This window comes from Amblyomma maculatum, chromosome 1 (assembly GCF_055883805.1).
Source record: "Amblyomma maculatum isolate TAMU_Amacu chromosome 1, ASM5588380v1, whole genome shotgun sequence".
Classification (NCBI taxonomy): domain Eukaryota; kingdom Metazoa; phylum Arthropoda; class Arachnida; order Ixodida; family Ixodidae; genus Amblyomma; species Amblyomma maculatum.
Window position 1 is genome coordinate 393,255,907 of NC_139344.1, and position 223,824 is coordinate 393,479,730.

At 44.6% G+C, this 223,824-nt stretch overlaps 8 protein-coding genes and 1 non-coding gene across 11 annotated transcripts; 5 read left to right on the forward strand and 4 right to left on the reverse strand.

Moving 5' to 3' along the window:
* Positions 1-21,864: 21,864 nt before the first annotated feature.
* On the reverse strand, positions 21,865-79,932 carry jar (Myosin heavy chain 95F jaguar). Of its 2 annotated transcripts, XM_084594956.1 has the most exons (28): positions 79,776-79,918; positions 75,733-75,803; positions 74,515-74,645; positions 72,500-72,569; positions 71,936-72,009; positions 70,895-71,024; positions 70,468-70,632; positions 67,616-67,713; positions 65,742-65,906; positions 57,860-58,025; positions 55,225-55,468; positions 54,292-54,449; positions 52,072-52,163; positions 51,319-51,391; positions 51,008-51,231; positions 49,015-49,312; positions 47,639-47,769; positions 40,339-40,546; positions 38,191-38,281; positions 37,219-37,369; positions 35,592-35,809; positions 34,058-34,127; positions 33,646-33,695; positions 31,327-31,434; positions 31,150-31,238; positions 30,813-30,950; positions 29,033-29,221; positions 21,865-23,307 (listed from the first exon to the last, which is right to left on the reverse strand). In XM_084594956.1, exons 3-28 carry the CDS (start codon positions 74,632-74,634, stop codon positions 23,156-23,158), a joined length of 3,672 nt encoding a protein of 1,223 aa, XP_084451082.1. In that variant the 5' UTR covers positions 74,635-74,645; positions 75,733-75,803; positions 79,776-79,918; the 3' UTR covers positions 21,865-23,155. The 2 variants fall into 2 exon arrangements, with proteins under 2 accessions (XP_084451082.1, XP_084451076.1); XM_084594950.1 differs by lacking the exon at positions 75,733-75,803 and having other exon boundaries at positions 79,776-79,932.
* A 200-nt stretch (positions 79,933-80,132) lies between these two features.
* LOC146208568 (translation machinery-associated protein 7-like) lies at positions 80,133-88,262 on the forward strand. Its single transcript, XM_084594980.1, has 4 exons — positions 80,133-80,284; positions 80,364-80,419; positions 80,839-80,926; positions 88,141-88,262. The coding sequence occupies exons 1-4, from the start codon at positions 80,269-80,271 to the stop codon at positions 88,173-88,175; spliced, it is 195 nt and encodes a 64-aa protein (XP_084451106.1). The 5' UTR covers positions 80,133-80,268; the 3' UTR covers positions 88,176-88,262.
* A 1,496-nt stretch (positions 88,263-89,758) lies between these two features.
* On the reverse strand, positions 89,759-94,631 carry LOC146208569 (sequestosome-1-like). The gene is made up of 7 exons (XM_084594968.1): positions 94,453-94,631; positions 93,859-94,033; positions 93,211-93,545; positions 91,903-92,110; positions 91,490-91,785; positions 90,768-90,915; positions 89,759-90,346 (listed from the first exon to the last, which is right to left on the reverse strand). Exons 1-7 carry the CDS (start codon positions 94,507-94,509, stop codon positions 90,216-90,218), a joined length of 1,350 nt encoding a protein of 449 aa, XP_084451094.1. The 5' UTR covers positions 94,510-94,631; the 3' UTR covers positions 89,759-90,215.
* Positions 94,632-98,547: 3,916 nt separating this feature from the next.
* On the forward strand, positions 98,548-101,634 carry LOC146208570 (uncharacterized). The gene is made up of 5 exons (XM_084595038.1): positions 98,548-98,973; positions 99,081-99,230; positions 99,300-99,381; positions 99,540-99,724; positions 100,129-101,634. The coding sequence occupies exons 1-5, from the start codon at positions 98,971-98,973 to the stop codon at positions 100,216-100,218; spliced, it is 510 nt and encodes a 169-aa protein (XP_084451164.1). The 5' UTR covers positions 98,548-98,970; the 3' UTR covers positions 100,219-101,634.
* A 764-nt stretch (positions 101,635-102,398) lies between these two features.
* ScsbetaG (Succinyl-coenzyme A synthetase beta subunit, GDP-forming) lies at positions 102,399-121,095 on the reverse strand. Of its 2 annotated transcripts, none has more exons than XM_084595017.1 (12): positions 120,958-121,095; positions 120,338-120,482; positions 120,046-120,145; positions 119,217-119,307; positions 116,183-116,335; positions 115,751-115,840; positions 113,665-113,761; positions 110,997-111,158; positions 108,585-108,727; positions 107,313-107,433; positions 104,632-104,775; positions 102,399-102,533 (listed from the first exon to the last, which is right to left on the reverse strand). In XM_084595017.1, the coding sequence occupies exons 1-11, from the start codon at positions 121,012-121,014 to the stop codon at positions 104,663-104,665; spliced, it is 1,272 nt and encodes a 423-aa protein (XP_084451143.1). In that variant the 5' UTR covers positions 121,015-121,095; the 3' UTR covers positions 102,399-102,533; positions 104,632-104,662. The 2 variants fall into 2 exon arrangements, with proteins under 2 accessions (XP_084451143.1, XP_084451152.1); XM_084595026.1 differs by lacking the exon at positions 120,958-121,095 and adding an exon at positions 120,814-120,837.
* On the forward strand, positions 121,011-157,067 carry LOC146208572 (cyclin-D-binding Myb-like transcription factor 1). The gene is made up of 16 exons (XM_084594993.1): positions 121,011-121,147; positions 121,990-122,182; positions 124,768-124,911; positions 128,618-128,673; positions 132,739-132,832; positions 133,354-133,430; positions 134,099-134,289; positions 135,795-135,904; positions 138,148-138,376; positions 139,516-139,584; positions 142,357-142,439; positions 144,533-144,730; positions 150,799-151,007; positions 153,928-154,149; positions 156,671-156,767; positions 156,900-157,067. The coding sequence occupies exons 2-16, from the start codon at positions 121,993-121,995 to the stop codon at positions 157,001-157,003; spliced, it is 2,073 nt and encodes a 690-aa protein (XP_084451119.1). The 5' UTR covers positions 121,011-121,147; positions 121,990-121,992; the 3' UTR covers positions 157,004-157,067.
* A 1,973-nt stretch (positions 157,068-159,040) lies between these two features.
* Positions 159,041-193,173, forward strand: LOC146208573 (U3 small nucleolar RNA-associated protein 6 homolog). The gene is made up of 21 exons (XM_084595050.1): positions 159,041-159,302; positions 159,678-159,762; positions 161,282-161,323; positions 161,410-161,485; positions 161,589-161,653; positions 166,936-166,999; positions 168,097-168,215; positions 168,310-168,342; positions 168,427-168,468; positions 170,737-170,821; positions 171,826-171,907; positions 173,539-173,642; positions 173,742-173,819; positions 176,037-176,113; positions 177,237-177,314; positions 177,750-177,935; positions 178,942-179,019; positions 182,750-182,856; positions 189,124-189,190; positions 189,277-189,349; positions 192,498-193,173. The coding sequence occupies exons 1-21, from the start codon at positions 159,211-159,213 to the stop codon at positions 192,653-192,655; spliced, it is 1,791 nt and encodes a 596-aa protein (XP_084451176.1). The 5' UTR covers positions 159,041-159,210; the 3' UTR covers positions 192,656-193,173.
* Positions 193,174-198,058: 4,885 nt separating this feature from the next.
* On the reverse strand, positions 198,059-198,219 carry LOC146208574 (U1 spliceosomal RNA). Its single transcript, XR_014704616.1, has one exon. It is a non-coding gene; the product is annotated as a U1 spliceosomal RNA (small nuclear RNA).
* Positions 198,220-198,735: 516 nt separating this feature from the next.
* Positions 198,736-200,032, forward strand: LOC146208575 (uncharacterized). Its single transcript, XM_084595065.1, has one exon. The coding sequence runs from the start codon at positions 198,742-198,744 to the stop codon at positions 199,945-199,947; it is 1,206 nt and encodes a 401-aa protein (XP_084451191.1). The 5' UTR covers positions 198,736-198,741; the 3' UTR covers positions 199,948-200,032.
* Positions 200,033-223,824: the final 23,792 nt, after the last annotated feature.

Consider the following 223,824-nt stretch of genomic DNA (forward strand, 5'->3'; position numbering starts at 1 on the left):
GGCGCTCCATCCCCGCAGCGCCGCAGGGAAGAAGACGGAGAAATATTCATTATGCGCACAGTAGTGAGCAAAAGTGGTATATAACGCTCAGCCGGTGGTGGAGCTCAAAAAACTGCCTCCCAACATTATCTAGCAACAGCTATCTAAGATCGAGACAATAGTGGCGGTGCCTCATTTCATCCGCATGCATGTGACGAGGTCGCTGTCCCTTACGCTGTCGCTAGATGGCATTTCGATACAGTTTTCCTGGAACGGAGGATACAAGACAGTAACCTAGGTTTTAACCTGTCATATAGATTAGGTGGAAAGGCGGTAGAGCAGCGCCTCCCCGGTTTGATGTATGCAGACGATATTGTGCTGCTAGCTGAGAGTCTGGAAGAATTGCAAACTCTAGTTAAGTATTGCGGAGACGAAAGGGACGCTCTAGGCTTCAGTTTCAGCGCAGTTAAGTCGAGTCTGATGATTTTCAACGGCTCAACTGATCAGGGTCTTAAAATACAAGGCCTTGAAATACCTAGAGTAGCAGAATATAAATATCTGGGGGTATGGGTAAACGAAGGATTGGCATACATTGGAAAGCATGAGCAATCACTTAAGGCCAAAGGGCGAAGGAATGCCGGGATAATGAAGCATAAGGCATTGTGGGGATACAATAGGTATGAGGTTTTTAGGGGTACTTGGAAAGGAATTATGGTGCCCGGACTTACTTTCGGAAATGCGGTTTTGTGCCTAAAATCAGAGGTACAGTCGACATTAGAAACAAATCAGAGATCCGTTGGACGATTAGCACTAGGTGCCCACGGCAAAACTACAAATGAGGCGGTACAGGGAGATATGGGCTGGGTATCTTTCGAAGAGCGGGAAGCTCAGAGTAAAATATTATATGAGGAACGCCTGAGGAAATTGGACAATAACAGATGGGCAGCTAAAGTATTTAAATACCTGTACCTAAAAAGCGTTGACTCACAATGGAGGAAAAGAACTAGGAAACTAACTAGTAAGTATGTTCGTAACAAGGACGGAGAAATAAAGAGCATTAAGCAACAGGTGAAAAACACAGAAGGTAAAAATTGGATAAATTCGATGGAAAAGAAACAGAGTGTGGAATTATACCGAAAATGGAAAATGCAGATCAGGAAGGAAGATTTCTTTGATAACTCAAGAGGCAGTGCCCTACTTTTTGAAGCTAGATCAGGGTGCCTTAGAACACGCAGCTACAAAAAGAAATTTAACAAGGGAGATGACGCATGTGCTGTATGTGGAAACTCCAGTGAAACAATTGCCCATATTATACTGGAATGTAATGGTATCCATCCGGAAGTTGGTGCAGGCGCAATCACTGTTCCTGAAGCTCTGGGGTTTAGAGATAACAGTGGCCGGGTGAATAAACCGGCGGTGGAAACTAGCAAAAAACGACTGGAAGATTGGTGGCTTAAAAGCAGAGAAGTGACATAATGTTAGTAATGTAGGAACAAAATTTAGTAAAGAGAATGACGGTTTAGTTAACCATTCTAAATCAATAATTAAGATATAGGGAGAAAAATGAGCATAATAGCTACTGCTACCACCCCATTTCAAAGGGGACGCTCCTATATTCCATCCATCCATCCATCCAGCCATCCATCCATCCATCCATCCATCCATCCATCCATCCATCCATCCATCCATCCATCCATCCATCCATCCATCCATCCATCCATCCATCCATCCATCCTGAGGTCTTTCACTGACTGAGTGTTGTATACCACTTTTGCTGGCGACTGTACGTTAAGCTCCCTGTGTATCGGGCTGCTAGCTGCTGTTCTTCCACACTTTTTTTTCCAATCGACACGTCCGTATATCCAATATACGTTCCTGGGAGTACATCAAAGTTGATGCACTTGTTAACCAGGGGTCGAGATGCCGGCTTCTCTTTACGACAAAGCTTAGTCGTCTTAATTGTTCGTCATAATAGTCGTGAAGTCCAGTGAAGGGGGTCAGCCATTATTGTTGATATTTGCGCTGCCACCGCATTATACAAGGATGATGTGGCCGTACCGTATTTGCGCTTCAAATTTCGTGTTACCTCTCGCTATTCAATTAGTTCTGTCAGTGTGTTCAGCTGTGCGAATTCATGAAGAATATAGGGATGGGGTAAGTTTTGGTAAGGCCATGATTGTGCGCATTGCGTCCCTGTTTATTGTTTCCAACTACGCCTACTGTCGCATTGATCGATCGTCAGCCTTTGTAACTGGGCTCGTCCGTCGGTAACTTCACGGCCTCGGAGAACGCTCGGAGACAATCGTTTACTATCAACGTAGCGTGTGCCTTTGAACGGCACCCACTATTTCTGCGAACGATATTTCTAATCTGATATTCTAAAATGATCATTTCTCCTCGGCTTTTTAACAACGAAGGGCCCGCGTTCCTGCAGCCATTTGCCGTGGCTGTTGGTCCTTTACGTAAGTCTTGCAACGACTTTCCAAATGCCGGAAACGCTCGACGAGTGGCTCATAATCCGGGAGAGAACGTGCCGGAAGATCCTGCGGGAGTCTTAATACGACACTGAAATGAGATCAGGGTATTGTGCTAATTGCTGAAACTTAATCCACGCGAGGTCCTCTCAGTGAGTGCCTTTCCGGTAGCTATGTAGCGACGCTGCCTATTGGCGTCACATCCTCCCTCTCCACTTTAGGGGAAATGAAGAACGGAGTTACCGCGACAAGCTAATCGATGTGGTTCGTGGAAAGGTCAGTAGCGCATGGTTTCCGACGAAAAAGCGGGCGCCATAGCATGTTGTGCCCTACGATCCTGAAAAAAAAAAAAAAAAAACTTGAAACACCAATAAAACATATTGCCACACACAAAATTATGTATTTCTTCTTCATTGTTCATTTAGCGCCTCCGGCGCGGCGCGCGCACCTTATCCTTTTATTGGTATACGCAAGCGCACTATCGAACACACGCGAACAACATATCGAAAACGCTTTATGAGCAAGTTTCATTGTGTTAATATTTTTATAATTATCGGATGAATGACAAAGTCGTTGCATCCAGCAGTGGGTGAAGGGAAGAGGGTGGGAACGTGGTAAGGTGGCTGCACCCTGGGGCCTCGTCGTCGAGAGCTGGAGAAAGTGACCCATTTATTTCAAATTCGGGGTGTCTAACCTGAACCGGAACCGAACCAAAGCTGAATTTTTCACCTGGAAGCGAACCAAATCCATTTTTTTTTTTTTTCGCCATCTTGGAACTGAACCCGGACCGGAACAAATCGGAGGAATCCTTTCGAACCAGTTCGCGGTAAAGTTCAGGTCCACTTTTGGTGCCAAATTACTTTCTTTTTTTTTTTTTTTTTCATTTATCGCTGCTCATAAAGTGCTCTTCTCGCTTATTTCCAAAACGCCACTGCACACCTCAAAAATGACAAACATACTGAAAAATTGTCCCTTGCAAAAAGATGGCAAGAAGAAAAGAAAATGTATTGTCACATGCATATAGCTCCAATATCTGGTATATGCATCGTTAGTCTTGGAATGTGCGCTTAGTTCGACCTTGATCTGATTTCGAAGTCCTTTAGTGGAGCCGGGCGAAACATTGTTGTACATGTAGTAGTAGAGGTTTCGCTTTATAATAAAATTAATGCGAAATTTTGTATACCTGAAAAGAGCAGAGGGAAACGTTATTTTCTCCTGAAGTGTATTTCGGCGCGTGACAGCTTTAGTTCGTTATGTGCCAAAGAATATAATCAATATTTTTTTTCCTCCTCCTTTAATTGTAGGTCACTCATAAAGATTTTTCTGAGGTCCGCACAACCAAGTTTAGCCCGCCACATCTGACGAAAAAAAAATAAAAACAATAGACAGACTAGAAAAAAACAACAAACAGAATATTATATAAATTGTCACCTTTTATGACATCTGGAACAGGAAAGAAAACTCAGCATTAAAAAAGCAGAGTAGAAAAAAAAATACAGCCTAAGTTTTTCTTTTTTTTTTTTTCTGAACCGGCCGATTAAATCGGGTTGGGTAGGGTCGAACCGTTTCGAATTGAAACGTAATGTGTTTCCGGAGCCGAAACCGAACACGAAAGGCGTGAACCCGAACCGAATACGAAAAAAATTCCGGTTTAATACCCTGATTTTAACGTGGTTAATATGTATAGAACCACAGATAATGGAACTTCAAGTGACACGTATGAAACGAGAAAAACCAAGACGGAGAGTTGAGTTCCTGCTTAATGCAACTTCGTTTTCCTGATCAGCTGGGGAGACCCTCCGGCAAAACTTTATGTGGGAAACGTGAGCTCCACCGTTAAGTTAGGTATAACGCGATCACGACTGGCTTTGTAAAGCCGGTCGGCAGCACCGTTTGCTGTTCCTCATTGGCGTACATGTAGTCTCTACTCTAAAATTACCAATTCCTTATTTTAGGCCTCTAAAGTAGAAGGCACTTACGTGCCCTACTTACGTGCTGTGAATGAGAATGCAATTATCTTATAATCCATCATAATCCAACTAAATCCAATATATTCCAATTTAATCTGCTCTAGCCCTGTTTAATCTATCCTAATTCATCGTAATCACCCTTCATCCAAAGTAACACGACCTAATCTACTTTACCCAGTCCCTCATGATTAACCTTTGATCCAGCTTAATCCACCCTAGCTGTCCTTAGTCCGCCGCCATGGCCCAGTGGTTACGACACTCGACTGTTAATCCCAAGGACGCGGCGGTCGCTTTTCGATGGAAGCGAAAATCAAGACGCCCGTGTACTGTGCGATATATGTCAGCGCACACCAGGCGGTCGTAATTCTCCAGAGCCCTCCGCTGTTGCATGGCGTCTCTCATAGCCTTAGTGGCCTTAGAACCTTAAACCCTATAAACCGACCAGCCTAATTTTTCTTAATCGACCCATAATCCAACTTCTAACCCAACAGACAGGATATAACTGGCCGACGATGTCAAAGCTAATCATAATGTAATGTGGCTGACATAAAGGAAGTATAACATGGGGAAAATTTAGCATGCTCTAAAGAACGGGGGCTGCCTTAAAGTGGTGAAGAGAAAATTGGGCATAGGCAGATATATGTATGCGCTAAGGGACAATATCATCACGAATATAGACAATATAGTAAAAGTAGCCGGGAAGTTCTATACTGATCTATACAGTAGCCGAAGTAGTCAGAACAATAATGAGGTTGAGTAGTGAAAAGCAGTCAGACGTTCCGCCAGTGACAAAGGACGAGGTTAAGAAAGCTTTACAAGCTATGAAGAGTGAAAGAAGCTAGGGAAGATCAGGTAACTAAAGATTTGTTGAAGGACAGGGGGGATATCATGCTAAGAAAACTGGCCATCTTGTGTACGTAATGCCTGGTGTCAACGACGGTACCGGAATCATGGAAGAACGCTAACATTAATTCATAAAAAAGGAGACGCTAAGGACTTCAATAATTTCAGACTAATTAGCTTACTATCTGTTACATGTAAGGTGCGATAATCGCTAACAGAATTAGGACAACCTTAGATTTCAATCAAGCAAAAGATCAAGCAGGTTCTCAAGCAGATCAAAACGTTCTCTACTATCAACCATATTCATACCATCATCCGGAGATAAAAAATACTCAGAATATAACCAGCCCTTATACATACCATTCATTGATTACGAAAAAGCATTCGACTCAGCAGAACCTTCAGCAGCCATGCAGGCATTGCGAAATAAGTGTGTAGACGAGCCGTATGTGAAATTATCCGTATGGGAAGATATCCATAGTGACTACACAGCAACCATAGTTCTGCATAAAGAAACAAAATTCTCATAAAGAAAGGTATTAGGCACTGAGACACGACCTCCTCAGTACTATTCACAGCTTTCTTAGAGGAAGTATTGAGAAACTTGGAATGGGAGCAGTTAAAGATAAGGGTCGATGGAGAATAATACCTCAATAATCTGTGATATACGCTGATGACATTGCCTTGCTAAGTAACTCAGAGTATGAACTGCAAAGAATGATCGATAGCCTAGAAAGGAAAAGCAGAAAGGTAGGATTGAAAATCAATATGCAGAAGACAAAGATAATGTTCCACAGCCTCGAGAAGTAACAGCAGTTTGCAATAGGTAGCGAAGCACTGGAAGTTGTAGGCGAATATGTCCATAACCGCAGATCCGGACCATGAAAGGGAAATAACTAGACGAATATGTATGCGATGGAGCGCATTCGACAAGTTCTCGCAAATTATGGCTAGCGGTTTATTGGTATTGCTCGAGAGGAAAGTATACAACAGTTGGATCGTACCTCTACTCGCCTACGGCGCTGAAACGTGCAGGTCAGCGAAAAGGGGTTTTACGTAAGTTTAGGACAACGTAGAGGGCTATGGAACGAAAAATGGTAGGTGTAACGTTGAGAGATATGAAACGCGCAGAGTGGGTCAGTGAAATAACTCAAGTTAATGACATTCTAGTGGAAGTCAAGAAGAAATGGACATGGGCAGGGCATGTAGTACGAAGGAAGGAAAACCGATGGTCGCTTAGGGTAACAAATTGGATCCCAAGGGAAAGAAAGCGTAGCGGGGGCGGCAGAAAGTTAGCTGGGGGGATGAGGTCAAGAAGCTTGCAGCTAGGGTCAACTGGATGCAACTAACACAGGACCGGGTTAATTGGAGGAATATTGGAGAGGTTTTCGTCCTGCAGTGGGTATAGTGAGGCTCATGATGGTGGTGGTGATTGTGAATCCAACTTCAACCCAACTTAATCGGCCCGCCCCGATCGCCGAGTGGTTAAGACGTTCGATTACTGATCCGATCGAAGTACCCGATTTCGAAACCGACCGCCGGCGACTGCGTTCGATGGAGGCGAAACGGAGAGGTATCCGTATGCTGTTCGATGTCAGTGCATATTAAAGATCTCGGGGCGGTCGAAATTACTCGGCAGCCTCCATTACCCAATACCTCTTCTCTCTCTCTCTTCTTTCACTCCCGCTATTCTCTCGCGATTCAGGTGTCTACGGAGATGCGTGACAGATACTGCGTCTTTCCTCTCCTGCAAACCAATTTTAAGGCGAAGGCCTTTGTAGGATCGTGGTTTTGTTTGGTTTGCGGGGGTGGTGGTGAAAAACATTTGTTATGAAGACCAAAAATAAACGAAATTACATAGCTGCGTTCCGGCCGGAATTCGAGTTGTTGTTGTTGTTGTTGTTGTTATTGTTGTTGTTGTTGTTGTTGTTGTTGTTGTTGTTGTTGTTGTTGTTGTTGTTGTTGTTGTTGTTGTTGTTGTTGTTGTTGTTGTTGTTGTTGTTGTTGTTGTTGTTGTTGTTGTTGTTGTTGTTGTTGTTGTTGTTATCATTTGGCGCCACCATCCTTCGACACAGTCACAGGTCTGTTTTCACCGCCATGCAAAATTTTTTACTGGAATCATCGTTTGCCTTGCTAAATATTTAAACATCACTTGTTCTACAATTGCAGTGTCAATCTCCCGTGTGTGTTATCACTTTTCATTTTATATTTCACTTATTTCCCGTTTCGTTTCCTTTCCTCTGGCCCTAAAATCACTTTTTTTTTTTTTTTCATGCAAGTATCCTTCAAAATTTTCTTTTCTGCCCAATTCTTGGCCGATCCCCCTCTGTGGGCATGTACCATAAGTTATTTGGTCAACAACAACAACAACAACCTCCGCTGCCTTGTGCGGAGAGAAGAAAGTAGCGAAGAAAGAAAAAGAAAAGGGAGAGAAAAACGCGCCGCAACAGCTGTCGTGTACGTGAGAAGCGCGTCGTGCGTATGATATTCCCGGCGGGGGCGGGCTTGCTCGGTCAGGCGAACAGGATAGGCCGCGTGTGCGGGCACCCAGATGATTTGTATAGGGCGAGAGAGGATGATGCCGGAACGCGAGATACCGATGGCCGTGGGTGCCACCTGTCCAAGCCGCGTAATTTTAGATCGCAGGTTTCGATTCACTTAAAATGTATTCGCCGGAGGTTTGAGTAATAGTGTAATAGCAAAGGCAATAGCTGCCTCATCGGCCTCGAGAGAAGTCGAAGCGCAGACTGATGCAGTTTTAATAAGTGATAAAATTGTCAGTGACTGCAAGGGCGTGGGCTGTGTAGCAGTGCTACGGGCCGGCATCCACATAAGCCACGGCTCGTTGCCGTCCGTACTGACGCCAGAGCGTGGAAGCTCAGGCTTCTCTGCGTGAGAGGTGGTGTTCGGGATGCATATTAGGCAGGGGATTAACTCTTAGGAGGGAGGAGACGTTGGAAGGGATGGAGGGGGAAGGGTAGGAATAGGGATAATAGAGGAGAGCTAAGGATGGAGAGAAGTGCGCGACCCGGACGGGTGTGGGAGGGACGGGGGAGCTGAGCCGTGCAATGGGCTTCTGTAAGCTCTGAAACCGAGTTATGGACGCCCATACAGAGTAGCCGAGCAATCGATGTTGATGTGGGAAGAGACAGGGCAGAATTATGAGCCTGGCTAATGAGGATGTTGACTTTTTACCTCCTTGGTACGAGACAGAAAGAGGTAAAGAAGAGAATATATCAAGCAGCTGTGAACAAAGGCCTGAACGAGGCGGCGGAGGTTGTGTTCACGCATGCCGTTGTGGCAGTTTTCGATGCGGCGTATGAGGAGTATGGTTTGGTGTACTGTGTTTGTGAGCCCAGTGAAGAGGGTAACGTGTTTGCCATTTGACTGAAGAGTCCAAGAATGCGGAGGGTAGAGATGGGAGAAATGGGTGTGTTTTAAGGTAGACGGTGAAGGAAGAAGGCGATAGGTGGTTTCTACCCCGAAGCAGAAGAAGCAAAGGCTCCGATTTGGTCGGGAAGCAACTAAATCCGATATCCCAGACGTGAGCCTCCACCATATCAACATCTGCCTGGAGAGCGGCCTCCATGTCGCCAAGATTGTCGGTGGTCACCCAGAGGGTGATATTGACACAAACTATAGTCGACGACGAAGCGGACACAATCAGTGGCTAGTTGACGTAGACGATGAAGTGGTTGCTAGTTGGCGTAGACGACGAAGTTGGTTGCCTGGAACCGCGCTCAGACCGCTGCTCGGACCGCTCTCGGACTTCGGCAGTCTTCTAGGCTCAGGGCGTTGCCTGGACGTTTGGCGCAATACCCGTTACAATATAATTAGCATAGAATGCATGCGACAGTGATATGATATTGCGTACAGCATGTGCCAGTGAAAAGAGAGTGATGTTGAAGAGGTGAGAAAACAAAATCGTGAGTGGTACCCTCGTTGTCAAGATAGAAGGAAGGGGAAGCAAGTGGGTCGTGTGAGATTTGGGCTGTGCGGTGGGTGATGAAAGTGGTGATGTAAGCATGGACACGGAATCCGACATTGAAGGATGAGAGAGCATCCAGAATGGCGGTGTGGTGTACATTATCAAATGGTTTATTAAGGTCCGGCGCAAGAACAGCTCGAATGCGCTGTGATGGGAGGGGTGCAGGACATCCTCGGAAAGCTGAAACATGACATCCTGGGTTTACAGCTGGAGGTGAAAGCCTAACATGGAGTCCGGATACGAGCCATGGTCATCCAGGTACGTTTAGACGGGGGACAGGGTGACATGTTCGAACAGCTTGCCGAGACAAGAGGTGGGAGAGATGTGGCGGATGTGTTCCAGGGCAATAGGTTTGCCGGGTTTGGGAATGAAAGAGGTATGTGTGTATGTCCAGGCGGACGGACGAGTACTAGCTTCCCAGTGTGTATTGAGATCAGTAAGGTCTTCTAGAGATGGGTATATAGGTTGCAGAGTACTCTCTTAATGGTGCGGTTCGCACCCGGGGCCGAGGTGATGCGGAGCGTCAATTGCGCCGCATGTACCGCACCCAGGGAGATTTCCGCATCAAGATTGGGATAGGGGAATCCGGAGTAAGCAGGAAGGTGTGTGGGGTCGGTGCAGAAGTAGCGGGGAAGAAGGAGCAGCGGGAGATGACCGAAGCGGTATCGCCTCAGCTGCGCCAGAAGTGGCTGAGAGGCGCGAGAGCAGGGAAAGGAGGAGCTGGAGAGAACAGACGCGCTAGTGCGGCCTGCAACTGATGCGACAGCTCCTGAACTTGGAGCTGCTGGGCAGCGATAGTGGCCTCGACCCGCGTGATTTTTAGGTCTGGCGAGCGAGCCTGCGACTTCCAGCTTGCCGTCTTGGCGGAGCTGGTGATGGTGGCGTGGGCGATGGAAGCCCCCGACCTACGCAGAAGCGGGAAGGCCAGCTGGCAAACCGTGCACTGCGGGAAGCAGAGCGGCGGCGAGGGCGGGAAAGCCGGGAGGTGTTGAGGATGGGCTTGGTGGGAGCCGCTGGTGGGGAAGGCTGCTGCTTGCCGGTAGCCGGTGGTGACGACGGGCCGCTCCGGTCGAACCGCACCCTGCATGGGCACGACCCCATGATGTGGGCATCCCTACACAGTATGCAGCAGGGGACGCAGGCAGGGGGCTCGACCACCTTATTAATTGTGGGCCTGGACGCAATGGTGGCAGAGGCCAGACTTGGGCTTCGTGCAGACGTCCGCGCATTGGACCGAAGCCCAGCAGTTCGCGCAGTCCTTGGCTTTGAGTCAGAACGGGTGGCATTGCAGATACCACAGCTGAAGACGGGGGTGCCGACGAAGGTGATGATCGAGAATGGATCTCATACGCCCCATCTGGGGCGCGTCGGCGATGGCGGAAGGGGTGTTGATATTCATTGACTGCCGGTGGCAGCTAGATGATCTCGGAGTCAACAGTGTTGTATACAATACCGTGGAGGGCGTAATTGGGTACGGCGATGTAGGAACACAAGGGGTAATGGCTGTCACCAATGCGGACTTCCGAGATCCGGAGAGAGACCAGCACGTAGCTCAGATGGGGTGGGGATTGGTAGGGGGTTTTACATATTTATCCGTGCACGGTCAGCGGCACGGGCGATGCATAATCAATGCTGGCATGCGTACAAAGAATATGGAGCTGGTACTGAGGTCAAGCCCGCCTCCTGGTCTGAAAAAAATTCTAGAGCACTTTGGACCACTAAAGTGCGATGAGGCGAAAGCCATTATAGCGTTGGATTGTAGCCCTCCACTACGCCTCTTCTTTCACTCCCACCTTCCTCCCTTCTTTTATGGCGTGGTACATACGTGTCCGCGGAGAATTGTAACAGATACGGCGCCTTTTCTATCCTGTAAATCAGATTGGTTTGGTTTGTGGGGTTTAACGTCCCAAAGCGACTCGGGCTATGAGAGACGCCGTAGTGGAGGACTCCGGAAATTTCGACCACCTGGGGTTCTTTAACGTGTGCTGACGCCCGGACGCCCGGCGGAGTCAGCTTCGTATATGCATGAATAGCCTGGTGACGTCATGACCTGTCAAACATAACCAGCCCTACCCAGTTAAAAAAGATCATTGGAACCAATTGGGAACCATTTGGTTTTCCAACTGAAACCAATTGTGTTTTCGGACACTTAACCCATTGCCTACAATGGGTGAGACCAACTGCACACAATTGGATCCAGTGGGTCACACCAACTGCATGCAATGGGTCCAACAAGATATACCAATGCGGTTGAGGTGTCCACAGAAACCAAGTGAGACAGTTAACGTGCCTTTCCCTTCCTATAAATCAATCAGTTCTCCCTACAGCCACAACAACAGCAGCATTCTATAATTTGTTTACAGGAAAGAAAAGGCGCAGTATCACTCGCGGGATCCCATGCACGGTAGACAAGAATTGTGGAGTATTTCACGATCCATCCGGGGCGTGGCGCAGATCTTAGAACGCTGGGCTAGGGATCCAAGGGATGGAGGTTCGATTTCCGGTAGAGACAATGTTTATTAATTTATAACTCTTGCTCTCGAAAGCGTGACACCTCTGCTGACAACCTTCTCTCGAAAACGATGAGGCATTAATGGCTTTCGCCTTAATGAGATTTTAAAGCCTTCCGCAGGGAGGCGAGGGAGGGGAGTTGGTTGGTTGGTTGGTTTGTGGGGTTTAACGTCCCAAAGCAACTCAGGCTATGAGAGACGCCGTAGTGGAGGACTCCGGAAATTTCGACCACCTGGGGTTTAACGTGCACTGACATCGCACAGCACACGGGTGCCTTGCTTTTCGCCTCCACCGGAAAGCTGCCGCCGAGCCGGGATTCGATCCGGGAGTGCGATTGCAGCGAGTTGCAGTAGGTGTGGTGGTGGTTGGCGCCGGAGTAATGGTATTGGATGAGGATGAGACAGACAAATAGATATTTCACTCTATGTCGCTATAATAATAATAATAATAATAGTAATAATAATAATAATTGATTCACAGTAAAGGAAAGGCGCTGTATCTGTCACACGTGTTTCTGTGAACACCTGAACCGCGCCGTAAGGGAAGGGAGGAAGGTGGGAGTGAAAGTGGATAGAGAGAAAGAGGAGCCGTAGTGGAAGGCTACGGAGTAATTTCGACCACCTGGGGATCTTTAACGTGCGCTGACATCGCACAGCACACGGACGCCTCTGTCCGCAGGCCGCGTCCGCAAAATCGTGTCCGCAGCAGTCGCGGGTAATTTAGAAGCGGTAAAGGTTAATGAGTGGTGTCAATCGATAGAGGCTGATGTAATGTTGCTGCAGAAAAAATAATTAGGCCAATAAGTTAATTAGGTAATTAATTAGAATAACTGGTTCACAGGAAAGGAAAGGCACAGTATCTGCCACACTTGTTCTGTGGACACCTTAGCCGTAAGGGAAGGGAGGAAGGGGGGAGGGAAAGCGGAAAGAGAGAAACGGGTGCCGTTATGGATATGACGTCAAGGATGTGATGTCACGCAACCGGAAGTAGAGCCGAAAAAAAGGGCATAGGAAGGGATTGGCGCGCAATTTGAAAGTACCAAAGACTAAAATAGACAAGAAATTTAAGCTACTAGAAGCAACCAGAAGCAACCAACAGCAGCATCCGTGCTTTCGCATTACTCCAATGTAGATTCTGCAGTGCTCTTTATTTTTTGTATTTTTATGGTATCGTATATATCTTTTTTTTTACATCTATGTTTTTTTTTTTCTCTAATTTACGTTTTTTTTTTTTGAGGGGGGGGCGTTTAGCTCCTTTTCTTTTATCTTAAATTGGATTAAGACCGGCAAAGCTTTGCTGGTCCGGCTCCCTCTCTCTTTTAAATTTTTTGTCATATTCTGAGAGGATTAATAAAAGGTCAAAAAAGGCTAAAGCAGGCGGCTGTGAGACGGTGAGCTGCTGGCCCGCAGCTGCATGGTGTGCCTAGACTGACTGACTGACTGCAAAACTTCATTGCAGGGAGGAAGTTTGAGGTAGCCTGGGATACCTCTCGCAATCACTAGGTGGGCTCCTCATTACAAGAGCCCATTGGCGAACGCCGCGGCTCGGGCTCTAGACCAGGGCCTTCTGGCTCGCCAGTTTGGAGCAGCCGAGCAGGGCTGGCTCCCGAATGGGGTTGAGTTAGGGTGCGAGGTTCGGGGTTGATTGGCATGCCCACACTATGTGGAAGATGTTCGAAGTCTTCTCCGCACAGTGCGGGCATTTTCCTGTACAGGCAGGATCAAAGTGTTTTAAAACTGCCGGGCACAGCAGCGTTTTGGTGTAAAGACGGAGGAGTGTGCGCTCCTCCACCTTTGTAAGACCCTTAATTACAAGGCTTGGGATAAACTGCATAGCCGAATTGGTATAACTCAGTAATTTCTCGAAAAGTGAGGGCCGGATTGCATGGTTTCAGAATCCGTACATATATCAAAAGAGTCTTAAGGCATTGGCCAGAGAGCGAGTGCGCGGGCGGCGGCGTCTGCCGTTTCATTGCCTTTGAGGCCCATGTGAGCTGGAGCCCATACAATCGTTCGAGACGCGGGGGCCCCGAGATAGTCTTTGCTTTGAAGGATGCGGTGCGCAAAGAGAGGAATGTACCCCTGTTTAATATTTCTGCAGGCCCCTCTCGAGTCGGTGATGATGGCTCACGAGTCCTGGTGGTCGTCCCGTGTCATGTTGGCCGGACGCGGGCGCACGTATCTCCAGATTTCAGGAATGCGTACGCGCTCTTTTGTAAGTGATGGATGGTGAATGTGTAGTCGGACTAATACGGCGTCCCGACGGCGTACGTCTTTGAAAGTCTTGTGTATTGATTGCGCAAGTGCACCTCCCGGAGCTCCGCGAATGTGTTTACCATCCCCAGGCCATGAGATGCTGGTTGGATGTGTTGATGGGGAAATCGAGGGCACGCTTGTGCATCTTTCTGAGAATCACTTCGAGGGCGTTGCCTTCACGGAACGGACCCAGTGTGGGTCGGCTTCAGGTTCGGCCGGCGTGATAGAGTCGCCGCGCGCCTATCGGCAGCGTACAGGATTGGGAACGGCAGAGATGGCGGGGACAAAGGCGGGTGTGGCGCGGAACGCAGTTGCCCGCTGCTCAGGGGCTTGGATTCGAGTGGTTTAGCAGGTTTAGCACATCGACGGTGTGGCACGTACGGTACCAAAAGTAGTCCAAGATAGCGAAAATGAACGGGAACGGGCGCTTTCAACGTGAGAAACGGATCCTCTCACCTTCAGGGGTGTGTTGGTCGAGTTTCGTGAAAAAAGGGTGGATAGATCCGGTGAAACAGGTCAAGAATCGTAGAGCCCATGCACAGCACGTCTGTACAGCTCCGCGTCTCTTCTTGTCTGCTCTTGGTTTGTGAGGTTTAACGTCCCAAAGCGACTCAGGCTATGAGAGACGCCGTAGTGGAGGGCTGACGCAGTGTGGGAAAGTTATGTACGATATATTTCACTAGAAGCTGCACTATCATGAAACCACATAATTTCAGAAACCTCTGCGTCAATTTATGGTGTTTAAGCGCGAAAACATTATTTTACGGGATCCACCGTTTCCTATCTAGCGGTGACATAGAAAGAACTTGGCAGACTCTCGTAACAAGTCAAGCGAAAAAAAAAAAAATGGCCTCGGCTTAGCCGAGCTAAGCGCGGTTATGCAAGTGAAAACTTTGTTATTCTTGGTTGCGCTGTATCGCTAAGCCGGTTAGGCTCATATATATAGACAATCACATGTTTGCATTGTTTAACATCGTTTACTCGGTGGTCGGTAGAGTAGTTTGTTGCCGTTTCTATGTTGGTCTCTCTCTGGAACACTACAGATCTATGGTGGTCTTTCACCGTTTCGGCATCCTTCAACCGCCTTTGAGCCGACGCTGCCGTCTTCGTCAGTCTCTGTCGCTATATCTTGGCACGTTTACATTCCCTGTCACCTCGAGCTATATCCTTCTTAGCATGTCTAGCAACTATGGCGACGGTTCCGGTTGACTCGCTTCATTCATAGCGAGAAACTGCTGGGCGAGAGGTGCCGTCTCTTTTCAAGCGAACGGCATGTCACGTGGCTCGCCACGTGGCTACAGCTGACAGCACGGTTACAGTTCACTGTACACGGCTGCAGCTGCGCCGTGTCATGTGGTTCGTCACGTGGCTGACACTCCTCCGCTTGAAGGTCAAACGACAGGAACCGATGACCTTAGCTCAACTGTAGGCTATTTAGGCTTTCGCTTCAAAAAATCCTGTCTGATCGGAGCTGGACCCAGAAGTTTCTCGTGGGAAGCGAGCACGGAACACCATGCGTGCTTTATTGCTACTCCATCGCGTTGTGCATTGCAGCTGAGGTTAACGTGCACTGACATATCACACGTGTCAGCACATGGTCGACTTGTTTTTCGCCTCCATGGAAAAGCGGTCGCCGCGGCAGGGATTCGATACCGCATCTAATTGGGCACAGTAGTCAAGCGCCCTAACCGCTGCACCACCACAGCTATTTTTTTTTTTATTACCGTCTTGGCAGCACAAACACAAAATACATTTACATTACAATAAAAGCAACAATCACTTTCTATGATAGAATGGATTAAATTATTTTAGCTTGTCGAGGACTGGCAGCCACTCAGGTTGAGGATCTTGCTGCCCGAACACTTCCTGTGTGTATATGATGCTTTCAATTAAATAGTACTGATAAAGGTGGGTTCAGACGAAAGGACTGGAGCGCGGACGGTCCGTGCGCGTCAGTATGGATCTGCTGCCACGTGACCACGCGTCACCGTGTCCATCCGAGCTATTCTAGAGCACTATATCCGAGCATTCACACGAAGCCAATGGACCATCCGCGTGTACCCTCCTCCCCCGCTGCTCGTGCGAGCTGCCAAAAACCTTTCTACCGAGAGCAGCGAAACCGTCGTCTCGCTGCTCTGGCTGTTCTACGTGAAGTGTGCGAGGACGAAGAGGAAGCGAAAAACCGTTCATTTATTGCAAGCGTTCTTTATTGCAAGCATCTTCAATATTCCATATCGGTGGGCAGCTCTCTACGAGCGCTAAAAACGTGACTGTCTCTTCATCACTGAGCGCTTTTTTCGCTACTTCACCCATAATCAGCACTATAGAAACAGAGTAAAGCTACAACTTTGGCACATCCACCACACAAACGCACAGAAAACGATGCACTGCAGCGAACACATAGCGAACGAACGACGCAGCGCATGCACAACAAACAATACCCCGCTCGAACTGAATACGAGACGAAAAGCGCGGGCGTAGCAACGCGGAGGTAGCAGCGATAAAGCAAAAAGAGCAAAAACAATCTCGGTCCGCGCGGACTGAAAAAGGCGCTTGGCATATTCAGTCCGCTCCGCCCGGACGGGGCTTCCCCTGATGGGGCTGGGACATGTTGCTCTGCATGCACAGTGTTTGGCGCATGCGAATGGATTTAAGACATCAACATATTATTGTGCATCCTGTTTAAGGTGGATTCAGACGGGAGGACCGGAGCGCGGATGATCCGCGCGCGTCATCGCTACCCGTGCCCCACGTGACGCCCACGTCACTGCTCTGAGCGACGGCGAGAGAGCGGCGTGGCCGTTGTTGTTGTTGTGGCTGTAGGAAGAAGGAAAAGAAAGTGCACGTTGCGGCAGGGGCTGGCCTGTCACTGAATTTCTTCCGTTGTAGGCCGTCATTGCACCCACCACCGCTTCTGTGGTGGTGGACGACGGCCGTTGTTGCGGCGCGCGTCTTTCTCTCCCTCTTCGGTTTTCTTTCTTGTCTATTTTCTCTTCTGTTTGCACGAGGCAGCGGAGGTGGCTCAGCTACAGAGCCAGTAGCAGGCCCGTGCACTTTCTTTTCCTTCTTCCTACAGCCACAACAACAACAACGGCCACGCCGCTCTCTCGCCGTCGCTCAGAGCAGTGACGTGGGCGTCACGTGGGGCACGGGTAGCGATGACGCGCGCGGATCATCCGCGCTCCGGTCCTCCCGTCTGAATCCACCTTAAACAGGATGCACAATAATATGTTGATGTCTTAAATCCATTCGCATGCGCCAAACACTGTGCATGCAGAGCAACATTAACAGGTCGCAAGGCACTTCCCCTGGTTCTGCACATGGTAGGAAACATATTCCAAAAGGCGTTAAAGGTAACTTTTTTTCAAGGTGCGTTTCAAGATATCCCACAGCACCATGGCGGGTTTATGCATGGTGTGCGCAGGAAGTATCCATCTGCAGAGGGAGAATGACGTGATGTATGAGTAAAAAAATGGTTTTGTGAGGCAGAGAGTGAAAAAAAGTCTCTATGTGCAAAATTTTGATGTTAATTACTCCACATCAACATCCCGATCACGAAAAGTATTTGTATTTTGATGCTGAAGGCCCGGACCACACAAAGGAAGTAACTAGGAGAATAAGATTGGGATGGAGCGCAATTGGAAGGCACTCGCACATTATGACTAGCAGCTTACTGCAGTATCACTCAAGAGCGAAGTGTGTATACAGGGCATATAACAGTTGCTACCTAGTACCGGTACTCACCTATGGGGTTCAAACATGGACGCTGACTAAAGGGTTCTACCTAAGTTGAGGACAGCGCAGAGGTCTATGGAACGGAAAATGGTGAGTGTAAAAGAGATAGGAAGCCTGCAGAGTGGGTCAGAGAAATAACTGAAATTACTGATATTCTAGTAGAAATCAAGAAGAAATGTTCATGAGCAGGACATGTAGCGCGAAGAAATGACAACTGATGGTCTCTAAGACTAACCAAATGGATTACCAGAAAAGTGAAGCATAGCAAGGGGCAGCAGAAAATTAAGTGGATGAATGAGGTTAAGTTCACCGGGGTCAAGTGGATGCAGCTAGCAAAGGACCGGGTTAATTGGAGGAAACTGAGAGAAGCCTTCGCCCTGCAGTGGGTATAAAGTCCGGTTAATGATGAATTAGTCAATTAGAACCAGAAAAGTCAATTCGGCGTTGAAATAGCCATGGTCGTCAATATAGTATGCAGATGTCAAAACAGCCATGGACGTCGAAATTGTGTGAAATACATCAAAACTGTTCAAACAACGTGCAAGAACATAAAGGTTTAATGTTAGCCCTCGACATTGCATTACAACATTGAAAACAGTCAGTCAAGAGTAAAAGAGGAAATAAGCATTAAGATAAGAAAATAGTAAAAACATTAAAAAAGAAAGAAAAAATAACAGAGAATAAATTAGGAAGAGTAAAAAGGAGCAAAAGAGAAAGGAGCAAGAAAAAAATAAAGTGAAAAAATTACCTGGGGTTTAGCTTTAGCTAAACGCGGTAGGTTGAGTAAACAAAGCAGATGTAGCTTCTCTTTGTTTTCTTCTTCTTTGTCTGCAGCACGGCGTGGCTACCGACAGAGTTTACCTGACGGCTTGAAGAGGGGCCCCATCTGCGGTCGTTCTAAAGGTCAGACGTGGCTACCGGCCGGGTTTACGCGACGGGCTGAAACTTGACGTAGTATTGCTTACGCAATAAAAGCAGCAAATGAGTGTAAAGTGTAGCAAGAAAGGCTTTCCCCTTAACACAGAAGTGCCTGAAACAAAATTTTTCCACTTAATTCTAATGTGATACACTACAATGGCCTCGACTCGACGCCGACAGCTTTTCGACTGAACGAGCTGGATATGCTATCGCGTAAGATGAATTCCCCGCCACAGAAGGGGGGGGGGGGGTCTTTTTTACGAGGCGACTTGCGTTTGCTTACGGACAAGGGAAGAGTTCTGCATGATTTGCCATAAATCCCTCTATTCAGTGGCATCAGGAGGAGGAAGAGAGAGCAGAAACATTTAAAATATGTAATGGGGTACTATGTAAAATGAGAAAGAGAATGAGTCCTTTTTCCTGCCGTAACCAGTCGTTGCCACACCTCTAAATGTTCAAGCATACCCTTTCTCCGGCTTTCAGTGAGGAAAATAGGAAATGACACAGTGATTCAGATTACCTGTGATATCCCATGAGGTTAAGAGGTTGGGTTCTGTAAAGCTAATGCATTACTGTCGCGTAAATCCCATTGTAGTGCGAAGAAAAGATAACCGATGGTCGCTTAGGGTAACAAACTGGGTTCCAAGGGAAAGACAGCGTAGCAGGTGGTGGCAGAAAGTTAGGTGGGTGGATGAGGTTAAGAAGTTCGCAGGGTTCAAGTGGATGCAGCTAGCACAGAACCGGGTTAATTGGAGAAATATGGGAGAGGCCTTCGCCCTGCAGTGTGTAGAGTCAGGCTGATGATGATGACGAAACTCCATTGATCGCATTGCTTTTGTTTTAATTTAGTGCCCATTTAAATAAACAGATTCCAGTACTGTAGTACGGGGATGGGAGGGGACCACCAATAAAGGGTAAAAAGAAAGGATGCAGACATGCATATTAGGCCGGGGCCCTCATTTTTCGGGCACGATTACACCCATCCATTATCCCATCGCACGCAATGGGATTGCCGTATTGGGTGCTGCAGCACTGACAGAAGAAAGAGAGCTCGACTGCCGCAGGCGTACGATTAGGAACGTTAGCTCGAGTTTTACAGAATTTATTCCTAGGTTCTCAAATCCAATACCAACGCATACATCACGAAACAATGATTCGTTTGGTACCACCCGCACCGCCCTATGACCCCTGGTTCACCCGCCACGGCCCCCGAAAATCACACCCCGTCACGGTTTCAAGGACCAAATGTCCGTGCAAATCCCTCGCACGTTAGGATTCAGTTCAAAAAAACTATTGTGTGCGCCACATGGTGCCGATTCGTTTGACACCACTCAGAACCCTGTATCTCAGGCGGGTGGACCACAATTTTGCCACTAATGGTGATTGTAAGTGGAGACACAGACAAACAAACAAACAAACACACACACACACACACACACACACACACACACACACACACACACACACACACACACACACACCCATTCCCAGAATCATGAAGTCACATGATGGACCAGGTGGTGGATTCCATTGTTGGATAGTCACGGGACAGCTAGGAAATTATTTGCAATGCTGTAGATATGATCACGTGGCAGCCATCTTGAATCTGAGAGCACCGGAAGAACGGACGAGAAACCAGCAAATGTTAGTAAGAGCTCACGCTCTTAAAAAATATTCGGCGAAAAGCTGTTCACCAGCGGCATTTGAATACAGTGCTGTCTGCATTCGGGAGCGCACTGTTCAACTGTTAGCGAAAGTTTAGCAGGCAACAGCTATTCCGAAAGTCCGTGGAAGTGGGGCAGCTATATATAGTTCAGGTGCTAGTTAGGAAAGAGAGGTGGGGGGGGGGGGGCTCCCTTTCCTCTGGGACTCGAAACCTAACAGCCTTCGCCCTTTGTGGCGGAGGCTTCTTTGCCACCATTGTTGTTTTATCTTGTGCATCCCGTCAATGCACTCGCAGTGGCTTCGGCGGCGAGCGGTTGTTGCGAAGCGCATCTATATCTTCCTTTTTTTCCTGTCTCTATTCTCTACTTTCTGCACGAGGCAGCGATGGAGGCTCAGCTAGAGAAGGCCTGCGCATTATCTTTTCCTCTTTCAGACAGTCACAATATAGCAGCTTTGTATTCCGCATAACGTACCGTTATATTTCGGCGGTGGCTACTATTTCTTCTACATTCGCGAGTGCACTGTATTTAGGCTGCTCACAGCTGCAAGCACCCAGAACAACGGCCAATCCGAGTCGTAAAGAAGCGGCCACTTAAATGTTGCTGTCATCTGCCTTAGCAATAAAGTGAAACATCAAGGCTCCAGCACAATCTATACGTCGACATCCCGCTTTGAACAGAGGAAGTCAGGATGGCTGCGAGACTGAAATATATACACTGCAAGAAATAAGGCATTGACTGGATGCCCGGCCATGTATATTTCTGTGCGTTTGTTGGAGGACAAAAGGTTGGGCTTCCTTTTGGTTATTTTGCACAGTTACTCCAGCTGAAACTTAGTCACCAGTTTAGCTAAACAACACACAATCGATAGGATTACAGGCTATATTTGTCACATAATAGATTGATGATAGTAATAGTGATGTCACAGGTGGATTGAAACCATTGGTTTCAGTTACTGTTTTTCCACCAAATATTTTGATAAATGGTTCTTGTACCAGAAGAAGGCGACTCTAAAAAATTGATTATAAACTTAAAATGCCCAAAAGACTCCCAGAGTTACCCTATAGCATTTCAAAGTGAGATGTGACCTACAAGAGACACTTTAGTTGAGAGCTCTGGACTCTGGACACTTGGGGTTCTGATGGGCTGTTATCGCGCAGCATACGGGCATCTCTTCTGCAACTGCAGCCAGGATTCAATCCCACAAAGTTGAGATCAGCACCCTAATGCCAAAGCCACCAAGCTACTACGATAGGCGCACCATTAGGAAGAGCAATGTGCCACTATTGCATGCAATCCTGCATACTTGGTGCTGTGTCGAGACAGGGTAATCCAAGAGAATGTTGAAAAAGCTGACAATTCTAATACAAAAAGTTGCTTAGCAGTTCATCCTTCATGCTAGTGTATTTGTGAAAATAAACTGTTCGTGAAAAGATGTGCATCCAAGACACATGTCAACTAATTCCAAGCTTCAAACAGCAGCTTCACTACCACAGAACCACTGTTAACAATGAAAACAGCACAGCATCATCTCAAAGCTCTTTATTTACCCAACAGTCAACCTTTGGCCACAATGGAGCGAGTTCATGCCAAAATGAAGAAGCATGTACTATGTACACTTCTTCCGCTGACGACTGGCCTTGAGGAACAACAGCTTCAACAGTAACTGAGATGTGTAAACAGCAGCAAGTGTAGACAGCACCGGAACACGTAAGTAGCGGGGCGTTACTGTGAGCACCCGGCAAAAATGTGTAAGTGGGGAAACAAAAAGAAGCCCCGAACCACCACCACAACCGAGTATAACAGAAGTATAGGTGCAAAAATGCACTGATCACCGTATACAAAAAAAGGATCTACAAAAATCACCGTACCAGAAAAAAATATAGCACCGAGATTCAAAACATCACAAAATCACTACAGTCGAGAGCTAAGATTGAATTAAGTGCATAAATTACGGACAGCCTAAAAGCCTAGGCCAACAAGCACATTTACGTTGTATGTGCACACCACAATTATGCTGTTGTGGGCATAGAACATGACGACACAAGAAAGTAGCATAGGCACAGAATGTCGAAGCCTATAAGAACAGTCCATGGGGTGGAAGCAGAGGTATAAATACCCTGTCACTCGTACCGAGTCATGCAACAGCCCATGGCCAACAAATACAACAGCTGGAAGAAAGTTAATGTCATCCAAGGACGCATATAAGCGAAGGGAAAAAGACAGCAGATGAGAGAGCGCAAATGAGATTAGCTTTTAAAGCAAATAAGGCACTTTTTTTTTTTTCCGGATATAGTTATGAAACACTGCACAATGGTTTGACTGTGCTAAGTGACTGAACAAAATATTAATGGCTCAACAAAGACATTGGAGAGTTGTTTTCAATCATCCAGCAATGACGTCCAACAGGTATTTCTGATACCGACAGCCTTGATAAATACTTTTTTTTCCCAGAAGAAAAGTACTGTTACGAAAAGACATGAGATCACAAAAAAAAAAAAAAAAAAAAGGCACTAACTACACACAACCCTTCAAAGGTATATATATAAATAACAATTTTGATCTAATGCTACGTACAAATCTAACATCGCCACATTCCACCAAACCTAGCATACCACACCACAGTAGTTACTCCACCCAGCTGCAAGGCTTCATCTCAAATATAGCAGCAAAAATGAGGGCAGGAAAAAAGAAGTAACCGACTCCTACCATTCTACGACACACAGTGTGGCCTACGGAAAGCTTTCAATCCTTCACTGAAGCATTTTTTCCTTCTCTCTTTCATTGCAGCGTACAACTATCGCTGGCGGCTTCATTTCTACTTCTGCCGAACTGACAGGGGAACATACACGGGGCCACCATACTTGACCCACTCGGCTTCAAACTCATGCTCCAAGATCTCAGCCCCTCGCTTCCGAGCCAGCCCGGTCTCCTCAAGCTTCAACTCACACATTTGCATGTCATCGCGCCCTGCAGAAAAGAAAGCAAAAAAAAAAAAATTATAATGAATATTTAGACATCTTTATTGCATGCAACCCAACTCCTCATGAGCACCTTCATCTTAAAAACTGGAGAAGCATAAAAACATCTTATTCACGTGAAATTTATGCATGTTACCTCTCTTTGGCAACTAAGCTTTTATTATGTGTAAAAACAATGACATATGGTAGGTCATATCACATAAGCAAGTGCTGTACCTGTAAATATGAGTCACATAACGAAGCTGTGGGCTAGTACAAGTTTTAAGGGCCTGTAGGAAGCACACACATAAGGTCACTGCTGCGATCTATTGGCAACTACAAGAAACTGGTCTCTCCAGTGGATCACAGATGAATGACTCCACACAAAAAAAATTTAAGGGCGCCCACGAAACATAGAGGTTAAGACTCCAAAACTCGCTACGAATGGAATGAATACCTTCTATAAGCAGCAAAGCATCCATAATCTTCCCAGTCTTCATAAGATGTAGAACTAAAGACTACTCTGCTGACTAAACGGCTGCTTACACAACTGTCACGTCCGCACTCCAAGTCATCGAAAATTTTTCTTGTTTAACAGCAGCCTTCGAAGTTTCATGCTAAATTGTATGATGAAAGTTTCAGCTTTTAGAATGCTGCATGGTTTCAGCAACATAACTGGCATAACAATATTGAGAGATGCTTACGAATCATGACTGAAACCAGATGAAGTGGATCTTGCAGAACACTTTGCTGTGTACAAGGAAAATGCAAGTAGTCTTTACAGCATCTCCCAGCTAACTTTAGCAGAGGTTTAAACATTCTGCCGTGGTGCAATTGGGAGACTCATATCAACAGTATCATTGAGCGTTATAAGTAACAGCATTTTTGTTCTATTTAACTGACTAAATTAATAAATTGAAAAATTAACTTTCTAGGTATTGCATTTCAGGCAAAAATTCCAAGGTTCAACTGTAGAGTACATCAGAAAACCTCAATTGATCAGTTTTTATTCTGGTATGTCCTTTAGTTTTTTGTTTTTTTTTCCAGATTGAAAAAAAAAAAAAAAAAACTGGCAAAACGCGACAGAGAAAAAAATGCTACGGTATACACTTGTATGTGAAGTCTTAACGTCCCAAAGCAACATGAGTTACGAGCGACAGTAGCGAAGAGCCTCAGATTAATTTCGACCATCTGAGGTCCTTTAACCCTTTCACTGTCACGAACGTACCGGTACGTATTCGCGTTTCCTCCCCGCAGTGTCAATAACGTACCCGTACGTATTCTATCTTGCGTTCAAATCTTCGCGCCTCACCGTAAAGCTGCCGCGCTTGGACTTGCTCCGCCATCTGTTGAATCTTTCTACAAGCTGATATGCTCGCTCCGCGCCGATAAGACACATATATGGAAGAGTATGGTGCAACCGCGCCCGCCCGTTCTTTGCTCGTGGGAGGGGGCGTGGTCGCTCCGTGACACTACTCTCTCGAGCGAGCGATCCTTCGGCGCGCGCGTGCGTTTATGGGTTCAAAGTTTGTTCTGCCATCTGCGGCAGGTTTGGAGGTTTTTATTTTTATTCTTTGTCGCGCTTCCGCTACGGCGTGGCAAGTTCAGGGTCGCACGTGGTTGCCTCTCTCCGACTGACATATGACTCGATTGCTGCATTCGCTCTCTCCACGCGCCCTCGCTTGAGGACAGCTTGCCGTTAGCAGCAGCAGCACACGAGTGTTTTAGCCCCTTTCCATCTTTTTCTCTTTCGACTTCACTACGCGTCGTTTCTCTCCCTTGTGCTGGCCACTGAATGTGCGCCCTCCGCGCGCGCTTACTTTCGGATGGCGGACCGCGCGGGACCTTCGACGGCTGACTGGAGCGATGGCTCTTCGGGTTCTGATTACCAGCCAAGCTCGGATTCGGACTCAGGATCCACCACACTCTGAAGAAGTATTGAGCGTGTTTTTTTTTTATTTTATCATATATCATTTATAGTCAGACTGATGATGATGATGTTTATTTAAACACCTGCAGAACACTGAAATGTGCAAATTGCATTGACTAATTTATTTGTATACCCACCATGATGCAAAATAAATCTTTATGCTCGTTCCCTGATATGCTCGTTCTCTGAAACCAAGCCGACACTGGGGGTGCGTCCCAGTCAGAAACAGCCGACAGTGAAAGGGTTAACATCCACTGACCACTGACGTCGCTTATATACGGGAGTGCTGTGTTTTGCCTCAGTCGAAATGTGGCCACCACGGCTGGAATAAAGCCCGCATCCTCGGGCTAAGCAGTGCCCTAACCACTGAGCAATTGCAACAGGGCTGTAAAAATGATGCACACAATGGTTAGTTGTAGTGATATGCAGGCAAAAATACTAGGCAGCGTTCCCATATGCTGACAGGTGTTCAGCATCAGGAATCTTAGTATTGACAACGCTTGGCTCGAGAAGTAGATTTTCCTATGCCGCGACATACGAAACACCTGACCGACTGTTAAGAACACTGCTTAGCCTGTACAATGCTACTGCATGTGCCATTTTAAGCGGAGAACGCGACCACGCACCATGCATTATTCAATTCTGTTACTACCGCCCGCATCACTGCCTCTGAACTAACAGCATTAAAGTCCCCGTCCTGCAGAAAATCCACTGCTCACATTGGTGTCAGCATTGCAAGTTAAAAATCATGAGCACGCCTCCAGCAGGTGGTAAATTGGTAGACGAAATGGCCAGGCGCTGAGTGTTCGGCAAGTTTTGACCTCACGAGACCACATGACATGGCTGACCTAGTAAGAGCTGCCAGCTGAACTCGTCCCACTCCTTTTGAGACGGAGGGGTGAGGTTACTAGAGTAGGGTTTGTATTATCAAAATAAAATCTAATAATTGCTTTAGGTACGGTCGCCAGTTTGGCATGCCTAGTACGTTTGACAAAAGGCAACAGCTAAAAGAAAATTTTAAAGTTCATTTAACCACTAATTCAAACAAAATATAAATATATTCCGACTACATACAGCACTAACATAGCTGAAGTTGTGGTTGCCTAGTGCGCCATGGGATATTTTTAAACCTAGGCTAGGACGTGCGGTATACATCAACACTGTTATAGCGAAAGCTCGCTAATTTGAACTTCAATTGTTCAAGCACTACAATTAGACCTGACCAAGCTCCATGTATATGTATAAAAAGAACTTAATTCAAATGCGAATCAGTTCCACCATGGACAATTCAAACCACACACCAACGTGCCTTGGCAGCCAAGTCGCGGTGCTAAGTACCCTTCAGAGCGAACAGGAAAACAGGCAAAGAAGTAAACCCACCCAAAAATCGAACCGGTGCCATCACCGGCACAGAGGCCTTGGTGACGGCTGCCTGCTCTCTCTCACCCTGTCACCTCCAAGACTTGCAACTACTACTGTAATTACTCAATATTTAACACCACCCCCACCTTTTGTCTCCACGATCGCAATGCCGAAATTGAAGGGGTGCTTAGATAGGAAAAATCTAAACTAGACTCCACCCCCCTCCTCTCTCGCTATTTTCTCAGCAATATCTTGGGCACGAGAAATAACATTTTATTTGGCAAATATCTTTGGCAAATGCGATTACAGTTTGCTTGAAATTCAAATTGCGGCAACTCTCTTCAAACTCATTCCAACTCCCATTACGGCTGTCAAACAGCGGACACCAAACAAAGCAACGCAGGCTCGTGATGCCAGCAAGACCTGCCAAACTCCGCCGAATGGACGCTGATTCCAGGTCCGCGTGACAAGATGCTGATGGCGTTATCGGTGACGCTTTTGGTCAGCTTTTGTTGTTCTGTGCCGCCAGCTGTCACTTAGTGTCTGTACGCAGCAGCGTATGCCGCGCCACCTCAGGACAAAGACGGCTCTGGTTCGACCACAGTAAGCTTGAGTTTACTATGAAAACAAGACTAGAAATATTGGTCACTTGCCATCAGCTGAGGCCAACCCTGTTGAGTTCATCACAGTACTCCCCAGAAAAACCTATCAGCACTAATAATAATCGCTAAATGATAGCGGACAAAACAGTGACCTCCAGTAGTTGCCCGTACAGCAGCAACAAAACGTGTGGGATGACCATGACCACCGAAGCAATGAAGGAGCACAAACCCTAATTCTTCAACTAATGCGTTGCATTCCAAACGTTATGGCTTCTTAATGTCATAATGGACGAAAACCTTCACTTTCTCCAGAGCACTGCAGCACCGGAGAAAACGCTTTCTTTTAGGCAGAGCCCCATGTCCACGGAATTCCGTTAACCAGCAAACGATACAGTGGGTGCTGGCAATGTTGCACGCCTTTAATACCCCTACTATAAGCACTTGACAGGAGTTATGAAATGGCCATTTTCCCAGATGCATCATGAAATTAAGAAATTATCTTCAAAAGTTTTGTTTACATCTGCTTGTATAGAGCATGACATCACTGTGGCTCTACTGGCAAACGTTGAACACAATATGCAATGCTAGAGAGAGCGAAAAAGAGAGAGAGAGAGAACACCTATGGCATTTCTTGACACTGGCATAGGTGAAATTTGAGCTCTGGTTGCAAGGCTGGACGCCATTGCAAAGTGTCTTGAGTGTCAGACAAGCAAGTGGCACGCAGCAAGGAGGAGTCGAATTACTCGAATCTCACAGTGATCTGCAGATTGGCGCCGATACGGCAGAAACATCTTTTTTCGGTGCTTTCAGTTTCGACCCACGCAACCCTATAAAGGCTGCCGCAATACAGATTTCTGGTACCATCAATAGGGGCAGCTCCGCTATGCACATGTTATGGCATTTTAAAAACACACTGGATAAGAAAGTGTATCCCACACTTGTATAATCTGTTCTGGTACATACTCTGTTTTTGTTAATGAAATGACAAACTTACAGGCACACTGCGTAACCAGAAAGCTACTCTGAAAGCTTTTTTTTGCATCCATTCTTATAACACCAGCCTTTACCCTCAACTAGCTGCAGCAGCACCGCCTCATCTTGTTTCCGTCCCAGACTTGAATTAATCCATGCCCATGGTGAGGCAGTCATCACATTGGTCCTTTCATAGTGACCTTCTGATCCACCCTTACAGTAATCACTGAGTCAGTACCACTCGGGCTTGGTTTGTTTATCCAGAGAGCAGGCAGGGCAATAACATTTATAAATGAATTGTAGAGGTTCAACTCTCCTTGAACCAAGTTTCAAGAGTGTTAGCCATCGGCTGCAGCAGCTGCTGCCGCTTTGATCTTGGCCCTCTTACGCTCTTGGTAAGCTTTTCGGCACCAGGCTACTCTGGCTTCTCGTTGTTTGCTGGCCTTGGCAGCCTGTCTGGCACGGCTGCGGTCTATGTCTTTAGCAAGATGGCGTATGTGTATGGCGTGTTTAGCAAGGAGCAGCGTAGATGGACGTCGATGAAAGCGTTTACTGCACAGCGCGAGAGCGTGCAGAAGTTTTACATAAGGCGTGATCGGCTGTGGTGATAGCACAGTGCTTTCATGCCTGGGCTCGACGAAGACGAAGTGTTTGCTGCATAGTGCGAGATGAAGATGACTATGTTTGCTACGCAGCACGAGATGAAACAACGTGCGGCGCACGAGCACATGGCGCCATCTGTGGAATGCAAGAAGCACTAGGGGGTCGAAATAGCGGGAAACTTGCAAATGAACACAGCACAACTAACGCTCTAAAACTGAATGCAGTCCTAACGCTGAAAATGTAAGGATGTCTTCAGCGTTTTTCACCTGCCAGCAGCAGAACAGGGGGCCTGCCTGGGTGCAGCTCCATCTGGCGAGCGATGTACTGTCCATCAAAGTGGGCAAACCAAAGTCCGCTGCTGCTGCCATCCTTGCGGAAGGGAATTCGGAAGTAGCGCTGCCGATTATCCTCCCCTGCCATGTCTCCACGCGGACCTGGAGAGACTGAGTGTGCACCTGAAGTTGGGAACAAGAAACACTTCATTTCAGAAAAAGGGTCAGTTCATGAAAACACCACATAGTAAATTCAGCAATTGGCATCAGCGGCACAGATTAAAACTGGTAACCTCATGCTCCAAGACTGCCACCAAAATGCACTAAAGTAAGTAGGATTGAATCGAGGAGTACACTTTTTCTTTGTTACAAAATGGATTTGCAATGTGTTGATAGGGTAATTGCTATCATTCAATAACAACCTCCCAATAAAAGGATGTTTCAAAGTAACTGCACTGAAAGATAACACAGCTATAACTATCATACACTTCTCTATGCATAAATTAGATGAGTACAATTACGCAGAAACGAGATGTGTACAGTACAGGAAAGGTGACAACAACAGGGACACAAGACAGGGTACCATTTCACACGCAGTGCTCATCGCTCATTCTGTTGCACCAACTAGCCCAAACTGCTAAACAACTGAGTTACCGAGCTGGAATGGGAAGCGCTCTCCTCACGCCGATGAAAACTGCGCTCAATACTGTTTTTTCTGATACACAACGAGACCGAAATTAACAAAGACATTTATTCTAAACAACTGCAATACATACCTAAAGGAATTGATCATACTTTGAAATACAAGAATATCGGACTTGGACTAGCCTTTACGCTGATTCCTTTTTTGCAACAAATGTAACGGAGTGAAATCGTTTCCCTTTTAACCAAGTGTGCTGAAATAACCAAGATTCAAAATTCTTTTTTTTTTCACATGTTCACACAATTAGAAGTCGTGCACGCCCACCTTTCACCCACCAGTCAGCGAGACGGACCAATGAATGTCCTTGCTACTCCGACGTCAGCCTAGCGGCTCGTAGAGAACGGGGAAGCTGGTTTCCCGACGAGAAGGATGGTCGAGCTTTGATTTGTATTTTTGCTGCTTTGCGGCACACGTATTGCTGTAGCATTTTGCATAGACTATTTCCAGTACCTGACCGAAGCATTGGGCTTCTTTGCTTAAAAAGTCACACCCTGGGCAGTGGCCCTTCAACACTGATCAGATATTCAATATTTGATTTGATATCCGAAGACTTTTTTCCTTATATTCGTATTCGATTCGAAAAATTCAATATTCGCACATCCCTAGTTACAGCTTTTACCAGTAACATAATTAGACGTCTTATGACCAGCAATGACATTCCCAAAGCACCGTCCACTGCAGCTTTGATGCAAGCCCAAACTCCAGCAGCACTTGAGCTGTGCAGCAAGAGCTCCATCGTTTCGATCTGGTCCACGAAGCGGCATGTGAGGGTGCACCCAGAGAGCCTCCCTTTCCAAGCCTGGCACTAGGTGTGGCTCGGAGCGCAGGTGCATGCGCCTCGTGAGTCAGCGGAAACACAGCGAGCAGTTTGGTGCCAGTATGCTGCCGGACAGCATGTCGCTGCAGGAAGGATACCGCTAGCATGGGTGCGTCGTGTTCCCTGCTTCTGGGTTACAGAGAAGCTCATTTGCTGGTACGTCTTGTATACTGAATTGTCTGTATATCAAACCACTTTGCAATCCCCTCCAGGTTTAATACAGGTTTGACTGTACTATACGCAAATACACGTACCACCATTCTGAAGGGAAACAGGAACCCGAGTCTGTGAGGCATCTCCACTTCCCTTCTTTGCATTTTTGCTCTTCCATGCATGGTAGACCTTTAGCCTCCTGTGGAATTCCTCACGGCAAGCTGCCAGTAGTTCCAGATCTGAAAGAGTGCAAGTATTTATTATCCATTCACAACTAACGCACTCAAGGAACAAATCATCGAACAAAGCGAACAAAATAAAATCATAAATAAAATATGATGCGCATGATAAAGATAGCACAAGCGACAAACACACATTCAGCTGTGTGAGAGTGACTTCTATATTCAATAAGAAGCGACTGTGTTATCTTGTACTCACCGCATGATGTGTTGATGACATCTCTCAGCTCGGAGTACTTCCATTTAGACAAGTCAAACTTCCCTTCCGACTTGGCCTTGGCCTGGGACCTGCAAGCCAAGTAATGAAGAAGCATTACTCTAGCCCCTCTACACAGTAGCGACAAGCCTGCAAAAGAGAGAGAGCCCACACACATACCTGACTGGCAGAACTGGAGTGCCCACGTCCTCGACTACACTGTTGTTCTCTTGTGCAAGACGAAGCGCAAGCTCATGATCGCGCGACTCTTGCTCAATTTGTTGGTTCCTGCATGAAGAGCAGATGGAAAAAAGTAAATAAAACAGGTCATACCTGTCTGCAAAAACAGTGGGCTTGTTGGCAACTGTGTGAACTGACTTACATGAAAGTATTTTTCTCGAGAAAAATTTTTTTCTGACATAAGTGGTCTTTCCAAGAAGCGAAAGTAGGTCAAAAAGCATGAAACAAGATACAATGACAACTCTTATAGAATATTTCGCTTGCATTTTCTTGTTTCATATGATGCGACAAATGTAAAAAATGTAAGAATTTAGTGTTCATTTCATTTAGTAAAAATGCCAAAAATGTGGCAATTTAGAACATTTCTCACATTACCCTCACTAAGATCTTAGCCAAATAACTTTTACACACTTTCACTTGTCACTGCAGTTCATACTAAAAAAGATTTAAACCTTTTAATCGAAGAAAATTGTAAAACAATACAGTATTCAGAACTTCACAAAAAAATTGCTTTTTTCTGAGATTGGAATAAATTATGAATTAGGGTTCTTAAGATAAATGTACTAGAGATTTATAATCAACATCCCAGCCTTTAATCTAGAAGATTTGATGCAAATGCATTTTGTTTGAAGGGAAAAAACATTTTTTGAAACACATAAACAAGGCGCAAGGGCAACAACTGCCGTACTGTGGATTCTCTGCAAAGCACTTACATGACATTGTCTGTTATTCTAGTCCGCATATGCACTCTCGAGGCAGTTTGTGTGAGTCATAAGTCAACAGTTAAAGAAGGCTGCAGGAAAGGCTACCTTTGCAATGCTTAAACAAAAATAACTTATTAAATCTCCAAAATCATGAAGAGAAGCATAATTTATTGGCAGAATAAAATTCCTTTGTGACTTCTGACCGCTAAGGTGGATTGAATGCTGTTGGCAGCACATTGAAAGGTGTTTCAGGAACAGCAAGCTTTCAGAAGCCATGTCGTGATGAGATCAATTAGAAGATAATGCATTTCAGTGAGACAGGAATAATATAATGAAATTAAAGTACAATATTTACTCGAATGTAATGAGTTTTTGTCTCACAAACTCTACCCTCACGTTTAATCTATCTGGTTAGCCTAAAGCAGCACCGGAGTGCAGCCATAATGAATCCGTCACCATTCTGTTCCGGTTGCTGCGGTTTTACGAAGTAATGTTGGCAACGTTGGGTACCAAGGAAGCCAAATCAGCCAAACCCCAATCCGAAGTCAAAATGTTGCGCTTTTTACTTGCAGGCTCGGGATCACATTTTCACCTTTACCCTGTGTTTGTCTCATCTTTCGCAGTGAATTAGTGCGGTTACTTCTGTTGTTATTTCAGTTCGCACAATGGCAACACGCAGTGCACCGTAAGACTCTCACTTCAAAAGAAAAGCTATTATCACAGCAGAAGAAATCGGAAATTCAGTGGCAGCCCGACGGCTCGATCTGCCATGCATGACTAATCTGCCATGCATAGGTGGCAGCTGCAGCAGGAGGCAATTTTTAAATGTGAGCCTGATCGCAAAGGCTTCCGAGGATGACATCGTCTGGGAGGATGAGAGTGGAAAGACTCTGTTTTCGAGATGACGACTACGACAACAAATTAGCGTTTTTGACGAGACTGCAAGGGCCACAATAACCCACAATGTCTATTAAAAGTACTATTTTAAGCGCTTAGCTCGCGCAATATGCAAAGTCGCCCCTAGCGTTACATTCGCAGTCCCGTTACATTCGAGTAAATTCAGTAATTTGGTATGCCAAGTTTTTAAAAAAATTTTAAATATGAAAAAGGATGCCTGTGTGACTCTTCTGCCTCCACGTTAGGCAGAACTAGGCAGCGCTGGTCACTAACTGCCCCTTTGAACGTTCACAATGATGCTCTGTTGACTTGCCCTAGCACCCCAAGCCGCCCAAAATGAGATGTAGAGAAAGTGACGAAAATATGCCACTTGCAATGCATTTATACTCGCGTGAAAAGCGCACAGAACACACCCAATCAGTAAGAAGTCAGAAATGCATATATACGAGCTAGAATGATAGAAGGCACAATGTAGGTGTTCACACTGAAGTCACAGTTCGGCAATGCTTGCCATTGTGGCCGGTTATGTGCTTCAAAATATATTTTGGCCCTTCAAAACAAATGTACAGTAGAACGTCTTTGACATGCTCTTAGTTCATACAATTTTCCATTTCATACGCTCGAATTCTGTTATATGAAATATGTAGGACACACAAACCTAATGTGCTCTTCCTTCTGCTCCAGGATAAGCTTCTCTTCCATTGCCTTCTGGAAAAAAAGGAAAGAGAAAGATGTGGATTTCACAAAGAAAGCACAAACAAAGGCAAGAATGCTGCTGATTAAAATATCACATTTCACAAAATTCAATTCAAAGTCGTCCAAGAAAACAGTTCTTAAAATGCACTGAGCCCTTATATTCTCACCATTGCAAACTACGGGCAAAGCTATTGTTTGGCAACATACGGCACCCAGCAGTTACCAGCAGTTACCAGCAGTTAACGCAACCAGCAATTAACCGACCAATCAGGCACATGCACAGGTGCAGGTCGCTACTTGCAGGTCACTTTGTGCTGGCTGCCTGTGATGAAGTAAAACGCAGAAAGGTTATTGCAGTTTCATCGAGTGCTTACCGCTAGTCTAGCATCTTCTAGTTGCTTGGCTCGCTCCTCAGCCTTCCTGGCAGCTTCCATCTGAATTTTCCTGGTCGAACACAAAACAAATGAATTAGCACGATTCAGAAACTTTTGCTATCAGAACCCCAAAATCCCAATAAATATATACCACTTTGCACAAATGGTCACACTATAACTAACACGTTACAATACATTAGGTCAACCTGTTTACTAAAGTTATCCAAGAAATGCAAAGAATGTAAGCTAATCACTTTGTAACATAATCATAGGAAGCCTGCATGAAGAGTTTCTGTGGCAACAGTAATGCCAGTGGAGGCAGACACCAGAAAATAAGCGAAACATATTAATCAGTAATCTGTCCAAATTTATATGGGTAACGATAATTACTAGAGCCGGGCATCTAGCTGAACTTAAGATACGCAGTTTGCTAAGAGTAATAGCCAGACCAGATTTTGCAATTTCAAAAACATGATTACACTTAGAGCAGTGCGCTACACATTCCAGCCACTCCATGCAGCATTTCGAAAGCAGGCGGGGGAGTTCCTGGTTATGACATGCATGAAGAATCTAAAGTTTCAACAACGGTACTGTCTGTCCAGTTCCAGAAGAATCCTCAACCAGTTAGTATACCTATAGATTTTGAAAACATGGAGGCATTAGCCACCGCAGTCGTGCAATCCCCTGCAGACATCCCCGGGTCATTCCACAAGCATGCAACCACAGTCAATATAAATGTTCCTTCCCAAATCAATTGCATTATCGAATTTCCTACTCGGTCATTAGCCGAAAAGACAACATGCCGCAGGCTTCAGCCAATAACTAAGAGCTAATACAAAACAAGAGGCCCCTTCGGCCAATAATGAAAGGAACACAATTCACAAACTGCATATTATTACATCTCACTTGACCTGATCACTTGACATGTGTAGTGGAGCTCTCATTGCACTCCTGGCACCGTTGAAGAGGTCACCATAACAACTATTTTTATCTTTCCCTTACCACAGAGCTGACGAGAACATTCCAATTATATTCATGACAAAAGTTCTTCTATTGCGGCAATGCTTTCATTTATGAGCCTTTAGTCACAAAGAAGACCTTAGCTAGTGTTTTCCTTTTTCGCAAGCATTGCATTCTTTGAAAAGGGTCAAGGCAAACTACAAAGGCAGGCTTGATGTGCTCTCACAACATTTCCCAGAGAAACCAGTTTTCTGGTATGAAGCTCAGCTACCGAACCCCCTTGCTATTTCACAGCAACAGGCAACAACACACTAGGCAGACTTCAAGTCCGTCAAGAGTGGCCAAGAATAGTAATGACAGTCTGCACAGTGAAACAGTAGTCTCCAGAAATTAATCACAGCGCATTTAGTTTCGAAATAAAGTAGATTAAGGGAGCTGAAGTTTGCATGCAGTCTGTAGAGCCCAAAAAGCACTCTCACCAATGGATCCCCAATCACCACTGGATCAATGCCCTGTGTTGAAGACATGCTCCCTCCCCCAATGCATCGTCAAGCAAGTGCGAGGAGACATTCACCTCTGCCTGTTCTCCTCCTCCTCCTTTTTGCGCCGTTCCTCTTCCTCCTTGTGCTTGCGTGCCCGCTCCATCTCCTCCTGCACGCGGCGCATGCGCTCCTGCTCCTCAGCCACCTTCTGAAGCTGGATACGCTGGTTCAGTGCGTTCATCAGCTGCGTGGCTGCGGTGATCAGTGCGTTCTGCTCCTTTTCCATGTCCTCGGTCCGCAAGCTGCCCTCCTGAATTCCAAAAATATCACTGTTTTACACTCCTTTCACACCATACAACAGTAACGATCACTCTGTCGCAACCGGGACAACAAATAGTTTCAACAGTTCGGTTCCTCAAGTGCAACTGCAACCCGTCGAAATCCAGACGGTTTCCAAAAACACATCCACAAATGACTGGACAAAGAGACCGGCCACACTAATACAAATGCATAGTTTCTCGCAAAAGGGCATGTGCAGCATTATCTGTAGTACTTTACAGAGCTCAAAAGGGTGGAAGAGCACTACAGTCGGTCCCTGCTACAAAGAAATTCACGAGACCCACAAAAATTCTCAAACTAGAACATTAAAAGATAAGATTAGAAAGTTCATGAACGGTTAGTCAGCAACGGTTTTCCGCCATTCCGAAATCAGTGTGATTCCGTGATGATCGTGGTTTTCCGGGCACATAAAAAAAAATGGATGTAATTGTGTGATAAACACATCCACTACACTGGCTACCAAACTGCTTTGACTGCCCTCTCACCCATCCCCCCCCCCCCCCTCACAACACTATTATAAACGCCCCCCCCCCCCCCTTCTATCATGTGCGGGTATGTTCTGAGACCTTGCTGCTTGGTGGCATTTCAACGTTGACGCAGCCTACACAAGTAAATGAATTAGATATCGAGCAGGTGCATGCTAGCGATGTGCCGATCGCCAGCATCCTGGATGACATAGATTGATTAGACCCTCAACCCATCACTTGCTTAGCTTCACTAGGCCTAACATACTATGCACATAGCTCACAAAATGTCAAAACCTGTTACTGCAGTTCACGCCGAAATGAACATAAAGCTGATTTTCACCATGACTTCGTCAGCGAAGCTAGCAAAACCGCAGGCAAGCGAAAAACCGCCTCGCATCAATGGCCGTACATACAGAGTCCAAGCCATCAGCCAAAACCATCACTCTGTAGTGCATTGAAGCACGTTATGTACACGCACAGGCATGCAGATTCATTCCAATTTTGCTGAGGACGTCAGCACAATCGCTGATAGTGTAAGGTGACTACAGAAGCCTTTTTGGCGAAGCCACATGAGATATTGAACTCTGTGGTGTATTTGATTGTGCTAAGGAAAAAAAAGACAATGGCTGCTGACTAGAGAAATCATCACTGAAACGGAAACGCAGGAATGAGAATTATTCATAGCATCAAACAATTGCACAGCTTCTATAAGATTTGCTGATGGGGAATCGGAGATACCTTATTGTGGCATAAATTTCATTTAGCAGTGTTTGTTCTAGTAGAGCTGGACAGTACTACAAATTAAAATGTAGAACCACAACACGAAATGCAAGCCATTGAGAAGAAGAATGTAAGGTGCTTAGCAAAGTTTAAGCAGAGTAAAAATTCTGGGTACTCCAGTGCATACTAGTACCTTGATTCGCTTCATGGTGCCATTGATCCTGGACTCTAAGGCCTGGATCTCTGCCCTGCTCTGCTGGCCATCCTTCTTGAGCTGGGATGCAAGGCTGGACATCTGCTGCACCTGCTGAATGAGCGCCCTCAGCTTCATCATGCAACGGTACCTGCAGCAAAATGTGAGGGTGCCATGTGAATCACGTGCTCACACTTCATGCACACCAGGAATCATAAGCAAAGAAACAAAAAACAACAGCACTCATGCTCCCACTAATTATGGTGACAGAGCTATTAAACCAAATTAATCATTAACGACACCGCATAAACAAAAATGATCCAAAGGGACCTTCAGAAAGGTTTGGAGGCATGTGCGTCGATTTACATACCATGCACAAACTAGTATTTTATAAAATGCATGGTGCTTGCAAGTGGCATGAACAAAAGCTAGCTCTCTGCTAGGTTGTCATGCCCCTCTTCAAATGATGTGATGTAAGGGACCACGATGCAGTACAACTTAAAAGAGCCTCAGTAATGTAGCATGCATAGCACCTCATACACCAGTGACGCACCAGTGAGCAAACAACAAGGGGTTGGGTGGGAAGCCACAATGTATGAAAGTGTTCTTTTCTGAGCTCAAAGCTGGAAAAGGCTGAGCAATCACAACATAGAGCGAGACTTTGTCAGGCCAATAAACTTTGAACAGCCCTTATAACATGCCAACCAATGCTGCCTTTTTTTTCTTGGATGGCCTCAAGAATCCTACGGACTGTACTCTTTTCCACAAGGCCACAATAAAAACAAAGTGGCTCTACTCAACTGCAACCCAAAATGCCACCATTATGAAATGGACGCAACGCGTTTCAGATATGCCAGTTTACTATAATAATCAGCAATAACAAGACTCTACAGAGGTTCCGTGCTTTATCAGAGCTGGAGCTTATGGGGTGATAAGAAAACAAAAAAAAAAAAACAAAAACAAAAAACTTGCCTTGGCCGGTATTTTCGCTTCACCAAGTGCATCTTTACTGTCTTCTGAATCACCACAAGGTTCTCACGCCGGTAGATGATCTTGTTCTTCACTGAATAGAACAACAGACAGAAAATTTATTCAATACAAAATGCACATGTCGAACCCGGATAATTCGAATTTTGGTTACATCGAACACAGGGAGTATCCACTTGAAAATAGGAAAGCTGTGTTGTATATCGAACTCCAATTTCACCAGTCTTTTGATATATCGAACTCCACACCACGCACTGGAAGGTGCGCCTTAACCAAAGACGATCGCATCACCCTCGGATGATTGCCGCATGACATTTTCAAGCCATGCACGGAAGGAATGAGAGAGAATAGTTCGGCGACGGCTGGTCTAGAGCCCTTTCCCCAAAGGCGCGTGTATCTATGGAGATTGTTTGCCGTGCACCAGCACGGGACGTTTGCAAGTCATGTGCATGAAGGAACGAGAGGGAACTGGTTTGGCGACGGCCGGTACAGAGCAGACGCAGCCAATGCAGCTGTGGTGTTCAGGAGAAGGGAAACAACATGATACAGCAAAGCGCAAGGGTGTGCCCATTCTTCTGCCGAGCTTTCTTCTTCCTCTCTCTTTCCCGGTCTTTGATCGCAGCAGCACGCACTACGCATGCACCGACAAGCCAGCTCAGCTCGTGGCAGACAGAACATCCGATGCTTTCTCCAGTGTGTGGTGAAACCATTGCATGCGGCGGGTGGCATGCGATGAGCGTCTTGTGTCGTGCTGAACGTGCGGCGTAGCATAAGCTATGGCAGCTGCAGACGTTAAGAAGCGGCAAATTTGGTTTTTTTTTTTTCTTTTGCGAGAATCGTCCATCCTTGCCGTCGTGCTGAACGTTTTGCAAGGGTCGCCCGTCCTTGCATCTATGAATCAACGAAGGCATGCCGTCAGCTACGATCATGACACTGGCTTTTAGCATTGTTCGCTTCAAACGGCATTTGCAGCTATCACACTTTCCAATGATTTTGTGGCAGTGGAATCCGCCCGCCCTAAGCGCGGCGTGATAAATAGGACCATGCTTGTGCAATCAAGCCATCACTGGCACTCTGCCAAGTTCGCTCCCCGCCACCGCAGGAGCTATCAAAAGTATAGTCAAAAGATAAACACGCCGTAACATTGTAGCTGCGCAGCATCTTGTTGCGCTGCCAATAAATGAGCAGTGAATGCGACAGCTGAAACGGGGGGACGCGCCAGACTAAAGGCTGTTTCACATGCAAGAGAAAACACTCGCAATTTCTGCTGCGGGGACGCAAAAGCCTGTTTTGAGCTGTCGCAGCGGCTCAAGCGACACAGTTCCAACAAGTTGGAAATTTTTCGCTCTGTGACAGCCACTCGTCGCTGAGTTCGCTCAATCGCTTGCATGTGAACCGACCTTAATGCTTTTTTTTTAAGTTCTCAGTGGCAAAAGTGGAGGCTGGGTTCATTATAGGAGTGGGTTGATTACGCGACAAATACAGTATCATTTTTCAATATCGCAAGCAGTGTCTTAAACCAATTTCTGTAGATAAAATTATCTATATATCGAACTATTTCGCGATCCGCTTCAAGTTCAATATATCCGGGTTCAACTTTTTGTTAAACAATACATGGTCATAGCCAGAAAATTAACAGCACAAGGAACGCAAGAAAGGAAGGAGTACATCAATGGCAGAGAACCAGTGAAGTCTTACAGCTCACTGACAATGCCGAACTGAATTTTTCTTGCTCCGTGGCGTATTACAACATCACGAAGGGTTTTTAACACTAACGTGCAATGAATATGACAACTATGGTAGTTGTGACAATATGGAAAAAGCAGCTAAACATGCACGGCAATGGTGGAACTAGTTGTACCAGCAGCGATGACATGCGGTGTCTTAGTTGCCGTGCAGTTGCTGGGCTGCGCTAATACTCTAAACGCCGAGATGCCTTAATTGCAGAAGACGTCAAAAAAACACAGTTTTTATTATTCATGTTCTTTTCTATAGCTCTTTTTTCTTCAAACAGTGTGCAGTGACGTACATTGTACATGTTTACCAAGACAACCTTTGAAAAAGCAGTGAACACAGCGTGTAGAGAATGGAACAAAGAAACGAATGGGACATGCAGAGAATATTACCACTCACACTTGATGACAGCCAGCGCACTCCACTGGGCCTTCTTCCAGCGGGAAACGAGCAGCCACTTCTGCACCTTACGCACCAGCTGGGCCAGGTTCTCCGGGTCGGATTTCATGATCTGGTCAAACTCGGCAAACTTGCCCGGCCGGAAGAACACCTTGGTCAGGCCGAACTTGAAGTCCCTTTCGTTCAGACCCAGAGCCTTGAATAAAGCCTGGATGAAATGGGGGCAGGTGACGATAGCAAAAGTCAGCTCTCATTCAAGGTGTCTCAAAGGAAATAGATGGAAAGAGAGAGAAAGCCAAGGAAAGGAAAATGATAGTGATACCGCTCAGACATAAGAAGAGAGCAGAGTGACGCAAACACCAGTTAATGATAGAGTAGAACCCCGTTATGGTAAACTCTGATATAGTAAACTGAAACCGACGTCCCAGTTCCTCTTCCATTGAAAGCCGTACTTTGTTATGTTTACAGAAAAGATATTTTTAATAAAAACTGGTTACAGTAAAGTACGTCTAGCCACAGCAACATACTTCCCGCAAAATTCCATCGCAGTACGGGCACGAACTAGGATTGCCAGATGAATTTTTCTTTTTCAGAAAGAAAACTATGATAAAAAGCGGCACTGTTTTTAGATGGCTTTACAACTAGGCTCCCTAGCTTTGTGGAGAAGCCAACTTTACAAGGGCCCTGAAGCCTTGAGGCATAGCATGCGGCGGGAAGTAAAAAAAAGAGAAAGAAAAAAAAAAAAAGCACAGTTGACAGTGAGCGTGGAAACAAAGTAATGCAGACCATTGAGAAAGTAAAAAAGTAAAATTGCGATGCGGAGTAGGGAATCAAAGAAATGGCCGAAATTTCGCACCACTGGGCAGTACAATGCACGAGGTAGCGGTGGCAAAATATACAGGCACAGTCCGAGTGGTTTTTCCGCGCTTGACTATGTCGTGCACATTTCAAAACTACTACCTCTTGACGACAGAAACAGGGGCAGATGACGCGATGTTCATGCAAAGCTTTGGTTTTCACATTGAGTCATACTGACATCGTATTCATAGCCACATTGCATTCATGCTAAAGCAGTTGTTCTGCAAAATGTAAAAATACAATCTGATGACTGAAGAAAGAAAAAAAAATTGCATAAAGCAATAATAAGAGAAGAATGCAAAGTATTTCAAAGTGTTTTTTCTATAAACCAACAAGATGAGTTTAGTAAGGAGCACTTATCTAGCAGGCAGCATTTTCAAAGCCATGTCATCAACAAGTGGCAAGTGATATACCGTATTTTGCGATTCTTCCACCCGATTCTTTCCCACCCCCCCACGATGGCGTTAGTTCACCATCTTGGGAGGAATATGGGAAAGCTGTTTTGCGGGAGCACTCTCTCTTGATAAGGAAGCTTTCTTGCCGAGGTAGAGCAGAATCACACCTGCGCTGGCAGAGATCTGGCATGGTCACATCTTCGCACTGTGCATAAGGGGAGATGCAGGTCGAAAAACGCGGGTTTTTTCGAAAATGACTGATTTTTTGTTTTTACTTGTTTTGTCAAGTTTAGTATCTCTACTTTCATGAAAATAAAAATCAAAGCTGAGTTTAAACAGGAAATGGGCTGAAATTACGTTTAAAGAGCGCACGGTGGCGGTTAAATGACCGAAAGTATGCTATATTCGAGCGTCCCGCGGTCGGCATAGCGCAGTTGATCGCCGTTGCGGATCACGTGAGGAGATCAGCCAAGCCGCATTCTCGCAATCACCACAGTTGCCCGGCGTCTAAAACGCAAGCAATAATAAAACAAAAGCATGCCTACGCCGCGTTTTTCGAGCGCTGCGACTGGTTTTTAAATCACGTGGTACGAATCAAGCCTCGCCATTGGCCGCCGCGCGCGCGCATGTGGCGAAGCCCACTTGCTGGCTCCATGCTACGTCGAGGTGCGTTTCCGAGTGACGATCGTTCGGCAACTTTATCTTCGTCATGGATGAAGCACAATTGAACCAGCGCAGTCACCGAGAAGTGAAATACCGTTCTGTTCACAAATATAGAGGAAGTTGGCGAAAATCGAAAGAGAAGGCTCGTCCAGTGACAACTCGGCCTGTGGCAATTAGGCCTAGTGGAACCGACGCCGATCCCTCCAGCGTTTCAGATGCCTCCCTGGAATTTGAAGCGGCGTTAGATTGTGTGATTGCCTCGGAAAAAAAGATTGGGCATTTCTAGGGTGAGGAAATAGCCTGCGATGAGGCGTCATCTGTAGTTACCGACTTGGCAGCGGTGAACGTTCTTGTGGGCGGCGCGATTTGCCCAAGCCAGCGTTCAGGACTTCCAGTATTCGGGAACCGGCTGCAAAGCGCAGACTCGCTTCGTTTCTTGAACTACTCTGTGAGAACTCTGCCTGTCCGCAATGTGTGCTTTCCACAACATACTGATTGCGGCGAGTTATGGCGTGCAGGGATGCGAGCAAGGATGCGAGCAGCGATTGACAGCGGGAGCTCGGATGAAAGCTTCGCCGTCAACGTCAAAGCTGCTGTGGCGGCCTGTTTTACAGGAATTGGATATGAGCAGCTAGTGCGCTTATTGGACTCCACAAGCCAATGCATCATAGCTTGGCACATCCAGAGAAATAACTATGCAGAAACAAATGTCCTTGAAGCTGACTGCGGAAGCGAACGCAAATCGCCGCACACTGAAGAAAAAAAGCTCATGTCGGAGTCCACTCGCAAGGGTCATGAGGGAGCGACATAAGCTGCAGGAAGTTTCTAGTACCAGTGGCTGCTTTATGGACAATTTTCTTCTTTTGTTCCAAAGTTTGATAGGAATTGAAGCCCTCTTTTTTAAATAAACATGCAATTTTAACTTCAAATGCATTTTTCTCAAAATGCAATTTTGGGCAATTTTCAGTGTTTGCCCTTCATGTTTTTGGTACTTCTGATGCTCATATCTGAATGAAATTTTGCACACATTTTCTCTGAGGTATGAGGAGTGCCATTATCTCTTTCAAGTATAAATACTGATCAAATATTTACAAAAAAAATAATTACCACATGGTGGTGTCTTGACAATGTAGACTTGCCAGGTTCAAATTTTTCACGTCATTAGCATACTTAATATGTACTTTATTATTAGTTTTTGGCACTCTACAGTTTATATGGATCAAAATGAGCCATCAACAATGTGTGTTTATGGAAGTTTAGTATGACAAAGAAGGGGGGCAAAAGAGTGTATATTTTACACACTGTCACTGAACAGAACAAAAACTATGCAACTTATAATAAACCTAATTGCAGATTTGAAATCAGCATAAAAAACTAAATTATTAACCAGAGTTTCATAGCTCTAAGTCAAATATTAAAGAAAAACTGTCTTCGAGTAGCATCTCCCCGTAAGTCGCGTGCCGGTTGCAGCCTCCCTAAAAAGTGCTTATGTGCGAAGTGTGCTCACTTGTTCCATCGGGGCTTAAAATCTCCACAGTAGCATTTTCAACTTGCGTGGCATACTGCAGCATGCATTATCAAGGCGCAGAGAGGCATAGCCCACGTGTATGGATATGATATGTAGAGAAAGATAGCAGCTATGCTGCAGATGTAGTGAGATAAAAGAGACACACAGCTACAATGCTGGCTATGTTCGATAAGTGCTTGGAGCAGGATGGGAAGCAAAAATTTAAAAAGAATAGCTAAAACTGTGGGATGCAATGAAAAAGATCAAACAAAGAGAAAAAAAAACGAGAGCAACATTATTTTGAAGCCGGATAAGATGAGCTGGTTTCGTGCTCTATCTTCAGCTCACTTCAAGCATAGTGCAATAAATGCTCTAGTAGTTGCAATTGCCTCTCTGGAGAAGAAGGCTACCCTATTAAACAGCAACATTTCAGCATCAATATTTAGCACGCATGCACGCACAAAGGCACACATACAAAAATAAAAACCAACAGCACACTAGCTGGAGTGAGGCATTGTTATTCTGCTACACAGATACGCACGAGTAGATACAACAATGGCACTGCAAAAAGCAATCTGGAAGGCGCAGGCTACACCAAGAAACAAGGAGGCCATGCATGCAGAAGAGGCAGGGCTTACAAGTTATGACAATTTTGCACTTTCAGATTGGAAGGTAGGAACTTTAATGTGGTGTTTCCTTCTTGCTCTCTGTCTGTGTCTCAGTGTGTCTAATTTTTCACCATTAACCTTCACCAACCAGCCCAAACATCTGTCTTACTATAGCGAAACATCGTCGCTAAGATCCCACTTAATAGGCTTGCCGGCATAATTTTTTTTTTTTTAGTTTCCGACCGATGCCTTATAGAGGTAAATGCATTTTCTTACAGCTAATATGACCATGCTTTCACATGGGTTTGGATAATGTGATCATGAAAATATATGAAAAACTCATGTGGTTTCAATTTTCCCTTGAGGAGACAGCGATGAAGTGCTAGCTTCTGTACTACAGTGAAAGCTCGTTAATTCACAACTCGTTAATTCGAAATTTTGGATAATTCGAAATAGTCATCGTGGTCCGGTCCGCAGTGCATAGAAGTCTATGCGCGTAACAGCTCGTTAATTCACTCAAAAATTGGCGCCGCCACCCATAATTCGAACTGCGCGCCGCCAAGCGGTGCTGTTAAAAACCATCGTTGGAAGCTTTCACGGCAGAACGATAGATGGCACAACCATCGGGGCGCCGCTAGGGTGCTGGAACAAGTACTAAACAGTCTTTCCTGCCGCGACTCCTTCAAGGAACGATGTTTTAGTGTTATCGACCACGGTTTCGTGTTGCATTTCGTGAGCCACGCCGCTTGTTGTGAGCTTGTGTCCGCGAGATGTGTTCGCGTGGGAAATACTGTGCCAAGACGGTGAAGGAGAAAGTGGCTATTTTACGCGAGGTGGATGAACGGAAGGCCAGCAAAGTGGAAATCGCGAAAAAGCATGGGATTCCACCAAGCACGTTGTCGACGTACGTCCGAAATAGGAAGGCCATCGCCAGCGACAGAAAAAGGCTTCGGTTAGCCAAGTATCCGGAAATTGAGACCGCTGTGATCACGTGGGTGAAAGAAATGAGAAGCGCTGACATTCCACTGAGCGGCCCAATTATCATGGCGAAGGCGGCCGATTTCGCCCTGCGCTTGAATGTGGAAGATTTTGTCGCCTCCAAAGGATGGTTTCACCGCTTTAGAGACAGACATAATCTTGTCTTCCGGGTGTTGTCTGGAGAAGCCAAAGAAGACTCCCTGCGTCGCATTCGCATGCTAGAAGACCGAGTGAGTACGGTAGCCCTCAGAGAGAAGAAGCAGAAGATGATAACAGACTTTTTTGCTAAATAAATGTTTTTCGTGCCCTCCGGGCATCAAACGCCTTCATTTTTGCTCACTTTCATTAGTTCGAATTTTGGTTAATTCGAACTGGCCTGGCGGCGCCGTGGAATTTGAATTAACGAGCTTTTACTGTATTTACTTGCATAGTGAACATCACCTCCCACTTTTTAATTGAGAATTTTAGTAGCGAGTCCTTTAGTTTTGTGCCCTCATTGTCACAGTTCGCAGCCCTGACCTTCGCAGCTTCCTAATATATGCTGCACACTGATGACATTTTCGTGCGTTCACTTCTGATGAAGTCTCCTGCAGGGGCGACGCCCTCAGCAGAGCTAGCAAGATACCAAGTTTAGGACGCTCTTCATGGTTCTGTTGCGGGTACGAAGCTAGACAAAGAAATTGCGACTCGTTGTGTTGTATTGTGTTTGTTGGCACATAAGCAACTGAGGCTATTATGCGCCAAGCTCGAGGTTAAAAAACCAGTTTGGTGTATTTATTTATTTTTTATTTATTCAGTGATTGTATGGGCAATACATGGTACTGCCCGTGGGGCAGGACAAAAGGAGGTAATTAGTCTCCTGACGAGGTCCTGGCCCCACTGGGCGCAACAGCAGCTAGTAGTAGTAATTTGTTCTGGGTTATACTGTGTGTATGGTATTAGCTTCTTTTAAAAACTTAATAATGCACGATAAGTTAACAAGGGCATTTTCACCTAAAACCAATGCTGGGTGAAAAAGAAAGTGTTCATTGCAGAACTTTGTGAAATGTTTTTTTCTTAGTGTTTCAAATTTTTTACATGAGTATAAGACAAAGTTTACAGTGAGGTTGTCACTGCATACATCACAAAGGAAATTATAGAGTAGGAAATTATGTGTGAGGTGTGTGTACCCTACACGAATGCGACATACAACCACTTCTTCTTGATTTCCATTCTCCCAACACAGGCTTTACCAAATGAAGTTTGTTATTTACTGCATTATTCCAAGTGGACTGCCTTTTCTTTCCGCTTACAATGTGCTAACTTTATGCAATCTCTAAAATGGTAAACATACTTTCTTTATACGTTTCTCTCGAGCTTTAGCCGCGCATGCATCTGCTCTCTCATTCCCTTTGATTCCTACGTGACTTGGTACCCAACAGAGTTCAGTCCCTGTGCAATGAATGGCATTTGTTATGTGGAATTGCGACTCATTTCTACGTGTTTCAGAAATAGTTGCTTCTGGGCACTGGGAAACAAAAAGTACTGCACAAAATTACAGGTTATCCAAAGTGTGGCAATAAAAGTAAGTTCTATGACAAGTATGTTTTGTATGCTAATTTTGATGCCTGTTTTGAATCAAACGATTTTCCGATAACGGTTTTAATTTTCAGCTTCTGTGCAAATTGTATCAATGAGCTTCTACAGTAAATATATACTTGTAAAAAAACTAATGTGTTATCGTGATGTTACAGTCTTTTTCAAAAGTCTTCAAGCCCAAGGCTTTTCATTTGAGCCACATAAGGATCTATCATGACACCACTGAAAGCCAAAGAGCCTTGAAATGATAGGAGATGGCTACTTATAGCGATAAAGAAGCCTGCTGCTTGATGTGCGCTTTGAATGCTCTGCCCAATGTGGGATTCGAGGGAGATTCATTCCACTACAAGCGAATGACATGCCCTGAAATACTTGATAGGGGCCGTGAGTGTGCACGCATTAAAGTACATACACACAGCAAGAAACTGAAAAAAAATGAAAATTCAATGGCAGGTACAAAAAAATTTAAGAAAAAAATGATTTAAAAACAGAATGAGATAATGACTTGTCGGTCGCAGATTTCCCTTTACATAACAAAAGTATGTGCAAAGAAGGCACTGAAACAAGCGGGTGATACAGAGGATGAAAACTATAGGAGAGGGTCCGATTTGCAGATGCCGGCTGAGCCTGCTGGCATTGAAATTGAGGAGGCGTGGACAGCACACCAACAGCATATCCTCTCAAAGCCCACAGCTTTCTCACAGTAGTCGTACCTTGCAGAAGAGCCGAGGGTCGAGCCGAGCGAGCTCAGGGGGCAGGTACTGCTTGTACATGTTGTAGAGGTCAGCAAATGGAGCCCGTGACGGGTAGCCCTGCTGCATCAGCTCCAGGACAGAAGTCATGCCTGCGAGTGGGCAACAGCTACTACTCATGATTCCTGTGCATCCACATGAGGTATACACACCCCGTACACCAGAGAACAGCAGCATGAGGCTGTGCACCGAACCTAAAAGTCTCTTCCAAATTCTGAACTGCAAGGCCGAAGTAACAGCAAACAATGAAAAGATGACTGTGCTTGAAAACAGCCTTTTCCAAATAACTAAAAGGCTGAAATAATTGCATGCAATGAGATACCAGTTGCTTGGCAGCCATTAATGGCACACAAGGACTGAAACAACCTTCTACATTTTTGCCCCCTTCTGACTTTTTTAGTTGTTGCATACTTTTTTTGAGTCCTGAACGACCAAAAGTCATTAAAACCAATGGGTAAAATTTCATTCCTTAACTGTGTGGGAGGCAAGAGGATTGTGATTGATGATGAGGACTAAAGATTCGTAATGAAAGGAAGTTTACACACAACAATAACGAGCGCCTATCATTAAGAGTCCTTTATTTTCAAAAAAGGAGGCACCAGGCCACTCAGAGCTGGTCACCTAGGCTACGAGACACACTGCAGAGGAAGGCTCTGAATTGATTTAGTACAATCGAGACCCTTAGTGTGTAAAGGTAGCCCAACACATAAATGTTGCATTCTAACTTCATTTAAATACTGTATAGTCATAGTCACAATTTGAAAGTCACCAGTAAAATTATGCCCACTGCAAGACACAGCCCTCTCCCTTTCATACCCAACAAGCCCACAACAGCACCAGCTCTGGCTGCCTTTTCCCAACAACTTTAGTATTTTCACTGACTCGTCTGATTCCCTGCCTCCCCATTATGCAATTACCTCCTCTTGGAATCCCCTCCATTACCCTAAAAGACCACAGGTTATCTGTTCTCTCCATTACGTGCACTGTCCATGTCCAATTCCTGCTCTCGATTTCAGCTAGGGCACTAATAACTTATGTTATTGATACCCTATGTCCTTTCCATCTCTTAGCAATACCCCTACTACCATTTTCCTTTCTACAACACACTGCGCTGTCCACAATTTAACTTCAAGCCTTTTCATTCGCCTCCAAGTTCCTGACCGATAGGCGAGCGCTGGTGACATGCGACTGTAACAAACATCCCTCTAGATGGATGTTGAGATATGCAGTCCCCAACGTCACAACTGAACCTGTGAACTCATGCCTAACTGCGACCGAACACTGCACTTCTTTAGTGAACTCTGGACATGCAACAGACAGCATCATGAGCAACGCACCTGAGCACTTGATCTGGGAGAGGATCTGGCCACCCTCGAAGCAGTGGTCAACCATGCGCAGGTTGGGCTTGATGCAGCGCACAAAGTGGGTGCCTGTCTGCTGAAGCTTCTGCATGAGCGCCTGCAGCTGGCTGCGGAACTTGCTGCCCACACTGATGAAGCTCAGCTTGCCCTTGGACAGCGAGGGCTTGCTGTCGCCCACATCAAACAGGCCCCGCAGAAAGCTGTTCTTGGTCTCCTGCAGAAGACCTTCCAGCGAGGCATGCAGCGCATCATTGTTCTTTTCCACAAACTTGGCCTGGAACGACAAGGAACAACAAGTGCAGTGAAACCTCATTAATTCAAACTCACTAATTCTTCTTCAAGTTTGCCTAGTGCTTCTAGCTCGCCTAGAGTTAAGGCTTGTCACATGATAGTGCCAAATTGCCAAGTTCCAAGTTTTTGGCACGTAATGGGACCACTTGTCTGACGAAGTATTTGCTGAGCTGGGCCCCTAAAGCTGGGCTCCCATGCTAGACCGCACCAATGGAATGAAGATGTAAGAAAGAGAGAGAGAGAGCAGGATCGTTCCAGCATGCTATGAAAATTAAATCTGAACAGCAATGTTTGTATGATGAACACAAATTTTAACACGAAAAGCCAACTGTGCTGAATGTAGCCCGTAACTACAAGTATATACCAAAATTATGCATTCTATAGTTTACTGTGATAGAAGCAAACATAAAATTTTGCAATCCTCCTTACATGCAACTTCTTAACCAGCAAGAAAAAGAAAGATCATTCCGGTGATCACTGCACCACTTTTCAAGGCAGTCTCTGCAGGCTACAAAGCACAAGTAGACTGCATAGGCCCTGCAAAGAATGCTTGCCTTATAATCACCTTTACAACCCCAGCCTAAATATCTTGCTTGGTCTGAAACCTGTCCTCAGGCTTTTCACGAGTTGGCTGAGACTGAACACTTTGAACGCCAATGTCAACAACCTAATGAACTGGCGTCATCTCCAAAAGCATCAGTATCACTTTTAATACAGGAAATAACTGTCAGTGCGCCGGTACATTGCCCCATCACATTTGGTGCAGGTAACTATATTGCCAAATAAGGCTAAACTGGGATATAATAAAACTGAGAAAAAGTTTGCAATTTTTCACTATGTACAGGTTTTCATTACACGCAGTCTTTCAATGAAGACCCAAAAGGGCAGTGCAGAACAGAAACCCAAATGGTAAGTAATTGCAGTTGCAATCAACAGTCACAGAAAACCACCTGAAGTGAAGGTAATTAAACGACTGCACGCTTTCTATGGGTGAGTTAGCAACTGCACAGAAAAAATAATAGGAGGGTTGTGATGAAGCTGAAACAAGGAGTGCTTGTATTTGTTAGCGTTTAGTGTCATTAACCAGATGCTGCACCATTCATGGACACGGTTAAGGTCATTTTCGGAAGGGCCATTCGATCAGAAAGGTTAGTAATAGTACAATAAATTACACAGTCATATGCAAAAATGCAAAGTTAACATGATACTTGTAGTGCCAAATCATTAATATGCATTCGGAACAAAAGCGGGCCGAGCACAGATTCCTTCGGAACGCCGGATGTTACATGAAAGGTACCCGAGCTATGACTGTTAATAGCAACGAACTCAGATTGGTTAGCAAGGAATTCTTTAATACAATGTAGATCATTATGTGTAAACAAGGGCGAGCTTTAGCAATAGGTGTTGGTGCGGTACTTTGTCAAATTCCTTCTTGAAGTCGAAAAATAATTCGCCAGTTTGTCAAAAGTGAATGATAACATGGCTGCGGCAGCAGCTGCTATCATATCCACAGGTCCCAGCTGCTATCACAATCTTTCTCTTATCTAACTTCTCTCTTATTTCTGCACACCGTTGCCTCACTTTCCTGGAGCAGGCGATCATCATCACTATCATCAGCCTAGCCACGCCTCTTGCATGCATCACCATATAATAATGCTCACTATTATAGCTCACATACCGTTTCATAGCAAACGGCGCCGGCAAAGTGCCGCACGAGGAAGCCCTCGTCATCTGTGATTTCTCGGTGGTCCCTGAGCTTGGACTTGCGAGGCACGGCTAGACGGAAGTGCTTCGGGTGCGTACTGTGAAGCACCGAGGTGAAGTGGGTGTGACTCGACCGCGGCAGCTTGCTCTCCTCATCCAGCAGGTCAAATATGCCTGTGCCCTTTCCTTCCAACAGGTCTGAAACATTCACACATTGCGTTATGTCGTGCACCACATGATTGCTGCCTCGAGATATGAACGGCAAAGCAGAAAGGAAACGCTCACCAATGCAATCTTGGTTGTCCACATACTCAATTTTCTTAACAGACAAGCCTTCCTTTTCATACAGTGCTTGCTCCTGAAATAATAATTTTATTTTAAGAACAGTACAAAGAAAGGCAACAACAAATTCAACGCGCTAAAAATAAGAGCAGAAAAAAAAAAGCCTGCAACAGAGGCCAAGAAGGATGTCAGAAAAATAAAGAAATAAGAATGTCGAAAATAAGAAAATTTATGATAGAAGGCACCTTCACTTCATTAAACAAGAGTTGTGACCTAACTTAGAATTTATTTAGTTCTTGTTAATATTTACCCAAATAATATATTCATATGACCATTACATACAGTTTTGCTTTACTGTTTATGGACTCGTGTTTATTGAAGCCCACCTCACTGCTGCTAGACACTACATACCAAAAGATTGGCAAGTATTTTAGAACAGTATACTTTCCAAGCTCAATTCTTCTTCAATGTATAATTTCAATCCTTACACACCCAGTCATCTTAAAAAGGGTCTCGAAAAAAAAAAGAGAGAGAGAGAGAGATGACGTTCAATAATTACTAATGTTATAGTTTTCCAGAATAACAACGTAGGCATAGTTATATGAATTGAAAGTATTCTGTAAGTTGAAAAAATTTGAACTTAAGACATTTGACACCTGCAAACAATCTAGTTCAGTGCATCCTGCATAATGCGCTGTATTGAAATGTTTTACAACAATGAAAACATTACCAGTATCGAGAGGAAAGCTCAATCACCTCTTTCAGAATCCTTTCATTGAAAAACTGCTGGAGTTTCTCATTGCAGTAGTTGATACAGAACTGCTCAAAGCTGTTCACCTGAAAATATTCTGCAAAGGAAAGAAATATATGCATTTCAGATAAGGTATTAGTTATGCGTCCGTGCATTAAAATACTTTTGTCTACAAAAAAGTAGAAAGTCTTCAAACAACATCCGAACGAATTCCAAACATAACAGTAAGCGATGTGAGAAATTACTTTAGCCTTTACTCATTTAAAGCAGTGAACTGCTGCAGCTGCATGCGTATGCTGCAGTACAGTTTCCAGGATGCAATCACGACTAATACAAGCTTTTGAAATCCCAATGTGCAGATCCTTCGGTGTCCCAAACACTCCCACACAACAACGCTAGTACAGATGACGCATGTGGGAACTATGACCGCTTGCATTTATGTGCTGAGCAGGCCAAGACAGAGCTGAAGTTTGCCGGCAACAGTGCAGAAAGCTGCAAACAGAGCTTCAAAAAACAGGGAAGTAGAAAGGAGAAGAAAGCACTAAGGTATGATTGCAGCCCGCACACCGCTAAAATTGCAGTAACCATTCATGAATTATGTACTTGCAAGCACAGAACAGTGGGGTTTCACACGCTAACTGCCAACACTGCAACTCGCCCAAAAGCAGAGAGCGATAGTATTCTTGAATACGCATATGATAAAGCATTCAGCTGTACAAATCCTGACAATGTTTGAAAATTTATATCAGCCCCTATTACAGTTATAAGGTTTGGCTCCATTTGGTTTATGAGGTTTAACGTCCTAAAGTGACTCGGGCTATGAGAAACACCGTACTGGAGGGCTCCGGAAATTCTGACCACCTGGGGTTCTTTAACGTGCACTGATATCGCACAGCATACGGGTGCCTTGCACAGTTATCAGGATTTCATCAGACGAAGCAATTGCAGTAAATTCATTACCTACGTTTCAGCATGCTTATATATTGTTCATTTTTTGACTAAGTGAATATTCTGCGACAGCACAAGATCTGCATCATCAACATTCTTCTGTATCTTCTGTACTATATGAATAAGTAAAATGGCAGTAAAAATCTAAACACAAATATCTAGGGAAAGTCTTTATATGCAGCACTGGGAGGGCAGTAAAGTGTTCCCCATAGAAGCCAGTGATGATGGCCCTATAAAATTACACCATTCTATAATACACATTTGTAACGATGGGAACGTTCGATTTTCAATCCCGGCAGTCGCGGACTGTACTTGCTGACTCAAGTCCCAAGTTCAATTTTTCTCAGGCAGCAGAGAAGCTCCGCCCACCAGTACAGCTCACAGGAAAGTAGCGACATACCAGCAGCCATATTGAGACTCCGTGAGCCTTCTAGTTCTTGCAGACGATATCATGCATTAAACCTTGACACGAGCTCTGTAGCTGGTCTGTAAACAACTGTAAGGCTTTAAACTCCTGCATCTTTGCATTCTTGTCTTGAAGATCACTACACACGGTCACATTCAGAGCCTCGAGCTCAGATTGCTTGCTTGTGCAGTCCAGTTCCTCCCCTGTTTCGTGATAATGCCAGTGTGCAGGCCTGAGAGCATCACAACAAAATCACTCTGTGATGTACCATCAAAAGCTTTTACATTTTTTTTTAACGCTTTCATCTCATTTTCTGTGCGACCCGAGCGAAGCGAGTCTGGCTACTTTGACCTTTGGAGAACTTCTCTGCGAGCAGCAAAATGCTCCGCATTCAGGCATGTCACGCTTCGTTTGTGAGAAGCATCGATTGATTCGTGCATCTTTAAGCATTACATGCATGTTAGGAAATAAACATGCACATGGCATCACCGCGAAAAGACTGTACTGCGGAGACCAATGGCTTGCATCGTCTGCTATAGCAGATGAAAAGGTACGATAACAGGGAGAGGAGTGTGCAAGCAGCCCCTGGCAATTCAGTCATGTGACCACGATGTTACTTCCTATCAGAGCAGAAGCCGGGACCTGTCAGAAAGTCTGGAACTGGAAAACAGAATGTGCCCAAAGAGTACTCAGCACGTTTCGTTTCGTCCTATAACAGATTACTGCCACATGATGCAGGAAAACCGGCAAATCTTTACGCACAGTGTTCATCGCAAGTCATCAAGTCAAAGCTATACAAAACGCAATGCGTGAGGGAAAGATAAAGAGCAAAAACTGAAACAAAAAAAAATAATGAAAAAGTGATGCCTACCAAATCCGGCAATGTCAAGCACACCAATGTAGTGGGATGACGAACTGAACGGAATGCTCTGGTTAATGCGCCGCACAATGAAGTCAAACAGCCTAGAGTAGACTGCCTTGGCCAAGGCATCACGTGCATTGTTCGCTTCGTAGGCCTTCAGCGGCACCCTGGGGTAAGGGGGAGGGTAGGATCGTACCAACGGACATGCAACGGCACATGTGAAACTTGCATCGTTCATCATCACTGCACTCTCTCAGCATGCGCAACAATGCATCATGCACACTACAAGTAGTGCACACAAAACTATCTGGCACAAAAAAAAAACATGCGGCCCTGCTGTGCTTATCTCCAGCCTGTAGTGAATCAACCATTAAAAAAAAAAACAGCAGCCTCACATGCAAAACAGTTCAATGCTTACTGGTCACCGACTAAACTGTCTGAAAACTGAAAACAGGCGACTGTAACATAAGTTAACATGTCTGGTGGACAATGAATCAAAACTATCGCAAAGCCCGAAGGTCAATGCAGGTTCTCTCTTCAGTGTTTCCACGGCAACAAACCATTCTCTGTTGCATAAATCAAGGCTGCTGGGTAAAGGGGTGGTACAAGCAGACCTGTGTGAATGCTGTGCACAGGGTGCAGCCATAGTTAAGGCATGCAATACAATCAAGATCAAACTGAAGTCTTTCTTCAATGTGCAAGAGTACGCGAAGAAAGAAGTAGAGTCACAAACAGCAAAAAACAATAGTGATCAGCCTAGCAGCAATTCACATAGTATGAACTGTGTGAATTGCTGCTAGGCTGATCACTTCTTCATGCCACTACTTACACCCGGCCAAAGAGGTTCCCGTTTGCAATGCCTCCCTCAGCAATTCTAAACCTTAGATGCATGCGCACAATGCGCAAGTCAACAGAGGCTCAGGGGACGAAGCCATTGCTCACATGTAGATGGTACCCTTGAGGCCCCCCTTGCTGGTCTGCATCACACGGCTCAGCAAACTCTGCCGCAGCTCGTCCGGATCAACGCCCATCAATGCAGCTGCCACACGCAATGACTGCTCAGAGTCGGGTGTCACACGGCTGCCCCCACGGCTATCGTCCGGACTCTCCTCGAAGGTCACATTGCCCAAGTGCAGAACTGTGGCCACTGCCACATAGATGTTGAGCCGCTCCTCATCTGTCAGGCCTGTACAATAACACAAACAAGTCTCACACAGCTAGGGACAAACAGGAGGTTGTTGACAACCAACTATCATAGCCATACAGATGAGTGCTGGTAGTGGCGGCTCCACTTTGCACTGCCCGTTATGTTAACCTGTGCGCCCAGAGGGTGTGTGAAATTTGTAGCACATGCTAACTGGAGCCAACCAAATGGTTACAATAAGGAGAAATCAGCCGGTACGTTGCTTTTACGGTTCGTTACCGGCTATTGCAGATGCTTTTTACATTGATTAGCTGCAGATGGCTGTTTAGAAAAAAAAAGAAAGAATGGAGAAAAAACATTCTGTATTGTAGCCGGCTGCCATTATTTGGAGGGTCTTTTCCTTTGCAGAGTTGCATTTGAAAAGAGGCTAACACTTGATGAGTAACCACTCTGTTCCTATATGGCACTGTATCCGGATTGCATTCAGCCGTAAATGCCTTTTTGCTATACTTGGGTGAACAAATCTCCCGCTACCTGCATGACCTATTCCTAAGAGCTACAGCAGAATCTCATTGATACGTTATTCGTTCCTATGATTTCCCGTTTCATACGCTCAAAATCATGGGCAGTAAAAGATCTTTTTATCCCGGTTAATATGTTACCGTATAAAGCGATTTCTTGGCTACTACGTTCAAAATTTCAACAAATTGTGGACATACAAACAATATGTTTCGCAATCAATCGTACATGTGCAAACGAGCGCTCGTGACAAGAAAAACTGATAAGCAGCGCTCACCCGCCACAGTTGCTTTCCTGCAGTGCCTAGGTGCGAAGGGGTAAAGCATCGAAGAAAGGCTGTGAGCCAACATGCGAGGAGCCTGTTCCCGCAGAAACGTGACTTCACGAGGAGAAACACGGTGGCTCCTCTGCGGTGCCTTAGGGGCATAGAGGTAAACCATTTGATAAATACGACAACTATTCTCTTGCATACAAGCGGGCCGGGTCTGAGGGACGTTGCATATGAGCAATAACGCGACTGTAAGCCATTACAATGGCTTCTTCACATGTCCTTAGCGTAAGGGGGCGAAGCATCAAAAAAAAAACCAAAAGGAAGTGGTCCCGGCTCATCATTGCCTTCCACAAACCTCTTCCGCACTTAAGTCAACACAGATACGGACTGAATTCTGAGAAAAAAAAAAAAGAAAAAGGAGTTATGCATACTTCGCATCTATAGACACTAATCTACGCTTTTATGCAGGGAAATTCTCAATTATAAATGCTTTTGTACTTCACTTCATTCAGCAGTTAAATTTTTCAAAATAAGGCAGTTCGGATCATATGTTTTCCCAGATAATATGTTTCTTTCCAGCATTGTTTTATAAAACTTATCAATGAGGTTTTACTTACTGTAACAGTGTCATTTTTCTAACAGTGTGGAATAAGGGCCAAACATGGTCTTTTGCCACACGAGGCGGATTTGTGGTTGGAGCTCTGGAAAACTGTAGGCCCTGTACTCGGCATAGCAATACACTTCATGCAGTGGGTATTCGGATATGAAAAGCATGATGTTAGCCTATGCACTGTAATTTTTTTTTATTTTTTTATTGTTCTGACCGTGTTCTGTTCTGCCGGTTTTTCCGTACGTGGGGGTGCGCCCCTCTGTCAAGCCAATCCTAGGCTTTTTGGGTGCACACCTAACAACCCAAATGTTGAAATAAAGGTATTTGTATTTGTATTGACAATGCTAGCCTAGTAGCATGGAATCGCCAAGACACTCTAAAAAGCACCTAGTAACCTTTCTGAAAATTTAAAGCATCCACAAATTAATTACACTGTTTTCTCTCACGCTACCAGTTACAAAACAAGCTCCAGCTTAACATGAAGCTTTATTCAGACCCCACAGCAGAGCAGATTTCAGATGAGAGCTATTCCTGAGCTGTCTAATTTTGCTGTTCCAAGCCTTCAAAAGTGGTGCTAAGAAGCTGTCAAAAACAACACCAAGAAAAAAGCAACCTTTGGCACTACGTCACCATATTTGCTGAAATGCAACACTTTTGAATTATAATTACGGTGATATTTCTGAATATTTTAATTATACTTTCTTATTCTGTGCAGGTAAAGCACGTCTTGTGTTACAATAATGGTCGCACTATGGTTGAATTAATGAAGCACATTCTACACAGTCAAAAAATGCGGTGTAGAAATAAGCCTCGCAAGCTAGCCTTGCTTATCAATGGCTGTAAACAGGCCACTAACCCTTGCATCTTGCCTTTTGAGCAGAATTTTGCAGGTCTACGTGAAATGAGCCGTATTCTTTTATATTACCAGCCTCGCCGAGATTGAGAGACCAGACCTATATTTTGCATGAGGCTGCATAAAATCACAGATGCACACAGGAAAAAAGAAAAAGATATGAGATAGGAGTGGACGCACCCATCAAGTGCAGAGCTCTATCCAAGTTCGAAAAGTCCTTGGCGTCATCAATGACCGGGTCGCGGAGTGGTCCTTTGCTCTGATGCTCCTTCGACCGAGAGTTGTTCTTGAGCAGCTTCTCAGACTCGGCAGAGCAGAAATACTGAGTGCAGCCATGGCGCAGGTACTGAAACAGAGCAACAACAAATAAGATACACGCGCGTATCCCCCATATGTCGAGGCAAAGCCTTCCACGCATTGCAATTTCTCGTACAGCAACAAAATGCAAGCAACTCAATTCGTACCACTGGCTTACTTCGCATAACAGAAAGAAAATTGCTTGCATCTGGAAAAAATTTATCATGCTCATAATTAGGGGTTGGACTTTTCGGTTTAAACTGAAAAACACCGATAAAGGTATGCCGAAAGCATTTTAAAAGGTTTAGTTTAAACCGAAAAAAGGTCAGTACCTTTTCATCCACTCCGCCCACTCTCGATGGCGAGAGAAAATTACAACAGTGTTCAATCCAGGGGCATGATGTGAGACAGTGGGATCGTAGCTTTAAGTACAGCGGTTGAGGGTTTTGAGGCATTGTTCGTGGCCTCACGAATGGGGAAAGAATGGCAGCCGTGCTTCCCGACCCCCATAAACATATCAAGCGTCCGAGGAGGGGCGCCTGTGGCAAGGCAGGCACTTCGAGGGGTGAAGGACAGACCAGAGCATTTGCAGCACAAGTGTTTCCAGGAAATAGCGAAAACCAAAGCCCACCAGTTCCTTGCCACGTGACACTTCTCAGAAACAAGCCTAAAGAAGCGCATTTGTTTTTTAAGTGATTTGATTTATGCAAAACTTTGATCATGTAAACATTATTTCAGTTCCTCCTTTGTCTGACATGTGAATTTATTTTACATATGCGTTTTGTCATAACGCTAATTGTCTTCATGGCAATATCATTTTCCTCCAGGAGCTTAGCTCTATGGTATGGTCGAAACTTCGAAATAGACCACACGATGGCCAGGCATTCCTTTTCAGTGGCAGAGTAGTTTGTCTCAGCCCTAGACAAAGCCCGACTAGCGTAGGCGATCACACGTTGTTCACTGTTCCGTATCTGTACTAGGACAGCGCCCAAACCGACATTGCTTGCATCTGTGTGGAGTTCGGTGTCTGCGGTTTCATCGAAATGTGCTAGAACTGGAGGTGACTGCAGGCAACGTTGAAGCTCCTGAAATGCGTCCATTTGCTGGTCGCCCCATGTAAACGGCATATCAGCCTTAGTAAGAAGTGTAAGGGGGGCGGCTATTTTAGAAAAGTTTTTCACGAAACGTCGATAATATGCACATAGTCCAAGAAAGCGTCGCACCTCTTTCTGGTCCCGCGGCGTCGGAAAATTGGCGATGGCAACTGTTTTTTCAGGATCCGGCAGAACTCCCGCTTGGTTCACGACATGGCCCAAAAACTTCAGCTCTTCATAAGCAAAATGGCATTTTTCGGCTTTCAGAGTGAGGCCCGACATTTTGGATGGCGTCTAGTACTGCGTCTAGGCGACGGAGGTGCTCCTCGAAATTCGGGGCAAACACAATTACGTCGTCCAAGTATACAAGACATGTCGTCCACTTCAGATCTCCAAGAACGCTGTCCATGAGTCTCTGAAAGGTTGCGGGCGCGGAGCAAAGGCCGAAGGGCATGACTTGGAATTCGTATAGCCCGTCAGGTGTAATGAAAGCAGTCTTTTCGCGGTCCCTTTCATCGACCTCTATCTGCCAGTATCCAGACTTGAGATCCATGGAGGAAAAGTATCTTGTGTTGCACAGACGATCTAAGGCGTCATCTATTCTGGGCAAAGGGTAAACATCTTTTTTCGTAACGTTGTTCAGTCGGCGATAGTCTACGCAGAAACGAAGTGTGCCATCTTTTTTCTTCACAAGTACCACAGGTGCAGCCCAGGGGCTGCGGGAAGGGCGAATGACATCGTTATCGAGCATTTCCTTCACTTGGTCTCGGATGGCAGTACGTTCTTTAGAGGAAACTCGGTAAGGCGACTGGCGGAGTGGTCGAACAGTTTCGTCTGTAATGACGCGGTGCTTTGCAAGGTGGGTTCGACCGACGCGTGATGATCTGGCAAATGCATTAGAGTAGCGACGGAGGAGGTGCCGTAGTTTCTCTCGATACTTTCGAGGTAAGGCCGGGTTTATATCGTACAGAGGTTCAGTGTTGTCGGAGTGTTCTGTTGCTGAAGCGCTGGTGAAATTGCATTCATAACTAGTGTCAGTTATGGCGTCGAGATATGCGACAGTTGTCCCTCTGTTCAGATGTTGATGTTCATTGCTGAAGTTCGTGAGAAGAACATCAACTTTGCCATTTTCAATAAAAACAACTGCCCTGGCAACGGCGATGCCTCTTTCAATAAGCAGTTTCTGTTTTGTCTCGACGACACCTTCTGTATCTTGGATTGGGAGGGAACCCACGGAGACCATAATGCTTGAACGTGGGGGCACACTAACATGGTCATCAATAATGTGGAGTGCAGCGGGGAGCAGGCTGTTGGATTCGATAGCATTCTCAACTGAAAATCTCACGGACTTATTCTGCAGATCGATAATGGCGCCATTTTCGGTTAAGAAGTCCATACCGAGGATGACGTCACGGGAACACTGAGCCAATACGATGAACGTCGCCAGAAAAGTTTGCCCTTGTACAGTGATCCTCAACGTGCACACTCCCGTGGGCATAATTAAATGTCCACCAGCTGTGGGTATTTGCGGGCCACCCCATGATGTTGTGACCTTTCTGAGAGCTTTGGCGAAGTGTGCACTTAGAATTGAATAATCAGCGCCAGTGTCGACTAGAGCAGTGACGTCTACGCCATCAACGGAGATCTGCAGGTCGGCAGTTTGTTGTGTCGGGCGGCGACAGCTTCGTGGGGTTCGGTCTCGACTTCGATGCTCTGAAGGAGCGGTGGGGCGACTGTCGGCGTCGTGGTTACGTTGAGGATCAGCGGAATTTCGTAGCGGCGTCGATTCTGCTGGTGGCCGTATGTAACGAACTGTAGTTTGCAGTGAAGAACTGTCGTGGGTCTGTGGAGGATCTTGAAATTTTCGCACTGTAGCAGCCACACCTCCAGAGGCTGCTGCATCTAGTTTCCCCTATGGGGACTTTGGAGTTGCTCCTGGCGTCCAGGAGAGCTGTAACGGCGAGGCGACGGCGATCGGAGGCGGCTTGGGCCTGTGTTGGAACGCGAAATGTATTCTGCGATTTCGCGTGGCTGCTGACCAGGCAACGGACGACGAGCATCAAAAGAAAACCCACGGAGGCCGAGTTCCCTGTAGGGGCAGCGGCGACACAGGTGTCCAGCTTCGCCGCAATGGTAGCACAACGGTTGGTGATCGGGCGTTCGCCAGATATCGGTCCTTCGGCGGCGTACGCTCGGCCGTGAAGACACATGGGCGACCGGTGCGCGAGGCTCGTAGGATGCTGTCGAAGGCGGCAGGTAGCGGCTGGTGACCGCGGCGTAGCTCAGGGTCTGGGGCAGCGGTGTAGCTACGACGGGTTCAGGCGCGGCGACGGGTGCGTGCACGGTGACGGGTGCGGGAACACCCAGCGCCTGTTGTACTTCCTCACGGATGATATCGGAAACTGTGGCAACCTGTGGCTGTGGAGGAATCCCCAGGTATTTGGCCACCTCTTCCCGGACTATCGCCCGGATCGTATCACGCAGCGATTCTGACGAAAACTGTCCGGCTTCACCTGCACTCGCGGCGTTCATAGACACTGTAGTGCGCTGGTATTGCCGGGCGCGCATGTCAAGTGCCTTCTCGATGGTAGACGCCTCACTTATGAATTCGGCGACAGTTGGTGGTGGACTTCGCACCAAGCCTGCAAATAACTGCTCTTTAACACCTTGCATCAAAAAGCGCACTTTTTTCTCTTCCGACATGGTTGGGTCCGCGCGTCGAAAGAGTCGCTTCATCTCTTCGGCGTAGGCCGTAACAGTTTCATTCGGATGTTGTATACGGCTATTTAAAAGCAATTGCGCTTTTTCCTTGCGAAGCGTGTTGGTAAACATACGCAAGAATTCTGCCTTGAATGTATCCCACGTTCGGAGTCCGGCTTCTTGATTTTCGAACCATGTCCGCGCAGAATCCTCCAGTGCGAAGTAGACATGGCGAAGCTTCGAGTCAGCGTTCCAGGCGTTGAAGGCAGCCACCCGGTCGAACTGCTCCAGCCAGTCTTCAGCATCCTCATGTGGCAGGCCGTGGAAATGTGGTGGATCCCGCTGGTGGTTGAGCAGGACAGGAGTTGTCAACACCGGGGGATTCATCGCGCTGAGAGAAACGCTCCTTGTTGGTCTGTGGTCAGGGAGAGGACCACACTCGGGAGGCAGACCTTGCAGTCGGCGGCTGCTCTGGTGTACTGGGATCTCCACCTTAGGGGTGCGTCCTGGGCTAGTAGGGGGCGTCCGGCTCATGAAAATCGTACCCCGCACCTCCACCAGATGTCGCGTAAACAGCGACCTTTACAGTTGCGTCCGAGGTCCAAGGCATGGCAAAGGTTCTACGAACAGCGTCAGAGTTCAGGCTCGAGGTTAGCACACTTCTTCCTCTCACACTTCTGCGCTTCTTTGTCGTCAACGCATGCTACAATATGACCAACTGTACATTAAATAAAAGTGCATAAAACAACATGCAAAAAAAAGAAGCCGAAATGAACACTACATCACTTTTAACTGTCAACTGATGCCTCTTATCTCATCGAAAAAAGCCGATATTTCTTCAGCAGAAAATAATATTAACCGAAAAAAAAAAAAAAAAAAGGAAGTTGTGTTCACATACAGTCAAATCTCGTTATAACGAACACGCATATAACGAATTATTGAATATATCGAACTCTTCCGAAATATTTTTGTCAATCACATGTATTTTTAACTTCCCATAGCGAACGTGGTTCGGCATAAAATGAATATAACGAACTTCGCGACGGCAAGCACTACCTCACTTTAATAGCAGGAGGCAGGCTTCGTTGCACTACAAGTGTGTTGTGCGGCGCAGCAAATGTTCAGGACTACCTCGCAGGCGCTGACAGCGCCACAGATGCCACGTCGGCATTGAGAGTAGACAGCCAAAGAAATCGTTCACCCCTCACAATCGCCGACAGCGACGCTTCAGCAGCGGCAGCAGCGGCGCGATTGAATGTTGCTTTTGCCTTTTTGCGTCTTTTGCGTTTTAGTGTTAGCGGTGTAGCAACGGCGTCGCGGCGTGGTCAGCGTGATCGTCGTAGCGTTCGGTGCAGGCTGCGTCGGTCGTCGTGTCAAGTGTGGTGTGCGGGTGTGCGTAGTGCTGTGATGGCGGTGAATGTGAAAAAAAGGGCAGCACTGACATTAAAGACCAAGCTCGAGATAAAATCAGGGCCTTCAAGGCAGTTTACAAGAGGAGACTGATTGACACTCTTCTCGTGAAGCTTCGTATGAAGCAGGACTTGAAGATCGACTTGCTGGGAGCATTAAAACGGCATGGAACAGCGTGAAAGGCAAAACGATTGCCAACTGCTTTCGGCACGCAGGTTTTTTTCCAGCAGAGGCCTGTGCATCAAGTGACAATGGGGACGACCCCGACAAAGCAGAGCTCCGCGAGCTCGATGAGACCTGGAAAGATTTTTCACGTTTTGTTGGTGTCATGCCCACAATAATGACTAGAAGGCTTTGTAGGCGGTGACGACATCGCAGCGACCACGGCTGTACTGATGGATGCCGAAATTGCTGTGGAAGTTTCTGAACATCACGCAGACGAAGCTCAGGCTGACCCTGCCGACGATGAGATCATTCTGACTTCACAAGAAGCGCTTGCTGCATTAGATTTACTGTGCCGCCACTGCAGTGCTATTGAGGGCAGTGGGTTTGCCCTTGTTGAGTGTTTGCAAACTGTAGAACAGGGCGTGACACGAAACGCGATCAACACAAAAAAGCAGGCCGCGATAACACAGTTCTTTGCGCGTAAATAAATGGACGTGACCCACGTAGGCACCTTCCGAGTTGCTTTGCCTTCTCTGATTGAATTTTGCTGCTCTTGCGTGTATTTTCTACGAAATTTTATATGACGAATTATGGATATAGCGAACTATTTTCAGATTTTTTAACTGTTCATTATAACGAGGTTTTACTGTATAAACACCGAAAAAAGTCAGCCGAATTCTCTGAAAATAGAAACTGAAAACTCCAACCCCTACTCATAATCCATGTTTATATACATGTAAGCTTGATGCAATATGCACTTCATACCACGTGCAAGCACCAATTTTTCAAGTCGAAGTATTATTTATTAAATGGGCAAGCACAGCCCTAGTACACCCTAACCCTAATTCCTCCTAACATGCATTGCAGAGTGCAGGAGAAAGACATAATAATAATTCACAGTAATTGGTTACGAGGAAACGAAAGGCACAGCTACTGCCTCACTATGCTTTACGAGCTGCCATGTCTGGGTTGGCAGTAAAGCTATGCTGCAGCTGGTCTTGTACGTGCCATTGTGAACATTTCTGAGAGCCCTCTGATCCACTTTGCCAGACAAAGTTTTACTTCTTCAGCTTCAAACAAATGGATGTGGAGAGAGAGGCTTCTAGATTTTAGCTAAACTTAACACATTTGTTTTTGTTTTCCAAAACTGCCCATTACTCAGCAACAAATGGAAAAGTCAAGTGTGCATGAAAGAAGAAGGTGGGAGAGAAAAAGCAGGTATTATCGTCGCATAACAAGCCCTCGGGATTGGTACCAACGCTTTCTGGTGGTATCATCGGAGCAGCGGTAGCCAGGCACTCCAGGGATAGAGCAGAGGGGTAGAGGAAGCTGCAGAATGCTAGGGCAATGAAACTCTAAAGCACTCAATCGAAATGCCCGATGCTTTTGCTGCACTCGTAAAGTGAGGATTCACGAGAAAATCTATCAGCCTTATGAGATCAGATGCGTCACAGCAGGCAACAGCAGCACTACTGGATTGTCAAAAGCACGGCATTGTAGCTGGGCTCCGATGTACTGCACCACCAGACAACGAAAGTACAAGTGTTGGCACACACAGTATGGCGTTTCAATACGAAAGGATGCCGATTTTCCGCTCCTTCCTGCGTATGATGCCGTGAGAAAGAATTTCAGAGTAGTTTTCTCAACGCCATTTAGTGGAACATCCTAGCTCCAAGAAGCACTTAAATCCAGTCCAAAGGACTACAAATTTCGTGTCAATAAGATATGTAATGGCATCCCTTATGACAATTTCACATTTAAAGATTTAAAGACCACCATTTAAGGAGCGAGTACTAGGAAGAAGCAGAGTCAGGCAGACGGATAAGATTAGCAAGTCTGCAGGGATAAGGCAGCCGCAGCTGGCACAGGATAAGATCAGCTGAAGGTCAACTGAAGAGATCTTTGCCCTGCAGTATATGTACAATGTGCAGGCCGATGATAAGAATGAGCGTGTCAATGTAAAGATGAAAGAAACATAATGCCTAGAGTGCAAAACAAAGAGAAACAATAACTTGGTGAGCCCCAGAACACCTTTCATGCTACTCTCAGGGGTCAAGTCTTCTTCGGACTCCACCTTTCACATGTACCAGTGCGAACAGAAGTAAACAGAGCACGCTATTTCCTTTGGACATTTTTTCACACATTGAATAATTGAGACTGGCAGTCATGGTATGTACGAACCGGTAGTGGACACCAGTGCTCTTTCACTTGGACAAATATTTTCTTATCTCCAGTGCAGAAGGCGTGATTTCAATTTGAACAGAAAAGCGTGCTCCATTTACTTATGTCCGCACCTGTACATTCAAGTAGGAAGCAGCAGGGGCAAAAAGGACAAGAGCCTAAAACAGAAGAAATGCATCAACAGACTAAATGGCAATCCACTGGGGACCACTCACGTGGAAATCATCCGGACTGGTGATCCTCAACTGCTGCCTCAGCTCGTTCGGTGCGCCAGCGCACAGCTGGTAGAAGATGTGGTAGTTGCGCTCGCCCTTGCTCTGGCCACAGATGCGCGACTTCTCCAAGAGGTAGTGCGATATGAAACCTCCAACCACACTGCACTGAAATGCAGAGAGACAGAACACTCGCCATGTACGCTTCGAACTGCACATAGCAGAATGCATAAACGAACTCTTCTTTTTGGCAGTAGTATGTAAACCTTCATCCCAAGCATGAAGGTGAGCCTGAAGCCTTCATATCACAGAGGTTGGAGCAGGGAAGATTTACCAAGAAGCCACTGCACTACACCGTTAACACTAATTGAAGGCCCTCCTCCATGGGGCATTCAACACTCTGTTCTTGATTTGTGTTGTTATTATTATTATTATTATTATTATTATTATTATTATTAGTGTTACTTACTATGGCACATGCCATAGCGCACCATGGACTCGGGCAAATTTCTACCACATGATACTCTTTAAATGTGCACGGACATCACACAGTACATGGGTACTTTGCTTTTCACCTCTATTGAAACTACTAGCTGACATCACCAGGATTAAACCCACGTCCTTGGATTCAGCAGTCGAGCGCCCACACTAATGAGCCATCATGCATGCACGCACTAATGAGGGGTGCACTGCCTCTGTTTGTGAAAAATTTGACATGACAGCAACCCATCCATTAAGCTAGATTTTTTCAAATGCTCATTATGACCATGCCACTCACATCTGGGTCTAACACACACCAAGGCAACACCTGACTACAACATAACACTAGTACACCAGTTCCTAGAACTCTTTACAGTCGAAGTGGCGTCCCTAGAAATCCTTTTAAAAAATCTGATACATAAGGTGTCCATTGGAACGTCAGGACAGTATGCGATGGCTGCGCACCGAGCAAACCAGCTCTCAAGAGTCAACCGGGCTTCGGCTCCACTTCGTCGACCTCTTTGACGTGTCGCGTGTGCTGCTGCCGGTCGAAATCATTACAGTTACGGCATTCAGCATGAGATATACAGTTGGATCTCGATGATGTGATCACTGCTGATACTGATTTGTAAACTTTTGTGGCCAAGGAATGTTTGTGCTCAGTGTGCAAAATTACAGGTTTCCAGAATACTTTCCCAAGCCACACTAGGAACAACATGAACAACGAGACAAATGGACCTTCGAGTGCTTACCAAGGCAGCCCATACATCACCAATGCTGAAATCGCTAGTTGTGCCCCACACAAAGGCATGCAGCCATGAACAAAATCCCACTGGCAGTAACCATACCTGCGCAATTATGTCTCCTGTGTTTCTGAATATGAATTTTGCTTGCATTTGGTGGCACAAGTTTCAAATTATGTGAGCATTTCTCACAACCACATTGAATTCTCATCGTCCAGATTTTACTGTATGCGTATAGTTTGGAAAGAACTGCCTAGCATCACTGACCCGTGCAAAAGCATGAGACCCAGAGCTCGCCTGAGGATCTAAGTACTAAACTCAACCACTTGCTATAATAGTCAACACTCTTAATACAATCGTAGCAATAGCAACAACAAATAAGAGGATCCAACTATAGCCAACATCCCTTAGATATTCCAGACTTCTTTATTTTAGCTGCTTTAAGTGCCGATATCGAATATTGCTCCGTAATTTTAAGATTATACTGCATCACCTTAGCTGTACATTTGGAATTTGGGGGCATCATTTTCAGTAATAATATTGAAAGTTGTGACTGCACCTTGTGAGCAAACAACGTCATGTGGCATCACCACAAATGCAGGATGCAAAACAGCCAATGGTATAAATGCATGGTCCCAATATGTGCACACAAACCTTGTTGTTGAAATGGATCTCGATGAATTTTCCAAAGCGACTGCTGTTGTTATTTCGCATTGTCTTGGCATTTCCAAATGCCTCCAACACAGGATTGGCTGCAAGAGGTCACAAAAGCCTTCACTGAACATTCTGTGCACATTTCGTAAATTCTTTTCGTTCCAACAAAAATAATGTTGGCATGCATGAGCAATGACTTCAATTTAGCACATTCACCTTTTCTCGACTATTAAGTACAGCAGAATATTGGTGATATGAATCCAGACTATACAAATTTTGGGATGACAAGAATTCGTAAAATTCCCCGGCCGGAGTGCACTGTGTATAATGCGCAGAATTTTGAATTTTCCGCACACTCTCCTGCGCCACGACGGATAATAAAAATCTGCTAACTGCGACTACATCCTCGGATACTAGGCGATACCTGCATATCGTTGACTCTGCGATCACCATCTGTGTTGTAAGCACCGCGAGCAGTTCACTGCAGGGTATGGCCCACACATCGCCACCGTTGCAATCGCCTATTGAGCTCTACACACCGCAAGAAGTTGGCGGCAGCACGTGTCCTGCAAATCACCGACATCGCGATAGCCAGTCGCACGCTATGCGCTGCAAGTAGTTGGCAGCATAGTATAAAGAGGGCGCTCACGGCCCACGCACATCGCTTGCACAGAGATCTGTATGCACAGGGAGCAGTTTGCGGCGACATGCATCCCACACATCACCGACATCGCGGTTTATTGTCGTGCTGTACACACCGCAAGAAGTTCGTTGAGGCATGCGACTCGCATATCATCAACGTTGTGATCATCTGTTGCACTGTATGCGCCACGAGTCGCAAGCTGTGGCGCATTGTTAGTGGATGTGCAAACATTCAATAATTGCAAACAGCAAATTGAATATCCATATAGTATTCAATTATTTGAACAAATAAAATAGGGTATTTTGGAAATCATTCAAATCGAATGAAATGTGTTGTGAACTTTTAGAACACTTTTCAAATAGTTTACATGAGATTCAATCAAAAACCCACCACAGTATTTTTCTTCGATGAATCCTCAAAAAAGGAGGCCCCTGTCCCCACTACCATCCTGCAGTGACCAGTATGTGCGGGGTGAAATGTGTGGTACATTCATGTTACAGCATTCATAATGAGCAAACAAATATTGGGAAATGAGGGACACATTGTGAGATACTTACACAAGGGGACTCAACAGTTGCTGACACCAAGCAAAGCAAACGGATTTTTTTTATTTTGTATTGATCAATGTGAAATAGAAGAAGAATTAGCCACCGATGCAATCATGGAGATAAATAATTATAAAGTAGAAGTTCTCTTTCTACTTTTTAATAAATTATCTCTATGATTACATTAATATGACACATTGAACAACACACAGAACAAAAATTCCCGATGTTTTGCTTGATATCAGTGACTGTTGGCTCCCCTTGAAAGTATACATATATAATGCTCACACATAGCCCCTAAGACTGGACGACGCGGCAAGGATTAGGCTAGTTTAGCTGCCTTGCCTTGAGGCCCATTGTCGGAGGCCATGGTTAATACGTACTAATGCGGAACTGATGTCCTGAAGTCTGGATAAAGTTCACACTCTTTTACCGACAATAAGAAAAGGTAACTTTCTCCTCATATAACTTGACCCCCACAGAGTTAATACTGGATTTGTTTTGGGGCACCTTAGAGGAAATTAGTGTTAAGTCTTCTAACAGCTACAGCTTTAACTCCACAATTTAGCACCGTACCAGAGAGCTGCGACTCCACTGTTTCACACTATTACTCGTTTTGTAAGATTACTCACTAAAGTAGCGAACATTAGTCCAAATATTCATATTCGATCTGGTGCTATCACTATTCGATTCGTATTCGACTCTGTGGAAAAACTACATTGTTTGTATTTATGTGATTTGGTAGCGAGGATACACTATTTGCATTCCATTCATAAAAAGGCATTGTCCACACACCCCCGATTATTGTCCCAACAGCACAACTTTTGAAATTAAGCATCATTAATACAGTGCCTGGTCATGTCACCTGGGTGCTCACAGCACCAAAAACTTTGAAAGCACTGCAAACCTGCATTGAAGAAAGGCGAAAGCACGAGCATTGCCTGCTCTTTAGTAGCTCCTAGCGTGTCATGACTCAGCACTTTTGACTAGACACTAGTCATGGTCATGACTTTGACTTCTAAAAGCCATGACGCCATAGTTATGCACATTAGACCTCTGATCTGACAGACTCATGAAAGTGACAAAGTGACTATGACTAAACTATAATAACTCACATGACATGACTAGGAATTACCCATTTATGTACCACTTGTCATTACATACACATTCATTACTACCAGTCTCATTTCAAAGTGACATCATATCACATCTTACATTTTGCTTACATATATTGCTCCCACGTTTTGCAGACACGTTTTCGCAAGCATACCCAAGTGAGGCTTTCGCCTTAATAACAACAATACCAACACTGGGCTAAGCTACCTGAGGAGTGTAATTATTGTTGTGAATCGCTTACTGCATTGGCTCAGCTCCAGAAGAAACGAGATAACTCCTTAAATCCGGGAATCTTATTTCATTACTAGAAACAACAAGCTCTAGATAGGGACAAGCACTAGCTGTAAATGAATCGGATAACCAAGCAGTGCTGCCAATATTAAAAAAAATGCGCACAGCCGCAACAGCATGAAAGCATAGCAGGCTAAGGTATCAAAAACAGCATGACTATTGTGCCAGAACTTTTTAAGCATAACAATGACTGAGCTGCAAGTTTACTTCAGCCGATAATCAAGGAACCTTGCCCCAGGCCTGTGCGGTCACCTCACCTTCAAGGATTCGCTGCTCAATTGGGCCAGCATGGCTTCCCCAAGATTCACATAGGTAGCGCAGAATGTACTTGGTCGACTCAGTCTTTCCAGCCCCCGACTCTCCGCTCACTATGATGGACTGGCTCTGCTTAAGCACCTTCATGTCTCGAAAGGCCTTGTCCGCTGCACATGGTAATGGATCAACATGTTTAGCGCAATCATGAAGAGACCAACGACCCGCTGCACCCTCAACCTAAACACCCCATTCTGTCAGCAAAAGGTTAAAAACATCTTCAAAAATGAAAAGCTTGGTTTAAAAAGCGAGTGGCACTAAATCGTAACAAATTTTTCCCTCAAGTGTAGACATGAAAATAGGGGTCTGAATGCAGCAAAATAAAGACGAAACAGTTGCAAACAAAATCAGAAAGCAATTTCTGCAACTCACCAATTGCAAACACATGTGGAGGTAGCACCCCCAGAGACTTTCCCTGGTACTTCTTGATGGTCTCTGATGAGTACAAGCGGGGCATCTCGAAGTATGGGTTCACAGCTATCAGGATGTTGGCCACATACGTCTACGTGAAAATGCAAGACATTAGGAGTTCCCACAAATGTAGCAGCTGAAATATGATGCTCTGTGTCCTGAGAAACTAGGCACTTTTTAAGAGCGCAAGATTTTAAGCTACAGCAGCAGCAATAAATAGGCTGGTGTCAATGATAAGCACCAATGATGAGCAAAAATGCCAGGGGAAGCTAAGATGGCTCTTCTGAGAAACCTGAGATGTGCACAGTAAATTCCAAGGTTGGTTACAGTGAGGAAAGGCAGTGTCTGTGCCGTAAGCTGGTGCATCTAGATGGACGCCCATTGAGTGAAACTAAGACTTTAGGTCTCTGGCCACGGCGATCGTCTGCGGTGAAGGCCTCCCAGGCACTGCTCCGCTTTATGAGAACCACAGGCCTAATCGAAAGACTATGAGTTTGCTATGACATGACTGTGACGTGATGTGATGTGGCGTGTCTGTTATGTGACTGTACTAACTTCAACTATCCCTCTCTCTCACAACTTTTATACCCACTCATCCCCTTCCCCCAGTGCACGGTAGCAAACCAGTTGCTTTTACTGGTTAACCTCCCTGCCTTTCCTCCTCATCTTCCTCCTCCTCCTCCAAGGTTGGTTGCAGTTTCAGCAATGTGACTGCAGTCACCTTCAGTAGGAAGCCTTTAGGGTGAAAGTCTTCCGCATGATTTAAAAGCCATGCGAGTTAAAACGACTAAATGAGCCCAGAACCAAAAAAGCATCAAAAGCAAAAGCAAGCTCAGCAGAATCACAAATCTATCGTTAGCTATAAGGTCACTTCTGGTGGTGAGGATTTTCCACCTAGATATGTGAATACAAGGAACTCCCAACAGTAGACCTTCCTCTATGATAATAACTAAGTGTTCTGAGCAAAAACAACTTCAGTAGCAAAAAGACAGAAAGACTTACATATATCTTATCCTTGTTGTAGCGAACTTTAATGTTGTTGAAGAGAGTGGCCTCATTCAGATATATCAGGGCACCTTGTTCAAAATAAAAACATCTTCATTACATGCAAGCATTACATGGCAGTCAACGTGCAAAACAAAGCACTCACAACAGCCCCAGACCATTAAGCAACATTAAGAGAGCATACAGGCCAACAGATGAACCACAAAAAGACAACACGGGCAGCTTGGTTGGTCTGAAAGAACCTTTTTTCGTACCACTTTCAATTTAACGAGTTCAACAGAACAGCACCTCTGCTGTCTCCTGCTAGTTAGGACAGCAAGTCAATGTCATAAGTCATTTCATCTCATAGGTACTCTTTCCACACAGCCTCCAACTGCCATGACCGTGCAAAAGCAATGCCCTGTTAACACAGCGACGTCATCAACTTTGCGGCTTTCCTTCCGCAATGAAGACTGTTCACTGTTTTTCCTCAGAGCTAATAAACTAGGAGGCAGCCACTGAGCATTTTCTCATAATCCGCATTTCAAAACACAATGCGGTAATAAAAAGCAGTCCACATACAGTTGTCATCAACATCCTTGTTTGGGTCGTCTTCAGCAGCATGAACACTTCTATATGGTGCCGTAATAAGCTGAAAAGGCAAGACAGCAAATGTAACCGCAATTCGTGGCTTCAAACGACATCAAAGACAAACTAAAGTTGGTCTGTATCAATAGACTGTACACCATTCTAACGGAAAAAAACTCACTGCCACCAAAACTGGAGCTTTTAGAAGGCAGAAAAGGTCAAAAGATAAAACACACCCACTGCCATCACCAGCAGCTTTCTAAAACCTTGAACATCAACAATGAATTTCTGGCACAGATTCGAGAGGCTTTGCTACACCGCCATTCACTGCCTCATAATACACAAGAGATTTTAAAATTATAGGTTCTGTCACAAATGGTTTTTCTGCTGGAAGACAAATGTTAAAGTAGCCAGAAAGAGCAAGAAAATAATATTTTGCTAACAACCATAACTGGATCTATCCCTTTAATCTGATTTGCTTTATGCGAACAATCATTACATTTGAAAGTAGAAAACAGAACACAAGCCAGAGAAAAATTACATCAGGATGACCAACTGACCTTACACACACACACACAGACACACACACACACACACACACACCTATGTTATGTGTGGGGTGTGTGTACAATGACCAACAAGCTGCACTGATCAGATACTAAATTTATTCCCTCTGAAAATCCTCAAGAACTACATTCCTTTTCCCCACCCCTGCCTTAAAAACAGCAAGAAATAACAAAAGCTACACAAAGATATTCCATCTAGAATAAGAATAGAATAGAAGAGTAAGCTATGCTTGAATGGGACGTTAGACGAGGGTAGACAGTTTAGTCAGTCACAGCAACATTGTGACACCAGTCTACTGAATGACAATTTGCCAGGATACAATAAAATAAGAACAAGGAAGGTAACAGTGCCATCATAGAGGAGCAAGAGACTATCTTGGGACATGGCCTAGTGCATTTACAAAACTGGCATTTCACTCTGTTTACAGGAACCTGTAGACTTCACCACTCATAACACAGAGCCTGAATTATTTCCCGATGCTGCAGCCAAATACACTTTCAAACGAAACTTTTCTGTGTTGCAAGCTTTTAGACATCAAATTTTGCATGCACGTTTTCTCTTTAGAATCATGTGCTAGGCACAAGTTACATGAATCACCTTGTAGACCCCTTGGATCACCTTGAGGTGTGACCACAACCTCAACACAATTCATAAGCTGAATACCTTCTCTCATGTTATTTCAGTTTCAACAAGCAAATTATAGCTGCAATGTCCAATGTGGCATGAAGCATGGCGCATTAAGCATGGAAAAAACTGCAATATAGTCACTGATATTTGTTTTATTTCACTACAACTCTTAAAACAGCATGCTTCAAGAGCTACAATGACGCCGAATTATTTGTTACCATTTATATTCGTTTTCTTTAATTCTTCCCGTGATCTAAACCTTATTGATGCCAAAACCATCGTTTGGTTGTTGAAACAAAAACAGCATGAAAAGAAATTCAATTAAAACTTATTTAGTGGCTGTAAGCAAATACCATGTGTTGATCCATGAATACTAATGTCTTTTGCAGCATTACAGTGAAACGAATGCTTAACTAGAATTGGACATCTATACTCCTTTAATTTTACCATGTGGGCTAGTGTACCACTATAGTAGAGAACAACATTAAGTGTAATTTCAACAGAATAGCTAAGCGGGCGAGTTGGTGATACATAGTTAAATATAAAACAGCTCAAAACACGCAGACAAAAGAATAGAAAAACACACCACAAGCGCTGTGGTGTGTTTTTCTATTTTTTCGTCTGCGTGTTTTGCGTTGTTTTATTTTGAACTAATTAAGTGTAAGTTCGTGTCTTCTGAATTTGTCACGCAAGAAAGTCAAAGGTAAAACAGACATGACGTCAAGCGTATTTTTCCTATACCAGACTGAGACCATAAACGCTGTTCTTCTCACGCGAAATTACAAAATTTGACGAATGGAAATTTTCACACCAACCTGAGTGCCCCCATTAAGAAGGACAGTAACTGTTTCACCGCCAATGTCGACGATCCTCCCCAACTTGAAGCCCTCGTGTTCGTCGGGGGCCCACACCTGGCTGGCATCCATGGCCAACATGTTGACGGCGTCTGGACATGATGAACACAATTGTCAAGGCAAGAGTGATGTTTACAGCAGCGCAAAAGCGGTGACACTTGACAAAAGAATTAGAATATTTAAGTTAGCTTTAATGTAGAGCACACAACCAAAGTTTGACACATGTAATTTGTATGTACATATTTAATTCCTATTTGCCAAAAAATCATGCTGGACAAAAATGTGCTTTGCATGCATGTGTTGCCTTATTTGTATGTTGTATTTGCCTCCACATTCATGGCATCAGTGTTACGCCCAGCTTTCACTCTAGCTGAAACCAAAGTTCCCACTCTGAAAAGCAAGCACTGCTGGATTTTAACAACAATAATGATGCATTCTTAACCTGTTAACACTGCAGAACTAGCTGCACTCAAAAGAAGTAATGTCACCTGTGCGCTGGCACAGCACAAGAGCTCGCAATTTGTGGCAATCACTCACATGATAAATTTATCCCCAAAAACTAGATTTCTAGATGACCTCAGTTGCAAACAAAGTCAAACTTTATAGAAGAAAACAACATGAAAAGAAAGAAAACAGGCTCACAATATGTCGATTAAATTATAGCAATGAGTGCAGCAAATGTCGCTGGCAAGTCAAGACAGTCTCAATCCAATAAAGTTATTTGACATTGCTTTCTGATGAAGGCAAAACACAAGGCACCTGTTGTGCTGTACGATGTCGGTGCATGCTAAAGATCCCCCAGGTAGTCAAAATTACTCCGGAGCCTTCCACTAAAGCGTCTCTCATTCACTTATAATCGACTGACAAATCACTGAAGACGTCAGAGCCATCAGCTACAGGCTTAGGATTAAACAAGATGTGCAAATACAAGTTTCACAAGTTCTTAAATGAACTTGTACTACAGCTCAGTGCTCTTTATACTTTTTTTTCTACCAGCTTTCTAAATAAGATATGTGAATAATGGAAGGCTCTAATGCATAGAAAGTGACGATGCAACTGAAGAGTGAAGAGATGTAGGTGCTCATGTTACACAAATTATTTCAACTTTATAGTATTTACACTGTTATATTTCCCTTGAGAAAAACCCCAATAAGACTTTTAAAACAAGAATTTACTAACCAGGTGCTTGTAGTTGTTCCGTTAATTGAGTGAAATAATTCTTTCATTCACTCAAAATTTTGTCAGATATCCTGAAAAGGTAATTTTAACCTTGAACAAGTCATCAGCTCCTCGCAAAGTCAAGAAGAAATTACGAATGATGTGCTGTCAAAGTGAAGCATGAATTTCAGCGCAAACAGTTCTGACATAACGAAGAGCCGACAATATTAAAGCTGCAAGGCTAATAACATGAGCACACATTTTCACCCATTCCAATGAAGCTCAGAAATAAATAATAAGCCACATTCCTGTACTACATACTACAGTACTGGCAATGAAACTACCTCTCTGGATAACCTTACCTATCGTCACTAACAACTGAGGGCAACGATCTCTATGATGAATCATGCAAGTGCTCTCAGAACACTAATCCTCTGCTGTGAAAAGGTCGCTACATTTTCTATGTGAAGGAGCCCTAACTGCTTCTTATCAAAGCTGCCATATTTTTATTTTCAATATCAGCACTGCTAACAGTCTGAAATCTGCAGGAGCACACCCAGTGTAGGTTATGCAATGTGGTGGCGGTGGTAGCCGTTTATCAAAATGATAATCAAAAAGGAAGGAAAAGAATGTTGCCCGCCACGGCAACTGCCATCTAATATCTTAAGCACCTGAGCTGCGGCCGGTTGGAAAAAAAAGAAAGGACAGGGGGAGCTTTGTAAATTATTTACAAAATGCAAAAAATGAAATTGTTCCATTTGTCCTGAAGTTGATATCATGCCAATTTATTTACAGAGGCTTTATTTTTTGGGTATGCCATCCGATCACGTAAGCGAGCCATCCACTGGATGCATTTTCCTTTCCCAACACCATGTACACCATGCTAATGTCACAAAAAGAGGTGTGGATGAAGGAAGAAGGAACAAAGAGGAGACAGCTGATATGAGACGTTCAGAAGCCTATTAAAGCGTAGTATCTCCGGTGCATAAGGCATGGTTTATGGAGGCAGTTACAAGCTTGAAAGCAAGCACAGCAACTTGACTATCACAACCATAGCACCAAAACCTCTTGACAGTCGACACATGTCCCACCACAGTCGATTATCACTACTAACATTATACAAGCTTGCAACTCTTGTATTTTCGAACATAATCTCCACTGCATGTACAGGTGCGGACATAAGTAAACGGAGCACGCTTTCCGTTCAAACTAAAATCACGCCTTCTGCACTGGAGATAAGAAAACAATAATTGTCTAAGTAAAAGGGAACTGGCATCTACTACCGATTCGCATATACCACGACTGCCAGTTTCATTTAGGCAATGCATGGAAAATTTTAGAAGCAAATTACATGCTCCGTTTACTTTTATCCGCAGGGGTACCTTCAATAGAAAAAGATAGTGATCTAAAGAAAGGAAGGACGCTTGATTTTACAACCCGTGAGGGTGCACGGCGAAACGTCAGGGGCGAGTGGCGCGCCACGTGTCGGGGCAGCACCGCACATGGAAGTTGCTTTTTATTTATGAAGTGCATGCCGGGATTTATCGCTCACGGCCAACGCCGCCGACGACACCGGCTTTTCTGCGACACGAGCTCCTTAACGCTACCGCGTTAAAACAAATGTGGCAGGGCACGAAGACAAGCAAACTAAGGATAAATTGTAACAGCATTTAATTCTGGCACGAAAAATAAAAAATATTTTGCTTTTTTTTTGCTAAACAGAAAGTTACAAAAAAAAATGAAAAGGTCCAAGTTTCTAGACCTATGCAAGATTCAAAAGCAGCGCATAAGCAATGTTTTAAATAATACAGCTGAAGATAATCGATAAACTAGGAATGGGGCACATACAATACACCCAAGTAGAGGAAGAGTATTAAACAACTCTTTTATTGCACAAATAATGTTCATATTATAATTTTATGGCATGGAGCAAAATGCATTAAGTAACAGCAAAAATGTCTGAAATATGCCATGAAAGGAATGAAAAATAAAATTACTTGCCCTGCTTCCTAAAAACTACTGGAAATGTCGAGTCAGAAAAGCTCTGCATTGCAGAAACAAGAGCAAAAAATATACACTGCATCCAAAAATGCTTCCTATTCACATGAACCAAACTTGTGGTGTGTGCCTTCTCTGCTGCAAGAGTTAGAACTCCAAAACCTGGTAAGATAGTGCATTATGTAAAACATCTGAACAACACAAATCTGGCATATGGAATGGTCTACACACTGCAAAGAGCAGACAGGGTGCTTACGAAGCATGATAGTGCTTATCACATGACTGGGAGGCAGTTTATGGACCTCTTCACTGCAAGGGAAAGACAATTTTTGCATGCGGCCGACCTGCAGGCACTTCAAACCGTTGTCACAAGCATATGTGCCAAGTTATATTGCACTTATTGCAGGTTCACTGCCAATTATGCTTGCTTTAGACATGCACAGACTGCATTTTATCTAAGCCCTTTTTTTTTTTTTTTTTTTTGCCGGTACATACAGTAGCAGATAAAGGGAATAATTAAAAGACGCAAAAATCGCAAGGACGATTCCGCAATGATCTTCTCGCATGAAAAGTACGGGAGACACTAAACATGCTTTACAGGTATTTCCAATGTATATGCATGTGCAGATATTGATGCCTTTACTGAGGTCAAATTTGTTTTACTGAAAGCAAAATTAATAGCAAGATTAACAGTGGAAAGCAAAACACAAGCACTTGTTGATATACCGAAAGTTCGGGTACGTTGGCAGGACGTCCTCAACACGACGCGCAAAGAAGGCGTCCTTTGCCCAATGCGGGAACACATGTCTCCGCATTATGCAATTCGGCGACCAACCCTGGGTGCCGCGCAGAAAGCTGCAAGGCTCGGACCGAGCGTGAGCGGTGGCAGCTAAGTTTTCTCTCCAACAGCTGTGCGCGCGCGCAACCTTGATCCCGATTTCCAATAACGCTAATCGCTCGCGAGTCGGAAGTGATTCGGCGGCCGCTGCCTGCTGGCGCACTGCCCGAATCTCGATCGCAGAGAAGGGAGTGGACACGTTATTGCTTGAAAAAAATATATATATATATATATTAATAAAACAATAAATAAATAAGGGAGCGGTGGCCGCGCCGCTCATAAAACAGGGTTCAGCGAAGAGCGACAGTCGATAAGATTGTCCATCACTCAGCCATACAACGACGGCATTGTTCGCGCTGGGCACAACAGCCGCCACCGCAGCCGCCGTTCGCGGCAGAACGTGCGTGCGTGCACCGCCTTCCATGCGTGACGCTACATCCGAGAATAAAAGCAAAGCAGAGAAATCCGGAATCCGCCTCTGAAGCAGGATGAACGCCAAGACAGCACGGGAGATCGCAGTTCCGCAATAAAGACGCGTGTACAGTACGTGCTTTCCAAGCGATCCTGCGAATGAAATGCGTGCGAGACAACGGAACCAACGGAACGACAAACACCGATATCGCATTGCGCGAGAGCGTTAGCACGAGCAGACAGCGCTCCGTCAATCCACCCTCCCACCAGCCCCCCTTCCACCTGTAGCGTGCGAGTGGTGCGAGTTCGGAGCGCGTTAGCCCCGCTAGACAATTATGCAACGCGAGCCCCCGAGCGGTTCGCGTTACGATCTGCCTAAGCTTCATTTCGAAGCCCAGCACGTAACGTGCTGTGCACCAAGCAATATTTTCCTTCGCTGGCAAGCCACAAACTCGGCGGGCGAAAAATATGCCTGCACCAGACGCGGTTCTAGGCAGCAGCAGGCTGCATATTTGTTGCTCGCTTTCGTTGTCTTATACCCGTAGAGTATTTGTTGGCGAACTGGTGCGCTCTCCGCAAGCTAAAAACGCGGCGAACGAAAAATACGCCAGCGAACAACGCCTAGGTCGGGTCGGTAAATGAAGAGGTAATGCCTAAGCAAACTTTTTGCTGCTTTTTTGGAGGCGGTTGTCAGTAGAATACAGCAACAGCAGGCACGTAAAAGCTACGCGAAATACCGCGCATCATATCGGCCAGTCAAAGGCTACAAAAGCTCAGGAAATGAGAGAGCTCTAAAAATGGGAATTACTTCACTTACCACACCACCGATTTCAGCTGCCACAGTAAACGATCGCTGCCGCTAGCAGCTCGCGTGGCTAGCGCCGAGCGAGCCGAGTACTCGTTTTTTCCGAGCGCATTTCTTTTCTTGATTTGTTATTTCAGCGTTTCAGTCTGCTGGGTCTGCTGTAAAACCGGCGAATAAGCCAATACGAGCCATACCTGGCCATACCCTTGCGGTACTCACAGGTACTCACAAGCAAGCGTGCTCAAAAGTTTAATACAAACATCTGATTAATGCTTGGGTTAGTAAAACTAACCTAAAAAATTATGTCAGTCGTAAATTTATTTTTAGGTCAAGTCAAATCTTCGAAAGCAGCATCAACATCAACTGCATCAACTATGTGCTCGTTGGGCCCTCTTTGGGATTTTTAGGGAAACCTTTAAAAGGTTGTGAAGAAAGCCAGAAAGCGGCGAGGCAAGAGCGGTGCTAACGTTTCGTCGTGTCGAGTGCTGCTACCGCGTGCGGCAAAATGTCTGGCAGGGAAGGTGAGAACGTGGACTTTTGTGGTGATATGGCTTGTGTTGCTCCGACTTTGGTTTTATTAACAAATTTTAAAAATTCTAGGCGGCAAGAAGAAACCCCTGAAGACTGCCAAGAAGGAAAAGAAAGAAATGGACGAGGTGGGACACGTTTCGTTGCCAGTCACATTTTGTTCCGTCAGGGCAGTTTAGTGGATTTAAAACGTGTATTCTAATATGCAGCCTGCCGTATCTGCTACTCTTGCATCATTTAAGATCGCTGTGTACACGAAGTCGACCAAAAAGAACGACATGTCCTGCGCTTTGTCAAATCCTCTGCAAGAACGCGTTTCAGTCAGTGAGTTCAAACGCCGTGCTCGCTTTCGAGCGCTTTAGTATGCCTGGGCAAACATGTTGGCAAGCCTTGAAACGTAAGGCAGCAATGGTTATTATCGGGCGCACATGGCACTGTGTTCACCCCTCAGCCAGCTTCGATTGTCAGCTGCGACGTAGGCAGGAGGGTATGCTTGCCGGATAATCAGCTGAATGTGCGAACTTTATTTTCTCTCTCATTTTCTCAGAGTGATATGGAGTTCAAACAGCGACAAAAAGAAGAGCAGAAGGCCCTCAAGGAGGCAGCGGCGAAGGCTGCTGGAAAGGGACCCCTCGGTACGGCGTCCTAATAGTTTTTTCCTTTCTTTGCATACTTCTGGAGCGCCTTTTTGCTACCTTTTTTTTTTTTTTTTTTTTTTTTTTTTTTTTTTTTTCCAATTATGATCCCTTTAAGCACCTGTACTAATTTCCTGTATACATATTATGCTTTGAATCAATCAGTTGGGGTGGCAAACGGTTTTATGCTTTAATTTTTACCTTTACTCCATGTTTCGCACCATATAGTCATAAATGACTTGGACAGATCCCAATTATCCAACCCTGAAGAAAAGTAATACAAAGTTACGGGACTCTTAAGCACCCGTAAGAGTTGCTGCGATAGTGTTATCTAATGATTATGCATTGTGAAATAGTGGTTTTGACAACGCTAATTAGCTGGGGCAAGTAGTAGTGGACTTAAGTCCTACCAAGTATCACTGTAATGTAATGAAGGAGCACTGAATAAGGGTATAGGGAATGCGCCTCAGTTTGCAGGTCGAGCCAACGTTTCGACAAGTGTACTTGTCGAAACGTTGGCTCGACCTGCAAACTGAGGCATACCTCATTTACCCTTGTTCAATGCTCCTTCATACCGTGTAAACCATCTTTTTCCTCTCGTTCTAACTATAATGTAATGTGTGATTGCTGACCACTCAAAGTACGACCTGGTCTCATAAGAATGAATGCACCCCAATAGTGTAGAAATAGCCTGCCCAGCTTGCAACCAAAAGTGCAGCGGTTTAATTTTCGCTCAATCACATCCTTTTTGCATGAGTTTTTCTTTCTTATGAGGCACTTCTCAGTGGTGATTGAATGCCGTCATAACCTATGACATCATTGCTGTGTTGACAAATCGGGGAATTTTGTTTTGACTGCAGGGTTTCGGTGAATGTGCGTTTGAATGTTCATCTTAACCCAGCTGCTTTGTCTTGCGCGCACTAGTCTACCTGATCGTCCACCCTGAAGCTGTAGAGCTACCAAGAAGCTTGTCCTTCAGTATAAAAATATGCCAGTTCAAAGGCATGCTCATCTATGTCAGGAGCATGGACATGTTCAGAGCTGTTGCCACCATGAACATATGAATGCACTAGCCAGACTGAAGATGACAGCAAATCGCACTATGCTGTGTATACACAAGCATTACCATGCCGAGAGAAGAAGTTAGAAAATCCACAGATGTTGAGCAGAACATGCTCTGGTGTGTCTCCTTTCTCTGTCCTTGTCTTGGTGCGCTACATCTTGTTCTCTTCGATCCCAATACATACAGGCAGCAAGCATCACTTCCTGATGCCCACATACTTTGTTGTCCATGAGAGAGAGGCATGACACTTGAGAGGAAAATTCCTATTGCTGAGCGTTGTACCTGGACAAATCAAAGCTTTTTTTATGTAAGCACCTGAGATATGTAACAGCCCAATAGTTTTTGGTGGAGGGGACATATTTCCAAACACTGCCAACTGCCACTATGCAATAAGGGAGTAATTACTCATTGAAGTCCATCCAAGCACAGCCAAGCTACAAACAAAAGCTATACTGCTTTCTCAGAAAATTCATAGTTAAAGAAAAATTCGTCCTGATCCGGAGATCGAACCTGAGACTACCGCCTTCCGGGGCAGTCGTTCTACCAAATGAGCTAACCAGGGCGATCAGCAGAAGAATCATATTCCCCGTGTGTTGCCATCCGTTAGATTTTAGTTAGATCTTTTCCTCTTCAGTGATGCCTTGTACTTCTCCTACACTTTCTTCTTGAGTTTCAAGCTTGTCATTGTAAGCACTGCTCTGTTTTTATTTTTATTTTGTTTTTCATTTTTTAACATTAGGTACATCATTGTCGGCTATGATAGAAAAAAAGCTCGTCATTTGCATTAAATGTTACCGAGCTGTTGAGCCATATGAACGTAAATGTAGCATAGGCATCTTAAATGTCATTTATGGAGGTGTTGCCATAGTGTGGACATGGTTGAAAATGAAGAACCTTAACGACAAGAGGGCAGCAGAGTACCATGGTTGAAGCGCTTTAATGCATTCTGTCATGTGCTATTGCGCTTTGTTTTTAATTATGGCTTAAATGTTGCAAGCACCTTGTTGCGGAGATGTATGTGAGTCTGCACTCATTCTATGGCTGCAACATTTTTGCTCGTGGACCACGCAGAGGTTCATGCTTAAGGGAACAAAAGAGGGACAACAAAGCAGGTACACTCAGATGCTATTTATTGGACTTTCACATAATGTACAGAGTGAGCAGACTAGCTACCAGCAAGTCGGCCCTTGGAAGAAGGCTATGAAGAAGGGCTTCCAACGTGCTGGCTGGGGTAGTGAGGCAACTTCAGCAGCAAACATTTGCATGTGCTAAACATGGCAGCAAGGGTCTTCCAGTGTTTGAAGACATTCTTCAGGCAAAATCATGATGGTGATGGCGACCCACCCTTTGTATCAGGTCACCAGTTTAGCTCCAAAAAATATAGGCATGGCCCAAAAAAAAAAAAAAAAAAAACGAAAGGACAGAAAACAGTAAACATGGTCACTGCTGCTGGGGCAGGGTCACCCTGAAGTGCATTTCACCGCTGTTCGCAGCCACCAAAACTCCAAACGTCTGTTCGTTGCCTCAATTGCGTCCACTGCGACCATCCCTCCATCGCTAATCCTAAAACCAAACGCCACGGGTAATGACACCGTACGGACAGATGGGAAGATAGCTCGACACTCCAGTACTACGTGGTCAGTTGACTCCTCCACACCGCAGAGAGCGCACAAAGTCTTGAGGCCAGCCATGAATCTTGCCCTCCACTTGCGTATACGCAAAGCTCCCAAACGGAGTAGAAGAGGGGTGTTTCTGTTGCCAGACGACAGAGACTGGGTGCGTGCCAAGGAGAGAGTGCGTCTGCTCTGCCTTCCTCACTCCTTCGCCGCAACAGAGTTCAGTGTGCAATGTTGGAACTTTGAACTCGGGTAGTGTGGATGGGGCGAAGAAGGGACGAAAAAGCTGGAGGCGGGTTTACAATGAAGTAGCGAGGATATTTTACATATAATATCACAGTTTGAGGTCAAAATAAGAGCATCGAGACAAGGTAGGCATTAGAGCCACGACAGGAACTGACTAGAATGCACACCCTCACTATTTTTTAAGTTATTACTAGGTACCTAGTTTAGGACTGCAGTTACTTCAAAAATGAAATGAAATCAAAGTGTTATATTTATCTTGCTCAATATTGCAATGAATGTCAAAGATCAAAAGGCTGCCAGCCGCAGCTTGAAAAATTCCCTGTGCCAATTCTTGACACTGCGACCGGATTTGAGCATTCGCGGGGTAGTATGAGATTTGTAGTTTGTACGCAAAAACAATACACTAGAATACAATAATTATGCACTGCATATGTGAAGTGCAGCTTACGTATCATGCATGCACTGAACTTGGCAGGAAAATATGATACATGACACTTGCTGCAAAAACAAAAGTTGAGAGCGAGACAAAAGACGTCAGAACGTCAAGAAAAACATTACATCAGGGAGAAGTGAGGCATCACCGATAATTATTTTTCTGTTTTTCTCTGGTCATGCCATGGTTTAATTGCTTTGGAAAGTTGCAGCACAACGATTGCGTAGGATTAGTGGTGCGTCAGAGTGGAAAGGACCAAAAATTTCGGTTGTGCAGTGGATAAGCAGTGTATATCGAATTAAAGGGTGCATTTTAAGCATACAATCAAAGTTACCAAAAGAGCATTTTTATGCATTCATAAAAGTCTCAAGGTGTGTAAAGTTGCTGGCATGACGATGGTAAGTTATCAAAGTATGCATCAGTCTGCACATGCGACGGCATGTTCACAATTATTTGATTGATTGATTGAATGTCCTTTATTGAATGAGAAGGCTCATGGCCATGGATGGGGATAAAGGGGAGTAGACATAATCTTCATTGTTTATTTCTGATTATTCTGTTTTGTTATCGCATTATAGGTGCAAAGAATGTACGCGATAAGTGGCAAAAGGAAAAGTGTAAATTAGAATTTTCATTGTTTGAAGACTGCTTGCATTGAAATTGGATGCCAGCTTTTTTATTTTAATTTACTACGAATAATCTATACTATATATCATGCGTCCCACAAGACATACTCAAGATTGTTTTGTTGTACTCCGCACGACCGACAGGTGACCCGTTTTCACAACATCCGGGTAGAGAAGGGTGGTCCCTCATGTGAATGCAAAGCCACCTAGACTGGACAAGGCCTGCGCGCTCCTCCTCTCCACAGGGCTCTACGTCACACTAGTTGCCCGACCGCGAACGATAGTAGGAGTTCTGTGCAGCGCAGGGGGAGGCAACACATGCAGGTGCATCGCACCTGGAAGGCAGCACAGGTGGATCTCTCCGCTCTATCTGCCTATGGTTATGTTAGTCAGCGAACGTGCTGGCATTTCTCTTTTCCGACGTCTCTGTTTTCGATCTTCAGGAAGTCAAACTGCCTTACCTTGGCTTTATTGTGCGCGTCGATACCATGATAAACGTGGTGCTGAAGAAAAGCAGGCGATTTTAGCAACCGCCACGACATGGGACGATAGTGTGTGCCTGGATTATGACAGGAGCCCATAAGTCATTAGCGTTTGGTTTTCCCAGCAATGAAGCTCACAGAAAAGCTTGGAGCTCCTGCAAGGAATTTACTACAGCCGTATACATTCCAAGCTAAGTAAATAAAATTTAACCCATTTCGATAGATTTAGCTAAGGCACACACCATAAAACCCAACACACAACAAAAACCTTTTGTAAATTTAAAAGTTGTTGGATAGTGGTTACGAGAGGATGATATTATATTTAAGTGTCGTCATGCTGGTATTCGCACTCAATTTTTATGAGCAAGAATTCATCACCAAGTTATCATGTCCTAATAAACAAATGGTAAGAACCATGTCGCTCAAGCGCGGTCTCAGTGTCTTCGAAGTTCCCTAATTGGTCATCGTACATTTCTCCTACACCTTCTTTTACAAGACCCCAGCAAGAAAGAGGGCGCGTCGGAAAAATTACAAGCGGGTGCGCATCGAGGCACCCTAATTACACCATCAAGGAAATCCTTAATGATTCCTACAGAGGCAAGCGGAGAAGAAAAATGCAAAAATTCACCAAGCTAGTAAATGTTTGCGACACCAAGTTCTCGACAGTCACTGGAAACGAAAATTAAACTCTTCGGGAAGGCAGCTGTCAGCAATTTGAAAACATTAAAGAATTGAAATATTTTAATGAAAAGCACAGAGCAATATAATGTTCATTATGGCTGCATGCTACTGTTTTGTACGGCTTCATGAGTTTTGCTTATTTCGATATTTAACAAGGCATCCGCTTTCGCAGTGTACAAAAAAAAAAATAACGTACGCCTCCTTAAAAAGCCGCAAAATGCATTTGCACATTGATCTTATATATTCTTGTGCTATATGCTGTCTGGGAAATAATGCTTGCATTAATGTGATCTGCAGTAAACTCAAGTTCAGTAAATATAGCAGTGCAATGGTTATTCCCAAGTTTTCACATGAAACTATAAAAACGAAGCACTTAGCTGCAATAGGAAGAGTATCGCGAGGACTACGAAAGAAAGCCCGAATTATAAATTAATTCGGAAAATACATAAACTATGCAAGTGGTTAAAAGAACATTCTTTAGAAGCATTGCTATAGCCAGTGTACCTCAGATAGTACAATAATGCGCTGAAAACTGCCGCGGAACCCTCCCAGCCGCGAGAGGAGGCCAGCGGCGGACGGGCAACTAGCGTGACGTCACGGAGCAAGCGGAGAGGCCTTGAGTAGTCTAGGTGGCTTTGGTGAATGCCCCTTGTCCGACAAGTCTTCCTATGGACAACGCATTCTTTGGGCCAGGTCGTCCCCTGCTTTTGAAAGCTTGCAGAAATGACCATTTGTGTTCCTGTCGCTGTTTCTGCTTCTCCCATCTGGGAAATATTTACCTCCTCGCCCAGTCTGCGCTGTCCCGACACATGATGGGACGGGGGTCGTCCTCATAGTGATGGAGTGGGAAACTGGATTTCTACACCATGTGTTAATTTTCTGGTGGTAGAAGGAAGCAGGTTGCGATGAGCTGCCAAAGAAACATCCAGAGACTAGAACAGCGGTTCTCAAACTGGGTTTCGTAGAACCCTTGGGTTTCTCTCCATTTCCTGGGTTCCTTGAATACCGATTCCGGTCCATGCCTTACCCAGTGCCTAACCTTTACCCATTTCGTTTTTAGGCTGCGTATTCGATGACTGTCACTTGCCGACTAAAATTATGCAAAAGGCAAGCAGACTCATCGCCTCTCATAAAGACTGACAAATTCAGTAGTAATGACTTTTGGTACAGCTCAGGGCTTTTTGAGGCTAAAAAGATTAATAACACCTGCTGGGCTATAGTTGGATACAGCTCAAGAATGAAGCGGCAGATGTCCCTCAGAGGCGACCCTCTAGCCAATGGAGTCATCAATTTCCAAGACGTTATGGTTTGCTCCTGGTTTATCCCCCCTTCACCTGTTAAACCAAGCAATGTCATACTAGTAGTAGGTGCAAAGGGTTAACCCTTACCTGATAAGTGTTGGCCAACGCCATCGGCTGAAGGACCTCCCTTGAGGGGGGAACTTGCCGCTTCATTCTTGAGTTGTGTCCAACTACAGCAAATGCTCGCTTATTATGAATGATGGGGGAGCTACCATCAAAGTATGTTAGGGTTATGACCCTGTGTATCTGTTTAAATGAACAAGCATGGCCGCAAAACTCTGCTATAACGAACGCAGAGACCCACAGACCCGCTGTGAAAGGTGAAGACTTGAGCTTCCTGCCAATGTGGAGACTGAAAAGCATCTTCTAGGTCATGTAGCTCCCTTCCCCCTAGCAAAGACTACCGACCCACAGAGCAAAAATTGCAGGGTGGCACTTAAGTATTCTTTAAGTTTTTTATTGACAAAAGTTTATTAACAGAAATTAGTGGGGCGGGGGGGTTCGAAGCTCTTTTGAAGGAGCCGAGAGTGGTCATGTTTTAATGGTACATTGCACCCCTGTGCATGCCCCTGCATTTTGAATAATTTTGCTAAAATCGTTTTGCACTTAATATAATGCAATTGATTCAAATTGCAATCTTATGGCTTTCACATTTTCTGACATCAAACTTGGTTGCTCTCTCCACTGTAACATTGGTCACAATGTGACTAATAGTGCTATGTTTTGTAAATAAGTCACTAAGCTGGAATGCTGGTGTTATTTACAGTGAGCGGAGGCATCAAGAAGTCTGGGAAGAAATGACACATGATTGCCTCTACTGGTTACCATCTACATTTTTATTGCACTCTACTTGTCAAATAAAATTGCATTCTGCCTGTTTTCCCTAAACATTGTGCAGGGTCTACAAAATGAACATGCTTAGAAAGTTGCACTGGTTTTGCAGAGAATTGAGGAAATGGAAGTTGTACAGTGGCCAGATTTTGGTGCCCCATTGATACCATCTACATTTTTATTGCACTCTACTTGTCAAATAAAATTGCATTCTGCCTGTTTTCCCTAAACATTATGCAGGGTCTACAAAATGAACATGCTTAGAAAGTTGCACTGGTTTTGCAGAGAATTGAGAAAGTGGAAGTTGTACAGTGGCCAGATTTTGGTGCCCCATTGAAAGTATTTTCTGGTGATCCCTCTCTCATGAAAGTTGAAAAAATATTTGCAAGTATTATAGCAACGTGGGATATTGAAAATGGCCTTAAGTCGAGCAGCATGTCACGAAAGTGTGATTCCATTCTCTCAACAGTGGGGTACTCTGAGCAGTGTCACCTGGCGACAAATTGCGAATATATTGTCAATGTGAATAAAAGTGTATTTAAAGCCCGCCATTCTAGTCTCCAGTGGCGCAATGGATTACTACCACTTATCACTGCACAGGAACATTGTGCGAATCCTCTGAATGCATTTTCTTAACTTCTTTTTTTTTTAACTCTCAGCATTCAAATAAATTACTAGCATCTTTCCTGGGGTGTGTTCCTCTTCAGGTTGCTTTATGTGATGAACTTGAAAACCAGCCGTGAACAGTGCCAGGAGGTAATGGTATGGCAACAGCTACACTCTGCAGTTACCTTCTCTGACCGTAATCATTTTGTGCCTTCAGTGAGTGGGTTGCGTTAGACACCTCTCGGCAACAATCGCGTTTAACTGAGACAACCAGTGAGGAGGAAAAAGTTTCACTCTGAGAGAATGTGTCATGAAATACCAGGTTACCATTTTGTATGCAACTCCTTTAAATATGAGCAGTTAAAATTACACTGAGGACAACTCCAATTATTGCTCTCAATAAAAGTGTTCTGGCATTTAGGTATGCCAATGTTTGTCCAGCACCTCTTAACACCTGTTATCGAGAAAATTGCATTGTAAAATCTCCCCACCAGTCTATTCAAAACGGCTATGTCCTTTTTGAAAAGGATGTGTCGCCTGTTCCGTTCAGTCTACTTTTCACACTATTTCATCATGAGCCTAAGTGAACAGCTGTGCAGTGTAGCCTCAGGGCCTCACTTTATAAAAATATTTCATCTTGCTTGCGAGATTTGCCAGCTGTCAATGCGTTTTTTTGTTTAGCTTGTAAATGAAGTGCCATTATCAGTAAACATGGTCCCTTAGAGGTTTGAATGCAGGGCAAATTGTATTCTCTGTTCCCCGTTAAGGAAGTTGGTCCTTGAAACACTGTCATGCATTTTGAAACTTTTTTTTTAGTTCGTCTGCTCAGCTTGCGTGTAATGCTATCTTACCATCTCAAGAAAAGACAAGTACATAAGGATGTGAATCCCTTTGAGGAGTCTCGTTGCAGACTGGTGCATTGCAAATGCATACCTGTACAACAAAACTCAACAGTGGAAGAAACACTTTTATTTCCACTCAGTCATTACAGAGCAGTTGCACACAACACTGCATTTTTCACACATTCTCAGATGCAAGTGTCAATAGTACAACACCTTTGGTTACAAAACATTTGATTACACACTTGCAAGGAAGAGTTCTAACATTCACTTTGGTTGCAAGGAATGTAGTACATTTAGCTGGGAACTGATCACAGTAAGCAGGCATTCTAAAACAGTACTAATAAAAAAGCAGATAAAAGCTAATACTTTGCTGCAGCACACTACTAGCATACCACTGCGACAAGCTCAAATAATGAATTGGTCCTTGTATTACACGTACTGAAAGCATTGCTGCTCTCGGACACTGAAGAGCCACTGCCAAATATGCCTCGCTGTGTTTCGTCACAGGAGTTCCTGGCAAAAATTTTTATTGCTGTGCAGTGGTACACATGGTGTAGCGGCTTTACTTGGGGGATGGGTGCAGGGACTCTAGGACTGCCCCAATGTCGGCATGCTTGACTTCGAGCAACTGGCGCAGCCAGCCACCCTCATTGTTGAAACCCATGGCGAGCATCTGAGTGAGGGCAATGTCAACTGCAAGGCAAGTGACGGGCATCAGATTAGTTACAGTGGACAATCGAGCAGAACAAGAGGACTACTCAAAATAAACTGATGCAGTTGTACATCATAAGCGGTTGCGTGGAAATAAGGAATGAATGCTGCTGCTTTGCTAAAATGAACCTATAAGTAGTCTGCATGAAGCTTTCTACACAGACACAAAAAGCTAAAATGCTGAATTTTACTAAATGGCTGTTGTGCCTCTTCATTAACTGCAATCCTACCACAGGATGAGTGCCAACAGGTCTCTGTTCACTCTTACAGTACTCCAAGCACAAAAAATATTGAAAATGGGTGAAGTGATGAAACCCTAATGAAGTTAAACCGCTTAAGTATGACAAATCTACAAAACTCGTGATAATAAAGAGAAAAAAACGTCAGTGCCCTGCCAGCTTACCAGGGCTGTCTGCTTTAGGAGCAGCTGGCAACAGCGGTACTGCGGGCACAACCTGTGGGCTGATGGGAGGGGGCAGGGTGGTCTCCTCCATGACAGAATCACGCAAAGGGTTCAGCAGGGTCCAGCCAGAGGGTGCCCCGTCGGAATCCTGCATAAACAATACAAAAAGCAGCAAGTCAAACAACAGCTCAAGCCACATTACACTTCAAGGGGGGCCAAATTGCAGTATTTACTTCCATAATGTATCCCACGGGTATTTTTTCCGTCAAAATGATAAAACTTTGCTCATAAATAGCCCCCTCAGATTAAATGTCTCAAACCCCTGCAAATTTTCTGAAGAGTATTATTTGTTGTTTCAATTAAATGGCCCAAACCACACCCATGTTTTATTCGCAGCATACCAAGTATACTGCCATGCGCAGTACAATGTTGCCAATAACATTACAGAGCACACTTCAGATTTAATTCCTGTCATGCCTTACCCAAAGAAATTTATGAAATATTTTATATTTAAGCTAGCGCATGCCGCTGGTGCACATGCACATAAACCTGAGAAACCATCATATCTTCTCTAAGAAATGTGTGTCAAACGTCACAGTGTGCTCCATTATATTTTGGCCACACCTGGTACGCATACAAGGCAAGTGCCGTAGTCATAATCCAGGTCACGTGGGTACGGGCTCCACTGGGTACAATCTGAAGGAAATTCTACAAGCACTCACCACCACAACATCAGAATTCCTAGAGCCATCCCCCTGGGTTGTGTTTCCACCACTGCCAGCCTCTGCTGCCTGGAACGGCCCACCAATTGGAGCTGCTGGTACACTGCTGCTGGCGGCAGCTCCTTGAACATCCATCGGCTTCTGCGGTTTGGCAACGGGGGGCACATGCTCTGCACTGCTGGAGCTTGCTTGGTCCTGGGACGCTGTGTCCATTGGTTCTGTTGCACAGTCCCTCTTGGGTTGTTCAGGCGGTGCTGTGTTGCTGGCCATATCATTGAGCACGTCAACTGTAATGCCTGCAGAATAAATAGTGGGCGCGACTCTTAACTCCACGACAGTACCTGAGAGGACAGCACAAAACAATCCGCTTGGACACAACAGCCTTTGGTAGTCTGCAGACAAAAAATGCTTACCAAAGGGTTCGAGGAAGTTGGCCACCGTGTCGCCAATGCCACGCAAGATCTCCTGGTACTGCTGCCTCTGGTCTGGCCGGGGGTGTGGTGGTGAACGGGGGTGACCCTGGGCAGGGCACCCTCGCTCAGTACCTCTGTGACCACCTCGACGGTGATAACCACAATGGCGCCACAGGCGCTTCCACCCAGGGAATGCCCACAGAGGACGCTGGAACAGCAAAAGGCATTGCTCGTTGCACCATTTTAACCTTGCCTGGCAACACATAAATCACCTCTTTAGCACCTCTGACAGCAAGGCATAAAGAGTGGCTTTTACATTGCAACTGCAGGCCATAAGCACAGGAAATTACAGGAACCTCTCTTCCCATACCTTAACATACTAGCATTATTAAATGCACTAACAAATCCTATCAATTATTCTAAGCAAAGGCAGTTGACGGCACTCAGAATGAAGCCCGCTGTCCATGCACAAGAATTCCCGATTCCTCATGTTACTGCAAAATGCTGTTCATGCATAAACAAAAATAAACATTTTACTCAAGTAACCCATTCAAGCTAGAAGCTCAGTGATTCAAATCTAGAGGATCCCTTTTCTTTTTTACAAAAAATACTGAGCAGTGGTGCCCTAAATTAACACAAGACACAGAACAAATAAAAATATTGTTGATTCCCAAGAACACTCTCATGGGTGTTAGCCCAATCTCAAATTTAAATTTTGTCTTTTCAGACACTATGATAGTCGGCTTGTGCCTTCCTTGTTTTTAACCACTAGCTTCTCTAAATCATCCACAAACTTAAATTTCTCCCTCATTTCACAAACTATGGTTTTGTATCAAGCATATGCAATGTGAACCCTAGGCCTTTGTAGCCACCATTCAGAAGCCATCCTAAAAAACAACTGCTAGAGATTGGGCTATAACCGTCATGTCACACAAGTGAATGAAATCATCGAGCATCTGTAACCACCGTACAATGACAGGAAACTTAATATGCAAAACAAGCTTCATTTGAAATTAACAATTTGCTGCCTTTTGGCAAATACTGCCCAACAAAATGCATGGAATGAATCAAATATTATCATGCCAACACTGAGAAGCACACTGCTGCATTAACCCCTGCTGTGGGACACCAACCATAGTCGCCCTAAAATCACAACATTCTCAAAAGACAGTGAATCCCTGCACTTCCATGTGCATAAGTAGCCACATAAGGCAAGAGCTGCTCCAGGAAAACGCTGGACCCTTTCAACTCCTTTCTACACATACTCCATAATCAATCTCAACAACAGCAGCACCAAGACTAACTCACCACGCCAGGGTTGACAAGTTTCAGCATATCGTGTTCGTCATGGATCTTCTTTCCATGGCATGAGTCGCACAGGTCATAGTCTTCACACTGCAGGCACTTGTACCGTACTCCACGGATCTCTTGGTCACAGGCATCACAGAGCACCCCAGCATGAACACGGGTGGAATCCTCCGTAGCACTGGCACCAGCAGCTGGCGCGGGCTTCCTCTCATCACTGTTGGCACCAGCAGGTGACACTAAGACTACAAAGATCTTCAGCACGCCGTCTTTCATATTCTGCACGGCCTGTGCAAGCTCTGCATCGCTGGACATGACAATCTCGTCTCCTTCAGGATCTGTAAAAAATCGAATCAGTAATACGTTTAAAACTACAACACGTTTACTTCTCTTCGTTTATAAAGCAAGCTTCATGTAACATCATGCATTGCTGGAATGTCCCCTACCTGCCTTGTAATGGAAAAAACTGCAATGCTAATATAATGCAAGCAGGCTTCCAATGCGCATAACAATCCGAACTGCATCATGCCAATCTGTTGCGGGCGCATGGGGTGGACTCAACGCGAAACAAATGCTAGGCAAACCGCGCGACAAAGAACCCAGCGATGCCTTGTGCGGCGTTAGTGAAGCGCGGAGAAATTGCGCACTTACCGGTCCAGGACAAAATGAATTCCATGGTTAACGAAAAGGCCATCCGGATTCTCTCATAAAGTCTCCTGTAATCCCGCAGATCCTCGATGACAAATCGACGGATCTCGGTCACGGATCCAAAAGGATCTCGCAGGTATGCCTTGATTGTCACAGTCATTGGGTCTGTCAATCGAACCTGCAAAACATATGCGCAAGCGATTACGATCATCCAACGTATACCGTGCGAGGTGCTACACCTGATCATAAAAGCAAGACAGAATGGACACATGACGCTTCGGGCACAGATCAATGAGTGTATACGGCTGATCAATGACGGCTGCTGACCGTCAGTTCGAAGAATGCTGGAACCTAACTGCGCCACAGATCAGGCCACTTCCTGATTAAACGTGCGAACAATGTCGCACACGATTTGTTCGAGATCGCCGATGGCACGACAAACGTATACCTATAGCTAGCAATATAACTTAGAAAAACTACATAACATGGATAAGTATACAAGCTGCCTAGCTAAAGAATAATGCATGCAAGTTCCGCGGTAGGCACAAAACAGCTGACGCCATGCCTAAAGTAAGTTTGCTTGCATGGCAAGCTCACCTGAGGTTGCGACGAGGTGGCAGATCCAGTCCAAAACGGCGACTGGCGGTTGTCCATCGTATTTATACGCTCGAGTTTAAGTGACTTGCACCTAGTCAAATGTTCTCGACGATTCTGCCGGCCGCTTCAATTCTTCCGTGTCACCACCTCAAGGAGACACCATTTTGTTAGTAAACATTGGTCGATTCGTATCACGTGACCATATCCTTCTCTGCGATTGGCCGTGAATAAAGAGCGTGAGAAAGGATACGCAATGATATCATCTTTGCGAGCCCTTGCCACTCTTGCCTACCTGCGTAGCCGCTCTTGCGTCAACACATGTAAGCCAGTGAGGCCGCGCGTAGCAAGTTGGGAGACCCTGTGAGTCACTTCGTTCGCTCATGCCCCTGCATCTAGATGAGTGCTGCATTGCGTGATTCCTTAGGTACACTTTTCGGACATCGCTAAAAGCTGCCCTTCTGCTGTTTGAGAAATGTTGTTGCGGTGTTCTCTGGTTTTATGCAGGCAGCAGTCATGAACAATAATTAATGCAGGTATATATGCGGTCATCGTCAATTGGAATTAGGTTGCGCGAAATTTTCATTATGGATGAATCAAATTCGGAGCGGAAAGTAAGCTCAGAAAGACAGCAATATCTCATGTAAACGCACATGTTATGCGGCTAAATTTTTACCTTTCTAAGCTGCGCGTGGCGCCTGGATCCTTCCGAATCGTATATATTATCCACTTTAAAAAGTTACAAACCAGCCACCATGAATACAGTGACGTACAGTCTTCGTCAAAAGTGTGGAGCTCATGGGGTATATGCTTCTGAGCTACTTCGTGCGGCTAGCTTGTAATGCATTTAGTGTGTTCTGATCGAACCTCTTGATGGTAAGAATATTTTTGCCCTACCCTCTCCAATGGGAAGGACCTCCCCTAATGCTAAATCAGTGCCACTACACGGCTCAGAAGTAGATCCCCTGGGCTCTACACTTTTGACAAAGGATGTACATGCATTGAAAATCTGACTTATTTTTTAATGGGAAAGCTAGGGCTGCAGAGATATGTGCCTTCAAAATTGGAAATTGAAATATATGACCCCACTCTTCGGAAGGGATCGAGCGTCGCATATCTCGTTCTTCGCAAAGGCGGGAATTTCTCAACATCGGGAAACGGAGCGTCTCGAATGCGCGCGCGGGATCTCCAAAGAAATTTCTTTCATGGAGCTATATGGAACGAAAAATTGTAGGTGCAATTTTAGAGAATTAAGAAGCATGCAGCATAACCACAGAAATTTTGGATATTTGCTTGAAAATAATTAACTTTACAACAATCAATATATCTTCGAATCTCGCATTTCTAGGCTTCTAGATTTTTACTATTAATACACAAAAGCGTGCTCTATTGGTTTTCAATGGCAGTCGGGCTCAATTGTTGCGCAGGACAAATTTCAGATGATGTATGGTAGTGCAATGGAACGACCTCCAACCGATGACTGGGCCGTCTTGACCGCCGAAGTCGCAGCACTGCGTTCGGGACTCAAGTCTTCATCGCCATCTGATTCCTTGAAGAGTGCTAAGTTATTCTATCCAAAGAGGTGGACGTGCCTTAATAGACATGGCCAGGTTATCCGGAGTTCAAATGAACTGAGCCCTCCGTTCCCAGGTGCCCCCCGAGAGCTGGAAAAAAGTACGAATTTCGAGGTTTTGTTTGAAAATTGTCAAATCATCTTCTTCCTGATTTTCCATGATTTAATTTAGAGCTTATGTATTGCAATGCCAAATGCTTCAAAAACTGTTCGTCTTATCGTACGCTTAATAAGCGACATATTTCGCCAAGTAAAAAACTTTGTACTGAACCAAATAGATAAAAAAAAATTTCAAACAGTTTCAGCTAATTGTACCCTGTTTCAGATGGTTTCAGCTGGCCTGTCCTACTCAACTGGACCTAAAATCGCACAACCGCTTGCACAAGGTCGCTTTTCGCGCTTGTAAGTAATATTTATTAAATGGTGCTGACGAAGGCCTATTCACAGGAGGGGGGATGAGGGACAGGGGGATTACATTTGGACGTCATTACGAAGGGAGTAATTACTCATTGACATCCACCTAAGCGCATGCCATACGGATACAACAAAGGAAAGATGTTCCAGAAACTTCTTCCTGGTCTAGGGAATTGAACCCGGGACCACAGCCTTTCTGAGGCAGTTGCTCTACCGACTGAGCTAACCAGAACGATCAGCAGATCAGATGATAGAGCGAGGTCGAATTTATCAATAACTCTAAGCACTAACCGTGGTGACATACTGAAAGCTTATTTCTTTTGATGTCTTGGTAATTAAGGCAGTCCCACAACATGTACTACACAGTTGGGCGGACGTCAATGTCGCATTTTCTACGTGTAACCGGCCACATATGTCCGTCATCGTATGTGTGCCATGAGCAGAGGGTTTGGGAAATGAGAAGTGGCTGCGAAGGCTGTGTGCATGACTAGTATGAAAATCAAACGGAATTGCTTTAGCACTTCTACAACATATACTATCTGACAATTCTCAAGGGCAGCTTATTCACGTGGCGGCGCCAAGGCGGCGGCCGCTTTTCGATGGAGGCGAAAAGCAAGGTGCCCGTGTGCTGTGCGATGTCAGTGCACGTTAAAGAACCCCAGGTGGTCTAAATTTCCGGAGTCCTCCACTACGGCGTCTCTCATAGCCTGAGTCGCTTTGGGACGTTAAACCCCACAAACCAACCAATCAAATCTAATGGCACGTACGCAGCACGGAACATCAGATAGAGAGAGAGAAATAGTGAGCGTCGTTTGTCGACGCTGGCATCGGTGAAACCCGAGCTGGCTAAATGTGGTTGCAAAGCATCTAGGGTGTCCGACGAGCAAGCGGCGCGGAGCTGGGAGGAATAGTGGCGGTGAAAAACTTATGAAGGCCAAAAATAAACGAAATTATATATAAAGGAGTCGTACGACTGAATCTGCTAGCGGCTATAGCATGCCGGCGCCGACGCGCGTTGCTTTTTCTTGACGTCCTCTGCAGGCCATAGAACTTCTTTCGTGGTCGCAACGCCGGATCGATATGTGTGATATTTTGAAGACCGTGTGCGTTGTTGGAGTAACGAGACAGCAACCGCTGAAGTTTTGTGAGCGGCCGTGCCGGCGATATGTAGGTGCAATGATGCCTATTCTGTACCATTTGCTGTCGTGATCATCTCGTGTTTGATGACATAGATTGTACCTATAACCTGCTGCAGCCGAACAAATTGTGCGTGTAATCTGCGATCTGTGCCATTAGTGAAGAGCTATAATTGTGTTATTTCTTCATTGGTTGCACTGCTGTGCGCAGAAAGGTGAGTTGTAAATAAGTTCCGTCCTATGTGTTTTGATAATCTGTGCTACGATCGCCTCTTGCTGCAACTGCTGCAACGTGTGCAGTGATCAGAATCAGGGTTAGTAGCGAGTGACTGCTGACCGAAAATCCACGACCGAACGCGGTCAGTCTCTGACGACCTTAACGCCACGAGGATACATCATTGTAGCACTGAAAATCGTGAGCGAAATCTGATAACGGCAGACCATCCTGAATTTTTTTGTGTGCTTTTAGTTTCATATGCCTACCTTTCGATGCTCGAGCTTGAACCCTTGAACACGCGTCTCGGCATAGAGCTCGTCTCGGTTACGGCGCTGAGTTGAGCAGCAACTTCAGCTCGGCCGCGGCGCAGCTAGTGCACTGTTCGAGGTTTCAGTGCTCGTTATAGAGTCTCATATAGCAGGGATAAATACCGAGTCCTCTCGTTCGGACAGATTTCTGTTTTGACAGGCAAAAAGGCACCACTAGACTAACGTAACTTTAGTACGCTGTAGCATTTAGACAACGCGATCCGGAAATTTGATCATCACCGATTTGAACTCGTGCCATCTTTGCGCACCGGGTTTTGATTGGTCCATGGATTGATTTAACATATTTGAAATGCCATTTTTAGAAATTACAATTCAAAAATATCCAAGAAATAACCAGGCTGTGTATGGCTCAAAATATTGCTAAACCAAATGTGAACAAAAAGTTACAAGACGCCATTAATAGCTGTTATTATTACCCATAGATGACGCCTCTATCTGCTGCTGCTAGTTTTCCTGGTACCAATTTTTGCCGCAACTTTAATTGCAACTATCTCGCTCAGCTCGGACTTTAATCAAGTCTTGCTCCATCTACTGTTAACTTGGCTACAGTCAAAGAAACTCTTGCTTCATCTGCTTTTACTTCCCAGGCTCTCGTACCTTTACTTGCCCGTTATTTCAATGCGTTTGACTCCGCTGATTGATTCGATCGCAACGCGACGGTGCGGCCAATGCTGTGCCGCTCTACCTTTTGACAATCTTGACGTACTGCACTACTATATTAATGTGCTCCCGGTTTTGGGTTTTGGTTCCCGAATCTTGAATCTTCCGTGCTCCGTTTGCGAGCAGCCAAGTAGTTAAGCGCCGTAGTTAGTGACACAGATATTGGTAGTATCTCTGGACCAACCAGATATCATGGTAAGTGGCCAATTTTTTTCAGCACCTGTTGCTGCATTTAGCTAAAACACTGCTCGTGCACTTCTTCCTTACCTTTTCATGGGCAAGCAATGACTTAATTTTTGCAGGCGTCTCGGAAAAGTGCAGCATCTGGAGGTTACAAGCGCAAGCTGAGCGGCAAACCCGAACCGAGTGAAGAACAGAAAAATGACATCAATGAGGCATTCAACTTATTCGATCCGAATGGCAGCGGGTTCATGGAAGCGAAGGACTTGAAGGCAAGTGTCATATAGTCTTGTGACTGAGGCCAATGTTATGTAAAAATTCTCAAAACCTTCTCACGCTAGTTTGCCATGAGAGCATTGGGATTCGAGCCCAGGAAGGAAGAGGTGAAGAAGCTGCTAGCCGAGATTGACAAGCAAGAAACCGGTAAATAATGCCGTTTTCACGAACTCCACTTTTACGATTCTGCCAGTTAATCGCGTCATGACGAATCGCTAATTGACAAATCGTGAAGAGGGCAGCTGCTTTGCAAGCGACGTGATATTTACAACTGTCATTCGTTTCCTGCTGTTTTGCGACACTAGGAAAAATAGCGCGGGAAGAGTTCATGAATGTAATGGCTACAAGATTGGCGGAGAAAGACATCAACGAAGAAATAATGAAAGCTTTCCAGTTGTTTGACGAAGACGGCACAGGCAAGATCTCCTTCAAAAATCTTAAAAGCGTTGCCAAAGAACTCTCTGAAAACCTGACGGATGAGGAATTGCAGGTAAGGAACCTTCTTTGCTTTTTGTATGCTGTGTTCAAAATCTTGTGCATGAGGAGACATATTCTCTCATCTGAAATTTTTGTATAGTACTGCAAGAAGTCTAGCCGTTTACTTATTGAAATATAGCCGACATAATATTCTCATCTTTCTTTAAAAGTGCAAAAAGCTGCGTCTCGAATAACATTGCTTTTGGATTGGGAATCATGGAGGAAAAACAAACTGGTCACTGTTGGGGAGGTGCTACAATTGGTTGCACTGTTGATAAACTAGTGGGAAATCCAAGTGCGAGATATTTCAAGAAATGTTATTAAAGGCACTCTTATACAAACTGTGTAATATTTCAGGTATGACTTCACCTACCTTGGTTGCCGCTGTTTTTTTTTTTTTTTTCTTTTTCCATGCAGGAGATGATAAGCGAGGCTGACAGGGATGGAGACGGTGAGGTTAATCAGGAGGAATTCCTTCGAATCATGAAGAAAACATGCTTGTACTGAGCATGTACACTAATGTTGTCCAGCAAGCCGTGCTACTTTTGTAAGGCTGGAATACTGGCTGCGGCAAAGAATGACTGCTTACAAACCACATTGTCATATCCAGTGACTATCCATAACTCAGTGTGTAAGCCACTGTGTGCGAGTCTTTCAGTGCATTTATCTCTATGCGTGTTCATAGTTGTAAACCAAAATTTTTCCAAGCCAAAGCTCAAACCCTTGACATGCTTCCCAAATGTCCGATTTACCTGGTTTTCATGACGTTTGTACTTGTTTTTCTCATGTATTCTGACCCTTCACAAAAATGAAGCTTCAGTTTGTGGGAAACCACACTGTTTCATAACAGTGCATGCGCATTGACGGTGCACAGAGTGCACATGCATGAAAGCATCTATCTGCGCTACATGTATGCATCACTAGCACATGCCTCCGTGTGGCTGGCAGTCATCAGCCGTAATCAGAAATGGCCCTATAAGAGCACGTGTGCTGTAAGCCAAGACTGTTTGCCAAATACATTAAGTTTGTATGATGTTCACTACTTATCCTCTATTTATATAGGTGAATCATGAACTGAATGAAAAACAATGCTTTATTTATGCACATTCTTTGCTGTCTTGGTCAGATCGTGGTGCCTATTTTTTCTCTTGTACAAAGTGGTGAGCAACTTGAAGGGCACAAGCTTAATTTTCACCTTGTTGAGTATGGAGGGCCACACTGATCAGTGCATCTTTTGCCTTCACATGACCTGCAACCTGAACATTTTGCCCAATTTGTGGTTGTTGTGAACTGAGCTACGGAATTCAGACACAATAATGCTGTCTAGAAATGCCCTGCAATGAATTTGGCTATGTTAAACTTTCACTTTTGTTGGTTGTTGTTTTGTATGGAAGTGCTTAAAGCATTTTCTCGTGTAGAAGCTGAAGTGTTTGAGATGTTCTTCGCAGAAAAACACCTATTTTCAGCCGCCTTCACTGAGGTCATATAATGAGCTTGCCACTTCTCCTGATGGAAGAATCTTTGTTCTCTTCTGTGAAACTGTTTTCCTGGTCACTGAACTGGGCCTGTAGTCAGAGTTTGCTTCATCAAAAGTGTCGCTATCTCATATGGACACGAGTCATCTGCTGGGTGGAAACGCCGGAACATGATTTCACCACTTCTTGTTCGGTAGTGGCAACACCCAGTTCCGGTGTTTTGACCAGTCAGGCGACTTGAGGTCACGTGAGATAGCAACACTTCGATAACGACGCAAACTCGAAATATGGGCCCTGGTGCAAGCTCCACCTGCCAAATGCAAGCACTCACAGTGCTACAATCGGCCATAACATTACAGCTGACCAAATTTGTGCACTTCCATGAAGGGCTAAAGAAACAAAACTAAGAAGCATGGCAAGTAGGTGTTTCTGATCTTTTTTTTTTAAACATATGGCAGATACTCAAAATAGTTCATTTTTTGTTGTTGGGGGTTTCTTTTCACATCACATTCCAAAAGCGGTGCATTTCAAGTGAGCCTATTCATGCGAAGCCCCCAGAAGATGGCACCAGATGCCCATCAAAAAAAGGATGAGAACTTCATAATTTAGAGCTATTCTCAAGTGTCGGGTAAGGCTCAGATTAATGACAGCCAGTGGTACTGCAGATTACGATTCTGTAATCCACTCTTATGACTACATTTTAAGTAATGAGATAATCATAGCATGATGTTCTTGCAAGCTTGCTTGACAACCGAGATTTGAGGACAGCAACATTATCATGTAAGAAATTTTCCCCTTGTGCTGTGCTTATTAAAGATTATAAAGTGAGATTTGTATTGTGAACAATTGTTTTTGGCTGTAGTATTACTATATTTATTGCATGAGCAAGCATATGGTCATGCAGTATGCACTGTACACATATAAAGTTCTACAGGGAGGTTAAACTTGTAGTATAATAGTCCCTAGCTGTCTATAAAAATTTACTATAGTGCACACATTATGTGTACACAAATTTCCTGCAAGTAGATCAATGAGTTCTATAGTCTCAATGCAAATGCATAAGAAAGTTTGACTGCAGATAAATTTAATGCAGATTATGAGATGTTTCTCGATGTAAAGTGGCTTGGGAAAAGAGTATAGTCTGTAAAAACCTTATTACAATTTTTTAAATAAGGTTTCGATAAGGGCACACTTTAGTGGATGCAACACATGTTAGGAATGCATGAGATTTATTGATAGCACAACACAAGGTCCTAGAAGGTGCAGCTACAGGCTGCTCTGTACAACAAAATAGTTCTTGCATCAGCACTTTTTCTTCTCTTATGAGAGGCACACTGTGTAGGTGATCTGCAAGAAACGGAGTCAAAGCATCATCACAGCTAGATTATTGTTTGTAGGAATAGCACAATGCTAATTACAGGAACAAGCTAAATAAGTCTCCAAAACTGCATGGTGAACTGGACAGCACCCCTGCTATAGCACTGTATGGGCAAACATTACGAGGCCCAGCCACAGGTTTGCCGAGCCTTTGAATTGTGCTTAGCCTGGCTGACCCAAGTAGCAATGGGTGATCTGTCCACTAAGCGTATAGCTTCCCAAGAACGTTGGTGACTACATGCGAGGCATTCTGCTCGCATACAAAATGAAGTGCGCTGTCAGATGACAAGCTCTTTGAGAATTATCTTTTTAGAATGAGGCAATTTTCTTTTTGACAACTGCACGGCAAGGGACAGTTTACTGAGCATTGTATTTTTGTATGGGGCTCTTCCCCAAGGGAAAACATTTGAACATGAATAAAAGAACTGCGGTTGACTGCCCACCCTACTCATGATGAGACTAGACTGAGCCTAGGCTTGGGCACCACTCTCATCCTGGCATTAGTCTGACACTAATTACAAAAACCTGGTCACCAAACTAGTCTTAACAGGGTGACCAACTGCCCTACAAAGCCAAGTGATTTGTCCTTTTTATTCCAGGAACATGCGGGCTTGCCTTAGGTGATCACTGCATAGAAAGTAAGAGTACCGTCCTAAAAGAAGAAAACACTGGAATTTTTTTTTTTTTTAAGCTATAATCACCCAGTACCTCAGGTGCTGATATGCACTTTTATCAATAGACACATCAGTTACGAGTAGCTACAATATACAATTCTTGTCATGCCTTATTTTTTTAACACCACAGATAAAGGTGAAATAAATCTGCCCACGTGGCTCATTGGCACGAACTGTAAAGCTGGAAGTCCTACCATACTATGACCAAATAAATGGCTTCTCAAAAATAAAGCTGTGATTCAAGTAAATGAATGCTGCTTTTACCTGTGACTGCTTAACAACAACTCACTGTGTAGTGAAAAGTGCTAGTTTACAAAGGTCACTAACCTAGGGAGATTGCTTGATAAAGTTTAACAACTATATTGTTAAGATGGGTAGGATTAGGAAAGCAAGTTTAAACTTGTCAATAAAATGAAAACGCCATCATAAGCTAACTACAAAAGACCCTGGATTTGCTGCAAATATGCTATACTGTAGCATATGGTGACATGAAGAAGCACTTCCTGTTTACAGTGTACTTTGACTTTGCTTTCAAAGTAGTTATATACAAGTCCACTGCATGGATAATAGCCACAGCTAGCAGCTACATTGCATAATTAACTTGTTGTAATGTTGTAAACAAGCCAGAAATTGCAACTGAAATATACAGTACACCAAAAATTACAGACGGCAAATATCTCCTCACTTGCTGTGAATGTGTAAACATTAAGCGCTACTGTATTGCTTCTGCTGCATATTTTTTCTTAACTGAGTTAGTGCTAGCCCGGTTTTTGTATGGTATAGTTTGATATCAGATTCTACCTGTCGAGACCTTTTTAACGATATAGGACGACATTGTAGCTTGAACTTAATGTTGATCACTATTATTAACGGTTAGCATCTCCGTTTAGTGCAGTACAATCATACTCAACATAAGCTATCCAACAACGAATTATATATGGCGATGCTGTAAGGTGAAATTCTTATTGCAGTTAACTAATTAACAGCTATTAAGAACTGCAATCAATCCAGTGAAATTATACTCAGCACAGCTTAACATTAAATGACTTGCTGCTGTAGCATAAAGTTCAATTTTTATTCACGATTAACTAACAATAATCAAGGCCTAGAGTTCAGTGCGAATATGCTCGACAAGCTAAGCAACAACTTAATGATTGCAGCACAAAGTTCAATTTGATTACAACAAATTAATTAACAGTAATGAGCTTCAATTAGCAATATACTTGATATAAGCAATCCAACAATTAACATTTGTGTCTATTATACTCAAAATAAGCTATGCAGCCACTGCAGACAAATTCGATACATGCATTCTACAAACGGCATGCACGAGTCAAGTACTGCTGTGCATTAAAAATAATGTGGTGTCCAGTTTGCCTAGGGCAGGGTGCTACCTCCATTAGTGGACGGACGTTGCGTCGCTGATCAGCCTTTGAGGCTGGCAACTGCTTTCCGCGCTGCATCTTCCAAGTCGGCGGCTGCTGTGATCCGCAATCCACTGGAACTTAGTATTTCCCTCGCTTCATCAACGTTCGTTCCTGCAATGACAATTTCCACCAGGTACAGTGAAATCTCGATACAACGAACTTCGCGGGACCCCCAAAAATAGATCGTTATATTGAAATATCGTAATAACGAAATAATCGGAAATCAAAGGTAATAAATGCGCCACAGAAAACTTTCATACCTTTAAAAAGGGTTCTCGCGTGGCGGCCCAGGCAATCATCAAACAGTAACACAATGAGCAGTTTTCTTGCTTGTTTATTTAAAGAAATCGGTAATCTTCTTCTGGCAACTGTGGCACATGCTTCCCAGGACAAACGCTTCGACGTCGTCGACTTTCTTGTGGACAGCTTCGGGCACTTCGTTGCAGCGTGCGATGAAAGCGCGAAGCTTGCCGATTGAGGCCAATACATCTGAAGTGGATACAAGTTCGTCCGCATCATCCATACGCAACGATTCTGTGTCGTCGTCGTCTAGGTCTTCTTCTTCATCATTTTCGCGCACGCTGGTGATGATGTCGTCTACGGTGAGCTCGGCTGACGTCAAAGCTTCGCTGTCACACTCCACGTAGTCTTCGAATGTTACCGATCGGTCGACGGACAGCTTCTCGGTGACCTCGTTCCACAAGGCACTGCTATCGTCTAGCAGGTCATCACTTTCTTTGCAGTCTTCTGCGCGTGCCGATTTGACTAGCCCTGCTTTCCGCCAGCAGTTTTGAATAGTGGACGCCTTAAGATTCCACCACGCTCCAGTGAGCATCTCTGCGGCTTGGCGAACGTTAACTGTAGTCGGGAGCCCGAGCCGGATATTAATAAGCAGCCGCTGCACCAAGCACTTGCGAAATTCTCCCTTCACACTTTTAATAATCCCTTGGTCTAAGGGTTGGAGCAATGCAGTGTTGTTGGGAGGCAAGAACTCTAAGCGCACATTTGTCAGGCGCACGTTGACAATGTGTGCGGAACAAATGTCCACGATCAAAAGTATTTTCTTGCCATCCCTCCTCATCTGGTCGTCCAGTTTGGTAAACCAATCCGAAAACAACTCTCGCGTCATCCATGCTCGCTTATTCGCCCTGTACTCACATGGCAAGGATGTGACATTCTTCAGGCAGCGAGGACTGGCGTACTTCCCTATGACAAGGGGCTTCAGTTTTTTTGTGCCCAGTGCGTTGCAGCAAAACAGGACGGACACCCGGACACGGGATTTCTTCCCGCCCCTGCACTTTTCGCCTTTGAAATTCATTGTTTTATCGGGCAGAAGCTGGTAGAAACAGGCCGTTTCGTCGGCGTTAAATATGTCCTCCTCGGAGTAAGACTCCGCGATCTCCTGAAAGCGGTCGTCGCGCCAGGAGATTGCGCAGTCTTTGTCTGCAGCTGCTTCCTCGCCGGAAATCACTTGCCATGTAATTCCAGATCGTTGGCGAAAACGAAACAGCCAGCCGGAACTCGCTTCAAATCCGGTGATTTCGAAGGCAAAGGCGAATGAACAAGCTTTTTCCTGAAGCATCGGGCCAGTCACCGGAATGTTCTGAAGCCTAGCCTCCTTGAACCAAGCGAGGACAGCTTCGTTCACTTTTTCATAATTCCCCAGTCGCAAACGTTTCCTTGCGGGATCAAGATGGGACTGGCGATGAAGCTTGGTGATCTTCTCCCGATCCTTCAAAATGGTCGCGACGGTTGACGGCGCAATGCCGCGCTCCTTGCACACGTTGACCTGCTTTTTGCCGGCGTCCAGTTCGGGAAGAATTTCGACCTTTTCCTTTAACGAAAACTGTCGTCGCTTGTTTTTAACGCCGGCGCCAGCAAAACTCATAGTCAAGCACTTTGACTTAACACGACGTAAAAGTAACTCCGCGTCTTCGAGAAGCTCGGACAAAAAACGTGGCAGCTGGCGAGGCTTCTCCGCGTCACCACTCTAACACAACAAAACACAAAATGGCCGAAGTCTCGTTTGCAGTCCCGAGGAAAGTTTTTGAGAAATTTAATTTTGAGAAAGTTCGTAATAACTAGGTGCGTTTCTACGAGAGAGCAAATAAATTACGTACGTAATTTTGAAATATTCGGAATACTGAAATTCGTAGCAGTGAAATATATTTACATAGGAAATGCAGGTGTTTTGGCGGGAATTTTTGAAATATTCGTAAATTTGAAAAAATCGTTAATGTGACGTTCGTAGTAACGAGAGTTTACTGTATATCAAGACACACAATCAACCCGTATCCTCAAAAGGGTCATTTGTCTTGTCCTCAAATGTACTGTAGCAAAACAATACATCAGATAGCAGTTTGCACGCCACACCAATCTTGCTTCTAGGTCAGCTGCTCACGTCTTAGCGATTTGACATAATGAAAAATTTCTGTGAAAATATAGACAGAAGCTGGGCTACTGAGTAGAACAGTAGTGAAGGCATAAGAATAAACTGGGATTGCCTTACTAAGTTAAGCCTTACTGCACACTGAAAGTACGCAAGAATGGAGACATGAAGCACGTCACCATGCTTCTTTGTCAAGACGATGTAAGCTTCCATACACTGCTGATACAAGCCACAGTGACAAACACGCATGCCGCCTCACCTTCTAGCCGCACCACCAAAGGCACCTTCAGGTTGATTGACCGACAGGCACTTGTGATCCCATTGGCAATGGTGGCGCAGTTGACGATGCCTCCAAAAATGTTCACAAGAACAGCTTTGACCTGCGATGCAACCACACACACCAAGTTTGAATTCAATTCTTGACAGCTGCACATCAGGATGGTTCTGTCAGTTGCCATCACAGTTCAGTGTAAAAACAACATACTGCAAGACGGCGGTAATGATTGAAGTCCAAAGGCTGTTTTTTCTGCTGCACTACTTTGATTCTCATTTGTCAGCAAGTTCTGCAAAGCTACCATACTGGCTGCATTGTTGCCATTCACAAGAATTCTACCAACAAGCTGACTAGAACAGTACTTGATTTAACTAGGAAATTCAGAAGTGCCATTTTCTAATGTCAGGAGCAAACCCAAATGTCCTGGTGAGGGTAGTCTTAATTTGTTCAGGTTTGCGCTTCCCATGCCACTTAAAATGCGCCAGTCAAACTTAATGGCAGTGTCTATGTACTTGTTGTGTCAGACCAGTGAGCAGCATATTAAATATTTGGCACAAAACACTCATTTTTCTGCAACTTCCTTGTAAAGTAACGAACTTCTTTTTAACTAGCAAGAAAGCAGCAGCTGATACTTTTCTTTTTGCTGCCAATGCCACAAACATACAATACCTCTTACAAAAGCACCACTAAATGCAACCTTTCTACTGTTCCACTGTGCATTCAAAGGTATTGGAGCAAGGGCACTAGATATGGCACTAAAGCCACCAAGACTGCATATGTGACGCATATTCATAGTTGCACAGATGAACAGATATGAGGCTAAAGCACCTATTATGAAGGAACACTAAAAGCGAGAAAAGAAGAAAAGGGTTTCACAGTACCATGATAAAACTGTAACAAGGGGACCACAGCAAAATTGAAATTAGCACTGTTGAGCCAAATTGTACATAAAAAATTAAAGGATTGCACTTGGCTTTGCTTAAGAGCTTAATGACGGAAGCCTTTCCTTCCCCTTCTCTTCTTCCCCTACCTTGCATGTTTGTGTACTCATTATCGTTTTATTATTTTCTTTTCTTTGGCTTCGTCGTCAGAACCTATTGCGACGTCTCGCTGACATATCTCGCGGATACATCTAGCAGATGCGAGATATTCACCATGAGCCTAGATAGAAAGGCTTTTCCCTTAAAAAGACAGCAAAAGCCTTACTTTCCCCTGCAGCGACCAGCAAACCTACGACAATTAACGCGAGCTGCTTGCCTTTGGGTCATCAGTGATGATCTTGAAGGCCTGCGTAACTTGGTCTTCCTTGACTGAGCCGCCAACATCAAGGAAGTTTGCTGGTGAACCACCATGCAGCTGGATAATGTCCATGGTAGCCATGGCCAGGCCTGCTCCGTTTACTGCCAAAGAGGAGGTTCGCAGTGATTAAATGTTCCTTTTCACAGTGTAGCACAAGTGACTATATGCATGGGCAGTGCACGTGACGTACGTACGACAGCACTTTAAATGTTAGCAATACAGCAAAAGCTCATTAACTCGAACTTCATGGGATCAGAAAAAAAGTTGAATTATTGAAGGGCCTTGAAAAAACCGACAAGAATCTCTTGCACAATGGTAAATTTATTTGGCAAAATATTGGGAAATAGCCATCTACTTTTAAGAGCAGCGTGACAATGACTATTTTCCGCATACTCATCAATGCTCTATTGCGTGCACACTGTCAGGAGCGTCATACCAGAACTGCTTAAAAATGGCAAGGGCCTCCCTGACATCCTTCATAGTGCGAAGCGGTAATGGTGGTGGCCCCCTTCGCAGGCAGCATGCGTCGCAAGTGAGGCTTCACTGCACTGCACACCAAACAGAACCTGCCAAGTGCACATTTTCGGAGCTTTGGAAAAACTACGCAGATGGAAGCACGGAAACACCCAGTACTGCCAATGATGGTCTGAAACACTGCGCAACTGCGACCAGTTAGCTGGCTAATGCGATATAGCTGCTGCCGAGAACTGGCATTAATGGAGCAAAGCTCATAAAAGCGATACCAAACTAAGTAGTCAGCCTATGCGCGGTTCATGTTTGAAGAGTGCTGTTTTGACGATCGCTTATAGTAGCAAGCATACCTGGATGCGGCCCATTCCACGCCATAGCTTTCCATTGGCACTGGCTAGGACCACGCCTAAATTTAACCTTATCCATATTTCTGCACTAAAGGGGGTAAAATTGATGAGAATTTAGCTGCAAGTCTCGCAGGTCACGCAAAACAGCAGGCAGCTGCTGTGTGGCAGGGTGTGGCGCTGGTTTGGTTTTACCCATCATAAAATTGCTATTTCTCGATTTTATCTTCTCTCCCTATTTTGGAGGCATGCAGCCTCATAAGTATGCTGCCCAAACCTGGGGGCGCTTTTGGTTATGCGCACTGCCAGGCCGCTCAGACACTGTGGTGCGTAGCTTAAATTATTCGTGGTGCAACCAACTTAAGTTTGAATTAACAGGCTTTTTTAACAGACTTCTATGAAGCTTAGTCAGACCTTGCAGTGCCATTCAAATTAACGAGCTTTGTTTATTTTCAGCTCTGGACAAACGGTTTGGGAGGAATGATAAAAAAAATCTCCAGCACTAGCGCACACATGAGCACTTATACCCCTGTCACGCGGGCATATCAAAGGCCTTTGAGCACCGCTACCTGGGCAGTTTAAATGGCTATTTAGCTAAAAATCTATCAAGTAGATGGAGCAGCTCAGAACTCTTATCGAAATATCAAAGGCCTTCAAGCGGCAGCAGCATGCATTCTCTGACGGGGAGCATGTGTGGTAATGTGCTTGGGAAAGAAATTATAGCAATATAATCGCTGAAAAACCAGGGAACTTTAGATTATAGAGCTTATCTTTCAGAAAAAAGACAATCCTTACTTTGAAGCATTGCAGCAAGTGTAGTACCATTGTTGCCAGTTGTATAAAACTATAAAAACAACCAATACTAGCTCCCTGAAAAGTGCGTAAATTCTACCAGCTTCTCTAAAATAAGAAGCTCTATTTCAAGAGTGAATAATATTAGAGCACCAAATAATAATTTTGAGTTTCCCCTTATTGAGGTTGAACGCCTGGCTGCTTGCTCGCAAGCCTGCAAAATTAGTGGAGGCGACGGTGACGCCACATCATCTCGGTGTGAGATGATAGAATCTCCTCGAAGGCGATCAAGTTTGCCTTGTAGCGACGGCACAACTCCATTGAGTTTGATCGCGAGTGAGAATAATAAGGCTCTCGACTCAACGGCCTTTGAAAGCGGCCATGTGACAGGGATATTAGTCGCTTATGTGCCATAAAGCGTGACACATTTTCAACTTAAAAGCTGCTAGTTGACAACCCTGATGCAGCTTGTGGAAAGAATTTAACCGCGCACGTCAAAAAGTTGCAGCTACAATTAATGTGCATTCACTCATTTGGCAAAATTTTAAAGAACAATACTGGCAAACTTTGTCACTCAAAGCATGCACGATTCCCCAAGAGGTTGAGCACCATGAAGAATATCGCAATGCAACCAATAATGCCTGGGATGTGTAAAGAGCTGTTCAATTCAGCTTTGCCAGATGAAACAACTCCACAAAATTCACAACAGTAATGCAAATCCTTATGCTGAGTGCAACGTAGATCAACCCAAACACAGACTTACCTAGGCAGGCAATGTTCCCATCCATGCCAATGTAGTTGAGGTTGTGCTTGGCTGCGAGCACTTCCCGCGGGTCACTCTCAGACGTGTCTTCTTGAGCAAAGATGTGCTGCTGCCTGAAGGCCGCATTGTCATCAAAGTTGATCTTGGCATCGAAGCACACCACTAGCCCACACCAAAATAATCATGTAAGTGGCTGGTTCAAAGTGTAAAGAGATGTGCAATGTGCAGTTACTGGCTTACTGTTAATTGCCGCACACAATAATGCACAACACATTCACTATAATGCTTATTCATGCGACATCAATTGCATGGCACGCCTACGTAGCAAGGCGATCCCGTTCGGCAAATGCTACAACTCCTGCCTCAAGGTATGGCAGATAAGGCTTTTGTCAGCGTCCTAGGATACACCCATTAGAAAAGTGGGTGCGTTGCACCTTCTCCACCTCCCTTTGCGACGTTTTGTGGGCTTGCGAACATTTCTCAGTTACGGTGCCTCTGTTTGAAGTTTTAGTCTCAAACCTCGCAACAATATGGCAGCTGGGGGGTACAAGGTTGCCATGCCTCCAGCTACCCACCAGATATGTTAGTAGATACATAGTGACTATAGCTCAGCACAGCAATAAAACCTCGTCTGATGCAGTTCTTGGCATTCAAGCAAAAAGGATGATTCTCGAAGACAAAGGGATGCTAAAATTTTACTAGGTGTCTTGTTTTACACTGCAATCCATTGCACAAATGCACAGTTCTTTAGCAAACAACCTGGGTGAGTTGTTACCATCACACTCAGTGCCACTTGCAGTGCACTAGCGGTGGCTGAAATGCTATGTTGGTGACCTCATTTCACCAAGATACAAAGCAGCTGAGGATTAAAAGAGGATCCTATTATTTAAAAGATGTGTGTTACTCTTTCAGCTTTACCCTTTGCTTCATACTTGTTTGGATGAGCAGGCGTGAGAGTCGTTGCCCTTGCACTTAGTACAGCTTAGTTTCATAATACAGTAGAACCCAGCTATAGTAAACTCGGATATGATAAAGTAAAACTGAATCCCAGTTCATCTATCATAGACAACTGTACATTGTTTCCCTTTTATAGTAAAGACATTTTTGATAAAAATCGGTTATAATAAAGTGCGCCTGGCAGCTTACACAAAATGACAACACCGCATGCGTGCTAGCCAGGATCGCGAGGCGAATTTTCTTTTCGAAAGAAAAAAAAGAAAGGCTATAGCCCTGTGTTATTTATTTATTTTTTTTTTTCAACAACTTTACCTCCATGCTCATGTACTCTGAGAAGAAGCCCAACTTTATGTAGGCACTGAAGCCACGAGGGAAAGCATGCAATGCGTAGGAAGAAAAAGTAAAGCTGGCTACGAGCGTGGAAGAAAGGTGGCGCGGTCCCTTCAGAAAGTAAGAGAATAAAAGTGCAATGAGAAATAGGGATGGGAAGAAATGGCCGAACATTCGAAGCACTGTGCAGCATGAACATGAAGCATGAGGCAGCAGCAGCAAGTGGAGGCGCCGTGTGTGCGGCTTTGCTGCGCTCGACTGTCATGTGCATTTCTCACCTACTGCCTCTTAAATGATAGAAACAGTGGAAGACGACGCCTTGCTCATGCAAGGCTCTGTTTTTTTTTTTTTTTTTACATGAAATCAAACTGAGCTGTAATTGTAACCACGTTGCCCTCATGCTAAAGAGATACTACCCCAAGATGTAAACAAAAAATTCTATAACTGAATTTGGGATCGAATCCTGGCTTCGGCGGCTGCTTTTCGATGAAGACGAAAAGCAAGGCGCCCGTGTGCTGTGCGATGTCAGTGCACGTTAAAGAACCCCAAGCGGTTGAAATTTCAGAGTTCTCCACTACGGTATCTCTCATAGCCTGAGTCGCTTTGGGACGTTAAACCCCACAAACCGAACCATAAATGAAAAAGAAAAGAAAATTGCGCAAGAGATGATAAGAGAGAGGATGGAAGGTATTTTAGAGTATTTTCTTTGTTCTTTTTTTTCTCGTAAAGCAACAAGACGTGCTTAGTAAGTAGCCATTTATTTATTTACTAGACAGCATCTTCAGGGCCATGCCATCACCAACAACTGATATAGCAATGATATTTGCTAATTATCATAAAGGGATTCTACTTTATTTTGGTTTAGTTTATTTCCTCAGTTTTCGCTGCTGCTGTTGGGAAGGAATGAAGCTACCGACACGCAATGATTGAAAATGCAGTACAGTAGCACAGAGTCCACGTTTAATTGATTAAGCACACATGCTTTTCCTTTACCTTAAAGACAAATAGAAAGCAAAGGAAACAGCTGAACAGGTCAAAAGCTCTTTCAGAACAGCATAGAGATGTCCTCTTTGTTTTCAGATGTGTTGTATGCCACTCCCATGAGTATGTCAGCCACAGCTAAAACACTGGAAGTGATACTGAGACTGATATAGCACAACACAATGTTAGCAACCAGCGAAATAAAAAAGAAGAAATAAAGGCAGGAGAGCAGCTGACAGAAAAAAAAGTTATCTTGATTTCTTTCAGTGGCTGTTAACTCCGCAATAATTGCAACGCTGTCAGTCCTCGATGACAAGAACTGTTGTTTACAACAAACTGTGCATCTATAACCGCTAGAGCTATGCATAGGTGCAGGACCACATGCTCGAAGAGTACGCACCTCTTCCATCTGGTGTCTCTCCAAATGGGTTGACTTCGACCTGAGTGGCATCAACCTTGATGAAGAGGTCGTACAACCTCTCTATCTGTTCTGCCGCCTGGCAGAGCGTGAATGAGAAAAAATGAAGAAAAAAGTTCAATGAAAGAAGTGAGCAGAAAGAATGTGCTGGTGCTCTTCAGATTCATTACAATTATCACTGCTATATCTGATGTGAATAGCAGTAATGCCAGCTCTCAAAAAGTGTTTTTCTTTTTCAATTTTTGCATGTTGATCAATAAGACATTAACAGTGTAATTACTTCATGGTTCAGGGATTAGAAAGTTGGTAGTAATAATAATAATAATAATACTCTAGCACTATGAAGTCTAATTAGCTAATCTCTAAAGCTAATTAATGTCTAATGTCTTGAGGAACGAAATGTCAACTGAGAAGTTGTAAATTGTCTTCAAAAACAGCTAGATGCAGCCAAAGTACCATTTAAGCAGATCTTTATGGGCTCAAAAAGAAGTAATATGACCAGCTGGAAGCACATATCTCTTACCCTGTGCATACACAAAGCCTCATCAAGAAGAGTACCCCCCAAAAAAATTATTTGTGGTTTAGCTCTGATTAACCCTAGTTGAAATGCGAAAGCAACGGCAGAAGCTTCTTTTGCCTGTTACATTATTCCTGTATGTGCCTGCGTGTCGTAGGGGTAACGAGAATGCTAACGACTCTAGCAGGCTGATTCTGATATCACCTTCCCGTATGAAAGGAGCAAACCGAGTTGGCAGCTCCTGCACGTGGCATAGGGGTAACGTGAATTCAAATGTCATGGCAGGCTAATTTTTTCATGAGGGACCATGGACACTGATGCGGACACGGCACACAGCGACAAGCAGTTAGACCTGCCGTAGTATTGCTATTGCAATAAAAATAAAAAGGCCGATTTTGTTCTCAGGTGCTTTTCGAGATGGAGCTGCAGCAGTGTTGCACAGAAGCAGTTTGATTGTGCAAGTCATCATTTAAGACCGGAAGAAAAAGCTGCTTAGTGTAAATGGTAGCTTTCGTTTCATTCAGTTGTTTTGCAAGATTATTTGCAACTTGTTCTACACAGGTACTCTGGTCCTGAAGCCAAAAATTATAAAGCAAGCTAATTAGCCTTCAATAATGAACTTTGGACGACCATACAATAGACTAGGCCATGCAACTCTCAATAGCTCTCTAAAGGTTTCACTGAACTAGGACATTTCACCTTTTTTAAAAGCTGGTTACATATATCTACGACACCCTGCATATCCATATCAACCAAGCTGTAGAAGGGACTTTGGATTAGTTTTCGCCATTTGTCACTTTATTTTCCTTTTTATGTGCACCGAGAATGCATTACATGAGAGTTTTGAATGTGACTCGCTGTGAAAGCTTGCCAGTGCTAGCTGAGAACCAAACTTACAAGCTCTTGCTTTGCAGTGTAACACTGTAGCCACTAATCCACCATGAAAGACGCAGAATCTTCTTTTTGAATCAGCTGCTTTAAAAGCAATGTACAAGAAGCACTTATGTGAGACACAATTAGCTGCACACTGACCCTGTATCACTTTGCTTGTTGCCATCTTTCACTTCCAAACAAGCCGCTGTCTCCTACACTGCTCCAGTAACAACTGAACATACTCAATCAAGTACCTTGGTCACGCATCATCTTTCTCAGACAACATACTCAAATTGCTCTCGACATTTATTCTATGGTAATCACAGTAAGAATATGTTTTGATATGAATGTGCTGAAAATATCATCTTAAACGACAGTTTTTGGATTTCAGTGAGCTAATGAACAAAAATTTCAGTGCGCCTTGCCGCGGTAGTGCACTGGTTAGAGCACTCGACTGCTGTACTTAAGAATGCAGGACTGAATCCTGGCTGTGGTGGCCGCTTTTCACTGCAGGCGAAAACCAAGGCGCAAGTGTGCTGAGTGAGTTAAAGAACCCCAGGTGTTCAAAATTTCCGGAGCCCTCCACTACGGCATCTCTTAAAGCCCGAGCCGTTTAGTACGTTAAACCCTATAAACCAATGAACTAGAAATTTGTGAAAAGCCATAAATGTGTCTTACCTTATCTAAGAGTGGACCCTTGAAGTTGAGGTTCTTTGCAATTGTCTCGGCTTGCTTGCGAGTGATGCCCTCCAAAATGTTGACTGGCTCCTGTTAGGAAATTATGACAATAGACTGGTGAGGACCTTGGCGAGTAAGATCAATGCAAAACTTGTGTAACTCCTTGCCACTGTTCCCGCAATACAAACACCAAATCATGAGATGCTTTGTTAAGCACAGCGCTAGAGATACAAAGGACACATGGATGTTTAAATATAATGCGCGTCTACACAGCGCAAGCATTTGCCGAAACTGCTAGTACTGCTGGCCGACGAGGTTGCAGTGTGTGTTTTAGCAATGCAACTATTATATCAAGTGAGGCCACAGAGGTGCTTAGGAGCTCTGTGATAACCCCAGCTAAACTGCTGTTGTGGGCAGCGCAGAGCCACACACCTTAAATATGAGCTCTGGAGTCTTCTCGGCGACATCTTCAATGTCTACACCTCCTGCTGGACTGGCCACAATCACAGGACCATTGTAGGAGCGGTCCATCAAGATGGCCAGATAAGTCTCCCTGGCAATGTCCAGTGCCTCAGCAATCATCACCTTGCAGCAGATGATGATGAAGAGGAAAAAAAAAAAAGCAGAATGTTGAAGGCACAATCACACAACGCAACAGGAATTTACATGACACAAAAAGCGTCAGCAGTATGCGGAAGGGGTACGTGGAAGAACAAATGTACTAAGAGAATGTGTTACAGGGTTTAGCCACAAATCAAGGACACAAGAACCAATTAAATAGGTAATAGAAGAGACATCTGGGTAATGTGACTGGCAGTAACAGCAGACTTAGTAAAAGAGCTTTTTACTTTCTTTCACTTGGAAATGTAGTGACCCTTGTGGAGGTTATGAGGCAATCAAAATTGATTAATTTCTTTTCCTACTAGTAATGATTAAGTAATCACTAATAATCAGCCACTTGAACAGTCCATATTGTATACAATTTTGAGCCTTCAAACTTTCAAGTCTATACTGCAACCAGAAGGACAACTACGGTGAGTGTGACTTGTGGCATGTGTCACATGTTCACACACATCTGCAGTTTGTTACTATTATGCAAGTGGGCATCTGAATGGTGCTTTGACAATGATCACAATTTATGAAAGCCTCAGTTTTCATTAGCTATAAGGTTTAAGCCTTAAAACTAGTGAAAACTGAGGCCACTATAATAATATGTATGCTGCATTTCACAACAAGACAAAAGTGAGAACATGCCTTGGAGAGCTAGCACAAAAAATGTTGCAACTGCCTGTGACCAAACAAATGATGCACTATATTGAGTGCCACCGACTATTACCATTAAAAATCTTGTTAGCAACAAAACTGACCAGTGTTCAGATTTTTTTTTCCTCGTAAACCCCATGATTAGCATTCTCACTATTTTAACATGATGCAAAGAGCACTGAAATTTCAATGTCCAATGAAACTGATACCTATTTCTAACTGAAACAATGCAAGAGCTCAGAAAATTTCCTTTCGGTTTTTTTCTGAACCTGTATTAACCACGCATTTTTCACATACCTGCTGCATACCTGCTGCATATGGGTTATATTCATAGCATTCCCAAACACAAAACGTCACTAGTAGCAGACTCTGCCACACTTGAAAGGTGACACAGATTTCAACATAAACTTTATCTTTTTTTAATATATATTTTGTTATTTTTCTGACGTTAGTAATGATTTTAATAACTCGAGTGCATAAAATTTAAATGTTGCATCTAAAAACCTAGCTTTTCTACAAGTTGTTCCTCTTCTACATCTTGCGGAATGTAGCAGAGTCGACAAATGTGTTAGAAGACTGGTTCAACATTCAATTAACTTGTCAATGCGTGCTACTTGCAATGATGATGCAATTGTTTTGCTTTCACTTTTCACGAAGTAGATGGCAGAGGCATGTATAACTGTAAACAAGGTGCCACACCAAAAACCTGCAACCCATAAAATGAGAAACCAGGAGCATTTTCATACGTGGTAGAATTCTATGACTGCACAAACTAAGCTAAGTCAAAATCGACAAAACAGACATGAAGAAAAAAAGAAAAAAAAGAAGAAGCTTTTCGAACATTTCCTTATTATGCCCTACCACCACGGTTTATAAAACAATTTTTTTTTTTTAGAGTACTTTCCAATAGATTTCAGCAATGAAACTTCAGGACAGCATGGAAGATGAACTGTGTATTTTTTTCTTGTGATCTAACGGTGTCACCCATTAAGGTGAGGATAGTGCACCTACGAGCACACTGTAAAATACAACAAAAGACAATAACATAAAAAAAAAAAAGAATGCAGGTATGCTGTAAGCAACTACTGCAGAAAGGCATATCCAGAGACTGTCTAATGAAACCCTTGCATTCTACCAAGGCTATTTTTTTTTTCAAGAACCTTTTTCTCTTCCTTCATCCACATCTTTCCTTTCATCATCCTCTCCTTTTAAAGAAAATCAAGCTTGGACCTGGATGGTTATCCGGGCAAACTGTGCATTGCAGATGCAAAAGTGTTCAGAAACATAAAACTATAGCCCCAGTATACATTTCTGCATTAAAAAAGAAAAACGTAGAGAAACGGGATGCAAGAGTTTAACGAATATTTTTCAGAGTGCCTCTGAAACTGTGCTCGAGGGATAGATTTTGCAGTGATAGAGATGAACAGGTCACTTTCATCCTGTAATTAGTATCCTGACCACCATAACGTGATGTAAAAAAAAAACAGCCTATGAGCACCTATAAAATGATGACTTTTATCTACCATGGTCTATATAGCCCCGCATACTATAGACTTGTATACATGGACTTTACAGAGTTGGGACAAGTTAGCATGTCAAGTAAAAAACCAGTTGTCAGTTTCATAAATATGCAGTCGGGTCGAGTAAAGTAGGCGGCGGAGATGGTCGAGTTAACTCACTTGCAGGGGGTAGGTCAACTCTCTTGACCCACGTATCTAAAAGCATGTAGACACTGTTGAGTTGGAGAGTTGAGGTACGGAGGTCAAAAAGCTTCCAGTGCATCTAGGCGCATCAGTGAAATTGAATGCTTTCTAGCCCCATCAATGATTAAAAAGAATAGGCGGAACTCTCGATAGCAAAAGGCGATGGAATCAAACACGAACTAGAAGCTTGCACAATAAGTGCAAATCTCGACGCTAGGCGCCCCTGTTATGCTTACTCGCTAGAAACCAGCTCATGTAGACACCAAGCGGGCCGAGTAAAGGTGACCTCACTTGCCCGACTCGACCCAGTGCTGTCGTGTCCATGCACACAGGGCTTATGACTGCTTTCAGTGGTTCTCATGTAGGAGATTTTCGTTTTTGAGTGTAGCCAACTTCTGCCAAATGTTCGCACAAACCTTCAACAGACAGTGACAAGACACAAGCTTCGTCTTTAACGGGCTTAGGCACTGTACTTAAGTGGCGAAAAAATGAGCAAGTACCTTGTTTACTAGGACACCATCCTTGGGAGTCTGCTTGGTGACCAACTTGTAGCCGAGCATCTTGCTCACAAGTTCCGACACCTGATCAGGACTATGCACAAACAAGAGAAACATAAAATGGAGTGAGGGATACGTACGATTATTCCAAGCATTGAAAATTAGTAGCATTGCCTGCCGCACATCATATAGCGTTCCATGTCCTTGCAAAGTGACATGCTAAACTGCAGCAATGATCAAATAGATTGTTAGCATTTTGTGACGCTGTTACACAGGAAATCACTTTTGAAAGCTATGATGAATTGAGCTAAAGGATGACACACAGTAAGGCAGAAGAACGAGCACTTCTTATGGGGTGTCATCATTAAGCGCAATTCAACATGACCTTACAAAATAAAAACTAACCAGCAATCTCAACTCAATCACTAAGCCACATTACCACTGAACTTGCTAGGCTTCAGCCAAGTTCACGAAATAGTACCATGCAGCCAAGCATCAATTTATTGGCATGTAAACATGCTATTAATATTAATGATCACACTGCAATTGTTTCATCACACCACCAGTCACATTAGGTTGACAGCACAGTATTTACAGTATCACTTCAACTTGCCTAGGCTGTGCAGGAGCAGGGAATAGCAGACAGCTGTTTCAAATTAACAGCTGAAAGTGAACATTTGCTTGATTTTTCTTGTGTCATGCTATGCTTTAGGTTCACAAATGAAACCATGCATGCTTCATATCTGGTCAAGTGAACACTCAAATAAGTGGACCCCACACTTGCCATGACCAGACTTCTTTCAGTGCTAGTTAGGACTGAACAAGTAATTACTCTTTAGTTAGTTTGACTCCACCACGAAGGCCACTGCTGAAAGTCCCTTTTCCTCTGCCACCAGCGAGTATCTGTGCTTTGATGACAAATTCTGCCACATCTGGAAATAAAAGTAAAAAGTTTGTTTACATATACACAGTTAATATTTGATTCCAAGGGATAGTTTTGCATTAGTTAAGATACATTTCTGCATGCAAACTAGACATACAGCATTAATATTTAGGTATTTCTCAGTACTTCTTTTCTTTTTTAAAGTGATATGCAGAAAACTTGTGTCCGTTCACAGACTTACCGAGAGTCCGCGAAATTTCCTGCGCTTGAGAAATATTCTCTGCTACCTTGAACTTCTGGACAGTGACACCATTGTCAGCCATAAGCTGCTTGCTTTGATATTCATGGAGGTTTAAACACCTCGATGACGGAGGTACCAAGCATGCCTGCAAATATTCAGAGCAAAACAGGACAACGTGAACAGGTCGACACGCCAAAAGCGTGAGACGTATCGCGTTATTTGCAAAGTGGCGTTTTTTATAAACTCTGACACATGTTCACTGCTTTTAATAAAGCACGGCTAAGCAAGAAACACGACACTGGCTTGTTTTCGCTGCACACAGCGCTTTCTAAACTTGCTCTTTTTTTCTCTCCGGGCTTAACACTTTTCAGCACTTACGCCGAGTTTTACGCTCGTTTTCGTAGCGGAAAGAGCAAACTGCGACAACTTGTTTTGCTTCAAAAAGAGCGCAGCACAGTTTTACGAATTTGACCTACGTAGTTCATCGGTCAAGTAGCGAGCGAGTGCAAGGTTGGCAGCTCGGCAAGAAGCAGGGCAAGAAGCATTGTTGACATGCACGCGTGGGCGCGCGAGCCTGAGGTTAACAAACGTCAACACAGGTGACAAACAGTTTTCCTGACCTGTTTTGCCCAAAGTCGAGTCAAACGCAACGCACGTGACAACCGCACAACCTCCATGCTTCCTCAAGTCGACCGAGAAGACGCCGCTGGTCTCGAGAGTTATCAGGGCTATCAAGCCCCGCGCTAGCTGACGAGGTGTGCAGCTTATCGGCCGAATACTCGGTCCTTGTGCGGCTTGCCCTTAGCGCTGGTAAGTACTGCTCGTCGGTCTCTCATTAGCGCGTGATTCGTCGTAAACCCTTAGCCGGCATTCAGATAGGCCGTTTCGACTCGGGCTTGCGAAAGCAAGTTTAAAAGAAGCGCTCCGGGCTGTAGCAGCCGCCATTTTCCATCATCCTGGCATTTCTCACGTTCCCGGATAATCCTTGGGTCCCCCACCAGTCCCCACGTTGCTAGGCGACCGCATCAGCGATAAACACTGACATGATGTGCGCTGCCAAAGATGCTGCAGGACTGTTCTGACCCAAAGCAACTACATTCGGTCGACACACCTCCTGTCGTCAAGCGATGCCGTGATCAATTTTCAGCTCCTTGGGTGCTGTCGCGCTCACGGGAGCTAATAAAAGTATATTCTTACAGGCAGGCTTTGCCGTGTCTGCGTACTGTTGAAATTTGGCCTTTGTTTCTTCAGTTGACCGATTTTGAGCATACCTTTTGATGTGGATCGATTAGAAGGTGCTTAATGCTACGCGCACTTAAGTACTCCGAACGGTAACTGGGAATGAGTCTCGCGCGCCCGCGCGTAAAAACTCATCCCCATAATCCGTGCAGTTACAATTAAGCATGACGAATATCATATGTCATGCATTTTTTTTTTTTTTTTTACTATGATGCGCTGGTCGATTTCGCAGGAAGATATTTGTGATCTCTAGAAAGGGGTTAATGAAGTCGAGGTTTGAATGTCAGCTTTTTGTATCGGGCAGCTCGCTCACACCTGGATGGACGGACCGTCCACCCAAGTCTGAATGAGCTAGGTCATGCGAACAGCGGGGATTTTGTGTAATGTACTCATCAATTTTGTTCCTCCTGTAGGTAATGGACTTGACACGTGTAGCAACAGTGGGCGTTCAAGCCGATTCACTTGACGGCCCCGACTTAGATGACGAAATATCTGTTGGACCTGTGTCCCCATGCCATGGCTCCCTGGTTATGGATGGCTGTGAGGCGGCCTACCTCACTGACAGCAGCATTAAGGAGGAAGTGGTTGTGGTGGCTGACAATGCCAGTGAGTGTCAACACTCAATCGTGCCAGGAAATGTTGCATCTTATATGTTTACACACACACACATGAAGAGCTGTAGGATTCCAAACAAATGCATTTAATTAAGATTAGTTTCAAGTAGAAGCAATATGGCATGCAAATGCATATCTTGTCATGCAAACACAGCTAGCTGATATATGCTCCATCTCATTCAAGATGCCATTGCAGCTAGGTGAAATTTCCTTTCACTGATAGCATGCATGTTTGTTGCCACTGAAAGTAATGAACCTATGCACAATGTTCCTGAAAAAAAAAAAAGAAGTTAAGATTGTTTGCTGAACCGGTAGCACTGAAAGTATTGGTGTGACACCATTGTCATATGGTATAGTTTGCACTGATATCAGTCAACAGCGTTCAGTGCGTTTAGCATGCCATCAAGGGCACTGAAAAGTTAAAAACTTCATCTTTCTCTTACTCATTTGTGGCTATTGATAGCCTGCATAATTCGGCATTTTGCTGCATGCCCTATCTTTCAGCACACCGTTTGCAACAAGTTAGTAACTGAATATGCTCATTCGCCATGCTTTCCATGATCATGCGGTAGTCAACACTTATCTGTGATTTTAATACTATACTGTACAAGTGAAGCACATGTATGCATACTAATGTTGATATTTGATCTAATGCTGATTAAAGCTCAATTGTCACCCCAGTCTCTTTATTTTTTAGCCTTTAAAAAAAAGAATACAATTAGCTATTTATCAGTAGCACCAAACTTTCAAATGTCTTTGGCCAGACTTCTTTACACTCATTTTTACGCTTCTAAAATACTACGAGTAAGATATGATAACCTTGCCTTAAGCATTTAATCAACTTACATGCAACTTTCTTACAATGGCAAGTTATCTTGCGAGAGAATGCGTGTCTTGCAATGATGTAGGTATACAATTTAATCAATACTTTGCAGGGACCAGCAATGAGGGCAAAGCTTGAATCCTATAATATGCAATAAATAATACATGCATCTCGCTTGCCTTTTAACGGATGCTATGGAGGCAAGCCTATACAGCCATATTGTGGTAGTTCTTGCCATATTGTGGTAGTTCTCGAGGAGTGGTGGCTAAGATCATAGTATAGTAGTTGGCTTGGCTGACGAAAGCTTCTCAGGAAAACATAATATACAAGTTTGTTTGCCCATTGCTAATGCTGTTCCACTGGCTATAGGAAGCTGTCTTCACCTTTCACTCTTATGGCATGCACAGAGCAGGCTTGAAGGCTGGAAAATAAGGGAGAGTAAGAAACTATAACAGGAGAGTTCACTGACTGAGGCTGATTTATTGACTTACATTGAATCGAGGAGCTGCTGGTACTAGGCCTAAGCTTTCTTTTCTTACGACTGTCTTACTGGTGATGGTAATTACTTGTTTACACTATACAAACTGGGAGAGAACTATTTCCAATTGCATTACTGCCTAAGGCAATCCTCAAGATATCATCTTTATGGGTACAAACTGACAAGAAGCATCACACACACAAAAAATTAGCTGGGGTTTAGCTTGTGGCTAAACCTGGGGTTACGCAAGAGCAATCAGCATGACTACGCTTAGGTTCGGCTTGAAAGTAAAGACATGGCTTTTGCATATAGTAGTTTACTCTATGGTTTCAGCTTTATTTATGCCATAGGGGAATCACTTCACGTATGAGAACCCCTTGCCTCTCGTCGTTGATCTTTCTCATTTGGGTGTAGAGGACTTCTAGCAGTATGACATTGTCTCTACTCCGGGGCACACCGCCGTCACAACATTCGAACGAACCTTCTGTCCTAGCAACTCGGCATTGTCGTTCACCTCTACCAACTACCGAGTTATATGTCTTCTTCTGACAGGCACAGCGAAATGACGGGACTATGGCCAATGTAGCTCTCGCTACAAAAAATGAGAACGTCGAACTTTTGTAGCGAGAGCTACATTGGCCACATTCTTGCCATTTCGCCGTGCCTGTTCGTGCTTGTCTGTGCCTGTACGGTGCCTGTCCATGCCTGTCTGAAGAGCAAAGAAGAAGTTGTGGCAGGCGGTAGCTGGCAGCTGACATGGCCGAGCACTAACTGGACGTAGGGCTTCCTGACATTCCGTTTAGGAGCTCTCTACTCGGGTCTCTCCTTTCATATGGGAAGGTGATATCACAATTGGCCTGCTAAAACCCTTGCATTCACATTATCCCTAAGCCACGCAGACACGTTCATATGGCTTGGTTAAAGCGGGGCTTATTATGCCGGGTGGTAGCTTACACTATCGCATTATCACGAAGGTGGGAGTGAAAACAGAGAGAAAGAGGTGCCGTAGGGGAGGGCTGCGGACCACTGCACGATAGAGACTTTCGTGTCGTCGCACTTTAGTGGTCAAAAGTATGGTATAAAGCTGAAAGCATAGAGTAAACTACTATGTGCAAAAGCCATGTCTTTACTTTCAAGCCTAACCTAAGTGTAGCCTTGCAGAAAGCTCTCACGTAACTATAGGTTTAACCACGAGCTAAACCACAGCTAATTTTTCTTGCTTTTGTTGTTTTTTTGTCATTTGAAAACTTGTATTATCTCTGTGCTTGCTTGTCAGGTGATTCACTGTCAGGCATTGACAGCTTGGACTCACCTGGAAGCAGTAGTCAGGAGATGGCCCCTTCTTATTTTCTGGCGTCATGTGGAGAGGATGACAGGCAGGTCATACATCAGCAACCTGCACTCTTTCTGGCAGCTCAAGGTGAGTACTTGTCTAGCTAAGCAGCACAGGCATGCTTTGTGCACCGCGGAGTGCGCCATTCGTTTCACGCAACCAGCTTTGCCCGAGTCAGATTCACTAACTTTGGAATTCCTTTTCATTATGTGTACTCGTTAGACAGCCCAAATACTATTGTCAAGCCTGGCAAGATCAAGTAAGTGGGTACTTTGCTGCCAAGTACCTATAGTGGTGATCGCCTACTGGCACCATCTGCGGCAAGGCATGTAAAGAGAGTTTCTTGAAAGGAAGCTGCCTATTGCATCACTGGCAGTTTAGCTTCACATATTGAAATCCTTCTTTGAGGCATGGTGGCTTAAGATGAGGTCTGTGTAAGAAATATCTGAAGCATAAGGTACAAAAAATGCAGCATATTGTAGTGCCTTTAATATTGTTATGGGGCGGCAAGCCGATAAACATAGAGAACAGAGAGATGGTGTCCGATGACCATGACATGATTTTTAATGAATCGCGGCGGGCCTAGCGCGAGCGCTTCTGCCCACACTACTGTCCACTTCTTCCTTGTTGGTAATGTTGCCTGGAGCCACTGAGTGATCGTCTCGATTGTGGGTGAGGAAGTTTGTCGATGTCAATAAGATACATGGCATGATGATAGCCATGACTGGATGGTTGATGATAGAGGAGGAAGAAGGAAAAAGCCAATTGCTTGCTGCCACGGTGATTCTCAGGAGAAGCCTGGCCCAGGACGCTTTCAGGCCACAGGTCACCAAGAGTCGATGGCCGAGGCCCAGGCACGCACTGCATGGCATGGGCAGGGGTGATGTGTTCAACATGTAGTGGTGCTTTGAGTCGTTGGGGTGTTTGGTCGGTATATCGGGTCAGTGGGGTCACATGGTCATTCGGCTCTCTCGCTGTGTCTTGTGGTCGCGTGGGTGGCGTCTCGGGTCAGTCTCTCCGTCATTTCTTGTGGTTGGGGTTGGGAGGACGGGACACCGCAATGGAGAAGTTGCGTTGGGTCTGGCAGGCTGGAGACCAGCCATGCCATGCCTCAAGACGGCTCCTCAAGAAAGCACAGGGTACTGAAGCTCCAGGCCAGGATGAGGAGTGATGATGACGTACCCAGCACCTTCATCAAAATGTTACGGAGCGGCAAGCTGATGAACACAAAGAAGTGAGAGATGATGTCCGATGAGACCATAAGATGATTTTTACTGAATCGCGGCGGGCCTAGTGCAAGCACTCCTGCCCACGCCACTGCCCACATCTTCCTCGTCCGTAACAATATTCCCCGTTCAGACTGTTCTAGCTTTGTTCACTGTCTTGAAAAGGCAAATTTTCACTCTGCCCCCTCACCACCAAACCGCATGATTGTGTTGAGGCTAAAATTGATACTCTCGTTCACCCTGCCACGGTGATTCAGTGGTTAGAGCGCTTCCTGAACCCAAGGGTGCATGATCAAATCGAGCACTTTTCGATGGAGGCAAAAAAACAAGGCACTCGTGTACTTTACGATGGCAGTATGTCGGTGCACAAAGAACCCCAAATGTTTGACATTTCCGGTGCACTCCATTACAGCGTCCCTCATAGCCTTCGTTGTTTTGGGAAGTTAAACCCGGTAAATCAAACCAAACTACCATTCACTCTATGTTCAGAATCCCTTAAAGAACTTATTGAAAACTAGATGCAATGAAGAGCCATATTGCTAGGTACATTCTTGTGAGGTTCAGTGTGGCTGAAGCAGGTAAAGGCATTGTATACTTTTTGAGGACAGTGATCCTTGGAGAGAGGCGTTGAGGGACAGTAGCCAAGTATGACTGATGTGGAAGCTGCACTCAAACTTGCAGATAAATACTGCATTCACTAGAACAGCATTGATTGGGCCTTTTGGTGTGCATTGGTTGTTTTTTGGGTGTGCAGATAGTAGTTTTTCGAAACAAGATTGAATATGAACAGTGCAACTTTGCTACCAAATCAATAAAGGATAGGCTGGAATCATATACGAATTGAATATTGATAGGAGGTTAGTAATTGTGCAAAACAGCAAAGCAGTTGTGTTGGATTTGTGGTATAGCTTTTGTAATTATAGCTACAGCTATCAAAAGAGGCGACATTGATCTCCTCTGGGTAGTATGCAACACAAAATCAGTACGATAGTCATGTCGTACATATAGAAAACTAGCTTATGTCATACGTATGGGATAATCACCATTTGTTCCTGATAATGACAGTGGATAATGTCTCACTAGGTAAAGGGGGCAAGGGCTGCAGATGTCAGGGCCTCTGTGATCAGGCACCAAGACATGCTTGTCTAGACCTCACTGTGTTGTGCTTGGCCCACAATCTTGGCAGCCACGTATGAGCATTATACATGCCACCACATTAACAGACTGTGTAACGAGACTGAACCCTCCACTTTGTGCAGAAAGGTGATGGCAGTATGCTATGCGGTATGCCTTATATGAACTTCGTGCCTATCATTCCTGAACTGTTTGAGGACTTGAAAGTATTAAATTCCTTTTAAATAATTTTAAATCTGCGCTATTTGATATTGTTACAGACGGCAAGCTGATGAGCACAAGAAAGGTGAACAGGGAGAAGATGTCCGTTGACGATGAGACGAGTTTAATGAATGCTGATGGGCCTAGCTTGAGCTCTTTGCCTGCACCACTGCCCGCTTCTTCTTTGTCTGTAACATTACCCAAGGCCACCGAGTGATCATCTCGATTGTGGACGAGGAAGATTGTGGAAGGCGATGGAATTCATGACATGACGATAGGCGTGACTGGATAGGTGAAGGTAGAAGATGAAGAAGGCAGTGGCTTGATGTCACGATCCCTCTATGAAGCCTGGCCCAGGACGCTTTCGGGCCATCGGGCCATAGGTATCCAAGATCCGATGGCCAAGGCTCAGACACGCAATGTGCATGGCATGGACAGCGGTGATGTCCTCATGTGTGGCAGTGTCTTGGGTCGTTTGGGTCTTTGGTCGGCATCTTGGGTCAGTGGGGTCATCTGGTCGATCGGGCCTCTCGTCGTGTCGTATGGTCATGCTGGTGGCGTCTGGGGTCAGTGGCGTCATTTGGCTGCGTTTTTCCTTTGTCGTGTCTTGTGGTCAGTGTGGGGGATGGAGTGGGAACGGTGAGGTTGTGCTGGATCTGGCAGGCTGGGGAACAACCAGGCAATGCTTCCCAGGAATTTGCTGCCTACGGTGCAAGCACACGCAGGGCGCCGAAGCTTCGGGCCAGGATGAAGAGAGGTGGTGAGCGTACCCCGCACCTCCAACCAAAATTTTACGGGGTGGCAAGCCGATGAACACAGGAAAAGAGAACAGAGAGAAGATGTCCATTGACGATGAGACGAGTTTAATGAATTCTGATGGGCCTAGCGCGAGCACTCCTGCTAAAACCACTGCTAACACCACTGCTAACACCACTGCCCGCTTCGTCTTTGTCCATAACAATGTATTGAGCAATTTTTTTGCTGGATATTCTATTCTCTGTTAAAAAATTGTTTCCACATCTGTAAGGAACTGCCATTGCAAGGTATTGCAAATTTTAACAATTGCTAATTTTAAGCTTATAATTTTTTAAAGCTTCAGTAATCGAACTTATTTCTAACTTATTTCTCATGGCTTAACCAAGTTGAAGTAATCTAAGTAGAAATGAAGGTTGAAATAATTTTCAAGCTATTGGCTTTATTACTTGGCTCACTATTGGTACTCTTGATTGCAGGTGAAAACAGTAACCTTCCACTGGAGACTGCTGTCCCTCTTGTACATGTTCAAGGGGTAAATATGGTTTTCTGCAACTGGTTCAATGAGCAGTGTCACACTTTGTCTTTTTTTGTGCTTGGTTTGGCGTCTTTCTCACTCTGCAAAGGAAATTTTTTGTGTTACACCTATGAGCTGTTTATACTAGTACTTAATTTATGCAATAACCTTCAGAAAAATCTGCATATATTTGTTCTCATTGACCACTAGGGGTGCTGCAGCTTTTCTTGGATATGCCAGACTCTGTAATGAGTTTACAATGGCAGATAGGACGCTGTCATGAAAAGCCTTCTGCATGCCACGCTGTCAACCATTGTTCTTGTTTTAATACTGTATAATTTGACAAAAATTGCTTTTTGCAACATTATGAACAAACTGAAAGGTTCAAGGTATGATGAAGCTGCCTAACTTACATGAAATAATGAAAAGACGTTTCCTTGATTGTTCTTTTGAGGTTGAAATTGTCATTGTGAATGTGTCACAAATGCCAGGAAACAGAACTGTGCGGAAAAGCAGAGTATTACAGGTACAGGCCAGCTTGGAATATGTGGTGCATAATGGCTACCGTTTCAGTCGGCACAGTTAAAGCAAAGCCACCTAGACTGGACAAGGCCTGCGCGCTCCTCCTCTCCACGGGGGCCTACGTCACACTAGTTGCCCGACCACAAACGATAGTAGGAGTTCTGTGCAGTGCAGGGGGAGGCAACGCTTGCAGGTGCATCGCACCTGGGAGGCAGCATAGGTGGATCTTTCCGCTCTATCTCCTTATGGTTAGATTAGGCAGCGAACGTGCTGGCATTTCTCTTTTCCGACGTCTAGGTTTTCAAGCTTCAGGACGTCAAACTGTTTTCCCTTGGCTTACTTGTGCGCGTTGATACCATAATAAACGTGGTGCTGAAGAAAAGCACATGCATTTTGCAACCGCCACGACATGGGACTATACTTTGAGCCTAGATTACGACGGGAACCCAAAAGAGCTTTCGGTTTTTCGAACAATGTAGCTCACAGAATAACTTGGATGAGAGAGGTTCCTTGCAAGGATTTTACTAGAACCGTATACATTCCAAGGTAACTAAATAAAATGTAACCACTTTCGATAGATTTATTTTTGGCACGCACCATAAAACCCAGCACACCATAAAAACCTTTTGTACACTTAAAAGTTTTTGGATAGCGGTTTCAGAGGATAATATTATAATGAAGTGTCGTCATGCCGGCATTCGCACTGAATTTCCATGAGCAAGTCTTCATCACCAAGCTATCATATTCTAATAAACAAATGGGAAGAACCATGTCACTCAAGTGCGATTGTGTTCGAATTTAAAAGGTCGCAGTGTCTTCGAAGTTCACCAATTGGCCATCGTATATTTCTTCTACATCTTCTTTTGCAAGTCTCCAGCCAGGAATAGGGTGCGTTGGGAAAATGACACCATCCAGGAAGCCCTTAATGATTTCTACAGAGGCAAGCGAGGACGAAAAACGCGAAAATTCACTATCTTCATTTCAAGAATGGCAATGCAAGCTAGTAAATGTTTGCGACACCAAGTTTTTGACAGTCACTGGAAATGAAAAGTAAGCTGTTTGGAAGGCAGCTGCCATGAATTCAGAAAAATTAAAGAATTGAAATATTTTAATGCAAAGCACCGAGCAATATAATCTTCATTATGTCTTCATGCAACTGTTTTGTAAGGGTTCATGAGTATTGTCTATTTTGATATTGATCAAGGCATCCGCTTTCGAAATTGACAAAAGAAAATAACACACGCCTCCTTAAAAAGCAGCAAAATACATATGTACAGTGATCTCATATATTCTTGCGCTATATGCTGCCTAAGAAATAATGCATGCTTGTGTTATTGTGATCTGCAGTGAACTCAAGAGCAGTAACTATAGCTGTGTATTAGTTTGTCACAAGTTTTAACATAAAACTATAAAAACGAAGTACTTAGCTGCAATAGGAAGTGTATCGCGAGGGCTACGAAAGAAAGCACAAGTTATAAATTAACGCAGAAAATATACAGAGAAACTATGCACGTGGTTAAAAAGCCGTTCCTTAGTAGCCGATTTATGTTTATTGCTACATTGCTACAGCCATTGTGACTCGAATAGTAAAATAATGCGCTGAAAACTACCGGCGAACCCTCCCAGCCGCGAGTGGAGTCCAGCGGCGGACGGACAACTAGCGTGACGTCACGGAGCAAGCGGAGAGGCCTTGAGTAGTCTAGGTGGCTTTGGTTAAAAGTGTCCAGTGTCTGCGGATTGCTACAGTCTGCAGTGCTCATAGTATCTGACTTTTCACAACTTTGCACAGTGCATCTTGTTGAAGCATTGGAGAATATAAGCAAGAAATGTTATTTTGTTTTAGAGAATTACTTGTTTTTACCATAGAAATGAAAAATTAAGTACTTTCTATCATTAAGTTCTATCCAGCATCAAAAGCTGCTTGCTGAAATGATATTGGGGCCATTTACATGTTCTGAAGCACTTTCAGAATGATTGAACCTTCAGAACGATAAATATACAGTTAGATAATATATGTGTATAGGTCCACAATTTTTACTTCCATTTTGATGCAGTGGTGTATTTTATGGTCACCTAAGACAATGGAGCCTTGCTTAGATGCACTAATAAGGGAGTATAATTACTCATTTGGCATCCACCCAAGTGCAGTTCCGGGCTTAGATGCAGTTGCACACGTGTTGTTTTTGCAAGGAAGCAGTGCTGTGACTGCTATTGCTGCCTCTCCGAACTGAAATGTAACAGTTACTGCCTCTTCACTTTTAAGCCATGCAGCCTTTCAAGGCATTAAAACTTTTATAGCAGATTTATTACTTTTGACGGGTACCCTTGCTGATCATAGACAGACTTTCTTGACAGCTAGCTGATGTGGCCTTTCCTAATATTCTATGAAAAGGGAGACAACCCTTCCTTTCTAGGCGTGTTCGTGCATTTTTCTGTGACATGCAGCATACATTCATTGTCAGTGATGATTCTATATGTGGGTGTTCTTATTTTACATTGTTTTTTTTTTAATTTTATTTGTCACAGTACTTACAGCTGTATATCTTTCTGTATTATGTCTAGCATGGTAGAAATTTTTATAACGTAGGGGTGTGTAAATGTTTGAAATTTTCTAATATCAAATTGAATATCCTCCTATTTGATTAGCTGGTTCAATCAAATAGTACAAGTTTAAAATTATTCAAAGCAAACTGAACATGATCTCAAGTTTTCAAATAGCTTTTTTTAAATAATAGACTTAAACGTTGAATAGTTTTCTTTAACACATATTGAAAACTCACTACGTTGCCTCACTGCATACTGCGACGATTGTTCTGCATGTGCAGCACCACGATGTAGCCTTCTTTTGTGGCATCATTCCTGATTGAGTTTCTAATCATGTTACTGATATTTGATTTATTATTAAAGCTAGATTATTTGTATTAGATTGGCTTTTGAAGAAGTGTTACATATTTGCACAACCCTACCAAATGGATCTTATTAGGTGAGATATTAAATTCTCATTTTTATATGATTGCATGAAGTTATAGCCAGGGAAATTGCAAAGATAACAGTATGCAGGACAAAATCCGTCGTACTGCTGGAGGGCAGGGAGGGCACGTTGCTTGGGATGGCTGTAATACAAAGACTGGATTGAACAGAAATATCTTTGGGTTTGTGTAGACAAATTTCGTACCTTTCGTTAGCTCGTCTTATGTTTTAATAGCTTCAGTGTTTCCCCAGCTGTGATTGACCTACTTCTCTATCCTGCTGTAAGCTCGTTTTCTCAAGAGAGCATATTGGGGGGTTAGTTGGTGCATGACAGAAGGTAATAAAAAGTAGCGCGAAAACGAAGACAAGACCACACAACACAGACGAGACCACACAACACAGGCGTTGTGTTGTGTGGTCTCGTCTTCATTTTTGTGCTGTTTTTTATTACCTTCTCTCGGTTCCTCCTTTTGCTTTTCTTGTCAGCACCACCTTGCTGACTTTACTACCACAGAAAGATGGAGCCAATTCTGTAGAATGCTGAGGCATTCTTGGGGACTGCAACACTAAAGCCTGCGGTTCTGATTGCAGACTTTGCCCAAGGACACAGCCACTGCAGCTGTGACTGATGTGAACCAGAATTGGTTCACCACTAAAGAAGACAAGAGCAGCTTTCAAAACAAAGGTAAATGACACTTCCCTTACCCAGAGCAGGGCAGACACTTGCACTTTTGTGTACAGTGCTTGAGTGGCATGCCTTTTAGTGTGTCGGTAACATCTAGGTGTCCCTAGCGGCTGGATTCAAGGATGCTTATCTCCGCTTGCCTCAGGAGTGTACTGTCTTATCTTTCGACATCTTGCTTTTTGCTAGTTGTGGCACGCTTTGTTTGTGTTCATATCTAGAGGAACTCTTTCACTGCCTGGCATATCTCACTCGGCAAGTGCTTTGGTCGGAATGTTTGCCCACCACTAGAAACAGCCTTGTCAGCAAATGGTGTGCACAGAAACTGGCAGCTATTGTAGATGTGAAATGACAAGGCAGTACACTGTGTACGTGGCCAGAGGCAGGCTGTCTAAAATTGAAGGGCCAATGCCAGGGATTGATGTACACGCTGACGTGTGCCACTTGAGCACTTTAGACAAGTCTGCGGACATCAGTGTCTTGTTTATGTGGCCCATTTGCAAACTGCCGATTTTCTCTCCCAGGTCACTCTTGGAAACAGGGCATGTTTTCCAAAGAGGAGACTGAAATTCTCCAAGCCAACATACAGAAGTACTGTGAGGTAGGACATGCAGAAGTCTATTTTTTAAACGTTCGTCTTCAGTTCTGCTTCATTAGCAACCGATAGTATTGAATTGAAGCTGAAATATTTGAAACACTTTGCTGTCTATCTTGATCTTCTACGGCAACTTTCATGTCTGGTCTATGCAGTACCACATACTTGTGTATGGGAAAAATAAGGTGGAACAACCTATAGTATTGAAATGAAGCTAAGATATGTGAAACTTGCGTTGCTGTCTATCTTAATCTGCGGCACCTTTCATGTCTAGTCTATGCAGTACTACATACTTGTGTATGGAAAGAATAAGGTGGAAGTAAAGGAAAAGCAAGGTAGAAAAAAATGACATTTTTCTTGAATTTATGACAGGATGCATGCGAGGCCTGCGAGACCATTGTGAAATTGTAGCTGGCTGCATTTTGTGCTGTCAGTAACACTTTTAATCTTAAATTCATCATGCCACATATCTTTCAATGTAGTGGATAAGTGGAATGTACTTGGCGTCGACTTGCTTGAGCTCTCATGATACTAGGCGTTTTAGAGGCAGACACTTCACACATAGGCAAACCTAGAACCTCCTTTCTAGCCAGCATTTGGGGTCTTTGGTTGATCACTTTGGACTCTCACTTGTGTAACCAATGTGACCAGCCTAACCAGTGGTCATGTTACAGGAGCGCGGGATCAGCAGTCCAGCGACGGTAATCTTCTCGATGACCAAAGAGGAGCGCAAGGACTTCTACCGAACGGTAGCAAAGGGCCTCAACCGGCCCCTCTTCTCGGTGTATCGCCGTGTGATCCGCATGTACGACAACAAAAACCACATTGGCAAGTACACCTCAGAGGAACTGGACCAGCTCAAGGTGTACGTAAGCCAACTCATAGTACTCTCATTATTCTTCTGCGGGGTGCTGTATCAACTGATGCTCCTTGGCTGTAGTGGTTGACTGTTGTACACATCCAGTGCTCATTTGCTACTGACTCATCAGCGAGGAGCTGGCCTTCTTTAGAAGTCATAGGAGTGGGTTGTATTTGCAAACTAATTTTTTTATTTTTTTTCCGGGCGGCGGGGAGGAGGAATTATGATGGATTATTACTCTAGCTCATTTCGTTTCATCTTTGCGTCATTTATGCGATATATTTTCTTGGCCCCTTCGAAGTGAATCTGTACAGCACTTATTCATTGGGTAATTGTTTTAAGGTTTTCACATGGAATGTCCTGGCAGATTGGTTATGCTGCAGTGTACTAAATGAGGCTGTTTGGTTTATGACTGCTTGCGCAGGTCAGCTTAAATAAAGTAGAAGAAGAGCGAGACAATGCAAGGAGGCGAGTGGCACAACATGGTGTCATGCTGTCTCCTTCTTTTTCTTTGTTTCACATATATTTCAGAAAAAAAATTTGTGGATATTACTAGCTGCTTTTTCAAGTTTGCATCACATGCGTTTTGGTCATGCTCTTTGATACTGTTTATATATATATTTGAATATGGCTGCATGTTGCAGGATAACGTATAATGTGACTTTCACCCGTGCTTCAGGGGTTTTATTTGTTTGTATGAAGTAGAAACAGGTGAAACCCATGTCGACTTCATCAGGATAATATTCATCTCTTGGGGCACCCAGACAAAAGTTTCATGGCTCAGAATTTCATTCAGACTTATATATGTCTCACAACTTCGAGCTTCAGGAACTGGGGAAGTACAGGTGTTGTCTGAATAAAGGTTACTGCAACGAAATCTGACAAACTTGTTGCAGTTTCTAGTTATGTGGGCAACAATGTCCACACAAAGAGTGTATCCATTGAAGCTAAGGGCGGTGGTCGAATATTGAATTTTTTGAATATGAATTGAATATGAATATAAAAAAAAAATACCTTCGAATATTGAATCGAATATTTGATGAGTGAAAAAAAAAAAAAAAAAGAAATTGAAGATCAAAAAGCAGCAAACACTGTTCATCCTATTTATTTCAGAATTCACATGGTATTTGCAAGCAAAATTCCGTAGCGAGGACGACATTTTTTTTCTCGGTTTCATCAAGTGCTTCGGTTTGAGAATACTGTTAGGAAGGCCCTCTTCACAAAATGGCCCCTTTGCGTTTTAAAGATGCCTCACTGCACAGCCCACGTGGTCAAGCATTGCGGTGAAATATGCAATGCAGAAAAAACTGCAGTGTATTCGGCAATTCTCGAATATTCGCAAATTTCGAATATCAGCTTTTCGAATGCGAATACAAATCGAATAACAAACATATTCAATATTTATATTCGAAGTTATGAATATTCGCACACCGAAACTGAAGGTGACATTTTCTTTTATGGGTTCTAATTTCTCTTGGGTCTCACATGTACATATGCTGCCTTCATTGTAGGCTGCGTGCTGCTCATGGGAATGACTGGCGAGTTATTGGAAACGCATTGGGCCGAAGTGCAGCATCAATAAAGGACCGCTGCCGACTGATGAAAGAGAACTGCCGGCAAGGTGAGGGCATGCCAGCTGTCGCTTGTCTATACTGCACTGTCCACGACCTTGAAATCGTAATGCTGTATGGGACACGAGAAAGGCAAAAGGAGCACAAATGGTAATCTTTTGTCTTTCTTATACATCCTTGTGCTCAATCACGCTATGCTCATTTCAAAATCACGTCACACCAACTCGCCCAGTCTGCCTTATCTGCGCACTGTGCACTTCACAGATGGTTGCATAGTACGCTGCGACCAATCTGAGGTGCAGGGCCATTTTGGAGATACTTAATTGAGTTGAAAAATTTTTATTTTATTCCAAAGCCATGGTTCCTCGATACTGTCCATTTTCGTGCGTTTTCTTTCATGTGCCTTTTTTTTTTTTTTGAGTGTGTGTATGCATGTGAGGTTGTAAGTAAGCAAGGTACTGCTCCACCCCATCACTGCAAGGCTGGTGTACTGCAAGCCAACCATCATTGGCTGTACTCTTTTCAAAGATCAGTGGGATGCAGTACCTGTTTTCACAAAAGTCGCTGATCACTTGATTGCAAAGCTACTTTTGCTAGTGGACAGCAATGGGAGGCCCACCACGAAGGTTGCTCTGAGAAAAGTTGCCCAGCTCTCTTCTTGCAGCTACAGACAAGTGTCTACGTGTGCCAGGCTGGATTATTCTGCAAAGCCTGTTGGCTTACACTTGTGGGAGAAAGCTTTCAGAAGGCAGTGACCAGCTACATCCATTTCTGACTGGCTCCTAAACCCCCTGCAATGCAACAGTGATCCAGGCGTAGGCACGTCTCTTTAGGCCTCATTTTACTGTCTCTGTCGGTCCTAAAACTAGAGAAGAAAAAGAGCCATTCCTCACACGTTTCAGCTCTGCTTAAACCAGTTAGAGGCATCTCCCCTTTCCTTATTAGGATGTGTTACAAGGCTTCCAGCTAGGTAGGAAAATTTGTGTTGATTGACTCTTTATTTCCCCACCTCTAGTTCTAAGCTACAGGCACAGTAGAATTTTCAGTGCTACGAATATCATGTGGTTGCAAAAATTGTTTGTATCGCACGAAATTCGAGTCATTAGAAACGAAAAAAATTCTGATTGCATTTTGCATTCAGACAGATATGTTTAATGTGGGAAGATTTCTTTATGGCCGCGCTGCCGCTCCTTATTGCCTGCTGTGCATGTCGACAATCTCTGGGCAACGCACCATAGCTTGCTGAGTAAAGCAGAAATTTGGGTGGTTTGGTACGTATGTAATCATTTTGCTCGCAGCAAACAAAGATGGGATGAAAGACGAAGGTGATATTGTGTGTGACCTTTGTCTTTCGTCTTGTTTTTGTGTACTGTGAGCAAAAAAAAAAATTGTTGTTCACTGCCTGCTTCTTGTCATTTGTATTGTATCACTGGGCATTTGCAATACTCTCAGCAGTGTGCAGATGCCACTTAATGCTTAACAGTGCGGTCACAGCTTATGTGTTCATATTACTCTTAACGGCATGCAGAGTGTTCTAAACACCTGAAATTTTGCTTTATGTACACCATGCATTTTGGCGAGGAATTGGGGTCATCATGATTTTCGTGCCACTCAGCACTGTCTCAGTGTGCTCAAGTGAAGATTCCACGGGTACGAAGTTCAATCCTGGACTTGGCAGCCGTGTTTCGATTGAGGCGAATGCAAGGCACCCATGTGCGTTGCCAGAGAACTCCAGGTGGTCAGAATTTCCGGAGCCCTCCACTAGCTGATTTTGTTTCTGGATGTGAAACTGTAAAGCAAACAAAGCCGAAATGAACTTTATATCAACCGTGATCATATCATTGAGACCGTACTGAAGTTGTCATTAAATAGTCTAGTGGAAGATTAGACAAGAAACATGACTACAAATTTTCAAGACATTAACCCTCATGTTACATTTGCCTCTTGTTACTTTTGTAGCTTCAAGAATATTTCATGTCATCTTATTTGTCATTCTGTGCATCTGATAGTGAAAAGTTATGATGTTATAAGGTTTGGGGCCGTCTTTGAGACCCAGGAGAGCAAATGCTTTGACAGTTTGACATGGGTGAGTTATTCCTTACAGGCCTGCAGGCCTTTATGCCTTTATGCTGCAGCGGCATTTCTGTTTGGAGAAAAAAAAAGTAACACAGCAGTTCTAACATCAGTGACGGGGAACCCTTCTTTTTTCTCCCACTTTTTTCAGTTTTTGTGATATACTCTGTGCTTTGACTGCATTTTTCATCATCAAACTACTAATAAAACCATGATGCAGGTGTCTGGCTCCCTGCGGAAGAACGGAGACTGGCGGAGGCTGTGTATGACATGAGCCGTGTGCTGCCCGGTGAAATGGTGAGTGGCGGCCTCTCGTGGACGGCCGTGGCAGAGCGTGTCGGCAGCCGTTCAGAGAAGCAATGTCGAACCAAGTGGCTCAACTACCTCAACTGGAAGGAAGCGGGTGGCACTCACTGGACCCGCCAGGATGACCTCACTCTCATTAGCACGTAAGGAGGCACACGTCATTTATTTCCCATCTTCTGGTAGGCTTCGCCTTGTTCACTGGCCTTGCTGACTAAGGCCACGATTGGTGAACCTTTCTAGTTGTCAACTCATCACATAATGTCATCGGCAGGACCAAGAACTTGCAAAAAGAAGGGTTTTTAGAAAAACCATTAAATTGATGTTTCAGTGTTTAATGATTTGTATTCTCTTGTTTATAAATGGATGCATCAGGACATGGATAGAAATGTTGATTATGGTGTAGTTTAAGTATGGGCATTTATCTCTAGATGATTACGTTGTGTTGACTGTTCAGCTCGTGCGGTTGCTGGATGTAAAAAGCAAACACGAAAGGCACTTTTCTTCTGCGTTGGCAGTAGCGGTGTTCTGTTAGCACAGTGGTTTTTGTTTTTCTAATGTCCTGACCAGGAACTGCATTTAGCATGGCCTCCGGCAACATTACTTTTGATATTTTATGACTTATTCACCTCCTTTGCGTTCCTCACTTCCTGCTGAAAATGAAGGCAGCCCCCCTCTGCCGTCAGCTTGTCATGTTAGATGATGCTGTAGCACTCACGTTTTGCCTTAGTATTCTTCAACCATTTTGACACAATATTTTACATCATTATGTGCGCTTCAGTCTCGGTCAAGGCTTGTGACATTTTTATGTTGACTTCCTAACGGCTCCTTGTGCTGCTGCATAGGGATGGAATTATAGGCAACCCTAGGAAGAGTCGTTAAGGGAGAGCAGTTGGTCCTATTAATGTGATGTGTTTCTTTAACATATTTAATTGAATAAAATGGGCAATAGTATGTCTTTTCCATAGGAATTCTCTCGCCTGCTCCTCATTTTAAAGCTGGCTTGTTGCTTTATATTTGCAGCTTGGAGTAAGCCGAGGTCATGTTTACTTCCTGCAGAAAACTTACACTTTATGAACTGTGAAAAAAAGCCCTGCAAACTTTAGTCCCCACTTTTTGTTTTCACTGGGGACATTAAAACTAATGGCCGTAACTTGGGGCATAAAAGAGCTTTGGCCTGTTTATCAGCTACACATATATAATGGAGGCTATAAGGTCAGGAAGGCGTCTTTTGCTAGTACGCTTCTGCATTAATATGCTCGTGCCAACTTTCACTCGCTGATAGGGTGTACGCACTGGGAGTTCCCGAGGAGAGTATGATTGACTGGACTGAGTTTGCAAGGGACTGGTCGAGGTAAGTCTCCATTCTGATATCGATCCTTAAAGGATGGTGTGAATTGCTGAGCATTTGTTCCACATTAACGAACAGTGCCTAATATACAAGGCGTCCCACTAAACTGACACCTAGCATAAGCATACTGATACTCTATGCATTTCAAGTGTTAGCCTGGCACTGTTGCAGGACATCATGTGGATATTTATTGGTCTGTTACTAACAAGACATTAGGGTGCAAAAAAAGCTTTATTTTAATAATGTTTAATGCAAAGCTTTGCAGTTCGAAGGTGTACTTCAAATATGATGCCCAGTGATATGTATCTTAAAGAATAATTTTTGTAATGAGAAATTTTTTTTTTCACCGGCTGCATGATACTTTTTAACTTGGAGAATATAAAAAATTTTTAATTGTGAGTTAAACGTCTCGAAGCGGAACATTTGCTATGAAGGATGCTGTATAGTGGAGGGCTCTGAATTAATTTTATACCATGTGGGTTCTTTTTATGTGCACTGAGCAACCTTGGTGGCAAGTGTATATTTTGTAAGCAGTCTCATTAAATACTGCGAAACAGTGTCGATCTGTTTTTCTTTTTAAATTGTGTTAGAAGGCATATTATATGGAGAAATGTGGTCCAAACTGCCTAATTTTGAAAACTGTAACTGTAGAATGAGGGGCAAAGGTGTTTATTGACAACATAAAAGTGTTGACTACAATTTCTCGTCGTAAGATCTGATCAGCACCTTTCGTGGTAATGCAGAATTTTGTTCGCATTTTTTTTTTTTTTTGCATTTTTGAAGAAGTTTTGCAACAGATTTGGTCCGTTGACAGCAGTAACGAAAGTCACCCAGATTTCTGCAATCTATGGATGCTTCGCCCTTTGCATTAGTGCACTGCAGGGAAGTCACCACGGCAGCTGCCTTTTGTGGCGTTTTTGTCATGCTTTCCTGTACCTCATCCTTTTAGTTCTCAGATGCTTTGCCCCACCTCCCGTAGGGATTGCAAAGAAGTTGTGTGTTTTGTGCTGACCTTGTGAGAACTATACTCGGTTATATTTTAGCGTAGCTTTTTTAATGTTTCACCTGTTTGCATGAAGGTACTTCATAGAAGCCACTACAGCAAATGATTGCTTTTGCATTTCAGGTTTTCATGTTGCATTTCTCCAGGTTTGGCCACTCATGTGTTTGCCCATGTGCTGTTGGTCACTTGATATATTGCACAAGCAGAGTGTTTAGAAATTTTGAAGATATATGAGTTGGGAAATAGTGTTATGCATGAACATTTTAGCTTGAAGAAAAACAGCAGAATGCTATGGAACGTATTTATTGCTCCAAATTCTGAGCATGAGAACCAGGAAAGCATTCAAATTGGGAGCGTATCAATGGGGTTCTACTGTACTTGCATTCGATAGTCTGAAACATTCCAGTTTATTTTTTATCATACCTTTAGCTTTTAAACAATGACACTTCTATTGCTGCTAATACAGTAGAGCCCCACTATAGTAAACTCAGATATAGTAAAGTGAAACTGAAGTCCCAATTCATCTTTCATAGACGATTGTTCATTTTTCCGCCTTTATAGTAACAATATTTTTGGTAAAGATCGGTTATAACAAAGTGCATCTGGCCGCAGCGACGACTTCCTACGAAATGACATCCGCGCACGAGTGCTACCTAGGATCACAAAGCAATTTGTTCTCTCTCTCTTTTTCTTTTTTTTGAGAGAAAAAAGAACTAACATCGAGTTTAATTTTTTTTAATGGTTTTACCACCAGGCTTAGTAGCACGCAGGAGAAGCCAACATTGCGTAGGCTTGGAGCCGTGAGGAAAAGCACACCGCGCGTAGGAAAAAAGTAAAGCTGTCTATAAAGATGGAAAGAAGGCCACGCGGTCCATTCAGAAGATAAAGGAGAGTAAAGATGCAGCGAGAGATTGTAAAGGGAAGAAACGGATGAATATCACAGTACTATGCAGCATGAAGCACGAGACAGCGGTGGCAGGAACTGGAGGCACAACGTGTGCGATTTTGTGGCGCTTGAAGGCCGCGTACATTTCTAATCTATTGCCTTTTAAAAGACAGAAACAGTGGGAGATGACGCCAAGTTCATACAAGGCTTTGGTTTTCACATGAAATCAAGCTCGGTTGTATTCGCAGTCACGTTGCCCTCATGCCTAAGAGGTACTTCAACTAGGTGTAAGCAAAACAATCTTATAACTGAGAAAAGAAAATAGCATGAAGAGACAATAAGACAGAGCTGGAAGGTATTTCAGAGTGCCTTTTTTTTTTCATTAAGCAACAAGACCTGTTTAATAAGTAGCCACTTAATTACCATACAGCATCTTTAGGACCATGGATCATCACAACTGATATAGTAAAGATTTTGCCAGTCCCAGCGACTTTACTATAAAGGGTTTTAGTTCGTTAGTTATAAAATATGACTCATTTTTTTTGCATATCAAAAGTATTGCTTTAGGTTTCTATATTTTTTTTATTTAGTTTGTATTGTGCTGCTTGTGTATGGTGATACTGATTTGTTCTGACATTCATGAGCGCATGTCTTTTGCAAATTTTCCATTCAATTAAAGGGCTGATGCCGAGTTCCGAGTCGTAAAATACCGCTCATAAAATTTTACTTTGGACACTGTTGCCATTTTAATTGCACAAATGTTTACATATTCCATTGCTGTGCATGTGTAGCAGTAAATTTATGCTGACTTTGTTCAGTTTCGTTTGTCGGTTATTTCTTACCGTCTTGTGGTGGAATACCTTCTGAATGATCTTTCTTATCACAGTGTGCGGTCACCACAGTGGCTACGTGGAAAGTGGTGGAGCCTGAAGAGGACGGTGCCAAATGCTGGCAAGCTCTCATTCCTAGGTATGAGCTTGTGGAGAGACCTGTGATGCTGTTTAAGTATACTGCGTTTACCGTTGCTCTGCTTTTGACTAAGGAGTGTGTGAATATTCAATTGAGTATGTTTGTCATTCGATTCATACTCAGTTAGAAAAATTTATATTCAGAGTTTTCTGAATATCTGAGAAGTCCCAAATACACTGATCAATTTTGGGTACTCGAACACTTTTGGATATTCTAAAGCCTTCAGATACAGTAAACTTGTTAATTTAGCCTTTATTAGACCACAGAAAAGAAGTTGAGTTATTGAATGGGCCTGAAAAAAGATGTGCTGAAAACCGTTAACCGTTTGCATCACAGTAATTTTATTTTACATGCCTAGCTATACGATGGTTGTCAACATTTGAGATGAAACCCAAATGAGAAAGACGGTTTTTCTTGGTTTAATCAAGTGCTTTGGTTTGTGCACACTCTCGGGAATGTTAAAGGCTTGCTTCAAAATCGTGAAGGCCTCTGCTACTCTTTTCACTGTGCGGTGCACTATAAATGGGGCCTCTTAACAAAACAGCTCCGTCCCATTTTAAAAGATGCTTCACCACAAGGCCACGCAGTGAAGCATTGCGGTGAAGCGTGCAGTGCAATGAATAACCAGTGCACAGTTTCAACGTACTGCAACTTGGAAACAGCAAGTGGATGCATGTGAGGTGTAGCAAGAGCGTAACGCCATCAAAAAATAAGAATGAGAGAACAGGGATGCACAAAGCAGCGTCCAACTTGGCGCAACTGGCCGAAATGCACGCCTGATCGCAGCCTTGGTCTGGCGTGAAGTACTAAAAGAGAGCTCATCCGAAACTGTGTGACTTGAGCTGTATTTCAGAAATCATCATCATTCCAATCATCATCGCGCCTGCCGTAGTGAGTACTTAGTGCGCAGGCACCATTGTCCCATGAAATTCTGGTTCACGGATGTCTGTTTGGGTCATCGCTGGCTGCACGGATTGTACCTTGATGTGAGCCCCGTCCGAATCAACAAGCATCCAGTGCCATAGACTAACATGGGCTTCGGCTTGGACCGTGCTGCTAGTTTGCCTGAATTAATGGGGGTCAAATTAACAAGATTTTACTGTACCGTGTGCAATCCTGAAATAGACGTGATGAACAAGAATCACTATTTTGAAAATTTTTTAGTGATCCAATATTTGAGATTAGATTTGACATTCGAAGGCATATTTTCTTTTCCATATTCATGTTTGATTCATATACAAAAACTTCAATGTTTGTACACCTATATTTTTAACTAGGTCATGCCTTTAAGAAACGGTTTCTTGAAGAAGGAAACAGAACAGGCAGCAACAGCAGTTTCTCATGGAATGGTAAAGCATGTGAGAAGTGCTTTTGAGTTTCCAGTTTTCAACACTGTCATCTTCTCTATTTGGTGAATTTGCTTCTTGAACCTCCTCGTTATACAGTTGCAACTGTGTTGCATTCAGGACATGCACTTATGCAAATGTAGTTCATTGTAACAAGCAGAGATAGAGAGTGCAGGAAATCCTTTATATCTTTTATAAGATTTCTTGAAAATGACAAAACGGTGTGCTGAGAAAAGTTCTTTCAGGATGAATTTATCAGACATAGTTGTTTTTAGCTTTCGTTCTGAAACAGCCCTTTAATGATAACATTCTTAGAAATGCTTCTGTGCTGATCAAAGGCCTTAGCCGTTAATATTTTAAAAAATTTTTGGAACGAGAGTGTCATAGTCATCCCATACTCATACAATTCTGGCTGATTTGGTTAGTTTTGTTTAGTTTGGTCTTGTTCTAATGCTGCACTTCCGTCTGGCAATGACCCATGAAAAATCTTAGTACAGTGGTAACCTACCAGAGCACAAAGGACGGAAAATGTGATGCAAAAATAGAGACATATCAGGTCCTCTGTTTTAGCAATTTTATTTCAAATAATTCATTCTGACTTTCTTTATTTTATTGCCTAAAAATGAATGCATATGCCTGAAGTTCATTCTGCTGCAGTATTTAGACGTATGCATTGTTTTTCCTTCATTGCATTACATGTTATGGAATTCTGACTGTTGATGCCCACACCTTCTGTTTTCCTTGCAGAAATCTGTGATTACCTGTACAAGAACTACGGGTCCAAGGTGCAGCTTAGGGACGAAGTGGGTCCGGCCAGTTCGCGAGTGACACTCAATGGGGACATGCGGCACCATCCCAAGATTGCCCCCTACACATCTCTGAGGATTCTCAAGGCCGCTCCACCTCTTGCCCCACCAGCTGCAGGAATCACTACCCTTCCTGTCAGTGAGTAGCTTTTGTTTTTGCTGTTTTTGTGCACCAAGGTCGCCAGGGTGTTGAGTAGGACTCTGGCAAGTAAAAAATCATGTGAATTGCTCGCGGATACCTTGGGATGGTTGTGGGGGAACATTGTAAGAATGGGATGGGTTACCAGCTGGTCCCCTCACACTAAGAATATTGAGGCAGTAGAGAACATCCACGGAAAACGGGGTACTTTTTTTCAAAATATCCCGCATCTAACTCTCCCTCAATTTTAATGGAAGAAACTTCCATCCAACTGCTGCAAACATATGAATGAAAATCTAGAGACTAAAATTCCTATTTCTCCTAAAAAACAACAAACTTGCTATGAGTCCTGAACCTAACTTCATGCGCCTTACAACTTGTCGAACAAGACATCATCTGGCACAATCTTAAACTCTGTATCAAGCAAGGATTGATGTGTTTAGGTATTCTTTTTACCCACATACTATTTAGGAATGGAACAAGCTGCCTTCTATTGACAAATTTTTGGCATCTTACTTATTGTTGTGTTCAGTATTTGTATATACAGTCGAACCAGGATATATCGAACCCGGATATATCGAATTTTGGTTATATCGAACTCACGGAATATCCCCTTGAAAATCCCATGTAAAAGTATAGGAAAGCCGCGTCATATATCGAACTCAATTTCACCGGTCGTTCGATATATCGAACTCCGCACCATGCACTGGAAAGTGTGCCTTCCCCAAAGACGATCGCATCACCCTCGGCCGATTGCCGCGTGATGTTTTCAAGCCACGCGCGGAAGGAATGAGAGGGGACAGTTCGGCTAGGGCAGCGCCGCGCCCATTCCCCAAAGGCGCGCGCATCTGCGGTTATCGTTTCCCGCGCGCCAGCACACGACGTTTGCAAGCCATGTGCGTGAATGAACCACCGGTGGGAACGAGAGGGGAAAAGCGCGATAGAGCAAAGCGCAAGGGTGTGCTCATTCTTTTGCCGAGCTATCTCTCTCCCTCCTTCCCGGCCTTTGTTTGCAGTAGCACGCGCTACGCATGCGCCAATCCAGCTCAGCCCGTTTTCAGACAGAACGTCGGACGCTTTCTCCGGCGTGTGTTGCGAACCCTCTGAGTGCGGCGGCTCGGCTGAGGCTATGGCGCCTGCGGAAGTTAAGAAACGGCAGATCTATCTTTCTTTTTTTTTTTTTTTTTTTTTGCGAGAGTCGTTTGCTTTTATCGTTTTGCTGGTTGTGCTGTACGCGCCGCGGCATAGCGTAAGATATGACGTTACAAAGCGGCTTTTTTTTTTTCTTTTTTTTTTTTTGCGGGAGCCGTTTATTTTTGCATGTATGAATCAACGAAAGCACGCGGTCAGCTGCGATCATGACACCGGCTTTTAGCGTTTTTCGCTTCAAACAGCATTTGCAGCCACTTTATCACGCTTTCCAATGATTTTGTGGCAGCAGACTAGCCCGCTCCAAGCGCGGCGTGATAAATCGAACCACGCTTGTGCAATCAAGCCATCACGGGCAGTCTGCCAAGTTCGCTCCCCGCCGCAGCAGGAGCTATCAAAAGATAAACGCGCCGCGACGTTATCGCTGTGCAGCATCTTGGGACGCTGCCAAGAAATGAGCTGTGGATGAGACGACCGAAACGGAGTGAGACATGCAAGCGATAACGCTGGCGATTTCTGCCGCGGCGACACAGAAACCTTGTTAAGAGCTGCCGCGGTGGCTCGTACGGCAGAGGGACGCAGTTCCAACAAGTTGGAAATTTTTTGCTCTATCGCTGCCGCACGTCGCTGAGATCGCTTAATCGCTTGCATGTGAGCGAGCTGGCCTTAGCGCTTTTTTTTTTTTTTCCAAATTCTCGAGTGCAAAAGTGGAGGGTGGGTTCATTATGCGAGTGAGTTGATTACGCGACAAATACAGTATCGTTTTTTCGCATCGTAAGTGCCGTCCCAAGCCGATTTCTGTATATCAAATCATCGGTATATTGAACTCGAAGGGGATCGCGAAATAGTTCGATATACCCGGGTTCAACTGTATTTTCTTGTCATTATTGAACATGTCTCATTGTAATATATACTTGTTAGCTATGTTTCATATTTCTGTTGTTATGAACTGATGTTCCACAATACTATATTCCTTACACCTGTCCTGCTGGGCCCACTGGGGGCCAGCAGTATTTCATACATAAATAAATGAACTACTAGGTCAAGATTGCTAAAATTTTAACTAAACAACACTACTGCTCCCATGTGGGAGCTTTGTCCACACAGAGAAGGAATTGCAAAAGAACTAAGAATTATGCATACCTTACCATGTATTCAAGCCGTCCTCTCATTCACTTCCTCTTGCACGCGCACGCGTGCACACACACACACGCATGCAAGCACGTCCGTAGACAACTGTGTGAGCAAACAAATAGTATTCTTGAAGTGGTTGTGCCATTAATGTACTGTCTTTTGTAACATATGCATCACTTTTGATCTTTGTTGTTGGCATAGCCATTGGTACAAGGTATTTAACAGGTGGGGTTCTGTTTTACCCTTGATTACAGAAGTGCTATGTGGTGGTTTAGTGTTTGGTCTCCATCCTATGTTATACTACAAGAGCTACAAGAGAGTTTCAGTCTCTCTGTCATTGGTTCAGGTGTGCTGCTGTTAATTCACTTTTTTATTAACTGTGGTCATGGTTCAAACTGCAGTTGTCTGCAGGGATAACAATAAACAGACAGTTCTTTGACTTGACAGCTGGATGCTTCTGTTTACTGGATGCAGTTTCATCAGATGTGAGCACAGTGGTGACATTAGGTACATGAAATGAAAACTGGAGGTGTCCAGTAAACCTGCTTATAACAAAAAAAAAAAAGGTAAAAAGTCTGCAACTTTTCATTGCATCCAGGTTTTCGTTATATGCAGTCATCGTGTAATGACTTGAGTGGACAGTGCCAAAAGGAAACAAAAATAGCCCCCTTTCCTCAAAGTCATAAACACAGAAAACCGTTTTGCTGTCTACCACCTTCACTGCAGGCTCATACAACGTGGCTGTGAATGGGGCAGGAAAAGGGGGAGAGGAGGCGAAAGTGTTGGAACTGCACTAGACGAGGGCAACAGAGACACCTGCTTCTTCACACGTATTCCCGCTCTCGGTCTGGTAGCCACCATTGCCCCACGAAATGCAATTTTCGCCTTGTGTCGTTTTTGTCGTCAGCCATTTCTGCTCCCCACGCTGGGGAGCTGTCGGTGCCAGAATCTCGCGAGCAAGTGTGTGTCAGTGGTGGTCGCACACTGTTTGCTTTTTCATTAATTTGTCCTATTAGTACTTCTTTTGTTACTTCTGAGTGTGACCTGTAGTAGTACCACATGGCGTGATATGAAAGCACCAAAAGTGAAAGCAACGGATACTGCGGCATGTGCCTCGTAGATGTGTCTATGGCACTGGAGCATGGCGCAACGTCAACTGGGGCTCCTTGTTGAGATCGTCCCTTAATGCTAGTTCATATTTTATCATGATGGAAACTTTTGTGCAGTTCTGCTAAATGTCAGGTAACTCAGCGGATGCTAAGAAATAGTCGCATATTTAATTTCTTATAGTAACAAGATGAACTACCACAACACATTCATTGCATGAAGGTCTCAAGTAGTATATGCGCTTCAAGGGGGGGCAGTGTCAGAAAAATTTTTGCAATATTGAGGAATTTTCTGCATGAAAGTTTGTTACATCCAGGTTTAACTCTGTTGGGATGAAAGTAGCTAATTTCCGTCCATGTTCCACACTGTGCCACACTGTGTGAAGCTGCCAACTGACAGTGCATTTCTGGTCTCAGTTACTTTTGCCCCAGCAGTACAGTGGAGCTCGCTTGTAATGGCCCCAGTTATAATAAACGAGTGCTTATCATAAACAAGAACAGTGCTTCTGTCAAAATAAGCATTACACAATCGCACTTCATCTCAAATACGACAAATGATTGTTGCTGCAACAGTCTGTCAAAAAGAACCATAAACTCGTACCTGCAGTTGAGCAACTTGGTTTGGTTTATAGGATTTAATAGATGGATGGATTTATTGAAAGGAAAGGCAGAGAGGTTGTCCGGAATGATTAAAATCTGGCCTGCTACTCTGCATTGGGGAAAGGGAGAAGAAAGAGGATCATGATGGGTGACGATGTGGGAGAAGGCATGTGAAAATACATACAGGCACGGCAGCTTGCTTTACAAGCGCAAATCAAGTCCGGTGGCGCACAAAAAACGGAAAAGAGCCCGCACTGCCTGGACACCCTTCCCCTTGTCCTGTCAAGTGCCCAGCAGAGTTCCTTCGACAGAAGCCTCTTGTTGAAACGCTTCAAGGAAATGACTTGCACATTTTTTTCACACGCATACACTGGGCACACCAATAATATATAGTCCACAGTCTCGGGGATGCTGCAATTAAGCTTAAGGTCTCAAAGCTACTCAGGCAGTGAGTGATGCAGCTTCACATAATCGCCGACACTAAAGAGAATCTTCTAGACCATGTGATACCCTTTTTACCTTGAAGGAATGTGGCCGCTCATGAAAGCAGTAAAAAATATGGGATATGTACAATGCAAATCACACTGCACTTTTTATTTTTCTCGTCAAATCTGCAACTAGGCTTAATTTGAGAAAGGGGTTTAGGGATGATGCGCAAACTGCATGCTGAGAGGCTCGTAAGAGTTCAACTGTGGCATAGTGAACAAAATTCATCTGTTGGCGATGCGATTGAACTGGAAGCTGTTGACCCCTTTACATTCAGTTGTGCATTGTTCTCTCACGGTTGTGTTTGAGGGTTCCTACACATCTGTCTGCACACAACCAGACATCTCTTCAGGTCATTTAGCTGGTGTTTAAATGTTTACCCAAAAGTGTCTAGACGTAGCAAGACTGGTGCAATGAAGGTACATCAAAATGTGTGATTGTCACTCTCAATCTGGCGATGTCACTTCCCACCAGCCAATGGGCGAATTTCGACTGAAGATGCATGTTTTTCCAAAGAGGTTTCTAATAATAATAATAATAATAATAATAATAATAATAATAATAATAATAATAATAATAATAATAATAATAATAATAATAATAATAATAATAATAATAATAATAAATGGTTCACAGTATCTGCCACACTTGCTCTGTGGACACCTGAACCGCACCACAAGGGAAGGGAGAAGGTGGGAGTGAAAGTGGAAAGAGAGAAAGGGGTGCCATAGTGGAGGGCTCCACCATCGGGAAAAATTCGGCCACCTAGCTGGGGATCTTCAACGTGTACTGACATTGCACAGCATACGGATGCCTCTCCGTTTCGGCACTGTTGAAACGCAGAAAAAGATGGGAAAGCCTTGCTCGCTCAAATTGTGCAGTCCATCAGGTGCTGCCTTCCCTGACATCAGCGACTGAGCTCTACTACCACTTCAACATTGCATTACATCCATTAAGAAGCTTTTTAGTGGCAGTCTTGGTTACAAGCCCATGACCGTGGTAGGAAGCTTAGAAAATGCCTTGATAGGGTCTGCTTTGAAGAAACACATACTTTGAAGAGGCAGACATGCATAACAGACTTTTCAAGTTAATAATCGGCACTTTAGTACAAGTTTGCATTTTTTGCTGCAGTATGGAAAGTTCAATTCCTGCAAACTTTGGACACAACGAATGCATCTACACCACCATCAAGCTCATTACATCTGGGATTGACTGTACATAAAACTATTATTAGAGTGCAATGTCACCATGTTCACACTTTTTATGAGAGACATATGCGGTATTTGACTATCACTTTTTTATGAAGGCAGTAAAATTCCTTTAGTATCGTGTCTGTATCGACCTGAATGTGCATGATGTTGAATGGATGTGGGCTGTATACTTACTGTGGTGTTCTGTTGAGAGACGGTTTTTTTTAAGCTGGCCAAAATAAACCACTTGCTTTTCAAGGTTCCTGCAACTTGGCTCTCTACTTGCCATGATAAAAGACGCAGAGAAATGACTAGATTCTATATTCGTTTATTTCATAACTTGATTGACAGCAACATGGACTGTCTAAGAGTGTGTTCATTTCCCATTTATATCTCCATACAGGTGTCGCACCTGGATTGGCTGGAGGAACACTGCAGTCGATGCCCCCCATCACTCTCACGACGACGGCTGACGGCATCTTGGAGGTGATCCCACAGAACCTTCAGCTGCCATCAGCACCTCCACAGGCCATTCTGTTGACTGCTCCGGGCCAAAGCGGCATTCCCATAGCCACACTACCCCAGGGGCAGATCATCATCCAGACGTTGCCCGTAAGTGTGTTGCAGTAGCTAAAAATGAACTCCAAAGACCAAGGACAAATCAAAGTTGGCCTGAATTGATACAGCTTCACATTTCTTATGGTAGATAGGCCGCTTTCACTTCATGTTGGGGGTAGTTTTGAGCCAGAAAAGGTGAAAAAAAAAATATATATACAGGTGTTGTCATTCTGGCCTTTGTTTCAAGCGAAGCGCAGTTTTTTGCGCATGAGTGCCTGAGGCTGGGCGACAGCACTCTTCGCTTCCAGATGATAATCAAGAAGCATTTTTCGATCATTATGTTGTGGGTTTCGTTTGAGCAGTGGGAAAATGCGTTCCATTTTACAAATCAGCTTTCTCAGCAATGAACGCATCCTTTTGCTGCCAAACAAACACCGGCACAACTGGAAAGGGTCGTGTAGTCTATTTTGACTCCAGACAAAAATGAGCTAAACCTGTGAAGGCTTAGCAGTAACTCACATGTCGAAAAAGAACCTAGCAGTCTGTTTCTTCTTGTTCTGAGAAAGGTTGGTCATTTATACATATCTTTTCATTTCTCTTTCAATTTTGTGACACAAAATATTTTTTTTAAATCTATTTAATGTAAGGCATTAGCTCAACTGACAAAGATACGTGCAGGTACACTGGATCCATGCAAAATAGGAGGTGAGAGACTGCTAGCTGATTGTTATTTTCTTTCAGTAAAATGCAAGAGTAGAAAGCCAGAAAGTGTCAGAGTGGTAGCTTTCATTAAGTGTAGAGGAGTAGAGGAGGATGATTAACTTCTACATGCCATTTTTTGTGTGTAATACCCTCCCCTGCCTATAACCTCCCCTTCCTCCCATTTCGACCACCATGATAGAAAATTAGCCACAGTTTAGCTCTGCACAAATCGATTAAGACATACAAAAGCACTGTTTGGCATGGTTCTGCTTGGCAGTTTACGTTGAGAGGCTTGCACAGAGTTTAGCAAAGTGTGCCATCTCCGAAATGAAAATTGCTTGGCTTTAAGGAAAGGAAAAGTGCACTGTCTGTCTCGGTTCCCGGTAAACACCTCAACTATTCCTGTGGGTAGGGAGGAAGGTGGGAGTGAGAGAAGACAATGAACTGCATACATTTGGAGGTACATATGGCGTAGGTTCGAACCCCAAACTAGCCTCCAGCTTGACTAGCAGATGGATGCTAAATGGGACACAAAATGGTATAACACCAACCTGAACGTTGCACAAATAATGATTACATCATAATTTTTATGCAAAATCATTTTGGCATCACTTCCTGCTTGCACCACTCATGATGCAAGTAAGGCTTTTGCCTTCAAATATTGCCTTATATAACCCTTGCACTTAATTCAAGAAAGTGTGACTTTTTATATATAGTTAAGAGACAGTGACAGTATTCTTTTAAACTAGCTTTTTTAGCAAAGCTCGTTGCAAAGCTCCATTTGTTTAATTATAGTGTAATGACTGCAGCTTTCTGGGGCTTCAGTTCTGTTTTCATGATATCTTCTGATCTATTCTGGTTGTTGCCAACCAGGCACTTCCTGGATTTTTTTCATGCCATGTTGGCTGGGACAGCTTTCCATACATTGATGACCTATTGGCACAACAGTGCTATGTTTGGCTTTGGGGTGAAACCAGCTGTGTGGGGTGTTATAAGCTTGTCAGCAATTTTCTTTAGTTAACTGCCATTTGTTAACTTGAAATGCATCAGTTACTAACTTTGAGAATTGCAGGCATTGTGTGGGATGTTATGCATTGTGATGAAGCGGACCCCCTCTTCCTCTAAAATTCGCATAAACCTTCGCTCCGGCTTCTTGATGTTGTTTTTTTAGTTTATGGTGCGAGTTATGGGTTAGTGGCAGCCCAATGCTGACACAGTGTTTTCTTCTATCCTGCATGTTAGTAGTATTAGGTTAGAATATACCTCTGCTTGCAGGAAACTGTAAACAGAAAACCCATGACCAAATTTTTATATGCTTATAGCGAATGCTGTCTGAATTCTAAAAGCAGACTTTGCACGTTGAATAATTAAGCTCTTGTCAGCCCTTCATAGTACCTGGCTGCTTAAATTTTCTCTGAGACTGCATTACTCTAGCATCTTATTTTATTGTTCCTAGTTTGCTTTATGACTTTTTACAGAAAGGCTTAATGGCATGCATGTGAGCTTTGTAAAGTTTGGGAGATTATTCATTTTTTTCTTGAACATCGTTAGATGTCAGCAAGTGGCCTGGGAGTCTGATCAAATTGTGATGCTTTGGGATCAGTTTTAATTGTCTCTCATTAGAAGCTGGGCAGATTTTGCTTTTGCCGAATCGAATCCTTCGGATATTTAGGTTTGTGTAGGGCATTGTTATTTGTGTTACTCTTCTGTTGCCACAGAGGCATGGAGGTGGGTATTCAGGGTGCACATAAAGGCTGTTTTTGTTAAAGGGGACACTGAATATAACTAAACCCAATTCTGATCGCAGTAAAATAATATTTAGTGGCATACTGTGGTGGTTTCTGTAGATATTTGTTTTGCAGGAAAATGAATATGTATTGTAAAGAAAATCATACAGTTCAATATGTACTATTTTCTACTGCCACTCATTTAGGACTTGTGGCATTGGTGATTATATCGAGCGAATTATAAACTCTTCGATTTGTAGTTAGCAGTTGATGGTGGTGTGGCCTAGCTCCAGAGATCTGCATGCAAAAAGGTATTGGTGCCCACCACGGTTCACTTGTGAAAAATTGTGGAAAATGCTTGTGGTGGTGACACCTTCAGTTAGCTTTTTGGCCTTTCCAAGCTTATAGAAGCTTTGTTTTCAGTGAGGGTGCCTTTTTGTCACAGGAGGATGCGGTACTCTGTTAATAATCAAGGCCAACATTTTGACATCTGTTCGAAAAACTTGAAAGTATGCTGTTCATGTTCTTCTGCTGTGCTGCCGCAGACTGAGCCCCTTCATGCTGCTGAAAGCCTCCTTGTTCAAATGCACTTGCCACCACCGCCACCTGTTCCCCCGGCGGAGCTCGTCGTCAACAACGATGCATGTTTTGCGCCCGCGGAGCCATCATCCCCTCAGGCTGACACAGTTTCTCTGGACACGTCAGACATCGACAGTTCTGGCTCATATGCCATGTGCTGCATCGATGGAGAGGAGTTCCAAGTTCAGGTGAGCTTCAGACATTTTAAATTCCCCGTCATGCGTACATGATGCATGCATGTTGACATTGAACTGATTCAAGTTTCTTGCTAGGAGCTTTTCAGTTCACTGATAGATTGCAGTGCACACTGCAGTAGTAATAATAGTATTAATATAAATAATAAATATCAGTTTTAGTAGTGATGACACCATCACTGTCGCTGCTGCCGCTGATGTTTATGGCCAGCTGAAATAGAAATACAGGAACTGCGTGCCAGACTACAAGGGCTGATGCATCTTAGCCCTATAATAATAATAATAATAATAATAATAATAATAATAATAATAATAATAATAATAATAATAATAATAATAATAATAATAATAATAACAGTGATGATGATAATTATGTGGCCTAAAACTTGCTCATCAGGTGATCACAGGGAGGCCTGGATCATGCCTAAAAAGAATGTTCCACACAATGCCGATACATTGCTCACCTATGTTTTAAAGTGGAAGCCTTTAATGGCTCATGTTCGCGGCCACAATCGTGTCCGTCTGTCTGTAACGCTTTAGTTTGATGACGTCATCAGTGGTATAGTATGTTGTGCCTTGAAGTTAATGATGAAGTCATCAGTGGTGCAGTATGTCATGCCTTGAAATTGATGATGATGTCGTCAGTGGTGCAGTATGTCGTACCTTGAAATTAATGATGATGTCATCAGTAGTGTAGTATGCTGTGCCTTGAAATAATGACGCCATCAGTGGTGTAGTATACCATGCCTTGAAATGAGTGTGACGTCATCAACCGTGACATCATGATCAGATGTGACGTCATCATAACGTCACATCCGGCCATGTCTAATAACTGGAAGACATCACATCCGGTCATGACATCATGATTAGCCATGACGTCACCGGGAAATTCACGCTTATATGATTGCTGACCCCGTCGGCCGTTCAATCCAGGCGTCCATGCAGTGCCTTTCATATGGCGCTTCCTCGAACGCCGCACCAGTCAGCATATAGAAGCAGACACAGTACAGCAGGCTACAGCGGTGTTGAAAATTGGTTTACAGGAAAGAAGTGCAGTATCTGTCACAATTCTCTATGGGCACCTTAACTGAGCCGTAAAAAAAAAGGAGGAGATGGGAGTGGAAAAAGAGAGAAAGAGATGCCGTAGTGGAGGGCTTTGGACCACCACACAGCAGATGTTTTCGCCTCATAACACTTTAGTGGTCCAAAGTGCCTTCTAGAATTTTTTGTGCTCATGTGAGCCAGCCTTACCAGCATGAAGTAATTCTTCCTTGAGCAGCTGTGTTTCCTTAGTTAAGAATACTGATGCTAAGTGTTAGTGCTTGAGCAACAGCTGGTAATGAAGTAATAAAAGTTATCAGTAATTAATTGTAATTGCTGTGTAATTATACTAATAAATTATAGTTACCACAAGGTTAGTATTTTTCAAACTTTTAGATAATTGTGCTGCCTCCAGATAAGTTTCTTGATTACTTTAACTGTGTGCTATGCTGTCGTTAAAGTAGCACTTTTTCAGGAGATGCCTTGCAAAAGAAAGTGCTCTTACAGTGTGACAAAGTGGTGTCACTGGAAAGAAACACAAAAGCTAGGGGCCAGCAGAGAATGTTGTGTAGAGATGGAGACTTGCAAGGACAATGAAGATAATACTAAGGTGCAATGGCCAAGGGTTATAAATTTCACTGATCCAGCTTACAAGCAGATGAAAAATATTGTGTCGAAGTGTTTGTGGAGACTGCTTTCCATTTTCAGCATTTGTCATTTCGACATCTCAGACCACCGTGTGATCTTTCATGAACCATAATTTCTGTGCATAGCTCAATGCTCTTGCTCTCACTTGCTTGTTTGCTTAGCTCCTTCACCACCAAATTATTTCCCCGAAAAATATATCAGTATCCCCAGACTGTGTTTAAGTAGTCATGAACGTTTCAATGTAATTTTGATTCTGAAAGTGTTATTTCATTGGTTCATTGGTTTCCGGTAAGTAATAATGCAGAAATTTAAAAAAGGAAATGCTACTTTTGAGAGCGGCTTTCTCTCAGGGCATGATGTCACTCCCGGTCATCAGCTTTTCTTCAGCGCATTCGGCTTGACAACGAAGCCAGAGTCAGTGTTAGAAATAAAGTTCATATCGTCAACAGCGCTAATGTCAGAACAGCTCCAAGGAGGAGCTCTTTTTCTTTGGGCATTGCCATTACCAGCATTCTTAATGTGTGACATCGTTATGGAATGACTGTTGCCAGGCTAAAGAGGCGTTATTGCACAAAGCACATTTTTTTTCATGGATAACTGCCATACTTCGGAGCTGAAAATGCAACCAAATCAATCTGGCGAAATTGGTACTTGTGACGAGTGCAGCTCAGTGGTGGTTGTTAAAGGGTTAAACTTGCTATTGGAACTTTGTAATGGCAGGCAGCTGTGTGTAATCCATGGCTGGTAGCGTTTGTGTTCAATGCTTGCACTATTATGTGGAAAACATATGAAATGAGCTACCTACTTTCTTTGTTTCATTTTGCAGGAGATTCACGACAGTTCATCACTCGATGAAGTTGATGACTCATCTCTCGTGGCTAGTGATATGAGCCAGCACGTCACAGAGAGTGTAATGTTGTCAGGTATGACACATATCTGCCTTTACTTGCCCCTAAAGTGCTGGCAATGTGATGAAATGCTTCAATTTTGCATCAGATTGATTGCCACAGTAAGCTGAATAGCCTGACTTAATTTTGATGCCTTTTCTTTTACAGATCCTATGCTAGCAGGAAGTCCTGGATTGCTAGGTTCATCAGATATCGACAGTGATAAATCCCATGTCGTGGATGGTCTTGATGGTGTGCCTGAAGATACATGAAATGTTATCATCACTTAATAAACTTATTTATGATTAGTGTTGTAAATAAAATGATACAGTTAAATTATATTTTGTATAATCCCATTTCTAACTGCAGTGTGCGTGTGCACACTAGCTGTCACTCCTGCACATGGAGGAAGGAAAGAATTTAGGAAAGGCCCTGACGTCATTTGTTTGAAGCCAGTGCGGCCGTGCCGCGACCGGACGCTGCAACATCTCCTCCTTCTTTACCGTCCGCATTTTTTTTCTTCGCGACGCTCACATGCCTAGGGCCCTTAGCAACGCTGTTGCTAGTGACCGGAGTTTTCATAGCAACCACGTCGCCGTTAATGGCCCGACTTAACGAACCTTAAATTTTGACGTCACTTCTGCCACACTTTCTCCACTGCATTGGGAATGGCAAGGGCCTCTCCTAAGTTGTTTCCTTCCTCCATGCTCCTGCAGAAGATACTACAGTAAACTATGTAAAATTTACAAAGTAAGCAAATTAGGAGTTCGACCAGCTTGTTACGAGTTACTGGTAAGTTACCATTGCAGGCATGCATTATTGATTCCATTGGGGCATGCACGACTACATTGCTAGGAAAAATTCATTGTTGATCATTCGCCCCGTCGCGGTGGCACAGTGTTTAGGGCGCTCGACAGCTGTGCCCAAGGTTGTGGGATCGAATCCCAGCTGTGGTGGCTGCTTTTCGATGGAGGCGAAAAGCAAGGCACCCATGTGCTGTGGGATATCAGTGCATGCTAAAGAATCCCAGGCGGTCGAAATTTTCAGAGCTCTTTATTACAGCGTCTCTCACAGTGGCCTGATCGCTTTGCAGTGTTAAAGCCTAAAACCAAACCAAATGATTGCTCATTGTTTGAATTGTACCTATACATTTCTCAGGCTGATCATCAGCCTGAGTACACCCACTGCAAGGAAAATTGCCCATATTCCGCCGGTCCTGTGCTAGCCAGAAACCACCATCAAATGCCTGCGAAGTTCCTAGTTGCGTTTGCTCTTCGAACTTTCTGTTGCCCCTGCTATGTTTACCTTCATTTGGCTTATCCAGTCAGTTATTACCATTATCGACCATCGGTTATCTTGCCTTCACTTTACATGATCTGCCCATGACCTTTTTCTCTTTTTAATTAGAACAACGGCACGACCGGCCGTTTCCTTCGAGCGGCCGTGTAGTCTGTCTGCAAGTTTCCTGTTTTAACGTTGCACCGAAGCCCAAAACCACTTGCCACATCTTTCTTGAACTTTTCTGCCCACAGGTACGGGCAAGTGGCTCTTCACAAACTAAGAAAAAAAGAAAAACGTTCTGAAAGTGATCTACAGTTCGTTTTGAAAGCCGCGCCGGTAATGCATTTCAAAAAATCAGTATCACTAGAAGGAGCAGGAAACGCTTGCTGCATGGTGGCGCTAGTGTATCTTTTTCTTTACCTTTCTTGGCAACTTGAACGCGCCGAAAGTAGCTGAATGCCACTCTGGCTTGAGCGCGCAAAGGATGTTGTGTTAACTAAATTTTAACGCATAGTTGGATTTTAACAGTGCTGCACTAAACTCAACAGCAAAACATAGCATGGTCATTGCACTAAATTCGACAGCAAAACATAGTATGGTCATTGCATCGACCTCGGCGGCCGCTTTTCGATGGAGGCGAAAAGCAAGGCGCCTGTGTGCTGTGTGATGTCAGTGCACGTTAAAGAACCCCAGGTGGTCGAAATTTCCGGAGCCCTCCACAACGGCGTCTCTCATAGCCTGAGTCGCTTTGGGACGTTGAACCACAGAAACCAACCAACCAACCATTGCATAGGAATGCAACATCGGACGAATAGCAGCCATCTCGTATGTACCATATGTACCGCTTACGCATGACAAAAAATAAAAGATTGAAACTGCTCACTTTTGTGGCAAGCCGGCAGGTGGTAAGCATGGAGGTTAAAAAAAATTATATTTTTAACCTCCATGCGCGCACATCGAGGCACCCTAGTATGCAAACGCTGGCAGTGCCGTCTAAAGCGCTACTTCAACACTTGCGCCACCACCAGGATGACTCGGGGCAGTCGCATGTCCCACTACTAACATTTTACGATTTTACATCGTATGCCATGTGCGGTTGCGTCTGCCGCGTGCCGTAGTTGTATGTGGCTGTATCCTGACAGCCGACAGATCGGTGTTACTCGTTTTTAGACACATACAAGATTGAACCAGCTTTAAGATGGCAGAAATAGTTCAAAAGAACATCGAAAGCTTCATCCCCGAATTGGAGCAAATGGAAAGAGTTGGCCTCGCCGATAGAGACGAAGTCAGGTAAGCGCCCCGTGAGATAGAAGTTCAACGCTGCATTTTTAATTATTGCTTGTTTTGCTTGAAACGTACTCCGTGCGCCAGTGCAAGTTTTCACAACCGTTACTGGTGGGACCTGCAACGAAACGAACTGACGACTGCCGCCGCATGAAGTTTGTTTCCAAAGTACGCACTCGGAAAAGTAGCGCCGAGTTTTCTCCCTTCGCTTTTCAGCACTGCAACACTCGTGGGGGCTTTCGGATACACACTGCTGTCTCACAAAGTCAGCTCAATTGTGACCCAGTCACAGGTCGTGCGTTGCAGGCTTATTTGAACGCGGTCGCACTTTCACGCTTATAAAAATGTTGTCCTAATGAGATATTATTCCTGGACTTTCAGAGAGATCCTGAGGCGGAGGAAGCGGTTCGAGTACCGACTTCGTCGAAAAAAGAAGTCCAAGGAAGACTACCTTACATACATTCAGGTCTTGATGCTATTCTGTGCCATTGCTCATATTACCGAGTGCGAAAAACTCAAAATTACCATTTGTGTCCTGCAGGGCATTCAAGGACTTGCCATGTTTCCGTGCACTTTGGTTCACTCACCTTGTAGTGTGACATGTTTGATTGAGCAGTGCTTCAACCATTAGGATAGTCCCTTTCAATTGACTTTAGAGCGAAGGAACACTAGTCTTTTATTGACACTGGATCATTAGACAAATAGTGTTTATTAGGAGCAAGAAGTGAGCACACAGAACTGTGTTTTGATCTTCGAAAAGGCAATAATTGGCACAATAAGTTAAATAAATACAACTATGCTAAAAATATCTCCAAGCTCTATCATTCTTCAGAAAAACAGTGCTGACTTGTGTGGTGTCTAAAATTACCAACTGTATTATGCAGTTTACATGTGTGGGCATAGAGGGACTGTAGTATGGTGTCTACATGCACTAACTGACCATCCATCTGATTTAAGCACTCTGAGACAGCACATTGCCTGCACATACTGAGCCTTATGTTGCTCATAAAGCTGTAGCTGTAAAACCAAATTGGAAGGTGGAACCAATTGGATGTAGAATCAGACGTGAAATGTTTAAGTACCTCAAAAACACTTGCTAAATGAAGACAAAAATTAACACAGTTCAGGAGATCTTGTCAATGAGAGAAACCCTTGCCAAGCTCTTCCATCGTTTTTAGCAATGTACATTAGCATATACAAAACAAAATATTCTAGGCAGTGCTGACTCAAAAATTGCACATTTACTATATCGAACCTCTGAAGTTACTTTTTCATGACATTGTCACGCAAGCCAACTTCTTCCCCTTTCTTTGTAACTAAACCTTCCTCCCTTGTACAGTGTAAAAAAAAACAAAAACAAAACAAATCTTTTCCCCCATTGCAGCAGAAGTAAACTAAAAAAAGCTTTTCAAACAATTTTCTTGGTTTATTAACTGTTGGCCTTTGCTCACTGTTATGCAGACGAGCTGTGGCGACAGAACTTTGCACAAGAAAACGCTTGCTGCCGGTGCACATGTTGGCCACTACCATATCTGTTTGTCTATTGTGTTGCAGAGAAAAGTTCCTTAGCACACAAGATTAAATCTATCTGTCGTTTATTGTACTAACTGCAGCTACTCAGCTGGTATTTGTCAGTCTCCAGCAATAACTTTTAATGGTACGTGATGGTCTCTGTGTGAGGCTGCCTGACGTTCGCATTATGTGAACGTGTGTTTGAGGCAGGGCAAGGGAGGGCTAATCAGCTTACAATGTGTTACACGGTTTAACTTTTGCTGTTTGCATCTTAAGAAGACTGACAGTTTGTTTGAATTAATATGTAGAGTTTGAATCGATAGGCATCAAATTAAGTGGCCTTTAGTTCATGCAACATTTGTGGCACTAAAGCATCAGCTTGAATCGAATTTGTTTGAGTTTTCTGTGTGTATGTGTGTGTGTGTATGCATGCATGTACGTATGAGCATTCATATTTAATTCTTATCTTGCAGTATGAACTGAACCTCTATGAACTGCTGCAAAAGCGAAGAGCGGTAAGGGCTGTTAACGGAGTCTCAAAGAAAAATTGTTTTTCTGCCACACAGTTTGCTAATTTTTGTCATGCTGTTGTTCTTTGCAGAGACTCAGAATCGGGGACAAAAAGCCCGAGATCGATTTCATAATTGCGAAGAGGATCAACAAACTGTTCAAGGCAGGTCTTAATCCCAAATCTTTTCGTGGCTGTGTAAAAGTACCATTGAAGAGATAACTTGCTAACTTATGTTTACTCTTGTATTTTTTTTTGTCTAATGCAGAAAGCTGTCCTCATGTTTAGTGGGGACACTAAGCTGTGGCTGTCACATATTAGCTTCTGTGTGAAAATGGTGAGTGTTAATGACTGTTTGCACAAAATGAGCATGCATCTTCGATGAGTTATATTTGCATGGTGGCAAATATTGTGCTTTGTGCTTGACGTAATAACCACGGAGTAAGATAGACAGGAGTGCTGACTCCGCTTTTGGTAAGGGTGAAATATTGCTACATCGGAGAAAGCTTGCTGGCGGATCCGATAGATGGCACTAGGATTTGTCATCGGTGCTGTTTAAGCGTGCCACCACCGCGCCACTGCTCTGGCGGTTCCGTGCTCTGCCGTCTGCTTCTTTTCGCTGCACTTGCATATCACCTGCATCACCGTGGGAATACATCTCTTGAAGGAGCTGCACTAAGGCGTCGTCTGTTGCCTGTCTCATCGCTGGCATATATCTCTTTCATTCGTGCTGCGCTCACCTGCTTCATAGAGCTCACCTGCCGTGTCCTGCTGACTCTTTCTTATATGTGAAGATCCCCATGCAGACAGCGCAATTCACATCTCTGTGTTTTACTTTTGCATCCTGTGGATGGAAGTGTTGTGAGTATTACGATTAGAAAAATGGTACGGATGTCAAGTTAAGTGTCCGCCGCCTGCACATAAGTGGATGGCTGGATCGATTTGGGCCGCCTAGGGCTCTTGAATGTGCGCTGACATCGCACAGCACGCACATAATCTGTGTGTTTATCACATTTCTGCAGCTCAGTGTTATAGATGCAGCATCATTGGCAGAAAGATAGTTCACCGTCGAGCGAACAACTTGATATAGCTGTAAATTGCTCAGGGTAAGTATTACAACATAAGAGTGGGCAGTTTTTCGGCCATGTAGTTAAGGCCATGTAAACACACAATAGGGAAATGTACTTGAATGCAGAGCCATTGCTGAAAGCTACTGTGAATACTATTTTAGAAGTTTATTTATTCCAAAAAAAGAAACCAGCCACTGCAGTATGCACTGACGTTCACCCATCATAATAGAACAGCGAGTAGCTAGTATTCTCTAATAGACTAATATTGTTTTGTGCACTACAAGGGTCCTCTCAGGGTTTGCTCCTGATGCTGAGCGCACAACAGCTTAGGATTCTTGATTTTGCTGAAATACAGTTGGAGTTGCTCCCTTGACCTAGGTGAGCCCCTTCATCAAGTAATACATTTAAATCCTTTATAGCTGCTGTAGTATTTTAGAGGAAGAAATTCATCCTTAAAATGCCGCGCCCAGACCCTGTGCTTTTGAGTCAATTCCCGGCCAATCTGGGGAATGTTCTGCTTCCACAGTTTGAAAAGCTTGGTATCAGATGGCAGCCAAAACAAGGGGACTTTTTTGTTTCCTTTGAATTACAGCCAACGACAAAACACATCATCGCCTACCCTACCATCCGCATATAAAGAAAAAACAGTGCAAAGTATGCGCTCCTTCCACGTCTGCCATGATGTGTGCCGTACCGTCTGTCTACTGGTGATCTCCCTGCATGGTTTGTCGTCTGCATGCCCTTGTCGACTCATTCTCAAGGGAATACGCAGATGACAAAATAAAAACGGCACTGGCGGAGCTTTATTTCAAGTTCTGTATTAAAAAAAGACCCCTTCATGGATCACTGCCTTGTCGTGGCGGAGGGGCTTGCGAAACTCGATGAAGTCGTGAGCTCTGCTGTGTAGGGCCACCCAAGATAGGTCACGGCAGAGAGTTCTGACAAAATGTGATTCACTGGAGAAGGTAATGGCAACCCACTCCAGTATTTCCTGCCAAGAAAACCCTATGGCCAGTCACAATACCATTATCGATATGGCGCCGGAAGATGAGCCCCCCAGGTTGGAAGGCGTCCCACATGTTACTGGGGATGAACAAAGGGCGATTCCTAGTAGCTCCAGGACGAATGAAGCGGCTGGGCTAAAGCCAAAAGGACGCTCAGTTGTGGATGTGTCGGGAAGCGACCGGAAAGTCCGATGTTGCAAGGAGATATATCACATAGCAACATGGAATGTAAGATCTATGACGCAAGGTAAACTGGATATCGTCAAGCGAGAAATGGACAGATTGAACATTGATATCTTGGGTATCAGCGAGCTCAAGTGGACCGGAATGGGAGAATTTAACTCCGGCGACCATTATGTCTTTTATTGTGGGCACGAATCCAAGAGAAGGAATGGGGTCGCTCTCATAGTAAACAGAAGAATGGGCAAAGCAGTGCTAGGGTACAACCCCAAAAACGACCGAATGATTTCACTTCGAATCCAAGGTCACCCTTTCAACATAACAGTTATCCAAGTCTATGCACCGACCACTGCTGCTGAAGAAGCTGACGTTGAGAGATTTTATGCGGACCTACAATGCCTTTTAGACCGCACCCCATCATCAGACGTCGTTTTTCTCATAGGAGACTGGAATGCTAAGGTCGGGAGTGAAGAAATATCCGGAATTACAGGCAAGTTCGGTCTTGGTGAGCCAAATGAAGCTGGGCAGAGGCTAGTAGAGTTCTGTCAAGAAAACAACCTGACCATAGCGAATACTCATTTTCAACAGCACAAGAGGCGCCTGTACACATGGATTTCACCGGACGGTCTGTACAGGAATCAGATCGATTATATTATTTGCCGGCAGAGATGGAGAAGCGCTATACAAGCAGTAAAAACAAGGCCTGGGGCCGATTGTGGCACCGATCATCAGCTTCTTGTTGCCAAAATTAAGCTTCGATTGAGGAAAACGCAGAAAACTAGAAGGCCTTTCAGGTATGATCTGGATCAGATTCCATTAGAATATGCTGTGGAAGTGAGGAATCGATTTCAAGAATTAGATCTAGAAGACAAAGAGCCCGAAGAGATGTGGACTGATGTTCGTGATATAATACAAGAAGTTGCTACTAAGGTAGTTCCAAAGCAAAAGAAATGCAAAAAAGCAAACTGGTTATCTGAAGAGGCTTTGCAAATAGCTGAGGAAAGGAGGATGGCAAAAGGTATGGGGGAAAGAGAAAGATACAAGATTCTCAATGCGGATTTTCAGAAAATAGCAAGGAGAGATAAGAATGCCTTCCTGAACATACAGTGTCAAGCAGTTGAGGACAACAGCCAATTAAGAAACACAAGAGCTCTGTATAAGACAATCAAAGATATCAAAGGAAGCTTCTGTGCTAAGCTGGGCGTGATAAAGGACAAACGAGGCAAGGACCTCACTGAAGCCTCAGAGATAAAGAAGAGGTGGCAGGAATACACAGAAGAACTGTACAAGAAGGACCCGGATGTGCAATCCCAACATAGGACGGTTGTGATTACTGATCTCGAGCCGGGCATCCTGAAGAGTGAAGTTGAATGGGCCTTAGCCAGCCTTGCTAAGAACAAAGCAAGCGGAATTGATGGTATTCCAGCTGAGTTGCTTCAAAACCTCAACCACGATGCTGTTAACACACTGCATACATTATGTCAAAAGATTTGGACAACCCTGCAGTGGCCACAGGATTGGAGGAGGTCAGTTTACATCCCCATTCCAAAGAAAGGCAGTGCCAAAGATTGTTCCAACTACCGCACGATCGCGCTTATTTCGCATGCTAGCAAGGTGATGTTAAAAATCCTGCAAGGTAGGCTGCAGCAGTATGTGGATCGGGAGCTTCCGGACGTGCAAGCTGGGTTTCGCAAGGGCAGAGGAACTAGAGACCAAATTGCCAACCTTCGCTGGATCATGGAAAAAGCAAGAGAGTTCCAGAAACCCATTTACTTCTGCTTTATTGATTATGCGAAAGCGTTTGACTGCGTAGATCACAGCAGATTGTGGCAAGCTCTCCGAGAGATGGGAGTTCCAATTCACCTCATCTGTCTCCTCAGGAACCTGTATGAAGGGCAAGAGGCCACAGTCAGAACTGGGCATGGTCTTACTGATTGGTTTCCGATTGAGAAAGGGGTGAGGCAAGGCTGCATACTGTCGCCCTGCCTATTTAACCTATATGCAGAGTGCATCATGAGGAAGGCCGGTCTGGACGAGTCTTCAGCTGGAGTGAAGATTGCTGGAAAACGTATCAACAACCTTAGATATGCGGATGATACCACTTTAATGGCAGAAAGTGAAGTGGAACTCAAGAGACTTCTGATGCGCGTACAAGAAGAGAGTGAGAAGTTTGGGCTTAAACTGAACATTAAAAAGACGAAGATCATGGCGTCTTGCCCTATCAAGTCCTGGAGCATCAATGGACAAGAAGTGGAAGCTGTGACAGATTTTCTGTTCTTGGGCGCCAAGATTACCTCGGAAGGAGACTGCAGCCATGAAATTAGGAGACGTCTGCTTCTGGGAAAGAGAGCAATGGTTAGCCTTGACCGCCTAGTAAAGAGCAGAGACATTAGTCTGCCAACCAAGATCCGTATAACCCGTGCTATGGTCTTTCCAGTTGTGATGTATGGATGCGAGAGTTGGACTGTGAAAAAGGCTGACCGCCGAAGAATTGACGCGTTTGAATTGTGGTGCTGGCGAAGACTCTTAAGAGTTCCTTGGACTGCCAGAAGATCAAATCAGTCGATATTGTCGACCATAAACCCTGACTGCTCATTGGAGGGTCAAATTCTAAAGTTAAAGCTCAACTACTTTGGTCATCTGATGAGAAGAGAGGAGTCGCTGGAGAAAGATTTGATGTTGGGAAAGGTTGAGGGTCGCCGGAGAAGGGGTAGGCAGCGAACGCGATGGTTAGATGGCATTCTCGAGGCATTGCAGATGAAGCTATGTGATGTTAAGAAGATAGTGAGAGACCGGAAAGCGTGGCGTGACATGGTCCATAGGGTCACGAAGAGTCGGACACGACTGAACGCCTGAACTGAACTGATTAAAAAAAGATACAGGTTGTCATACGCGCAATGATGACCGCAATTCCACTTATGCGTTTTCTGGCTAGCAGAAAGCTAGTACTCCGTCTGCTTTCCGCCTGTTGTTCGCAATGCTCGCGCGGTCACCTGGATCGAGCTGAGGGCCATTTCGTTTCGTAACACTATCGAGAGGTGGCGCATCAATTTGTCTCTTTGCAAGAAGGATAGGGAGAGGAGGAAAGCATGACTGAAGCCGTGTCTGTTAGGAAAGGGGAGCGGATTCAGAGAGTAGCGAAGCTGAGCGTTGTGTAGCAAAGTCAGCCTATGCCGAATGCATTGCAGCACGCCAGTGTCGGCGCTCCTGTCCCATCTTACTCTGTGGTAATAACTAATGTTCAGATTCCACATTGCACTTACGTGGTATGATGTGCTTATGTGTACGATCGGCATTTGATTATATCAATTTCTTGCCTGATTCTTTATTTGTTCCCGATTTTCTGAAAAAAATAAATTACATAGGGATGGAACCATGTTGTGGGAACACTTTACACACGTATGCTGAATCTTCACAGTCACAAGCCAGGTATGGTCGTCTTTTCAGTAATTTCAGTGCATCTCCTAACATTTTCTTTCGCAAAGTACATGTGTTGAGTACTCTAGGTATATGCATGCCACTTGTGACAAGAGCACATTCTTGTGTTTTTATTTCTTAGAGTGCAAAACTTGTTCGGGCTATCTATGTGAAAATGAAAGTTGTCGTGTCTCAATGTTTCATTCTTACTATATCTTTACTGTCATATTACCTAACCTGTTGTCACCTGGCCACATCACCATAACGCAGCTTCAAGAAACTGTGTCCTTGTGGTGACTACAAAGTGCTACAAAAATGAATTGCTAAATTGAGAAAGTTTTGTGACACTACAACTTTTGAATACTAAGAGAGAAAAAGTAATTTTGAAATGCCAATGGATGTGTTTTTATGGTGTTTTGCATGTGATTGGTATTTGCTGGGGATTTTTGTTTGTGTTACCTGGTTGTTAACCTGGCCTGGATGTTTCATATATTTCAACAGCACATGTCAATGCCTATGTCATTATGTGTTGTGTTGTCTAACCGCTGTTGAAAAAAATTGCCCACGATTACGTTACTTCCTAATGCGAAATTTGAGCGCAGCTCATCAGCCGTTTCACCTTTTCGATAGATTGAGGCAAAGATTTCGAGCAAGGCACGTATGTACAATCTGCTAGCGCTGCTAGGGTCTGCTACTGCAAGGTCCCTACAAAGGGATTCGTTAGACACTGCCTGAAGGTTCGGGTGAACACCCTCCCCCCTCCCTTCTTTCCCGTTGATGCAAATAAGAAATCTTCCGATATTTGGTTCTTGTCGGTTGGAAGGTATGCTGACATCATTGATGACTAGCTGTATTTTTTTTTTCCGTTTTAATGACATCTCTTTTCTCTTTAGACTGAAGTACAAGCCTGAATTCCTTGTAGATGTCAGTGGTGGCAAATATGTGTTGTCCGACAACAGCTCGTGCTTTGAGGGTCTTTTAACTTTACTAGTGTTCCAGCTTAGTTTTGTCCTGACTCTTTTGGTTTAATATTTTATAGTTCCTTTGTTCACGTGCACCCAAGGTTAAAAAGATATAGCTGGTCTAAGCATGTTTCTTTGTAATTTCAGAGATGTGGGTAGCTGCTGCCAAGTGGCATATGGAATCTAATGCCTCACCTGATATGGCCCGTAAGCTTCTCCAGAGGGGCCTACAATTCAACAACAAGTCGTCTTTGCTTTGGCATGAGGTATGACTCTTGCATTTGAGGGTGCAGTTTGTAAAGACGGGGGGTGCTTTGGAACGAGATCACCCTTACTGAGTTTCCTCTTGATTCATTGCAGTACTTCCGCATGGAGCTGATCTTTGTAGACAAGGTGAGGCATGGCATGTCAGCAAGTGCCTGCGGTCATGTTTGCTGACGTGTTCAGGGTACTTACGTGTATGTTCTACTTCTCTAGATGAGAAAAAGAAAAGAAGTGCTTGGCATTGGAGAAAAGGAGGTGAGTCTGGCATGTGCTCACATCTTTACTTCCTGCACAGAGCAGCGTGTGAAATTGGAACATACTGTCTCTCTAAGGATGGTCCTAGTGTATTCAGGCTTTAAGGATTAGATAAAGAGACAGGCTATATGCACCTCTTGTTTCCCACTGGGCAGGTTTGCATTGTGGTTGGTGGGGGTAACTGATCAACATCAGCGAACAGAGTTTGCAACTATACTGAAGGTGTTAAAGTTTCTGGTTGGAAAGTTACAGAGTAACAACTGGTAGCATATCATTACTGTGAACTAAGAACTAGGTACAAAGTGTCCAAGAGGGGTTGCAACGGCAGCACTTGCTGCACATATCATGTGCAACTGTAGTAGCGTGTGTATAACTTGTGCTTCATTCTTAAATGAAACAGACCTTTTTCAATACAGTACTATATCATCATTTTCTTCCTGCATCTTGAAATAAAGGATGCATAAATAAGTGCATTTTGTTTTTGCACAAGTGGTGCGGTGAGGCATCCTAACAAGTGGTAAAGTATTTATTAGTGGCCTTCCTTGTAAACAGATTGGCCGAAACGTTTTGTTGCTGTGGCTCAGTGGTTTTGGTGCCCGACTTCCCGGCCCAGGGATGCGTTGGCCTCTTTTCAATGGAAGCGAAAAACAAGGCACCCTTTGGGCTGTGCAATGTTAGCGCAAACCCTACATGGTCGAAATTTCTGGAGCCTTCCACCGATGTCTTCTATAGCCTGTGTCGCTTTGGCACATTAAACGGTATAAACTAAACCAAACCAGATTGGTACAAATTAAACAGGTTACCAATAATGATTATGTAGCTAATACACTATAAAACATTCATAATTAAAGTAACCTGTAGTAAACCTGTGCTAAGCTTCATCCTTGTGAAGGCATAAGAACTTGAAGCTGAGTTCTATCTCAGTGTAGGATTCATGCTTGTCTTATTATGCTCAGTACTTTTATGGGAGGGGGGCTGTTTTTTTAAAATTTACTCTTTATGTAGCGGATCATTTTATGAGTACTTCTCTTTGTCTTGTAGATTTTGTGCAGCCTTTTGAATTGATAGCTGCCTCGGAGACTTTTCCCGAGGGGAACACCCTCGGTGTCGGCATTGGCATTGTTATAATGTCGCAACTGAAAACTCCACCCCTCCACAATTCACCTTCTGCCCCTCTGTCCCCCCCCCCCCCCCCCCCAAAAGAATATTTGCTGTACGGTGTTTATGAAAACTTTATAGAGTCCAGGGGGTTTGCTTAGAAGCCATACCGTGTGGCTTGTAATGCATTCCCAGTGTTCCAGATCTCCTGAAGTTAAGAAGATTATTTTTTTCTACCCTCCAATGTGAAGGACTCCCAAAAATGCTAAAGGAGCACCATTACATGGCCTAGAAAGCAGACTCCCCCTAGGCTCTAAACTTTTGACAGACTGTATATGGACCAAGGTGTAGCCGGTATTAAAAATGTGCCTTGATTAATAATTTATTCTCTGCAGCAGGCAGTTTCAAGTTTCACAAACTGAGAGCAAAAAATCTGCAGTGTTCCTCAGGAAACATAAGTCATATAAAACGAGTATAGATGCTTACAGTTAAGGCATGCCTTGGGAACTCCATATGTGTCTTCATTAAAATTGATGGCTGTTGCAGTCCAGCGTTAGGCAACTTTGCTTGAAATATAGCGCATGTTTGATTTCATACTTCACATCAAATGGCTGGTCCTGCACTGGTTTTGGTGACCCGGCCATGCCTCAACAGCACAAGGTCGTGCAAAAGATGGCTTTCCTCGCAGCTCTTAAGCTTAGTGGGTAAGCCCACCATAGCTGTCTCAGAAAGCTGCTACAAGAAATTTGCGCAGCTTTAGTATTTTATAATTTTCTGTCAAGTATGTGCATTTTAGATGTGTTTGGAAGCAGATGATTTGAAGGAAAGGAACTTGCTTTCTATATTTTTCACACACATTAGTGTTGCGTGATATAGGCACCAGTGTCACCTTTTACTGCAGAAGCAGGTAAGCACATTATTGCCAGAGCCTTTAGATCAAATTGATCACTTTACCATCATTTTGTCATTCCTGTTGCTGACCTGTAGGATCAATAACAAGAAAAAAGGGAATGTGGGTTCGAACTCGCAATTTGTGTTTTTCTGCCAAACTCCAAAAGTCCAGAGGCAGTATGCACATGTCGAGATACGTGTCCTCATGTGTTCAAAGCTCTTGGCACTGATGTGTGTATGGCAAGCTCAGAGCATGTTATGACCTTGAATCCTCTGCAGGATGGTGATGCGGAAGTTGAAGATGCTGTCCTTGATGCAAAGATACCTTCTCTCATCTATGATGCGGCTGTGAATTCAATTCCAGGTACTCATATCTCTGCCTCCTGCTTTCAACTGTGCCTTCAACATGGTCCTTCTATTGGCTTGCCTCTACCAACCCACAAACTGTTATGGGGCTACACCAGATCTTGTAATTATGTATGAATACTTGATATTCGAGCCACTTATCTAAGTTTTTCTTAATTTTTGGTCAGTCCCGTTCAGAACTGTGCCACCTTGTTTATTTTTAAGCTGATTTCAGAAATGCAATTGCTTTTTCTGAAGATACTTAAAGCAATTTAGTTTAGTAATTTTACTACCCTTGTAAAAAAAAATGCTCAATAAAAGCTGGCATTGATGCATGGCTTCATATAATCTAGTGCTGAAAACAATTTCATCTTACTCTTAGTACTTCTACAGTACTTGGAACATCAGCATTCATAGTGTGTCATGAAGCATTAATAAACCTGTCTAAATTATGAATGTTTGAAGCCTGGTTAAGACTGTGCTTCTTTGAACTTTGAAAACATTGCACTTTCAGCTTCCCGTAGCAAAAAAAAAAAAAAAAAAAAGAAAAGAAAAGGTACATCTCTACCTCTTCTAGATGAAAAGATACTGACATGTTAAATAGCCAAGTGTCCAGGGTTTGCATATTGTTCTAATTTCTGCTCCTATGCAGATTCAGCTTACAGGTAGAGTCTATGCTCAATACTATGATGAAGATATTGATTCCAGAAGAAACAAAAATGGGCAGATTTGGAGATTAACAGCTGTAGATTTCAATATGCCGTTTTTAAGAAATCAGTTTTTGGACTAGTGTCCTCCTTTGATGTTGGTATGGCAGAATGTTAGTGTGTTGAAGATCAAGCGTCAGGTGCTTGTGCTGAAATGGGAACACTCACGCAGGGTGTTTTGATGAGGAATTTGCTGAAGTTACTTGAAACAGTAGCTGTGGCTTTTCCACTGGGGCAGCAACCGTGAATAAGTTCTAGCTAATGCTTCTGGAACGTCAGATTCTTCCCTGTTAATATTTCTCCTTACTTCTTGCAGATGTTGACTTTGCCTTGTCTTTTCTGCCCATCTGTGACGCCTTCAAGTTTGCTGACCGCTTGGCAGAGACGATATTGGAAGAGTAAGTGCATGCTGTGATCTTCTCATCTTTTATTTTTTTCTAAAAGTGAACTGTTTCTATGGGGCAGTGTGTAAAAAGAACTGCCATCGAACTGATGAGGAGTCACCTGCTGTTGCATGCCACATTTAATGAAAACTGGTTCACACACCCAGTCCCATGATGACGCTGGCCTTGTGGTAGAGCATCCGCCTAGCATTCGGGAGGTACGGGGTTCGATCCCCAGTGCCGCCGGGTACCCACCGGTTTCCAATGGGTACAAGATTTCCCCCGGCCTGGTGCTCGGCTCTTCTGGGGTGAAGTGCTTGGGAAAAGGGGCCATGAACCAAAATGTTGGTTCAAGAAAAAAAGGGCCACATAATGGGCTGTTGCCGCACAAGGCGGACTTATTGTTGTCCGATGGCGGAACGAATCACTGCCACATCGGCGCAACTATTTGGGACCACCTAAAGATTTTGCCATGAACCAACATTTTTGGTTCATGGCCCCTTTTTCCAAGCTTTTCACCCCAGAAGAGCCGAGCACCAGGCCGGGGGAAATCTTGTACCCATTGGAAACCGGTGGGTACCCGGCGGCACTGGGGATCGAACCCCGTACCTCCCGAATGCGAGGCGGATGCTGTACCACAAGGCCACCGCTTCGGCGCAACTTATGGACCACCTAAAGATAAAAATTTGTTTATATTTAGTGCTTGCAAATGTAGACATTCTTTCCATCATTTGCTTTAAAGAAATAGTTTCTATGCAAGCCTTGTACTTTGTGTACGTCGCAGCTGGGACTAAACATGCAAAGAGATTTTTTACTTTGAAACTTCACAGCAATTTTTCAGTACAATTGGCATATGTGGACATTTATGTGCGTGTGTTTAGAGAAATTGTAGATTAGAGACTGTGTCAGTCAGGATGGCACACATTCGTGCTGTTTTAGAACATACAGTGCTGGAAAATGCTGCTGATTAGGCTGTTATTCCGGATGCATCAGCTGTCATCGACCTGCCATAGTGACTCGGGACCCTTAGCTGCTGAGCCTGAGAACATGAGTTCAATCCTGGCCACACAGTGGCCACATTGTGATGGAGAGAAAAAAAAAAAAGGCAACAGTCACCAAAGTGTGAGGAATGTTTCATACCTTTTTAATTTGGTGGAATGACCAAAGGGAGATTATTACTTGTGGCTGAAAGATAATACAGGTCATGTCTGCCACTATGTGACAAGGGTGGTGTTGGTGAACAGACAGGTTACGCATAGGTTGTACACCAACTTACACACACTCAAAAGTAGAACCTTGTAAAGCCACCTACATGGCTCAGCTGGTAGAGAGCTGTACATGCCATTTGGATATTGTGGGTCACTCTGTTGACATATGATCATTTTTAGTGTCTTAACTAGTAGGGGCTCTGCTGGTAAAAGTGGTATGCTTTTCTTCCTTTTTCCCATCAGTAGATGCAACTGTTGTTCGCACAAGAGTTAACATGCAGTAATCACTCCTGAGGTTTATGGATCAAAAGGTTTTTGTTTCAGTGGCAGAGCTACAGTTGGAATAACTTATATTTTGAGTCAATTTTCTCCTTGTACATAGTAAATAATTGATCTTGCTGCTAAGTGACCTTGACCGGTATACTTCTCGTTCTCTAGCATACAAACCCGCCATCCTAATAAGGAGCAAGTTTGGGACGTTGTGGCAAGGAGACTGCTTGCTTCCCACAACAATAGGTTGGCGCCTTTTGGTGAAGATAGCGGTAAGTTTTTTGTTTTCTTTTTTTCTCTCCTTGCTTTTGTCGGCTGCAGTGTACTCAGTGGAGGTGGTTCTTATAACGGCTGCTTGCGCTTTTTTTCAGCCGTGGAATTAAATTCTAAGAAAGGGGTCGCAGCTGCTCGTGTTGTCTTCGAGCAGGCTCTGGAAAGACTTCCAACCGGTTAGTGATTTTCCATCACTGCTCTTCCAGTTCCTTTCTTTGTTGTCCTAGCTCTGTGGACCAGTGGGTGCTCAGTTTCGTTGCCAGCTAGATTAACCAGTTCATGGTGGTTGATGCAAGTGAATGTGCCCCATTAATGGCACCACATCATGATGACTGAACGAATGGAGGCATCCAAAGGGGTGCCATTGTGAAATGCACGATGTGCCTGGCATTGAAATGGAGGTGGCGTTATCTAGCCCGATGGCTTGCTTTTGCAGTGTGCAGCAGCTCGGCTCAAACTGCTTGTGATGAATTTATGACAATTTTTTATACAAAATGAGCCATATCTGCTTAAACAGGAACTGAGAATGTGGCACTTTTTTGTCTGCACAAACCACAGCTCTAACCAAACTGTTACAGTAGAATCTCGATAATGTGAATACAATTAGTGTGAATGTAAAATTTTCTGGCCCTTACATTGCTGGTGTCAGGGTCGCTAGTCAACACTGTATGAACAGATCTGCATGAATGCATTTCCCACATTTCTGCACACAGATTTCATTCGTTTTGGATGCTGATAAATTTTGGATGTGAATTTCGAGATTTTACGATACATAATGTATGCATTACAGGTTAGGGCAACTTTACATCACCACTTACTGAAAAATTGCACAAATCTTTTGGCCAATATCTGCATGTATACTTTGAACTTAAGGCCTCACTCCATGGGGCACACGAGCGGCGCGCCTACGTACACAAACATATGTTGGAGTTGGTGTGCGCATGTGTGAAGCGCCTGGCGCGAGCTGGGGCGCACGCAGAGCAGATATCTGTCCGTGTCAGATATTTCCGCGGCGCTCGCTGCGTGCTCGCGCTACCACCGGAAGAAGCTCACTGGTTTTCGGCTTGCGTGCACCAGTCAGAGGATGCAGTTCTCGCAACTTCTGGAACTATCTTTTGCGCCTTCTCTGTAATGTCTGTTTGCTTTTTCTTTACATCGGTGCTGCGGTATGTAGAGATTTGTGCATAGTCGATCGATGCAGTAGCGCGCGCGCCAGAGACGCTCCATAAAGATGCATTCTTTTTCCATCATTGTCAAGGCATGCACTGGGTGCGTAGGTGCCTCGCTCGTGCACCTCTCTTGCGCCTGATGGAGCAGGGCTTTTACTGCTTTGGATTCGGCGCTCTTCATGTGAAATTCTGTATTTGACCCAGTTTTGTTTCACAGAATTTTAGTTCTGTGGTTGTAATTCAAGCTCTGTTTATGAAAATAATGCTTATTATAATGTTATGCTTATTAAAATACTTATTAAAATAATGTTATTAGAAAACAGCCTTTGTGTGCAATTAGGGGTACTGTTGTGCTTCACCAGAGTATTGAATGTGAACGGGCAGCTTCTGTTGCAAACACTGATGCGGCTGCCTTCTTTTTTTTTGTTTTCACACTTTTGTAGTTGAAAAGGGAAGCAGTTGAATATATGAGGTCTAGAATATATTCTACTTCACTGTAGCCTCTATAGTCACGATGAGTAGCAGCATGCTAAGCAGCATTAGTTCTGTCATTTCCAGTCGGCGCCTGCCACTTTGCTAGTAAGTCGAACCTCATTATAACGGAGTAGTATGGTGCGTGAAAATTTGTTTGTTATATCCGATATTCATTATAAAATTGCATGCCCAAAATGAAACAAAAAATGTGCACTAATATAGGCAATACAAAGGAGCGAAAACACACAATGTTTTAATTAAAAGCTTGGCATAAACACGAAATCTCGGTTTTTGTTCCGTGTTGGAGAGAAAAAAGTGAATACTAAGAAGGGATGTTGCCTCTGCGCACAATTTGCGCGACGGAGCCAACTGACATGGGAAGTGTAGCCTGTGCGCACGGGTCGGTCGCAGAGGCATGGCAGGGCTTACGCTGCCATTACGAAGCAATGGTGATGACATGCCAGTCATTGCCTGTCAGTCGTTGCATGGCCGGACTCTATCATGATCTCGGAGGTCATGCGCCGTTCGTGCTAGTTTTTATAGGAGCCGCTAGATAACGCGGCACGCGAATGCGCGGGCGATTTAAACACACTTCGGCGGCGCCGCTTGAGTCCGGCCCGGCAATGGCCGTTTATGACCTCTGAGATCACACCCCTGCGCGTGGTGGTGGCTTTTCTTGTTACGGCCTCTCTTCCTTATCATCTTCCACTGAAGCAGGCTGTTGCAGAGGCCTTTGCTTTTGTGTTGCAGAGACCATGTGGAAGCTGTACATCCAATTCAGTCTTGAGCTTTTGGAGAAGTCTAACAATGAAAAACAAGCAGCAAAGGTATTGGATTTCATTTGTATTCTTTCTGACTAGGCTGTTATAGTGCCACTGCTCTTCTTATGCCACAGCTGTCAGCTGTCAGTGACTTTGACATTCAAGTGTGGCCCATGGTCGCAGAATTGAATCTGGGCCGCCAACATTGCCCTATTTTCTTTCCCATCATATCATTGCCATGCCACTTATGTTGGCTGGTAGTTTGAAGCATATCTTGTAACTAGTTCTTCATTAAGTACTGCTTCACAGCCAGCACAATGCTACTGTTGTGTGAGCCTGTCAGTATCAGTGCAAGGACTCGGCAGTTTGTTTATTTACAGCATTCGTTTGAACCAGGGATGCACTGTTTAACACTCTGCTTGAGGGTAATCGAGTTGACCAAGGCTGCAATGTGGTTAGACTTAACAGAAGGAGGCATTTTAATTGTTCAGGAAAAGGCTTGCGCTGCCAGGTAGTGATGATGGCTTACAGGTACTACTTTGCTTTGAGAACAGAGTTTTAGCTTATTCATTGCCTGCAGTATCATAAATGGCTTTAGGTCTAAACCACAAACTGCGTCTGTTGGCTATTGTATGCGGTGCCTCAAACTGAGATGTACCATGTCCCATGTGACTTGTGGGGTTCCAGTTTTGAATTGCGACTGCGTCCTGGCTTTGTGCAGTGACCATGTTCAGCAACAGCTTTTCTTCTCAGGGAAGGAAAGGCTTTGAGAATAGAGCATCGGTGACTCTGCGTCAAATAGTTGGCCACGCTTGCGCCTTGTGGCCTGCAACATTTTTCTTCAGTACATCCAAACCATTGTATGGGCAGCTGCCGCCATCTTTAGATGCTTCTTGTAACTAGATGCGCCTAGCAGATTTGTTGCAGTAAAGAAAACTTTTCTCCTTGACTTTAAGGTTACATTAGAAATGCATATACCTTCAGTATAGTGCCAATATTGCTGTGCTCTAGGAGAAAGTTAATGACTGCAAGTAGTCATTGTATTCCCCCGTTTAGAAATACTAGAGGGTGCGTTTTGGCTCCTAGCAGTCTAGTAGTGCTGAGATGCGATTGGTTTTTTAGCGTCTGTAGAACATAAAATGGCTAATGGTATGGAGCATTCACTAGTCCTATCACAAAATTGTTTCAGAGGCTGCGTCAAGTGCTCTCCCTGATGGAGAGGGCCTCTAGTGAAGAGCTGCTGACATTTGAGCACCACGAAGAATGGGTAAGTGCACACTCTTTGCAAAACCAGATCTCTAGATCTAACTTTGGCCGCAGTGGTAACATTTATCTGCTTGAGTAGTGTGGTCCCAATTGTGCTTGACTGCAAGCACTTGTTGGCGGTCCTGAACAACACGAAGTTGTATTCATTTTTTTTTACTCTTCTCATCGCTGCAAGGCTTGCTGATTATTATTATTGTTAATATTATTCTTTTTTTGCCATTGGAGATATTGAGGGCAGTGCGTAGTTTATAGTGTGCGAATTGCGAAGTGCAATTTTACTCTTGCATGTTCCTGTTTGTCGCACGCAGTAGAACCTTTGTGTAAAGTAGCTGGCTTCTGATGTGCACATTTTCCTACTCTCCTTATGATGCAGGAAGTTGCAGTTATAGGTGTTTTTAGCTCAGATTTGTTGATGTCTTGCCACAACTTTCTTCAGGTGAAGTTGCTGCAGAGTTGCAACATCAAGGAAGACACCTTGGCCTGTGCACGGGCGGCTGTGCAAAGGTGGCCGAAGTCGACTGAAGCTTGGCTTCTGCTGTTGGAGTTGCTCATTGTAACAGCACCCGGAACGGAAGATGTGTTGAAGACTTTCGAGGAGGCTCTCGGTGCCATCCCCAAACAGGTGATTGTTGGTCAACTTGTGTGGTGTTAGAAGTAGCTGTGTGCAATGACATAATCGCTAATGCAAAGCTGGCAGGAGGTGGCTTCAAAAACCTCATTACAGTTGCTGGCCGATTCTTCAGACTCATTGCGACTCGGGAAATGGTATGAATAATTGAACAGTCAGCCAGAGCAATGCTTCCTTCGTGTGTGCACTGCTTCACAGTGCAATGCAGCTACAGGTCATACGACGAACAAATGCACGCGCCACACAAAGCAGTAACATTTACTTTCCATCGGTAATGACGCTCGCGAAGACTGCGAGATGGAACTCATAGTATGAATGCGAGAGTTACGAGAGAACCCGCGTGTGCAACCCCTCAACCCCTCCCCCACACCTTGCGGGTGGCTGCATCGGAGACATGGCGCACTTTGCTCATGTTTCATTCTCAGTCTGATTGTACGCTCTTAGTAGGATACCTCGTTGACATCAAAGAGCGTACAGCTATTGCCCTTGCTTCAGATAGCAACGATGAACAAATAGCCAAACTAGTCTGTCCGAATGACACTGTTTGAAACCAAGATGGCTGCGAAGAACCGGTTGGCTGGGACTGCAATACCCACATGAGTTTATATGATGCCAAAAAAAGAAAATGAGCTGTCCGTTGAAAAATTTTTCTGCAGTATTGCTGACGCCTATTTTAGTCGGAAAAATGAAACTATTGGACACCACAGCATCCAAAATGTCTGTGGTGGAAAGATGCACATACCCAAGGGGTGTGCGAAAGTCCGAGTATCATGCAAGTATGATTTATCGGAGTTTAGAAAATTGGTCGGCCACTGCATTTTTGAGCGACTTACAAATGAGGTATAGGATGAGTTTGTTTTGATGGATGGGAGTGAGGCGCCCAAGAAGAAAGGAAAAATGAAATGGCAAACATTTTTGTGCGTGACACTGAGCAGGTCTTTCCTTTTGAGGGATTGCTTGCTTAGAAATTTATTCTCTCATATTCACATGCTTTGCGCAGGAGTCCTTGCCCCTCTGGAAGCGGGCTTTGGAATGGATGTCTTCTGCATGCCCCGAGGACACGATACCGTTCCTTGAGGTAGTCACTTCCACTTTGTTCTGCACTATTTGTGCCTGATTACCTTGATACCTACAGAACACGAAATCTGCTGTGCGAATGTTTCCTCAAACTGATGTACAGGAGCCGCTCGAAAACAGGTTCTGGGTGCTGCAGGTAAATGTGTCCAGAGGCACAGGTTGTTCGCCATTGTTGCCTTCAGCTTTACTCTTCCACGGGGTGTGATAGTAAGCAGGAATAAATTGCTAACATGCTTGAAGAAACAGTCTTCATATTTATCAAGGCAAGGTTGAGGTTGGTAGAGGGGAGCATGGAAAGATCAATTCTTGCTAAATCTAACCATAGCAGCTAAACAGCCTAAAATTTCTGTGGTCCTAGTACTGTTTGGGTAGATAAGGGAGCAGTTAGAATTTTGCTCATGATTTATTGCATTCACCTAGATATTTGCACCTATTTTTATCATCTTCAGGCAAAGCATCAAGATTAGCTAAATATAATCTTGCTGTAATAATGTTTTTCTTATATATCTTCCAACTTGTCCACACTAAAGGATGCGAAAGCGAATCCTGGCCGTGGCGGCCGCTTTTTGATGGAGCCGAAAAGTAAAGTGCCCCTGTGCTGTATGATGTCAGTGCACATTAAAAAACCCCAGGCTCAGTCAGCTTCTCTCTAGATCTAGGGCACAAAGCTTAGGGGACATTACTAATGTGTGAACGGAATTCTCTCTGCCTCCATGTTTTTGTGCCGAGTATGTGTCTAAAGGTCACTAAGAGTATGCATGCTTACCATTCATTGCAAAACCTATGTAAGGCAGAATCCTATACGTTCTATGTTGCTACAGGGAAACTTTACTTGAATGAACTTCTAGAGACCTGTTCCTAAAATGGAAGTTCGTTGAACTGAAATAAATGCGTGGAAGTTTGTTCCCATTAGCTCCAAGGAACATTTGGTGTTCAAATCATATCTCAACCCAATTTCAATTTATCCCTGCACTCATTTCCGAGCAAAGAATGCAGTAAACGTTTGCAGAACTTTCGAACTTAAGACTACAGTGGTCTTGAACTCACTGTGGGGAAAATCCGGTGAACCTTGTCCAGCACAATGGTCTGCTAGGGAGCAAAGGCCTTCACTTTCTCCAAGCAGATCATTGTTTCAGAGATCTTGGTTAACTGGCGTTCATACATACATCTTTCTTGGAGAGAAAAAGCCTAGTAAGACTGAAGCTCTGGCTATGGCTGGCTGTGACTGTGGAGGCAGTCAAGCTTGCAAAGCCAGCTATGGATTTGGGTGGCCGCAAACTTGTTTAGATAGCCAATTCAGTTTAAAGCTAAATGATGGTCGTTTTTCATTATGCGGCATAAAGCATGGTTATCAACATAAAAATATGCAACAAAAAGTGCAGGTTGAGCTTGTTGAAGGGCTCTGTATGACTTGGGAGGCACTGGATGACTCCACGGAAAATTTTCATAGAAGTTAAATGAGCAATAACGGATTTTCGTTAAAATGAAGAGTATTTGCATAGTATTCGGTGAAATTTTGGTAAGGGGATTTAATAAAGTTTGTACAACTGAATACTGAATACTTTGTTTAAATGAGATTTGTTAAAGTGGTGTTCTACTGAATAAAGAAAATGCATGTCTGTCTACAGAAAAATAATGGCTGTGTAGTGCTGCTGGAGCTCATGGTCACTTTTTACGTACACACAAATACTTTCTCTGTGCATTGCCATGACACACTAAAAATGATGTGAAAGGAGTATAGACACCTAATTTCTAGGTTTGTGTGTTATCCTTGTAATGCTGCGTAAACGTTACTGCGCAGGATGACTACGTGGTATGTGGCTATAAGCGCTGAATAATTATAATCCAATTCTTGTCTCACCTGTTTTGGTTTTGGCTTCAACAGCCGAGTGATAGTTTTGATGTCGAAGTCGAGTGTTGGTCACATGAGCGACGAAAAAGGCAACACAATCGTTCCTTTGTCACTTGAATTTACTACAACGCTAAAGCTAGCCTTCCTCATGAGCAGGAATCACATTGAGGGAAGAGTAAGCTATAATATCACTTTTTACGCCCCTCTGGGGTGACGCAGTGGTTACGGCACTCGACTACTGTGCCCAAGGCAGCAGGATCGAATCCCAGCCTCGGCGGCTTGGTGTCCTTGTGCAGTGCGATGTCAGTGCACATTAAGGAGCCCCAGGTGGTCGAAATTTTCGGAGTCCTCCACTACGGCGTCTCTCATAGCCTGAGTCGCTTTGGGACGTTAAACCCCACAAACCAAGCCAAACCATCACTGTTTTTACATGCCATATCTAGCCTAAGCTTGACTGTGATGTCACAGCCATCTCTCGGCTGCTGAATCCAACAGAACTGGTTTGAAAAGAAAATTCAGTTATAAATTATTTAGCAGTCGTAAACAAAAACTATGTGGGGATCCACGTAGAGGGATATCATACCCATAATTAGCAAAAAGCAAAATGCCATCCAAATTTAGTGTCTATATCCCTTTAAGTTATTGAATTTTTTTTATCTTGTAATTTTTAATTTGCTTCTGAGTGCGCTGAGCGTAAAGGGACTTGTTTATTACTTGTGAGAATTTTTATTTATTTTTTTCGTTTTACTGCCTTCATTTTCTGAGTAGGGTGGGTGATGCTCTGTGGTGTAAGAGATATAAACTAGCAGTTAGTACAAAAAAAGAAGAAAATTAGTTTGTTGGGCTTTTCAAAAGTAGTTTCACTAAGTTATTCCACTTCGTCTGTGTACTTGACAGAAATGAAAACTGTTTTAGCAAATAAAGGGCTGGGCGGTCTGTATGATTGTGCTATGCGTGTCTCAGAAAAATGGAGACAAATACTGTAGCAAGTGAGAACTTGGTGAAAGCTTGTTAATGGTCTAAACCTAAAGTTTTCATTAAGGGGTGTGCGAATATTGAAATGTTCGAATACAAATGTGGGAAACAAGTTCCTTCGAATATTGAATCAATATCAATTAACTAATTAGCAAAAAAAGAAAGGAAACTTAAAAAATAGCAAACATTGTTTGTCCTGTTTATTTCAGAATTCAAATGTATTTGCAAAGGAAATTAATCTACAATGGTACAGAAATGTATACTGAAAAATCCACTACAAATTTTTATAGTATTCTGTGAACTGGTTTTTCTGTACAAAAAGAACCCGCATGAAACTGGGTGGAGCCGTTATATGACTGCTGAATGCAGCAAAATCTCATTAAGTCTGCCTTCAAGGTACTGGAAAAAATTTTCACCAAATGGGCCTGAAACTCTGCCTAAAAGCTTTTGCATCACAGTAATTTTGTGTGATGAGTACATGCAGAACGATTGTCTTCATTTGAGAGGAAACCGAAGTGAGGAAGGCCTTCTCTTTTTTTTTTTTTTTTTGCCAGCTTTTCTGAAGTGCTTTTCTTTGGGCACGCTATCGAGAAAGCCTTCCTCAGAAAAGGGAAGGTCCCATTGCGGTTTGAGGGTGCTTCAGTGTACAGCCAACGCTGTCAAGCATTATGGTGAAGCATGCAGTGCAGGGAATTTGAAAATTTGCAGCGCATTTGGTAATTGTTGAATATTTGAAAATTGCAAATACCAGTTTTTTGGTTAAATAACAAGCATATTCGAATCATATTCGAAATTTCTCGCACACCCCTGGTTTTCATACGCTGGATCTAGTATGTTTATTTTTTTGGTCGTGTGCTTTCACTATGATTGTATTCAAAGAGTTGTGCACGTCTTGTGATTGCAGAAGGCCCTGTTCTACCCACCTGCTGTGTGCATATATGTCAAGGAGAAGCTCCTGGAATGCTACTATCTTTACCAAGGCTACAAAGCAGCTCGAAAGTTCTATAAAAGGTTTGAAAGTTTTCTTTGACGCATGTAATGAGAGTGTTACGCACAGTCATCACCTTTTGGGGATTTCTAACTGGCATTTACAGTCATACCCAAATGTAGTGAACAAATGAATTTAGAACAAATTCTGCTTTACATCAAACACCTGAAGGTGGTTTATCATTACTATATACATGTGAAGTATGCTTTCTACAATGAACTACACATTGTACTGTTGTAACATCGAGCGCTGTCATCGATCAGCACTGATGTGGGCCGGATTGCTGGTCGTGCTGTCTCCCGGTATCTGCATAAAACCTTGCCTGGTGCTAGCACCAATACGGTGGAACCAGCCAAAAGTGGCATCTGGAGACGGAAATGGGAAGGGCGGCTTGCAAAAGCTGTGTGACTTGTCTGGCACAATAGTAGCTGTGCTTCTGCTTTTTTTTAGTTTTCTGAACGATTTCCTCGCATTTCTAGAGTCAGGTACGACTTGAATCTGCAGCGAAGCTCCAAACATTGAGGACCATCGCACACAGTTCTTCCATGATAAAAAAAAAGTATACTGTTAAAGCTTTTCTTCTTCTCTAAAAAATGAAACTAATTACGAGATGAAATTGCAAGAGCTCAAGAATTTTTGTCTCTTGTTTCTTTGATGTAGCCAAAGGTTGAAAGACTGACTTTGTTTAATGTTGGGATTAATCAGCAGATTAAGAGAGAGCTGTGAAACAGTGTCCCTAGGATTCATTCTGACCAAATTCTGTATTATTATTATTATTTTTTTAAAGTTTTATGGTAATACAGTAGAACCTCCTTGATATGTTCCCGGTTCATACGATTTCCAGTTTCATACGCTCAAAGTCGTGGGCAGTAAAACATCTTCCATAGAGTTACACTGTTTTCCTTCTGGATAATATGATTTCCCGGTGACTACATTGAAATTTTGAGAAATTGTGGTCGTATAGTATTTTTTGCTATCAACCGGACATGTGTTAACGAGCACTCTCGACATAAAAAACTGCCAATGCTCACTCGCCACAGTTGCTTTCCTGCAGTGCCTAGGTGTAAAGGGGCGAAGCATCAAAGAAAGCAATGAGTCAACATACGAGGTGCCCATTCCCACGAAAACATGACTGACTTCATGAGGAGCAACACGGTGGTTTCTTTGTGGTGCCTTAGGGGCATAGGAGGGAACCATTTGATAACTACAACTATTCAAGTGGACCGGGTCTGAGGAACGCAACATGAGCAAAAGTGCGGCGACTGTAAGCCCTTGCGATGGCTTCTCCACATGTCACGGGTGCGAGGGGGCGAAGCGTCCGAAAACAACCAAGGGGGCGATTATAGCTCGTCATTACCTTTTCGAACCGGATTTGTTACTAAATCTGTTCCGTGCTTATGACAACGCAAATATGGGCTGAATTCTGAGAGAGCTAAAAAGGGAGAGCTGTGCATATTTGATGTCTGAAATGGTAATTAGACTTTTATGCAGTGAAAGTCTCAATTCTAAATGCCTTTGTGCCCCATTCAGCAGTTAAGTTTTTTTTAAATCAGGCAGCTCACATAGTACGTTTTCCCGGAAAGTATGCTTTTTTTCTCCATTTTTTTAATACTTATTAACAAAGTTTTACTGTATAGCTATGCTGTGGCTCGCCCGATTCTGTCCATCCCTGCGTTGCCGCTGATTCTATACAAGTTTCCAGCACTTTGCCGGCAAGCGTGTCATATGATCAAGTCATTCCAAAAGAGTGGAGGTTATTCATCACACCGAGTGCAGCCAGAATAGATTGGATGTTGCAGCACATGTAAAGATTGCGAGGAGCATGTGCTCAGTAATATATGAAAAACGATTCAGCTATTAAAGAAGGGGCTAGGGGACAATCTAGCACTGAGTGCCATTGCTACTACAAAACAACCCGTCATTTTAACCCGACTGTCCATAACCTCGTTTATAACAATCCTTATATAGTAAAATGTGTATAGGTAGACTCAGGGGCATAAGATTACTCGATATATATTGAAAAAATTTGCTGCATCATGCTGTTGTATTCAACTGTGACTGTATAACAAGGGGTTTGATATATGGATCTATACATAATGTCAAGTGCAAAGGTGGTATACAGTGCCCAGCTGGTGGCAGAGCTTTCACAGTGCCATCTCCCCGCTGCACCTGGGGTCGAAACAGCCGATAGACGACACACTTCAGGCATATCATTTGGCTCCTGTCTGGAGCTTTTGTTTGGTGGATTGTGGAATGGTGCAGTAGGAGTGCCGAATCTGTGGCGCTAGCAATATTGCTGTGGGGGGATCAAGTTTCAGTTGAGACCTGTCAACCACACTGTCTTCAGTGATTGACAGTGAAGATGACTGCAGTGTGTAAACAAAGTTAAGGTCTTTAAAGGTTGCAACTATACATACCAAGAATTGTTGTGGCAGAGTTATCATGACATCGTGTCGGATGCTTTAACTTCTTGAAAAACTTTTTTGAGGATCATTTAATTATGAGATGGGTTAGGCTGTGGAAAAAGAAGTCTAAAAATGCAAATTTTCTTAAAGCTTTTTTTTTTCTTCTTTCCTGCAGTGGAAAGCTGCCTGAGGTGCTTGATGCCACAATTGTTTCTTTAGAAACTTTAGAAAATTGTTTTGGCTTTTTTGGTCAGTGCGTGTGCCTGTTTTTATGCAGTATCTCCGATTCTCAAAACTATAATCAGTCAGTGCTTTGGTGATTGCTCATCAGCAGGAGTGATGTACTGCAAAAATAATCTAAATCTTGGTCATCAGACAAGTTCTCTTGTCAAAGTTTAGGATAGCACTCTGAGGCTTTCTCTCAGCACTTGTTCATTTTGCCTTCTGTCAGACAGTAAGTAATTAGACATTTTCAGTGTAGAGTACATCTAGCATCTGTTATTAGTTTCCACACCCAAAGCTGTTGCAGTGTAGTGACCTACATCTCTAGCATTTTAGCGGTCCATACATGCCACTTCATCCATTAAATGCAAAACACGTGGCACCATCTGCTGACGAAGGCTGAGAACGCATCTTTGGGGGAGGTGAAGGGATTGGTGGTTTTCAGGGTGTCTAGCAACTGGGAAAACTGGGAATTGTCAGGGAAATTTTATGCACCGGGAAAAATCATTGAAATGTCAGGGAAACCATCAAAAATTTTGCTAGGTGAGGAAAACTAGCACAGTATATTCTGCAGTGAATTTTTTTTTTAAACTGGCACACAGCAAATGTAATTCATGCAGACTTTTTTTTTTTTTTTTGCGCTGTCTCACTAGCGCGCGGTCGCCGACATATTCCTTGATGCCAGCACATGGCTGAGCTCAATAAAATTTGTGGAAGCGCTGCGTGAGAGTACGCGACAACCGCGAAAAGCAGGAATAACTGCGCTGGCAGTGGCCAGCACAAAAGTGATCGGCAAGCTGTGCTGCCAAGTGCGCGCAGCCTTGTTGGATTGGATTAGCGTGGCTTTTTGCGGGTTGGTCGTCTTGCCTGCCTGAGACTGGCTTTAGTGCGCTTATAATTTTCAGTAAACATTTAATGTTCTTAATGGCCATTACACTAATAACAGGTTTTTCATTATTGTAGATTGTAGAATGTGATTAATAAACAGGTTCTTGTTGTGAATTATTCGTATATGCACATTGTTATCAGCGGCTACATTCTTGAGCTTCTTCAGTCGTCAGGGAATTTGAATTGAAATAATCCGGGAAAACCTGGAAGTCAGATTTTGAAAATAGTGGTCTGCTCGGCACTGTGGTTTTCTTTCAAGGGCACACTGAAGAGAGTGTAAACTGTAATATTAAGCATGATGAACTCTCCTGAAAGAAAGAAAACCACCGTGAACCTGAACAGAATTAACAATGTTTTATGAAGATGTGGTGGGATGCACCAACATGGGCAGGGTTTCACACTTCAAGATGGTACTTCATTCAGTTTTATGTGATTTACAGTGGCAGACTAGAAGTCTAAATCTTCATTTCTCAGGTATCAAAGTGCTCAATCATGAAGATGCGCAAAATCTTTTCATCTCCATGGTAATCTCATGACACGTTTCAGTCCCTTAAAGTATCCTAGATGACTGAGATTATCGTCTTGAGGATGTGTAAATAATAAAATCTTTGAATACACAATGAAACGTTTCAGTCCCTTAAAGTATCCTAGATGACTGAGATTATCATCTTGAGTAGGGATGTGTGAATATTAAAATCTTTGAATACAGTGCAATTTACTTGTCATGATGCCAGATATAACTGTATATCGCTTATAGTACAATCAAATTCTTGGGATTTATCAGTTTTTCATTGACCCTATGTAAAAATAAATCGTATATGACAGTCTATCATTGGTGGTACTATATCAGATACAAGGATAGCGTTATCTCCGCCCGGTCGAAGTTTACCACGGAAGTTTGCCTGACTGTTTTATAAAATATGAAATACTAAGAAGAGAATGACATGAAAACTCAACATAAGCGGCGAAAACGGGCCGGTGTGGAGAAATCCCAGATATCCACGAGGGCCATGGCGTGCGGTTAGGAAATGAGCGCTATCATCATCGCAATCACTGCCTGTTGCCGCACAAAGGGTGCGGCCGCATTGCCATCGCTGATTGCGCATCCATGGAAGATGGCGCCGACCATAGTGATGGCACAGTAACTCTCAATATGAAACAGCAGATTCAGCAAGATTTCTGGCAGGGTTTCAAGGGTGGAAGTCTCACGAAAAAATACGGGCATTCGCACTCTACTATTTTAATGATCGTCAAGGCTGGGGATGTCTTGCAGTTCATCCAGTCGCTGATTGGTTTTGTGCGCGGAAAAAGGACTAGCGCCAGCGTGCGCGCTATGGAAGCAATGCTCACGGCGATTGTCAAGCTTCAGCTGCCGCTCAAGCGAGCGTAAATTTCCGACTTCCTTGAACATGTTTAAGTTACTTTATGGCTATTGATCTATCCTGTAGTAAGGTGCTTCGTGCTGTTTACGATGATGAGCGTTGAACATTCAACCAGATTTACTCATTGCTGGTAAGTAGGCAAGCCTACTTGCATGGGTAAATATGTGGGTTTTGTTTGTTTGTTTTTCCATTTTTTTGCTGGTTTGGATATAACGATAATCTGTTATAACAACAGAATTTTCCGGTTTTTTCAGTATCATTGGACTGCACTGCATGAATCGAATACGAATGTAGGAAAAAATTGCCTTCAAATATCGAAAGATCTCATCATTGAAAAATGAAAATTAAAAATAGCAGCCACTGTTAGTCGTGTTTATTTCAGAACTTGTATAGTATTTGCAAATAAAATTAAACTTGCATTGCTCATGAGTGTATACCATGTCGAAAAAATCTGATATAAATTTTACAGAGGAATCTGTATGCCAGTTTCTTCTACAAAAATGACCTGCATGAAAATGGGTGGATCTGTCATATAGCAGCTGAATACAGTAAACTCTCTTTATTTCAGTCTGCAAGGGACTGGAAAAAAATATCCAATAAACTGGAAGTTCGAATGGGCCTGAGAAACTGCCAAAAACATTTAGTATTACAGTAACCTTAATCTGATGAAAACCTGATGTCTGCATTTGAGAATAAACCTCGCTCTGTGCACTGTCGGGAAGGTGCTCTTCACAAAATGGAAGGTCCCTTTTCAGTCTTCACAAAACGGCCCCGTCAAAGTTTTGAGGATGCTTCATTGTGCAACCCTTGCGTTGGAGCATTGCGGTGAAGCGCACAGTGTGGGGAAGCTGCAGTGCATACGGAAATTTGTGGTGTATTAAAAAATTTTAAAATATTCAGAATTTGCGAATATCAATTTCTCAGTACGAATCGAATAACAAACATATTCGATTTGTATTCGAAAATTTGAATATTTGCACCCCCCCCTAGTCGTGAGCCTTCACTATCAAATAGCGTACAAATGAGTGCGTAGCTTTGATACTTCAGTATTAGTGCCCTTTTGCCTCAGTTGGCACTACAAACAATCGTTTAAGATTCTCATAATGAAGACGGGGCTGTATCGCTGTCTGGTAGAGCAACTTTCAGTCAAATGGGCTCTAATTTTATGGCACCACTTGGCATGGAATTAGTCAGGCTCTAACTTTATGGCACCACTTGGCATGGAATTAGTCACTGCTTAAGCATTTGAGTTTTGCCTCACCTAGTGCATGTGCAGCTGGACTATCTTGTGTCGAGAGTCTGAAGCTCCAGATGCTCATATTTCTTACAACCTAATTCATGCTGCTGTATTAGCAATACTGCTCCACCTTGATACTCTTTTCTCACTGCCCAGGATGCTGCACCTCAAGCCACTGTCACTCGCCTTTTTCCAGCACATGATTGACATCGAGAATGCCAATGTGAGTTTGTGACTTCTCTCAACATAAAGTCTTTGCATTCATGCTTTATGTTGTGCTGACGCATGTGTGTAACTCTGTTCATTCAGGCTTCACCAAATGCAGAAAGGCTGAGGACTTATTTCGAGCATGCGACAGCTGAGTTTGGCGAAACAAATGCTGGTAAGTTTGAGCACTACACATATTAGATGCAGTACTTTGCTACAAGCGTTTTTCTATTTTCAGGGAAGATGGCTTAGTCTTTTTTTATTTCACAAGTTCTTAGTCAGAGGGGCTATCATGGCTAATATGCAGTAGCTGGCACACACATGTAATTTACATTTTCATCGGCTTGGTGAAGTTCGCTTGAAGCACATCCCCCATCGACCTTTGTTGAATGAATGGAAGTACCACGGCATAATTGTGGCCTACCGTAAAGCTGGAACAGTCTGTGGACCTTTTTTTTTATTGTAAAATTGATGTCATACATAACTGACAATGCCTATCATCATCATTTCTGTCTCATGATACTGGTGGTAAATGACAGACAGAAAGAGATTTAGGAAAGACAAATATATTTATAACCAGCCACTACATAACTGACACAAAGGTGTAGACCCTTTTCTCAAGCAGCCTGTGTGCTGTTGCTTGATAGCACGATGAAGTTGGCATGCATGGCTAATAGGGAACCCAAGCTCAAGTTTCTCCGCGCGATGGCAGCGCCGCATTCCTGGCATGGTGGCGAAATGTGAAACGATGGGACGTCGCCGGAGCAGACGCTCCGCTAGCTTCCTAGGCACGTGCGGCGATCGAGTTGCGCCTGGCGGTTATTTGGCGATACAAAAACGCTTCCGCTGATGCGAAACGGAGGTACTATAAGTAGCATTGTGTCATGGGTAGCCACAATAGTAGGCGAAGCGCCAGAAGACGAGGCTCACGTGTGGAACTTTGCAGATTTCATTGGAAACGTTTCCACAAGACCTGTTTTCCAACCGCATGACAGCATTCTGAGAAGTCTCGCGTTCTTTGTGGAAACGAAAAGGGTGAATTTTCCCCTTCTCCATAAACTCTGAAATGTTCGACAGTTGACAAAGACGTCTTAGAGAGGCATCAAAAGAGTACAATGGTTTAACACCATGCATACGAAGTGAAGGGGGTGGAGGATTATCCTGCTCTTCGCTCCGCGCGTCTTGCTTTGCCGATTTTCTGTGCTCTTTCCCTGCTTTGCGAGTGCTCTGAAAGCAACCAAATCAACAGATATCCAGCGTGCGACGTCCGCGATCGACAATGATGTGTGAATGTGGACCAAGAAAATATCTAGGAACGAGCCTTTTTTTTTTTTTTTTGTGTGGGCATGCTTGGCTGAGCCGCTTTTACAGATTTCCGCAAATTGGCCAATAAATGAACCAACATTATTATTATTCATAACAAAAATATGTTGGAAGTGCAATACAAAAGCGATCCTAGTTATGGCTCGATTGACACTACTCGCACGGAGCACCCTATTCGCTTCACAGGTTTCATAAATGCAAACAAAATATAAATGAAGCACAACCATTTAGTAAGAACCGAAATAAAGCACGATTGTAGTACAAGCTTGGATTTCACCTTCCTTTCGAGCCAGCGAGCCGGTTATGTCGCGTGCAGCGCGCAGAGCACGCATGTGCTTTTGAGACTGCTAGCGTTCGTGCCTTTGACGAAACATCTCCTTCTCTACTGCGAGATTTGCTTTAGTAACGTCGTAATAATAAAAACAAATCCGTATATAGATCTCATGCTACAGGCCAAAACGATGATCAACAATTATAAGCGAGCAGCTTTATTTCAGAGTACTGATAATACTTCCGCAGTTTTTAAACATATTATAACGTAGCGTGTGCAACAGCAGCCGCTAGGCAGTTGCTCATCGAGAGTCTCGTGCGCGGACTCGAAGAAGTGGCCCCGCGGCGTTCGATGAGAAGCTGAAGTCGGCTGCTGTCACTCGGTGCTCTGGACCTGCTCTTCTGTGCCTGCTAGGTCAACCCCCTATTAAAACCAACCTTCTGGTTACGGGCCTAAACGGCTACTTGACAATATACGACAATATAGTTATATAGCTGACTTACCTCGAGATAAACTTCCTACGTTTTCGCTAACGTGGGAAACGCATTCACAATCATATTTACTCATCGCCGTCTGTCGTCTGCTCTACAGTGCAGACGTGAATAAAAATTTTCTCGCTTATAATTACGTTTCCTCCATGGAAATACGCGGCAGGTTGTCCAATCATCAAGACGGAATGCAGGCGGCATGTCGCGATGCGCCTGCGGGGGCGCGTCAGGGCGCGTGCTCGTTCTAGAGAAAGCGCGCGGCGCACGACGCGAATGCAGGGAGCCGAGCCGGCGGCGTCCCAGTGTGTGTTTTTCTGCCACAGATGGCGTTGCCCATCAGGAGCCGCAGCGCCGCCCAACGATGCTTTGGGAGCCTATACTATTTAAAAAGCTAGCTTGGGAGGGAAGGTGGAGTGAGAGTGTCTATAAAGTTGACTAATAATAACAGGCTAGCAGACATTTGTTGAACTTTCTCTATTTCAGTATCTCTTCGTAATAAGCATATCGCCTTTGATGTTAGTTGTCTCCCATGTATATAAGTTAAAGCTGTTTGGTGTACTTTTCATCCTAGCTTGGGAAAAACGCTAGGGAAAAGGTTATGCTTTTGAAAGGCAACTGCAAGAAACAAATGTGTGTTGTAATAATAATTTTACTTGTAGAAAAGGTCCAGGTGCTGTTGAAAAATCCGTACCAAAGGCCTGGGCCGGCTTGCACGATAGTCCGAGCAAAGTCCAGACTTAAACGGTCCAGACTTATACGAGCCGAACGCATCGGTTCGGCTGTTGTTCACTACATGACTTCCCTGAACGCCCTCAGCAACCATTTGCAGCATTTTTCCTCGTAACACAATCTTCAGCCGCAAAAAGCAATGGCACGGATTTTACACAGCGCAAGATTGACAGAATGTTTACACCTTACCATGGGAACAAGGCCAGCGCATCCCTGTATTTTTCTAATTTCTCGACTTAGGTACCTGGCATCCTTGTGTCTTAACTAAGACAGCACTAGAGTCGTAATCGTACAAGCGACTTATTCAGGTCAGGACTGAAGCCCAGCCTTGACTTAAGTCATAAGCGGCCATGCTAGCGACCTATCCTTTAGACGGTCTTAAGACAGTCTTAAGACCGTTTCGTGCAAGCGGGCCCTGGTGTTTCCAGTTTAGTAACAAGAAATCCATGCTTACAGACACTTCAGTTTTAGTTATGCCTCACTGATATACTTCTCTGTCTGTGGCCTTGCAGATCTGTGGATGAAGTATGTTCTGTTTGAATTGAAACACCCTCAAGGAAAGCCTGAGCAAACCGGTGTTCTCTATCATCGGGCTGTGAAGACTCTACAAGATGACCTCACAGACCAGTTTATTTCTTCTTATTCCCTGGTCGACCCCAGTAAAGAATAACTGGGTTATCACCAGCTTTTTATTTTGTGTAAACTTGTCCTGTGTACAGCATGCTCATTTTGCATGTCACATGTTAACATTTTATTGCAGTATTTCATTTAGGTAGTGGGTAAACTTCAGCCAAAGCTGTGAGGTGCCTGTTATTAACAGACTATGATAGCTTTTATCTGGATTTGAGAATTCCATTGCCATGTGCCGGATATGGCATTGTCTGATTTTGCCAGGTATCGAGATCTTTTTGCTCAAGGCCCCCAAATTTGCTATGGCGTGTCAGACATTTTTTTATTTGAAGTAGTGGCCTAATGGTTTGAGCAACCGTCTCATATGCAGAAGGTCCAGGGTTTGACCATCAGCATTGTCAGGTACCCATTAGTTATTAATGGCAACAAGCTTCCCCTGGCTTAGTGTTTAACTCTTTTTGGAGTGAAATGTTTCAGAAAAGTATGCATACCACACACATCAGTCACAGTGCTCTTTGTCCAAACTTCTTTGGCCCATTAAAAATTGAATCATCTTCCCTTGTTGCCCTGTAGCTGACACCTTTCCATAGAATTATGCCTGCTATCTGGCCTCTCCTGCTGCAGCCTGACTTTCCTGTGCCACATTTGTTGCTGGTGGTCATCTTTGAGATTGCTTGATTGATGTGATTCATACTCTGGCGGGTGACAGTGGCCAGGGTGAATGCTTAAGTGTGAATGCAGGGGAATGCTGCCTTTCGCAATTGTTTTCGTGCTTCTCATGGGCTGCGTGGTTGCTGGTGCGCTCTAACAGCCGCCAAAATTTAAGCTATCGCTGGCTATAGCCATCGCTTCGTTTGCATTGGTCATAAATGCTGATCCAGAGCTCAACAACGGCATTCTCGTTGTGAACGTTAGCCTGCACTTAAGCGGCACTGACCGTAAAATGCTTTTTAGAGGGGAAGCAGCTTCATTTGCAGGATATTGAGAGTGTCCAAGCGCCGACGAGGCGGCAGTGTCGGCAGCAAGAGAAACTAAGTGGGCGGGTCGCTGACATCACCGAGCTATCAGAATGACTGAAAAAGAGACTGCTATGTACGGGCGTTTTTAAATACATGTAGTTGCAAGGAATGAACTGTGCATTGTGGTTGAACAGAAAAGCGACTGAGGTTTAACCCTGTGAAACCTAGTTTGTCGAAGCGAAACTGTCGTCTGGCTTGGTTTTGCTTGGAATAAGGTTAAATTTAGACATGGGCAGATGTGGTTTTGCAGTGATTAAATTGCCTCGACTATGGAGTAAAGGACACTCAACTATAAGAGGGAACACGTAATGCTGTATCTGCTGCCAAAGGCCAAGGGTGTTACACGATAGCTTATAGCCACACTATGACATCTGGCTCATTGCCCCACTGCTGTGGTGCAGTGATTGAGATGCCAGACTACTGTGCCAGAGTACCCGGGTTCGAAACCGACCAGTGGTGGCTGTGTTCCGATAGGAGCAAAACGGAGTGGCGTTTGTGTGCTGTGCGATGTCATTGCACGTTAAAGAACACCAGGTGGTTGAAATTTCCGGAGCCTTGCACTACAGCGTCTCCATAGCCTGAGCCGCTTTATGACGTTAAATCTTACAAACCAAAAACCAATCTGGCTCATTGAAGGTCAAGTGGCTGGACAGCTTGGCCTTGGCTTATACATAGTGTAGTGAAGCTTTCGCTTCAAAAAACCTTTGCCTGTTCTGTGCAACTTCTGATGTTTCCTTCACTGTGTTTTATAATATGAACCAACTGAGCGGCCCTTAATTTAATACTTCCTTGGGTGTTTACACATTATGGGGCTTACTCGAAAATTGTCGCCGCTGCTGCTTTGCAGGGCGCATGGAATGCCAGTGTACGTGTTGTGCCACAAATTGATGCGCCTGAGCATCTGTGCATAGCAGAAATTACATGTGTACTTAGACGACGGAAAAGTGAACATTAAGAAAGTGGGATGTTTTAAGATATACCTGCGAAATCCTGTGCTCATTAAAAATGTGGGGCATCGATGACAACACCTAAGAGTCACGATAATGATTCAGCATAGTGGCGAATCATTTTGCACCAATAGTAGCTTTAACGCTTGAGAAAAAATAATTAAGAGGACGCTCAAGCTTCACTTTAGAGTAAATTGGGCTTTCTGTTTTTGCAAATTTTATTTATTTCAAGTCTGTTTTAGAGGAAAGGAAGACGAAGTAGCTGGCTTCTCAGTGGACACCTACACTTACAATAAGTGCATATGATTAGAGGTACATACATTGCCGGTTTGAATCCCTGTCACACACTATCCTCCAACTGGACTAGCGGATGGGTGCTAAATGGGAAGTGAAATTGTATGACACCACCTTGAACACTGCACAAAGAACTATCATCACAATTTTGATATGAAGTCATGTGAATGTAAAGTGTAACAGAGTCTGATTCCTTGGGTCTGCTGGACTTTTTTTGTTTTGCTTCCTCCTGATCTTTGCGTTAAAAACGACGCCGACGCTGGCATCTACGTGACAGCGCGTACAGTTAGCTCGATCGAAAAGGGGTCGCAGTAGTGCACAAAGTGAGAGAAATGTATCGAAAAACGAACATGTAATTTCATGTCAAAATTTTTATGCAACCTTTCTTTGTATAGACCATTTTACCAAAAGCAAGCAGAAGAGAAGGAAAATACCCTCTAACCAGATTCATTGCGACGGCCCGTTGTTGGCAGTACAGAGCAGGCTGTGCATTCGCATGCTTCATGCATAGGAGAACGGCTTTACACATCGATATATTGTAGTTTGGGACAGTTAAATACCTTTATTCGCGGTCCTGTTAGTGGTAATGTCAATGGAGCAGGAATGTGTGATTGTGTACTGCACAAAAAATCAAATTGCAAGATGATTGCCAAGGTATGTGGGAAGCATATGCAGCGGCAGTCCGAGTGCGGCGGTGATATGTTCCTGGTTCACCGCTTTGCAGTCCATCCTGATTTAATTCGCCTATGAACGTTTTATGTAAGCCAGACAGACTTAGTACCAACGACAGGCTTATGAATACGACGCACATTTTACTTCCTTCGCCGTAGTGAACACGCACGGCGCGCCGGCTGTACCTCCCGCAAGCTCTTTGTACCAACTTACAGGGGATATCTACCGCTAGCGCCAGAACAGCATGCTAAAATCTGTTACAGAATAAGCCCACTGCAAACAAACAAAAAAAATCTTGTGGATCGCTGACCTGTACCGTGTTATTGATAATTGCAATACAAACAAGTTTCTCAACACAGCCAGCTGCCGCTAGTGCGGCGCACGGCTCATCGTCTGCACATTGGCTCCGCTGCTAAGGCATCAGCGAGATTTACATCTTTCTTTTATTCAATCAATGGGATGGACAGTAAGGCAGTTCTACGAGAGACCATTTACTCTAGCGCTGACCAATTACAAAGCGCCGTTGGATGTGCATTCGATGGCAAACAATTTGGGCCTAGCGACAATAGGGACTAGCGCTCGGTGAGAGTGCCATTGTCCGCCGCGCCACCGGGCGGTGCCGCTTTCTTAAGCGCTGCTGTAAGTGCTGCGAATTTGTCGCCTTCGTTCATGGTGCAGCTGAGTGCGCACATTTTTCGACGTTCTGGTGCTGTTGTTCAACCGTGCTTTAACTTGAAAGTATGTTGTTGAAACAGGACAGCTCGATCGTGCGCTTTGAGCACTCTGGTGCCGGCGCACCACAGACACGCATGCATTCGCCAAGCACGGTACATGATAGCAGCGGCTAGCGCCGTAAACGCGGTGAACGCTGCACCTGCTTTCAACGTGAAATGAAAGCTGCGCAATATCGAATATAAATATGTACTGTTAAGAGAAAATCGTGTTAAATCAATGTGGCGATGAACGGAAAGCATCTTTCATAGTATCTATTCTGCGTTCGGTAGCTTCCCGTATGGTTCATTCACGTGTGTTTGTGTGTACAGTTACCAGTAAAATTATGAAGTATAATTCAGTTCAGTTCAGTTCAGGCGTTCAGTCGTGTCCGACTCTTCGTGACCCTATGGACCATGTCACGCCACGCTTTCCGGTCTCTCACTATCTTCTTAACATCACATAGCTTCATCTGCAATGCCTCGAGAATGCCATCTAACCATCGCGTTCGCTGCCTACCCCTTCTCCGGCGACCCTCAACCTTTCCCAACATCAAATCTTTCTCCAGCGACTCCTCTCTTCTCATCAGATGACCAAGGTAGCTGAGCTTTAACTTTAGAATTTGACCCTCCAATGAGCAGTCAGGGTTTATGGTCGACAATATCGACTGATTTGATCTTCTGGCAGTCCAAGGAACTCTTAAGAGTCTTCGCCAGCACCACAATTCAAACGCGTCAATTCTTCGGCGGTCAGCCTTTTTCACAGTCCAACTCTCGCATCCATACATCACAACTGGAAAGACCATAGCACGGGTTATACGGATCTTGGTTGGCAGACTAATGTCTCTGCTCTTTACTAGGCGGTCAAGGCTAACCATTGCTCTCTTTCCCAGAAGCAGGCGTCTCCTAATTTCATGGCTGCAATCTCCTTCCGAGGTAATCTTGGCGCCCAAGAACAGAAAATCTGTCACAGCTTCCACTTCTTGTCCATTGATGCTCCAGGACTTGATAGGGCAAGACGCCATGATCTTCGTCTTTTTAATGTTCAGTTTAAGCCCAAACTTCTCACTCTCTTCTTGTACGCGCATCAGAAGTCTCTTGAGTTCCACTTCACTTTCTGCCATTAAAGTGGTATCATCCGCATATCTAAGGTTGTTGATACGTTTTCCAGCAATCTTCACTCCAGCTGAAGACTCGTCCAGACCGGCCTTCCTCATGATGCACTCTGCATATAGGTTAAATAGGCAGGGCGATAGTATGCAGCCTTGCCTCACCCCTTTCTCAATCGGAAACCAATCAGTAAGACCATGCCCAGTTCTGACTGTGGCCTCTTGCCCTTCATACAGGTTCCTGAGGAGACAGATGAGGTGAATTGGAACTCCCATCTCTCGGAGAGCTTGCCACAATCTGCTGTGATCTACGCAGTCAAACGCTTTCGCATAATCAATAAAGCAGAAGTAAATGGGTTTCTGGAACTCTCTTGCTTTTTCCATGATCCAGCGAAGGTTGGCAATTTGGTCTCTAGTTCCTCTGCCCTTGCGAAACCCAGCTTGCACGTCCGGAAGCTCTCGATCCACATACTGCTGCAGCCTACCTTGCAGGATTTTTAACATCACCTTGCTAGCATGCGAAATAAGCGCGATCGTGCGGTAGTTGGAACAATCTTTGGCACTGCCTTTCTTTGGAATGGGGATGTAAACTGACCTCCTCCAATCCTGTGGCCACTGCAGGGTTGTCCAAATCTTTTGACATAATGTATGCAGTGTGTTAACAGCGTCGTGGTTGAGGTTTTGAAGCAACTCAGCTGGAATACCATCAATTCCGCTACTACCAAAAATTACGTGTCCCAGCTACACCAGTTTGATGTAGTGGCGAGCTTCAGCAAAGCCGGAGTGCAATGGCCAGCCTCAGCCCGAACAGACGGTATTCATGATCACCGATCTGCCAACACCAGGTAAGTATTTGCTCGCTAAAGTTTGCTGCCTACAAGGACTCTTCAGGAGTGTCTTCACTGCATGCTTGCCGGACAACACCTGGTGGGGGCTGCTGACTAGGAGGGTTTGCAGCGCGTGTGTGCAAGACTACCTGCGGTCCTCCTCCGTAGCTGCCCTGCAGGAACTGCCACATGGCCTCCGAGAGGGAGCCATAATCACTACCAGGACGCAAGCTCTGCTGGAGGGAACCCGAACCTCTAGGAGCTGCGCAGATGCACCAGTTGTCTATGGGACCAGGTGCCTCTGCGTCCTTGCGTCGCACAAAGGCTTCCCACTGCTTGAACCAAGCCATGCTGACTGCATAGACGACTCCTGGGCTGTCCTGGCTTTGCTGAAACTCTCGGTTCAGCGCGATGAAAGTGTCCAGCTCAGTTTTGCGCCTCCGTTCTAGGGCCTCGCGCTCACTGGTGCACGTGGGACAGGTGGTGTAGAGGTGGGTGCAGGCTGGACCTCCTCCGAACGAGTCGTGCAGATATTCCCAGCTGTTAAGATGGCCCAGAAACGCACTGACCGCGAGAAGAAAGCTTTGGAGGACGAAATCTTGTATCTTTCACTGAGGCCTGCAGCCACGTCTGGAATGAAACGATCATGGCCTCCATCCTACTCAAGCACCCATTATTTTCACGGTCAGAAGAGGAAAATGGCTGGGAAATCTAGTGCCGACCTAAATGCCACTCAGTCTCACTACATCAAGATAGGAAATATTACGTACAAAGCTTCAAGGAACAAGTTGTCAAGGGCATTCAGGAGGTCCCTTTCTCAGAGCCCAGTGTTTTGCAAAGCTTCTCCACATCATGAGCGGCTAATAACGGTGCGGGGTTCGGTCTACACCATGGATAAAACTGGCAAGGTCCTTCGCCGCATCTCACAGCCACGACGTAATTCGCTTACAAATGGGCTGACTCGCATAGATGTTGGTGGAAAGACCTACATTGAGCACAAGCCAGGAGTTCTTTCGCAAACGCCATCTGCAGAGACAAGAACATACCTTAGCCGTACTGTTAATCGCAGCATTCAGAGGGCGCGAACAGTCAACACTAGTCGGAAGCCAGAATGGAAATCGTATTGTATTTTCTTTAATCGGTTTGGCCGCTGCAACAAGGGAGACAGCTGTGCCTACATTCATGATCCTGAAAAGGTGGCTGTGTGCACTAGGTTTCTGCGTGGAACTTGCAAAGTGTCTGATTGCCCATTTTCACACAAGGTTGCACCAGAAAAGATGCCTGTATGCTCCTTCTTCCTGAAAGGGCGATGTACTAATAGCCCCTGCCCATATCGGCATGTCAAGGTCAGCTCAAAAGCAGAAGTGTGCCAAGACTTTGCTGTTCGTGGATATTGTGCTGGTGGAATTAAGTGCAAGAAGCAACATATCCTTATTTGCCCTGAACATGCTGCCAACAAGAAGTGCCCGAGAGGAAATAAGTGCTATCTGTCCCATCATGCTCGAGCCACAAAACGCAAGCGCGAGGAAGATCCACCTCACAGCAGTGCTGCTGTGCCCTTGAAGGCTCCAAGGAAACAGAGCTGGTGTGGTGCTGGGCCTAGCAAGCTTACGGAAAGTGAGAAAGAAACCCAGGAGACAACAAAAGCACCACTTTTCATACCGTTGACGACAAGCAGTCCCCTCCCAGCCACTCCTGTTGCCCGTCCCTGTCCAGGTGAAACTGGGATCCGGATCCGGCCCAGCTTTCTTTGATAAAATCCGAGGAATCTAGTGGCTCCATTTGGGTAAGGAATTTGCGGTAATGAAAAATATTATAGGCACAGCACTGTGCCATGTGCAGTCAAAAAAACAAAAAACCACTCGTGGCCGAGTGGTTTGGGCGCCCGTCTCGACTGCGGGAGGTGGCCAGTTCGAAACCCACCGCCGGACACCCACCGGTAAAATGGGTACAAGCGTCCCTGGCCCGGCGCCCGGCTCTCTCAGGGGTGTGCGTTTGGAAGAGGCTCTGCTAACCCTGCTGCAGGACTGCTGCAGCTGAGGCTCTAAGGGAGCACTTCAGGTGAGGGGTCAAAGGAAGTACCTTTGAAAGACAAACAGAACCACCTTTGCAGGCTGCGAGGTTCGAAACTGGGTTTGGGCCCACTGCGGAGGAGGGGCGCGCAGCGGGGTTTACGGAGCTTCTCCCGAACGCACACCCCTGGAAAAGCCGAGCGCCAGGCCGGGGGACGCTTGTACCCATTTTTACCGGTGGGTGTCCGGCGGTGGGTTTCGAACTGACCACCTCCCGCAGCCGAGACGGGCGCTCTAACCACTAGGCCACGGCTCGACCTCGTGGCCGAGTATAATTAGTATAATTATAATTAGTATAAGTATAATTAGTAATACATGTATCGTGGAAATACAACAGATACATCATCACAAAACTAACGAGTTCGGCCTGCGGAAGCGGAGCGCACTCCGCAGTCGCCCTGGCAGCTACTGCAGTTTTCAGCAGATGCAGCCATGCCAAACAGATGGTAGCTTCCACGACCGTTGCGAAACAGCCCCTTCACACTGCAGCTACCGCAGCATCAACAGCGTACGCACAGCCCAAGATGGCGTGAAAAGGAGCCAGAGCGGACTTTCCTACTTTGGCTCATACGGGGCGCCACCATCAAATTAAGATGGCTGCGCCCAGGCATCGAAACTAAGGGTGGTGACATTTCTCTTTGCATTTAATTAGCATCGCACTCCTAATCAAGTTGGAGCTAGGCTAGTTTGGGATTCGAACCGACGACATATATGCCGTTAATTGTAAGTACAGATATCCACCTCAGAGACAGGACTGTCGGCAGCTGCGTTTCAATGGAGAGAGAGAGAGAGTAAACTTTAATTGTTTATTGGAATTGCGTAGGCGATTTCCTTAGTCCAGGATACCATTGACAATTGGGCTGCCTCCCGGGCCCTGGTGAGCAGGCTGTGCTGCTCAGAGAGGCCCGCGTGGGCCAGCTTTGCCTCCCGCTCTGCTTGGCTGAGTGCTCGAGCTTTATATTTCTCTAATTGCTCTTTGCAGTTCCATATCATGTGCAGGACGTCCGAGGTTTCACCGCATGCAGTGCATGTTGTATTTTTGAATTTTTTCGGGCCAGATTTTTTTGCTAGGTTTGGGAATGACCTAGCCTGTATGTTCCTCCAGGCTACTGCCTCCTGTCTGCTGAGGTCTTTGTGTGGTTCTGTGTATCGTTTTTTTTTCTTCCTAATTTGAAGTATTGTATTAGTTCCCCGTATGTGAGAGGGGTTGAAGGCTCTGGGGAAGCCGGCGCTGGGGCCCGGTAAGTATGCCCGTCATGTGCTGTGCGATGTCAGTGCACATTAAGGAACCCCAGTTGGTCAAAGGTACTTCGTAGCCCTCCACTATGGTACCTCTTTCTCCACTTTCACTACCACCTTCCTCCTTTTCCTTACGGCGCGGTTCAGGTGTCCACGAAAATGGCAGATACTATGCCTTTGCTCTCATGTAAACCAATTATTACAGAATATGATACTCTCGAACCGTACGAGTCAAACGCAGTGTCTGCAGCGTCGCGCCCGTCTTCATAGTATGTTTCAATGAGGGACTATGTGGTGGCGCTAGCGTTCCCGATACATGTGATGCGCGCGCGAAACATTTGCAGGCGCTCTTTTGCACGCTTAGCCCTTTTTTGATTTTCTGTTGGTTTGAAACATCTTCAAGACCATTAAAATGCGCGGAAGTTGCCTGCAAGCGGCTGCTCCACTGGCGCGGGGAACGTGCGGGGGTGATCTCGGAGGTCATGCTGCTAGCGAATAACTTCCCGACGTGGCCGCTAGGCGGAGCCACAATTACGCCCTATTGGAAAAGGGAGTGGGAGAGGATATGGCGGGAGGTAAAACCTCCAACGCTGCAGGCACGGATAACCATAGCCTCCTGGAGGTAATGACTGGCCATGCGCAATTGCGCATACTACGGAAAACCCAGCAACCGGCCGCCATCTTTGCTGGACTGCCAAAACGTGTTTGCGTGTATGCGCATGTGTGCGTCCGCGGTGCTACCGCAGCGTGCAAATCAAATTGGAAAAATCAGCAGCGGTATTGTGCATACAAAAGTACCATATATGCATGCACTTACTCGGGCAATCCGCTGCAATTGTGGATGCTGTGCTTGCCTATGCCATCGCAAGATGTGGAGAGCACCGTTGGCGTGAGGCTGAAATTCACCTTAGATATGATTGTACGCGGAACCAGTGACGAAAACTTCTGCGGAACGTAAAAGCGCGAGCGCTACGCGTATCCGTGGCTGCCTCGCTTGGCAGTCCAGTCGCTGCTTCCGAGGTCGCGCGCAGGGGCGATCTCGGAGGCCATGGTCTAGTGCCGCCGCTTTCCTGTGGGCTCTATAGATGGCGTAACAAGTGTGACAGATATAAAACCCCTTGATACTTTGAAAGTTACGCCAACGATTGAACTTTGCCGCCGCCGCGCTACCTCCTCGCCCCTTGCGCGCCCCTTCGCTGAGGGCCGGCTCTCCGCCCGATTTCCTGAGCGACGATTGGTCTCCCTGCCGTTGCCCTTGGAAACCAACGCGCGTCCGTCGTTTTCCTTGTGTTTTCTTTTTCCTTCGCGCCATTTTTCTCCTAGTCTCGGCGAGCGAATATTGCGCGCTGTGCTTTTATTGCAGCGTGCAAGCTCTATGCCGTGCTGTTGCGCGTACAACTGCAGCAAGCGGCCTGAATATGGTTATGCGGTATTCATGATATCTCAAGGCAAGCGCGACGGCTTGCGCACGAGTCAATGGATTCACAAGATTAGTCGAAAGACGTTTATTCCTAGAAAGAACAGAGTTGTTTGCGACGTCGGGTGCCTTTCTCACTCCCCGTAATAACGCGTCACCTGACGCTGCGTTTTTTATTCCTGCTTGCTCCTCAATATTTTTGCGGCGGCAGCATGTTCATTGTATAAAAGTAAGGTTGTCCTCTGCAGCATGCTGAATATTCTGCGAGGCTCCAAGGCTCCATCATTTAACACGCTTCGACTTCTGTACAGTCAGAAACAGGGCGCTATAATCTGCTTTTTGCTGTCAGAAATAACTGGAAAATTACAGTCTCTCGATTGCATTTGTCGCGATTATGCTAGGATCCCTGGCCTCCTTCACTAAAAATCAAAATTCGGGCTTGTAGAGGAGCTAGCCTTTCCAGCTTGTACTTGTAGTGTGCGTCGGTTATTCGGGAGCAATGAATGCTGGCTCTGAAAAACTCTGGCAAGTAAACCCGAGGTATTGCGGGTAATCTGCACTAGTTAGGTCGTACGGCATTTTTTTTTTTCAATTCTTGAATGTGTCTTGCCATGCTTCGACGCACGCGTGGGTTAAAAAATATGCGTTCGTTTTATCAGGGATACGACCAATGTGCAGGAGGTGTTCATATGATCACACACGCTTCACTTTGACCATGACTACTAGGCGTTGGCAGGTTACCTTCGCTTTGAAAGCTGGAGCTCTAAAACCGCGATTCCGCGTATTCATTTATTGCGAGAAAAGTTATCCCATCGATGTCAAATCAGCCGGAATCATTGCATCAATTTTCTGTATTTACGAAACTTAAACAATCAATAATGATTATAGTTATGATGTAAAAATAAGGAAACATTTTGCGAGCAACAATTCTTAACACTGTAACATATTACTCATTTCAATTGTATGCAAGAAGATTTTTTTTTCCACCTAGCCTGAGTGATTAACTCATCGCTCTATGTTCTAGCTACATTTCACTGAAGACCAGTTTGAGCAGCCAATATTACACGAAATCGAAAAAAAAAATAGGCCAAACGCATTTTCATCAATTTTGTCTCACCGACCTGTCCTGAAGTAAAGGAAGCCTCCTCGACAGAGACATGAACCTCGCGCTGATAGTAGTCAGTTATTTCTGTGGCTTGCTCTTTTCCCACCTCCATTTATGAGAAAACAAGAAAGTATAAGAATTAAAAGTCAATGTATAGTTGTCTCGTCAGATATTATGAGATAATAGAGATATGACTGACAACGTAAGTCAATGAAAATTGAAGTATATCAATGGGTCATGGGACGGCATCAGATTAAATAGTGATGGTTATGAATAGTGATAGGTAATGATGGTGACTGTTACGGATAATAATAGTAAATGATACTAATAGGCCCGGATAGTGAGGTGATAGTGTTTGTTGCGGATAGTGACAGTTACCATAGGTCTCTGGAATTTAGAAGATATAGTGATAGATAGGATAGCGATAGGTAATGAATTGGCAGTTATATGCTTTCTCATTTCCGCACGTTGAATACCTATGTGCACCTTGTAATTTTTTGTTTGATTGTTGCGTTCAATGAAATCAAGCTCTTTTACATAGCGCATGAGACCACAGCACGCTTGCCCCAGAACTTCAGTGTGTCGGCAATAGGGCCCACCACTTTTCCCAGTGTACCCTGCTGTCTTTTAACCACACGCGAAGTCAGTGAGGGGCCGCGTACTCATGAAATTATTTAATTTCTCCATCAGCATCATATCAAGACTGCCGTGGCAAACCTGCTCCTTGCCTCGAAGCAGCAAGGAACAGCTCAAAATTTGGTTTTATACAAAATTAACTAATTAACGCAGATTATCGCGGATCGCTAACTAGCACAGTGCCATTACAGTTGGCCTAAGCTTTCCAACGGTATACGGTTCGATGTTGCAGCTAAAATTTAGATTTTAATTGTAATTTACTAAATATCAATAATTTGGCCCAGTAATTGATCGAAATACATGTACAATTAACCAATAATCCAATCTCATGATTGATCACGTGACATATACTATGCTTAGAGAGGTAGCTTGACAGTATACCGAAATAGACTAAGTCCTGCTTTGACCTTCTCTGATCTTGAAGTTCAAAGCACCAGCCTGGATCGTTTTCCGAAGTTTTGCCGCGGTGACAGATTTCAAGCTCTAAAAGAAACAAACACAAAGTCAGAGGCAGTACTAGATTAAGTGCACAAAGTAAAACCTTATCATGAGACTTAAAAAGTGTCTGTAGCACAGAACCCGCCTGAAAGCTTTGTTTATCAGTATTCCCCATTCAAACAGTTCTAAGAAGAAACCAATCAATTCATGAACTTTACTTTCGGCATTCTCAATGCTTTTCTCGCAATTTTTCAAAAATTTTGTGCACTCCTGGAGCGCAGACCTGGCCCAAAAGCTCGCGCTTCACTCACTGCTGCGGCCGGCCGGCGGGCGTCAAGGAGAAAAAGCGTGTCGTGCGCAGCGCTCGCCGCCGCCGCGCGAGGAGAATCGAGGAGAAAAGCGCGGCGCGGAGGAGAGTGTCGCTACTTTCAAATTATCAAGCCCGTTGTATGGCACCACCGTCGCTTCGGTGGAACAGCGCCGCCCGCGGCGGTGTGCCGAAACAACGGAATGCCGAGGCAGCTGAGCGGCGCAGTCGTTTCCGTTCTGCGAGGCATTTTTGAGCCTGTTACTACCCGTCGTTTTGCGGTGTGGCTTTGAGAGCTTTGAGCTGCGTTGAGTAATCGCAAGGAGTATTTTTTGACCGGGAAATCGTGAAAAAGAAAAGGGCCGTTCTCGGCAGGGCGTGCGTGTTTTTTTTCTTTTTTGAAACCTCCCGGCGCATGGTATTTCTGTTATATACTCGAAAATGCCGCGCGCGTGTTTTCACCATGCGCTAGGAACACCTTCGTTAGGCACTTGTTAAGGCGACTTCAAAGACGGGAATTGCACCGGCACTGCGCGTCCATCTTATATTGGGTCTAGTCGAAACCTGCCTGAAGATCAAATACCGCCGAGCCGTGTAGCCGTGGCGCCGTAGTAGTGGTAGTTGTAATGGTCAGCGTTCATGTAAAATGAAAAAGATGCTGCACCTGTCTTTTTTGGTAATAGCTATAGCTCAAACGATTCAGAATAGAATAATAGCAAATGACATTCCAGTTTCAACCTTGCAACGAGAGCTGTAAAAGGGGAAAAATAAACAAGCAAGACAAAAGTAGGATCCTATTTATGGTTGGAATAGCAAACACACATATACTTTGGAACAGCAAACACACATATACTTCCAGGACTTCCTGCACAATTACGCTACAATAGCTCACTGAACCCGGCCTTGAGACTATCAAACTTAATCATAATATAAGCCAAATGAGTAATACCACCTCAGCATCATTTTTACATATACGACAATGCTGTTGTTGAACACGTCGGAGCTGCTACATATAATTGACTTAGAAAATATTATACTATACCATGGCCGGGCTAAAGGAGAGAGAGGCGCGCGTCTCCCCTTTAGCCCGGCCATGACTATACATGCCTTCCTCCTGACATGCTGCGGAGGTTCTGAAAAGAAAAAAAAATTAAATTTCCCGCTAGCATTCTCTCAGCGCAAGAAGTTCAATGCGATTGACCGCACCTGCCTTGAACATCTGAAGGCAATAGTCCAATACTGTCAAACTGTTAAATACAATCGAAAAAAAAAAAAACACAGTGTGATGTGTTGTAAGATAAGCCACCGACAACTAAGAGAGCGTTCTATTGTTAAATGAATCCCTCTGATGGCTCGTTCGCTAAGGTGGTCTACTTTCTCAGTGTACCACGCACTTGCGAGGCCGATACCTAGCTGACCTCGATACCTGATGAGTGTGAGGAGACACGACCATGTATGTAGTTTTCTATTTGCACGTAAATGAATCCGGATAACTGAAAGCCATTCCTTTTAAAACTTTGTCACTACAGCTTGCCGGACTGCCGCTAAATCTGTTTACATTGGCCATAGAAGCAATTTCTGAGAGAGGTTAAACGGTCTTGTCATACTACGCCACAATCAGGAAATCTCACGTTCACTAAAACGCCGATGAGAAACATGTATTTAGGCGGGCCAGGAAGTGGACGCTGCTGAGAAAATACGTAAAGCCGTGTCAGGTGCAACGTGAGTGCGAAAAAAGAAACTGCTACATGGCCTTCGAAATTAAAAAAAAAATGCTACGTTTATGCTCGTTTCCACACATTAAATTGTATTTTTTTTTCTTGTTCGACTTTTATATGAAGCCGATAGCAGATTTTGTGACCATGCGGTATTGATTGAGCTGTGAAATGAGTGATTTTATTAGGCAAAATGGACATACCACAAACAAATGTTAACAAAGTCTAAGAGTATCAACGCAGAGCTCTCAGCGCATTTTTATTGGTTGACAAACGAAAAGAGGAAAAATGACAAGATCATGGTATTAGGAATTGTTCATGTCTCCTATCTGCTCTTTCTGTTAAGAGAAAAAAGTAAATTATCTTTGACTATGTCAGCGAAAGTACAAACATTTTCTCAGCCCATCACTGAAGATCGTAACGCAGCCCGAACGACGATGGTGGAGCTGCCTTTTCTTTTTCCGTGCTGGGGTTTTCTTGTACGCAGGCGGTGAAATGCCAGCGTTGTAACTTACGTTGTTGGGTTACTTCGATTTCCAATTGTCAATAAAATGACTACAGATGAAGGAGTGCGGCTTCGACTCCGAGACTCTCGTGCCGTCACTCCTGGGGAACAGAAGGCACAGAGCATCCGGTAGCAAGCGGAATTTTAAAAATTCGGCACTTTCCATGACCACACAGTAACCAAATACGTAGATTCGTGCCTTTGCCTTTCAAAGAACCATGCTTAGGTCACCCGCCACTCATGCTTCTGTGGAAACCCGTAGAAATGAATCGACTTAAAAACGTCCGACTAGTTTGCGTAGCTGTTAGTGGAGCCAACAATGCACCACGTTTCGCCAGCCTTGTTTGGCCAGACTTCATTCCACTGGACATATTCACACAACTAGCCCAACATTCTGTTCTCTTGAGGATAGTATATTCACGCACAACGTCATCTAAACCTTAGGATTTCCAATTTCCTCACAAACCAACGACAAACAGTACGCTCTAATGCGCTGGCAATGCGCCGGCCCCGGCCGGCGCATTCCGGCGTTTGAGCGACGCGCCGAGACGCGGCGCCACCCGTACAGCTGTCCGGTCCCAGCAGCGCCTAGACAGATACTGCGCCTTTCCTTTCCTGTTCATAATGAAAAAAAAAAAAAAAAAATGCAGGTACAAACAGCCTCGGCAGACAGTTTCCTGCAAAACGCTTCGAATTATACAAGTGATGAAATAAGAACTTTTTAACGCGGTTCTGTTAGTGACAATGTGAAGCTCGAAGTCGCGGAGAAAAGGTTTTTGAACCAAAAAAAATCTTGAACGCCCCACAGCGCGAAGAAAAAAAAAATTGTTTCCACCACCACCGAAGACGCGCTCTCTCTCCGTCTCTCAGTGAACGTGAAGCATAAAATATTAGCCGACGATTACGTTACTTACTAATGCGAAATTTGAGCGCAGCTCATCAGCTGTTTCACCTTTTTCGATAGACTGAGGCAAATATTTTGAGCAAGACATGTATGTACAATTACAGACTATTTTATTTTTCACACACATTCCTTCAAAAAACACTCCACTAACAGTTGTTGACTATCATAAAGGAAGCTTTATGGTCGGAGAAATGAAGAGAGCAATTAAGTTATCGGGAGGTTGCGGGAGGCAGCGCGTGGGCACATAGGAACGTTGCGCGGCGAAGAGACTAATGCCACAAGCTGAAGACGAGAAGAAAGAACCTTCGCAAATATCTTAAACCGACTTGAAAACGCTGTAGCCAAAGTTAGCAAGCGTCTCGTCGAATTTCTAGCAGCATATTTTACAGGAAAATGAGGGCGGGCTAGATCCGGGCCAGGCCTTCCTCGAAAGCCAAGGGGCGATCGGCTAGAGATCCGGACTATCAAACTAGCTGTATATAATCAAGCTACATCAAAATATGATGCTTTTCTCTGTGAGTGTGTGAATTCTCGGTTACTGCACATGTTACCCTGCAGTTCGGTGCGGGCGCTCGCATTATTCATGAATTATATTTGCAGTGTGTACCATGTGTGGTCACGTCTTCCACTTGAGCTGTCACGCGAGCTCAAGAGGTCGCCCCCGACAGAAGGCCACCTTGGACTCGCCCCAGCCCGAAATAATTCCTTGCATTTTGTGGCAATAATCAATGAATCGTGTCTGCACTAAAGTGAACCTACACATCTAATGCACTCAATTTTGGTTTCGTGCGAAAAACAAAAATACTTCCGGAATTCCTCGCGTTGCAGGAATTTAAAATTTTCGTCGTTTCAAAAACTGCTATGCCATCGTGTTATCCATGGCTTCAAAACTCGCATAAAAGACTAACTAGTTGCATAATTAGAACAGTTTTGCAGTAAATTGTGTAACAGTTTGTTCCTGCGAATATCTTCCCATTCTGAACCACTTATATTTAGGGATTTTTGATAGTGTTGACATGATAGCATCGTCTGAATAGGCGGTGCCCTTGGTCTCGGATGAGTATGTTTCCTGAGATCATGACATTATGGCCTTTGCGTCATACAGCCGCTTCTTGCCATATATTTAGGCCCATTTCGGCCTCAACAGCACCGACGCTGACAGCTTTTCTCGTAAAGGGGTTAGTAGTGCAGACTAGGCCGTGCGACTGTCAAACGATATGCACTGGGCTAGGACGCTCTAATGTATTGATGGCGGCACAAAGTTGCACTAACTCGATCTTTCAGGTGCAAAATGCTTGTCGGAGAACTAATTGCGGTTCCGCTCCGCAGAGGCGCGCTCAGAATAGACGGCCAGATGTCTGGCTTGGGCACGGCACCATATCTGCCGTTACAGTGTTCTAGAGTCTTCTAGAACACTGTACTGCCGTACTGTAAGCTAAACGATGGGACTTTCGCCCTTAACGTACTTGAACGGTTTGAAATATATATTTTATGTGTGGGACATCTCTACGCGACTGCTTCCGTTCTCCCGCGCTTTCGCAACAGGGAGCACTAGCAAAAAGGGGGACAGATAGAACTCCCAAGAGTGGTGAACGGCGATTTGTTGTCCTTCACGATGATATTTTGAGCGGTGCAGTTTAACGTCTTGTTGTAGTACAGCTTTATGCATAGATGCTGGCCATAGCCGCAATTAGTCGGGCCTTTCGTCTTTTTTTTTCTTTGAAGAGAGGAAGCGCCGGAGAGCCCCTAATTAAAAGGTCACACCTCCTGGATACCATAGAGGGCCACACCGCAGCACTAGCTCAGTGGTTAAGGCGCTCATTTACTCAGTCCGAGGACGGGGTTCGATACGCCTGCGGCGGCCGGCGTATGTCATCACCCGTGTACTGTGCGATGTCAGTGCGATTAAAAATATCAGGTGACGAAATTATCTATAGCCCTCACTACGGAGCGTCCCTCATAGTCCTTTGGGACGTTAAACCTCCTTACACCATATAAGAGAGCCTTTTTACTGGCGCAGTGGTTACGGCGCTCGACTACTGTTCCCAAGGACGCGGGATCGAATCCTGGCCTCGGCGGCCACTTTTCGATGGAGGCGAAAAGCAAGGCGCCCGTGTGCTGTGCGATGTCAGTGCACGTTAAAGAACCCCAGGTAGTCGAAATTTCCGGAGTCCTCCACTACGGCGTCTCTCATAGCCTGAGTTGCTTTGGGACGTTAAACCCCACAAACCAAAACCAAACCATCTTTGTTACTTCATTAATGCCCCTCTACCTTCCTGTACCTAGGTCGTTTGACTTGTAGGGAACTAAAAGAGAATGCCTGCGCTGTCATCGTTCCAAGCGACGGATTCCTCTCATCTCCTTCGCCTATTAGAAGAAAAAGAGAGGGAACCGGTTCATGGAAAGGAACCGTAGAACCGGTGAACAAAAAATAGATGTGCTAGCTTTCTCTGTGCTACTCGCACGTGCTAATTACCCAAAGTTCCATCCTAATATATGCGCTCCACATTCCTCATTCAACTCCACCCACGTGCCCAGGGCGTAACCTTAACTGCCGGTTTCCCAGCGCATTACCTCAGAGGCTGTTTGACATGTTTTTCGTCGTTAATGGTCCCGTTTTTTTTAAAGAATTTCAGGAGGCTGGCAGGCGCATCGCGCATTCAACTTAGTTTCCTGATACTTTTCATTCATAGCCCCGCCGGGTGGCTCAGTGGTTACGGCGCTCGACTACTGTTCCCAAGGACGCGGAATCAAATCCTGGCCTCGGCGGCCGCTTTTCCATGGAGGCGAAAAGCAAGGCGCCCGTGTGCTGTGCGATGTCAGTGCACGCTAAAGAACCCCAGGTAGTCGAAATTTTCGGAGTCCTCCACTACGGCGTCTCTCATAGCCTGAGTCGCTTTGGGACGTTAAACCCCACAAATCAAATCAAATCACTTTTCATTCATATGGAATGAAGGTTACAATTTAGGTTTTGCTCCTTCTTACAGCAATAGACGTGCAAATACTGACCGTTTATAATGATATATATAATATATTGTGAGCCTTCTGTGGACGTTCTTTAATTTGTACATGCCATCATCTTCCTTTCATTTGTACATACCATCATCATCGTCCCGCGGCGCCGGCTCCGGCACGCGACTGGGCTTTGTCATCGGAGTAAAACGCCAGACACGGCATCCCTTGCCTTGCCGTCTCGACCTTGCCGTCTCGACCTGGCCTTCTTCCACACGTGGTGGAGGTGAGACTTGATCCCCTTGCTGTTTTGTGCCCTGCCTCTCGCTGGAGCTACTTTCCTGTCGCTGTTTACCGCCTGCCACCATCGTTATGTCTACCGAGAGTACCCACGAATCGGCAGCACCCTCTACCTCGGCTGCACCACCCCCTCCGACTGTGCCCACACGACAACGCGACCCGCCGCTGTTCGCTGGTCGTCGCGATGAAGACGTCGATGACTGGCTAGACACCTATGAACGCTGCAGTAACTACAACTGGTGGGACGATGCTCTAAAATTTCTGAATGTTTCTTTCTACCTCATTGAGGTCGCCAGAACCTGGTTTATTAACCGCGAACCCCACACCACTAACTGGACCACGTTCAAGCAGCAGTTCCGCCAATATTTTGCGGACCCAGCAGTTCGGACTGAGGTCGCGAAGAATAAGCTCGCCTCTCGCCTCCAAGGTCCCGATGAGTCGTACGCGTCTTACATAGAGGCCATACTTGCACTTTGCCGCCGTATTAGTCCCACCATGCCGGAACCTGAACGCGTACACCACATCTTGAAAGGAATTAATTCAGTGGCATATAACACCCTGATTGCCCAGAATCCTTCTACTGTTGACGCCATTATTGCGACCTGCCAACGTATCTACCAGCTGCAGTCCTCACGATTGCAGCCCAGCATTGCTACTGGCCCGACCTCTGCTGACCTGGATCTGCGGGCACTGATTCGAGCCATCATCCGGGAGGAGCTCCAAGCCCTCAAGCCTGTCTGTCGACACGGGTGCGATCATTCTTCGGTACCTTCTAATGACGCCGGTCTCCGCAACATCATTAAAGATGAGCTGGCAACAATCACCCGTCCTATGGCGTCCGACCCTCCTGCACCCCGCCCAGCATCGACTTACGCACATGTCGCAGCATCACCCCCTTCTTTTGTTCCGCCGCCCTAACTGGCACCGCCCTACAACCACATCAACGCCGTGACGACGGCTCAGTCTACGCCACCCTATTACGCACCTTGGCGCCCCTCTCGCCCAGTGTGCTACTACTGTGGAATCCGAGGGCATATATCCCGCTTCTGTCGTCTACGCATTCAGAACGAGCGGCGTGGTTACGACGCCTTCGAAAGTGACGTACCCTCATATTATCAGAGACTACCTATTCCCAGCCCACCTCGTCGATCCTCTCCACCGCCGGTATCCTCGTCTGAACTAAGTGGCGCCCATGTATCTCGACGCCGGTCCCTTTCCCCATACCGCCGGTCAGTTTCCTGAACTCCGTGGAGCCAATGACGTCCCTTTGCGCCCTTCAGCGAATTGCACCGTACGAGTTGTTATCGACGGCATCCGCCATCATGTGCAGTTTGCTGTGCTCTCACCTTGTGCGCATCTGATGATTTTTGGATGGGATTTTTTTGTCAACCGCTTCAGCGTTAATTTCTTGTGGTGACCGTGTTATCCATATGACAGACAGCGATTTTTCATCTGACTTTTCTGAACGACATCCCCTCGTTGCCGCCGCTGATACTGTTTTGCCTCCTCAGTGCGAAAAACTGCTTACTGTTCTTTCTGACCACATAACTGACGGGGACGTACTCATAGCACCATCATATAGTCATCTTGCACGCGGCATCGCCTTCCCGTCAAGTCTTGTCCGGTTTCACAACGGCTCAGCGACAGTAGTGGCCACTAACACTTCACGTGAATCCCTCGTGCTCCCAAAAGGAACTTCTCTGCATTGCATGGTGGATGTTCAACCTTTTTCTCTGATGGTGCTAACCGCCCCTCCGCCTCAGCAACGTGTTTCGTCAGACGTCTCTCTTTCTGTTCTCGCAAAGACTATTAATCCTAAACTCACGCCGAACCAACGCCAAGAACTGCTGACATTGCTTCGACACCACCGAGCCATTTTTGATGCCACTTCCACACCACTGGGACAGACTAGTGTTGCGCACCATCGCATCATTACTGAAGGTAACTCTATCGTACGCCGACGGCCTTATCGGGTTTCCCTCTCTGAACGAAAAGTAATTGAAGAAAATGTAAATGACATGCTCCATCGCAATATAATTCGTCCCTCAACAAGCCCATGGTCCTCCCCAGTAGTGCTAGTTAAAAAAAAAGGACGGCTCGGTACGCTTTTCTGTTGATTACCGCGCACTCAATAAAATTACCCGCAAAGATGTATATCCGATGCCGCGAATTGATGACGCCCTTGACTCTCTCCAAGGCTTCGAATATTTCTCGACCTTGGACCTCCGCTCAGGTTATTGGCAAATACCTATGCACGAGGACGACAAAGAAAAAACCGCTTTCGCAACACCCGATGGCCTTTACGAATTTAATGTTATGCCTTTCGGACTTTGTAACGCACCAGCGACATTTGAAAGAATGATCGATACTGTGCTTCGTGGCCTAAAATGGAGAACCTGTTTGTGTTACTTGGACGACATTGTTATCTTTTCGGCAACCTTTAATGGCCATCTCACGCGCCTGAATGAAGTCCTCACCTGTCTCGCTTCGGCAGGCCTTCAGCTCAACATCAAGAAGTGCCACTTTGCACAGAAGGAAATTAGAATATTGGGACATCCGGCATTCGCCCAGATCCTGAAAAAATCATCGCGGTCTTGAACTTTGCTCGTCCACAACGGACTACAGATTTGCGCAGTTTCCTCGGCCTCGCGTCTTATTTCCGGCGTTTTATAAGGCATTTTGCAACTATTGCTGCACCACTTCATGAACTACTTAAAGCACGCAGCCCTTTCGTGTGGACTGAACAGTGCGAAACTGCTTTTAATGACCTAAAGCACGCCCTTACATCAGATCCTGTTCTTGGCCACTTCAGTGACAGCGCTCCAACTATCCTGCACACCGATGCCAGTGGTCACGGTCTTGGCGCTGTATTTCTGCAGCGTGATGCAACATCGCGTGAGAAAGTGATTGCCTTTGCCAGTCGGACCTTGACTCCAGCTGAGAAAAACTACACCATTACAGAGCAGGAGTGCCTTGCCGTCGTCTGGGCTGTCCAAAAATTTCGCCCTTACCTATACGGTCGGCACTTCACAGTTGTGACCGACCACCATGCTCTTTGCTGGTTGTCTTCACTCAAAAATTTGACAGGCCGACTTGGCCACTGGATTCTACGCCTGCAAGAATACCATTTCGACGTCACTTATAAATCTGGTCGCCAACACCAAGACGCCGACGCTCTGTCTCGCTGTCCCCTTTCGGAATCAACTTGCTGTTTTTCTTCCCAATGCATTTCCACCTCTGACCAGAGCCGACCGTCTTTTTGCCCGACGTATATCACAACCGTTTGTTTTGACGACTCTGAAAACAAGCACACTCTCCGCTCACAGCAATTAGCCGATGCCTACTGCCGTCCTATCATCGACCGCCTTATCGGCGCTTCGGACCCGCCCAATGCTAGGCTTCGCCGACAGCTTCGCAATTTCAAGCTCGAAGATGGCATCCTACTCCGCTATGTGTATTGCCCTGATGGAACTCGCTGGATCCCAGTCGTTCCGCGTGTGCTTCGCCCACGTATACTGGCGGCTCTCCACGATGACGCTACTGCAGGTCACCTTGGTTTTGACAAAACCTACGACCGCGTGAGAAAACGATTCTTTTGGCCTGGCTTATCTTCCACCGTTGCCAAATACGTCGCATCCTGCCCTCTGTGCCAACGTTGCAAACGGCTGACTTCTTCGCCCGCTGGCCTTCTACAACCTCTTCCTTGCCCGCCACGCCATTCGACGTAGTCGGCATCGACTAATATGGTCCCCTACCTCTCTCCGATGGGGGTAACCATTGGATTATAACGGCTGTCGACCACCTCACACGCTACGCTGAGACAGCGCCTGTACCGACTGGTTCCGCTGAAGAAGTAGCAAATTTCTTTTTGAGATCAATTGTATTCCGTCATGGCGCTCCTCGGGTGCTCCTAAGTGACCGCGGTACAGCCTTCTTATCGAAAGTCGTTGCCGAAGTTCTTCGCGCGTCATCCACCCTTCATAAGACAACCTCAAGCTACCATCCCCAGACTAACGGTCTCACTGAACGATTTCATCGCACCGTGTCGGACATGATATCCATGTACATCACACCAGATCATCGAAATTGGGATACTGTTCTACCATTCGTCACATTCGCCTATAATACAGCAGTACAGCGAACTACCGGTTACTCTCCATTTTTCCTTGTTTATGGCCGTCCTCCCACTACAATTCTCGACGCTTCCTTCTTCTCTACGCCCGACTACTCCACATCAGTACCTGCCCATTTTTTATCTCGTGTCGCCAGATGCCGTCATCTTGCCCGCCTCAACACGGCAGCGTGCCAGGAAGACCGCAAGACTCGCTATGATTTTACACATCGAGTGGTCTCTTTTCGTCCTGGTGACGAAGTACTGCTTTATACACCATTGCGCACCCCTGGCCTTAGTGACAAATTCCACCACCGCTACGTAGGTCCCTATGAGGTCATAAGCCAAACTTCCCCAGTGAATTACAAAGTGACGCCTGTTGATACCCCAGCTGATCGACGCCACCGTGGAACGGAAATTGTTCATGTGTCTCGCTTGAAACCATTTGTGCGCCCCGATGCATCGGTTAGTTAGGAGCGGCCAGACTGGCCGCTTCCGACCCCCCGGGCAGATTGTGTGAGCCTTCTGTGGACGTTCTTTAATTTGTACATGCCATCATCTTCCTTTCATTTGTACATACCATCATCATCGTCCCGCGGCGCCGGCTCCGGCACGCGCCTGGGCTTTGTCATCGGAGTAAAACGCCAGACACGGCATCCCTTGCCGGCTCGACCTGGCCTTCCACTATATATATATATATATATATATATATATATATATATATATATATATATATATATATATATATATAGTGGAAGGCCAGGTCGAGCCGGCATATATATATATATATATATATATATATATATATATATATATATATATATATATATATATATATATATATATATATATATATATAGACGCCAGTGTGAACAGGATAAGGGAGCAAAGCAGAGTTCCTTGCTGCAGCGGACTGTCAACACTTGAAATGGCTTTGCAGTGTGCGCATGTGTAGTTCAAGGCAATGCGAGGCGTCCATGACCCTCTTGCGTTGCAGAATACCGCAACTAAATCTCGATCGGGTCTATCATTTACCAGCCTTTGTGAGTCTTACGGGTAAGCTGAGTCCGTAGACCTTTTTTTTTTCTTCTGCCGGCAGGTCACTTCTCTCCGTAAAATTTACTTTGAGACTCCTCTTGCTAGATTAGGGCTTCCTCTAACTATTCCAGTTCCTTTCTCCTTCAGGACAAGCGCCAAGGGATATGCCTTGAAACCAGTGTGCGATTCTGTTCACGATTATGTAACTTCATCAGGCAGGTTCTTATGCTAGATGAGACTTCATTGCTTTTTTCGTTTCGTTTTGATTTTTTTTTCTAATTCGTGTTTAACACTCATAGTTATAAATACTCTACTCTTTGTTCACATACGTACCTTTAATGTACCCTGGCAAATACCCCGCCGTGGGCGTGTGCCATTGAGGACATCATCAGCCTCATCACCGGACGTCCCTGGACAACGCCAACTCTTGCTCTCTGCGTTACCGGCTCTGCGGCCTTTCACGTATTTTGGTCACGTAACATCTGATGGAGGTACGAGGTAAATCTTTCATGTACAGGACGCCTCGCCCCGTTCAAGCCGTGACTCCAGCCAAGGACGAACTCCCAGGGTAGACACGGTTGTTCACGAGGGCAGCCGGCGACTACGTGGCCTGACGAATTCCCAGGGTAGGTATAATAGTGAGAGGCGGGCTAGTTGGTGACTAGTAATGGAATGCATTATGGTTTTATGATGCGTTCCAATCCCAGGGGAGACAAGCCTGTTCACCAGGGCAGCCGGCGACTACGTGGCCGACATGTCTTCCGAGTTCGGCTCACGTTCTGACCTACGGTCGACAGCACACTGTCATATGAACCCACAAGTGCTGCGAACGTTCTACTTTATCAGCTAGACCCGCCTCGTTTTCATGGTCTCCCCATGAAGACACCAAGGACTGGCTGGACCAGTTCGATCAGGTGGCCACCTGTAATGCCTGGGACACTAATGCGAAGTTGTGCCATGTCTACTTTGCCCTGGAGGGCTCGGCGAGGACCTGGTATTTCAACCATGAATCTCGCCTGAAAACGTGATACATTCAAAGCAGAATTTCTGCAGGCATTCATTAGCACATTTCGCAAAGAAAAGGTTGATCTTCGGCAGAATTTCATCCAGCACTTGAACGAAAGTGTATTGGTGTAAGCGGAGGAGATGAAGCTCCTGTTCCGCCGAGCAGATCTAAACATCTCGGAAGAGCGGAAAGTGCGGTATTTGATGAAGGGTGTGAAGGAACAGCTCTTCAGGAGAGCATGCTGCCGGGCTAGTTGAGATGGATTTATTTTTGCGCTAAATTCTTAACTGAATGGAACAGCTCTTCGCCGGCCTGATTCGCAGCCCGCAGCGGCTGTGGAAGCGACTTCCATCGAGAGAGCGCTTGACATGCGGTCCCGGCAGTACGAGCGCACAGCTGTGTCAGCCGTACTGTCAACCTGTACTGAAGAAACCACAGTATCAATTCGGAGACTCATATATTCGAGCCATTGTGCGCGAAGAGCTAGCGAAACTTTTGCTATACGCCGGTAAAGCCGCAAGATGCGTCGATGTCCGATGTCAGCGAAGAAGTGAAACAAGCACTGGGTGCGTCACTGCTTCTCGCAAGCCCTCCACAGCCACAAACAGCTAGTTGCGGGGCCGCCGCAAGCCGTATTCTGCCGCCTCAGACACCACGTTACGATGCACCTGTACCAGTCGCTCCCCGAATGCCACCTTTCAAGTCGATCGACTTTCGTCCAGTGACCCAGGCGCCGCCGAAGTGACGTCTGGCGAACCGCGGACTACCAGCCGATGTGCTACCATTGTGGCGAAGCTAGGTAATGTCTGGCGTCGCTGCACGTACCAAAAGATGAATATTCGCTAGTTCCCCTTCTGTGCTCCCTGTCCGCTGCCGGGAGAGCGGCCACGGGCGATTACCGATTACCTTTCTCACCCGGACTCAGTCCAACGCCGCCGATCACATTCGCCCCGCCGCTACGATTCCTCCGAGCCGCGGGACCAGTCTCGAAGTCCCCGTAGGAGAAACTAGACGGAGCAGCCTCTGGAGGTGTGGCCAGCCGACGACGAAAACTACAAGACACTTCAACGACGCAAGCCACAGAGATGACGACGATTACGAAGCCGCACAAATTTACGACAAACCGACAACCCGACGAATACCTTCGTGGCCCGACTGCCTCTATGACACCGCACTCCTTCGACACATCGCTGCCGAGGCCGGACACCTGACATTGCCGTAGCGAGACGCCACCGCCAGCCGATTTAGTGCTTTCATTTAACGGCATCGCCGTAACCACTCTGGCCAAACTCAACGTCTCGCGCATACTGTCACTCACCGGAGTCAAGTCTCTAAAGTGCCATAGTGTCTCACGCGCATCGCAAACATGGCCAAACAGGTTGTTCACAAAGTCCGACGTAAACACTATGGACGCAGACCGCGCAGGCAACCTCTGCATCCGGTGCCGTGCTCGTGCAGGCAACCACCGCATGGGAACCCACACATCTCGTGCAAACAGCACGAGGCTGATCCGATGCCGCCCGACAATGCCGTCGCAAGTGCCCGTACTGAACGCAGTACGTGAGCATAGGGACGTGGAGGTCCTCGGCCACCTGTGCCGAGGACCATCCGATGTTAACGCGTCCCTTTGCGATCAGTCTACGGAACGCGTCGGGCGGCACGGAAATAATGTGCGTTTTCGTGCCGTCCCTGGCAGGAAACGTGTAATGGCGCGTGCGCTTTCACTCAGTCTTAACACGTGTTCGGTGTAGAGGTGAGTCTTGGAATCTTATTCCATGTTTTCCTCTTTCTGTTACTCCTCCTCATTTTGTTGACTAACGCTGTCCATAGCGCGTTGTTCGGCTTCTTGGCGACGTCTTTTCGCGAGGCGTTCCTCGCGTTGTTTCGTCGTTTCAGATGCACGTTTTGCCTTGGTTCGATCTTTCCTCCGTTAATTGGCGGTATGCTCCCAGGCGACTACCTCTAGATAGGAAGAACTCAATTTCTCCGCTCTTCTGCGTCGTTTAGCAGCAGCCGCACACTCCTTGGCTTCCATGTCGAACGCGTCAGCTAGTTGTTGTTGCGACTGAATGAAGAATAAAAAGAAAATGCACGGGCCTGCTACTGGCTTTGTAGCTGAGCCACCCCCGCTGCCGCGTGCGGACAGAAGAGAGAATAGAGAAGAAAGAAAAAGAAAAGAAGGAGAAAGACGCGCGTCGCAACAGCCGTCGTCCACCATCGGAACGGTAGCGGGTGCAGTGATGGCCTACAACAGATAAAAATATGGTGGAAAGTTCCACACAGGATGTCTTCTTACAACTAAAACATCACATTCTCGACTCACAGTGCCGTCGGGTACCCACCGGTTTCCAGTGGGTACAAGATTTCCCCCTGCCTGGTGCTCGGCTCTTCTGGGGTGAAATGCTTGGGAAAAGGGGCCACGAACCAAAATGTTGGTTCAAGAAGAAAAAAAAGGGCCACATAATGGGCTTTTGCCGCGCGAGGCGGACTTATTGTTGTCTGATGGCGGAACGGATCACTGCCACATCGGCGTTCGTTGCCGCGCGAGGCGGACTTATTGTTGTCTGATGGCGGAACGGATCACAGCCACATCGGCGTTCGTTGAGTTCGTTGCTTCTCAGTTCGTTGCTGAGAAGATTACCAAAAGCGGAGGCGACCAAAGATCGAAGCTATAGCGGGGTCTGCGGCTGCGGCTGGTGTCTAACGCTTGTGAAACTTTGTTCAGATATTGTGCGTAGATTATAGCTTTGGTTTGTGGGGTTTAACGTCCCAAAGCAACTCAGACTATGAGAGACGCCGTAGTGGAGGACTCCGGAAATTTCGACCACCTGATACTGACACTAGATTTATATGCACTATAATTCAAGGATAGCGTTTACCGCGAATTAAAAATATTCCTGCTTGTTCCAAGCTGCAAACAGTACTCCTCGTGCTTCATTCTCGCACCCTTCTGAAACGCTACCTTTTCTCAGGCCATCCGAAACTGGAATACGTCCCGGAATAATGTTGTCACCTGAAATTCCTTAGATTCTTTTGAAGCGAGACATTCAATACGCGAGGTAAAGCTAAGGGCACCGTATGTTTCCGGTGACCTTTAAATAGCTTCGAGGTCAAGTTCGAAATTGAGTCACCACTTTGGGTAGCTATGTTCCCACCAAAGGTCGAGGTCAAAGGTCAACTTATATGGGAAGTAGCTTAACGCGTGAGCAGTTACGTGGCGAGACACATGATCGCTGACGTCAATCTCGAGCATATATAGAGGCGCGCCGCGCACATCGGCCGGAGCCGTGCCATGAACTCGGAGGAAGAGCAACTGAGCAGCCGTGCTCGTAACGATCGTCGGTTGGCTGCACCTGACGATCTGGAGGACATTGCGTTGCGAACTGAAAATTTGCGGAGAAGAAGAGGAGGGGCTAAAGCCAAAAAAGAGGCGGAAACGCCGGAAGATCGTGAGTGCAAGACGCTGCTCACGTTGTCACCGCCGCTTCTGCGTCAACACTGACAGGAACAACGATGACCGAAGAAGAACAACGGGAGCAACGCTCATTTATTCCATGTGTAGCCATTCTTCAGCTATTGCTTCACACTAGGTTTACCCGAAGTTAAACCACAGCCATTTTGCTTTTGACGGCTTGTCGAATAAAGAATAGGAATGGGTGCGTTGCTTTGCCGGTCACAGCCTTCGTCCCCCACCGATCCGGACACCGAACCCGATTCCGTCTATATTTTCAAAGAAATCACTCAACCCTACCAATTCTGCCGTACCGTTTACCCTAGGCCTTGCAAGGGCCTCACAAAGGCGGAGGAGCGCACTCTTCTTCGAGTTTAAAACAAAACTCTACTGTGCTCGGCAGCCTTAAAATACTTTCGTTCACGGGCAAATTGCCGCACTGTGAGGTAAAGTTTTTAGACATTTTCCACATGGTGTGGGCATTTAAAAAACAATTGAGAGCACTGTGGAATCTACACTGCAGAAATGCGAAAGCTGGAGTTTTGGTGCTGCATACGGGGCTTTACGTTTGCTCTTATCATTATTATCAACTAAATGCACCGCCATTATCAATGCTACTGTCATACAGCTGTATAACGTCACAACACCTGTGGCGCTCCTGGCGGAGAGAGCGGGAGTTAGGCCGCCATTCATGCGCACCGCCGTCTCTCACGGACGGCGCGAGTTGGTCGCCCAGCTTTGAGGCGTGACGTCACGCAGAGGTCATGCGAAAGGTCATTTCATGTGCACCGCCGTCGCACCGCAAAGGCTTGAAAGTGAAAGTAGTATTGCTTTCGCAATAAAAAAAGGCAATTTATTCCCCGTAGACAACTTTTCCTGGGAGGACTGGGAGGCAGCCCTGCTCGGCTGTTTTGATCTGATGGCTCAACAGACTTTAGTCGAGCGGGCTCGGCTGCGGCCGACGCCAATGGCCTCCCGTAAGGAACAGCCCACCTAATGTTTGTAAGGGGTGGCCCCCTAAGGACTGCTCCCGTAACCTCCCTGTACAAAAGAACTTATGTAAATAATTTTGTTCAGTAAGCCTCCCATATGACTTCCGCATCGCGGTATATTGAAAAATAGTTGCCTTTTATGTAGTGGTGACAAAAATGCAGTTTGTTTATCTATTTATTTTTAGTTTAGCCATCTCATGATTTTCCAATCATACAAGGCAAGCGCAAGGAGATCTTAGCGGCAACGGTGCGGGATATTCCCTTTAAGCGTGCTCCGTACTGTACGTCTTTAGGGAAGACCTCAAAAGTAAAATGTAGAGTAGATTCATATGAGAGTAGTTATTCACTGCGTGTGCTTTTCGCTCAAAGCGTGGAAGACGCGCTTTTCTTTGTAGCTGCATGGCTGCGCTCGGTGTAAGCTTATCAATCTGATTGCCGTTCAGTTCCTTTATTTTTTACAGCCTTCTCCCTCAACGCGGCGAGCTTAATTTGTTAGCCTCGTACCAGCTGACGGACCAGTTGGCCTTGTTGACCCTGGCCCAGGATTTACTCAACGCTTAATACTGCGTTTCATTAGTTTTCCCTCCTCTTCCTCCTCCTGAAATCTGCTCCACACTGGGAGCTTCCCCTAACTGCATCAGACTAACACCTTTCTTGTTTCAAGATGATCAATTCGTCATCGCCACCTGCTTAGTCGCACTGCTTAGCTTTCCAGAGTGACTGGTTGGTTGTTTGGTTTACAGAGAAGGAAAGACGCAGTATCTGTCACACTTTCTACATGGACGTCTTAACTGAGCCTTAAAGAAAGGGATAAAGGTGGGAGTAAAAGCGGAGAGAGAGAGAGGAATAGGGTGCTGTAGTGGGGCCCCGAACAGGCAATGGTCCAGAGTTCGAATTTCAGATCTGTAGGGACGCTTCTTTAACTTTGAAGCGTCCGAGAATGTTGCATATATTCTGCTTAAATGTGTAGCTTTGCGGTTACGTTTAGGTAGACTGAATTAGGACCGCTGACTCGCGAAAGATAGTGCCCCAGCACATCTGATTGAATGTAAAACTCTGAGGCGATCTTGACGGAAGAAGATATGCTCTCAATGCCGTACAGATCCGCAGCCGCTACCAGTGTCGTCATGGAATCTCAAGTTTACTTTGAAGCCTGAATAAGAAAACTCACGGAGATTTGAAATGAAATGCATATTACAGCTAAGTGGGTGCTAAGGTAGAAAGGAACATAACCATATCTCTACGCTTTGAGAGAAGCTTATCAGAGTTGGGAGCTAGCTCATGGACAACACTGCTAGTGGGCAGATTTCCGATGTAACCGAAAAGATTAAATGATAGATTAGCTCGTAACACAAAGAGGAACTCACCGCACAGCAAATACCGCATACACATCCACGAGAGACGTATCTGCTATGATACCGCACATACGAGGGCATACAGGCG

What these genes read in the sequence shown, in the direction of transcription:
- LOC146208572 (XM_084594993.1), top strand. Translation starts at nt 121,993, where the DNA reads ATGGACTTGACACGTGTAGCAACAGTGGGCGTTCAAGCCGATTCACTT. An exon ending in GAGCAGCTTTCAAAACAAAG is followed by an intron (nt 132,833 to 133,353) that starts GTAAATGACACT and finishes TTTCTCTCCCAG; the next exon opens with GTCACTCTTGGAAACAGGGC. An exon ending in GACCTCACTCTCATTAGCAC is followed by an intron (nt 138,377 to 139,515) that starts GTAAGGAGGCAC and finishes ACTCGCTGATAG; the next exon opens with GGTGTACGCACTGGGAGTTC.
- LOC146208570 (XM_084595038.1), top strand. An exon ending in TGGAAGCGAAGGACTTGAAG is followed by an intron (nt 99,231 to 99,299) that starts GCAAGTGTCATA and finishes TTCTCACGCTAG; the next exon opens with TTTGCCATGAGAGCATTGGG. An exon ending in GATTGACAAGCAAGAAACCG is followed by an intron (nt 99,382 to 99,539) that starts GTAAATAATGCC and finishes TTGCGACACTAG; the next exon opens with GAAAAATAGCGCGGGAAGAG.
- LOC146208573 (XM_084595050.1), top strand. Translation starts at nt 159,211, where the DNA reads ATGGCAGAAATAGTTCAAAAGAACATCGAAAGCTTCATCCCCGAATTG. An exon ending in TTAGCTTCTGTGTGAAAATG is followed by an intron (nt 161,654 to 166,935) that starts GTGAGTGTTAAT and finishes TAAATTACATAG; the next exon opens with GGATGGAACCATGTTGTGGG. An exon ending in TCTGGAAAGACTTCCAACCG is followed by an intron (nt 173,820 to 176,036) that starts GTTAGTGATTTT and finishes TTTGTGTTGCAG; the next exon opens with AGACCATGTGGAAGCTGTAC.
- jar (XM_084594950.1), bottom strand. Translation starts at nt 74,634, where the DNA reads ATGTTGGCCATGGATGCCAGCCAGGTGTGGGCCCCCGACGAACACGAG. An exon ending in TGTCATCAACACATCATGCG is followed by an intron (nt 30,951 to 31,149) that starts GTGAGTACAAGA and finishes GCACTCTTTCAG; the next exon opens with ATCTGGAACTACTGGCAGCT. An exon ending in TGTTTCCCTTCAGAATGGTG is followed by an intron (nt 29,222 to 30,812) that starts GTACGTGTATTT and finishes TCCCAACTTCAG; the next exon opens with GTGCACACTCAGTCTCTCCA.
- LOC146208568 (XM_084594980.1), top strand. An exon ending in AAAAGAAAGAAATGGACGAG is followed by an intron (nt 80,420 to 80,838) that starts GTGGGACACGTT and finishes TCATTTTCTCAG; the next exon opens with AGTGATATGGAGTTCAAACA. An exon ending in TGCTGGAAAGGGACCCCTCG is followed by an intron (nt 80,927 to 88,140) that starts GTACGGCGTCCT and finishes TGTTATTTACAG; the next exon opens with TGAGCGGAGGCATCAAGAAG.
- LOC146208569 (XM_084594968.1), bottom strand. Translation starts at nt 94,509, where the DNA reads ATGGACAACCGCCAGTCGCCGTTTTGGACTGGATCTGCCACCTCGTCG. An exon ending in CCACCTCGTCGCAACCTCAG is followed by an intron (nt 94,034 to 94,452) that starts GTGAGCTTGCCA and finishes TATGTTTTGCAG; the next exon opens with GTTCGATTGACAGACCCAAT. An exon ending in ATTCATTTTGTCCTGGACCG is followed by an intron (nt 93,546 to 93,858) that starts GTAAGTGCGCAA and finishes GATTTTTTACAG; the next exon opens with ATCCTGAAGGAGACGAGATT.
- ScsbetaG (XM_084595017.1), bottom strand. Translation starts at nt 121,014, where the DNA reads ATGGAGGTTGTGCGGTTGTCACGTGCGTTGCGTTTGACTCGACTTTGG. An exon ending in AGGGTCCACTCTTAGATAAG is followed by an intron (nt 113,762 to 115,750) that starts GTAAGACACATT and finishes ACGCTCTGCCAG; the next exon opens with GCGGCAGAACAGATAGAGAG. An exon ending in TTTGGTGGTGCGGCTAGAAG is followed by an intron (nt 104,776 to 107,312) that starts GTGAGGCGGCAT and finishes TTGTCATTGCAG; the next exon opens with GAACGAACGTTGATGAAGCG.
- LOC146208575 (XM_084595065.1), top strand. Translation starts at nt 198,742, where the DNA reads ATGGCCCAGAAACGCACTGACCGCGAGAAGAAAGCTTTGGAGGACGAA.